At 38.6% G+C, this 243793-nt stretch overlaps 2 protein-coding genes and 3 pseudogenes across 7 annotated transcripts; 3 read left to right on the top strand and 2 right to left on the bottom strand.

Annotated features, from left to right (window-relative positions):
* Positions 1 to 288: 288 nt before the first annotated feature.
* On the bottom strand, positions 289 to 1729 carry LOC143664607 (histone deacetylase 1 pseudogene; annotated as a pseudogene).
* Positions 1730 to 5361: 3632 nt separating this feature from the next.
* On the top strand, positions 5362 to 25523 carry LOC143664344 (splicing factor 45 pseudogene; annotated as a pseudogene).
* Positions 25524 to 25573: 50 nt separating this feature from the next.
* FBXW11 (F-box and WD repeat domain containing 11) lies at positions 25574 to 200468 on the top strand. 6 transcript variants are annotated; one of them, XM_077137640.1, is made up of 14 exons: positions 25579 to 26041; positions 77914 to 78015; positions 126245 to 126307; positions 129506 to 129731; positions 165931 to 166117; positions 167020 to 167110; positions 174647 to 174784; positions 182541 to 182659; positions 185867 to 186116; positions 188510 to 188628; positions 190491 to 190601; positions 191468 to 191546; positions 192592 to 192778; positions 197880 to 200468. In XM_077137640.1, the coding sequence occupies exons 1-13, from the start codon at positions 25997 to 25999 to the stop codon at positions 192751 to 192753; spliced, it is 1692 nt and encodes a 563-aa protein (XP_076993755.1). In that variant the 5' UTR covers positions 25579 to 25996; the 3' UTR covers positions 192754 to 192778; positions 197880 to 200468. The 6 variants fall into 6 exon arrangements, with proteins under 6 accessions (XP_076993756.1, XP_076993755.1, XP_076993759.1 ...); XM_077137644.1 differs by lacking the exon at positions 77914 to 78015 and adding an exon at positions 34232 to 34393; XM_077137641.1 differs by lacking the exon at positions 126245 to 126307 and having other exon boundaries at positions 25574 to 26041.
* GON7 (GON7 subunit of KEOPS complex) lies at positions 35915 to 77907 on the top strand. Its single transcript, XM_077138146.1, has 2 exons — positions 35915 to 35933; positions 48327 to 77907. Exons 1-2 carry the CDS (start codon positions 35915 to 35917, stop codon positions 48605 to 48607), a joined length of 300 nt encoding a protein of 99 aa, XP_076994261.1. The 3' UTR covers positions 48608 to 77907.
* A 39436-nt stretch (positions 200469 to 239904) lies between the features above and the next one.
* LOC143664606 (non-histone chromosomal protein HMG-14 pseudogene) lies at positions 239905 to 240208 on the bottom strand (annotated as a pseudogene).
* Positions 240209 to 243793: the final 3585 nt, after the last annotated feature.

The following is a 243793-nucleotide window of genomic DNA, read 5'->3' as shown; positions in this document are numbered from 1 at the left end:
CTTAAAACTGTAAACTTGTAACTTATTAAGTTCCCTTCTTAAAAGCCATTCCATTTCTAGTATATTGCATTCCGACAGCTTAACAAATAAATATAGCTGGCAAGGCAGCTTCTAGAAGTGTTCACCCAGCAGAGCTGCCCAAGGCTCAGGGTCTTGGTTCCTGTTTAGTCCCTAGGTGTATTTATATTTAATATTTTTTACATAAATACACAGAAATAGAAAATATAAACTGTTTATGGTTGAGGAAGCAAGAGAACTTGGCAAGAAGCCAGAACTGGAAAGGTCTGCTCAAGACAATTTGGCCTCCTCTTTAACCCCTTTGGTTTCAGGCTTCTCCTCCATGGTTTTCTCTTATTCTATAACTTCTTTCTTCTCTTCTGGGTCTTTCTCTTTTTCAGTGTCTGTTTTGAGTCTTGGCTTTTTTGAAGTTGAAAGAGTTCTTGCGGCTGCCCTCTTCCTCCTCATCAGAGTCAGAGAACTCTTCCTTACAGGCAATTCATTTATCAAAGGAACAGATTGAGATGTGCTTGTCAGGGTCCTCTTTATCCTCATCAGTGCTCTCCTCCGGGATGGCACCCTCGGGTATCTCTTGCATTTGGACCCCAAGCATGTGGGGCAGCCTTCTCAGATTCTCAAACAGTCACTGTTTGATCTTCTCCAAGTACCCATTAGTTCTGTGTTGGTCATATTGGAAGGACTGATGTGAATTTGAAATATGGTCCAAAGTATTCAAAGTCATCATTGTATGGAAGCTTATTTGGGATCTCTGTGCCCAAGGCCACAGCTATTTCATATGTCCAGCACCAGAGGACATTATGAATGGTGTAACCACCTCCTCTCATCATCAGCAGAGGCAGGTTAGAGCTCTTCACAAATTCCACATACATGGCATGCCTTTTGATGGTCAGATTGAAACAACCTAACTGGTCCCCAGACAGGGAGTCAGAGCCATACTCTAACTTGACTGCACTAGGCTGGAACATCTCCATTACTTTGAATATGACCAGCTTGAAAATGTCCTCAAAAGGACTCATCACCAATCCTGTCTTGGAACAGGTAGTTAACAGCAAAATATTTGCCTTTACTAGTGCCAATATCCTGTAGATCCCCTATTCTTGGGAAGTATTCTCCATATTTATGAAAGGACACAGTCATGACTCAGTCTGTGGTATAGAAGTCCTCTTCCATGCCATCGCTGCGGTGAATGTCAGTGTTACTATGCAACACCCTGTGGTGATACTTTAGCAGTTCCAGGATGGCCAAGATGGTATTGATGTAACAGAAGCCAGATGCCTCAGACTTCTTTGCATGATGCAGGCCCCCAGTCTAATTCACAGTGATGGCTGTCTACTGCTTATTAAGTTTCACAACTTTCCACAAAAGCATCAGTAGATAACTGACAGAACTCAAACAGGCCATCAAATACTGGACAGTTTTCATCAATGCTGAATCTCTGCATCTGCTTGCTGTATTCAGACATGTTATCTCCACAAATAGAGTACAAGAATTTACTATAACCATCACTGTGGTACTTGGTCATCTCCTTAGCATTGGCTATATGGGAACAATAGATTTCCATATTTCAGTAGAGACCATAATTGAGATGCAAATTGTGAGTCATGTGGATTTGATGGGCCTTTATTGGGTGACTTTGTCCATAATGGTAATTTCCAACATCCCTGTCATAATAGTAGCAGACTTTCCTCCTGGTTCCCTGAGTCTGTGCCATCTTGCTTGCCTCCTGCCCCTTCCATCAGTCAGTCCCAACAATGCACTCATAAACAACCAACAAGTCAAAGAAGAAATGACAAGGGGACTTAGGAAATATTGAGGCAAATGAAAACAAAACACGGCATACTTAAATTTATGGAATGCAGTAAAGGCAGTGTTGGGAGGAAAATTTATAGCTCTAAATGCTATAAGATGAAATATTATAGTAACCCCACCTCACACCTGGAAAAATTAGAAAAAGAAGAGGAAAATAAAGTAAATGTGAGCAGAAGGAAGGAAATAGTAAATATTAGAGTGGAGATAAATGAAATGGAGAGTAGAAAAACACTACTGAAAATTAATGAAATAAAAAATTGATTCTTCAGTAAAACTGACAAACTTTTTAGACACACTGATAAAGAAAGAGAGAATTGCAAATAACTAAAGTAAAAAAATGAAAGGAGCTATTGACCCCTCAGAAATGAAAAGGACTATAAGTGGCTATTGTGAACCAATGCATACCAACAAATGTGATAATGTAATTAGAATGGACAAATTTAGAAACACATGTTACCTAAACTCACTCAAGTGAATCAATAAGAATGAAAGAGATTGAATCAATAATCAAACACCTCCCAGTGAAGAAAAATACAGGACCAGATGGATTTGCTATGAATTTTACCAGACATTCCAAGGAGAATTAATAACAGTCTTGCTCAACCTCTTCCAAAAATTGAAGAGGAGAGAATACTTCCTAACTCGTTCTATGAGGCCAACATCACCCTCATATCAAAGCTAGATTAAGAACACCATAATCCATGTGAATACGGATGCAAAATCCTCAAGAATTACTAGCAAAGTGAATCCTTTTTTTGATTTTCCTTTTTTTATTTTATTATCCTTTTAATTATTTTAAGTACATTAAAATAATTATAAACCATGAATAAATGGGATTTACCCCGAGTATGCAAAAGTGGTTCACCATAAGAAAATCAATAAATGTAATACATTGAATTAACAGAATAAAGGGGAAAACACACAACCATCCCTACTGATGCAGAAAAGGCATTTGACAAAATCCAGCATTACCTCTTTTTTTAAAATTTTTAATTTAATTTAATTTTTTTAAATACCAAAAAACACCAAACAAACATTCCTGTTTTGATCATTCCGTTCTACATATAATTCACAATATCATCACATAGTTGCATATTCATCACCATGATCATTTCTTGAAACATTTCCAGCATTACTTCTTGATAAAAACACTAAGAAAAATAGGAATAGAAAGAAACTTCTTGAACATTATAGAGGGCATATATGAAAAACCTATCACTAATATCATACTCAATGCTGAAAATTCCTTCTAAAATTAGAAACAAAACAAGAATGCCAACTGATACCACCGTTATTCAACACTGTACTGAAAGTTCTAGCCAGAACAGTTAGGGAAGAAAAAGAAACAAAAGGCATCTAAATTGGAAAGGAAGAAGTAAATCTTTCCTTATTTGCAGATGATATGATCCTATATACCAAACATCTTGAAAAAGTCCACAACAAAGTTCTAGAGCTAATGAAATAAATTCAGCAAAGTGGTGGGGTACAAGATCAACACCCCCAAATTAGTAGTGTTTCTATACACTAGTAATGAAAAACTGAAAGAGGAAGTCAAGAAAAATTTTCATTTATAAAAGCAATGAAAGGAATCAAATATCTAGGAATAAATCTGACCAAGGATGCAAAAGACTAGTAAGCAGAACATTATGAAACATTACTAAAAGTAATCAGTGCTGTTAATTAAGTTCATAATGTTGTGCTACCACTACCACCATTCAATTACCAAAATTTTTCCATTGTCCCAAATAAAGATTCTGTACATTTTAAGCCTTAACTCCCTACTCCCATCCCATTCCTTGATAACCTATATTCTAGATTCTGACTTTATGAGTTTTCTTATTCTAATTATTTCATATTAGTGAGCTCATAAAATATTTGTCTTTTTGTATCTGACTTGTTGTTACATGTTGTTACATGTATCAGAACTTCATATCTTTTTATGGCTGAAAACTATTCCATTTTGTGTATGTAGCACATTTTGTTTATGCATTCATTTTTGGTGGACACTTGGGTTGCTTCCATCTTTTGGCAATTGTGGGTAATGCTGCTATGAATATCGGTGTGTAAATATCATTTTGAGTCTTTGCTTTCAATTATTCTAGGTATTTATGTAGAAGTGGGTTTGCTAAAGAATGCAATATATCAGAAATGGATTGACTTTTACAAAGGGGATGGATTAGGTTGTGAATGTACAGTTCTAAGGCCATGAAAATGTCCAAATTAAGGCATCAACAAGGTGATACGTGGACTCTGAAGAAAGGACGCCAGCATCTGGAACACTTCTGTCAGCTGGAAAGCCATATGCCGGACCTCGTTCCTGGTTCATTGCATTCAGCTTCTGTTTCCAATGGTTTTCTCTCTGTCCTGCGGGTCTTCTCTTAGCATTTCCAGGGCGAACACTGGATTTCATCTCTTAGCTTAGCATCTCCTGGGTGCTTTTTATATCCAAAATGTCTCCCTCTTAAAGGACTCCTTTTTTTTAAGAGTATTAAGACTCCTTTGAATGGGTGAGGTCACATCTCCATGGAAACAACCTAATCAAAAGGTCCACCCAACAATAGGTCTGCCCCACAGATAGGATTAAAAGAACATGGTTTTCCTGGGGTACATAACAGATTAAAACCAGCACATTGGGTCATATGGTAATTCTATGCCTAACTTTCTAAGGAATTGCCAAACCATCTTCCACAGCTGCTGCTCCATTTTACATTGCCACCAGTAATTAATAAATGTGCCTATTTCTGCACATCTTAACACTTAAAATTTTTTTTTAAATAGTAGCTATTCTAGTGAGTGTGAAATGGAACCTCATTTTGGTTTTGATTTGCATTTTTCTAATGGCTAATGATGTTGAGCATCTTTTCATGTTCTTTTTGGCCCTTTATATATATATATTTGAAAGGTGTCTATTCGAAGTTTTTGCCCATTTTAAAATTGGGTTGTTCATCTTTTTGTTGTTGAGCTGAAGGGATTCTTCATATTTTCTTGATATTAAAATCTTTTTGGATAAGTGGTTTCTAAATATTTTCTCCCATGCTGTCATTTTACTTTCATGATAAAGGCTTTTTTTTATTATTAATTAAAAAAAATTAACTAACACAACATTTAGAAATCATTCCATTCTACATATACAATCAGTAATTCTTAATATCATTACATAGATGCATATTCATCATTTCTTAGTACATTTGCATCGATTTAGAAAAAGAAATAGACAACAGAAAAAAAAAATGATAATAGAGAGAAAAAAATTTTAAAAAAATTTAAAAAAAACCAACTATACCTCAGATGCAGCTTCATTCAGTGTTTTAACATAATTACATTACAATTAGGTAGTATTGTGCTGTCCATTTCTGAGTTTTTGTATCCAATCTTGTTGCACAGTCTGTATCCCTTCAGCTCCAATTACCCATTATCTTACCCTATTTCTAGGGTAAGGCTTTTGATGTGCAAAATTTTAAGATTTTGATGAGGTCCAATTTATCTATCTTTTTCTTTTGTTGCTTGTGCTTTGTATATAAGGTTTAAGAAATTATGGCCCAACTCAAGGTCCTGAAGTTGCTTCCATACATTTTCTTCTAGAAGTTTTAATAGTTCTAGCTCTTATGTTCAAGTCTTTGACCATTTTGAGTTGATTTTTGTGCATGGTGAGAGGTAGAGGACCCTCTTTTTTTTTTTGCAAATGGGGATACACTTTTCCCAGCACCATTTGTTAAATAGACTATTCTTTCCCAATTAAGTGGTCCTTGTCCCCTTTTCCAAAATCAGTTGACCATAGGCCCAACTGTGCCCTGGCTCCATGCTGCCACTGCTCCAGCCCATGGAGAGGTCAACTGGGTGGGCTTGTATTAAACTGAAAAGAAGTTAACCCTGTATGATGACCTGGGAGTGGAGACCAGTGATTCAAACATAGAAGTCTGGTCCAAAAACTTTAACTTCTGCAGTCTCAGCTTCAGATGAAGAAGGCTGCTCTCACTCAAGCAAAGAGCCAGCGGATAAAACAGTGTACTGTCCTCACCCCAGTGATCAACCTGTAGCAGGGTAACTCTTCAAATGACCGGCCAATTGTGGGTACACTACCCTATGTGGCAGCCAGAATAAAGAATCCTGTTCCCAGTGGATTTTCTGCAGGAGAAGTTTGGATTTCCTTGGCTGGTGAATACGACCCAATGTTTCCTAATGATTGTGAGAAAGTAGTGACGTGCCAAAGAGAGGAATGACTAAAGACAGCAGAGGCTGGAAAGACAGAAAGAAATTGAAGAAACAGGAAAAAAGACAGTAAGACAGACATGAAGCCAGTGGGTTTTCAAGGTGACCAGAGCCAGATTCTGATAAATCTGAAGGTTAAGAGTGAGAAAGGAGGAAAAGAAGTATAGGCGGAGCTGCCATCACACCACCTGCTTCTCTTGTAGAGAAAAGCAAAGAGTTACCTTGAGATTTTCCCTATGAAGGGGATTCAAGACCTCGATCACAGGCTTCCAAAGTGGCTACTCCTCCCCCAGTGTATGAAGAACAAGACAGACCCAGGTCCCCAAACAGGACCTAGAAACTCCTTGCTAACAGGGGTGGCACAGTAGCACATAAAATCATGCAGAAGGATGGCTTCTGAGAAGGCCAGGGTCTAGGGCAGCACGAGGAATCAATTTTTGAACATTTAATTACTCCAAAATTAAAAGAAAAAAAGAATATCCAAAATATCCCAAATCTCTTATCACTCCCTGTTATTCATTTATTTATTTGTTGTTATTTTCTTACTCATATGCCCATCCATTGGGTAATGGGAATGTCGGTCACAAGGTTTCTGCTAACACATGGTCACACCATAAAAGCTATATAGTTATACCATCATCATTAAGAATCAAAGCTGCTGGATTACAGTTCAACAGTTCAGGTATATCCTTCTAGTGATTCTAATCCACTAAAAACTGAAAAGGGATATCTATATAATGCATAAGAATAACCTCCAGAATGACCTCTCAACTCTATTTGAAATCTCTCAGCCACTGAAACTTTATTTTGTTTTATTTCTTTTTCCCTCTTGGTCAAGAAGGCATTCTCAATCCCTCAGTGCTGGGGCTAGGCTCATCCCTGGGAGTCATGTCCCACATTGCCAGGGAGATTTACATTTCTTGGAGTCATGTCTCATGGAGACAGGAGGATAGTGAGTTTATTTGCAGAATTGGCTAGAGAGGCCACATCTGAGCAACAAAAGAGGTTCTCTGGGGGGTAACTGTTAGGCATAGTTATAAGTAGGCTTATAATTATTCCCTTGCAGGAAAAAATGTCATACGGGCAAGCCTGATGATTGAGGGCATGGCTTATTAAACTGGTAGTCCCTAATACTTGTGATGCTATCAGGAATTACCCAGGTAAGGAAGTTTAATATTTCCATATTTTTCCTCAGTCCCTCAAGGGGATTTTGTAAAAACTTTTTATTTTTTGCCCAAATTACCTTTTGATTTTTTTAAATTATTTATTTATTAAACATAACAACATATAAACACAAACATTCTTACCATATGATCATTCCATTCTACATATATAATCAGTAACTCACAATATCGTCACATAGTTACATATTCATCATCATGATTATTTCTTAGAACATTTGCATCAATTCAGAAAAAGAAATAAAAAGAAAACAGAAAAAAAAATTCATCCATACCATACCCGTTACCTCTCCCTTTCATTGATTATTAGCATTCCAATTAACTAAATTTATTTTAACATTTGTTCTCCCTATTATTTATTTATTTCTAATCCACATGTTTTGCTCATCTGTCAATAACGTACATAAAAGAAGCATCAGACACAAGGTTTTCACAATCACACAGTCACATTGTGAAAGCTATATCATTATACAATCATCTTCAAGAAACATGGCTACTGGAACACAGTTCTACATTTTCAGGCAGTTCCCTCCAACCTCTCCATTATACCTTAACTAAAAAGGTGATATCTATATTATGCATAAGAATAACTTCCAGGATAACCTCTCAACTCTGTTTGGAATCTCTCAGCCATTGACACTTTATTTTGTCTTAATTCGCTCTTCCCCTTTTGGTAAAGAAGGTTTCTCAAACCCTTGATGCTGAGTCTCAGCTCATTCTAGGATTTCTGTCCTACATTGCCAGGAAAGTCCACACCCCTGGGAGTCATGTCCCACGTGGAGAGGGGGAGGGCAATTGAGTTTGCTTGTCATGTTGGCTGAGAGAGAGAGGCCACATCTGGGCAATAAAAGAGGTTCTCTTGGGGGTGACTCTTAGGCCTAATTTTAAGTAGGCTTAGCCTATCCTTTGCGGGGTTGAGTTTCATATGAACAAACCTCAAGATTGGGGGCTCAGCCTATTGCTTTGGTTGTTCACGCTGCTTATGAGAATATCAAGAATTCCCCACTTGGGGAAGTTGAATTTTCTCCCTTTCTCACCATTCCCCCAAGGGGACTTTGCAAGTACTTTTTTTATCCTTTTGATATTTTGGGATATTACATTAACCATTACAAAATAATATTCCCTATTCAAAGTTCTGTGTAACAGTGTTGTTTGAATAAACTGGCAATACAGGTTAAATTAGATAGTATGCTACAGAAAACATACATTTCAGACAAAATAAACATCTCTTCCTTTCATCTCACTCAGAAGTTGAAGTTTTATAATATAGCCAATATCATCCTTTGCCATGTATTCTGATTTATCTTGGTCCTAACCAGATCAGCTTCATTCATATCTCTAATTGAAGTCTGATCTCTTTTCCAACTTCTTTAACAGTTACTGCATGGGGTAATGCTGACTTTCAGAACTGTGGAATGCTAACTGAGTCAGGTGTTGATCTTAAAACCCACTACTTTGCCGAAATTGTTTACTAACTCAAAGAGTTTTGCTGTGGATTTTTTTTGGATGTTCTGTATCTGATAATCTGCAAATACAGAAAGTTTTACTGCATCCTTTCCAATTTGGATGGCTTTTATTTCTTTTTCATGCCTAATAGTTTGGGCCAGAACTTTCAGTATCATGTTGAATATCAGTGGTGACAGACGGCACCCTTGTCTTGTTCTTGATCCTAGACAGAAAGCTTTCAGTTTTTCACCATTAACTGATGTTATTGATGGTTTTTCACATATGCTGCATTAGTTTGCTAAATGCTGCCAGAATACAATGCATGGAATAGCTTTTTAAAAAGGAATTTATTAAGTCACAAGTTTATAGTTCTAAGGCCATAAAAATGCCCAAACTAAGGCACAAGAGAAAAATACCTTGACTTAAGAAAGGCCAATGTCTGTCACTTGGGAAGGCACATGACTGGTGTCTGCTGTTCCCTGTTCCCAGTTTCACTGCTTCCAGCTTTTGATGCCAGTGGTTTCTTCTCTGTGATGATCAGGTTCATGTGTCAACTTGGCTAGGTGGTCGTGCCTGGTTGTCTAGTCAGGCAAACACTGGTCTGTCTGTTGCTGTGAGGACATTTCATGGACTTAAATCATGACCATGTTGGCTGCATCCACAGCTGATTGCAATCAGATAAGGGAAATGTCTTCTTCAATGAGTGATGCTTAATCTAATCCCCAGAAGGCTTTTAAGGAGGATTCAGAAGAGACAACCACTCTTTCTGCTTCAGCCAGCCAGCCTCTCCTCAGAGTTCATTGAAAATCTTAATTGGATCTGCCAGTTCATGGCCTACCCTACAGATCTTGGACTTTTAAATCCCCATGGTTGTGTGTGACACTTTTATAAGTCTTATATTTACAGATATCTCCTGCTGATTCTGTTTCTCTAGAGAACCCTAGCTAATACTCTTTAAGCATCTGTGGGCATTCACTTAGTTTCTCCTGGGCAAAACTCTGAGTTCTGGGTTGCTTAGCATCTTATGAGAAACCACATGGTGACATCTGCTGGACTCTGCATCTCCAAATGTGCACATCTAGGCATCTGCTCTCTGTGTTGGCATGTCAAGCTTCTCCAAAAGGCACCTGCATCTTTGTCAGATCTGAAGCAGCTGTTCTTCAAGCATCTGAATCTGAGGTTTCTCCAAAATGTTTCCCCTTTTAAAGAACTCTAGTAAACTAATCAAGACCCACCTTGAATGGGCAGAGTCACATCTCCATCCAATCAGAAGTTCACATCAACAATTTGGTGTCACATTTCCATGGAAACAGACCAATCAAAGCTTCCACCCTAAACAAAATAGGTCTGCCTCCACAAGATTGAATTAGGAAAGAAAACATGGTTTTTCTGGGGTATACAACAATTTCAAGCCAGACTATATGCCCTTCATCTTGTTGAGGAAATTTCCTTCTATTTCTAGTTTTCTCAGTATTTTCATCAAGAACAAGTGCTGGATTTTGTCAAATGTTCTTTCTGTATCAGTTGAGATGGCTTTTCTCCTTCATTCTGTTAATGTGGTGTATTACATTAATTGATTTTCTTCTTTAGCACTATCCTTGCACACCCAGGATAAATTACATGCAATCATTGTGAAATCTATTTCTCTAGTTATTATTTTATTATGTTGTTAGATTTGACTTGTTAGAATTTTGTTGAGGATTTTTGCATCTTTATTGATAAAAGATATTGGTCTTTAATTTTATTTTCTTGTGATGTCTTCATCTTGTTTTGGTATGAAGGTGAGGTTGCCCTTCTAGAATGAATTATGAAATATTCCCTCCTCCTCAACATTTAACAGAGTTTGAGCAGGATTGGTGTTAATTTTTCTAGGAATGTTCGGTAAAATTCACCAGCAAAGCCATCTGGTCCTGGGCTTTTCTTGGTTGGGAAGTTTTTGATTACGGATTCAACCCAATAGTTACTGGTTTCTTCAGATCTTTTGTTTCTTCTTTAGTTGGTGTATGTCGTTTGAGTGTTTTTAGGAGTTTGTCCACTTCATGTAGGTTATTTAATTTCTTGGCATACATTAGTTCAGAGTATAACTTTATAGTCCTTTTTATTTCAGTAAGGTTATTCATAATGTCCCCCTTTTCATTCCTGATTTTAGTCAGTTGTGTCCTCTCTTTTTTGCTTCATCAGTGTACCTAAAGGTTTAAATTTTTTGGCCTTTTCAAAGAATCAACTTTTGGTTTTGCTGATTCTCTTTATTTTTTTTTTTTAATTTTCTATTTCATTGATCTCTGCTCTAATATTTGTTATTTTCTTCCTTTTGGGTTTAGTTTGCTTTTCTATTTTTCTAGTTATTCCAGTTTTGAGGTTAGATCTCTGTGCTGGTTTGAAACTATTATGTACCCAAGAAAAGTCTATGGTTTTTTAATCCAATCTTGTAGAGGCAGACCTATTGTTGGGTGGGACTCATTGATTAGGTTGTTTCCATGGAGATGTGACCCTGCCCATTCAAGGTGGGTCTTAATATGTTTGCCAGAGTCTTTTAAGAAAGAGATGAAACCAACAAAGGACACAGAAAGGTCAGACTGAAATTCCCTGGGAGATGCTAAGCAAAGACCCACAGGAACTGAAAGAGCTAAGAGAGTGCATAGAGAAGTTGAGAGATAAAATTCAATTTTTGTCCCAGAGTAGCTAAGATAAGGCCCATCACAAACAGAGAGAAAGCCACTGGAATCAGAAGCAGAAAGCAATGGAACCAGGAGCAAGAACCAGCAGGCGCTGGCCACATGCCTTCCCAGATAACAGAGATCTCCCAAATGCCAGTGGCTTTTCTTCAGAAACCAGGTAGTATCTTGTTGATGCCTTAATTTGGATATATTCATTGCCTATAAACTGTAAATTTGAAACCTAATAAATCTTCCTTTGCAAAAGCCAATCCATTTCTGGTATATTGCTTTCTGGCAGTATTAGCAAACCAAAACAGTCTCTCATTTGAAATCTTTCTTCTCTCTTAATGTAAACATTTAGAACAGTAAATTCCCCTCTTAGCACTGCTTTTGCTGCAGTCATAAGTTTGGTATGTTGTATTTTAATTTATATTTGCTTCAATTTATTTCCTAATCTTGTGGTTTCCTCTTTAGTCCACTGGTTGTTTAAAAGCATATTGTTTAATATCCATGTATTTGTGAATTTTCAAGTTCTCCCTCTATTATGCACTTGTTGCTTCATTCTATTTTAGTCAAAGAAGATACATTTTATGTTTTTAATATTTCTGAATGTATTGAGCCTTGTTTCATGACTTAAAATATGGTCTATCCTGGGGAATGATCCATGTGTCCTTGAGAAAATTGTATATTTTGTTGTTATGGGCTGAAGTGTTCTATTTTTGTCTGTTGGGTCTGGTTGGTTTAGAGTATCACTCAAGTCTTAGTATTTTCTTATTGATCTTCTGTCTAGATGCTCCATCCAGAGTGTAGCATTTTAAAAAATTATTTTTATTGAGAACTATCCACACATACAATCCAACCATATTTACACTCAATGACTCACATTATCATCATAGGTGTGTATTATTCACTATGATCACTTTTAGAACACTTGCATCACTCCAGAAAAAGAAATGAAAAGAACTCATACATCCCATACTCTTTACCCCTCCCTTTCATTGACCCACAGTATTTCAATCTACCTATTTTTTTTTATTTTCAATTTTTTTATTCTTTTGGCATCTGTAGACTCCAGGAATCGAACCTGGGTCTCTTGGCATGTCAGGTAAAAATTCTACCACTGAGTGACCCTTGCACTGCCCCAACCTACCTAATTTTTATCTTTTATTTCCCCCTATTATTTATTTATTTTATTAAATTTTTTTTTTCAGAATGTAGTATTTTTAGCTAGTTTCTTTTGGGAGCCTGGAACAAGTAAGAGAAGCTCCTTTATACTGCTGTGTTCTTATAGTGCTCTCTTCTGAGAAAGTTCAACACTGTGCTGGCTGGCAGAGGAGAAATGTTTATAGGGTCCAGTTCCTGTACTCAAAGCATGGCACAGAAGGGTGAATTTGGAGCTGAGAGGCTATACATTGATAACAGGCACACATATATATTGCTGCAGAAAAATTAATGTATTTGATTATAGGGTGCTGTCTTAGACCACTGGAAAGTTACAATGTACATACGGTATATGCACCATCTTGTTTTCTACGATCTAAAAAAATCTGAATTCTGAGCAAATCTGGCCCTCAAGGTTTCGGTTAAGAGATTATTTATTTTATTAAATTTTTTTTTTCAGAATGTAGTATTTTTAGCTAGTTTCTTTTGGGAGCCTCTATTCATTGTCTACTGCTGTGAAATAGATTATGTTAAAATTTAGCAGCTTAAAATAAGAAAACCATAGTCTCTGAGGGTCAGGGATCCAGGGATATCTTATATGGGTGTTTCTTGCTCAGGGTCTCTTATGAAGTCAAGATGTTGAGTGGCCTGCAGTCATTTGAAGGCTTGGCCTGGGCAGGAGGATTGAGTGGTTCAGTCACAAGTCTGGTGATCTGATGCTACTGGTTGGCGGGTGACTCCAGTTTTTTATCACACGTATCTCTCTGTAGGTTTGTTTTAGTGCCCTCATGACATGGCTACTTGTTTCCCCCAGAATGAGTCATCCAAGAGAGGAGACCACATTGCCTCTTAATGTCACACACCATCACTTCTGCCATATTCTCTTTTCTTAGAAATAGTTTTTTAAATCCAGCCCATATTCAAAGGGAGAGGAATTAGGCTTCATTTTTTTGGAAGGTAGGAGTGTCAAAAATTTGTGGACATATTTAAAAGTCCCCACAGATCAATAAAGAATACCAACAATAAAGAGAAATAGAGTTCAGGTTCACAATTCTTTATCCACAACCACATCCAAGATGCTGTGCAAACTGTACAGTTTTTGGCTTAGTCTGGTACCAGATTTGGTGGCTAAAATCTGGCCCAGTATGAAGCTATTTATATTCTTTATTTATACTACTTAGTGTGAATATTCATATTGTATCATTCAGGGTTGAGGTAGGAGACGGAAATCACACTGGTAATTTGAACAAGGATAATTTAATATAATGAATTGTTAACTACTTACAGGAGATTAAATATTAAAAAGTAAAACAATTCTAAAGAATATACAGAAATAGCAGATACAGGGAATAGCTATTACCTTTAGGGCTGAGTCAGAGTACCTAAGAAAGAATAAATTGGGAGAGTCTCTAACCCCAGGCCCCATCCTAAAGCTGAGATTTATATCTAACTGCACAGAGCATGGGGATGGCCCACAAGTTGGTGAAGTTTGCTGAAGTGCTACTGGTCAGGGTTGGGAAGTAGGAACCTGCCTGCTGGATGTCAATGAACTCATTGAGAAGCTACCCTCCGGAAGTGCTAGACACTTATGTGTATGTGGGCATGTGTGAGGAGTTGGTCCCATAAGCAATTTGCAGCCATGTACCAGAGGCCAGAAGGAAAAGATAACACCCTGGAACAAGTAAGAGAAGCTCCTTTATACTGCTGTGTTCTTATAGTGCTCTCTTCTGAGAAAGTTCAACACTGTGCTGGCTGGCAGAGGAGAAATGTTTATAGGGTCCAGTTCCTGTACTCAAAGCATGGCACAGAAGGGTGAATTTGGAGCTGAGAGGCTATACATTGATAACCGGTACACATATATATTGCTGCAGAAAAATTAATGTATTTGATTATAGGGTGCTGTCTTAGACCACTGGAAAGTTACAATGTACATACGGTATATGCACCATCTTGTTTTCTACGATCTAAAAAAATCTGAATTCTGAGCAAATCTGGCCCTCAAGGTTTCGGTTAAGAGATTGTTGATCTGTATCTTTTTGTTGTTAGCATGTCTTGTAACAGATAGCAGCGCTATCTGAAAAAGTGAGGGAAAACATACCTCCAGTTTTGCCTTTGTCTGTAACCAAGTCTAATCACTTCTGGCATCAAGCCAGTAGCAGTAATAACACCTAAGCATCTGAGTTCTTGTGTGTGAAAGGAGAGTGCAAGGTGATAAGATTTTGCTCAGCTTATCTCTCTCATAAGTTGGGTACAAATGCTGTCATATGCATGATCTTTTTTAACTTTTTTTTTTATTGTGAAATATAACATAAATACAAAAAAAGCAATAACTTTCAAAGTACATTTTAACAAGTAGTTATAGAAAAGATTTCAAAGTTTGGTATGGGTTACTATTTCACAATTTCTGGTTTTCCCTTTTAGCTGTTCCAGACACTGGAGACAAAAGATTTATCAATATGATTCAGCAGTCAGAATCATTTCTTAAATCCTAATTTCTCTGTTATAACTCCTCCTTCTCCTTTGATCCCTCTCCCAATCTTTAGGGATATTTGGGTTATGCCATTCTAACTTTTTTGATGTTGAAAATGGGTGTTGACAACATGGGATAAGGGGATGGAACTGATTGTTTTTGGACAGATTGGCACCTCTGGCTTTTAGGACTTATCTGGCCTGGAAACCATTTGAAGTTTTTGGTCTCTGAAAAGGAAATTTAGTGCGCACAACTTTCGTAGGATCTCAGAGAGCCCTAGGTTTTCTTTAGGGTTATCAGGAATGATTTTTGTTGGAGTTTGGCAAACTGTGGCAATTAGCAACATCTAGCTGAAGCTTTCCAAAGAGTAGCCTCTGACTCTATTTGAAATCTCTTAGCCACTGATACCACATTTTGTTAAATTTCTTTTCCTCCTTTTGTGGCATTGTCAATCCCACAATCTCAGGGCTAGGCTCATTCCTGGAAACCATGTCCCACATTGCCAAGGAGACTCACACTCCTGGACATCGTGTCCCAGTTAAGGGGGATGGTAATGATTTTCCTGATAAAGTTGGGCTTAGAGAGAGAGAGGCCACTTTTCAACAACATCAAAAGAGGTTCTCTGGAAGTAATCTTAAGTATATTATAGGTAGGCTTAACTACCTATAATATATAGAAATAAATTTAATAAGCGCAAGCCTCAAGATCTAGGGCTTAGCCTATTGGGAGTTGCTAGTGTTTGAGAAGTATCAGGGGTTTCCCAGGTGAGAAAGTTTAATAGTTCCTTATTTTTTCTCCAGTCCCTCAAGGGACTTTGCCAATACTTTTTAATTATCTGCCCCACATACTCTAGGATGTATCCAGGTATTACATTAAGCTATACAGAATTATAAGCCCTCGTTCCCATTCTAGGCTGCATGTATTTGGGTTGTTAGATTGTGCACTACAGAAAATTTAGGTTTTGAACAAAATAAAGCTCTCTTTCTTTGGTCTCATACAGTAGGGGAAGTTCTAAAATACAGACACTATCATCTTTTACCCTGTATTCTGAGTTGCCTTAGTCCCAACAAGATCGGCTTCATTGCTGTCTCTAATTGAAGACTGATCTCTTTTTTAGTTTCTTTAAGAGTTGCTGTATTTAGCAATGTTGACTTTCAGAGTGTCACACAGGCACCCAAAGTTCCAGGAAATACCAGGTTATACACGTATTGCACAGCATGTCAGAATCTAGAAATAACACTTAAAGGTTAGGAATGAATGTGACTGCTATACAAGCTTACAATCTAAGCTACAATTTTTTTTATAAGTATTTTCTAAAAGAGACCATGCAATATTTGTCCCTTCATTTCTGGCTTATTGTGCACAACATAATGCGTTCAAGGTTCTTTCACCTTGTTGCATGTCTCATGACTCTGTCCCTTTCTGTAGCTGTACCATATTGCATCATAGGTATACACCACAGTTTGCCTTTCTGTTTCTCAGTCATTGTATCCTTTAGTCACCCTCCATCCATTGGGCATCATCTATCCAATTTATTTTAACTTATGTCTCCCCTAGTGTTTATTTTTTATCCATATTTTTTACTCATCTGTCCATACGCTAGATAAAAGGAGCATCAGACACAAGTTTTCATAATCACACAGTCACATTGTAAAAGCCATATCTTTATACAATCATTTCAAGAATCAAGGATACTGGAACACAGCTCAACTGTTTCAGATACTTCCCTCTAGTCACTCTAATACACCATAGTCCCAAAAGGGATATCCATCTAATGTATAAGAATAACCTCCAGGATAACCTCTTGACTCTGTTTGAAATCTCTCAGCCACTGACACTTTGTTTCATTTTTCTCTTCCTCCTTTTGGTCAAAAAGGCTCTCTCAATCCCTTGATGCTGGGTCCAGGTTCATCCTGGAATTTCTGTCCCATGTTGCCAAGGAGATTTACAGCCCTGGCAGTCATGTCCCATGTAGGGGGAGAGGGGTTGGGGGTCGTGAGCTCACCTGCTGCATTGGCTTAGAGAGAGAGGTCACATCCAAGCAACCAAAGAGGTTCTCTGGGGATGACTCTTAGGCCCAGTTTTAAGTAGGCCTAGTTTATCCTTTGCAGGAGTAAGCACCTCAGGGGCTAACCTTAAGATCAAGGGCTTGGCATATTGACTTGGTTGTCTCCACTGTTTGTGAGAATATCAGAAATTCTCCAAATGGGGAGGTTGAATGCTTTCTCCTTTCTCCCCAGTGCCCCAAGAGGACCTTGCACATACTTCTTTATTCACTGCCCAAATTACTCTGGGATATATAAGGGCATCATACTAACCTGGACAAACCAACAAATTCTCACGTCCTATTCAAGATTCCATGTACTTATGGTGCTCAACTAAACTGACCATACAAATTAGGAAATGTACTACCCAAAATATAAATTAAAAAAGAAAAACTTTTATTGTAAATAACAAACAAACATACAAACATTCTTGGCATACAAACATTCTATACATGGTGTACTATTGGGGGCTCACAATATCATCACATAGTTTATTCATCACCATGATCATTTTTTGAACATTTGCATCTCTCCAGCAAAAGAAATAAAAAAGAAAAAAGAAAAAACCCCACACATGCTGTCATGGTCAGGTTCATGTGTCAACTTGGCCAGGCAGTGGTACCCATTTGTCTGGTTGGGCAAGTGCTGACCTGTCTGTTGCAATGAGGACATTTCATATAATTAAATCATGATCACATTAACTGCATCCATTTGTAATCAGCAAAGGGGACTGTCTTCTGCAATGAGACAATGCAAAAGCGCCGATGAGACGCTTGATCTAATCACTGAAAGCCATTTAAGGAGGATTCAGAAGAGACAGGCTCTCTTCCTGCTTTGGCCGGCAAGCCTCTCCTGTGGAGTTTGTCCAGACCCTCCATCAGAGTCACCAGCTTCACAGCCTGCCCTGCGGATTTTGGACTCTATTTTCCCACAGTTACGTGAGACATTTTTATAAATTTTATATCTATGGATATTTGCTGCTGATTCTGTTTCTCTAGAGAACCCTAGCTAATACAGCTTGGTACCAGGAGTGGTTCTTAAGAAACAGAATCTTAAAAATGGATTTTTGCAATTGGTTTTCCACTCTGACTGGACTCAGAGGCACTAAGGACTCTGATTCCTGTAATTAGAATGATACTGCCAATCCATGGGTTGAGCTGGCAAAAAAGATAGTCAAAATATCACCATTGGATTCTTCTAATGCTTTGCTTGTACAAAGCCAGGCTCTGGGGAATAATGCTTTTGACACCTTTACAGAGTTTTGTGGAAATAAGAGGTATAGAGATGTTGGCTGGTTGTTGTTAGATACACTGTATACATTAATGAGTGAAAGGGATGGGCTTAAGCCTTCAAATGAGGAGTTTACAAGCCGTCTGACAGATATAAATGCTTTTATGAGTGTCTGGAAGGAAAATCTTATTTCCTGTAGCCATAGACTTGAGATCTCCGAAAATCAGATTATTATTGTTAGAGTAGCAACTTTACAACATAAACTGAAATCTCAATCTTGCATGGTGTCTGCTGATAAAGTGAGGGCATTGATTGGAGAGGAGTGTGACCCTGAAAAATGGGATGGCAGCATATGGATTGATAATGATGTTGGTGGAGAGGTTGAAACCCTAGATCATGCTGAGTCTTCTCTAGATAACACTGTAATAGTCTGCCCTGAGGACATAACCGCCCCATCACTCCAGCCTGCCCTGAGGAGTTGGCCATCCAACCTCCACGTGAAGGGATTAGCCCTAGAGTGATTAATCAGGTTTCACCAGATGAAACTGCAAATGAATGCCCTGAAGCAAATGGCTTGGAAGATACTTCTAATTCTTTTTATGACCCAGCTCCATCACCCCTCATTTCTTCCAGACCTATAACTAGACTAAAGTCCCAACAGGCCCCTAAAGATGAGGTACAAAGTATCACACATGAGGAGGAACGTTATACTCCAAAAGAACAGTGTGAGTTTTCCAATTTATATAGACAAACCAGGGGAATATGTGTGGCAATGTATTATAAGGGTGTGGGATAATGGTGGGAGGAATATAAGGCTGGATCAGGCTGAATTTGATATGGGCTCAATAAGCAGAGAGTCTGCATTCGATTTTATAGCATGAAGGGTGAGAAAAGGCATTAACAGTTTGTTTGGATGTTTGGTTGAAACATGGATCAAAAGGTGGCGACATTACCTGAAGTTGAAATGCCAGAACTTCCCTGGTATAATGTAGCTGAGGGGATCCAGAGGCTTAGAGACATAGGAATATTAGAGTAGATTTATCATGCAAAGCCTGCTCTTATACCCCAGGAATGTCTGGAGGATGCACCTTTTACCAGAACAGTGAGAAATAAATTTGTGAGACTAGCACCGTCATCCCTGAAGAGCTCTGTAGTTGTACTTCTCTGTAGGTCAAATATTAGTGTGGGAACTGCTGTCACTGAGCTGGAATCCTTAAACACAATGGGGATGACTGTCTCCCAAGTTGGCAGAAGCCAGGTGGCAGTACTTAATTGTCAAAGACAAAGTGGGTGTGGCTATAAAAATAGACAGCAGACTCAAAGCAGCAGTCAAAATAATCTGACTCACTAAGACTTGTGGCATTGGCTAGTAAATCATGGGGTACCTAGAAGTACAATAGATGGGCAGTCTACTAAAATCTTGTTTAAGCTGTATAAAGAGTGCTCGATCAAGTGAACAGAAGTCTAACTTGAACTACAAAAACGGAGAGTCACGGCCCCTTAATCAATTTCCAAACTTGAGACAGTTTACAGATCCAGAGTCCCTTGAATGAGGGTGAGGCCAGGTCCCTTTAGGGGAGGGCCCTGTTACACTACCACACATTTATACTGTTAATCTTCCTCCAAGATTTCCCCAAGGAGACCGATGGCCTTTTACCAAGGTAACTCTGCACTGGGAAAAGGAAATGATCAGATATTTCAGGGATTATTAGACGGTGGTTCAGAAGTGACATTAATTCCAGGGGACCCAAAACATCACTTTGGTCCACCAGTCAGAGTGAGGGGTTATGGAAGTCAGGTGGTATTTTAGCTCAGGCCCATCTTACAGTGGCTCCAGAGGTGGAGCCACTGTAAGATTTGGACCCATTCTGTAGTTATTTCCCCAGTTCCAGAATGCATAATTGGAATAGACATACTGAGCAACTGGCAGAATCCCCACATTGGCTCTCTAACTTGTGCAGTCAGGTGGGAAAGGCCAAGTGGAAGCCATTAGAACTGTCCCTACCTAGCAAAATAGTAAATCAGAAGCAATACCAGATTCCTGGAGGGATTGCAGAGATTGCTGCCACTCTTAAGGACTTGAAGGATGCAGGGGTGGTGATTCCCACCACATCACCATTCAACTCTTCTATTTGGCCTGTGCAGAAAACAGATGGGTCTTGGAGGATGACAGTGGACTATTGTAAGCTCAACCAGGTAGTAACTCCAATTGCAGCTTGAGCAAATAAAAACATCCCCTGGTACCTGGTATACAGCTATTGATCTGGCAAACTTTTTTCTCAATATTGAGAAAGGTTTTTTCTCAATAGCTGTTAGTAAGGGCCACCAGAAACAGTTTGCTTTCAGCTGGTAAGTTCAACAATATACTTTCACGGTCCTACCTCAGGGGTATATAAACTCTCCCGCCCTACGTCATAATCTTGTCCGCAGCACCTTGATCATTTCTCCCTCCCACAAGACATCACACTGGTCCATTATATTGATGATATCATGTTGATTGGACCTAGTGAGCAGAAGTAGCAACTATTCTAGACTCACTGGTAAGGCATTTGCATGCCAGAGGATGGGAAATAAATCCAGTAAAAATACAGGGGCCTTCCACCTCAGCGTCCACTGTATGGTGCTGTTTCTCCCTTAGCCAGGATCCATGGGTCCAGGAATCAAGGGGTGGAAATGGAAGTGGCACCACTCACTATTACTCCTAGTGATCCACTAAGAAAATGTTTGCTTCCTGTCCCTGCAACCTTGAGCTCTGCTGGTCTACAGGTTTTAGTTCCAAGTGGGGAAGTGCTCCTACCAAGAGAAACAACATTGATTCCATTGAACTGGAATCTAAGACTGTCACCTGGTCACTGGGCTACTCATGCCCCTGGATCAACAAGCCAAGAAGGGGATTACACTACTGGTTGGGGTGACTGACCCTGACTATCGGGGGAAATAGGACTGCAACTACACAATGGAGATAAAGAAGAGTTTTCCTGGAATATAGGAGATCCCCTAGAGCATCTTCTAGAACTACCATGCCCTGTGATTAAAATTAATGGAAAATGGAAACAACCCAATCCAGGCAGGACTACCAATGGCTCTGAAAGTTCAGGAATGAAGGTTTAAGTCACCCCACCAGACAAAGAATCATGGCCAGCTGAAGAGCTTGATGAGGGTAATGGAAACATGAAATGGGTAGTGGAAGAAGGTAGTGATAAATATGAACTATGACTACATGATCAGTTACAGAAAAGAGGACTGTAATGCTGTTTTGTTCATGTTATAGTATTTAAGTTGTAAGACATCAAATTTAAGGATGAATATTACCCAAGGACTTGAATCCTATTCTGGGGAGATTTGATGTTTCCAGTTATACACAGGACAGTTGAGTATTGTTAGGTAAGGAAAACAAGTGTCTTTTATTGTTTTCTGTTTAGAAATTAAGTATGGTTTAAGGTGATGTATATAGCTGCCAAGTTGAAAAGGAGTGGACTGTCATGGTCAGGTTTATGTGTCAATTTGGCCAGGTGGTGGTACTTGTCTGTCTGGTTGGGCAAGCACTGGTCTGTCTGTTGCTATGAGGACATTTCATATAATTAATTCATGAACACATCGGCTGCACCCATTTGTAATCAGCCAAAGGAAGTGTCTTCTGCAATGAATGATGTTTGATAGAATCACTGAAAGCCTTTTAAGGAGGAATCAGAAGAGACAGGCTGTCTTCTTGCTTTGGCTGGTGAGCCTCTTCGGTGGAGTTCATCCAGACCCTTCATTGGAGTCGTCAGCTTCACAGACTGCTATATGGATTTTGGACTCTACATTCCCACAGTTACATGAGACACTTTTATAAATTTTATATCTATGGACATTTGCTGCTGATTCTGTTTCTCTAGAGAATCACAGCTAATATACATGCCATACCTCTTACCTGTCCCTCTCATTGACCACTAGTATTTCAATCTACTCAATTCACCAAAATATAAATTTTGCACCAAATAAACATCTTTCCCTTTGGTCTCACACAGAAGTTGAAGTTTTAAAATATGGACAGTATCATCCTTTAACCCTGTATTCTGATTTACCTCAGTGCTGTCCAAGTCAGCGTCAAATCTCTACTTGAAGTCAGAGTCCTTTTTCAACTTTTTAAACAGTTTCTGTATGGGATACTGCTGACTTTCATAGCTTCAGAGCTCTAATTCTGAGTCTCAGGTGCCATAAATACCTGGTTTCTGGGAACCATCAGGTTATAAATATTGTTGAGTTCAGTATCTCAGAATTTAGAAATAACATTTACAACTCGTGAAAATATGTGACTGGTGTAAGAGCTTACAATCTAGGACACTTTACAATAGGCTCCAACCTGATAACCCATGCTCTTGACAGCAGTTCACCAAGTTTTGGTATCATAGTCAGTCAGTACGAGTGAGGTATGATAATATTTGTCTTTCTCTTTCTGAATTTCACTCATCATACAGTTTCCAGCATTTATTCACCTAGTTGCACGCCTTTCAACCTCATTTCTTCTTGAGGCCATTCAGTACTTCGCTGTATGTATATGCCCTGGTTTCCCCTTTCATTCCTTAGTCATTGTACCCTTAGGTGCCTCCATCCATTGTGGATTGTGAGCACTGCCACCATATACACCAGTGTGCAAATGTCCACCTGTGTCCCCATTCTCAGTTCCTCCAGTATATACTGAGCAATGGGATTTTAGGATCATATAGCAACCCCACCCCTAGCCTCCAATGGAACTACCACACTGCCCTCCAAGGGGCTGTAACTCTCAGTTTTCCTACCAACAGTGAATAGGTACATGTCTTTCTCCGCATTTTCTCTAGCATTTATTTCTCTCTGTTCATTTTTATTCACACATCATACAATCCAGTCTAAGTGTATAGACATGCCTCGTAAGGTACCATATGATTTTAATAAAAGGTCAGAAATCTTTGGTTATATCCACTGCAGTTCCGATGCCAGGGTTTGCAAACTCAAGATACGTAAATTAGCCAAGTATGCTGATAGAAGACCACAGGGAGTGGTGGTGACTGTGGAATACTACAGAGTACATGTTTCATATAAAGAAGGTAATTTTTACCTAGGCCCTGCAAGATTGTTGCCATGCAGATTCAAGAGTGAGATTATAAGTTTTCACGAGAGGATAGAAATTTAGATTTTTAAAAAGTATGAGATTGTCGAACTTTAAAATAATAAAAAAGCTTTTTAGGATAAATAAACATATGAGAGGATTGCATTCGGCTTGTGACTCCTGCCATATGCCTTGTGTCCTAGGTTCTGTGGCAGGAGCTAGGTCCTCAGAGGTCTTAGTTGGTAGTTACACTGGTGGCCTCCAAAGAACCATGCTTTTTTGTATTCACACACTGAATTAGTCCTTTCCCACATGGCTTTGGGCCTGGCCATATGACTTGCTTTGGCAAATGGGGCATTAAAAAGTATGGTACAAGCAATGGATTGATAAGCATCTGCTCATTAGGGCTTGCTTTCCTGGAAGTAAGACATCACGCAGTAAAGAAGCTTGGGCAAGATAATGAACATTAAGAAGTCATGTGGAAAAGAGAGACCCTAGAAGATGAGTAGCCATTCTGAATGAGCTCCTAGCTGAATGCAATGTAACAGCATGAGTAACCTTAGCTTCCACCATGCAGAACACAAGCATTGTCTGGCTGAGCCCAGTCAACCCACCCTGTTGTGGAAAATAATAAACCATTGTTATTTTAAACCACCAAGTCTTGGGGTGGTTTGTTATGTGGCAAAAGGTAACTGAAACAGAAATCATTAGTTTTAATCCCCTTGTTTTACTAATGAATATCCAAGACCCTGAAAGGGAAAGGGAACGGGTAAAGTTCATACAGCAATTTAATGGCAATAACTTTCCAACCCTGTGTTCTTTCTTCCTACTGCTTTTCTTTTAGCGGTTGGGGAAAAGCACCAGAAAAGAACTGTGAAACTTCAAACCCTAGCCGCAGGGAATTTAAGTTGTGTCCTGCCTGCATGCACACAAATTACTGTAATAACTTGGCCCTTGGAAAGGGAGAAATTCTTAGGTCATCCAGGCCCCTCATCTTACAGCTGTAGAGAATGCAAAAACACTGGAAAAGGAGAAAAGCAGCCTCTGATACTTGGAAGCTGGCCTAGTATAATTAGCAGGCTATAATGTTACTAGATGATAGCCTGGCAGTCCCAGCTAGGTCCTGTGCTCTGTTGAGCCTAAACAATTTCACAGAACATCAGCATCAGACAAGGCAATTCTGTGATTGTGTTAGATCAAGACAGAAACAAGACCACTCCATAATCATGCCTGAATATAGGTAAAACAAGAACATTATCCAAACCACAAAAATGACTACACAGCTTCCATCTTGGCTAATATGAGGGTGGGCGGTTTCTTCACCAATTACAGCTTTGGCCTCCGTCCAGTCTTCCCTCCTTCCAGCTTAGATTTATTGAGATGCACAGTCACAGAATTAACCCCATTTCTTGATAGCATCTAATTCTGAGTAAAGCCCCAGTTTCCTTAAACCTCCCCCCAAATCACCTAACACAACTCTTCCTGAGAAGCCCTGCGTTTTCCCAACTGTGTGCAGGCTCCTTCGCTGTGACTAATAAACCCAACTTGCTTAACTACGATTGAGTTCCTGATGGCCTTTGGCTGGAGAACACCAACACACCTGACAAAGTTCACGCAGACTTGGTGGCAGAGTTCACTGGAAGGAGTCTCCAGGTTTTCAGCTATGTTCCTTTCTTCAGCATCATTCTTTTGGTTCCTGTGTCTGGCCCCCAGCCCCGTGCCCGCCCCCCCTTCCCACCCCCACCCCCCGTGACATTAAGCTCCATGAAAACAGGATGCCATGTTCATGAGCTGATTCCTAGTGCCTAGGGTGGGGCCGGCAGAAATTGGTTGCTTAAAAAAATATTTTCTGAATGAATGAATGAAAAGAGGTGCTCAATATATATCTCCCAGCTCCTTTCAGTTCGTGTTGTATACGGATGGCACCACAGCACATCTCATAAATCTCCTTGTACTGAAAGAAATCTCCAAATCCCTCACTTCTCGGAGGACTATGCTCTCAGAGCTTCCTTCCTCGTCTAAGCTTCTCTCGCACACCAAGCCCTCCCATAACTAACCCCCGAGGCCAGCATCCCTCCTTAACGCGTCTTAGAATCATTCTGTCTTCAGCATCTGCCCCTACCACCGCCCACACCCGCGGCTCTACCCAGGCGTCCAGCGGGCACTGCGGCCACCGACCGCGCATGTGCGGAAATCGGCCGCTCACGCAGTTTCTCTGACAAGTGAGGAGTTGCCCCGGAGTTTCCGTCCCGCTCTGGGCAGCCTTGGGCTCCCAGGAAATCAGGAGAAAGTAACCGGAAGGAGCGCCCCTGCGCAGGGCTTTCTGGGATATGTAGTTGGTGCGCTCTCGAGGCTCTACGCTGAGTTCAGTTCTTCAGTTCTGCAAGTCTCGCTTCAAAGTCCCGCTCTACGTTCAGCCCGGAATTCACCTTCATGCTACCAGGAGAGTTTTGGCCAGGTGCCGGCTTCCCGTTCCCACAACGCTCCGCGGGGACCGCGGCGCCTGCTGGGAACTGTAGTCCCCCCTCTGCGTACTGCGTTCGCGGAGGGGGAGGGCGGAGCTGCCGGCGGCCCGGGCGGGCTGGCAGCTAGAGTGGGTGAGATAGCCGCCTCCGCCTGTGCCGCCTCCGCCGTCGCCTCCTCCGCCGGAGCCGTTCGCTGCTGCGCGGGGAGAGCGAGGCGGGGCTGCCGGGGCCGCCATGGAGCCCGACTCGGTGATTGAGGACAAGACCATCGAGCTCATGGTGAGTGCGGCCCGCTGGACGGTCCGTTTTTCCTCCGTCCGGCCCCGGAACGGGTCTGCCCCCTTCAACGTCCGGCGCGAGGCCGGCCTTGGTCCATTCTCGCCGCCTGGGCCCTGACTTGGGCCCCCAGCCTTCCCTGGCCTAGGGCTCTACGCAGCTCCTCGGAATCCCTTGAGATCTGAGGCCGGCCCTGGCCCGGCCCCTTCCATGCCCCTCAGTTCTGCCCCCCCCCTCCCCGCCCCCTGTCCCATCTGCTGGACGACCCTTGCTCGCTTTTGCTCTTTCCTTAGCTCTACGTTCGCTCTAGCATCTCGTTCTCTTCTGGAAGTGGGATTTTTTTTTCGGTCCCTCTATTTCTCCGGCCCAGGCCCGCACCTCGCTTGAAAGCCCCACTCAGGCCGAGTGAGTTGTGGTGGGGAGGGGGTACGGAGGAGATGGGTCAAGGACCTCGGCCTCTGCGTTCTAGGAGGGGATTCTCGGCACCTTCTCCCCAGTCTGGGGCTGTGTGGATGCCAGGATAGGCCCTGCAGGGCTGGGGGGTGGGGAGTTGTCTGATTTGAGGCTGTGTCGGATAGGCGGCCTCTTTCCCGGGCTCCTGTGGTGTCCGGCTTCTTGGACAAAGGGTTTCCTACCCGGCCGAGAGAGATGTATGCATGGCCAGGCCCCAGGTACTCAGGATTCTATCCCCCGGGAAAGGAAAACCATAACTTAACGTTTTCCGGAGCTGCTTTGTGAAATTGGGGTGGAGGGATCCGACCTTATCACTACCGCCAGTTCTTTCTTCTCAAAAAAAAAAAAAAAAAAGAATCCTTGGTCCCTGGGGAAGTGATCACTCTTCTGTTATAAACCTTTGGCAGCCAGACCGGACTCCCTGGCCCATGGGCACCACCAAACCTTTTTCTGCCTTAGAAGGGGATTTTAGGAGCAGAACCTTTAGAGAGTGGTTAGTAGAGGTGAGGCATTTGCTAATTGGAGGATGACTTGGTAGAAGAAGTAAAACATGGCAGGTATTAACCTGCCAATCTGAGCGTTAGGGAAATCAAACTGGGCTTTGAAGAGCTGGGGGCAGGAAGTCTTTGCTTCAGCAAACGGACATACCCAGGATTTCTTCCTGTGGAAACCTTTACAGTTTCTTTGTATCTCTTCTAACACAGTAACAACTATCCCAGGGTTGGGAGGAAAGTGAAAGAATCTACTTAACCCAACAAAATATTTTCCTAGCCAGCTTTTCTCCAGTGTGAAAATGTTTATTGAGTCAGTGATTCCACTGGGTAGGGTCGGTGACATCAGAGCCACTTCCCCCATTTAATGCTATAAATAATAAATGGTGACACTGAAAGTCTGTTGGATAGCTGCATGGTTTCTGTTGATGATGATCTGGGGAGTTGAGATGCCCGTTTTAAAAATGGAAGTACAATAGCATAAATACAGAGGCAGCTTAATATTTGCTGTTCTTTGCATAATTCACAGAACTGGACTTCCCCAGTATTCTTGAAAACTAGAAAAAAATAAACCCTAGTAGTTTCGATTTTTAATGTGTTTGGTTGTTTTCGGAGAAATACTGTCACTTGTGAGTTTTTATTTTATTTTCATTTGTGAGTTTTTGCTTTATTTTCATTTACTGAGTAATTTTTCCTTTTCAGAATAATTTATTCGACTGTTGTAGTCAAGTCTTTGCTATTCTGCAACTTTTGTAGTGGATTATTTTGGTGAAATATCGTAATTGGGATTACATATACGCTATATATTCTCAAGGATATAGTTATATAATGTACATCCTTACAATAGGAGGAATAAGTTATATTGAAAAATCGTATCTTTGATACTTCTTTGAAGTTGGCTATTCTGAACTCATTGTATTTCCATTTACTAAAAAATAAGTATAATGTTATTATTTCCAAAAGAATTGAAAGAAATACAGTAAAATCCAATTCAATGTCTTTGAGTGTGTGGTAAAAAAATCTCAGGCCTAAATTTTCTAGCTTCCTGTACTCATAATTTAAAAAGTTTTGATATTCATCATAGTAGTTGTCTCTCATCTAAAAAGAGACTTCAGCCTTTAAAGGACATTATAAACTGGGAATTCTTAGAAAATGAAACAAAGAGCTTAGCAGCTATGATCAATTTTAAAATGGCTTCTCATATCAGTTAACACTCTTAAACAACCCTTCCCATAAACATACATATAGTTAACACAAGGTGTTTAACTACTGAGTAAGTCTGGGGATCAAACATAGGAATGATAGTGCTTTAAAATCTAATTGCATGTGGTTTTCTGTATTCACTGCATTTTAATTACAGTTTCCAGAACTAGTTAAAAATTATTTTTTTTATGCTAGATTCAGAAAAACATGATTGAAGGAGAGGAAGGGGTTAAAGTGATGGTAATTTTGAGGGCCTAAAGCATGAAATATTTTTGGATTTTATGAGTCATCTTCAATACTCGGATATTTGCGATTGTGCTCCCTATACCAGTTTGGTACTTTTAAAGGTTAACAAGGTAACTTCCATTTGATATTCAAGAGTATGCTATATTAAAAGGCACAAATAGATTTTTTTGACTGTCTCCATTTCTTAAATCTTCATCCCTCTGCTTCCTTTGATTTTTGTTCACATTTTTTTCTCGCACTTTTGATAAGTTTACTAGGAAGTAAAGTTGATGGATAGCAGAATAATTAAATCTCTAAAACATAACTGCTATTGTGACTACTACTCTTGCCTGACACCTGGGCCCGCAAAGGGTGCTTCTACTGACCTGCATAGGGTTCAGACTTAAGTAAAGGCCATTATCTCTTCATTGAGATGACTGAATGTGTAGTGATGATAATGAATAATTTAACTGCTAAATGACTTTCATGCTTACCTAGTTTGTAGGCCTGGTTGTTGTTTTTTTTTTTGCATCTTTGATAAAATCAACTTTATTATTGAGGTAGAAAAGTAGTAAACCATTTTAGAAATATATATAGTTGATCAGGCCACATCTAGTACTGTGGACTCACAAGAAAGAGTGAAAACTGTATATTACATACCATATAGTATTTATAAATTTTCGAGTTAGGCATATCAGTTGATGTTCAGGCACTGAACACTAGAAAGCACGCATAAGAGCTGTTGATTGGTAGGATAAAGATGGTTAATTTCTTTAGGAGATAGATGGGAAGTGATGTTAAAATCTTAAAAAATATAATCTTGCCCCTTTCTGGGTCTCCTCCCATTTTACACAATTAATGTGCAGTTTTTTTCTATTGTTAATCTGTTGAATGAGTCGCCTGTTTGCTGAGTGGCATTGAGTGAGTCATTTCCCTCTTGTCTTATCTCTGAGTGGCGTTATTTCTTGTTGAGTGAAGTAATATAGGTAAAATACATTGGGCCTCATTAAGAAGATGTGATAAAATGCTATTTTTAGAGCCATTGGAGTACAGGCAGGCAACAAGGCCAAAAAAACTAAATGAAGTAACTGGAAAATTTTCACTTCTTTTTCTTTTTGGATCTTTTTATCCCCCTTCCTTTCATTGACTTTCATTTAGCAGGGTAAGTGGGACTTTTTAGTGACTCCATCAAGAAATTGAATCTTTGTCACCACCACTTGTCCTCATCTACCTCTAATGATGTGCTAATTTACCAAATGTAAATTAAATAGAAGCTATTCTAATTACAGTCCAAATGAAATAAACCACCTACATATTTACAACCTTCAGTGACCTGTCTCATGAAGGCGTGGCTCAAATATATCAAATTTTATCCCGGATTTTGGGGTAGGTTAGATGTCCTTTCAGATTTGACAAATATAGACATGTTCGGCACTCAAATTTTGGCTCTCTTGTCCCCTGAGTGCTATTTTCTGTACCCTGGGAGAGCTAGCCCAGGAGAATCACCAGCCCATTATATAGGTTACAGAACAGCATACATATCTGAGATTGAGCCTGTGAATTATAGAAATGAACTTTCCTGTTCATTGAGTCCCCTGGATTCCTAGGTTGCACCTTGTGATCTTCCAAGCATTTCAAGTTCTAATTAATACACATTAGTTTTTCCTCCTGCCTTCCTCACTTACTCTGTATTCTAGCCAGAGCCAGGAGGGCCATGGTTTTCCACATTCTCCTCAAAGAATGTGGACCTGCTTGATCAGGTCCTAACCACCCTCAAAACACAATTCAGATGCCACTTCTTTTGATGTCTTTCTGTATTATGGTGACAGATGTCATCTTGTTTTTACAACTATAGGACTGTCTACATGATTATCATTGTTAATTGAATGAATTTTAGCCCTTTGTATTTATCTTATGACAGGTAACACATTCCAGGCTTATATTATAGTTACTTGTTTGTCTCCTCTATTAAATGATAAACTCAAGGACCTTATTCATCTTCTTGACAGGCAGCTGCTGCACATAGTGCCTTTTTTGTTTTTAGTAAGATGTTGAGTAAGTATTGAGTTGAAGTTTCCTGTTGATTGTTTTCACGCGTTGTTCTGCCTGTATCTTAACCATCTTCTTTTCTGGAAATATTTATCCACATTCCTAACTCTCACAGTACTCTGTTCCTAATTCTTTACCCTACTTTCCTTCTTGTTATTAAAAAGCTTCTAAGCTTCCTTTCCAGAGGCTGTATCTGATTGTCCTTTGAACCCTTCACAATGACTTGCTCATGGGTGCTAAATAAATGTATTGATAAAATTAATGTTAGGTATTTTCTTCTGGCTGTGAACCTTTTTAAAGATTTCTTTTCAATAACCATAAGGCATAGGTGGAGTGGAATAGAGGGGAAAGACTGATGAGAGGGAGGAGGAGGATTGGTGTGTAGCACACAGCTATAGACATTTTAACCATTTGCAGACTTTTACATCTGTACGGATTAATTTGCATACATCATAGAGGGTGGTTGAGTGCAGAGTATTGAGGAGACCAAATTCCTTTCCTATCTGTTGGTGTGTATTTGCCAAGCAATTGATGGGGTCTAAGGATTCTGTTACCTTAGAAAAGTGCGACTTAGAGAGGGCCTGGACTTTATTTGTATTCCATCTCTGTCACTGGCTAGCTGTGTGACCTTAGGAAAATGAACCTTTCCTGAGGTGTGGTTTCATTTTCGGTTAAAATAAGAAAACATAGGAATTGCTCTGAGTTATTGGGACGATTATAAAAGACATATGGGAAAGGTCCTTGCAGAAGCTTGTCTCTCAGCAAGTGCTTGCCATTCTGATTTTCCCAAGTATAGTGACCATATTTTGTGAAGCAAAAATAAAACAGATGGTGTAGAAAAGGTTTAATGTTTTTCCCCTGCATTGTAGATAATATTTATTTGTGAAGCTTTACAGAGCCCTACATTCAGTAGCTTTTAGCAATTTTTTTGAGGAAATGATGAAATCCTACAGAATCAGCATTGTATTGGAAAATCTGGGAGGTACTGTTAAAATTACTAAGAATTACCAATTTAACATAATTAGACTTGTGCTAAGCCCTCTTTTAAGTATCCTGGAGGAAAGACTGGCCATTAGTTGATATTTGCATTGAGTCTTGTAAGTTATATTTGAGTGATTTAGTTTAACCTGAGAAATGATGGTTTTTGAATTCTTATTCTTGTTTTAGCAAAGCTGATGAATTCAAACCTTAACAGAATAAGCAGTGAATATTGATATGAGATTTCCTCCTGAGTTTTATTGTTGTGTTCACTGAATTAGTTGACAAAGGGGGACAAAACCTGTTGGTCAAGTGTGTGCATGTTACCTTCTATCAAGTTTCTGCTGATCACAATTGCCTAACAGGAAGTTTGTCTTTGTAGGCAAATGAGGCAGACCAGGAAGACCTGGTAATCCAGTAGGATATCTCTAGCCTATAGTGTATTATTGTTCTTTAACAAAACTCAAAGATTGCAGAGTTCTGTGATGTCAGCAGGAAGTTTTTTAGGAAATTCCCTTTCAGGGTTAGTCAACAATGAAAACCTTAACAGAATGGAAAACTGTGAAGTAGTAACAGTGGACACTAACATGAAAAATTGAAAGAAAAGTTTTATTGTGAGATGTGCAAATGTAAGTGTAATGAATGTAGAGAACCATTTTCTAATAGCCTCCGATGCAGTTGAAAAAGAAAAATCAAGTGAGGGCTGTACTCTTAAGAAAAAGGAACTTGAGTATTTATTTATTTAGGGTTAAATTGAGATCATTTAACTGTCTTGGGAACCAGTAATAAAATATCTTTTGTTCTGTGAAATGACACTCCTAGTCGGATATCTATTAATTTTTGTGTGTCTCTAGCTTAAGGCCTACCACATATTAGCTATTCCATAAGTGTTTATTTGAAGTGAAGGTTGAAAATTAGAGCCACTAGTACAGGAAAAGGGCCTAAGGATTTAAGAGGTCCAGATGTGGGTCCATTAGTTAAGTTGTTGCATTTTATTATAACTTGTTTTGCATTTTGGCTGTAAGAGAAAGTTAGCCATTGAAAAGTAGAATATTGCTTTAGCAGTTAAGTAGTAGACACAGCTCACTTGCTACTTTTGGCAAAATTGGGTTTACTCTTAGGCGCCAGAGTAATAGCACTTAATGGGAAAATCTTGAGCACTCATTATTTGCTTGAGATTTTACTTACATGATTGCTGAAGTTGCGGGTGTTTAAATATTACCATCTAGTTGTTGTGGTAAGGTCAATCATCATAGGCTGGTATTTTAGTCACTTCAGTTGCTTTACCTACAACATGAAAAACCAGAGAGCATCTTTAGTCATTGCCTATGTATTACCAAATTTTGGAATTTAAAAATTACCCAGTTGGTTTCAGTTGTATTTTAGATTGTCATGGACACAATCTTTGTTGTTAAATACAAAGAGTACTTAAGTATCATTGCAGTGTGTTTCATTGTAACGTTAGTATTGTAGACCTTAGAATTGCATGGCTCTTTGTTAGTGAAGTACTTTAAGCCAGATGTACAAAGTTAGCTCTTTAAGAATGGCTGAACTTTTCAGTTGTGTTGTAGTTCAGCCAGGTTGAAATAGGTACTTCAGTAGGTATTTTTGTAGTTCTCCATTCCAATGTTGATTAACCTGGGACCTTTCAGAGAAAAGCTTGGTTTTTTTTTTTCTGACCCAGGAATCATGCGTGCCTTTTCTGACTTGATTCTTGAGTTTGGAGGTAGTAGTGATCTGTGAAAAGGGCTTTTTGGGCTCCTCTACCACCTCGTAGATGTGGGACTTTGAGCAAGCTATTTTTTGCCTTCTATTTTCTTTTGAGAATTAATAGGAGTAGTGGATGTAAAGGGCCTGGTTAATTAGTATTTTAGTAGTCTTCAGTAAAGGTAGACATTATTATAATTATTGCCGGGCATTTTGGCCGTAGTGTGTAATAGAGGAAGTAGCAAATTAATGTGTAAATAAGTTCACAGTCTTTTTATATAAAATTTTCCAATTTATATGTCTGTTGAATGCTTTTTTTCCTTTTCCTTACTGTTTAGAATTTTACGAATTATAAAATTTGGCATGGCAGAAAATGTGGATTTATTGTGGACTGTGTTTATGTATTTAAAGGTGTCTCCTAGTAAAATTAGTGTTTTTTATTATTTTCCCTGGTTTACCTAGTGACTGGCTATTGTAGGGGATTGGCCTTTATTGAATCTGAAGTTCTCTCGAGTATTATATCAGGTGTTTCAAGATGTCCTATATTTCATCTCAGGGGAGAGGATTTGGATAGTATGTAGAAGTGAAGTTTTGTATGTAGCAAACTAAAAGATTTCATTAAGTATTTCTTGTTAGGTGTTTATTTAAATAGCATAAATATCTCTTTTGGTAGACTTTTGAGTACTCCCATATTAATTTTGGCTGACAAACTATTTTTGAAATAGTGGAGGAGTTTTCTTAGGAAATGGAAAAGGAAGTTCATTGTAGGTAAATGGTCTGGGACAGTTTATATGGATGGTAGGGTAAGTTTTTAGCTTCTCTCATTTGGAAATTGCATGTTATTTATTATGAGTAAATGTTAATATTAGGGATGTTTCATTCTTTGCTGTGCAGGTTTTCCTGTCCTCTCAACATAGAGGTGAGGAATATGAACACAGAACTTTTATGCCAAGTGGTTGACTCAGGGATTGTAACTTCTTTTCTGTGCCTCAGATCCACCATTCCTCAGACCCTTCCATTTCTTGGTGGCTGTCCTTTGCCGCTGGTGCCATGGTGGGTGTATGGATTGCTTTCTGTCTTTCAACAGTTGCCGAAGTGCATGTTTGGGATTTTGTTGAAGAAAGCTGGATACAGTAAACGGAAAGAATCTTGGAAGATGCTTGACTGCTGTCTTTTCTCAGACTAGTCTGAAAGGGAATACACCCATTCATTCTGGATTGGTGGATCTGAAGTACAAAATATTTTCCAGGTAAGCATTTACCCTGTACCGTAATGCTTGTGGAACTTAGCTCACTGAGAAGAAACTTAAAAGTTCTTTTCTTTTCCGTTAATAGGGAAAGGAAAAAATCTTAGATATTTGTGCCTAGTGTTCATGTTTGGGTGTGGAGTTGTGAAGGTGTACGTGGCAGATTTGCTGGTACACACTTTGTTTCAGTGTAGGAGTAAAGTTATTTTTTATAGTAGGCTCAAATGGTTTATAGACATAGTCTAATAGGGGATACAGTAAAATGGATATTTTATTTGGGAAATATCTTATAAAATATGGAAAACATCTTGTAATTTTGAGGCACTATCGCACATTATTTATAGTTGATATCTGGCCAAAATTTATAGTTGCTATCTGATCAAGACTACTAGCATATAGAGTAGTAGGCTTTTATTCTTAGGACTCTTAGAGGGTCTTTTCAGAAAGATTTACTGATGGTATGTCGCACCCATTTATTGAACATCTGCTATGTGCTAGACACTGTTGTAGGCCCTTTACATGTATTTCATATTTAATTGGCAAAATGCTTTACCTGCATTTTAGAGATGAGTGAAATGAATCTCATAAGCGTTAAGTTGCCCAGGGCCGTACATTTGAGTAAAGTTTTAAGCTTGGGTCTGTGTTTTCCTAATGCTCCATACTTTCCATTTTACTACCTATGCTGAAGTTTGTATTTGATCTTCTGGATTTTCAAATTGCCAATCTGCAAGAGCAATATGCAGTTACCTAAAATAGTTTCCACTTGAAGAACACATGCTAGGCCATTGTTTGGCATGGGGTTGACATGGTATAATGTCTGGTGCTCTGCTTAAAATGAAAAATCAGAAGATCTTCAGTCAGTTCATCAAGTGAACATGGAGGTAACTTTGGGAGCACAGGGGAGGTAATGCGTTTGGGTGTCAGTACATGGGAAGTATAATTTGGTGTAGTGAACTTGAACTTGTGTCTTTCAGTTCCTCCTTTGTATTTATTGGTTATTTTAATAGCATAGTAGCTCATTTTGTAGACTTCTTTTGACTTGTGGTTTGCTAGCCTTACTGGTAAGACTTCCTGGCAACTCTTCCTTGAAAACATGACTTTTCCTTGCTATTTAATAATCTTTCCATTTCACCCCCTTCCTTTAATCTTAATTATTTTTTACTTCTTAAATTTTATATCATAGACTAACATTCTGACTTTGTATCCTTGCTTTAACTTAATTCCTTAATATTTGCTAATATTTCTCCTAGTTGAGCATTTTTCATCTGGAGTACTGTCAAAGTGGTGGTAGTGGCAATAGTAGTAGTAGTAGTAGTAGTAGTAGTAAACGATTAAACACCTAATACTTATTGGGCACTTAATCTACCGAATACTATTCTAGGCATTTTATAGGTATAAACTGATTTTATCCTTATAGTAACATGGTGTGATAGGTACTGTTTTTTTCCCACTTTATAGATGAGGAAACTGAAAGATAGATTAGTGAAATAATATGCTTCACGGTCACATATCTAGTAACGGACAATGACGAAATATGAACCAGGCAATCTGGATTCACAGAATGTACTTCTACCCTCTGTGCTATACTGCCTCTAGTTTAGAGTATCATCCAGTAATAGAGGGGCAGAAATTCTGAAGACTTACTATATATTTGGATTTCAAGAAATCAAGGGAAAGGGAATAATTGTTGAATATTTATTTCTTACTTTATTTAGAAAACAAATAGTCTACTTCTCAGGGAGCCATCCAGGGCTATCTATCAGATTGTTTCCCAAGAGGACTCACAGGACTTGTTTAAGGTTATCTTCCAAAACAGTGCTGTCCAATAGAGCTTTCTGTGATGATAGAAATGTGCAGAATTTGCTCTGTTCAATTTGGTAGCCACTAGCCATAGTTACCTACTTTGAAATGTGGCTCCAGGACTGAGGAGTTGAATTTTTAATTTTACTTAATTTAAATAGTCACATGTGATTAGTGGCTAACATATTATAGAGTGCAGTTTTAGAATGTACCATTATCCAAGGTCTGGCCTTGGTTTAGCCCCTTTTGAAATCTGATTTGGTCACTATGGTAAAAGCAGCTCCTTATCTCCCAGGGTTGGACTCACAGTAACTATGCTTACAAGGCTTATATGTAAAACCATAGTGCCAGTTTGTTAATTTGCAGTGATTTATGCCCTGTTGGTATGATTAGTATATTGTTAGCTGATAGGCATATTTGCTTACTAGGTCCTAATTTAAATGCCAGTTTATTAGTATTATTTTTAAAATAAGAAATAGGAGTCAGAGGGGCCTGAATAGTAAAGCCAAATGAATGGACACTTTCTTCGTGTAGGTAGACTTTACCCATCGGGTCAGATTATAAACAGGTGGCTTGGTTAGCATGGACTCAACCAGAAAAGTGAGATATGTGATGGACTGAGACTGAGATCCAAATGGGTGGTTTTTCCCTATGGCAAGACCTCTTCCTTCAGCTTCTCTGCTTGCTTTTGTTTTCCAAATCCCTTTTAGATTAAGGCATTCTTTTTTAAGATGCTTCAGTACAGTGAGCTAGAATGCAGTCTTGACTTGAAGGTCTGGGTGTTCTTTTGATTTCCTCAAGGTGCCTTTATCAGTCCTGTGATCTATTATGTTTTTATTTTCAACTTTAAGAAGGCAGTAGTATTTTTCTTGCTTCCTTGTAGCCTTTTTCTACTGAAAACACATGCATTAGAATCTTTAATTTGGTCACACATATTATCTGCATTTTATCATGTTATTAAAAGGAACTTGTTTTTAGTTTACATTACTTTGGGACTTGTTCTTGCTCCTGTTCTCTCCCCCCCATTTATTTATTTATTTATTTATGTTTTAAATGTTTTTTTGTTGTATTGTATAACATATACAAAGCAAAGAAATAAAAGAGCAATAGTTTTCAAAGCACTCTTTAAAACGTGATTACAGGATAGATCCCAGAGTTTGTCATGGGCTACCATACGGTCCTCTCATATTTTTCCTTCTAGCTGCTGCGGAATATAGGAGGCTAGAGGGTTTAAATACTTTTTTTTTTGTCATCACAATTGACTTTTTTTCCTTCTTTTTTTGTGACCAATAACATATATGCAAAAAAGCTATAAATTTCAAAGCACAGCACCCCAATTAGCTGTAGAATATATTTCAGACTTTGACATGGGTTACAATTTCACAATTTTAGGTTTTTACTTCTAGTTGCTCTAAAATACTGGAGATAAAAGAGATATCAATTTGATGATTCAACATTCATATTCATTTAAGTCCTATCTTCTATGTATAATTCCACCATCACCTTTGATCTTTCCATACCTCTCATTGTGGTTGTTTGGGTTATGGCAATTCTAAATTTTTGATATTGATAGGGTCTGCCACGAATATGGGGTAGGAAGATGAAACTATCTGATGTTCTGGAGAGGCTGGGCTAGGTTTCAGGACTTACCTGGACTAGGGACCCATCTGGAGGTTATAGGTTTCTGTCAGGTTTCTCTAGTGCCTGGAACCCTTGAGGAATCTTATATATTGCCCTAGGTGTTCTTTAGGATTGGCAGGTTATGATAGATAATAAGGTCTACCGGAAGCTTGTGTAAGAGCAACCTCCCAGAGTAGCCTCTCGACTATTTGAGAGAGGCTGTATTTGAACTCTCTCTGCCACTGATACTTTATTAATTACACTTCATTTCCCCCATTTGGTCAGGATGGAATTGTTGATCCCACAGTGCCAGGTCTGGATTCATCCCTGGGAGTCCTCTCCCATGTCACCAGGGAGACTTTCACCCCTGGATGTCATGTCCCATGTAGGGGGGAGGGCAGTGATTTCACTTGCAGAGTTGGGCTTTGCTCCTGTTCTTGATATAGAAAGAGTGACATAAGCAAATCCGTAGTTTAGGAAGGTAGCTTTGGTGGATGTGTACAGTATGAATTGAAGTGATGGAAGGCAGAAAGACCAGTTAGTTCAAGCGAGCAGTGATGAAGATGCACCAAGATATTGACAGTAGGGATGCTGGGAGGGGATGTGTGTGGGGGTGGGTTTAAAAGAGATATAGGTGGTAGTATTTATGAGTTTAGGGATTGGTTAGAGGAGTGGGAGAGGGAAGAATCTAAGAATTTTAGGTTTTGGCTATGGACACTTGGATGGATGTTTGTTCTCTTTTCCCAGTCTTAGTTTCCTAGCTGCTAAAAACAAATATCGTATAATGGTTTGATTTAAATAATGGGAATTTATTGCCTCAGGGTTTTAAGGCTAGGAGAAGTCCAGAATCTAGTTATCAAGAAGGTGATGCTTTCTTTGAACCTATACTCTGGCTTCCTATTAATGTTTTCTTTTTAACCATTTACTTATTTATTTATTTTTACATGGGCAGGCACTGGGAATCAAACCCAGGTCCTCGGGCTTAGCAGGCAAGCATTCTTACCTGCTGAGCCACCGTGGCCCACCCGAAGGTGATGCTTTCTTGCTAAGGACTATGGTGTTCTGGAGCTGGCTACTGACGACGATCCTTGGGTCCTTGCCTTTCCCATTGCATGGCAGTGCACATGGTGGCGCCTTCTCCTTTCTCTCTGGGTTCCATTGACTTCCACCTTCTTCTCCCCTGGTGGCTTTCTCCCTATGGCCTTCTCTATAAGGCCTCCAGGATTAAGTCCCATCATGATTCATTTGGCCACATTGTAACTAAAAATAACATCTTATAAAGGCCCTTGACAATGAGTTCACACTCACAGGAATGGGTTAAGATTAAGAGCATGGTTTTCTGGGGTACGTACTTCAATCTACCATACCAAGATAGGCAAAAGTAGATCAGGTTCTGGAGAAAAAGAATAGGTTCAGTTTGGGTTATGAATTGGGTTACTTATGGGTGAGTCATCCAGAAGTATCTATCTAGTAGGAATATCTGGAGCTCACTAGAAAGGGCAGGGTAGAGAGAGTTTTTAGTTTTAGGAGTTGCTGATGTCAAGAGTTAAAAGATTATTTAGCGTATACATTGAAGAATCTATGTGTTGGTATATGAACTTACCAACATTAAGGAATGGGCTACAACTAAGGTCACAAATGAAATAATGATGTAATGATGACTAAGAGGTGTTGTTACCACACTCACCTTTTACCATGAGTTGGGAATTCTGTTTTATCCAGCTAACGACTATTCCCAGTTAGCAAATTAGTCCATTATGGTTGGGTTGTGATTTTCCCTTCCATTTTAATGGTTTGTTTCATTGGTAGAGGCACAGTTTTGGAAATGTGTTTATGAAAACTCAGTGTTGTCACTGCATATTATCTGTACGTTTATACAAATCCAGCTTTTTGCATCTGGTGATAAAAATAAGAGAAAATAGCCTGAACAGTAAAGGTTCTGCAGTGACTATGAGATGTGAAATGGAAATCTACTCTTTCATCAGCCTGAAACCTGAGTGCTTCTCATCTAACTGTGATGAGAGCAATTATAGTATCTTAAAGACATTTTTAATATCACAATATGAGAACTAAATGCAAGCCAATTATTTTATCTAGTATTCAGTTGAAGAAATAGTGAAACTGTTCCAATGCTGGAATAGAAATGAGCTCTACTATATTGTAATTATTAAGGTGGTGTGGCATACATAACCTTAAGGGATTTTTGAGGCAAGTTTTATATATGCTATTTGTACCTTATGTGCTGATTTCAGACCCTCACTCCCAGGTAAGATGCCATTCCACTATAATTAATTTTGGTAATGCAAGCATGGAGACATGAGTAGTTTATTACAGTGTGCTGGTTTGAACTATGTGTACCCCAGAAAAGCCCATGTTCTTTTAATCCTAATTCAGTTTTGTGGGAGCCATATTCTTTTTTTTATGGTGATTTTTTTTTTTGAATTGTGAAAGATATTCAAAAAAGCAGTAAATATCAAAAGCACACCACAACAATTAGTTGTAAAACAGATTTCAGAGTTTATTATGCATTACAGTTCTATAATTTTAGATTTTTCCTTCTAGCTGCTTCGAGACACTGGAGACTAAAAGAAATATCAATATAATGCTTCAGTAATCATATTCATGTTAAATCTTTGTTGTAACTCCATCTTCTCCTTTGCTGTTTCTCCCAATCTTTTTTTTTTTACTTCTTTTTTTTTATTAATGAAAAACAAATTAACAAACAAAACATTTAGATATCTGTTTCTCCCAATCTTTAGGGGTATTTGGGCTATGCCCATTCTAACTTTTCCATGTTTGAAAGGGCTGTTGATATGGGGTAGGAGGATGGAACTAGTTGATGATTTTAGAGAGGCTGTCCCCTCTGGGTTTCAGGACTCATCTGGCCTAGGAACCCATCTGGAGGTTGTAGGTTTCTGGAAAATAATCATAGTGCATGGAAGCTTTGCAGATTCTCAGATAAAGCCCTAGGTGTTCTTTTTTTTTTTTTTTTTTGGGTTAAAACAATGCACATTTATTCGGTCACAATTCTGGAGGCCAAAAGTTAGAAATCAAGGTGTCGTCAGGGCCACTCTCCTTCTGAAGGTTCTGGGGAAGACCCCCTTCTCTGTGTGTGTCTCTGGGTGTCCTCTCCTCTTCTTATAAGGACACCAGTGATTGGATTTAGGACCCATCTTTATCCCAAATGACCTCATCTTTTTTTTTTTATTATTAATTAAAAAAAGAATTAACAAAACAATTAGAAATCATTCCATTCTACATGTACAATCAGTAATTCTTTTTTTATTAATTAAAAAAAAATTAGCAAAACAATTAGAAATCATTCCATTCTACATGTACAATCAGTAATTCTTAATAACATCACATAGTTGCATATTCATCATTTCTTAGTACATTTGCATCGATTTAGAAAAAGAAATAAAAAGACAACAGAATAAGAATTAAAACAATAATAGAAAGAAAAAAAAAAACCTATACCTCACATGCAGCTTCATTCAGTGTTTTAACATAATTGCATTACAATTGAGTAGTATTGTGCTGTCCATTTCTGAGTTTTTATATCCAGTCCCGTTGTACAGTCTGTATCCCTTCAGCTCCAATTACCCCTTCTCTTTTTTTTTTTTTAATTAACGGAAAAAAATAAATTAACCCAACATTTAGAAATCATACCATTCTACATATGCAATCAGTAATTCTTAACATCCTCACATAGATGCATGATCATCATTTCTTAGTACATTTGCATCAGTTTAGAAGATCTAGCAACATACCCGAAAAAGATATAGAATGTTAATATAGAGAAAAAAATAAAAGCAATAATAGTAGACTCAAAACAAAACAAAACAAAACAAAACAAAAACCTATAGCTCAGATGCAGCTTCATTCAGTGTTTTAACATGATTACTTTACAATTAGGTATTATTGTGCTGTCCATTTTTGAGTTTTTGTGTTTAGTCCTGTTACACCGTCTGTATCCCTTCAACTCCAATTGCCCATTATCTTACCCTGTTTCTACCTCCTGCTGGACTCTGTTACCAATGACATATTCCAAATTTATTCTCGAATGTCTGTTCACATCAGTGGGACCATACAGTATTTGTCTTTTAGTTTTTGGCTAGACTCAATCAGCATAATGTTCTCTAGGTCCATCCATGTTATTACATGCTTCATAAGTTTATCCTGTCTTAAAGCTGCATAGTATTCCATCGTATGTATATACCACAGTTTGTTTAGCCACTCTTCTGTTGATGGAGATTTCGGCTGTTTCCATCTCTTTGCAATTGTAAATAACGCTGCTATAAACATTGGTGTGCAAATGTCCGTTTGTGTCTTTGCCCTTAAGTCCTTTGAGTAGATACCCAGCAATGGTATTGCTGGGTCGTATGGCAATTCTATATTCAGCTTTTTGAGGAACCGCCAAACTGCCTTCCACAGTGGTTGCACCATTTGACATTCCCACCAACAGTGGATAAGTGTGCCTCTTTCTCCGCATCCTCTCCAGCACTTGTCATTTTCTGTTTTGTTGATAATGGCCATTCTGGTGGGTGTGAGATAATATCTCATTGTGGTTTTGATTTGCATTTCTCTAATGAGAGATGCCAGGGACATTGAGCATCTCTTCATGTGCCTTTTGGCCATTTGTATTTCCTCTTCTGAGAGGTGTCTGTTCAAGTCTTTTTCCCATTTTGTAATTGGGTTGGCTGTCTTTTTGTTGTTGAGATGAACAATCTCTTTATAAATTCTGGATACTAGACCTTTATCTGATATATCATTTCCAAATATTGTCTCCCATTGTGTAGGCTGTCTTTCTACTTTCTTGATGAAGTTCTTTGATGCACAAAAGTGTTTAATTTTGAGGAGCTCCCATTTATTTATTTCCTTCTTCAGTGTTCTTGCTTTAGGTTTAAGGTCCATAAAACCGTCTCCAGTTGTAAGATCCATAAGATATCTCCCAACATTTTCCTCTAACTGTTTTATGGTCTTAGACCTAATGTTTAGATCTTTGATCCATTTTGAGTTAACTTTTGTATAGGGTGTGAGAGATGGGTCTTCTTTCATTCTTTTGCATATGGATATCCAGTTCTCTAGGCCCCATTTATTGAAGAGACTGTTCTGTCCCAGGTGAGTTGGCTTGACTGCCTTATCAAAGATCAAATGTCCATAGATGAGAGGGTCTATATCTGAGCACTCTATTCTATTCCATTGGTCGATATATCTATCTTTATGCCAATACCATGCTGTTTTGACCACTGTGGCTTCATAATATGCCTTAAAGTCAGGCAGCGCGAGACCTCCAGCTTCGTTTTTTTTCCTCAAGATGTTTTTAGCAATTCGGGGCACCCTGCCCTTCCAGAAAAATTTGCTTATTGGTTTTTCTATTTCTGAAAAACAAGTTGTTTGGATTTTGATTGGTATTGCATTGAATCTGTAAATCAATTTAGGTAGGATTGACATCTTAACTATATTTAGTCTTCCAATCCATGAACACGGTATGCCCTTCCTTCTATTTAGGTCTTCTGTGATTTCTTTTAGCAGTTTTTTGTAGTTTTCTTTATATAGGTTTTTTTGTCTCTTTAGTTAAATTTATTCCTAGGTATTTTATTCTTTTAGTTGCAATTGTAAATGGGATTCGTTTCTTGATTTCCCCCTCAGCTTGTTCATTACTAGTGTATAGAAATGCTACAGATTTTTGAATGTTGATCTTGTAACCTGCTACTTTGCTGTACTCATTTATTAGCTCTAGTAGTTTTGTTGTGGATTTTTCCGGGTTTTCGACGTATAGTATCATATCGTCTGCAAACAGTGATAGTTTTACTTCTTCCTTTCCAATTTTGATGCCTTGTATTTCTTTTTCTTGTCTAATTGCTCTGACTAGAACCTCCAACATGATGTTGAATAATAGTGGTGATAGTGGACATCCTTGTCTTGTTCCTGATCTTAGGGGGAAAGTTTTCAATTTTTCCCCATTGAGGATGATATTAGCTGTGGGTTTTTCATATATTCCCTCTATCATTTTAAGGACATTCCCTTGTATTCCTATCTTTTGAAGTGTTTTCAACAGGAAAGGATGTTGAATCTTGTCAAATGCCTTCTCTGCATCAATTGAGATGATCATGTGATTTTTCTGCTTTGATTTGTTGATATGGTGTATTACATTAATTGATTTTCTTATGTTGAACCACCCTTGCATACCTGGGATGAATCCTACTTGGTCATGATGTATAATTCTTTTAATGTGTTGTTGGATACGATTTGCTAGAATTTTATTGAGGATTTTTGCATCTATATGCATTAGAGAGATTGGTCTGTAGTTTTCTTTTTTTGTAATATCTTTGCCTGGTTTTGGTATGAGGGTGATGTTGGCTTCATAGAATGAATTAGGTAGTTTTCCCTCCAATTCGATTTTTTTGAGGAGTTTGAGGAGAATTGGTACTAATTCTTTCTGGAACGTTTGGTAGAATTCACATATGAAGCCATCTGGTCCTGGACTTTTCTTTTTAGGAAGAATTTGAATGACTAATTCAATTTCTTTACTTGTGATTGGTTTGTTGAGGTCATCTATGTCTTCTTGAGTCAAAGTTGGTTGTTCATGTCTTTCCAGGAACCCGTCCATTTCATCTAAATTGTTGTATTTATTAGCGTAAAGTTGTTCATAGTATCCTGTTATTACCTCCTTTATTTCTGTGAGGTCAGTAGTTATGTCTCCTCTTCCATTTCTGATCTTATTTATTTGCATCCTCTCTCTTCTTCTTTTTGTCAATCTTGATAAGGGCCCATCAATCTTATTGATTTTCTCATAGAACCAACTTCTGGTCTTATTGATTTTCTCTATTGTTTTCATGTTTTCAATTTCATTTATTTCTGCTCTGATCTTTGTTATTTCTTTCCTTTTGCTTGCTTTGGGATTAGTTTGCTGTTCTTTCTCCAGTTCTTCCAAGTGAACAGTTAATTCCTGCATTTTTGCCTTTTCTTCTTTTCTGATATAGGCATTTAGGGCAATAAATTTCCCTCTTAGCACTGCCTTTGCTGCATCCCATAAGTTTTGATATGTTGTGTTTTCATTTTCATTCGCCTCGAGGTATTTACTAATTTCTCTTGCAATTTCTTCTTTGACCCACTCGTTGTTTAAGAGTGTGTTGTTGAGCCTCCAGGTATTTGTGAATTTTCTGGCATTCCGCCTATTATTGATTTCCAACTTCATTCCTTTATGATCCGAGAAAGTGTTGTGTATGATTTCAATCTTTTTAAATTTGTTAAGACTTGCCTTGTGACCCAGCATATGGTCTATCTTTGAGAATGATCCATGAGCACTTGAGAAAAAGGTGTATCCTGCTGTTGTGGGATTTAATGTCCTATAAATGTCTGTTAAGTCTAGCTCCTTTATAGTAATATTCATATTCTCTATTTCTTTATTGATCCTCTGTCTAGATGTTCTGTCCATTGATGAGAGTGGAAAATTGAAGTCTCCAACTATTATGGTATTTGTGTCTATTTCCCTTTTCAGTGTTTGCAGTGTATTCCTCACGTATTTTGGGGCATTCTGGTTCGGTGCGTAAATATTTATGATTGTTATGTCTTCTTGTTTAATTGTTCCTTTTATTAGTAGATAGTGTCCTTCTTTGTCTCTTTTAACTGTTTTACATTTGAAGTCTAATTTGTTGGATATTAGTATAGCCACTCCTGCTCTTTTCTGGTTGTTATTTGCATGAAATATCTTTTCCCAACCTTTCACTTTCAACCTATGTTTATCTTTGGGTCTAAGATGTGTTTCCTGTAGACAGCATATAGAAGGATCCTGTTTTTTAATCCATTCTGCCAATCTGTGTCTTTTGATTGGGGAATTCAGTCCATTAACATTTAGTGTTATTACTGTTTGGATAATATTTTCCTCTACCATTTTGCCTTTTGTATTATATATATCATATCTGACTTTCCTTCTTTCTACACTCTTCTCCATACCTCTCTCTTCTATCTTTTTGTATCTGACTCTAGTGCTCCCTTTAGTATTTCTTGCAGAGCTGGTCTCTTGGTCACAAATTCTCTCAGTGACTTTTTGTCTGAGAATGTTTTAATTTCTCCCTCATTTTTGAAGGATAATTTTGCTGGATATAGGAGTCTTGGTTGGCAGTTTTTCTCTTTTAGTAATTTAAATATATCATCCCACTGTCTTCTAGCCTCCATGGTTTCTGCTGAGAAATCTACACATAGTCTTATTGGTTTTCCCTTGTATGTGATGGATTGTTTTTCTCTTGCTGCTTTCAAGATCCTCTCTTTCTCTTTGACCTCTGACATTCTAAGTAGTAAGTGTCTTGGAGAACGCCTATTTGTGTCTAATCTCTTTGGGGTGCGCTGCACTTCTTGGATCTGTAATTTTAGGTCTTTCATAAGAGTTGGGAAATTATCAGTGATAATTTCTCCCATTAGTTTTTCTCCTCCTTTTCCCTTTTCTTCTCCTTCTCGGACACCCACCACATGTATATTTGTGCGCTTCATATTGTCCTTGAGTTCCCTGATACCCTGTTCAAATTTTTCCATTCTTTTCTCGATAGTTTCTGTTTGTTTTTGGAATTCAGATGTTCCATCCTCCAAATCACTAATTCTATCTTCTGTCTCTTTGAATCTATCATTATAGGTATCCATTGTTTTTTCTATCTTTTCTACTTTGTCCTTCACTTCCATAAGTTCTGTGATTTGTTTTTTCAGTTTTTCTATTTCTTCTTTATGTTCAGCCCATGTCTTCTTCATGTCCTCCCTCAATTTATCAATTTCGTTTTTGAAAAGGTTTTCCATTTCTGTTCGTATATTTAGCATTAGTTGTCTCAGCTCCTGTATCTCATTTGAACTATTGGTTTGTTCCTTTGACTGGGCCATGTTTTCAAGCATTTGAGCGTGATCCGTTATCTTCTGTTGGCGTCTGCGCATTTAGACAGATTTCCCTGGGTATTGGATCCAAAAGATTGGAAGATTTTTCTGTGAAATCTCTGGGTTCTGTTTTTCTTATCCTGCCCAGTAGGTGGTGCTTGTGGCACACGTTTGTCTGCGGGTCCCACCAGTAAAAGGTGCTGTGGGACCTTTAACTTTGGAAAACTCTCGCCGTCTGGGAGGTTCGCTAGCCGAAGCGGCTTGGAAGAGTACAAGCCGGCCCGGGGTCCGAACGCGGGGAGGGTTGCTGACCGCCGCAGCCCGGGAAAGCGCCCGTCCGAATTTCCTAGTCGGCCCGGGGCGACAAGCGTGGCGGGAGGGCGCCAGCGGCAGTGGCCCGCCCAGGAGAGTGCACGTTCCCGGGGAGTCATGGGTTTGTAAGGGGCCTCCCCCACCCATCACCGTTCTCTGCGGCCTGGGGAATTCCGATCCAGTTCTCTCAGTTGGTCCGGGGGGCCGCGCGTGGTGTTGGCGCCAGCCCCCGCGGTTTCAGGGGATCGCCTCTTCAATTCTCCCAGCCGGCCCGGGAAGGGGGAAGGGAGTGACTCCGGCCGCTTGCCGCCCCGCCCCGTGAAGCCCACGCGCCTCGATGATCTCACCCGAACAACTTCTCTCAGCCAGCCAGCCGTTCCAGGATGGGGTACGCTGTCTTTTTTTTCTCTGTTGTGGCTTTGGGAGCTGTTCTGTATGGTTTCTACTCCCCTAGTAGCTGTCCTGGAGAAGAAACTAAGATCCGCGCATCTTACTAAGCCTCCATCTTCTCTGGAAGTCCGCCCTAGGTGTTCTTTAGGGTTGGCAGGAATGATTTTGGTTTGGGGTTTGGCAAATCATGGTAAGTAGCAATGTCTAGCTGAAGCTTGCATAAGAAAAGTCTCCAGAGTAGCCTCTTGACTCTATTTGAACTTTCTTAGCCTCTGATACTTTATTATAATTCTTTTCCCTGGTTTGGTCAGAAAGGCATTGTTGATCCCATGGTACCAGGGCCAGGCTCATGCCTGGAAGTCATATCCCACTTTGCCAGGGAGAGTTTTACAAAAACCCCTAGATGTCATGTCCTGCATAGGGGACAGGATAATGATTTCACTTGCAGAATTGGGCTTAAAGAGAGGCCACATCTGAGCAAGAAAAGAGATTTTCTGGAAGTAACTTTTAGGCATAACTATAGGTAGGCTAAGCTTCTCCACTATATAAAAAGGTTTATAAGAGCAAGCCTCACCATCAAGGGCTTGGCCTATTGACTTGGGAGTCCCTAACGTTTGAGACAGTATCAGCTTTTGTGGTAGTAAAGTTTAATAGTTCTGTATTTTTTCTCCACTTCTTCAAGGGACTTCGCCAATATTTTTGAATTTTATCTGCTCAACATATTCTGGGATGTATTTGGGCATTACATTGCTATACAGAATTACAAGCCTTCATTCGCATTCTGGGCTGCATGTGTTTGGGTTGTTAAATGACCTATGCAGATAGATTGAATTAGATTATATGATTCAGAAAATATAGGTTCTGGACAAAATAAACCTCTCTTCCTTTGGTCTCATAGAGTAAATGAAGTTGTAAAATATAGACAGTGGGGTGGCGCGCGCTTGAAGCTAAGAGTGGTGGCTATGGAGCTGCTGGCAGCGGCGGCTGCGAGTGTCCTGTGAAACGCCAGGCGGCCCCGACCCTTTCCAGGGCTTGTTGTCCGGCGTGGCCCAGTTGAGGGAGTGGGTAGCTGAGCTCTTTGACCCCCTGGTACAGCGGGAAGCGCGAGTGGCGGCGGCTCGAGACGGGGCCTTGGACGGTGATGATGAAGATGATGAAGACGATGAAAATAACGTTGATAACAGAACTAACTCAGGTGGACCATCTGCAAAACGTCCAAAACCACCATCTTAACAGTAGCTTTTATGAAATTTAAGCTAAAATACTGCTACTATATCCTAATTACCACATACTGGCACATCAGGAAGACTTTTGCTCTGATTTGGAAAACCATCGATTTTCTTCCCCTGGGACAATTTTGTCAAAGAAAAAACTATTTCTTCTGTTTCCAGCAAAAGATATAATAAATGTTTAGGAGTAAGTCTACTATTTTGAATGACAAATACATTTCAGATCATGATATAAAATAGAATATTTCATAATATATAAAGTTCTCTTATTTGGCAACTGGATTTTTATCACTTTTCCACTTTTAAAAATAATCATTGAATTAAACTGTGTGATGTCTACATCTTTTTAGCTTCTGCTGCTGTTATAAAAAGTACATGTCATGGTTCATGGGCAATAAGATTTCAAAGAATAAAATGAGCGAGTGGTAAAAAACGGGTATTTAATATTAAGAATTGTAATTCTTTAAACAGAGAGAAATACTAAAGAGAAAGGAGAGCCCTTGAGAGGGACCAAAGGAAACATTGAATCTATAGTCAGACCCCATATACAGACATTCAAAGATGGTGTCACTCAACAATTATGCACTAATCTAAGCTGTGCCTCAAGAGAGCTAGATAGAGTATATTTCTAAGCTGTGATCTGGTATATGTACAAATAAAAATATAAGGCTTTAAGTAACAACAACAACAAAAAAATACAGACAGTGTCTTCCTTACCCCTGGATTATGATTTAGTTTAGTCCTGACCTGATGGGCTTTGTTCTTATCTCTTATTGAAACCTGATCCCTATTTCAGTTTTTTTTGACAGTTTTATGTAGCAGTGCTGATCTTCAGAACTGCGGAACTCCTAGTCTGAATCTTAGGTGTCACATGTACTCAAAGTTCCAGGGAAATAGCAGGTTATACATATATAGCACAGTCTCTCAAAAATCTACAAACAACCATTAATGCTTTGGACTAAATGTGATTGCTATAAGAGCTTACAGCCTGGGCCCTAATTTTCTTATAAGTATTTTCTAAATGAGACCATGCAATATTTGCTTTTGTTTCTGGCTTATTTTGAATCACATAATGACGTCCACATCTTCATTCACTACGGTGCATGCCATATGACTTCATTCCTTTCTATAGCAGCATAATATTCGATCATATGCGCACACCACAGTTTGCCGTTCTGGTTCTCAGTCAGTATATCCTTCAGCCACCCCTATCCACTGGGTATCATATATAATGTCCAAAGACAACATGCTGTCAGCACTCTCAATTTTAGATCATTTTCATTGCTCCCAAGAGAAAAATAACCAATAAATGCCCAAATAGAATAACCAAATAGAAAATCCAAACCTCCCCTTAACTCTTGTCTCTCCCCTCCCATTATTTACCCTTAGTACTGCTGTGGTACTGTTGATGTCTTCCTGTTAAACATAGCCCATAGCATGCAATAGTAGTTTCCCCCCATACCCCAATATTATAAACTCTTTATACAAGATTCATACCTTTGAAGTAGTTCATGCAAAAACTTATTTGTGGTGTTAATCGGTGGGATACATGGCTCTATACAACCCCTTTCAATCATGTTCACCTTCAATATGGCAATATTACTTATAGACCCGCTAATGAACTGCCTTCACTTCTATCCATTCCCGTCCATTTAAGTTTGACCTCATTTGCTAACCATTTACATATCTCTAGCTTCTGTATCTCTTTAGGTCTCCTATATTCTGCATTATAAGCCTCTGAGTTTACCTTTACCATGGTCGTAAAAGCAAAATCATACAGTATCTATCCTGTTTTGTATGGCTTATTTCATTCAGCATTATGTGCTCAAGTTTCAGCCTTCATATCATGTGCTTCAGGGCACACACACACACACACACACACACACACACACACACACATTTGGTTTATCCACTTGTCTGTTGATGTGTATTTGGATTGTTTCCAAAGTCTTTTGGTAATTGCAGATAGTGCTATGAACATTGGTGTATAAATGTCTGTTTGTGTCACTGCTCTCCACTCTAGTGATTGTGTACCCAGTAGTGGTATTGCTGGATCATAGGGCAACTCAATATTTAGTTTTCTAAGGAACCTCCAGACTGTCTTCCATAGCAGCTGTACCATTATACATTCCTACCAGCAGTGTGCAAGTGTCCCAATTTCTCCACATTCTCTCCAATATTTGTAGTTTCCTGTTTGTTTAATAGCAGCCATTCTTATAGGTATGAGGTGGTATCTCATTGTAATATTGATTTGCATTTTCCTTTATAGCTAATGAAACTGAGCATTTCTTCATGTGCCATCTGTATTTACTCTTAGGAAAAATGTCTATTCATATCTTTAGCCCATTTTATAATTGGGCTGTTTGTTCTTTTGTTATCGAGTTGTATGATTTCTTTATGTATATAGGATATCAAACCTTTATTTGATATGTGATGTCCAAATATTTTCTCCCATTGAGTTGGCTGCCTCTTTGCTTTTTGACAAAGTCTTTTGAGGCACAGAAGTATTTGATTTTGAGGAGTTCCCATTTATCTATTTTTGTTGTTGTTGCTTGTGCTTTGGGTGTAAAGTTTAGGAAGCTATCTCCTGTTACTAGGTCTTGAAGATATTTCCCTATGTTTTCTTCTAGGAGTTTTATGGTACTCGTTCTTATATTTAGGTGTATGATCTAATTTGAGTTAATTTTTGTATAGGGTGTAAGGTAAGGATACACTTTAACTCTTTTGGCTCTTGATATCCAGTTCTCCCATGCCCATTTATTGGAAAGACTATTTTGTCCCAGTTCAGTGGATTTGGGGGCCTTGTCAAAGATAAGCTGACCATAGATTTGGTGATCTGTTTCCGTGCTCTTAATTCTATTCTCTTGGTCAATACTTCTGTCTTGGTGCCAGTACCATGCTGTTTTGTCCACTGTGGCTTTATAATAGACTTTATAATCAGGAAGTGTTAATCCTCCCACTTAATTCTTTTTTAGGATATTTTTATTCAAGGTCTCTTTCCCTTCCAAATGAATTTGCTAACTAGCTTTTCCAAGTCTTCAAAGTAGATTGTTGCCTTGGCTCTATAGATCGATTTGGGCAGAATTGACACCTTAACAATGTTTAACCTTCCTACCCATGACAGCCATGTTCTTTTTTTTTTTTTTTTTATTTTTATTAAAACCAATGAGCGTACAATATGAACGTTCTTTTTTTATCACACAGTTGTATTCATCATCATGATCGTTTCTTAGAACATTTGCATCAATTCAGAAAAAGAAATAAAAAGAAAACAAAAAATTCATACATACCATACCCATTGATCATTAGCATTTTGTCTACTAAATTTATTTTAACATTTATTCCTTCTATTATTTATTTATTTTTAATCCATATGTTTTACTCATCTGTCCATAAAGTAGATAAAAGGAGCATCAGACACAAGGTTTTCACAATAACACAGTAGTCACATTGCAAAAGCTATATCATTGTACATCTTCAAGAAACATGGCTACTGGAACACAGCTCTACATTTTCAAGCAGTTCCCTCCAGCCTCTCTGTTATGCCTTACCTAAAAAGGTGATATCTATTTAATGTGCAAGAATAACCTCCAGGATAACCTCTCGACTCTGTTTGAAATCTCTCAGCCATTGACACTTTATTTTGTCTCATTTCTCTCTTTCCCCTTTCGGTTGAGAAGGTTTTCTCAATCCCTTGGTGCTGAGTTCCAGAGAGCCATGTTCTTTTAGTCCTGATCCAATATTGTAGGGTGGTACCTCTTGATTAGATTGTTTCCATGGATATGACACAGCCAGTTGTGGGTGTGACCTTTTAATTAGATGGAGATGTGACTCTCCCCTTTTAAGGTGGGTCTTAATTACTTTTTTGGAGTGTTTAAGAGAGCTCAAGGAGAAAGAAAGAGTTCAGAACTGATACAGACATAGACATTTGGAGATGCAGAGGAAAACACCAGAAGGACTCACAGAATCTGTGAGAACCATTTGAAACCAAAAAGCTGGGAGAGGAGCCCAGCAGACATTGCAAGGTGTCTTTCCATGAGATGCTAAACAAGCCAGAACACTTGAGTTTTGCCCTGGAGAAGCTAAGTGAGGGCCCACAGACGGTTAGACAGAAAACCGCTGGAGTCAGAAGCACAAAGCGACGAACCAGGCGCAAGGACCTCCGACATCAGCCATGTGCCTTCCCGGCTGACAGAGAAATTCCAGACACCATTTGGCCTTTCTTCCTAGTCAAGCTATCTCTGGAAGCTTTAGTAGCCTTAGAACTGTAAACTTGTAACTTAATGAATTCCCTTTATAAAAGCCATTCCATTCTGGTATATTGAATTCAGGCAGCATTAGCAAACTAAAACATACAACTACAGTCATGTATTTAAAAAAAAAAGTTATATATGTCTATGGTATAAAATTCATAAGGTGCAAAGGGGAGGCCATAATAAAAAAGTCTTTCATTCCCTTTAGCTCCAGCCATCCAACAAGATACTTGTGTTGCCTTCCTGTATGTGTGTATGTGTGTGTACGTGTTACGTAAAATATAACTTAATGATCTTCATATTGGTTACCAAAGAGCTCACGTATGTTTAAAGCATATATTTTATAAGATGCATGCTTTTTTTTGTACAGTTGTACTAGTCTGCCTAATGCACATATATATTATTTCCATTCTTGCTATTATACATAAGACTATAAAGGCTAGCTTTGTATGTATGTCATTTCACACATGTATTGGTATAGCTGCAGAACATTCCTGGGAATGGTGGGTATGCTGGTTAGGTGGTTTTAAAATCTGATAGATATTGCTCTATTTCCTCTTTTAAGGTTGCAAAAATTTATACTCACGGTCTTTTCATGAGAGTATTTATTTCCTGATACTCTCACCATGTTGTTATATGAATTGATTCCTCTTTTCCTTTACCCCTTAACTTTTTTTAAACTTTTTATTTTGAAATACTTTAAAACTAACAGGACAGTTATAAACATAATACAGACCCAATACAGAGAACTCATTACCTCTACCTCCCCAAGATACCCAGATCCACCAATTTTAGTGTTTTGACACGTTTACCGCATTATTCTGTTTGTCTTATCTATCGGTCCACTTCCCAAATATTTGAATATAGGTTGTATTATCATGCTCCTTATACTGCCATGTACATTTCCTTAAGAACAAGTATTTTCACTTCTGTAACCATCATAAATACAGTTATCAAATAATAAATTTAATATTGGTATAAAGCTTATAGTCTGTTTTACAATTTTTTTCAATAATGTCCTTTTGAGTCTTTTCTCTTCCCTTGTTAGATACCTTCCAGGATCATGTATTTCATTTAATTGTCATTGTCTCTTTAATTGGTTTCTTTCTTTCTTTTTTTTGGGGGGGGGGTGCATGGGCCAGGAATCAAACCCAGATCTCCCATATGGCAGGCGAGCATTCTACCACTGAACCACTGAAATGCTTCTGCTTTCTTTCTTTTTAATTGTGGGACCATATACACGGCATAAGCTTTCCCATCTTAACCACTCCCAGCACACCATTCAGTGGGATTAATTGTATTCACAACATTCTGGTATTATTACCACATCCTTCCATTAGTAAAACTTTGGTATTTGACAATTTGGTAATAAAATGCCATGGTTTGGATCTATTTGGGTTTATTTTGTTTGACGTTCATTAGCTTCTTGGAAGTGTATATTCATACCTTTTTAAAATTTGAGATGTTTTCAGCCATTTTTTTCTTTGAATATTCTCTCTGTTTTTTTTCTCTCTTCTGGAACTCCCACAGTGTGTATATTGGTATTCTTGATGGTATCCCATAAGTTCCTCAGACTCTGTCTACTTTTCTTCCTTTCTTTTTTATTTGGGCAGGCATCAGGAATTGAACCCACATCTCTGGCATAGCAGGCGAGAACTCTTCCTTTTTTAAAATTCATTTTGCTTCCTAGACTGAACTATTTCAGTTGTCTTATCTTCAGGTTCACTGATTCTTTCTTCTGCCAGCTCTAGTCTGCTGCTGGACCCCTCTAGGGAGTTTTTAAAATTTATATGTGGTCTTCAACTCTGTTTGATTCCTTTTCATTATTTTCATCTGTCTTTTGTTATTCTGTTTGTGTTCTTCTGTTTTCTTGATTTCCTTTGGCTTCTTGAGCATACTTAGGACCATTTTTAAAAAGATCTTTGATATGTCCCAGGTCTGGTCTTCACTGTTGGTGGTTTTTAATGCTTTAAACTTCTTTGCCTGGGCCATCACTTTGTTTTTCTTTTTTTTTTTTTGTATGTTTTATAATCTTTTTGAAATGTGGATATTTTGCTATTTTAATGTGTTATTGTTGGAGTTTAGAGTCTGAGGTTATTCATTCCCTTATCTTTTATCTAGCTCCTGTCATGACAGAGCTTTCCTTGATTGCCAGGCGCTAACAAGAAAAAAAAAAAAAGAAAGAAAGAAAGAAAAGAAAAAAAAAAAGGTTAGGGGGGAGAAGGTGTTTCATAGTCTTTGCTGATAGACTTATGAGAATGATGTCTTTTAGGGTTTATCCACACAGTAAGTCTAGAGAATAGCTCCAAGGTAAATTGTAGGGGCTTCCCTGGTCCTTTCTGTCCATATGTCTTCTCTTGAGCATGTGTGTTTGGCGCTAGGAATCTGCCTACATGGATAGAAGTGTCCTCTCTTCCCTAGGAAACAATTTCCTTATTGCCCTGGCCCTGGGTTGTATGTACTACAGCCACCAGTCCCTTGCCTCAGGCAGCATCACGTTGACTGCTGTATCACAGTATTCCGTGGGGGATTTTGGTGAGCTGCCTTGTATCAGGACAGGTTCTGGGCTACCACCAGACAGATTGGGCTCCCAGTATGTACACGAGGGTTATTCTGCTTCCTCCCAAACCAGAATTAGGTATCTGCACTGGCAGCGTGGATTGGCTCAGTGCTTAGCCTGTGAGGGGTGGAGAAAGGGCCAGCTGAGTGCCACAAGATCCTACTACTTTTAAGTAGTCTCTTTCCTGATCTGGTGGTTTTCTGTTACTTTAGTTCTTTAACTGTTTTTTTGAATTTTGAGAAAGATGTTTTACCAATTTTTGCTCGTTGTTCAAAGCTTCTGTGGGGAGATGGATGTCATCTTGGATGTTGTCCCAGTTTTCATATATATAGAAAAGTTAAGAGGGGAAAAAAAACAGTACGAAAAAGACTTATATGCTCCTTTAACCTAGATTCAACAATTGTTAACAATTTAACGTTTTGCCATTATTTGGGCCATGTCTTACTCCTTTCTTCTCCCTCCCTCTGCTTTCCTTTCTCTCACCTAATCCATATCCTTTTGTTATTGTTGTTAAATAATTTGAAAATAACTTGCAAACATCATGACACTTCACCCCTAACTTTCAGCATGTCTCCAAAGAATGAGGATATCGTATATATATCATGCATATACATATGCATACATACATATCCAAACCACATAGATAAAAAAATCGTATATATTTTAATCATATAGGTAAAGCCACAGTATTATTTTCACATCTAAGAAAGTGAACATCATTCCATAATATTACCATATCAAATATTCATTTAAATTTAAATTTCCCCAGTGATCTCAGGAATGTCTTTTTTACTGCCCTTCCACTTTTAAAAAAGCAGGATCTGAACAAAGTACATCATTTGTATTTGGTTGTTATTCCTTATTAATCTCTTTAATTTATAATAGCCCTTCCACCCTTTTTTCACCTTTCCAGGCAGTGACGTCTTTGTAGGGTTGAGGCAAGTTATTTGTTTTATGGAATGTGCGACAGTTGGCATTTTTTGAGTATTTCTTCATGGTGTCATTTAACTTGTTTCTCTAGCTCCTTGCTTCCAGTAATTTGACAGTTAGGTGAGAGGCTTGATTACATCCAGAGTAAGTATTCTAACAGGAATGTTTTATCATAGATGCAGTGTACTTCATATTGAGTCACATCAGGTGGCACTTATAGGTTGTCCCATTATGAGCTGTGCTAAATTTGAGCCTTTGATTAAGGTGGCAACAGCAAGATCCCTCTGTTATAAAGGTACAGTTTTCCCCTTGGCTCTGAGAAAGTAGTCTTTGGGACTACTTTGTAACTTTGTAAATATCCTGTTCTATTCCTGCCTTTCACCTGGTGGTTTCAGCATGTTAATCCTGAAATTGGTTATTATAATAGCGGTTAAAAAATTGTGGTTTTCTAATTGTCATTCTCTTTTTTTATTTCAAACCAAATTTATTTTAACGTTTATTCCCCCTATTATTTATTTTTATTCCATATGTTCTACTCGTCTGTTGACAAAGTAGATAAAAGGAGCATCAGACACAAGGTTTTCACAATCACAGTCACATTGTGATTCAAGAAACATGGCTACTGGAACATAGCTCTACATTTTCAGGCAGTTCCCTCCAGCTTCTCCATTACATCTTGACTAACAAGGTGATACCTACTGAATGCATAAGAATAACTTCCAGGATAACCTCTCTCTGTTTGGAATCTCTCAGCCATTGATACTTTATTTTGTCTCATTTCACTCTTCCCCCTTTTGGTCAAGAAGGTTTCCTGTCATTCTTTCTTCATTTGTTAGCTGGCATTCACATAGGCTAAGCCCTCTCCTCTCTCCTTTATCACCTTACTCTCATGGACTGACTGACTTTATTTATTCAGTGTGTTAAAACTCAGCTAGTCTTTATTTTTATTGATGCTCAGATTGTTTTGGATTTGGTCATTAAGAGTCTTTTCACGCTAGCTCCTGCTTCCTTTTGACATGTTTGTTTTCTTTTTTTGGCATGATAAGATGTCCCAAGCTTACCTTGTATTTGCCCTACAGATATGGGATCCTCCATTTCTCAGAAGCTCTGTCTGGTTTCTTTTAGTGGGGAATGGCATTTAGAAACTGTTCTAGTTTGCTAGCTGCCAGAATGCAATATACCGAAGCAGAATGACTTTTAAAAGGGGAATTTAGTAAGTTGCTAGTTTATAGTTGTAAGGCCGAGAAAATATCCCAGTTAAAGCAATTCTATAGAAATGTCCAATCTAAGGCATCCAGGAAAAGATGCCTTTATCCAAGAAGACTGATGAAGTTCAGGGCTTCTCTCTCAAGTGGAAAGGCACAGCAAACACGGTCAGGGTTTCTCTCTTGGCTGGAAGGGTACGTGGCAAACACAGCATCATCTGCTAATTTTCTCTCTAGCTCCCTGGGGGACTCATCTCCAAAAGTCACTGGCTAGTGGACTCTGCTTCTCATGGCTGCATCGTTCTACTCTCTCAGAATCTCCTCCATTCTCCAAAATATTTCCTCTTTTATAGGACTCCAGAAACTAATCAAGACCCACCCAAATGGGTGGAGACACGTCTCCACCTAATCTAGTTTAACAGTCAATGTTGATTAAATCACATCTCCAGGGGGATGATCTAATTACAGTTTCAAACATACAATACTGAATAGGGATTAGAAGAAACGGCTGCCTTTACAAAATGGGATTAGGTTGAAACATGGCTTTTCTAGGGTACATACATCATTTCAAACCAGCACAGAAACCAAAATCATTGTTTTGGGATCTCATTGCTTCTTGACTCTTTCAGTTGACAGAGCTAAAAGACATTTTAAAAGCATCATGAGTTCTGTAATTTCAGATTCAAGTTGAACGTTACAGGGATTTTTTTTTTCTTAACTGGATAGCCTTTTGATTTTCAAAATCAGAGGGGCCATATTGGTATAATAGCCATGAAATTAAGGTACACATTGTTATGTAAATAGGCAGATAAATATCTTCATTCGCTTATTTTTTAGCACCTTCTCTGTATTAGGTATTGTTTGGTAACATGGAGAATATAGAACATGGAATCAGATGTGTAACTTGCTTTGAAAAGCTTGTAGTCTTTTACAGAAATAAATGTAGTATAAAATAAAAGCTGGTAATTATCATAAAGATTGTCAAGTACAATGCTGTAGCAATTAGAAAAGGAAGGAAATTTCATAAGGGACATATTGTTTTAGTTACTCTTTGAGGTCCAAACATAATTTAGACGCGATGTTTTGGGGCTGGGAGGGCTTTCATTTCAAAGGTAACTAAGTAGAATAGAGGGTGGTAGGCAGTGGTGTGTTGAGAGGGATAAGTAAGTAGTTCTGTGGATTATTGCAGAAGAGCTTACGTTAAAAGATTGAAGTAGATAAATATGAAAATATAAGATCGCAACTAAACCTTGAACTTTATCCATACTATTGGCCAGAGGTTGCAAACTAGTAGCCTGTGAATAGATAGAGCTCCACAGACAAATTTTATTTGCCCTGCACAGATTAAAAAAATCGGGACATTCATGTCAGAATGTTAATGTCCAGTTTTGCTTGAAAATTGGAACTGAGTAGTGGCTGCTTTTTTGAGTCAGGACTTGGTTCTTTCTTGTTCAACATAGTTTCTGTACAAGACAGCCTCACTTGTCTCCTTGGGACTAAATATTTTTGAGTTTGTGACCCCCTTTCAAGGGTTGAAGGAGTGGGAAGTGTATTTTAAGAGGGGAGGTGGTTATGAAGGTGTAAGAATAAGATCTGTGCTTTAGCTTTAGAAAGGTCACTCTTGCAGTAAGGTCGGGGGATGCTTTGGAGCAGGAAAAATTGAAGCAGGGAGACCAATTAATTAGTAGACTGTTGAAAGATATCACGAAAGAAACAACAAGACAGATGCTATGAAGAGGAGGAAAGGACATTTTAAATGAAGAATGGATATATTGTGTGTGTGTGTGTGTGTGTCTATGTATGGCCAAGAATGTAAATCAAACTTTTAAAACATGGGCTTCTGTTTCTAAAAAGCTTTGCATCCATAAATCAGTTTGTGAAAGCAAACCACTTGTTTTTATAATCTGTGAGTCAATTTTAAAAGATAATAGTAAAAAAAAAAAGGCAATAGTAATAGTTTCATACATTGACGACACTGTATAAAGTTTAGCTTTGCAACAATGCAGATAGCATGCTTTGTCAAAGAATATATTTCTGAAAGTTGTGTATAGAGTGATTATTTGTATTGCAAGACTTTTAATTTTATCGTTTATCATTTTATCACCTTATAATTAGAGTTTTATTTTCAAACATAAAAAATATTAGCAATGCTGTATACTAATTTTCAAAGAGCTGGCTGCTTTCTTATATTTAGGTTTTCCATAGTTTCTGCACAAAGTTAATCGAAAGTGTAGTGAATCCACAAGGTCCACAAAGTCCTGCTCCTATATACTTAAAATTATGCTTAAATTAAGATGATCTATCTTGTTGAATAATGTTTTGTTGGGAATCCTTCCCTTGCTTGTGGCATGATTTTATCCAGTCCCACTTATCCGGATATTTAGTAGAGCTTCCCCAGCTCAGACAGTCTGAGGAAAATAGATATTTATAAATGAGTAGACTGGACGTGAGATTGACTCGCACCAAAAGAAGTACACCTGGCTACCCTGTAATAAACTTCCAGCCACTAGGGGCTGAACATTTGTCCATCTTTTTATTGTATATAACTCATATATATAGTAAAGAACACAAATCATGAGTGAACAGTTCAGTGATGCCTGTGTATCCATCATACTTTGAAACCATTACTCACGTCAAAATAGAAAGTATTTCCAATGCCTGTGCCTAACCCAGTCAGTATATCCTCCTAAAGTTCTGTTTTGACCTCTTTCTTTTTTTTTATATTTTGAACTTTTTTTTATTGTAAAATATAACATATATACAAAAAAGCAAAATTTCCAAGTACATCTTGACAAGTAGTTATAGATCAGATTTTAAAGTTTGTTATGGGTTCCACCATTTTAGGTTTTTTCTACTAGTTGCTCCAGGATACTGGAGACCAAAAGAATATCAGTATAATGATTCAGCAGTCATACCCATTTGTTATATCCTATCTTCTCTATTATACTCCTCCTTCTCTTTTTTTTTCTTTTTTGTGAAAAATGACGTCTATACAAAACAATAAATTTCAAAGCATGTTGCAACAATTAGTTGTAGAACAGATTTCAGAGTTTGGTGTGGGTACAATTCTGCAATTTTAGGTTTTTACTTCTAGCTGCTCTCTAAGGTATTGGAGGCTAAAAGAAATATCAGTATAATGATTTTGCAATCATACTCATTTGTGAAACTCTGCCTTCCCTGTATAACTCCATCATCTTTGATATTTCTTCCACTCTTTAGGGGTATTTAGGTTATGCCCATTCTAATTCATGTTGGAAGGGGCTGTCGGTAATATGGAATAGGGGATTGAAACTAGTTGATGTTCTGGAGAGGCTAGCCCCTCTGAATTTCAGGATTTACCTGCTGACCTCTTTCAGTATAGGTTAGTTCTGTCTATTCTTAAATTTTACATAAGTGGAATGACACAGTATATACTCTTACAATTCTTCCCACCCCCTATTCCCCCTCATTATTTTATCTGTGAGATTCATCCATCTTGCTGTATGTAGTAGTTTTTTTCCCTTTCTCTTCATTATTCCAGTGTGTGTATATATATATGTAGTACAATTTATTTATTTTACTATTGACAAGTACTTGAGTTGTTTCCAATTTTTGGTCATTATGAATAAAACTTAAAAGGTGGACATAAGCTCTGATTTCTATTGGGTGTAGAAATCCAAGAGTAGAATTACTGGGTCAAAGAGTAGGCATATATTTAGCTTAAATAGATATTGGTAGACTGTTTTCTAAGTGTTTGTACTGATTTACACTCCCACCTCTAATGTAGGGCATTCCAGTCATCACTTGGCATTGTTATTCCTTTTAATTGTTCTATTCTAATGGGAGTGGTAAGTGTTTTCTGTTTATTTAATAAACCTTATTGAGATACAGTTTACATACTGTAAAATGCATCTGTTTTAAGTGTACTGTTTGAGCTTTAAGAAATATATACTCATAACTACTTCGTCAGTTAAAAGAACATTTCTACCATCCTCAAAAGTTCCTCCCCCCCCCATTTTTTTTGCTTGGGCAGGCACCAGGAATTGAACTCGGGTCTCCGGCATGGCTCCTCCTTCCCTTTTGCAGTCTTTTCCACTCCCCTCCCCTCCCCTTGGCCCCAGGTAACCTGCTTTTTGTCACTATTGATTAGTTATTCCTGTTCTAGAATTTTATTTCAGTGCAATCATACAGCATGCATATACTCTTTTATGTTTGCCTAGTTATGCTCAGAATAATGTTTTTGAGATTCATTCTTGGTGATAGCATGAATTTCTTTCATTTTTGTTGTGAGTAATATTACCTTTTATGAGCATATAGCAATGTATGTTTTATCAATCTTCTGCTGATGGACATTTGTATTGTTTAGTCTAGTGTTTTTCTACTTTGAATAAAACTTCTGTGAATATTTGTGTTCAAATTCTGTGTGCACGTTTCTTTTTCCTGGTGTAGATATATGTTTAGTTTTTCCCTAAAGTAGTTGTGCATTCTCACACTCCTTCCAGTCATATCTGAGCATTCCAGTTGCTCTGCATCCTTGTCAGCACTTGGTATTGTTAATTTTTAAAATTTTTAGCCGTTCTGAAAGGCCTGAAACTCACTTTCGTTTTAATGGACATTTACCTAATGACTGATGATGTTAAGCATATTTTCATTTCTTTATTGGCCATTTGAATATCTTCTTTAGAGAAGTCTCTGTTTAAAAGCTTTGCCTCTTTTTAAAAACAGGATCGTCTTTTTCTTATTGATTTGTGGGATTTCTTTATATAGTCTGGAAATGAGTCCTTTGTCAGATACATATGTTGCAGAAATCTTCCATTTTTTGGCTTGCATTTCAACTGTCTCAAGAAGTTCTTGTTCAGTTTTTTCTCTCATAATTGCTGCTGTTTGTACCCTATTTAAAATTATTTTGACTGCTCTAAGGTCTTGAAGATATTCTCCTGTTTTTTTCTAGAAGCTTTGTGGTTTTACCATCTCAACATGAGGTGCCCATTTATTTTTATTTTTATTTTTATTATTACTTTTTAGGAGTGCCCATTTTTAAAAGCATATGTATTTTATATAGCTAGAGGTTTTACCTAGTCTCTATTATTAACTTTTAGGAAATGATAGGACAGACCATATTCTATGTGTATGAAAGTACTATTTTCTCCATTTTAGGATATTAATAATTAAAGAAAATTCCCACTTTGAGTAAATAAGTTTTTAAAAATTGTTTATTTAATTACTGGTGATACTGATCATCTTTTTTCTTATGTCTATGGCTGTTTCTATTTCTGTTGTGAATAAAGGGCATGTTTAGATTGGCCATAGTTTTACTTTACTGATTCTAGGTCCACGGACATTTGGGGAGTGTGGTGGAAGGAAATTATTAGAGTGGGAAACTTGTAAATTTGTTGTGGCTGGGACTGTGCTGGCCTTTTGACTGAAATGTCCATTTTTGTTAGAGCTCAGCTGCTGAAGTGTCAGTGCTGTATTTGGCATACTATCTGTGTCGTACATGAGCCAGGCTCCTGCACTCATTAGAAGAAACACTTAATGATCAGTTGTGTTGGCCTCACTGACATCTTCAAGGACACTCACTTTCTACCACTAATAGCCTCTGCTTCTTTGAGCTTGGAGGTAGGATTCTGCTGGGAATTCCTTCTAGTCCCAGGTATGGTAGTTAGGTTTAGGCGTCAACTTGTCCCAGTGATGGTGCCCCATTCTGTTGCTGTGGACTTAAATCATCAGCATATGAAATTCATCTATGGCTGATTACATCTGGGATTGACAGAGGAGCGCCTTCTGCAGTGAGTGACATTTAATTTAATTAGCTCTCTTTTATTCTATAAAAATTTCTTCCATTGTTTTTTCTTGACATTTATTTTTTAAGAAATTGGGTTAGGCATTTGTTGTTGATTACTTTCCATATTCTGGATTTTCCTGATTGTATTTCCATTAGTTCTACATATTCTTTTGCCCTTTGTATTTTTTATAAATTGATAGCTAGGGCTAGACGCTTGCCTGATTGAGGTTCATGTGTTTCTGCCTGAATTAAAAAAACAAAAACAAAACAAAATACCTGTGCTCTTTCCACTGTGTATGGTATTTTCTTGTTTTTATTACATTTTCTTTTCTTTCCAAGTAAGTGATCCTTGAAGAAATATGTACTATGCAAGTGCCTGAGTACACTTGCATAGTACAAAACTGCACAATTTATTGATGGTTGATAGTGAAGCAATAACTTGGCTGCAGGAATATTTACATGTGGTTGCCATTTTTTTAAACTTTTTTTATTGTATAGTATAACATATACAAAGCAAAGAAATAAAAAAGCAACAGTTTTTTAAGCACTCTTCAACAAGTAGTTACTGGACAGATCCCAGAGTTTGCCATGGGCTATATGGTTTTCATTTTTACCAAGGATAAAAATAACATATTTTATGGAATTGACAATCAGTATTAGGATATTAGTCCTATAGTTTTAAAATTTTCATCTTTCTTTTTCTCAACCCAGGAATGTGAAGACTTTTGCTACTTTTTTTTTTTTTTTTTAACTTGGGCAGGCACCGGAAATCGAACCTGGGTCCTTGGGCATGGCAGGCAAGCACTCTTACCTGCTGAGCCACTGTTGCCAGCCCACTTTTGCTACTTTTAATCTGTTTACACTTTAGTCCAAAAAATGATTTGAGTGATTACAGTGACATATACACTATGGGAAGATAAAAGTAAAAATAAGTAGGAAATTGAAGATAAAGGGAAAAATAAATGTTAGGAAAATAGATGAACTCGGGTAAAGTTATATAGAATACGTAAACAAGGTTGGCTGGTAGGAGGGCACAGATTAGGCTTTACTTGTAATGGTGGTGTTCTTTGTCTGCAGTAGTTTGCAGGACTATTGTAATTTTAGATGTTAAATATATTGCTTCCTCTAAGAAGTTATTTTCTTATTTAGTTGTTTATACTTGGTAGTCTTAATGCTTAGCAGGAATGGAATGCTTTTAACATATAGGTGAGGTTTCTCAATATTGGATTTTAAGAGCTCTTCGGAAAATTGAGACTCATTTTTCTTTTGTGCTTTCTTTCTGCAGTTTTCGTAAGAGTTTTGATTAGTTTATCCTCTTAGTTAAAGAGTATCTCATGCCTTTAGCATGAATGGAATATTCATGGGATATTCTTGGAACATTTAATTTTGAACACCTCTGTTTCTCAGTAGAATTTTCAGTTCACAGAAGAGTAAATATAAACTTAAGGATCAGCAGAGTACTGTATCTTTGATTTTGGGCTGTGCCAAGTATCTTTTTTGGGAAGGAGGGTGTTGTCTATTTGAACTAAATATTTAAGGCTTGGATTTTTTAAGTTGGAAGTGACAGAGAACTCAATTCAAATCTGGCTTAAGCCAATAAAGAGAATTTATTGTTTGAAAAATCCAGAGGTAGGTCTGGATTCAGGTTGCTTCCTTACATGCCATGTGTTTCCTTGTAGTACCAGCTCTAGGCTCTCCCTTTTGAAAGCCCCTTAATGTTATGACATTATGTTCTTCTATAGCCTCCTAATCAAAATTTGCTTTGTACATGAACTTTTCTGGATTTTCTGTGTTAATTTTTGATAATTCAATAAATATTTATTGCACACTCTTTTGGTTTGCAAAACCTCCCGGAATACGATATACCACAAATAGAATGGCTTTTAAAAAGAGGAATTTATTAAGTTGCAAGTTTACGGTTCTAAGGCCATGAAAATATCCAAATTAAGACACCAACAAGAAGTTACCTTCACTTAAGAAAAGCTGATGAAGTTTGGAGTTTGTCTCTCAGCTGGGAAGGCACAGTGCAATGTCTACTAGTTTCTCTTCTAACTTCTTGTTTCATGAAGCCCCCCCAGGGGGTGTTTTCCGTCTGCATCTCCAGTAGTCTCTGGCTGTATGGGCTCTGGTGGTTCTGGTGGTTCTCTTGGCTCTTGTGGCTTATTCCAAAATGGTTCCTTTATAAAAGACTCCAGTAAGTAATCCCATCGTGAATGAGTGGAGATGCATCTCCACTGAAACTATCTAAAGAAAAGTTACCCCCCACAGTTGGGTGGGTCACATCTCAACGGAAACAATCAAAAAGATTTCACCCAGCAATATTGAATGAGGATTAAAGGACATGGCTTTTCTGGGGTACGTAATAGATGCAAACCAGCATCCACACTTACTGTGTACTGGCACTGTATGGACCTCAAAACGTTAACTTGGCAAATTTCTACCAGTTGCTTATAAATTGCTTTATTTCTTGTAAATTTCATTGGAAGTAAAACACCAAGCTAAGACAAATAAGTACAGTTTTACAGCTATTTTATTACTCTAAATATTTTCCTGGGGTTTATGGATCGCTTTTTGGTTTTTGAATTTGATTATTTTCAATGAGAGTAATGTCACCCTGTCAACCCTGCCACCTTTCACCCTACCTCCCAATCTTGGAGGCTGTTTTTATTCTTACTTTATCGACTTTTTTTTAATTGATAAAATAATTTTTAATAAATATAACCACAAATGCAAACATTCTTAACTTATGATCATTCCGTTCCACATATGTAATCAGTAATTTATAATATCATCACATAGTTGAGTATTCATCATCATGATCATTTCTTAGAACATTTGCATCAATTCAGAAAAAGAAATAAAAAGACAACAGAAAAAAATTCACACATACCATACCCCTTACCCCTCCCTTTCATCGATCACTAGCATTTTAATCTAAATTTATTTTAACATTTGTTCCCTCTACTATTTATTTTTATTCCATATGTTCTACCTGTTGATAAGGTAGATAAAAGGAACATCACACACAAGGTTTTCACAATCTCACAGTCACATTGTGAAAGCTATATTATTATACAATCATCATCAAGAAACATGGCTACTGGAACACAGCTCTACATTTTCAGGCAGTTCCCTCCAGCTTCTCCATTACATCACGACTAACAAGGTGATATCTGTTTAATGCGTAAGAATAACCTCCAGGAGACTCTGTTTGGAATCTCTCAGCCATTGACACTTTATTTTGTCTCATTTTGCTCTTCCCCCTTTTGGTCAAGAAGGTTTTCTCAATCCCTTGATGCTGAGTCTCAGCTCATTCTAGGATTTCTGTCCCATGTTGCCAGGAAGGGCCACACCCCTGGGAGTAATGTCCCAGATAGTAAGGGGGAGAGTAATGAGTTTGCTTGTTGTGTTGGCTGGAGAGAGAGAGAGAGAGGTCTCATCTGAGCAACAAAAGAGGTTCTCTTGGGGGTTCTCTTAAAATTAGGCCTAATTTTAAGTAGGCTTGACGTATCTTTTGTGGGGTTAACTTTTATATGAACAAACCCCAAGATTGGGAGCTCAGCCTATGGCTTTGGTTGTCCCCACTGCTTGTGAGAATATCAAGAATTCAACTTGGGGAAGTTGAATTTTCCCCCTTTCTCACCATTCCCATAAGTGGACTTTGCAAATGCTTTTTTATTCGCTGTTTAGATCACTGTGGGATTTATCGGGGCATCACTCTGGATAAACCAACAAAATCTCATGCCCTACTCAAAGTTCCATGTACTTATAGTGTTCAATTAAGCTGTCTACGTAAGTTATGTTAGGAAATGCACTAATCAAAATATAAATATTGTACCAAGTAAACGTTTTTTGCTTTAGTCTTACACATAAGTTAAAATATTAATTACAATCTTTATAGACTTTTAAAAACTCATCAGTGGAAGGAAGTGTGAATTATGAATTGCTTTTCTTCTCAGCTGTAGCAGGAAATGGCTCCATGAGATTTGTCCTCTGATCCTTTGCTCAATTCTGTATTCTCCTGGAATTAGTGAAGAGTTTATTATAATGGAGACATCTGTTTTCTGTGCTGTCTACAACGTCTTGAGTGATTCTTATGTCCAAGTCATTCCTAAAATTATTAAAACAAGAGAGTTACACATGTTTTTTTTTGATAAAAACTTGATATGCAGTCCACTCTCTCTTAAATTTATATTTGGCCTTTATATCATGACTTCCTTACTTCTTTTGTGTGAGAAGTTCCAGAGTGGTGTACATTATCCATATTTGCATGTACTTGTGCAAAAATAATCCATGAATTTATTATAGTGTATGTTTAGCAGAAATTAAATGCTTTTGAGCCAGGTGCACTCAAAGCACTGTATAACAGAAGCACCATGGACGTAAATTACAGGATCTAAGCTAGAAAAATATTTTAAGAAAATGCACAAAATTCAATGAAAAAAATTTCAGGCTTGAAGCACTAGAAATTCCTCCTTACCCATTTGCCTGCAGGAAACAGAGAATGTGAAGAGAATCGAAGACATCCTTGCTATGCAGCAAGCAGCAGGACTAAGGCTGTTTTATTAGCACCTGGCTGAAAGACAAATTCATTTGTTCTTGGAGCCTAGTGGACTGTAGGACAGCTTCAATCTCATTTGAGGGTCAGTCAGCTTAGGATACAAGGAACAATGAGAAAGAAGAGCAAGGGTAAAGTTTACTATAAATATAATTAAAGGATCATAAAATATGTCTCTTTTTATCTAGTAGCTTTGACAAGTCACTTTTTATGCTCTGCCTAGCTGAAAGAACAAAATTTGAATGTCACTGTTTTCTAAACTTTGTGTGTATGTACATAATTTTAAACATGAAGACTCTATCTACCAACTTGGAATATGTGTTTATTTGACTGAGGCTGGTAACATCTCTGAAAATAAATATGTATTCAAGAAATGAGCAGTGTATAGAAAAGAGTAGAGGACTTGTTAAAATGTTGTAAGGTTTGAATTGAAAAGGTTTCTAAAGACCAATTTTCATTCTACAGATACTTAGTGGAGCGTCAGTGAAATAGTATGTGAGATGGTGGAAGTTTTGAAAGTCATTGGGAGTGATAAATCTCCAAAAGACTTTTCTAAATACCATTAGTTGAATTTAAGTATGATACTCTTGAAAGCAGTGAAAGTACATTTCTTTAAAATGTTTATACTTCTTCAGGAATTCAGCCAGCATTGTTCCTTTGGTGAACTGGAAAATAATATAGCTTTATTTGCAGAAATAAGTTTGATACTTTAATACTTGGTTTTGAAAATTCTTGTGTTGTCTGTGGAAGCAGTTAGTATACTGGCATGTTCAGTAAACTTTTTTGACTAAATAAGCAGTTTAAATTATAACTATAATTGAGTCAAACCTTTACTTACAGTAAATGTAATAATACTTCTTAAGTCATCTTCCTGAAAGTGATATTTTCCCAGGAAAATTGAGAATATTCATTATATTAGGGGAAAGAAAGTAAGTTTTACTTTCCATATGTTTCAGTGTTTTTTTAAAAACATGGTAAACTTTGCACTTCCTTACCTGAAGTTAGGGAAAGGTTTTTGCTAGATACATTGGAGGATAACCAGATGTTGTTGTGCTGACACTTAACAGAAATTCTCTGATTAAAGTTTTTTGACTTTCGAGGGTAGGTAGTACTAGGAAGGGACATAGCCAGGACTTGTGTCTGGGAGCAGAAGTGGGAGTAATTCAAGAGTAGGGGCAGGGGCCTCATGCAGATAATGAGAACAGATGTCACTCATTTTTCAGATGTTATCAAAAAAACAAGGTGGGTTTTTATCTTACCTGCCTGGAAGTCTTTCAGGTGTCAAACAGTATGGAATATGGATTGTCAGGTATTTAGAAGTGGGGCTTGGTAAGTCTGAACATCATTACTCAAGAGCTTTCTGGCTGGGTGTCCTCACTGAGCTATCTAGAAGTCAGAGGCACTGACATGAGTTTGGAATAGTATCTTTGTCACCTCAGAGTGCAGCTAAATTATAATAGCTGTCTTAACCCCACCTGCTCTCCAGCTACATTGAAGGAAAATGGCCTAGAATCAGGTGGACAATTTGCTAGTACCAGACAGCTCCCCATGTAACAGAGGGACACCTGTGTGACAGTGCCAATTACTCTGTTTCTCCTGGAAGGAGAAAGGATTGAGAACAGTGTATATTGCCGATTGTATATTGACTGCATCTGAAAAAAGATGGTAGCCCAAAAAACTAAGATAAAAATCACCTGTATTTAATTTTGTATACTTTATATTTATTAAATAAAAATGGCATCACAGAAGTCCTGCTTTGTAGACTTTATTCACTTAATGTTTCTTGAACTCTTTCTGTATTTTTTACACTTTCTTTTGTGTCAATAAATACGTTCTTACAACGTTATTTTTATTTGGTGACCGCATAATATTCTATCTTATGGATGGCCCATAATTTACTTAACCAATCTTTATTGTTGGGCATTTCCTTCTGTATGCTATTATAAAAGTAATGTGATGAACATCTTTTTATCTATACTTTTTCGTTGTTGTCATTTTCTGCAGATGAAATTGCTGAATTAAATGATGTGTGCATTTTTTCAAGACTTCTGAATATGTATTGCAAAGGTGCACACCAGAGAGGTTGCACCAATTAGGCTCCCATCAGCAGTGTACAAGAGTGACAAATAGATAACATTTGAAAATAAATCAGGGATTTTGCTGCTTTTAGGGAGTTTAATGCCAAGCAAAGGAAGTGACAGATAATATAGTTTAGGGAAGAAGGCAGGGATTTTGGAGTCAGATAAAATGTCAGTTCTGTCATATTTGACCTTTGCAAATTGCTAGATGTCTCTGTTCCTCATTTTCCTCCTCTTGTAAAAGTAAGATAATACCTATTTGGCCAGATGTTGTGTGAGAGAGTCTGGTATTATGAGAAATACAGTAGTACACTAGTACAGTACCTGGCACATTGTAGGTGCTCAGGAAATAGCAGTTGACACTCCATCCCGATTTTTTTTCTTGTAAATTTAGATATCATTTCGCAATTTTGTTGAAAAGGAGGTTAAACCTATCTTGTGGGCTTCTCTGGTTCTGAAGAACATTCCTAATTGGACAATAGATGCTAACTGACAAAAGGCCCAGATGTTCCTGATTAAACTGTTGTTAAATTCTCTCCAGTCTCAGAATTTGTGGATCTTGGAACCCCACTGGGATTGGGTTCTGCCTGATCTGATCTGGAGCTTGCTGTGGGAATCTGTTATTCCTTGGCAACCAATTCTCAGGCTGGTCCTAGTACTGAGGACCCATGTGGCTATGCCGGAAATAGATTATTTTGTTACATCCTGTCCTCCGTCATGCTTCTTAGAATAGAGATTCTGCTTTCTGCCTCATACATCTAATCCTTCCCCTCTCTAGCTTCTGTAAGAGCTATGAAAAAAACAGATGATAGTTTTGACCCATGGGTGGAAGTTCTGAAATGGACAGAATGATTTTTTTTTACTTTGATTTTCTCGGGAATAAGGTTTTATCATTTTGATGTTTACTGCTATTTCTTAGGGTCACCAGGTCAAACATCTTTCTAGTACTTAGCGTTTTAATGCATTTTAAACTAGAGTTGTTTAAGATGAACTCGAAAATTAATTCTTGGGAAAATAATTTGTTTTTATTACTTTAAATTGTCAAGTTACTATTTATAATTAAAGCTATAAGAATCACTTAGAATTTCACAAGGTAGTATTAAAATATTACACAAGTACTAGATGTTTACTGGAGAAAAATCATAAAATATGGATGAATACAAATTTTACAAGAAAAAAATGCTCCTTTATTTTGTCTACCAGAGATGACCATGAAGATCCGTTTTTATTTAGTTAGTGTTTGGGTTCTGATACTTTATCTTAGATCAGATACTTTATCTGATACTTTATCTTAATCATTCAAAATGAGATGCTTGGGCATTAAAAGAATGTCTTTGAAATTTATATTGGGCTTAAGGAAAGTTTGGGCTCTGAATTTGAATCTTGATTTCATTACTTTTTTGGCTCTGTTTAAATCTCTAAAGCTTGTCAGAGAGTAAATTTTATTTTTCCTCATTCTTGTCTTTTTCTTTCTTCCTCTTCATCTGCTTCCTCCTTCCCATCCCCTTTTCTCCCCTTACCATATATCCCAGCCTGGAAATACTTTGCAGTGTATTAACTCTACTAAATAAATGTAAAATTATAAAATGAAATTGCTAAGAATAAAAAAGTATCAACTTTTTTGGTTATCTGTCATATGCTTACAAATTCTATTATGGTTAATACATTATAAAGAAAAGATTTTTTACTCATTAATTCAGTTCTTTAAAAGGCTTTGGAAAATGCCTTTAAATTGTGAATTAACTTTTATTCTGCATTCTAACTACTGTTTTTTGATGAGTCTTGGTTTTAAAAACAGCACAGTTGCTTTGATGAGAGTGTGCTATTTCTTTATAGGTTGCCACAAACATTTTAACAGCAGAAGCCTAGGTTCTGAATCTTAGGTGGCTCTTAAAGCTTTGTGGCCCTGTTTTCACTGCAAATGCTGCTACTTCTTGAAAAGCAACAGATGGAGAAATCTATTCTAATAGATAGTTCCTAATTTGAATTAACTTTAATGATAACTTTACTTGCCCTATCAGTAAGTCTTTGTGGAAGTTTTGTGGGAAAAAAAGGGGGCTGAATATGAAAGTTAATTGGATTTAGACATGTTCTAAAGGTAAGTGCCTTTGTAGCCCAACTGAAAGAAGTTTGCATGTTGTAAAACAGAAATGAGAGCATGTCCTGTAGGTTCGCTAAGAGACTTCTCTTTAAATCATGTTTTACTTCAGCTGCCAAATGGTCACTATTCTGCTTGAAGCAGTTTAGTAGCTGTCTCCTCATTGCCCTACAGGATGTAGTCCCAAATTCCATGAGTGGTATAGGGGAGTCCTTTGTGATTTGGCCCCTCTCCTTCTCTTTGTTTTCCTTATCTTTCACTTCATACTTCAGTGATGCTAAATTCATTGCAGATTCTTGCAAAAAAAATGCCATTTCTTAGCTTTTTAGCTTTGCTTATGCTATTTATTCTGCTTAGAATATCTTTCTCCCTCTTTTCCCTGGCTGCCTCCTGCTTATCCTTCATGCTTAGTTCAGGTATCTTCCTCCTTTAGATGAGTTGTTTCTCAGTGTATGTGTGCGTATATTCACACCGCACAGTGTCAAGATCATCCCCACCTCTGAACTCCTGGAGGATAGAGTATGTCTTACTTGCTTTTCTGTTTGCAAATGTGAGTTTAGATCGTTTTCTGTTGGATGGAACATTGTATTTAAGCCACTCAACTTAGTTATCACTGCGCATATAGTGGCTGGTAGTTATTCTGTGGGAGCTGATTTGAAGAAAAAAATGTGTGTGGAGTTTGTAGAAAACCTGAAATAAGGTAGATTGCTAAATCAGAGTGACATTAGAGAGATTAACATAAAATACCTCTTACTGATAGAGCTTTAAAAAGAATTGCCTCTTTGAAAATGAATCTGGGCAGGAGTTTCAGAACCATTCCATGTAGAAACAGATAGAAATGAGCTGTTGTGGATTCTTCTTCAAGCCAGCCACTCAGAAGACAGGGCATCTACAACCATTGTTCTCTTTTGATTTGTGATTCCTGTGACAATAGGAGGGGAGTACCTAGGACATTTCTCTCCTACTTCCATTAATATTTTTTGCTTTTGAAAAATGCCCAAAGCTATTATTTTTATCTTTACTGATTTGTTGTTTTTCAGTATGGTAGCTCTGTTTTCATTTTTTTGATTGTACAGTGGATATGACAAAATTAGTGAATGCTATTAGTGCCCTTGGCTAGTGTTATTTTGGCTGTAGGGCCTACAGATATAATCAGTCAAATTGAATATTTGTTGTTAATATCAGAACCAGTGTGAATCATTTCCTGTTCTCTGTGAACATTCCTAAATGAGAATACTGGTCATTATAAGTAGTTAAATGTGAATAACAAACTTATCTTGGAGTTTTTACATCTCCTTAAGGCCTCTCTTAAGTGTCTCCATTGCAATTCTTCTGGGTTTCTCTTGAGCACAAGGCTAAAGTGTCAGGAGGCTTAGGTTGTATTGCTGTTAGCTTGATAAGTAGGTCAGTAAGTGTTTGTTAAAATTGGGAAATACTCATGGGTTGAGGGTAGATTCTTCAGACATTTTAACAAGTAGATAGTGTTCCAGAAGCTTGAAGATAAACTACTGTTAGCTTTTTTTTTAACTTTTTTTATTAATTAAAAAAAATTAACAAACAAAACATTAAGATACCATTCCATTCTACATATACAATCAGTAATTCTTAATATCATCACGTAGTTGCATATTCATCATTTCTTAGAACATTTGCATTGATTTAGAAAAAGAAGTAAAAAGACAACAGAAAAACAAATAAAACAATAACAGAGAAAAAAAAGATTATACATACCATACCCCTTACCCCTCGCTTTCATCTACCACCAGCATTTCAAACCAAATTTATTTTAACATTTATTCCCCCTATTATTTATTTTTATTCCATATGTTCTACTCTTCTGTTGATGTAGTAGCTAAAAGGAGCATCAGACACAAGGTTTTCACAATCACAGAGTCTCATTGTGAAAGCTATATCATTGTTCAATCATCTTCAAGAAACATGGCTACTGGAACACAGCTCTACATTTTCAGGCAGTTCCCTCCAGCCTCTCCGCTACATCTTGAACAACAAGGTGATATCTACTTAATGCATAAGAATAACCTCCAGGATAACCTCTCAACTCTGTTTGGAATCTCTCAGCCATTGACACTTAGTCTCATTTCACTCTTCCCCCTTTGGTTGAGAAGGTTCTCTCAATCCCTTGATGCTGAGTCTCAGCTCATTCCAGGATCTCTGTCCCACGTTGCCAGGAAGGTCCACATCCCTGGGAGTCATGTCCTACGCAGAGAGGGGGAGGGTGGTGAGACTGCTTGTCATGTTGGCTGGAGAGAGAGGCCACATCTGAGCAACAAAAGAGGCTCTCTTGGGGGGTGACACTTAGGCCTAAATTTTAAGTAGACTTGACCTATCCTTTGTGGGGTTAAGTTTCCTATGAACAAACCCCAAGACTGGGGGCTCAGCCTATAGCTTGGTTGTCCACACTACTGTTAGCTTTTAAAAAGAGAGACTAAGATATTTGTTGTGAATATAGTTAATGTAAGAATATTTACATTATTCAGTTAAAGAATGGTGTGTAGTAATTATTCCAGAATGGTCAAGATGGGGTTCTGATCTGGTCCCTAAATCTAGAATCAGAAGTTTCAAGACCAGGTAAGACTATGGTCCTAGATTCATTTTAATGTTCTTTGGTTGATGAATGTGAAGCTTTTGGTTTTACCCTTTTGCAAATTAGATCAATATCCTTCTGGTCTGTTAGACCTAATAGGAAATCTTGTTTAGACCAGCAGGTATAGACTTCCTTATAATAAGATGGGCTTGCTTCCTAAAGAAGTGTCTTCTATTGAATACAGGCTGTTTCTTTCAGCAATGTGACTAGTTACTTAGCTCTAAGATAAAAAAAAATAGGACAGTTGTGATACACCTTTGAACTACCACTGTGTTTACTCTTACCAAAAGGATAGCACTACTTACTGGTCTTGAAATGGAAAGGTCCCAGTCCTGTGATGACCTGAAAGTTGAGACCTCTGGTTAATACAGTTGTATCACTTACCAGTCTGGGTGATGCCCAAGGCCAAGCTGTCTCTTCCTATATTCTTGTCCGAAGCAAATAGTGTAAGTTAAGGGACATAGTGAAAAGTGGCTCTGACTCTAGACCTGGATTTAAATAAGCCCAGCACTTAATCACTGTACTCATGACATTGTATGTGTCAATTCATCTCTTTGAGCCTGCATTTCCTCTCCTAAATGCTGGGAAATGTAACACCTGTTGTGTATGATTATTGTGAAATGAAAGGTGGTTTCCTGTATAAAGTATTTAGTATTTAGCACAAATGTGAAGTATTTGGCACCTAGTAGGCCTCTAATAAATACTGGTATCAGTGTCTTCCACATACATTATACAGATAATTCTTGAATATTGGACCCTCAGATATAAATTTAAAAGTCTTTTCCTGAACATAAAAGTCAATATCAAGCTTTTAAAAACACGTGTTATAAGTGGTTAATATTTTGAAATTAAGAAAAAATTTTTCTTAATTGTTTTCATATTTTTATAAGTATTGATAAAATACTAACTATTAAATGATCAGGAAACTTTGGGGAAATAATTTGTCTTCTTTAGGCCTTAGTTTCTTCACCTCTAAAATCAAAGGTCAGATTAAATGGTCCTTAAGATTCCTTTAAGTTTCCTCCAGTTCTCACAGCCCATGATTCTTTAATTTATTGAATTTGAAAATTGCCTTTTTTCTTTTTTTAAAATTTTAAATCCCAAGTTGTTAGCAGAATTTAATCAGACTATGATACCTGGTGTCTTCAGGGTTTTTATCCTTTGAGACAAATACATATTAAATCTTACAGAGGGAAACTGTTTTTACTGAGTAAATGGAAATTGGTTTGCAGTTGAGCTTTGTTGTTAATTTGGTATTAGTTGCTGGATATAGGTGTGATCCTTAAACTCTCCTTGGATCTGAGTGATTCTGTGATTTGGATAGCAACAAAGATTCCAAAAAAGAAACATTAAATTGAACTACAAGGATGTTGTGAGTTTATTTAAATTAAATAATTCATATAATTTTCAGTAAGTAATGTGTCTGGGCCTTTCTCTGACCATCCACTTCTGAAACATGCTGATGTAAATATTCTTTGAGTAACCATTTGCCAGAGTATCTTTACGGATAGAAACTTTGTTGTAGTGATAAGAAAACAAGTTTGTCTTCAAGACTTTAAGACTAGTATTAACTTCTAGTACTATGTCTGCCATTAATTAGCCCTGTTTGCTTTCATCTCTGACAAGTTGGGTATTGAAACAAACCACGCTCACCTTTCCTGATCCTTAGTTTCCTCGTCTGTAAAATGAGAATAACCTATCTTACAGTGGTTATTCTAAGGGTTTACTACATCAGCTATCTGGCACGTAACAGCAGCTCTATAAAATGGCAGCTACTTTTATTATATTAGGCAAACATTTATTTAGCATTTTCTGTGTGATTGACATTCTCTGGAAGTGCTGGGGTGACAAAATGCATACTAAACTTCTATAGTATTGGTTATGGAAGCTTTGGAATTAAACTACAAATTAGAAATATATGGCATTTTCACTGTTAACCAGATAGCTGCTCAATTTGTTAATTCCATTTGCTTCCTCTGATTATTTAGAAAACACATTTAAAGATGACATGTTATGGGTGAGATGTAACTATAGATGCTGAATAGGATCCTGTGTATTATTTCAAGCAGGGTATCTTTGTTTATGTTACTGTTGGGGTGACCATAGAATTTGTTCACCAAACCAGAACACTTGTAAGTAAGAAAGTTATGCTGGGACAAGTGTAAACCAGGGTTGTCTCAGGCACAGGAGGGTGTTTATAAAGTTGGGTCTAAGATTCCTGGAGTATTTTGGTTGAACCACCTTCAGTTTTTTGCATTATTATTGATTTTGCCAAAGGAAATTAATTGATCTGAGATCTGAAAAAGTATTTGCTGAAAACCATAAATAATCTAACAGTTATTAAATAGTAACCATATGATCCTTTTTGTATTTTATCGTTTTTCATAATTCCCTTAAAATCAGTTAGCTTTTAAAAGAGGGTAGGAATGGGTAAATGAAATAAGCTTTTCATTTTAGTCATGTCAAATAAACTTGGTAAACAAAGTCCACAGTGAAAATCGCACTGTTCCAAAGTTTTTACTTTGGGAAGGCAGAGATGTGGATGTCACCGAAAATCAGATGTGATTTTAATCAGCTCTTTTATTTACCTGTTTCCGTCAATCTATCACTCATCTATCTTGTTCCTTTTGCTTTATGTCTCTAGGTCTCCTGTGATTTTTTTTTTTTAGGGAAGTGCAAAAGTGTACTCATATGATAAAATTTGGGTTGATCAAAGTTTTTAAAAGAGGCATCAGAGTCTGTGGGTTTTGCAGCAGCCAAATCAGGGTTTGTTTTTGGCTCTCCCTCATTTACTGTTTGTTCTTGTGCAAATCACTTAACCTCTCAGCTTCAGCTTTCTTAAACCGTGTTGTGAGGATTAGAGAATGCATATAAAGTGCCTAACACAAATACTGGCTATTATGATTATATGAAATAGACCAGAAACTGTAACTTTTATGACATTGTAGTCACAGTCTCATCACTAATCTTGTTTGCACTCAGACTTTCACAGTTCCCTTTAGTGGGTTTTCATTGAAATATTCTCTCTCTCCCTCTTAATTCTGTTCACTGTATTCTGAGAAATTAGTGGTTAGCAGGACAGAAAGAACAGAAAGTGGGCCCCTCTCCAAAGGTTTCATTAAGCTGTCTGGGACCATCACTGATCTCCAAACTGGTGCACTCCCCTTCCCTAACTAACATTCAAGATGCCTGTGTGAAGGAGTGATTTGTTGCGGCCTCTAACTGCTTCTTCTCTTCCTTCCTTTTTGTCATCCTGCAGTGTTCTGTGCCAAGGTCTTTGTGGCTAGGCTGCGCCAACCTGGTAGAGAGCATGTGCGCACTGAGTTGCCTGCAGAGCATGCCCAGTGTCAGATGTCTCCAGGTGCCTCTCTTCTTTCTTGTTGTAAATGTGTTTTTTACGTATGCCATGAACATTTGTTGAAACTTGCAGTAGTGTGTTTAATCCAATGTTAAGTCTGCTAAATGTTCTGTGTAACCCTCTGCTTTCCTCCAGCCTGGGTGCCCCATATGGAGGACTTAGTACCAAGAGGGGCCTTTCTGAGCAAATGGGTCTTTGGCTGGACCCTGTTTCCCTCCCCTTTTTCTGCTCTTGCTTTTTATTCCCCCACTCCCCACCTTGAACTTGTGATTCTCATGTTTAAGAGTTGTGCATGTGCCAAAAAACTCTGGCATTTTCCATTTGGCTACCTTTAACAGGTCTTTGTTGAGTTGGGAGGGTTTCATAATTGAAGTGATATTTCTATTTTGAAACTCGTCCTTTTGGCTTGCTTTTTCTTCCCCCCTTCAAAAAAGTTGGGGTGGTGGTGGTGGAGGGAATCACTAATGGTATAAAACCTCAAATTGAAGTCTATAAAGATCACAGCTTTATGCTGCCAATAATAGTTTGGGCGATTTCTCAAAGGCGAGATCTCACAGCTGTCCTCAGGGTTCACCCAGCTTTCCAGGCTGAGGCCGGCAGAGAATTCCACAGAGAAAAGTAAAACTTTTGTGGGGCGGGGGGTGGAAGAGGGAGGAGGGATGCTCAGGAAAATACTGTTAGTTGGAGTGCAGCTGGACTGACCTCACTTGTTGGATAAGTTCTAAGGGCCAAGGCAGAAAACATTGTGGCTTTATTTGGAATGCTCTATTTAGAGAAAGCATGTGTTTAATTAAATATGCTTTCAGTAGCAATAATTTATTTTCTAATTAAATATGCTTTCAGTAGCAATAATTTATTTTCATCCCTCTCTATATTCCAGTTTGATATATCTTTAAAAAGCAGTATTAAATTCTTGGTGTCCTGTGGAAACTACCCTGTTTGAGAAAAACAAGGTATAATTAGGAAGTGAGTAAAGGAATATTATTGATTGCATGGGTGATTTAATGTTCTTAAGGTTATCTTTCTATTCACGTTCATAATCTTTAAATGGAGCTCAGTGCCAGAAAGGAGGAAAATTTTCCTCATATTGGGGTTGTGCATTTCATTTATTTAGTTATTGGCATACATTCTGATCAGCATTGATGTTGTTACTGATTTAAATTGCTTTATTTAGCACATAGTACTGGAATCACTGTAACACAGTTAACTGGCGAGTGAATTCAATTTAAGGCCAGTTGGCTTAGATTCTGTATAAAAAGGTGGATTACAACTCAGATGGGAGCCAGGAATTGGGTTCTTCAATGAGACTCCATTGTAATGGGTATTTATTTTTGGAAAAACAACTTCTCTGTATGCAATATAACTTTCACAATACTTCATTGAAATAGCAGACAATATTGCATGTTCTTTCCTTGTTGCTATGTAATGGATATTTGCATTTTTCTGAAAATGCTTGCTAGACAGTTACCGTTGCTGAGTTTAGTGGGCTGCTCCAGTATTTTCTAGAACTGGAAATTTAGGTAGGGTAAGAATTGTTGTCAGTGAGGTCTCTGGGAGTGCAGGGTTTTTTTTTTTAATTGCATTCAGTTAAAAGTAATTGATTATTGGAAGGCAGCAGTTTTTTTTTTTTAAGTCACTGAGTATTGTGAAGTCTTTGTAAGTGGAGGGAATGGGGGGAAGTATTGGTTTCCTACCTTGATGAAAGTGGAAATCCCTTGTTAATAGTTTTTTAACTCATCTCCAAGTAAAAGACATTTAAGAGAGAAAATTGCATCTCTCTACCTTGAATTGGATCTTATTTTCATGAATGGAGCAATATGGTCTTTAGAGGTGTGTAGAGAATTTTGTTTACTTAACTTTTGTTTTTCCTAGTATGTAATTGAGGGTATGTAGCACAGTAAAATGAAATGTGTACTCAACTGATTGGAATTAGCAAATCATTATTCTGTTTTGTTCCGTGTATGATTGGAAAGTAAATATATATTAATTAACCTGGAAACTCCCTTCCTTCCTAACTCATTTGTTTTATGTGTAATTTAATTTCAGTGTTCTCTCTAACTCCAGCCTCCAAACAATGCTGAATTTAATGACTTAGTAGGGGGGGTTTGGGCTTTTAAGGAATGCTTGTATCACTTATATACTACATCCTTGTGTTATCAGAAAGTGGATTGACTGTTGTTTGGCTTTGCAACACTTTTACAAATTCATTTTAAGGAGACCTGAGAAGAGAAGAAATTGGATCCTTGAAGAGGGCAGAGCCTGGTTGACTTTATTTGTGCTCTGTAGTTCCATGATAGAGTCCCCCTTAAAATTTTTACACTGGACCCACTGATAGTTTGCAATTTTAGCCAACTGGCCTATCTATATGGCTGAAATAGTGTAACTTTTAAAAAGCAAGAGCAAAGATAGTACTTGCTTTTAGGCTTAACACAGCCACTTCCGTTTCTGGCCTCTTTTTGAGGAGGGAAGAGGAATAGTATAGATACTTAAAAAGAAAACCACTTTCCACCAACCGTGCCTAGTGATTTACATACACTAGCTTTGTGACATTCCTTTAGGTAGGCATTATTATCCCTGTTTTTCAGATATGGAAGTTGCGTGTCAGGTGATGTGTGTGATTTGACCTCAGTTAATATTTACGTAGTTGTTAAGTGATAGCATTGGTATTTGATCCCCAGATTTGCCTGATTCCAAAACTGGCTTTCTTTCTCCTATACTGGAATGTCACTCTTTCTAGTTTTTTTCCATTTTAGTTTTGTTTGTGAAAATGTGTACTATTGATATCTTGTGTATGGTTTGTTTAGTCATTTTTTGGGAAAAAAATTAATTTATGAAATATCTATAGGAAAAAATTTTTTTTGCCAAAATGAGAATCCTGAAAGTCCTCTCTGCAAATTTAATCCCATGCGTGTTTACTGGCAGTTGGTACATGCCAGATCTATTGTAAAGATTAATAATACAGACTTGTTCCCTGCTCTCAAGGATGACCCCATTGTAGTGTTTAAGACATTGTAGTGTTTAACAAAGTGTTAAGATCTTTGGTGATTCGAATGAAGTAGATCTGCTAAAATCATACTGAGCGACAAACTAAGTCTGAAGATGTGTGTATTTATGTGTGTGTGTAATAAAATGGCGAAATTAGCCACACCTATAGGTGCTTTAAAAAATATATAAACCAGTTTAAACAAGAATTACCATCTACATTTTTTAGAACAGTTGAGCTGAAATATCCAGATGTCTCTGAATCAAGCTGAACTAAATCACTATTTCATTTGTTTCAGATACCTATAGTTGATTGTTACATCAGGTAATCAGGAGTACAGACCATGTTTTGGGTATTGATTTGCCAAGGCTCCTGTGGCATAAGAGTAACACCCATATCAGTAATATTAAATTTTTGTAATATTGATTAATATTGATGATATTAATATTAGCATTTGTTTTCTCTCTTCTTTGGGTCAGGCTCTAGGCACTAGATTATCTCATCTACTCCTGTATGGAGAAGTTATTTATCGTGCTTCTTTTGTATATAAAGTCAAAGAATTGAATTGTTTGGCAAAGGATACATATTTATTTATTTATTTGAGTGGCAGAACTGGGCTGTGAACTTAGGTCTGAATAACCCCAAAGCCTGTGCTCTAGTCACCATGCTATAATAGCATTTAACTTGATGACGTTTATTTTAGAGTTGGCACAGGTTCTTTATTTTTAGTGTTAAAAACTTAAAGCCAATGCATTTAGAATGCAGAGGTGCTGTGTAGCAAGGAGAAAATGTTTTCTTTTTCCTTTTCTTCATTTGCAACCTCTCAGCTGGGGAAAATGTTAGTGATAAGCTTTTTTTAAAGAGTAGAATTGATTACTTGGATTGACAGCGAGTACCTCATGGATTAAGTTTTGGTACCTATATCCCAGCTCCAGTGTGTATTCAGTAATGCAACTTCTTGACAGCTGCCTTTATTTTCTTCTTACTTTGACTCATTACTACGGTATATAGTAAGCTGTAGTGGTGTAAGAACACTTCAGTCAGAACTTATAGTTATCAACATAAGATATTTTCTAGAGCAAAGAGGGAGAAAGAACCATCTCTTTGGATCAGACAAACTTAATTCTAGTCTTTTTCCATACTTAAGTGATCTTGGACAAGTTACTTTACTTTCCTGAACTTCAGTTTTCTTATCTTTATAAATGGAGGCTGTCATATCTATCTTTGTCAAATAGCGGAAGAGAACAGCTACCCCTCACTGATTGCCATAGGAGATAGAAAGTAATTTCTTTCTTTACTTGTTCCTGGTTCACTGTTTAAGAGAGGGAATTCCAAGCTTATAGGTTTCAGTTCAAGGGTTCAAAGTAATCTGGTAGGGTAAGAATACGTGAAAGACTATGTATGATATGGCACCTAATATCTGGTGTTCTCCTTTTGTCTGTAATGTAGTGAAAGTAAACTGAAGTCAGGGCCTGTCTTCTTAGGGCAGGCATGGCTATCCCAGCTTACTGTCTTTATCACTTCATTGATGAGCATTGAGGATTTCTCATCTCTTGTTGATTATCCTATTGCGTTTTAGGTCTAATGATGTGAAGGCTCGGATTAACTTTTTGAATTGCTCAGTGAGAGGGGTCTGTAATATCTTATGCATATTAAAAACGTGTTTTTTCTTTTTATTAAAAAATTGGAAAATATAGTTACTAAAAAAAAGCAACAAAACAAAATCACTGGTAACCTTACCACCCTCAGAGAACATTTGTTGCTCTTGTAGATCTTTCTTCCTGCCTTTTGGCAGGGAGGGTGTGGGGGTTCTTTATGTGATTATGGTAATAATGATGGTTATATGGTGTTTTAAATGTTCCATGAAACCCTGAAATTTGGCTCTGGAGTCACTAGAGGGATAAAGGAGGACCAAGCATAGTGCCCTCCCCCACTTCCATGAATAGCTCTGGATCTATCTGTTTTATATAATGCAGCTCTCAGTAAGATTTTATTTGAAAAAGTTTCTACTATGGAAATTTACAAACACACAAAAATAAAGACAATTACTCAACTCAACCTTCAACAGTTTTCAAACTCGTTCTATTTGCAGTTCACCTTTCCCCTTTCTCCAATTTGGTTTTTTTCTTTTTTAAACAAATGTTAAATGGCTTATTAAAAAAAGCATTTGGCAACTCACTATTATGTCATCATTTAAAAAGTTGTAAACAAGGTTCAGAAAATTAAAAATTACACAACTGTTACTGAAAGATATAAAAGGATGCATAACACTTCCTTTGGCTCCAGGTCTCATTTCCCAGAGTGTCACTTATCAGCTTCTTATCCTTTCAGAAAAAAAGCTTTAAAAAATACAACTAGAACTATACCATGTCTATTAATTTTTTTTTAATTAATAATACATGTTTGTCATTTTTCCATATCAACATATAAAGATCAGCTCTTTCTTCTTACAGCTACAATAGTATTCCAACTTGTAGCTTTATCATTAAAAAAAATAAATACAGCTAGGTATCTGGTGAACCTTTAGTCTCCGGTTTTCTTTTTTTGTGTCATAAACAGTTAAGTAATTTCATTGCATGTGTATTTTAGACTTGTATGATTATGTCTGTAGAATAAATTCTTGGAATTGGAATTGCTTGGTCAGAGAATATTAGTGTTTTATTAATTAAATGATCTATAGGCAGAAAAGTTTAATAATCTCCCCCTTCTTCCATACTTACTCCCCTGAAGAAACAAATGTCAACAATTTTTTGTCTTCCCTTAAATATCTGTTTTCTTTTGTTCATAGAAGTATATGCAACTATATAATTACTGGGATTTTCCCATTTTTTTTAAATAAGAAAAATGGACTCACTCTAGAACAAATTACACTGTAGCTTCCTTTATTTGCTTTATTTACTTGACATATTACATATATTTCCAGGTCAATACATATGGTCTGATTTTCACCAATGGCACTTTTATCATCTATAGGTTTGTTTTGTGGGGAGGATTCCCCCCTTTTAAAAACATACATACAGAAAAGTGCAGAAATCTTAAATGTACAGCTCAGTATCACAAAGTGGACAGTAGCTAAATGTTTGTATACTTCTGTGGTTATTTCTTTAGGTAAAAGGTGTGCACAATTAAAAACTTTAGGTTGTTAAATTGTACTTTTGAGAGGGTAGGTCAAATTGTGCTTCAAAAAAGCAGTGTATGGAAGAGTCCTTTTTCACATGACTGGCTGACACTGGGTATTTTAATTTTGCACTTCTTTGCCATTTTAATGGATGACTGTGTGAAAATGACATTTTGACATTTATTTTTGTGCTAGTGAGATGGAATACATATATAAATATTATTTATTGGCTGTTTCTATTTCTTGTTTTATGAGTTGCTTCTTAACGTCCTTTCTCATTAATTTTTCTATTGATGTCTTTGTTAAAAAAAATCTCTAGGATCTCTTAATATATTTAGTATAGTCACCCTGCCATTTATTGAAAATATTTTCTCCAGTTTGACATTTGCCTTTCAGTTCTGTTTGTAATGCTTTTTGCCATGAAAACGCTTCGAATTTTTTTTTTTTGTTTTACTATTTATGTAGCCATATTTATTCATTAGAAAGATAGTCTTCATCCCAAGATTATGTGTTCTTCTACTGGTTTATGGCATTATGATTTCTATTTAAATCTCTCTATCTCTCTGTAATGTATTTTGCCATATGCTGTCAATTAGGAACCCACATTTCTTTCTAAACAGCCTGTCTTCTGCTGTCTTTTACATGTGTTAATTTGAAACTGTTTTATTAATGAAATAGGCTTTTTTTGAACATAGGCTTTTAAAAAGTTCAGTGCGAAACAAACTCATTTAAAAAAACATTTTTCTGAAATAGTGATTTTCTCTAGTCTTACAATGAATTGAGATTGTTTTATCATTTTCATGTCATATTTTCTGAAAACAGCAAAGGTAACTTGGTGATCTAAGAATATGAAACAACAGAAGAGCAGTAATTTAATATTTTGAATAAAGTTTTAGTGATAACACGATGTTTGGCATATAGTACTGGTACTCAAGAAAGCACATAGGGAAGAGAGACTTTAAAATTATATATTGCTTTAAAACTGTATCCTAAACAGTATACATGGATAAGGTTTATCAGAGTAATTTGAGGATGGCAACATGGGTAAAAGGAAGTCAGGCCACATTGAAAAAAAAAAGTCTTTTTTTTTTTTTTTTAATAAAAATGACTTCACAAAGCTTATGCTATGGACATAATTATGTAGAATGTAAAAAATGCTGGTTTTACTCATTTATATTGACTTATATTTATTATTCTGATTGTGAAAATAACATTTTCATTGCAAAAATTTCAGACAGTATATAAGTAAAAAGGGTAACTTTTTTTGGACGACATTTTATTTCTGTATATGCATATTTCTATATATATATGCACATATTTGTATGCAAGTTCATCCTATATATACTGAATTATAACCTGATTTAATAAATTAAACACTACCATAAACAATATGGTTCCTATTAGTAAACTTAGGTCTGCATTCTTAACTGTGTAGAATTTTATTAAGGGGGAGGTTATAGGAATTTAAACAGTCTTTTATCAGTGCATGTACTATGGTCATTAAATTTTAGTGTATCTTCACGGTTAATTTCTTAGGTTATATTCATTGGAAAATTCTGAGTCAAAGACTATAAACTTTCTTAAGGTTTTTAAATTTCTATCAAATGGTCTTCCGGAAGGATTATCCTAATTTACAATATCAGCAACGTATGATTATAATAGAAATAAATGCACAATGTAGAAAATTGGAAAGTTTGTGGGAAAATACAAAGAATAAATTAGTTTTTCCCTTCAGCCAATAAAGATTTATTATGTTCTTACCACGTGGCAGGTATTATTGAAGGTGCGTACAAAATGGCCAAAAGCCATACTATACTGTCTTGGAACCTGCATTTTGGTGGGGAGAGAAAGGAAATAATTAAAACACATAATTTGTAAGATAGATGGTAAATAAGCATTTTGGAGGAAATGAAGGATATGGTGTGCCAGGGTTTGGGGAGGGGCTTCAGTTTTAAATGGGATGATCAAGGAAAACCTCCCTGAGAAGATGACTTGTGCAAAGACCTAAAATGAGTGCGCAAGCTGTACCCAGTACCTGGGAAGAAGAGAATCCCCAGTAGAGGAAACAAGTGTAAAGGCCCAGAGGTAGGAATGTTCCTGGTATGTAAGAACAGCAAGAGGGCAAATGTGTGACTGGAGTGTGGACTGAGGGAGACAGAAGGAGATGAAAGTAGAGAGGTAAGGAGAGAAGGCAGGACAAATTACATAAAGCTTTCAGGCCTTGTTGGATTTTGGCTTTTAATCTGCCTGAGGTGGAAGTAATTGGAGGATTTTGATGGGAGGAGTCATCTTTCTGACTAACATTTTAACAGGATCACTCTGGCTGCTGTGCAGACAATAGAATGAAGAGGTGGAAACAGTTTGTAAGCTGTTGTAGTGTCAATATGATTATCATATCATATGATGGGTGAGAGAAGATGGTGGCTTGGACCAGGGTGGTAGCAGTGGAGGTTGAGAGAGTAGTAGTCAGAATCTGGGTGTATTTTAAAGGTGGAGCTGTCTAAGATTTTCTGAGGTAATACTATTATTTTGGAAGTTTGTATATTGATTTAGCGGATACAAACACTTGAATAGATTAGTTGTATTTACTTTAGAATAGTTTTAATACTGCTATATGTTTCCCTGTTGACTGGGGAGAGGCCATACTTTGCTATTAGGAATTCAAAATGAAAACAGGCAATTCATGACAAAATGAGGGAAGAGATGAATGTGACATTAGTAAAAGTTATGTCAATCTTGTCAAGCCAATAATATTTATATCATCAGTATCTAGAAGGAATTTAATCATGAAGTGATTTGGATTTTGGAGGGCCAGAAGATAAAATACAATATGTTTGTTGTTTACAATAATGAAATAGTGCTTCATGAAGAATCATTCAATATATGGCACTCTTCCTGTGGAAGGCTACAAAATGTGTATGAAACACATGTAGAAGAACATGGTTATGTAGGGAACTCACAGTATGCCTGATGCGGTACCAAGGTCTTTCCTCTACGTTATCTTTCTTAACCCTTTAAACAACATTATAAACTATGTGGTATTAAGTCTGTTTTATACATGAGGAACTCGAGACTCAAAGAAAATGAGCTTATGACTTGTCTAAGAACACATACCCCGGTAAGTGGCAGAGCCAAGATTTTAAGTGGTCTCTCTTGTTCCAGTGTATCTTAATGCCTCTTAAAGTAGAAACTATTTTCATAGAGGTGAATATTTGTATTTTAAGTTGTGAAGAAACTTTTGTAAATCTTAGGACCGTTATGTAATAGGAATGCTATCATGTTGTTATACCAAGAGAAAGGCCTTTTTTGTTCACCTAGTCTAAAATAGTTTCTTGCTTTCTATTCTATTCCTATTCCTTTACCCCATTTAATTTTTTCCTCATAATACTTAGCACTGTTGAAATTATATTTAATGTTTAAGTTTTTTTCTTGCTGTTGCCTTCTTCCCCACCAGAATGCAGGTTTCATGAAAAAAAGTTTCTTGTCTTCTTGTTCACTGCTTGGTAAACACACCAATTTGTAGAATAGTTCCTGACAGGTAGTAGGTGCTCAATAATTATTTTTGATTGAAAAATATAGGCATAATAAACTGGAATACAAAGGAATGGCTGTCTCTAAGCTTTGTTAGGATTATATTGTTTAGTATTATTGACTATTATAGCCAGGACTTAGTTTTCTTAGTTTTCTCAGTTCTGTGAATCCACATATTGATGTGAGATGAAAGATTATATCGAGTAAAAATTGATTTAGCTTTCAATTACAACTTGTGTTTTTGTTTTGTTTAAAATAAGTACTCTTTTCTGATTATGAAAATATATTATTACAGAATGTTGAGGGGGAGTGGAAAGAAAAATAGAGAAATAATCCTCAATTTAGAGAGTGCCATTCTTGTTGTTTTGGTGTATTTTATTTAAGTTTTTAATCATATTTCAAAAATAATTGAGAATATTTTATATATATAGTATGTTTAATGCTTTATTTTATTTTTATGCTTTGTATGCTTATTCAGAATGATTGTATTAATGTTTTCCTAACATTTCCTATTAATGTTAAAAATTTCTTATAACGTAATTTGAACTTAACAATGTATTTCACTAACATCTCAAGATTTATTTATCATTTCTGTTACTGGGTGCTTAGTAACTTCATTTTTAATTATTTAAGAACTTTTTCTTAAGTTCTTAATTATTTAAGATCACCATCTCTGCAAAAATCTTTGCCTTCATTTTGCATTATTTACTTAGGATATTTTTCTAGAAGAGTGTATATATATATATATATATATATCCTTGTTTGTCAAATGGTTTGCCTCTCGTACTCTCAGTGGCATTGAATATTATTATTTTGAAAGGTTTTAGAAAGCCTGTTGCTGTTCATGATTTAGTAGCATACTCTAAATTCAAGTCTACAAGCATCTTCACAAGTAGTGACTCTTCACTGAGTAGTTTATGTTTTGAGTCAGCTAAGATATGACCTACTTGATCTGCTACTGGATATGCTTGGCCAAGAAAAAAATCTACAGACATTTTCAAACACAGAACAACTGTTTGAGCTATGCCTTTGTGGCTGTTTATCAGAGTTTAAAACTGGAATCAGTTATTTAGAGTGGTGTTATTCACCGAATAACTTAAGAGAAGTTATACTTAAGAAAGCACAGAATCACTCATACACGTTCAATGTATTTACTCCTTAAGCACCTACTATGCACTGCATATTATTCTATACTCTGGTAATTCTAATACCAACTGCCAATCTTGGCAGGCAGATTGCATATAAAGGACACTTTACTGTAATGTAAAGAAGGCTCTTGATACTCTCTCCCCAGTTGTAGAAAACCAGGAGTCACTTAGTCAATACTGGGAGTCCTTGCAAAATCTCTTCAGTGATGCTTTTTGTTTAATTATTTAATTTGGAATAAAAGGCAAGTATTAAGTCCTTCATTTTTAAGCAGACAGGAAATGAAAAATTAGGATTAGAGTAATACTAGTGATGATAGTAGATAGAAAGTAACTATCATCTAATTAACTTCAAAGAAAAAGGCTACACAGAGAAACATTGCCCAAGGGATTCAGTTAGAGTTCGCAGGAAAGGGAGAGATGATTGAACCCCTTATTGTTGACTAGTAATGAATGGCTTGGAGAAAACACATAACCTGCAGTGTCCTCAGTGTTGTTTGAGATATTTATTAAGGTCATCTAACAGAAATAGTAATAAAGGGCACAGAAGATTTTAGTACATTTATTACTGAGGATATGAGTGCACAGTTTGAAGTATAGGACATTAATTAGTGGAAACAAATCATTGAAAGATCAGTTTTTAATTTATTTTGAGACAGTATCAAGCTTACAAAAAAGTTGCAAGTACAACAATATCAAGAATTTCTTTTTCCCTGAACCATTTGAAAGTTACACTGCTGATTGAATGCTCCATCATACACTAAAACTTTATAGTTCCTATTAAAGGACAGTCTCCCACATAATCATAATACCACAATCAAACTAGTGAATTAACATTGATACATTACTACTATGTATTCCTCAGTCTGTACTTGAAGTTTCATCAGAGTTCCCAATATCTTTTTTAGCAGAGCAGTCCAGTTCAGAATTACCTCTTTAGTTTCTTTCAGTCTGGCATAGTTTCTCAGTCATTGCCTAACTTTCATCACCTTGACACTTTTGAAGATTACAGATCAGTTATTTTATGGTAGTATCCCCTCAATCTGTATTTGTTTAATATTTCTTTCTGATTAGATTTAGGTTAAGTGTTTTTGGTTGGGATATCACAAAAATGATGCTGTACTCTTCTCATTGCATCCTATCAGGTGGTGTCTGATTTTGATTTGTCCCATTAGTAACAGTGATCACTTTGATCACTTGAATAAGGGGGTGTCTAGCAGCCTTCTTTACTGTACAGTTATCCATTTTCTCTTTGTAAGTGAGTACTTTGTAGGGAGATACTTGGAAACTATGTAAATGTCCTGTTTTCATCAAACATTATTGTGTCAGTGTGGACTTATGTTTTCCTATTTTATTCAGTGGGTTATTATTTGTTTTCATCATTTATTTTGATGGTCATATTGTTCCAAGTTTGATCAGTTGGTGCCCTTTCAAGCTGTCTCCTATGTCCTTTTGATTTGTCCTCGTAAGTCTTTAAGCACTTCCTTACTTTCACATGCAACAAGATATTTTAGGCTCATTTGGTATTTTCTCAGGAGCCCTTGTTCCTTTTAGTAAAGGATGGTTAAATTTAGGTCGATCTGAAAGGTTGGTGTGCGTAGTACTATTGAATGACATAGCTTTTGGGCAGTCTTAGCAGACTAAGCTAGGAAATACATATATACACACACAAACACACACACATAATTTGTCTGCCTCCTTTTCTGTGTATTAAAAACCATGAACTCACACTGATATCTCCAATTCCAGTCCACCACCACAGATTTCATTCTGGCCTGCCTTACCCCTTTTCCTAATTTCCTGACAGTCAGAAACCTAACTTGGCTCTTATCTTCTACAATATGTTTACTCACTTGCTCAGTCGTATAATACATATTAAGTTGTTTTAGAATTGCTCTTCCACATCATTGAAAAAAAAATGTTCTAGCTATATGTGAATATTTCTTACTTTTTAAATCTGTATCCTGTGCTGTATAGTCTGAGTATAGAATTGGAGTCATTTGGGTTAGTTTTTTCTCTCATCATTAACTGTGGTTATGTTACTTATTTGATGTATTTTAGGTTCGTTTCTGCTTATATTCCACCCTATTTTCCCAATCCTTGTTGATTTTACGATGTATTTAAATATAGAAATCATTTAACATACTTCTAAAAGCTAAAACAATCAAAAAAGTGTATATCCATAGAAATATGAGTACCTCTCATCCTTTCTATTCTGTTCCCCAATCATCCCCTTTAGGTAACCAATCCCATTAGTTTCTGGAACCTCATGAGTTTCTTTATGCAGGTACATGTATGTTTTCTTATTTCCCTTTCTTTCTTACACAAGAATGTACTGTAGATACTCTTGGACTTTGTTTTTCCCTTGTGTTTAAAGTGGATTTCTTATAAACAGCTAATTTCACAATCTCTGCCTTTTAATTGGGACATTTTGATCTTTTTTTTTTTTTTTGGGTACATGGTCCGGAAATCAAACCCGGGTCTCCCGCATGGAAGGCAAGCACATTTTGACCATTTTTAATTCATTATTAATATGTATGATTTTGGATCTTCTGTCTTTTTGTTTTCTGTATGTTCCATCTATCTGCTCTTTGTTTATTTTTCTTCCTCTTCTTCTGTCTTCTTTGTATTAATTCAATTTTTAAATGAGTCTATCTTTATCTTTACTATTGGGTTATTAACTAAACCTCTTTATTTACTTTTTCATGGCTATTGTAAGATTTACCATTTGTGCTTTTATCACATACTATCTTAAAATAATTTGATACTGTTTCATGTGTACTGAAAGAAAGATTATAGTATACTTCCAGCTCCCCCCTCCTATTCTTGGTGCTGCTGTTCTTCTAATTTACCTCTGCCAAGGTTATAGACTCCACAATATGTTAATATTTTTGCTTTAACTAGCCAATCATATTTTAAATTAAAAAATAAGAAAAAATATTTTATATTTACCCTGTTTACCATTTTTATTGATCTTCATTCCTTCATTAGACTCAAGTTTTCTTCTGGTTTCATTTTCCTTCTGTCTGAAGAACTTTCTTTAATATTTCTTATAGTGGAGATCTGCTGTCAACATGGCTTTGTTATTGTTAGAAATCTTTATTTTACCTACTTTTTTTTTGAAAGAAGCTTTTTGCTGTGTATAGATCTTTAAGTTGATGCTCTTTTTTAAAAATTTCATATTGTATATTTCATCTTAGAAGTTCCATAAAATGCTTCTGTGATTATCGTTCTTTTCTCTCTCCATTATATTGTTCTCTCAAATACTTGAACATATGGAGCATATTTATATTGTTTTAAAATTCTTGTCCCCTAACCCATCAACTCATCATTTTTTGGGTCTTCTCTGTTGACTGATTTTTCTCCTAGGTAAGGGACATACTTTCCTGCTTTTTTATCATGTGTAATAAATTTTGAAGCACATTGTGAATTTTGTACTATTGAATGCTGAATTTTGTTGTCTTCCTTCAAAGAATGTTGGACATTGTTGTGGTGACTGTTATGCTGCTTAAGGATTAGCTTTTAATTTTCCATTTTTTTTTTAAATTTAATTGTCTGTTTAGCCTAGTACTAATGCACAACTCTTTTAGGATCTCTACTGAATGTTCCTCATGTTCAACAGAACTCACCGCTCTAGATGATTGGAATTTAAATGTTGCCCAGCTGTCTGTGCTCTATAGGGATTCTCCAAGTTGCATCTTCCTAGTTGTTCTTTGCCTCATCTATACACGTTCTTAGTTTGACTCAAGAGTACCCTTACATAGATTTCTAGAGATTTTTTCCCCCTGCATAGCTTTCTCCTTTTCAGCTCTCTGTACCACAAATTCTAGCTGCTGAATTCCGATCCATGTCTTCTGAATCTAGTGAAATCCATGTGACTGCTTTGCCTACTCGCTGGAGTCAGTCTTCCACCACTCTGCTTTCCTGTGTTTATAAACAGTTGTTTCATATATATATATTTTTTTTTTCATATATATATATATATTTTTTTTTTTTTCAGTTTTCCTAGTTTTGTAGAGGTTAAGTTTGGTTCTAGTTACTTTTTTTGTTTTGTATGCTGTATGGCGGGGGGTCACATTTCATTCTTTTTACATGTGAGTATACCGTTATTGCAGCACCATTTGTTGAATTTTTGTTTATTTGCTTGTTCGTTTTGTTTTTGGGAAGTGCATATTCGGATCCGGGTCTCCCGCATTGCTGGCGAGAATTCTATGACTGAACCACCCTTGCAGCCCCTGGTTTTAGTTACTTTATCATGTATGGACATGGGAGACATTAAATTTTTCATTAAATTTTTAATTTCATTAAATTTTCTAAGCTCTTTAAGTAATAGGAGGAGAGTTTTAAATACAAGGATTCCCCCCACGCCCAAATAATACGTCCCCAAAATTTGCACCTGCAAGAATAAAATCATTGAGTTTAAATAGCTTCCCTTCCAAATAATCCTTGTGAACTGTAGTGTTAAAAAATTCATTGTTTGACAAGCATATTTAACACTTTATTTTTTGGCTTTCTCTGGTTTTTGGTATATGCCTTCACAACCTGATTAAATTCAAAGGTGAGAATCAATTGTTAATTAGCTCATTTCAAATATTTATTGCATCCTTGCCAGGAACCAGGCACTGTGCCATATATTAGGATAATGTAGTAGATTAAAACAAATAGAATCCCTGATTCTTTTGAATTTTGTAGTGGAAAAGATTACTGCAGTACCAACTCTCTAGTTAGATTAGTAATTTATGTACACAACAGTCATCAGAAAAAGTGCATTTTAATTTTTCTAAGTTGACCAGATTTTCCTCACAAAACCCCTCTGGTGGTTAAATTTGATCCTATGTAGTAAACCCTGTCTTGTTTAATTATATACGCAGTCTCTGACAAATCAATCTAGTTTTGAATTAATGGTCAGTTTTTCAGATTTCCTCTCTTTTCTCTGCCTAGCTTTCACCCCCAAAATACATAGCATCTGATTGTTGGTGAGTTGTTTCTTTTTTTTCCCCCAACTTTTTTTTGTTGTTGTATAATGTAACATAAATACAAAGTAAAGAAAGAAAAAGCAGATTTTCACAGCACTCTTCAATAAGTAATTACAGGACAGATCCCAGAGTTTATCGTAGGCTACCATGCCATCATCTCAGAGTTTTCCTTCTAGCTGCTCCAGAATATAGAAGGCTAGAAGGAATAAATATTTTTTTTATTATCACATTTGACTTTTATTTTCTTTTTTTGTAAAAAATAACATATATACAAAGCAATAAATTTCAAAGCACAGCACAACAATTAGTTGTAAAACAGATTTCCGAGTTTGGTATGGGTTACAATTCCATAATTTTAGGTTTTACTTCTAGTTGCTCTAAGATATTAGAGACTAAAAAAAAATATCAGTTTAATGATTCAACAATTGTATTTGTTTGTTAAACCCTGCCTTATCTTTCTGTTTAACTTCATCATTACCTTTGATCTTGTTGTCCCACTCTCTAGGAGAATTTGGGCTGTGGCCATTCTAACTTTTTCATAGTTGAAGGGGCCATCAATAATATGGAGTAGGGAGATGAAACTACCTGATGTTCTGTAGAGGCTGGGCCCTGGAGATTTCAGGACTTATTTGGAGATTGTAGGTTTCTGGAAGGTTACCCTACTGTATGGAAACTTTGTAGAATCTTATGTGTTGTCATAGGTGTTCTTTAGGATTGGCTGGAATGGTTTTGGTTGAGGTTTGGCAAATTATAATAGGTAGCAATGTTTAACTGAAACTTGCATAAGAGCAACAATAACCTCTTGGCTCTTTTTGAACTCTCTCAGCCACTGATGGTCAGAGGGTTTTCAGTGTGTCCTTGCAGAGGTAGGGAAGCTGGTGAGAACCGGAGGGCTGCTGTCCATACTGAAAGGTTTCAGCAGCCTGGTTGTTGGTGACATCTCTAACTGATGAACTTTCGTCTCCTCTTTTTGATGTAGTTGGGGCTGTTAACCTTCTTGGTTCTCAATGGAGTTGGCCAACCTTTGAATTAGCTTCAACTTATGTTGATTACTGATCTCTGAATCCTCTGTGATAACTTAATCCTTGGGTAATCTTACCATCCAGGGACCCACGGAAACTAGAGTTAGGCTCTTCCTCTGTGTAACCACCCCTTGCCTAATAAGAAATAAATCCAAAGCCTTCCTCTCCAAAGAAAGAAATTACTTATGATCTCCTTCTACCTTGTATTTTTGCCTAGAGTTGGTTAGAGGTCACAGAGCAATCTATATATGCTTCTTTTTCCTTCTTCCAACTGTCCATCAGGGGCCTGGCAGTTAGATTTGTGTTGTTTTGGATCACAAATATCATGTATTTTATAATCCCTAAATTTTAAGAATATCTCTTGAGGCTAATTTTCTGGTTTGTCTCTGTCCAAAGTTTGTCCTACTCTTTTCCCTCTCAACTTTCCCAAAATGGTACTGGTAGGAAACTGTAAGAATGTAGAAGTGGTAGAAAATCTGAAGTGCCTAACTTAATCATTAGAAAAACTGGAAAGAGAATTTATTCTTACACAGTATAAGGAAGACCGTGGTGATCTCTTCTAATTTTATTTTCAAACCGACATAGATAAATATATGTTGTGACATTGTTTGTAAATAAGCTTTCTCAGTTCTTATATAAACTTACCCTGATAACCAGTGTCCAGGGTATGGTCATTATTTATTTTAACCCATTCAGAAACCTATTTTTCCACATTCTTCTTGGTAACTTCTTAAGGTAAGGGGGAAGGGGAGACCTTACTTTTTAAATGTCTAATATATGCCAGCTAATGTGCTCAAGGCTTTTATTGTTTAATACAAATTTTGCCTTTCCATTTTACCGCCCAAATAACTACTTTCTAGTACCTAAGCTAATTTGAAGTTTACCCATTGGATTCCCTGATTTATAAATTGCTGTAGTATAGTGCAGAAAGCCCTGGAATGAGAGTTATAATATTGATCCTTGTTCAGCCATAATTACCTGACTCATAGTGTTTCTCCTGTCCCCTTGTTTTTTTTTTTTTTTAAATCTCAGATCTAGTGTCATACAGGTGGCCATGTATAATTCATAATTTCAGTAACTATTGAATACGTACCTTTGTGCTTAGGCACTGTTGAACATCTTGGGGGTATAGTACACAAAACAGACAAAAATTCCTGTCTTCATGGAGCCTATATTTAGTAGGGAAGACAGGCAATAAATAATAGATACAAAATACATAATATTTTATATTTTAACCTCATAGATAACGAGGATAAATATTATGGAGAAAAATAAAGCAGAGATGGGAGATAGAGATTGACAGTTTGATGATTCAGTTTTAAATGGGATGGGTAGATAAGACCTTATTATAGAGTGACATTTGAGCAAGGCCTGAAGGACCGTGGTGAGGGAGTTAGCCTTGGATATATTTGATAGAACAATGTTCCAGGCAGAGGAAACACCAAGTGCATAGGTCCTGAAGTGGGAGCATACCTGGAGGGAACAGCAAGAAGACCAAGATGGCTTTAGCAGAATGAGTGGAAGGGGGGGGGAACTGAGAGATGGGGAGGGATAGTGAACAGGTCCTGCAGGGCTTTGCATGTTTTTGGCTTTTATTTAAAATATAGACATCCATAAGAGGGTTTTGATCTGAGAAGTGACATGAACTGACTCAAAATTTAAAAGAGTTGCTCTGGCTGCTCTGTTGAATAAACTGAAGGGGACACTGCTGCAAGCCGTGGTGGCATAGATTGGGGTGGTAGCAATGGGTGTGTTGTAAGCAGTGAGGTAAGAGGAGGGGAACTAGATGCATGCAGAATCCTAAAAGCCAAGGGAATGAATCAAGGATGAGAGGGGTGCTCAACCTTGTTGATAAGTCAAGAAATAAGAGAAATGAGAATCTACCATTGGATTTAGTAACATGAAATATTAAGACTATTCCAGTGAAAATAAATAAGTCAAAGGAAATGAAATTCAGTTCAGTCATCCATTTATTAAATCCATATTCTAATGGACCCAGAAATTCTAGGAACTTAACCAAAAGAAGTAGGCACAAAGATTCATTGCAGTACTGTGTATAACAGTAAAAAAAAAAAAAGTCCATTACTATCTCTGTTGAATATGTAAATTATGGGATGACGCGAACTGCAGTCATTGTAAATAAAAATGTAGATCTGCAGTGGCGTGGAAAGATGTCCATGATACAGGGAAAAAGCAATTATTGAAAATCATGTTTTAAACACTTTCCATATTCATTTTTTTCTATTTCTATAATTATATCATCTATTCATCTGTGCATTCAGTCTGTGAAATCTTAGTAGGTTATTCTGTCCCCCAATGAGAAACTGATTTTAAAATTAATATGGAAATATATAGATATGGGAATAGCGAGGCCATCTGAAAAAACAAAGGTAGAGGACTTATACTATGAGATAACAAGATCTGTTATACAGTGATAATAATTAAGATGCATGAAGGTAGGCAAACTATCAGTGGAACAGAATAGCATCCAGACATAAATCCACAGAAATAAGTTCACCTGATTTAATACCAAGGTGATAGACACTTCAGTGCAGAAGGGGGAAAATGGTCTTGTCAATAAAAATCAATTCTAGCTAGAATGAAGGTATCTCAATATTGTAAAAGGTAAAATCATGAAACTTTGAGATTAGCACATCTTTATGATCTTGAACTGGACAAAGATTTCTTAAACAGGACACAATTACTGACCATAAAGAGTAATTGATTAATTGAATTATAATAAGGAACTTCTGTTCATTAAATGTACTGTTAAGAGATTGCAAAGACAACCCACATTATTGGAAAGACAAAAGAAGTTTCTAAAACTGACTTAAGGTGAAAGTGCATCAAAACTGTACAACTGTACAACTGAAATGGATGAATTTTATGATATGCAAAATATCCTCCATATGTTTTAAATAATTAAAAAAAATTTTTTAAAGACACCCACAGGTAAGAGAACATTGATAATGCGTCCAGAATACTTTTAAGAAACAAAAAACTTTCTTCAAATCAGTAAGAAAAAACACCCAAACACCCAACAAAAAAAATGGACATAAGACAGGCTCTTCACTAAGAAAATATCCAAAGGAAGTTAAAGAAAGAGAAACCAATCAACCAAAACACTGCCAAGAGATATCCAGTATTAGCATTTTGACATCATTGACAGATGCTATCATGCTTCTTTTAAAACGATTTATAGTAGAAGCAAAAGAGTAAAGATGATTTTTTGGCTTTATTCTTTTTCCTTTGTTAACAATTACCTTGTGAATGTTTTGCATTTATTATTTCTGTCCTAGCAATGTAGAAAGTATTAATCCTATTTTATAAAAGAGGAGACTCAGTCTGAGAGAGTTGTTAAGTAACTTACCTGAAGGCATGTGTATGTCCTAGGTAGAGCCTGGCAGCCTTGCATATGCCTGCCTCTAAAGGCCTGTAATTTATATTTCAGCACATTGATGCCTCCTTTGTACTATTCTTTGAGTTGGTGTCCTTTGGCTGGTTTTCCATGAGAGCCTCTAAAGCATCTTCTATTCTGGCTTCCTTCAAAATTTTATAAGTGTTACTTTTAAATCTGTCTTCAGGTGCTAAGTACTAGGAAGAATTGAAACACACATCCTGCCGATCTTGCATTTTTCTCAGAAAAAAACAGTATTAGATTTGTATCTGTCTCCCTTTCTTGGGAACTTTTTAAAACATTCAAATAATTAATGAGTATTCTTCTTTTACTAGGTAACAATATGTTGGGAATGATAAGGGTGACTGCCTTTGTTTTGATAAGACTTAAAAAAAATTTTTTTTATTAATTTTTAATTTTTTTAAAAAAGTAAGACAAGAGAGAAACACAAACATTCCTAACATATGATCATTCCATTCTACATTTATAATCATAATTCACAATATCATCATATAGTTGCATATTCATCATCATGATCATTTCTTAGAACATTTGCATCAATTCAGAAAAAGAAATAAAAAGACAACAGAAAAAGAAATAAAATGAAAACAGAAAAACAAACAAACATACCATACCCCTTACCGCTCCCTTTCATTGATCACTAGCATTTCAAACTACATTTATTTTATTTTTTTTATTAATTAAAGAAAAAAAAAGAAATGAACACAACATTTAGAAATCATTCCATTCTACATATGCAATCAGTAATTCTTAACATCATCACATGGATGCATGATCATCATTTCTTAGTACATTTGCATCGATTTAGGAAAAGAACTAGCAAAACAACAGAAAAAGATATAGAATGTTAATATAGAGAAAAAATAAAAATAATAATAGTAAAAAAAAAAGAAAAGGAAAAAGAAAAAAAGACACAAACAAACAAACAAACAAACAAAAAACCTATAGCTCTGATGCAGCTTCATTCAGTGTTTTAACATGATTACTTTACAATTAGGTATTATTGTGCTGTCCATTTTTGAGTTTTTATATCTAGTCCTGTTGCACAGTCTGTATCCCTTCAGCTCCAATTACCCATTATCTTACCCTGTTTCTAAATCCTGCTGGTCTCTGTTACCAATGACATATTCCAAGTTTATTCTCGAATGTCGGTTCACATCAGTGGGACCATACAGTATTTGTCCTTTAGTTTTTGGCTAGACTCACTCAGCATAATGTTCTCTAGGTCCATCCATGTTATTACATGCTTCATAAGTTTATTCTGTCTTAAAGCTGCATAATATTCCATCGTATGTATATACCACAGTTTGTTTAGCCACTCATCTGTTGATGGACATTTTGGCTGTTTCCATCTCTTTGCAATTGTAAATAACGCTGCTATAAACATTGGTGTGCAAATGTCCGTTTGTGTCTTTGCCCTTAAGTCCTTTGAGGAGATACCTAGCAATGGTATTGCTGGGTCGTATGGCAATTCTATATTCAGTTTTTTGAGGAACCACCAAACTGCCTTCCACAGTGGTTGCACCATTTGACATTCCCACCAACAGTGGATAAGTGTGCCTCTTTCTCCGCATCCTCTCCAGCACTTGTCATTTGCTGTTTTGTTGATAATGGCCATTCTGGTGGCTGTGAGATGATATCTCATTGTGGTTTTGATTTGCATTTCTCTAATGGCCAGGGACATTGAGCATCTCTTCATGTGCGTTTTGGCCATTTGTATTTCCTCTTCTGAGAGGTGTCTGTTCAAGTCTTTTTCCCATTTTGTAATTGGGTTGGCTGTCTTTTTGTTGTTGAGTTGGACAATCTCTTTATAAATTCTGGATACTAGACCTTTATCTGATATGTCGTTTCCAAATATTGTCTCCCATTGTGTAGGCTGTCTTTCTCCTTTCTTGATGAAGTCCTTTGATGCACAAAAGTGTTTAATTTTGAGGAGCTCCCATTTATTTATTTATTTCTTCATGCTCTTGCTTTAGGTTTAAGGTCCATAAAACCGCCTCCAATTGTAAGTTTCGTAAGATGTCTCCCTACATTTTCCTCTAACTGTTTTATGGTCTTAGACCTAATGTTTAGATCTTTGATCCATTTTGAGTTAACTTTTGTATAGGGTGTGAGATACGGGTCTTCTTTCATTCTTTTGCATGTGGATATCCAGTTCTCTAGGCACCATTTATTGAAGAGACTGTTCTGTCCCAGGTGAGTTGGCTCGTCTGCCTTATCAAAGATCAAATGTCCATAGATGAGAGGGTCTATATCTGAGCACTCTATTTGATTCCATTGGTCGATATATCTATCTTTATGCCAATACCATGCTGTTTTGACCACTGTGGCTTCATAATATGCCTTAAAGTCAGGCAGCGCGAGACCTCCAGCTTCGTTTTTTTTCCTCAAGATGTTTTTAGCAATTCGGGGCACCCTGCCCTTCCAGAAAAATTTGCTTATTGGTTTTCCTATTTCTGAAAAACAAGTTGTTTGGATTTTGATTGGTATTGCATTGAATCTGTAAATCAATTTAGGTAGGATTGACATCTTAACTATATTTAGTCTTCCAGTCCATGAACACGGTATGCCCTTCCATCTATTTAGGTCTTCTGTGATTTCTTTTAACAGTTTTTTATAGTTTTCTTTGTATAGGTTTTTTGTCTCTTTAGTTAAATTTATTCCTAGGTATTTTATTCTTTTAGTTGCAATTGTAAAATGGGATTCGTTTCTTGATTTTCCCCTCAGCTTGTTCATTACTAGTGTATAGAAATGCTACAGATTTTTGAATGTTGATCTTGTAACCTGCTACTTTGCTGTACTCATTTATTAGCTCTAGTAGTTTTGTTGTGGATTTTTCCGGGTTTTCGACGTATAGTATCATATCGTCTGCAAACAGTGATAGTTTTACTTCTTCCTTTCCAATTTTGATGCCTTGTATTTCTTTTTCTTGTCTAATTGCTCTGGCTGGAGCCTCCAACACGATGTTGAATAATAGTGGTGATAATGGACATCCTTGTCTTGTTCCTGATCTTAGGGGGAAAGTTTTCGAGTTTTCCCCATTGAGGATGGTATTAGCTGTGGGTTTTTCATATATTCCCTCTATCATTTTAAGGAAGTTCCCTTGTATTCCTATCTTTTGAAGTATTTTCAACAGGAAAGGATGTTGAATCTTGTCAAATGCCTTCTCTGCATCAATTGAGATGATCATGTGATTTTTCTGCTTTGATTTGTTGATATGGTGTATTACATTAATTGATTTTCTTATGTTGAACCATCCTTGCATACCTGGGATGAATCCTACTTGGTCATGATGTATAATTCTTTTAATGTGTTGTTGGATTCGATTTGCTAGAATTTTGTTGAGGATTTTTGCATCTACATTCATTAGAGAGATTGGTCTGTAGTTTTCTTTTTTGGTAATATCTTTGCCTGGTTTTGGTATGAGGGTGATATTGGCTTCATAGAATGAATTAGGTAGCTTTCCCTCCACTTCGATTTTTTTGAAGAGTTTGAGGAGAGTTGGTACTAATTCTCTCTGGAATGTTTGGTAGAATTCACATGTGAAGCTGTCTGGTCCCGGACTTTTCTTTTTAGGAAACTTTTGAATGACTGACTCAATTTCTTTACTTGTGATTGGTTTGTTGAGGTCCTCTATTTCTTCTTGAGTCAAAGCTGGTTGTTCATGTCTTTCCAGGAACCCGTCCATTTCATCTAAATTGTTGTATTTATTAGCGTAAAGTTGTTCATAGTATCCTGTTATTACCTCCTTTATTTCTGTGAGGTCAGTGGTTATGTCTCCTCTTCCATTTCTGATCTTATTTATTTGCATCCTCTCTCTTCTTCTTTTTGTCAGTCTTGCTAAGGGCCCATCAATCTTATTGATTTTCTCATAGAACCACCTTCTGGTCTTATTGATTTTCTCTATTGTTTTCAATTTCATTTATTTCTGCTCTAATCTTTGTTATTTCTTTCCTTTTGCTTGCTTTGGGGTTAGTTTGCTGTTCTTTGTCCAGTTCTTCCAAGTGGACAGTTAATTCCTGAATTTTTGCCTTTTCTTCTTTTCTGATATAGGCATTTAGGGCAATAAATTTCCCTCTTAGCACTGCCTTTGCTGCGTCCCATAGGTTGATACGTTGTGTTTTCGTTTTCATTCACCTCAAGGTATTTACTAATTTCTCTTGCAATTTCTTCTTTGACCCACTCGTTTAAGAGTGTGTTGTTGAGCCTCCGCGTATTTGTGAATTTTCTGGCACTCCGCCTATTATTGATTTCCAACTTCATTCCTTTATGATCCGAGAAAGTGTTGTGTATGATTTCAGTCTTTTTAAATTTGTTAAGACTTGCTTTTTGTCCCAGCATATGGTCTATCTTTGAGAATGATCCATGAGCACTTGAGAAAAAGGTGTATCCTGCTGTTGTGGGATGTAATGTCCTATAAATGTCTGTTAAGTCTAGCTCATTTATAGTAATATTCAGATTCTCTATTTCTTTATTGATCCTCTGTCTAGATGTTCTGTCCATTGATGAGAATGGGGAATTGAAGTCTCCAACTATTATAGTATATGTGTCTATTTCCGTTTTCAGTGTTTGCAGTGTATTCCTCACGTATTTTGGGGCATTCTGGTTCGGTGCATAAATATTTATGATTGTTATGTCTTGTTTAATTGTTCCTTTTATTAGTAGATAGTGTCCTTCTTTGTCTCTTTTAACTGTTTTACATTTGAAGTCTAATTTGTTGGATATTAGTATAGCTACTCCTGCTCTTTTCTGGTTGTTATTTGCATGAAATATCTTTTCCCAACCTTTCACTTTCAACCTATGTTTATCTTGTGGTCTAAGATGTGTTTCCTGTAGACAGCATATAGAAGGATCCTGTTTTTTAATCCATTCTGCCAGTCTATGTCTTTTGATTGGAGAATTCCGTCCATTAACATTTAGTGTTATTACCGTTTGGATAATATTTTCCTCTACCATTTTTTGCCTTTTGTATGATATATATCATATCTGACTTTCCTTCTTTCTACACTCTTCTCCATACCTCTCTCTTTTGTCTTTTCGTATCTGACTCTTGTGCTTCCTTTAGTATTTCTTGCAGAGCTGGTCTCTTAGTCACAGATTCTCTCAGTGACTTTTTGTCTGAGAATGTTTTAATTTCTCCCTCATTTTTGAAGGACAATTTTGCTGGATATAGGAGTCTGGTTGGCAGTTTTTCTCTTTTAGTAATTTAAATATGTCATCCCATTGTCTTCTAGCTTCCATGGTTTCTTTTGAGAAATCTACACATAGTCTTATTGGGTTTCCCTTGTATGTGATGGATTGTTTTTCTCTTGCTGCTTTCAAGATCCTCTCTTTCTCTTTGACCTCTGACATTCTAACTAGTAAGTGTCTTGGAGAACGCCTATTTGGGTCTATTCTCTTTGGGGTGCGCTGCACTTCTTGGATCTGTAATTTTAGGTCTTTCATAAGAGTTGGGAAATTTTCAGTGATAATTTCTTCCATTAGTTTTTCTCCTCCTTTTCCCTTCTCTCCTCCTTCTGGGACACCCACAACATGTATATTTGTGCGCTTCATATTGTCATACAGTTCCCTGATCCCCTTTTCAAATTTTTCCATTCTTTTCCCTATAGTCTGTTTCTTTTTGGAATTCAGATGTTCCATCCTCAAATTCACTAATTCTATCTTCTGTCTCTTTAAATCTACCATTGTAGGTATCCATTGTTTTTTTCCATCTTTTCTACTTTATCCTTCACTTGCATAAGTTCTGTGATTTGTTTTTTCAGTTTTTCTATTTCTTCTTTTTGTTCAGCCCATGTCTTCTTCATGTCCTCCCTCTATTTATCGATTTCATTTTTGAAGAGGTTTTCCATTTCTGTTCGTATATTCAGCATTAGTTGTCTCAGCTCCTGTATCTCATTTGAACTATTGGTTTGTTCCTTTGACTGGGCCATATCTTCAATTTTCTGAGCGTGATCCGTTATCTTCTGCTGGCGTCTGGGTATTTAATCAGATTTCCCTGGGTGTGAGACCCAACAGGTTGAAAGAATTTTCTGTGAAATCTCTGGGCTCTGTTTTTCTTATCCTGCCCAGTAGGGGGCGCCCATGGCGCTCATCTATCTGCGTGTCCCACCAGTAAAAGATGCTGTGGCTCCTTTAACTTTGGAAAACTCTCGCTGTAGTGGGGGGGGCGGGGTCGCCAGCCGATGCGGCTTGGGGGAGTGCCAATCTGAATCTCCCAGTCGGCCCGCGGCGCCAAGCGTGGTGGGGGGACGCCAGCCTCCGCAGCTTGGGGTAGTGCCTGTCCAAATTTCCCAGCCGGCCCGGGGCGCCAAGCATGGTTGGGGGGCGTCAACCGCCGTGGCTTGGGGGAGTCTGTATCCACCGTTCCCAGCCGAACCGGGAAGGCACGTGTTTGAAAGGGACCCCAGTCGCCGTTCTCCGCGGCTTAGGGATCTCCGATCCAATTCTCACAGCTGGTCCGGGGGGCTGGCGTGGGGGAGGGGGCGCCAGCCGCCTCGGCTTGAGGGGACCGCCTGTCCAATTCTCCCAGCTCGCCCGGGAAGGCGGGAGGGAGGGACTCCAGCCGCCTTCCGCCCCACCCGGGGAAGCCCGCGCCCCTCGGCGAGCTCACCGGAGCAGGTTCTTCCAGCCAGTCAGCCGTTCCAGAATGGGGTATGCTGTCTGTTTGTTTTGTGTCGTGGCTCCGGGAGCTGTTCTGTATCGTTTCTACTTCCTTAGTAGCTGTTCTGGAGGAGGAACTAAGACCCGCGCGTCTTACTAAGCCGCCATCTTCTCCGGAAGTCCCCCTAAATTTATTTTAACATTTGTTCCTCCTATTATTCATTTTTATTCCATATGTTTTACTCGTCTGTTGACAAGGTAGCCAAAAGGAGCATCAGACACAAGGTTTTCACAATCACACAGTCACATCGTGAAAGCAATATCATTATTCACTCCTCATCAAGCAACATGGCTACTGGAACACAGCTCTACATTTTCAGGCAGTTCCCTCCAGCTTCTCCATTACATCTTGAATAACAAGGTGATATCCACTTAATGCCTAAGAATAACCTCCAGGATAGCCTCTTGACTCTGTTTGGAATCTCTCAGCCATTGACACTTTGTCTCATTTCACTCTTCCCCCTTTTGGTCGAGAAGGTTTTCTCAATCCCTTGATGCTGAGTCTCAGCTCATTCTAGGATTTCTGTCCCACGTTGCCAGGAAGGTCCACACCCCTAGGAGTCATGTCCCGTGTAGAGTTGGTGGTGAGTTTGCTTGTTGTGTTGGCTGGAGAGAGAGGCCGCATCTGAGCACCAGAAGAGGCTCTCTTGGGGGTGACTCTTAGGCCTAAATTTTAAGTAGGCTTGACCTATCCTTTGTGGGGTTAAGTTTCACATGAACAAACCCCAAGACTGGGGGCTCAGCCTATAGCTTTGATTGTCCCCACTGCTTGTGAGAATATCAAGAATTCAACTTGGAGACGTTGAATTTTCCCCCATTCTCACCATTCCCTGAAGGGGACTTTGCAAATACTTTTCTATTCGCTGATCAGATCACTCTTGGATTCACTGAGGCATCACTCTGGACAAACCCACAAAATCTTATATCCTACCCAAGGTTCATGTGCTTATGGTGTTCAGCCAAGCTATCTACATATGTTATATTAGGAAATGCACTAGTCAGAATATAAATTTTGTACCAAATAAACTTTTTGCTTTAGTCTCACACGTAAGTTGAAATTTTAAAATATTAGTTACCATCTATTTTCAGCACCCTGCAGTGATGACATTCCTTTTGTTCTTCCTCATGCAAAAACATTTTTAAGATTTGTACTTTTAGTCACTTTAATAAGACTTTTTTTTATCATCATTTTTTGTCGGGACCAGAAACTGTATCACATGTTTTCCCCCCACATTTTGAATTCTTACTTATTGCAGACAATTTGGAGAATATGGGAAAGGAGAAAGCAGAAACCACATTGCTATTTTTGTCATTACAATTAAGAAGAAGATTATAATAATTAATAAATTCATGATCAACAAATGTTTATTATACTTATGTAGCACACCAGGAATTGTTCTAAGTGCTAAGGATATAAAATTATCAAAACAGCCAAACATGCCTGTGTGTGGTGGTTTAATTTGACCAAGGGAGCCCTTGTTAAGTGCCCAGATGATTTGACTTTTTACTCTGTCTGTAAGGGAAGCCCTGTTTTCGCCTCGATTTTATGGGTGAGGAAATAGGCACAGAGAGGTCAAATGCCATGTAACAGGATCTGACTTCTGCTCGAACTTTTCAGTTACTGGTCTATGATTGCCTAGCCTAGATCATGTATATGGGGTCTTGGCTTGATTCTTTTACTTTTCGGGTTTAGATCTAAAACCATTCTCTTCTATATTAAAGAGATATCTCTTTGAAGAAAAGTTAGTATATGTAAAATGTAAATAAATTTTTTTTCAATACAGAAATAATAATGGTTAGTATTTGTTCTAGTTTGCTAGCTGCTGGAATGCAGTATACCAGAAATGAATGGCTTTTAAGCAGGGGAATTTTATAAATTGCTCATTTATAGTTGTAAGGCTGAGAAAATGTCCCAATTAAAGCAAAGTCTATAAAAATGTCCAAATTAAGGCCCCACAAACTTACCTTCACTCAGGAAAGGCCGATAAAGTTCAGCGTTTCTCTCTGAACCGGAAAGTCACACGACAAACATAGTGATGTCTGTTAGCTTTTTTTCCCAGGCTTCTTACCTTCATGAAGTTCCCCCAGGGACATTTTCTCTCTCTCCATAGGTCTCTGGTTGTGTGGCCTCGTGGCTCTCTCATCATTCTTCAGCTTTCTCCACAGTTCTTCCTCTATTAAAGGATTCCGGTTAAGTAATCAAGACCCACCTGGAATGGGTGGCGTCGCAACTTCATCTAATCAAAATATTAATACCCACAATTGAATGTGCTGCATCTCCATGGAGATAATCTAATCAAAAGATTCCAACCTTCATTATTGAATAGGGATTAAAAGAAATGGTTGCTCGTACAAAATTGAATCAGGATTAATACATGGTTTTTCTAGGGTACATAAATCCTTTCAAACCAGCAACAGCATTTTAGCATGCCTTTTACAGTTGCTTTTCTAAATAAATAAATACTTTGTAAGATGAGATCATGCAGACATTTCAACCTGCCCCCCCCTCCCCCATTTAACGTATAGTTTGGACCTTTTTACATGTCACTGTCTTCTAAAACAGGATTTAAACAACTTTAGATGGTTAACTACAACCTTCACAGTTTTTGACATATCTCCATATAATTTGTTCTTTGACCTACTTTAGTCATTTAAAATATCTTCTTTCTTAAGTAAATCAGAATGGGAACTATATATCACCGCATAACTGGAAAAATCAGTAGCATTTGCTGAGTTGTTACTGTAAAAATAAATACTGTAAAGACAAAACCCATATGAAATTCTAGCCAGTAATCTTTTACAGAAGACTGAACTGGAGTCCTTCTTTTGTTATAAACAGACAATTGCAAGTATTACAGAAATGTAAGAATTTATTTTGATATGATTAGAAGAATTGAAAGAAAACTGAAAAGTTAACAATTTTTGTACTGTGGGATTCATTGATACCATAGCTTTCATGTGTTTTAAATTATTTTCACAGTAAGAAAAATTGTACATTAGGCCTTGAACACATAAGCATGTGTGTTTATATGTGCATGTGTGATTTATGTACATGTGTTTTAATGTATGTGTATATATATTTATGTGTGTATGTGTCTTTCATACATCCACTTCCACATACCTCACTTCTATCTCCTTATATTCTGTATTTCATCAAATATAAGATGGCATCAGTTGTAAGAGGCACTATTATTATTATTATTTTTCGATGGACAAGCACCAGGAATCGAACCTGGGTCTCCGGCATGGCAGGTGAGAATTCTGCCTGCTGAGCCACTGTGGCGTGCCCAAGGCACTACTATTACTTTATACAGTATTCAGAAGAATCACTGACAATTTTAGTTGAGATGCTGTATGGAGTAGTATTACCAGCTCAGTGTTACTGGCTCAGTGTTACCAGCTCAAGTGAGTTTTTTGGACACTCACGTAGTATGGTAGAAGCTCTTTTATTTCTTTCTCATGAGAAAGGACACTCACAGGAACAAGCGGCAAGCAAGTGCAGAGTATGGGAACAGGCTGACTCCTTTTATCTTAGTCCCTAACACAGATAAGTCCATTCCCATCCCGTTCACCATTGGCTGACTACTTAGGAGTTACAATCCAGTCTCAGAAACTAGCAAAATAATAGGTGAGTCGTCTACACCTCATAATCATAATTATTCATTTACTTTTTAACCAATCACAGATTAGGGTAGGTTGAATCCTTAATTTGCATATCTGACTGTCCTTGTATAGAAAGGATCAGTTGAATAAGCTTTATGCTCTAAGTACCTATCATATTCTAATAAACTTAATCCTTCATATACTGCCGTGATTTTGGGGGAATGTAGGCCAGGTTAGGAGGTTGAGACTTAAACAAAGGGGCATCCATACTTCCTTATTTGAGTGGAAGGAGTCCACTATCCCTTATAATGCCACTGATTATAAGATATCTATATGAAAATTAATAAAAGTGGTGTGTTCTTTTCATTTCAGTTTTTAAGAAAATATTGGTTATCCATTAATTTATATTAAAACCCGTAGTGAATTGCAATTTGCAAGTTGTAAAACATAGACTCCAACTTGAAAAATTTGATTCTTGACTCCTACCTTGTATAAAAATCAGTATAGATGGATTTTCAATGTGAATGTGGAAGATGAAAACTTACAGGATATTGCATGGGAGACTATCTTTTTAACTTTAAGAAATGAAAGATCCTTAAAACAGAACACAGGAAGTACAAACAGTAAGGTAAACAGTTGTTAAATTAGGCTTCATTAAAACTAATTTACTTTTCTTCATCAAAAGACCATTAAGAAAAAGAAAAGTTAAGCCACATATTGAGAAAAGACTTGGAATAAATATATCTGACGAAGGCTTCATTCCAGAATATATAAAGAATTTCTGAAATTAGTAAGAAAAAGGCAATTAAAAAATGGTCAGAAACATTGACACTTCACAAAAGAAGATATCCAAATGGCTAAAACATTTTGAAAAGGTGCTAAAGATCATTAGTCATCAGGAAAATGTAGATGCCACAGATATAGATTGGCACTACTTGGTATATACCCAGCAGGGCTGAAAGCAGTGAAACAGACATTTGCACACGGATGTTCATCGTAGTATTATTCACAATCACCAAAAGATGGAAACAATCCAAGTACCTTTCAACAGATGAGTGGATTAACAAAATGTGGTATATACAGACAATGGAATATTATGAAGCAGTAAGATGAAATGATGTCCTAAAGCACATGACAAGATGGATGAGCCTTGAGGACATAATGCTGAGTGAAATAAGCCAGACACAAAAGGATAGATACTGTATGACTCCACTTTTATGACCATGGTAAGGGTAAAATGGGAGGCTTATATTACAGAAGATAGGGAATTTAGAGATACATAGACAAAAAATAAACAAAACAAAAACAACAAAACCCATACCTGGTGAGTAAATGGAGTACACATAGACCGCTAGCAGGGAGTGATTGTTGATAGACTTTAGAATGGTGGGAAATGTATATATACTTTATCCCCTAGCAGATCCACTCCTAGATATAAGCCCAACAGAAATGCATAATACCCATGTTACACCAAAAGACATGAACAAATATTTTTCTTAGATTTTCAAAAAATTTATTTCAATTCTTATTCTCTGTATTCACCAAGCAACAAGCCTCCCTCTCCTTTCACTACTTTTTTTTTTGAAAAACCCTTTTTATTGTGAAATCTAGCATATGTGCAAAAAAATTTATACATTTCAAGGTACAGTTTAGCCAAGAGTTAAAATAGAGCAGGTTTCAAAGTATTGGTATGGGTTATAGCTTATAATTTCAGTTATTTCCTTCTAGCTGTTCCAATACACTAGACACTAACAAAAAATATCAGTTTAATGTTTCAGTAGTCACAGTCATTTGTTAAATCCTATCCTCTTTGTTATAACTTCTCCCTCTCCTTTGATTCTTCTCCCAGGCTTTAGTAATATTTGTGCATTGCCCGTTTTTCTTCTTGTTAAAAAGGGTGTCAGCATTGGGTAGTGGGATCCCAGTAGTTGATCTTGGAGAGACTGGTCTTTCTAGATTTCAGGACTTATCTGGCATAGACACAATTTGGAGGATTTAAGTTTCTGAAAAATTAACTTAGGGACTGAAACTTACATAGAGCCACAGATAGTGCCCTAGGTATTGTTTAGGGTTTTTGGGAATACTGTTGGTTGGAACTTGGCATACTATGGCAATTTACAATATCTAGCTTGCATGAGAGTAACCTCCAGAATAGCCTCTTGACTCTATTTGAAATCTCTTATTTTGTTACATTTCTTTTCCCCGTTTTGGGCAGGAAGGCATTGTCAATCCCATGAATGCCAGGGCCAGGCTCGTCCCTGGGGGTCATGTCCCACGTTATCAGGGAGACTTATACCACTGGACATCATGTCCCACATAGTGGAGAGGGTAATCAGTTTATTTGCATAGTTGTGCTTAGAGGGAGAAGCCACATCTGAGCAACAAAAGAGGTTCTGTGGAGGTGACTCTTAGGTATAATTGTAGGTAGGCTTACCCTCGCCATTACAGAAAGAAGTGCCATAAGAGGAAGCCTCAGGTTTGAAGGCTTGGCCTATTAACTTGGGAGTTGCTAGTGTTTGAGAGAGTTATCAAAATTTCCCAGGTGGGAAAGTTTAATAGTTTCATGTTTTTTCTCCATCTCTCTAGAGACTTTGCCAATACTTAAAAATTATCTGCCCCACATACTCTGGAATATATCAGGGTATTACATTAAGCTATACAGAATTACAAGATCTCATTCTCTATTCTAGACTCCACGTGTTTAAGTTGTTTAAATGAACTGGTCAGATGGGTTAAGTTAGATTGTATGCTACAGAAAATTTAAGTTTTGGACAAAATAAATATATCTTCCTTTGGTTTCACACCACAGGTGAAGTTCTAAAATGCAAACAATAGCAGCCTTTACTTTGTTTTCTGATTTGTCTTAATTCCAGCCAGATCAGCTTTGTTGTTAATCTCTAATTGAAGTTTGATCCCTTTTCAGCTTCTTTAACAGTTCTGTATGGAATAATGCTGACTTTCAGAGCTGCAGAATTGTACTCTGAGTCTTAGGTGTCACACAGGTACCCAAAATTTCAGGGAAATACCAGGTTATACACAGAGCACAGCTTCTCGTAATTTAGAAATAACACTTAAAGCTCAGGAACAAATGTGACTGCTGAAAGAGCTTACAATCTAGGCCCTGAGTTTCTTTTCTTTTTTTAAAGTATTTTTATTGAGAAATATCCACACACATACCCTAATTTTCTTACACATATTTTCTAAAAGAGACCATCAATGTTTGTCCTGTTCTGGCTTATTTTGCTCAGTACAGTATTTTCCTCAAGGTTCATTCACCTTCCTGGATGCCCCACAACTTTGTTCCTTTCTGTAGCCACACAATATTCCATCGTATGTGTACACCACAGTTTGTCCTACCGCTTCTCAGTCAGTGTACCTTGCGGTCACCTGCATCCATTAGGTATCATGAATAATGCCACCATAGACATCAGTGTGTAAATGTCTAATCAAGTCCATGCTTTCAGTTCTTTCATGAATCTTCCTAGTAATGGGATTGCCTAAACTGTATGGTGACCCTATATTTAGGCTCTTGTGGATCCGCTACATTATCCTTTGAAGGGGCTGTACCTTTCTGCTATCCTACCAACATTTAATAGGAACACCTCTCTCTCCATATTTTCTGTACACTTGAATCTTTGTTTATTTATTTGTTTTGGATCTGCAGATTTTGTTGAGATATAATTATATAGCATATATTCTATCCAAAATAAAGTGTCTCCCAGTATCCTCACTTAATTGTACAATCATTATCACTGTCAATTTTAGACGATTTTCGTTGCTCCAAAGAGAAAAGTAACAGATAAACACACTTACGCCAAAGAGAAATTTCCAAAAACACCGCATAACTCTTATCTTCCCCACCCCAATTTACCCATATTATTGTTGTAGTACTAGTGAGGTATTCCTGTTAAATACATAGCATGCAATAGGTAGTTTTCCCCATATACTGCTCTGTTACTAACTTTTTGTATGTCATACCTTTGAAGTAGTTCATGTGAGAACTTATATATTTGTAGTGCTAATAAGTGAGACAGATGACTTAAAACAACCCCTTTCAATCAATTTACCTTCAGTATGGCCAAATTCTAATATCCCACTAACGTAGTATCAGCACCTCTATCCCTTCCCGTACATTTAAGTTCAACCTCATTAGCAACTTTGTACATGTGACCTTACTGTTCTCTCTTCTGTAGCTTCTGTCTATCTCTGAGTCCCCTATATTCTACATTTTTAAGAGTCTGAGTTCAGATTTTCTAAGGGGTTCATATAGGCGAAGTTATACAGTATCTATTCTTTTGTGTCTGGCTTATTAACTAAGCATTATGTCCTCAGGGTTCATCCATGTTGTCATATGCTCCAGGACCTCATTTCTTTTTACGACTGTATAATATTTCACTGTATGTTGTGCAGGTTTGAAACTGTTGTGTACCTGTACTGGTTTGAAAATGTTATGTGCCCCAGAAAAACCATGTTTTAATCATGATTCCATCTTGTGGTGGCAACCAGTTCTTCTCATCTTGATTCAGTAATGTAGGTTGGAATATTTTAATTAGATTATCTGCATGGGGATGTGACGCACTCCAATTGTGGATGTTAATCTTTGATTAGATGGAGATGTGACTCCACTCACTCCAAGTGGGTCTTGATTAGATTATTGGAATCCTTTAAAAAGAGGAAACATTTTTGAGAAAGTTCAGAAATGACAGAGCCTAGAGAAATGACAGGCACCTCAGAGCCTACAGAAGCTTCACAGCAGAGCTGACACAGAGACAGACACTGAAGTTTGGAGATGCTTGGAGCCCAACGAATGTTGCCATGAGATGTTAAGCAAGTCAGAACCTGCACAGAGCCTAGGGAGGCCAAGAGATGAAAGTCAGCCCCAGAGAAGCAGAGTGAGTAGCCGCAGCAGGAACAGAGATTAAAAGCACAGAACCTACGAGCAAGGGACCATCAAGAGACCAGCATGCCTTCCCAGCTGACAGTGATGTTGCAGATGCATCAGCCTTCCTTGAATTAAATTATCTTTCCCTCGATGACTTAGTTTTGACATTTCCATAGGCCTAGAACTGTAAACTTGCAGCTTACTAAATTCCCCCTTTTGAAAACCATTTCAGTTCTAGTGTATTGCATTCTGCAGCTAGCAAACTAACACAGTACCCTAGAAAAGTCATATTCTTTAATCCTGATTGAATACTGTAGGGTAGGATCCTTTTGATTGTATTGTTTCAGTGGCGGTGTGACATCCACTTGTGGGTGTGATCTTTTGTTTAGATGGAGATGTGACTCCATCCATTCAAGATGGGTCTTGATTAGTTTACTGGAGTCCTTTAAGAGAGGAAACATTTTAGAGAAAGCTCAGAGCTGAAAGAGATGCAGACATTTGGAGATGCTTGGAGTGCCTGCAATGAGAGCAGATGCCTAGGAAAGGATATTTGAGATGCAGAGCCTAGCAGATGTCACCATGTGCTTTCCCATGAGGTGCCAAACAAGCCAGAACCCAGAGTTTTATCCAAAGGAGCTAAGTGAAGGCCCACAGACACTTAGAGAGGAAACCACTGGCATTAGAAGCTGGCAGCACCGGAACTGGGAAGAAGGATCAGCAGACTCCAGCCATGTGCCTTCCCATGTAACAGACATTGCCTTTTCTTGAGTCAAGGTGTCTTTCTCTGGATGCTCTAGTTTGGACATTTGAATAATCTTAGGACTGTAAACTTGGAACTTAGTAAGTTCCCCTTTTAAAAGCCATTCCTTTACTGTTATATTGCATTCCAGCAGCATTTTGCAATCCAAAACATAAGTATATACCACATTTTGTTTATCCACTCATCTTTTGATTGACACTTGGATTGTTTCCATCTTAGTATGCATATGTCTGTTTGTACCACTGCTTTCAGATCTTCTGGTTATATACTGATTAGTAGAAATATCAGGTCGTAGGGTTACTTTATATTTATTTTTCTCAGGAGCCTCCAAACTGTCTTCCACAGTGGCTGTATCATTGATACATCTCCACCAGTATTGAATAAGTGTTCCAATTTCTCCACATCCTCTCCAACATTTGTGGTCTCCTGTTTGTTTAATGGCAGCAATTCTTGTAGGTGTGAGATGGTATCTTATTGTGGTTTTGATTTGCATTCCCTTAATAGTTATTGAAAATGAAGATCTTTTCATGTGCTTTTTAGCCAATTCCTCTTCAGAAGAATGTCTGTCCATGTATTTTGCCCATTTTAAAATTGGGTTATTTGTTCTTTTGTGTTGAGTTGTAAGATTTCTTTAGATATACTGGTTATCAAACCCTTATCAAATATATAGCTCCCAAATATTTTCTCCCGTTGGATTGGCTGCCTCTTCACCTTTTGAGGCATAGAAGCATTTGATTTTGAGGAGTTCCTATTTATCTATTTTTTTCTTTTGTTGCTTGTGCTTTGGGTATAAAATCTAAGAAGTTCTCTCCTATTACTATGTCTTGCAGGTGTTTCCCTGTATTTTTTTCTAAGAGTTTCGTGGCAGTGGCTCTTATATTTAGGTCTTTGACCTACTTTGCGTTAATTTTTGTATAGGAAATGAGGCAAGGGTCCTCTTTTATTCCTTTGACTATGGATATCCAGTTCTCCTATCCGCATTTATTGAAGAAACTATTCTTTCCTACTTCAGTGGATTTGGAGTTCTTATCGAAAATCCAGTGGACCAAGATCTGGAGGTCTTACTGCAAACTCTCATTTTGATTCCGTTGATCAGTGTGTCTATCTTTGTGCCAATCCCATGCTATTTTGGCTGTTTCTTTATAATAAACTTTGAAGTTAGGAAATATTAGTCCTTCCACTTTGTTCTTCTTTTTTAGGATGTTTTTGGCAATCTGAGGCCTATCTCCCTTACAAATAAATTTGCTAACTATCTTTTACAAGTTTGCCAAGTAGGTTGTTGTAATTTTGATTGGCTTTTCATTAAATCTGTAGATCATTTTGGGTAGAATTGACATCTTCATAACATTTAGCCTTCCTATCCATGAAAACAGAATATCTTTCCACCTATTTCAGGCTTTGCTTTTTTTTTTTTAATGAAGTTTCATAGTTTTCTGTGTGAAGGTCCTTTCTATCCTTGGTTAAGTTTATTCCTAGATTCTTGATTTTTTTTAGTTGCTATTGTGAATGGAATTTTCTGCTTAATTGCCTCCTCAGTTAGATCATAGCTAGTGTATAAAACCATTACTGATTTTGGCAGATTAATATTATATCCTGCCATTTTGCTGAATTTATTAGCTCAAGTAGCTTTGTTGTAGATTTATCAGGATTTTCCAAATATAAGGTCATGTCATCTGCAAATAATGAAAGTTTTACTATTTCCTTTCCAATTTGGATGCCTTTTATTTTTCTTGACTGATTGCTCTAACTAGAACTTCTAGTACAATGTTGAATAATAGTGGGGACATTGGGCATCCTTGTCTTGTTTCTGATCATAGGGGAAGTCTTTCAGTTCTCTCGCCATTGAACGTAATGTGGCTCTGGGTTTTTTATATATGCCCTTTATCATTTTGAGGAAGTTTCCTTTGATTCCTACCTTTTAAAATGTTTTTTATCAGAAAAGGATGCTGAGTTTTGTCAAATGCTTTTTCAGCGTCAGTTGTCAATTGAGATGATCGTGTGATTTTTCCCTTTTTATTTGTTAATGTGTTGTATTACATTGACTGATTTTCTTATGTTGACCCATCCTTGTATGCCTGGAATGAACCCCATTTGGTCATTGGTGTATAATTCTTTTAATGTGCCTTTGAATTCAGTTTGTAAATATTTTGTTGAGAGTTTTTGCATCTATATTCATTAGGGAAATTGGCCTGTAGTTTTCCTTTATTGTAGTATCTTTATCTGATTTTATCATTGGAGTGATAATAGCTTCATAAAATGAGTTATATAGTATTATTTTTTCTTCAGTTTTCTTGAAGAATGAGCAGGAATGGCATTAGTTCTTTTTCGAATGTTTGATAAAATTCCCCTGTTGAGCCGTCCGGCCCTGGGCTTTTCTTTATAGGAAGATTTTTTTTTTTTTTTAACTTTTTTTATTGCATAATATAACATGTACACAAAGCAAGGAAAGAAAAGAGCAATAATTTTCAAAGCACACTTCAACAGGTAGTTTCAGAACAGATCCTAGAGTTTGTCATGGGCTACCATTCTGTCATCTCAGATTTTTCCTTCTAGCAGCTCCAAAACACTGGAGGCTAGAAGGAATATTAATATAGTAATTCAGCAGCCATACTTGTTTGCTAAATCCCATTTTCTTTGTTATGCTTCCTCCTTCTCCTTTAATCCTTCTTCCAATCTATAGGGATCTTTGGGGAAAGCTTGTTATGACTTTTTTAGTTTGAGAAGGGGTGTCAACACTAAAGGACAGGTGATATAGTTAATTGTTAATTCTAGAGAGGCTGGTCCCTCTGAGTTTCAAGATTTATCTGACCTAGGAACCCTCTGGAAATTATAGCTTTCAGGGAAGCAAACAGTGCATGAAATCTTTATAGATCTTGCTTCGAACCCTAGGTGTTCTTAAGAGACGACAGGAGTGGGTGGGCCACGGTGGCTCAGCAGGCAAGAATGCTCGCCTGCCATGCCAGAGGACCTGGGTTCGATTCCTGGTGCCTCCCCATGTAAAAAAAAAGAAAAAGAGACAACAGGAGTGATGTCGATTGGGTGTTAGCATATTAGGCAGTTAGCACTATCTAACTGAACCTTGCATAAGAAACATTCTCCAGAACAGCCTCCTGACTCCATTTGATCTCTCTTGGCCATGGATACCTTATTTTATTACACTTCTTTTACCCTTTTTGGTCAAGAAGGCATTGTCAGTCCCACAGTACCAGAGTTGGACTCATCCTCGCGAGTCACCTGGCAGTACACAAAACCATAGAGAATTATTAAGGCCTTGTACCCACTCTGGACTCCAGGAGTCTCGGCTGTCTAAATGTGCTATCCAGAGAAGCTGATTTAGACCATGTTTTACAGGAAATTTAGATTCTAGACATAATAAACCTCTCTGCCTTTGATCTCTTACAGCAGCTGAAGATCTTGAGTACATACACTATCATCTTTTACTCTGCATTCTAATTTACCATAGACCCAGCCAGAATGACTTTGTTTTAAACTCCAAGTCCTGATCTCTTTCTTGGTTACTTCAGCTGTTATTATGTGTAGCTGTGCTAGCTTTCAGTTCTGCAGCCCTCCATTTCTGAGACCCAGGTGTCACAGAACTATTCAGAATTCCAGGGGATTATCAACTGATACACAGTGTTTTAGAATCTAAAAATAACATCCACAACTTCAGACCAAATGTGGCTGCTATAAGAGCCCACAGTCCAGGTTCTCACTGTTTTTAATAAAGTATTTTCTGAGAGAAACCTTACCATATTTGTTCTTTTGTTTCTGGCCCATTCTGCACAGCCCAAGGTTTATTCAGTTCATCATGTGTCCCTTGGTGTCACTCCTTTTTGTAGCTATATCAAAGTCCATCATATATAAGTATCACCGTTCTCCATTATACTTCTCATTCAGTGTATCCTTCAGCTTCCTCCATCTATTGGGCATCATGGATAATGTCCAAAGTAAAAAAACAAACAAACAAAAAAACGTTTTATGGTATCTTTGGTTGTACAGTCAGCAGCACTCTCTATTTTAATAGATAGTTTTTATTGGTCCATAATGACAAAGAACTGGCAAATGTAACATCACTAACTATTTAATCGAAACTGCCCCTTATCATTTGTCCCTCTTCTCGCATTAGTTGCTCTAGTAGTACTGTGGTACTGTTGATATCTTCCTGTTAACTAGTGGCCATAGCATGCATTTTTAGTTTTCCCCCATATCCCTCTACCATTGACTCCTTGTCAACTATTGAACCATTGAAATAGTTCATGTGAGAACTTATTCATAATCGTAAACTTAATCATTGGGGTACATGACACCATACATCCCCTTTCAGTCATATTCACCTTTAATATGGTAACGTTAGTTATAACCCACTAATTAGTTATCACTTCTGTCCATTCCCTCGCATTTAGATTCAACCTCTTTAAGTAGTGTTTCCTCCATGTTTAGCTTTTGTGTATCTGTGGGTCTGCTGTTTTTTCCAGAGTAACCTCTGAGATTACCTTTAACAGAGTCATAATAATGAAATCATACAGTATATGTCCTTTTGTGACTGACTTATTTCACTTAGCAGTGTGACCTCAGGGTTCATCCACGTTGTCATATGCTTTGGAACATCACACCCTCTTATTGCTGCATAATATTCCACCACATGTATATACCACATTTTGTTTATTCACTTGTCTGTTGATGGGTACTTGGACTGTTTACATCTCTCAGCAATTGTGAATAAGTGCTGCTGTGAACATCAGTGTGCAAATGTTTGTTCATGTCACCTCCTTCAGCTCTTCTGAGTATATGCTGAGTATTGGTATTGTTGGGTCATAGGGCAACTCAATATTTAGTTTTCTGAGAAATAGCCAAACTGTCTTCCAGAGCAGCTGCACCATTATATGTTCCCACCAACAGTGAATAAGTATTGTAGGAAGGGTTTTGATGACTGATTGAATCTCTACTAGTGATGTTTTGTTCAAAGGTCTTCTGTATTTCTCAAGTCGGTGTAGGATGTGCATGTATTTCTAGGAAATTGTTTCCACTAAGATGTCTGGTTTGTTGGCATACAGCTGTTCATAGTATCCTCTTATGTTTTTTTTTTTTCTTCAGGGTCCATAATAATGATACCTCTCTCATTTCTGGTTTTGTTTATTTGCATCTTCTCTCTTTTTGGCTCTGTCAGTCTAGGTAAGGGTTTGTCAATATGTTGTTGAGTTTATCAAAGTCAACTTTTGGTTTTATTGATTCTCTGTCTTGTTTTTTTCTTGTTGTTGTTGTTCCCCAGTTCATTTATTTCTGCTTTAATCTTTGTTATTTCTTTTCTTCTACTTGCTTTCGGGTAAGTTTGCTATTCTTTCTCTAACTTCTTCAGTTATTCAGTTAGGTCTTGATTTTAGCTCTTTCTTCCTTTTTTTTTTTTTTTTCGGGAAGTAGGTTTTATTAGCTTGTGTGCACGAGGGCCCAGCTAAGTCACCTCAAAAGTCTGAGCCTCTTTCTTCCTTTTTAATGTGTGCATTTAGAGTTATAAATTTCCTTCTGAATACTGCCTTCACTGCATCCCAAAGGTTTTGATATGTTGTATTTTCATTTTCATTCGTCTCTCAGATATTTACCGATTTCTCTCGCAGTTTTTTCTTTGACTCACTGTTTAAGGGTGTGTTGTTTAACCTTCAACAAGTAGTTACAGGATAGATCCCAGAGTTTGTTATGGGTTACCATATAGTCTTCTCAGATATTTCCTTCTGGTTGCTCCTGAGTATAGGAGGCTAGAAGGCTTAAGTTTTTTTTTTAGCACCACAATCAACTTTCTTTCTTTTTTTGTGAAAAATAACATATATACAAAAAAACGCGATAAATTTCAAAGCACAGCACCACAGTTAGTTGTGGAAAGTACTTCAAAATTTGACGTGGGTTACAATTCCACAATTTTAGGTTTTTACTTCTAGCTGCTCTAAGATACTGGAGACTAAAAGAAATATCAATTTAATGATTCAGCATTCATATTCATTTGTTAAATCCTATGTTCACCGTATGACTTCGCTATCACCTTTTTTTCCAGGTAGGGTCTGTCACTAATATGGGGTAGGAAGATGAAACTATCTGATGTTCTGGAGAGGCTGGGCCCTCTAGGTTTCAGGACTTATCTGGACTTGGGACCTATCTGGGGCTTGTAGGTTTCTGGAAAGTTATTCTAGTGCATAGAACCCTTGTGGAATCTTATATATTGCCCTAGGTGTTCTTTAGACTTGGCTGGAATGGTCCTGGTTGGGGTTTGATAGGTTATGATAGGTAGCAAGGTCTACCTGAAGCTTGTGTAAGAGCAACCTCCAGAGTAGCCTCTCGACTCTATTTGAACTCTCTCTGCCACTGATACTTTATTAGTTCCACTTCTTTCCCCACTTTTAGTCAGGATGGCGTTGTTGATCCCACGGTGCTAGGGCTGGGTTCATCCCTGGGAGTCATCTCCCACGTTGCCAGGGAGGCTTTCATCCCTGGATGTCATGTCCTATGTAATGGGGAGGGCAATGATTTCACTTGGAGAGTTGGGCTTAGAGAGAGTGAGGCCATATCTGAGCAACAATAGAGGTCCTCCAGAAGTAACTCTTAAGCATGCTTATAGGTAGACGAAGCTTCTTCGCTACCTACATAGACTTCATGAGAGTAAACCTCAGGATCTAGGGCATGGCCTATTGATTTGGGTGTCCCTAAAGTTTGCACAGTATCAGGGAATTCCCTGATGGTAAAGTTTAATAGTTCCATATTCTTTCTCTTGTCCCTCAAGGGACTTTGTCGATGGTTTTTGATTATCTGCTTAATATTCTCTAGGATGTATCCAGGCATTACAGTGATCTATACAGGAGTAAAGGACCTCTTCCTTATTCTGGGCTCCCTGTGTTTCAGTTGTTCAAATGAGCTACACAGATAGGTTGAGTTAGATTATGTGCTACAAAATTTCAGTTCCAGACCAAATAAACCTTTCTTCCTTTGGTCTCAAAGAGTATGTGTGGTTCTAAACTATAGACACTGTCTTCCTTACACCTGTGTTCTGAATGACTTTAACCCCAATCTGATTGGCTTCATTCTTATTTCTAAATATCAGGTTATGTATATAAACAGCCTCTTGAAATCCATCAACTGTAATCACCATTCCAGACTTAATGTTTCTGCCCTAAAAGCTTACCATCTAGGCCCCTGTTTTCTTATAAGCATTTTCTAAAGGTAACTATACCACTGTTGTTCTTTTCTTCCTGGCTCATTTTGCCTCAGCAGATGTCCCACTTGTTTATTCACACGATTGCATGCCTCACGACTTTGCTTCTTTTTGTAGCAGCACAACCTTCGTTCATAGGTATATAACATCGTTAGCCAGTTTACTTCTCAGTCAGTGCATCCTTCAGTCACCAAGAGCAGTAATTAATAATAGACCTATATTATAGTTACCTGGGGAATTAAAAACAACAACAAAAACTCACATGTGCCTAAAATTCACATGTGCCTAGGCTTCATCCTACACTCTGTGGTCAGCTACTTGGTCAAAGGTGTGCTTTGCTATTTTCTTGCCTTTGAGGCACTTTTGGGAATCTAATGAAAGCTCTGAATTTTTCTGGAGAAATACATAAACTGACTTTTGTATAGTTCTGTGATATTTGTAGCCCTCATCTACACTCTCAAGGCCATCATCCAGTAGTAAAGAACTCTTTATGTGAAAGTTTCTCAAATAGGCGATTTAATGACAAAGTTTCTATTACTTGGTCATGGTGAAATCAGGCTTTATTTGGAGAACATCACGTATTCCACAAAGGCCAGGGAAAGAAGCCCAAGGAGAAAGAACGATCAGGCCTGAGATGACTGTGATTTAGTAAATCATTCAAAAAAGTCAAGTTAGAAGTTCGCGTTCCCCTAAAGCAGTAGTTGTCAAGGGGAGAGATGATTTTGCCCTTCCCCCTCAGGAGGGAGACATTTGTGGTTGTCAGAGGTAGAGAAGAGAGTGGGGTATACTACTGTCATCTATGGAGTACTGGGTAGGAATGCTGCTAAACATCCTGCAGTGCACATAACAGTTTCACAACAAGCAGTTATCTGCCCCAGAATATTAATAGTACCAAGTATGGTCTGCTCTAGAATCTAGCTTCTTCTTAGATTCTAGCTTTCATTGTTACTAGTATCAGAACAGGGGGATCTCCATTTTTATGAGTTTACATAGTTCTTTGGTAGGTGAAGGAGAAAAGAGATGATAATGAGAAAGTAGGAAGTGATAAGGCAGTTTGGTGTTTCAAAGAATTGTCCTTCCCAGAAGCATTGAAAGCTGAAAAAGAATTTCAGCTCTCTAAGTGCCTTACCTCATGGCTTCACCTAAGAATTTGGATGTAAGAAACAACCTTCCTTTTTCTCTTGGAGGCTTATCATTTTTACTTACCTCATTCTTGAACTTGTGGTCCTTTGTCTTTTGCCTTAAAATAAAGTGATGACAAAAACGTTTTATGGTAAGAGAATTTTCTGTTTTTGCTGTTACCTCTCATCCTCTAGACTCTGTATAGCAGTCTGAGAAAGATGATGGAGAAGAGGAATGTAAGATGTTTACCAAAGTGAGTGTTTTCCTTTGTCTCCCAGAACTGTTTATTTAGTGAAGTGGGAGGAGAAAGGAATTACACTCTGCGATTGCCCTAGTCCACTGTTTGCCAATATGTGCTAAGCTATTAATCGATTTGTTGTAAATGGGATGGAGAGTGTCTTTGTCCAACAAACTAGGGAAAGCTGATTAAATTTTAAATTAGCCCAATTTTTAAATTGCTGGGCTTTACAGAGCCTTTAGTGTGTATGTTTTAATTCAATTTTATTGAGATGTTCATACACCATACAAGCCATTTGAAGTATATAGTCATTGGCTCACAGAGTCATCATATAGTTGTACATTCATCGCCATGATCAATTTTAGAACATTTTCATTACTCCAGAAACTTTAGTATTTTAATGTGAAGTGTATTGTAGTCTCTGAGAGAGAGAGCTAGATTGTGTAGCAGTTCTTAAACTTAATTAGACCATGGGACTCTTTTTTCTCTGAGCATTTCCTCGGCTAGTGTCACCTGAAATACTCTTTGGAAATGATCCTCTCTTGAGTGTACCTTAACAGCAAAGTTTTTTCTTTGACATCTTTTCCTATTGGCTTTATAAGAGAAGTTGAAAAATATGAATGATGGGATTTGCTGTCCAGCCTCCTGAGGGTTTTACTAAATAAAGTTTTATTGAATTGTATATCTTTATCCACTTTTGTCAGCCGTTAACAGAGTAGCTTCATCAGAGGCATTTTGTATTTCCTTCTCAACCATATAAGTAAACATCTTTTCTTTCTTTTGGAATGAATGAAAGAAAAAATGAAATTTTCTCACTGTAAATGCAGGTGCTTCTTGTGTCATCTCCAGGGACTCTTGACTTTTTCCGCTTCCTTCTTAGAGAGGAGTGTATTAAGGTAACTTGGATCAGAATAATTCTGGAAGATTAACTTGTTTTTCAAAAGCTTTTAGTTAAAAACACATATATATGTATCCCTCATACATTACCTGGGGACATGTGGGTGGGGATTTACTTCTCATCTGTCTTCCGCTTAATTACTCAATCCTTTACATGCTTACCTTCTCATGATTCCAGCCATTTTTTCTTCCTCTTCTTGCCACCTTCTCAGAATCCAGGACATTGTGACATTGCAAGGATGACTTTGTAAATGTACCGGTTAACCTAGGAGATGATGTATAGAGTCACTGTCTCTACTTTGTTCATTTTCCTAAGGAAACCTGCTGGCTTTATTAATCTGAAAGTCTTTCAAGTTAACAGTAAAAGGAAAATTACATGAAGAGAACTTTATAAATGTTACTTTTGTTAATCTCGTCTTCATTTCCTTTTCCCCATTAAGGATTATTTACTGCTGCCATCACTCTGCCCTGTTTTAGACACCGGGTTCTTTCTGAATTCTATCTGCTTTATTCCTTGAAGCTTAGCAAAGTCCAGGGGGAAGCATTTAAACAAGGTTTTACTATAGAACTTGGAAATAGCAAAGGGAAACTAATACTGGGCAACATGGAATTTAGGTAATCTGGTTTATAAAGGACAGTTTAATTTCAGTACACATGCTGCCTTCCTCTCAGCTCATGATTGACTTTGACATACTGAGTCCCTCCCCATCCCTCTCCCACTGCAGACCTTGGAGCGATGGGACTTAGAAGATTCTGTTGAGGAAGCCAGTGGGTTTTCCCTGTAACTAGCCATCTGGAGCCATTCCATTGAAGTTTTTGAAATTAGAAAAGTGGGAGAAGACAACACTTTGGGAGACAGTAGCATCTTCAAAGTAGAAAGTCAATATTTTTGAACTACCTATTATGCAGTAAGCTTTGTGTGAGATAATCTCAATCCCCACAAGTCTCTGTGATTTGTATTCATTACATGGATAAACTAACTTGCTCACGGTCATATACACACACACTGAATAAGTGACCTGACCAGAATAGGATTTAAAACCCTCACTCTGGTTCCAAAGCTTTTTGGCTTTCCTAATATATCAAATTGCATGCAATTGATAAAAAATAAAATAAACAGCAAATAACAGTAATGGTAGATGAGTATCTTTACTTCACTGAAAAGAGGACAAAACATTGAAAGTTCACAGTACTACAGGTGAACTATCACCATGTAAACCTCTCCACGTGATGTTTTGATGTTTTATTCATGGTATGTAAAGACTGAAGCTGAATGGCTTCCTTAATTTAATTTTCTATTACACTTAACTTTTGGTGCCAGATCAGGGCAATATCCTAGAGTGTAAATTTTATATATCTAAAATGGGAAGAAAAAAAAAAGAGTAGAGGGAACACATTTAAAAAAAAAAGGGAACACTGACAATAAACCACTTACTTAAAAGCAGTTTGAATAAAGACTTCAAACCTTAAAAGTAATTTTCTGCTAAGAACTTCAGGTACTTACACCTAACATCACAAAGTGTAAAACTGTTTAAAATGGGGGAGAAAAATCCCTAGACACCCCCCCCCCCATGGAAACTTGATCAGTTAGCTATGTGACCTGTAGAGCTTCTTGTGTTCAATGATGATTCTTCTGCCATTACCTACATTGGGTATTTTCAGATACATTGTTTGGAAATACTGTATGGGTCCAAATATTTTATGACTTGAACATAAGGGAAAAATAGGAAAAATTTGAGAGATGGGCTTATCCCCTAAAGGCAGTAAGCAGGATCTTGTAAACCCTGATAATATAAACAGATCTATAGGATCCTTTTGAATAATGCTATTGAATAAATGTTATCCTTTAAATTCTATGCTCCAATCTTAGAATTTTAGGGCTGGAAAGGATCTTAGAGGTATAAATGAGTTGTTATTCCTTTCAGAGCACAACGCTCCCACTTCCCCTTCTCATTAAGTTTCCATTTAGCCATTAGGTAGGAGCTTCAAAAGGGAAAAGCCAATCATGTATAATCTCCAGTTAATGGGCATCTATTGAGCGACTAGGTCACCAGAAAGAATAATTACACAGTGCCTCTTTGTGCAGTAAACATAAAAATCAAAAGCTAATGCATTCTCAAGGCAAGCCAGATTGTTACTGGCTAACAGCATCCTCTTCAGGGAAAAGACTGGGGCACCCACCCTGCTTACTTGGGGAGATTGCAAAGCCATTCCAGAAAAACAAGTCTATCAAGAGAGGAGAGAGAAAGGCCAGGGTCTTCCAAGGCTTTGTTAGTTCTAATTGCTGCTGGCTGGGCTGGATTACTGAATAGCAGACATTTAGTAAATGTTTTGTGTAATCAGCGGGAATTTAGAGGGTCTCTGGGGCTTCTTGTCACAAGTAAAAGAATAACAGTGATGACTGAGGTAAAACTCCAGCCCAGCTCCTACAATTTAGCCTGTTTTCTAAGCATGCCCAACTTTTGTAAATAATTACTTTTGTCTAGCTATTAATGATACTGATTTATGAGAGATGAGCACGGTCCCTTTGACCAAAAAGGCATGTGTTAGCTACAAGCCAAATAACTCTTGGGTTCATGTTTGTAGACTCTAGTTTGGGTTTTCAAAATTTTATCTTCGTGTAGTTAATTTAGGATTTGCAAAACTTGGCATAATTCAAATAACCTGTTTTTCCCCCCTTAGAACACTTCAGTTATGGAGGATCAAAATGAAGATGAGTCCCCAAAGAAAAATACTCTTTGGCAGGTAGGAATGACGGCGCACAGATAAGATAGCAATTGACTTAATGTAGATGAGGTGCTCCCTTAGCTAATGTCCTCAATGAGAGTAACAGCCAAGCGTTTTTTGTTTACTGTTTTTGCAGTTTTGCTAGTTTCAGAATCCACCCTAATTGATCTTCTTTTCCTTAAGGAAGTGTCATTATGACTAATAAATTAAGTGTTTGGGAGTTTCCTAAAGATTCTGAAATGGCTGTAGCCCAAAATGTTCCATCTGTGGCCACTGTGGAAGCCAAAGATGAAAAATGGTGCCATCCTCTGTCACCATAATAGCACCAGGCCCCATGCTAATGTCTGCATTTATGACTTTTTCTTCTTTTGCCCCTCACCCCATCCTTTTTCCTTTTAGATTCACTTTCCTTCTTTCCTCACTCTATTTTAGTTTGCTGGTTCCCCCCACAATCTCTCAGCTTTTTTTTTTTTTTTTTTTTTTTTTTGGGTGGGGTGGGGTAGTCATGTAAAGTTTCATGATTTGATATTTTCATCAACTATAATGGCACTCATAGTTGTTCCGTTCATGAAGACATGATTAAAGCCAAAAAAAAATCTAAATCTGAGGGATATAATGTAAATAAATTCTCTGTGTTCATATGATTTGAAGCTAAACAGACAAGTTAGTTAGAAAGAATAAAGTGCCCCCAACAAATTTAAGATAAAATGAAACAAAACAATACCAGGAAGCTCCTTCTGGCCAGGTGGGTGGTTAAAAATAGACTATTGAAAATGTACTATAGAGCAGTGCACATGCCACTATTTTTTTTTTTCTTTTGGAACATTTTGGGCAGACTGAATTTTGTTCCTTCCTTCAAACATCAAATAGGATTCTCTTCGTTTACTATTGATTTTTCAATTCTTAACACTTTTAACTTTCAGTTTCTCTTTCCAGTCAACTTGTTAATGGCGTATAAATGCTCTGGGGAGCCTAGATGGTTAGGAACCTTTCTGTAAATGAAATAGTAACGCTTTGGCTTAACAAATAAGATAATGGATATAAAAATACTTTGTAAAGTACAAAGATCAGTACACAAATGCAAATTGTTACCACCATTATTTGGCAGTATTTACTGGTTTTCTTTTTAGGGTATATTTAACCTACTATGAAAGCAATTGTCTTGGAAAGTTATTGTGAAAACAGTATCGAATGAAAGGGAGAAAGAAAACATACAGCTTTCTTTCTCAAGGTTAGGACTTTTAACATTTTGAACTGTATGCTTTAGCCTGTCTCAGTGTGCTCCTCGTCACAGGAATTATTGTGATCAAAATGCTATATTAAGTTCTGGATCTTGCCTTTTTTTCCTTAACATTAATTCATAAGTATGTTCTCTTGTCATTAAAATCTTACTTTATAAACTTAATTTTAATGACTTTATTTTGGCACTTTTTGTGTAGATGTGTTATGATTTATTTAACTGTTGCCTATCATTGGGCAGAGCTATTTTCGTTTTTCTTTCCTGATATTTTGGTAAACATTCTCATGCTTTAGCAGCGAAGATATCCCTTATTTATACCTCCCATTAGTTACTTCATCTCCGACTGTTTTGAACTGTTTATTATTGGGGGTGGGGGGGTGTCCTGCTAGATATGAGTGTTCTACCACAATGAAGGTCAAATTCTTTTGGAAAAGAATCCCTGTGCAATGCTACCCCCTGGTGGTACTTGATATCAGTGAGCTCTCCCTCACCCAAGAATCAAGGGAAAAAACATTGCTAGATAATTGGGTAGTAAAATATGTGGGTGGGAGATAAATGCTTTTCTAGTCTAGACCTCTAAATGTGGACATAAGGACTTGCTGTAGACATGAAAGGTTTGTAAGATTTTATCAAGAAAGGCTGAGACTCCTTGGGATATTTTAAGATGTCTTAAAGATGGGTTCATTCCACTTTGAGTCAGAGGACATACTGACTTGCATTATCAGAAAGCTCTTGGCTCTTTCCTTGTAAGATGTCTATGGTAAATTCCTAATGAAATTAATAGAAATTTGTAGTGGGACTCTTACTTTTCAAAAATCTCTTATATGTTACTTCTTTTGATATTATACGCTAGGGGCCTATTAGAGGAGTATTGGACATATAGCTTGGTAAATGTTTGACAAAAAGTATTAAAGGTCTCTTGTTTTTAAACAGGGAAATTACTGAGCCTCATGGCATTAGTAGTAGTTTTTGCTTCAGTCTAGGGATTTTGGCATTAGTAGTAGTTTTTGCTTCAGTCTAGGGATTTAGATTATTTTTGATGTTATTATTCAGATGCATTATGTGAAGTTATAAAAAAAAATTTTGATATCCTGATTTTATCCAATGACATGTAAGTAGATTTGATCAGAAATACATGGCTAATACAGAAATTTATAGATTATCTATAAACTGTCTATACAAGATGAAGAACTTCATAGATACCGTGGTTTGCCTTTCTGAGAAAGTGATCAAAAGAAGGGAAGGAAAGACTAAACTATTTTGCTAACAATTTAGTAGCACTGGGCAGCAGCATGGAGAGGATCGAAATGGTTAGGTAAAAAGAAGGTTTTTAGATTTAATTGCCTTCAGATTTCAATATACAGTTTACTTATCTTCTCCATTAGACAGACCAGTAGTTTTCAGAGGTGGGGACCCTGTACCAGCAGCATCAGCATTACCTGGAAACTTACTAAAAATGCAAATTCTTGAACTCTACCCCAGACCGATGGAATCAGAACCTCTGGGGGTGGGGCGCAGCAGTCTCTCTGTTAACAAACCCTCTATGTGATTCCAGTGTGCGCTCAAATTTGAGAACCATTTGGCACATAGTGTTGACCTTCAGCTTTAAGTAAGTGAAGCAAACTAGTAACAATCGATCAGTTGCCCCTTTGCCAAGCTGAACAGCTCATCTAAGATGGTTATCTCCAACATTATCTGTGTAATAAACAGCAAGTTTTGGAATAAGAATTGGAGAATAATGATTTAATGTACCATTTAACTTTAGAAATGCCTGTAACTTTGGCATTTACTTTAGTGACTAATTTGAGGACATGGGTCCTGAGTACATTTTAAATTACTTCCTGAATGAATTAATAAAGAAATAAATTTGCTTTTTAAGATTATATACCCTGGGGTAAAAAATGTTTCTAATGAAATATTAATTAGATTTCTTTCCCTTGTCAAAAATAATTCTTTTTTTTTTTTTCCTAAAATAGATAAGTAATGGAACATCATCAGTGATCGTCTCCAGAAAGAGGCCATCAGAAGGAAACTATCAAAAAGAAAAAGACTTGTGTATTAAATATTTTGACCAGTGGTCTGAATCAGATCAAGTGGAATTTGTGGAACATCTTATTTCACGAATGTGTCACTACCAGCATGGACATATTAACTCTTATCTGAAGCCCATGTTGCAGCGGGACTTTATTACCGCTTTACCAGGTAAACTACACTTGTCTTTAACAAAGCTGAGCAGTGGGAGAATGCCAAGACCAGGAGTCTGGGTACAGTTGAGTAGGTATTTCTGAAATGAATGAATGAGTGTTGTGTGAGGCAACATTTCTTTGTACACATACTGAATCTTAATCTGTGACAATTGAGGAGAAATTATAATTTAGCATCTACTTAGGAAATGTAGTCAGTTTCTGCAATTAATGGTGTTAATCACTGATCAATACCATTGCTTTATTTCATTTGTTAAATGAGTTAATGATATTTTTATTTTAATATAGTCTATATACAATCTATACTTTATAGGAATTAAAAAAATATAAATATGAGATTATTTTTCCTATAGTATTTATATATGGGAAGTGTCCCAAAGTTTAGGATGCTCAGTTGTATCTGAAGTGACACTTAGCTAAATGGCAAATAATTTGGGAAAACTATAGTGTTGTTTTATTACATTTCTCAAAACTTGTTTCTGCATCCTCTCCATCACTATCCTACCCCCATCTTTCTTGCACGCACATACAGGTACACCGTCACACACATAACACTGTCTGCTGCCTTGGTAAGTTTATTTGCTCTTTGATCACTCTGTTCTCTTTTTTTTTCCCCTTCTCTGTTTTTTCTTTCTACCTTTCTTTCTGCTTTCCTTTTCTCTTTTAGATTTAAAATTGGCTAGGTTACATATAGAGATTTCATTCCTGAAAAGTACGATGGCCAAAACATTTCCTCTGAAGTGGTCAGTCTGGAGGTCACAACTGCCATGCTTGGGTAGGCTTAGAAATAGCCAGGGATGAACCATTCCTTTGTCACTAGCCCTGTCCTCAATAGATCTACTAGATGCTTCCTTAAAGAGAAGCTCTTCCCTTGACCTTTCTGTGATTTCCAGTGATCAGGACTCCACGCTCCAAGTATTTATACAGCAAATGGGACCTGGCTTGTTCCCAAGCCTGAAATATAAGGCTGCAAATTGACAGACCAACTTCTGATTTCTAATCCCTTTTTCAAAACTTGTAAATTGATTTTGTACAATGGAAGTGTTTAAGGATACTTGAGAGTTAGTATAGAAAATTTTGACTCTCTTACTGTTTTTATGCTGAAATGCATCACTACTTGCCGCATTTCTTCCATTAGTGTCTCTGAAAGAGTAAACTGTAAGTTCTCTCTTTCTAGAATCATAGTGCTTACAGCTGTCACTTAGTCCTGTTTCTCACTGTGTGGATAAGGAGGCAGAATATCAGAGAAAGTAGATGAAATGTCCAAGATCATACCTCTTGTGGTAATGACGGGGAGAAGATGGATGGGTTGGTTCAGAATTTAGTGCCAGGCTAAAATCATTTATAGTTAAGAGTACTCTGAAAAATTTCTTAAATTGGCCCTGAGTGTTGAATATCTTTTCAGTAATACTCATTTTTAGTTATGAGAGAGAGAGAAAGAGAAATGCTTTTAATTATGAGAGAGAGAGAGAGAAGCTATGAGAATTCTAACTACATTGAAGTACACATATGGTGTCACTCTTCCCTGTGTGCACTGCCAGAACTCAGAAGCAAAATTGTCTAAGACTTTATGTTGCATCAGACTGCGTCTCACACCAAGAAAAGACATTGTAGTTTTTTTTAAGTTGATGATTGTATTTGTTCCTCTTAAGTGCTTTTAACTAAATGAGGTTATGGCTCCATGCTTCCCAAACATATCTGTTTATTGTTTCATTGTCAGCTTTCCACTTTTTTGGTTTTATTTGCTCTCAAGTGTTTCAGAGTGCCAGGGAATTCACCTTGTATTTATAGAATATCCACGAGGTGGCACTGTTGAAGTTCTCTTGGTTTTCAGAATATAGCTCAGAGTCAGTCCCTTCTTTGGGGAGTGTAGTCTTGGAGAAGAGACAGAACAGATGAACATGTGTTATGTGTATAAATATGGTTAGTATAATTGCATACAATTCAGTTTTCATTACAGTGAATTTTAAGGTATTGTCCATATCTCTGTTAAAGTGAAATTCTGTGGTATTGAATATTACATGAAATGAATGGACCATTGGCAGGGATGTGGAAATATTTTTGTTAAAGTGGTATTTGTTTTAACAGGATTTGATCTGAACATATATACATATGTCAGTATATATCATACATATGAATCTAATATCTGGGGACAAGCTGGCCTAGTTGATTGTGTTAGTTAGTGTCTAGTAACTTCTATTAAACCTGGCATTATTTCCTTTACACAGACCCTTCCTTAAGAGCATTAGGAGAAAAATAAGTCCATGTTTTTGTTCATACTTAGATTTAACAATGTGTGGAGTGACTTTATGAATCATTATTCTAGTTTGGTGTTTAATTTTTACTGTGGATGTTCTTGAGCTCGAATTTTTACTCTGCTGAAATCGACAGTCAAGATTTCTTTTGATTCCATAATTCTATAGAATTATCTATAGTTTAGGCTTTTAAATGTTTACTGTGAATATTGTACCTGTCAGTATAGAGAAAATGGAAAGTGTTTGTGGTCTTTGGCTCCTTTTGGTTCAGTGGAAAAAGTGATAATTATGATATGCTTTTCTAAAAATCATGGTAAATGTTTAGTCTGCAGTGTCAATTGCTGCCGGCTAAGTTTGTGGTTTGTAAGAACTGTTGTTAAAGGGAAAATGTATCCCATTTAAAGTAGAGGCAAGATTGTACTTCAAAAAAGATGATAAGCATTGGTGATCAGTTTGGGTGAGGTGTCTAAGCAATTAAGAATTTGAAACCCTTAACCTCCTGGCTATAATTTATTCATTTGTCTTACCAAGAAAGGATGACAAGTCATTATGTAATGCAGATGTGAGATCAAAAGATGTGGAAGAGCATAGCTAAGACTTCAGGCTGGATGCAGGGACAAAAGCCCAGCATGACAGAGTGGAAAGAGCCTGAGTGTTAGATCTGAATCTAACTTGAATCCTAGTCCTGTGTGATTCCACATTTTGGAGCCTCAGTTTCCTCATGTGCATGAGAGTAATAATAGTATTCCATGGAAATATTGTGAGGAGTAAAACAATGTATATAGTATGCCTGGGATTGTAGTGGGTAGTCTGAGGATGGTGGCTTAAAAAAAGAGCCCAGTGAAGCAGGAAACACCTGCTTCTCTAGAGGTAATAAGATTTATTGCTAGGAAGTTTTAGTTATTCACCCACTGATTTCCAAACTGATTCATTCTGACATCATATAGGTGTGTGTGCCACTTTGTTGTTTTGTTTCCTGAATGTTTTGTGGAAATAGGTTTTGGACTTTGTGACCTGAACATCTTTTCACTTCATTTCTGTCTGAATTCTTCAGTCAGTATATTTCAAGTCAAATGTGTCCATTGATAGACTGTTGCTGTCAGCAATGGAATCATTTTTCTTTTAAAAGGTTACTAACTTCAAATTTTGCAACTAGATCTGTGACTCGGAAGGGGGGGTGGACAGCAGGGGTGGGTGAGGAAGGAAGTTTCTTTGCAGCTGCTCTTTGAAATGCACTTCTAAAATAAAAGTTTCTGTAATTGTATGATCTAAGCAGCTGTGTTAAAACTGGCTATATAGTCAAGGGCATTGGAGTAACATTACACATTTGAATTTCATTTTGATACATTGTTATTTACATATGGAACTTTGAAATTTCTGCCTTTTAATTGTTTTAATTTATTATTGAAATTTTTCCAGACCTTCATATGGTGCCTATAATTAGCAACAGCAGCACTTCAGCAGTGTGTGTGCAGAATTCCTGCCTTGTTTTCTCTTAGGCCATAATGTGGTCCTCTTGTTGCCTTGTTTAGGGGCTAGCATTGGGAGATGGGGAAGTCTCTCAGCTGTAGAGTAATGAGAGCCAGACATTAGTACTTAAGAAAATGCTTAGTTTTAACACCTCAAAGTACTTTTTAGTCTGGGCAAATGGATTACCTTCTTCAGTAATCTCTTTGTCCTGAATAGACTTGAAGCCAGTAAGTTACATGGTCTGCATAACTCCTTGGGGTAGCTACCCTAAGGTGCCAAACAGAGGCAGTGTGTTTCCTGTTCTTTGGAAAAAAAAAACATTTAAGGAGCGTAGAGAATGAGGAGCTGATGCTTAATATGCGCAGTTTTTGTTTGTTTGTATGTTTGTTTTTTTGTCATGGGCAGGTGTCAAGACTTGAACATGGGTCTCCAGCATGACAGGCGAGAACTGTGCCTGCTGAGCCACCATGGCCCGCCCAGAATTTTTAACTAGGGTGAATTTAACTGTTTGGAAATGTATAGAGGTGGTAGTAGCACAATATGGAGATTGTAATTAATATCATTGAATGAAATGTGTGATTCTGGTTGAAAGGGAAAGTTTAGAGTCAAATATGTCACTAGAAGGAAAGCTAGAGGATAAAACATGGACTGTATAACACAGTGAGCCCTGTGGTGGACAATGAAGTGTAATTAATAATATAAATATAAAAATATATTTTTAAAGTTTTTTATTAATTAAAAAATCACAAGAAAGAAACACAAACATTCCCAACACATACACTCAGCAATTCACGCTATCACCACATAGTTGCATATTCATCATGATCATTTCCCAGAACATTTGCATCAATTCAGAAAAAGAAATAAAAAGACAACAGAAAAATAAAACAAAAACAGAAAAAAAAAATTTTGCATACCATACCCCTTACCCCTCCCTTTCATTGATCACTAGCATTTCAAACTAAATTTATTTTAACATTTGTTCCCCCATTATTTATTTTTATTCCCTATGTTCTACTCATCTGTTGACAAGGTAGATAAAAGGAGCATCAGACACAAGGTTTTCACAATCGCTCAGTCGCATTGTGAAAGCTGTATCATTATACAGTCATCATCAAGAAACATGGCTACTGGAACACAGCTCTACATTTTCAGGCAGTTCCTTCCAGCCTCTCCATTACATCTTGGATAACAAGGTGATATCTACTTAATGCGTAAGAATAACCTCCAGGATAACTTCTCGACTCTGTTTGGAATCTCTCAGCCATTGACACTTTGTCTCATTTCCCTCTTCCCCCTTTTGGTCGAGAAGGTTTTCTCAATCCCTTAATGCTGAATCTCAGCTCATTCTGGGATTTCTGTCCCACATTGCCAGGAAGGTCCACACCCCTAGGAGTCATGTCCCACGTAGACAGGGGGAGGGTGGTGAGTTTGCTTGTTATGTTGGCTGGAGAGAGAGGCCGCATCTGAGCACCAGAAGAGGCTCTCTTGGGGGTGACTCTTAGGCCTAAATTTTAAGTAGGCTTGACCTATCCTTTGTGGGGTTAAGTTTCACATGAACAAACCCCAAGACTGGGGGCTCAGCCTATAGCTTTGATTGTCCCCACTGCTTGTGAGAATATCAAGAATTCAACTTGGGGAAGTTGAATTTCTCCCTGTTCTCACCATTCCCCAAAGGGGACTTTGCAAATACTTTTCTACTCACTGATCAAATCACTCTGGGATTTATTGGGGCATCACTCTGGACAAACCAACAAAATCTCATTTCCTACCCAAGATTCCAAGTACTTATGGTGTTCAATCAAGCTGTCAACATAAGTTACATTAGGAGATTCTAGCAGAACTCTTCAAGAGAGTATTGAAAGTTAATCAGCAAATTTGGTGGCATAGTAAGATGTGGAATTTAGTTCGTTCTCCAGGGCAACTGGTAAGCCATGGACAGAGCAGTCTGGTTCCAGAGGGGAAAAGAAACAGACCCTACTAGGAGCAAGGAAGGTAACTCAGCCAAGCTCTGATTGCAGAATTAACAAATTTGGAGCTGAAAGCAGGCCCTGAACACAGATAAACCTGGAGTTAGCACTAAAGGAGCCAGGAGTTTTGCCTCCCTTCCCCTCCCTGCAAAGAAGGGATGGGGCTGATGGAGGGGGGAAAAACAAAACAAAACAAAAGAGAGGTATTTTGAATTGAACAGTACAAAATACTGGAAAAATGCCGGGCCCCAAGAAAAGGAGGGCACATAGAGCCTGGGGATACATAGTGGCATATACCAACTCCAGCTCTTCATTGGCAAACCCAGGAAGCTGGGGTCCTGTTCTGAAAAGGCTTTTTTCACCCCCTTTGTCTCTCTTTTTAAAAAATTTCTTAGATAGAACTGTAAGCACTCTCAGGCTTCAGCACTGTCCCAGGCAAGGGAGAAATTAAGGCATGTATGAGAATCAAAGATAACTACTCAGGCGTATGGGAATAATTCCCTAAGGAATATATTTTCCCCTAAGAAAAGGAGGGTGGGGCCCAGCTCAGGTGGCTACCCTCTTTCAGGGAATTCAGGCCCCAGGGGCTGGAATACAGAAGCAGCCTGAAGCCTGCCGTCTACCTCAGCCTGTGTCTCAACCCCACCACTGTCAGAGAAAGGCTGCTGAGAATTAAAAGCACCCCTTGCTTTACACTGATGGGAAGCTGCAGCTGTCAGGAGCTACCTGCTAGGCAGAATAGTAAAAGCACCAAGTCTAGAGGCTTCATAGGAAAGCCTGACTACCTGCTGGGTCTCACCCTTAGGGAACTTGTTACTGATTTCAGTTACCTTGAGATAAGGGCCTTTCTGGTCTGGGAAGATCTGACTGGGGTCGATCATACCTGAGGAGACCCTCCTCAAAAAAAGAGTCTATATAGGCAGGGCAAGAACCAGAAAAATGAGCTAGAAAATTCTGATCAGTTAAACAGAAGCTAGGCTAGGGGTTTAGAATAAGTTGAACTGAATGCCAAAGGATGGAGAAGAAAGCCAACTGTGCTAGTTTGAAAGTTGCCGAAATGCAGTGTATCAGAAATGGAACTGCTTTTATAAAGGGGAATCTAATAGGTTACAAGTTACATTTCTAAGGAAGTTCAGGTGTCCAAATTAAGGCACCAACAAGAGGTTTACCTTCACTCAGCAAAGGCTGATGGGTCAGGAACACTTCTGTCAGCTGAGTAGTCACGTGGCTAGCATCTGCTGGGCCCTTGCTCCTGGGCTCCATTTCTTTTAGCCTCTGTTCCTTTGGGGGTTCCTCACTTCACTTCTCCAGGGCTGGCTTTCAACTCTTGGCTTCCCTTGACTCCAGAAACTGACATGCTTAACATCTCATGGCAACGTCTGCTGGGCTGCAAGCATCTCTAAACAACCATGTCTCTGTTCTCCACATGTCTGCATCTCTGTCAGCTCTGCTGTAAAGTTTCTGTCAGCTCTCTTATTTTTGTCATTTCTGACTCCTCCAAAATGTTTCCTCTTTCAGAGGATTCCTGTAAACTAATCAAGACCCACTTGGAATGGGTGGAGTCACATCTTCTGATCATTGATCACACCCACAATGGAGTGTGTCACATGTATGTCATGAATAATCTAATCAAATGTTTCCCAACCTGCAGTATTGAATCAGGAGTAAAATATGGCTTTTCTGGGGTACATAATACTTTCAAACCAGCACACCAACCAACAAGGAAACCCCAGGTAAAATGACATCCAAAAAACTAATCAGGGAAATCAAATGTCTAGACACCAGTAAAAAAATAACAACCCATACTAAGAAAATCAAAGATATGGCCCAAAGGGAGAAACCAATTTCAAGTGAAATGCAGAAGTTGAAACAGCCGATTAAGGATGTTCGAACAGACATGCAAAAACCATATAAAAAATCAAATCAACAAGTTGAGGGAAGATATGGCAAAAGAGATGAAGGATATAAAGAAGACATTGGGTGAATATAACAAGGAACTCAGAAGCTTGAAAAAACAAATGGCAGAGTTTATGGGAATAAAAAGTACAATAGAAGAGATGAAAAACAAGGGAGTACTACAACAGCCGATTTGAAGAGGCAGAATGAGGGATTAATGAACTAGAGGACAGGACATCTGAAATCCTATACACAAAAGAACAGATAGAAAAAGAATAGAAAAGTATGAGCAGGGTCTCAAGGAATTTAATGACAACAGGAAGCACACCAAGCCAGAGTGCCCCAAAATACATGAGGCAAACACTGACAACACTGAAGGGAGAAGTAGACACCTCTAACAGTAGTAATAGTTGGAGACTTTACTACTCTCATTAATGGATATAACATCTAGACAGAGGATCAATAAGGAAACAGATTTTGAATAGTATAATAAATAAACTGGACTTAACATTTACAGAACGTTTATACCCCACAACAGTAGGATACACATTTTTCTCTAGTGCTCATGGAGCCTTCTCAAGGATAGACCATATGCTGGGTCACAAAGCGAGTCTCAATAAATTTAAAAAGATTGAAATTGTACAAAATACTTTCTCGGATCATAATGGAATGAAGTTGGAAATCCATAGCAGGCCAGAGAATTTACGGATTTATGTAGGCTAAACTACACATTCTTTATATACATAAGTATATATTTATTGATAAAACTTAACATATAAACATTCTTAACATGCAAACATTCCATACACGGTGTACAATTAGTGGCTCACAATATCATCACATAGTTATGCATTCATCACCATGATCATTTTTGAACATTTGTATCACTCCAGAAAAATAAATAAAAAAGAAAAAACTCAACCATACCATACCTTTTACCCCTCCCTTTCAATGACCACTAGTATTTCCATCTACCCAATTCATTCTAACCTTTGTCCCCCCTGTTGTTTGTTTATTTTTTAACCATTTTTTTTACTCATCTGTACATTACCTTAGATAAAAAGAGCATCAGACACAAGGTTTTCACAATCACACAGTCACATTGTAAAAGCTATATCATTATACAGTCATCTTCAAGAAACAAGTGTACTGGGACACAGCTTTACATTTCCAGGTACTTCTCTCTAGCCACTCCAGTATACCATAAACTAAAAAGGGATATCTGTATAATGCATAAGAATAACCTCTAGGATAAACTCTTGACGCTGTTTGAAATCTTTCAGCTACTGACACTTTATTTTTTTCTCCTTTGTCTCTTCCCGTTTTGGTCAAGGTTTTCTCAATCCCTTGGTGCCAGGTCCCAGGTCATACCAGGATTTCTGTCCCACATTGCCAGGGAGATTTCCACCCTTGGTTGTCATGTCCCATGTAAGGATGGAGGGCAATGAGTTCACTTGCTGTGTTGGCTTTGAGAGAGAGGCCACATCTAAGTAACAAAAGAGGTTCTCTGGAGGTGACTCTTAGACCTAATTTTGAGTAGGCTTAGCCTAACCTGTGCAGGAATAAGTTTCATAGGAACGAATCCCAAGATCAAGGGCTTGGACTATTGATTTGGTTGTACCCACTACTTGGAAGAATATCAGAAATTCTCCAAATGGGAAAATTGAATATTCCTCCCTTTCTCCCTATTCCCCCAAGGGTAATTTGCAAATACTTCTTCATTCACTGTCCGAATCACTTTAGGATTTATTGGAGCATCACACTAACCAGTACAAACCAACAAAATCTCATGCCCTGTTCAAGATTTCATGTGTTTATGGTGTTCAACCAAACTTACCATACAAGTTAAATTAGGAAATGCACTACCTATAATATAAATTTTGCATCAAATAAACATCTCTCCCTTTAGTCTCACACAGTTGAAGTTTTAAAATATGGACAATATCATCCTTTCCCTAGCCTGCTGACATACCTGAGTCCTATCCAGATCAGCTTCATTCATGTCTCTACTCAATGTCTGATCACTTCTTCAACTTTTTAAGCAGTTCCTGTGTGAAGTACTGCTGACTTTCATAGCTTCAGAGCTCTAACTGTAAGTCTCAGGTGTCACATAAATAGTCAAAGTTTCTGGGAAAGACTATATAAACAACACACTCTAAAATACTAGTGGGTCAAAGAAGAAATTACAGAAGAAATCAGTAGCTATCTCAAGGCAAATGAAAATGAAAACACATATCAAAATTTATGAACTACAGCAAAGACAGAAATTTATTACCCTTAATGCCAATATTAAAAAAGAAGGAGCAAAAATCAAGGAATTAACCATTCACCTGAAAGAAGTAGGGAAAGAACAGCAAACTAACCCCAAAGTAAACAGAAGAGAGAAATAGCGAATATTGGAGCAAAAATTAATGAATTTGGGAATGTGAAAACAATAGAGAAAGTCAGCAAAATCAGAAGTTGGTTCTTTGAGAAAATCAGTAAAATTGATGCATCCTTTGCTAGGTTGACAAAAAAAAAAAAGATGTAAATCAATAAAATCAGAAATGGAAGAAAAGACATAAACACTGACCCTGTAGAAATAAAGGACAAAATGAAAGGATCCTAGGAGCAACTATGTACTAATAGAGTAGACAACGTAGATGAAATGGACAACTTCCTGGAAAAGCATGAATAACCAACATTGACTCTAGAAGAAACAGATGACCTTAACAAACTAATCACAAATAAAGAGATTGAATCAGTCATCAAGAAGCTCCCAAAAAAGAAAAGTCCAGGATCAGATGGCTTCACATGTGAATTCTACCAAGCATTCCAGGAGGAATTAATACCAGTCCTGCTCAAACTCTTAAAAAAATCGAAGAGGAGATGTTTTAGTTTGTTAAAGCTGTCAGAATGCAGTATACCAAAAAGTGGAAGGCTTTTAAAAAGGGGAATTTATTAAGTTGCAAGTTTACAGGTCTAAGGTTGTAAAAATGTCTCCAAATTAAGGTCCCAGCAAGAGATTACCATCACTCAAGAAAGGCTTATACAATCTGGAATACCTCTGTCAGCTGTAAGGCACATGGTGAAGTCTGCTAGCTCTCTCTCCTGACTTCTTCAGTGGCTTCCCTGGGGAAATTTTCTTTAATCTCCAAAGGTCTCTGGCTATGTGGGCTCTGTTGGCACTGAAACTTTTTCCAAAATGATTCCCTCTTAAAGGGCTCCAATAAGCAACCCCACCTTGAGTGGGTAGAGACACATCTCCATTGAAACCACCTAATCAAGTGACCACCCCCAATTGAGTGGGTCACATTTCCATGGAAACAATGAAAAAGATCCCACCCAGCAATATCAAATGAGGATTAAAGGACATGGCTTTTCTGTAGTACAGAACAGTTTTAAACAGGTGAAGGATGGAAAGCTACCTAACTCATTCTATGAAGCCAGCATTACCCTAATATCAAAGCCAGACAAAGATACTACCAGAAAAGAAAGTTACAGACCAATCTCTAATGAATATAAATACAAAAATCCTCAAGAAAATACTTGTAAATTGAATACAGCAGTACATTTAAAGAATTGTACAGCATGACCAAGTGGGATTTATTGCAGGTATCCAAGACTGGTTCAACATAAGAAAATCAATTAATGTGATGCACTACATCAATAAATCAAAGTGGAAAAACCACATGATCATCTCCATCAAAGCAGAAAAGGCATTTTTTCAAATTCAACATCCTTTCTTGATGAAAACAAGGATAGGAATAGAAGAGAACTTCCTGAACGCAATAAAAGGAATATATGAAAAACCCACAGCTAGCATCATCCTCAGTGGGGAAAGACTGAAAGCATTCCCTCTAAGATCAGAAACCAGACAAGGATGTCACCACTGATATTCATTGTGCTGGAAGTTCCACCCAGAGCAATTAATGAGAAAAAGAAATAAGCCTACTCAATTGGAGAGGAAGGAGTGAAACTCTCACTGTTTGCAGAAGGCATGATACCATATGTCAAAAATTCTGAATAATCTACAGCACAGCTACTACAGCAAATAAATCAGTACAGCAAAGTGACAGGGTACAAGATTAACACCCAAATATCAGTAGTGTTTCTGTACACTAATAATGAGCAGTTTGAGGAGGAAACCAAGAAAAAAAATTCCGTGTACAGTAGCAACCACAAAAGAATCAAGTATTTTAGAATAAATTTAACTAAGGATACAAAAGACCTATACACAGAAAACTACAAGAAATTGCTAAAAGAAATCATGGAAGACCTAAATAAATGGAAGGGCATATGAGTCCATGGATTGGAAGACTAAATATAGTTAAAATGTCTGTTCTCCAAATTGATTTATAGATTCCATTCAATACCAATTCAAATCCCAAGAACTTACTTTGCAGAAATAGAAAAACCAATAACCAAATTTATTTGGAAGGGTAGGATGCCTTAAGTAGCTGAAAATATCTTGAGAAAGAAAAATGAAGTCGTAGGACTCACACTATCTGACTTGAAAGCATATTGCAAAGCTACAGTGGTCAAAACAGCATGGTACTGGCATAAAGATAGCTATATTGACCAATCAAATTAAATTGAGGGATCAGAAATAGACTCTCTCAAAAATGGACAATTGATCTTTGTTAAAGACAGTTAAGCCAGCCCATCTGGGATAGTGCAGCCTCTTCAGTAAATGATGTTTGGCTAACTGGATATCCATATGCAAAAGAATGAAAGAGGGCCCATATCTCACACCCTATACAAAAATCAACTCAAAGTGGATCAAAGACCATTAGAGCTAAGACCATAAAACTTTTAGAAGAAAATATATGGAAATTGCTCTTAAATCTTGTGATAAGAGTTAGTTTCCTAGATCTTACACTCAAAGAGCAAGCAGTGAGGAAAGAAATAGATAAATGGGATCTCGTCAAAATTAAACACTTCTGTGCATCAGAGAACTTTGCCAGGAAAATAAAAAGGCAGCCTATTCAATGGGAGACAATTTTGGAAACCACATATCAGATAAGGGTTTAATATCCTGGATATATAAAGAGATTCTACAACTCAACAACAAAAGGACAAACTACACAATAAAAAAAATGGGAAAAAAGACATGAATGAACACTTTTCAGAAGAGGAAATACAAATGGCTGAAAGGCATATGAAAAGATGCTCAACTTCACTGGTATTAGGGAAATGCAAATCAAAACCACAATCATATATCATCTGACACCTACTATAATGAGCATTATCAAGAAAAAAAAACAAAACAGAAAACACTAAGTGCTGGCATGGATGTGAAGAAAAAGTCACACTTCTCTACTCTTGATGGAAATATAAAATGGTCTGGAAGGCAGTTTGGTGGGTCCTCAGGAAGCTAAGTATAGAATTGCCATATGATCCAGCACTCCCATTACTAGGCATATGGAACTGAAGGCAATGACACAAAGTGACATTTGCATATTGATGTTTATAGGGGCATTATTTACTATTGCCAAGAGATGGTAACAGCCCAAATGTCCATGAATGGACAAGTGGCTAAACAAGCTGTGGTATATACATACAATGGAATATGCAGCTGTAAGAGCTGTGGTATATACATACTGGAATATACAGCTGTAAGACAGAATAAAGTCATGAAGTGTGTAACAATGTAGATGATCTGCATAATTATGCAGATGGAGATTAGCCAGAAACAAAAGGGCAGGTACTGTATCGTCTTGCTAATATGAATTGACATTAATGAGTGAACTTTGAGATTTAAAGTTAAGAATATAGGTTATCAGAAGGTAGAAAGAGGGGAGAGATTGAACACTTGGTGCTGAAGGAGTACAGAATGTGCAATAGGACTGATTGTAAAAGATTCAGAAATGGATAACACAATATTATCTGATGGTAGTACAATAATGTAAGTACACTCAATGAAGCTGAATATTAGTATGGTTGAGGGAGAATGGCTGGGGGCATGTATTTCACCAAAAGGAAAGATGGAAGAAAAGGATTGAGGTGGTATCATTTAGGAATGCTTAGAGTGGACAGTAATGGTAATTAAATGTCTTAAATATAAGAATGTGTTTGCATGAAGGAGAACAAGTGAATGTCAGTATTGCAGGGTGTTAAAAATGGGATGGTGTACAGAGGAAAAATGCAATCAGTGCAAGCTAGGGTCTGTAGTTAACAGGAACATTTTAACATGCTTCCCTTGAATATAACAAAGGCAGCATGCCAAAACTAAATGTCAGTAAGTGGGAGATATGGGGGAGGGGTGTGGGATTCTTTGTGGAAGGAAAGGAGACATCCTCATATAGATTGTGGTGACAAAGTCATAGGTATGTGCTAATATCAGGAACCATTGACTTTTTTACTCAGGTTGAATTGTATGATGTGCAAACAAAATGTTTAAAAATCAACAGAGAGATAAAAATACTGAAGGAAATGTGGAGAAAGAGATGTACCTATTCAGTGTTGGTTGGGAAGCAGAGTAGTAGAACCCCTTTGGAGGGCAGTGTGGTGATTCCACAGGAGTCTAGAGGTGGGGTTGCTATATGATCCTGTAACCCCATTGCTACGTATATATACGGAGGAACTGAGGGTGGGAACATGAATGGACATTTGCACACTGGTGTTTATGGCAGCAGTGTTGATAATTTGTAATGGATGGAAGTCGCCTGAGAAAATATCAGCCGAGGAGCGGGGACTGTGGTGTATACATGTACGAGAGACTACCGAGTGGCTGCAGGCAGTAACAACGTTGTGAGGCATGCAACTAGGTGAATGAACCTTGAGGACAGTGTGTTGAATGAAATGTTAGAAACAAAAAGACAATTATTATCATGCCTCACTCATATGGACTAACTATAATATACAAACTTGGGGAATTGAAGTCAACAGTATGAGTTATCAGTTTGGGGCCTATTATAAAGGTTTCTAGATTGCAAGCTCTTACAGCAGTTAATATCTATTCCGAGTTGTAGCTGTATTTTCTAACTTCTGTGATTCAGAGCTATTTGTGTATAACCTGATTGTTCCCTGGACGTTGAGTGTTTGTATAACAACTGCGACTCAAAGTTAGAGCTCTGAAGATATGAAGCTATGTATCCCATACAGCAACTGTTAAAAAAAGTGAAAAAGTGATCACACTTCAAGTAGAGATATGAAAGAAGCTGAGCTGGATAGGACTAAGGTATATCAGAATATAGGGTAAAGGATGATATAGTATATATTTCAAAACTTCAACTTTTGTGTGAGACCAAAGGGAGAAATGTTTACTTGGTACAGAATTTATATTTTGAGTAGTGCATTACCTAATTTAACTTGTATGGTCAGTTTATTTGAACACTAAAAGTATGTGGAGTCTTGAATAGGGTGTGAGAGCTTGTTGGTTTGTACAGGTTAGTGTGATGCCCCGGTATATCCCATAGTAATTTGGGCAGAAAATGAAAAGTATTTGTAAAGTCCCCTTGGGGGACTGAGGAGAAAGGAAGAAATATTCAGCTTCCCCATTTGAGGAATTCCTGATATTCTTGCAAGTCCTGGGGACAGTCAATTTAACAGGCTAAGCCCTTTATCTTGGGGCTTGCCCCTATGAAACTTATTCGTGCAAAGGAGAAGTTAGCCTACTTATAATTATGCCTGAGAATCATCCCCAGAGAACCTCTTTTGTTGCACAGATGTGGCCTCTCTCTGTAAGCCAACTCAGCAGATGAACTCACTGCCCTCGCCCCTGTGTGGAACATGACTCCCAGGGGTGTAAATCTCCTCGACAACATAGGACATAACTCCCAGGTATGAGCCAGGACCCGGCATCATGGGATTGAGAAAGTCTTCTTAGCTAAAAGGGAGAAGAGAGGAATGAGACAAAGTTTCAGTAACTAAGAGGTTTCAAACAGAGTAGAGAGGTTATCCTGGAGGTTATTTTTATGCATTATGTAGATATCCCTTTTTAGTTTATGGTGTATTGGACTGGCTAGAAGGAAGTACCTGAAACTGTTGAACTGTATTCCAGTAGCCCTGATTCCTGGAAACTGTTGTACAACTATATACTTTTTCAGTGTGACCATGTGATTGTGAAAAACTCGTATCTGATGCTCCCTTTATATAGGTTGTAGACAGATGAGTAAAAAAAAAATAAGGACAAAAAGTAAATAAATAATTGGAGTAGAAAAGGGGGAAAAATTGGGTGGATAGCAATAGGGTCAGTGAAGGGGGGTAAGGGGTATGACATGTATGGGATTTTTCTTTTTTCTTTTCACTTATTTTTCTGGAGTGGTACAAATGTTCTAAAAAACATCATGATGATGGATACACAACTATGAGGTGAAATAAATTGATAATGGGATTGTATGCACAACTATGTGATGATACTGTGAGACAGTGATTGTATACTTTGGATGGTTTGTGTGATGTGTGAGTATACATCAATAAAATTGAAAGAAAAAAAGGGCTTTTCAAAGGATTATTTTATAATCATACAGATATGATTACCAGAAAACAAGTGCCTTTTATCCTTACAGCCACATGAATTGACGCACAACATTTTATTTCTATAGAAACAGGAGCAAAAATGAAAGAAAATGTGGAGGAAGCTTTCGCTGTCATTTTCCCTGTATTTATACACAGGAATACAGTGAATTATTAATACATTTCTAAAAAGTTAATCAACATCAGAAAAAATTATATAAGGTCTGTAAGCCTAGAAGGATATGTACAGAATGTTAAAAATGATTGTCACTGGAAGATGGGATTTAAAGATTTAGAGATTTTTACTAATGTATTTTATAATTTTCCAATAATGAAAATGGGTTATATATGTGTAAAAAGAGATTCCAAGCAATTGATGTCAGTTTGTAAACCAAAAAATTGCAATACCAACATACTAGAAGTAAACACTAGTGGGAATACAAAGGGTAACCATGCCAAATTCACCTCATTTACTTTATGAATAAGGTTACCAGATTACAAAGTCCAAAAAATAATGAGGATGCAAGTTTTTCCATGGGACAAAGCTTTTCTAGATATCCCTGAGGACTGAATAGAGAGTTGTAGTCTGGATGAGATTGTACACCCAAATGGTTACAGAACCGCCGCTGCAGTGTTGGTACCCTCTAAGTGTTAATGCATGGATCAGTGGTTGCCTGAAAGGAAATGTCCATTATTGTGGTTGCTGTCCTTAGTTGTGACCCATTTAACATGTTTGCCAAACACTTGGGATAAAGACAATGCTCATCACGCACATCTGGTGGGCAATACTCTTTTGGATGGCAAGATCAGAATTATAGAGGCTGAAATGAATGTTGTGTTAGTCTCCTAGGGCTGTGGAACAAATTAACACAGCATTGTAATTAGAAATGGTAATGGTGATTAATTAAAATGGTAATTAAAAACAAAAATTTATTCTTTCATAATTCTAGAGGCCAGAAATCTGAAATCAAGGTGTACTTGATATGACCAGCTTGGTTCTTTGTGGAGACTCTAAGGGTGAATCTGTTCTGTGCCTCTCTCCTGGTTTCTGGTAGTTCCTAGCGTTCCTTGATTTGTAGCTGCTTCAGCCCAATCTCTGCCTCTTGCCTTCAGGCAGCCTTCTTTCCTGTTTGTCTCACCATTTCTCTGTTTCCAAATTTCACTGTCCCCTTGTCTTATGAATATATTATGCATTGGATTTAGGATCTACCCTAATCCAGTGTGTGACCTCATCTTACCTTGATTTTATCTGCAAAGACCCTATTTCCAAATAAGGTCACATTCACAGGTACTAGGGATTAGCATTTGAATTTATCTTTTCATGGGACACAGTTCAACTCACTATAAATGGATTAGATAAAAAATTTTTATTGCAATTTTATTGCGATTTATTCACATACTATACAATCATCCAAAGCGTACAATCAGCAGTTCACAGTATCATTATATAGTTGTGCATTCATTACCAAAGTTTTGAACACTTTCATTTCTCCAAAATATACATATAAGAATAAAAAAAAAGAAAAAGAACACACAAAGCATCCTGTACTCCTTATCCCCCATTATTAATTAATCTTTTGTCTTTATTTTTTTTTTACTTATCTGTCCATGCACTTAATAAAGTGAGTGTCATCCACAAGGTTTTCACAATCACATGGTCATACTGTAAAAGTTATTTAGTTATAGAATAATCTTCAAGAATCAGGGCTATTGAATTATAATTCACCAATTTCAGGTATTTTCTTCCAGCTGTTCTAATACACTAAAAACTAATAAGGGATAGCTATATAATGTATGAGAATAACCTCTAAAATGACCTCTTGACTCTGTTTGAAATCTCTCAACCACTGAAATTTTATTTTGTTTCATTTCTCTTCCTCCTTTTGGTCAAGGAGTCTTTCTCAATCCCACGCTGCAGAGTCCAGACTCATTCCCAGGGGTCATTTACCACACTGCCGGAGATTTATACCCTTGGTCATGTCCCATGTCGGGGAGAGGGCTGTGAGTTCACCTGCTGAGTTGTCTTAGATGTAAGCCAAAAAAAGAGGTTCTCTGACAGTGACATTTAGGTAACACTGTAAGTAGGCTTAGCGTTTCCTTTGCAGGAATAAGTTTTATAAGAGCAAGCACAAAGATTGAGGGCTCAGCCTATTAAATTATAGTCCCCAGTGCTTGCGAGAATATCAGATAAAATTTTGAAGGTGAGTTATAAATTCTCTCCTGAGACAGTTCCCTAACTCCCCAACCAGCTGAATAAATACAGAATTAGGGGAATTTGTTTTAGTATATGTTCTTGAGGGAGAGGCCTAGGATTTTATTTTAACTTACTGCCATCTTATAAATTGGTTGTGATATGACTATTAAATGAAGGAAATACAATCTGACTGCATTATCTGTAATATAACAATGAGTACAAAAAAAAAGGTAGTAGTCCCAGTGTGGTCTTCATCATAAGACCATAGCTTGGGTACTAGATCTGGTTCAGAGTAGGAGAGTTAGTGCATGAAGGGCCTGGAGACCATAATCAGCATTGTAATAATAGTCATTCTTAGAATTGAAGAGAACATTTGTTTGTACAGCATTTTTAAATACGTCATCTTTTTTTTTTTAGTGAAAAATAACATATATACAAAAAAGCAGTAAATTTCCAAGTACATTTTAAACAAGTAGTTGTACAGTAGACTTTAAAGTTTGGTATGGGTTATACTTCCATGATTATTCATTTTTTCTTCTAGCTGCTCCAAGACACTGGAGACCAAAAGAAGTATGAATATGTTGATTCAGCAGTCATATTCATTTCTTAAATCTTCTCTATTATATTCTTCCTTCTTTTTTTGTGAAAAAAATATATATACAGAAAAGCAATAAATTGCAACTACTCTTTAGGGGTATTTGGCCTATGACCATTCTAACTTTTTCATGTTGGAAGGGGCTGTCAGTAATATGGGATAGGGGGATGAATCTAGTTGATGTTTTAGAAAGGCTGGCCCTTCTGCACTTTAGCAGTTATCCGGTCCAGGGACCAACCTGGAGGTTGTAGGTTTCTGGAAAGTTACCCTAGTGCATGGAACCTGTGGTAGAATCTTATATAGTGTCCTAGGTATTCTTTAGGATTGGCAGGAATGGTTTGGTTGGGGGTTGGCAAGTTAGGATCGTAGCAATGTTTAACTGAAGCTTTCCTAAGATTGACATCCAGAGTATCTCTTGACTGTATTTGAACTCCTCAGCCACTGATACCTTATTTGTTACATTTTTTTCTCCCTTTTAATCAGGATGGCATTGTTGATCTCATGGTGCTAGAGCCAGACTCATCCTAGGGGTCATCTCCCACGCCGCCAGGGAGACTTTCGTCCCTGGATGTCATGTCCCACATAGTGGGGAGGGCAGTGGGTTCACTTGCAGAGTTGGGCTTAGAGAGAGAGAAGCCACAACTGAGTAACACCTTCTCTGGAGGTGACTCTTAGGCATACTTACAGGTAGGCTGAGCTTCTCTGCTACATACATAAGCTTCACAAGAGCAAGCCTCAAGATCAAGGGCTTGGCCTATTGATTTGGGTGTTCCTAATGTTTGAGACAGTATCCGGGGTTTTCCCATTGGTAAAATTTAATAGTTCCATATATTTTTTCCCATCCCTCGAGGGACTTTGTCCACACTTTTTTCTTTTTTTGCATGGGCAGACACAGGGAATCGAACCTGTGTGTCCAGCATGGCAGGCAAAAACTCTGCTGAACCACCATGGCCCACCCACCTGCCAATACTTTTTGATTACCTGCTTAATATACTCTGGGATGTATCCAGAAATTATATTAAACCGTACAGGATTACAGTCTCTCATTCTTATTCTGGGCTCCCTCTGTCTGAATTGTTTAAATGATCTATTCAGATAAATTGAGTTAGATTATGTGCTTCTGAAAATTTAGGTTCTGACAAAATAAACCTTTCTTCCTTTGGTCTCAAAGAGTAGGTGAAGTTCTAAAATACAGGCAATGTCTTCCTTACCCCTGTATTCTAAATTACCTTAATCCTGACCTGATTGGCTTTGTTCTCATCTCTAAATACCATATTATACATATATAAAACAGCCCCTTAAAATCCAGAAATAACAATTAGCGTTCCAGACTAAATGTGACTGCTATAAGAGATTAACAGTCTAGGCCCCTGTTTTCTTATAAGTATTTTCTATATGAGACTATACATTGTTTGCTCTTTTTTTGTTTCTGATTTATTTTGCCTCACCAAATGTCCCACATGTTCATTCACATCATGGCATGCCCTACAACTTTGTTCCTTTTTGCAGCAGCACAGTGTTCAATTATATGTGTACGCCATTGTTGGCCAAACTACTTCTCAGTCAGTACGTCTTTCAGCCACCTCCATCTGCTGGGCCTCATGTGTAATGTCGAAAGTCAAGAGTCTCTCGATTTTAGATATTTCATTGTTCCCAAGAGAAAGATAGTCAATCAACACACCCTTACCAAATAGAAAATCCAACCCCCCCAACTCTCATCCCTCCCCCCATTATTTACCCCTGGTGTTGCTGTGGTATTGTTGATGTTTTCCTGTTCAATATAGCCCATAGCATGCAATAGCGTTTCCCCCCTACCCCCTAAACTTATATACTCTTTGTACAAGATTCATACCTTTGCAGTAGTTCATGCAAGAACTTACTTATATTTGTAGTGTTAATCAGTGGGACGCATGGGTCTATAAACCCCTTTCAATCATGTTCACCTTCAATATGGTAATATTACTTATAGACTCACTAGTGAACTGCCTTCACTTTTCTCTGTTTGCTTACAGTTAAGTTCAACCTCATTAGCTAACTGTTGATCCATCTCAAGCTTCTGTGTACCTTTAGGTCCCCTATATTCTGTACTAAAAGCCTCTGATTTTACCTTTACCATGGTCATAAAAGTGGAATCATATAGTATCGATCCTTTTGTGTCTGACTAATTTCACTCAACATTATGTCCTCAAGACTCATCCATCTTGTCCTGTGTTTCAGGACATCATTTCCTCTTACTGATGCATAGTATTTCAACGTATGTATATACCACATTTTGTTTATCCACTCATCTGTTGATGGACATTTGGATTGATTCCATCTTTTGGCAATTGTGACTAGTGTTGCTATGAACATTAGTATGCAAATATCTGTTTGTTTCACTGCCTCCAGCTCTTCTGGGTATATACCGAGTAGTAGTATTGCCGGATCATAAGGCAGCTTGATATTTCATTTTGTAAGAAACTGCCAAACTGTCTTCCATAGCGGCTGTACTGTTGTACATTCCCACCAGCAGTGCATAAATGTCCCAGTTTTTCCACATCTTCTCCAACATTTGGAGTTTCCTGGTGTGAGGTGATATCTCATTGTAGTCTTGATCTGTATTTTTGCTACAGCTAATGAGGGTGAGCATCTCTTCATGTGCTTTTTAGCCATATGTATTTGCTCTTCAGAAAAATGTCTGTTCATATATTTAGCTTACTTTGAATTGGGTTGCTTGTAATCTTGTTATTGAGTTGTATGATTTCTTTATGTATACAGGATATCAAACCTTTTTCTGATGTGTGTTTTCCAAATATTTTCCCCCTTTTGAGTTGGCTCCTCTTCACCTTTTGGTCAGAGTCTTTTGAGGCTCAAAAGCATTTGATTTTCAGGGGTTCCCATTTATTTATTTTTTCTTTTGTTGCTTGTGCTTTGGGTGTAAAGTTTAGGAAGCTACTTTCTATTACTAGGTCTTGAAGATGTTTACCTGTATTTTCTTCTAGGAGCTGTATGGTACTGGTCCTTATATTTAAGTGTTTGATGCACTTTGAGTTAATTTTTGTTTAGGCTGTAAGGAAAGGGTCCTCTTTCATTCTTTTGGCTATTGATAGGCAGTTCTCCCTTGCCCATTTATTGAAAAGACTATTTTGCCCCAGTTCAGTGGATTTGGGAGCCTTGTTGACAGTGAGTTGACCATAGATTTGGTGGTCTTTTTCTGCTCTTGATTAGATTCTGTTGGCCAATATTTCTGTCTTTGTGCCAGTACCATGCTGTTTTGTCTACTGTGGCTTTATGATAAGTTTTAAATTCAGGAAGTGTAAATCTTCCCACTTCATTCTTATTTTTTAGGTTGCTTTTAGCTATTCGAGATCTGTATCCCTTCCAGATGTATTTGTTAACTAGTTTTCCAAGTCTTCAAAGTAGATTGTTGGACTTTTGGTTGGTACTGCATTGAATCTGTAGATTAATCTGGGTAGAATTGACATCTTAACTGTATTTAACCTTCCTATCTATGAACAGGGAATGCCTTTCCACCTATTTATATCTTCTTTGATTTCTTTTAGCAATTATGTACTTTTCTGTGTACAAGTCCTCTTTACATTCCGAGTTAAATTCATTCCTAGATACTTGATTCTTTTACTTGTTCTTTTGAATGGAATTTTTTCCTTAATTGACTCCTCAGTTAGCTCATTGCTTGTTTATAGAAATGTTACTGATTTTTGCACATTAATTTTATATCCCACTACCTTGCTGAATTTGTTTATTTAGCTCAAGTAACTTTGTTGTGTGTTTTTCAGGATTTTCCATGTCATTTGCAAATAGTGAAAGTTTTACTTCTTCCTTTCCAATTTGGATGCCTTTTAATTCTTTTTCGTGCCTGATTGCTCTACGTAGAACTTCTTAAAAAGTAGTTAAGAAGTTACTTAAAAACTAGTTAAAAAGTAGTGGTGACAGCAGGCATCCTTCTCTTGATCCCGATCTTAGGGGAAAAGCTTTCCGTCTCTCTCCATTGAGTATGATGCTGGCTATGGGTTTTTCATATATGCCCTTTAGTATGTTGAGGAAGTTACCTTTGATTCCTACCTTTTGAAGTGTTTTTATCAGAAAAGGATGTTGAATTTTGTTGAATGCTTTTTCAGCATTGAGATGATCTTGTGATTTTTTTCCCTTTTGTTTTGTTAATGTGCTGTATTACATTAATTCGTTTTCTTGTTTTGAGTCATTCTTGCGTTCCTGTAATAAACCCCACTTGTTCTTCCACAGTGGCTATACCATTGTACATTCCCAGCAGCAGTGAATAAGTGTTTTAATTTCTCCACATCCTCTCCAACATTTGGGTTTTCTGTTTGTTTATAAGCAGCCATTGTTAATGTGTGAGAGATCTGATTTGCATTTCCCATTTAGCTGATGAAGATGAATATCTCTTCATGCGTTTTTTAGCATTTTGTATTTGTTCTTCAGAAAAATGTTTATTCATATCTTTTGCTCATTTTGTATTTGGATTGTTTGTTCTTTGTTGTTGAGTTGTAGAATTTCTTTATATATACTGGATATTATACCCTTATCTGATAATAAGGGTAAAATATTTGGAAATAATTACAATTTCCAAATATTTTCTCCCGTTGAGTTGACTGCCTCCTCACCTCTTTGGCAACGTCCTCTGAGGCATACAAGAAGCATTTGATTTTGAGGAGCTGCCGTCTGTTCTAGTCTGCTAGCTGCCTGAATGCAATATACCAGAAACTGAATGGCTTTTAAAAAGGGGAATTTAATAAATTGCTAGTTTACAGTTCTAAGGCCGAGAAAATGTCCCAATTAAAGCAAGTCTATAGAAATGTCCAATCAAAGGTATCCAGGGAAAGATACCTTGGTTCAAGAAGGCCGATGAAATTCAGGGTCTCTCTCTCATCTGAGAAAGCACATGGTGAACACAGTCACGGTTTTTCTCCCTCAGGTGGAAGGGCACATGGCGAGCACAGCGTCATCTGCTAGCTTTCTCTCCTGGATTCCTGTTTCATGAAGCTCCCCAGGTGTCTTCCTTCTTCATCTCCAAAATGCTGGCTGATGGGCTCTCTGCTTCATGGTGCTGCAGCATTCTCTGCTCTCTCTGAATTTCTTATTCTCCAAAATGTTTCTTCTTTTATAGGACTCCAGGAACTTATCAAACCCACCCAAATGGGTGGAGACATGTCGCCACCTAATTCAGCTTAACAACCACTCTTGATTAAATCACACCTCCAGGGAGATGATCTGATTACAGTTTCAAACATACAGTATTGAATAGGGATTATTTTACCTTTATGAAATGGAATTTAGATTAAAAGATGGCTTTTCTAGGGTCCATACATCCTTTCAAACCAGCACACAATCTATTTTTTACTTTCATTACTTATGCTTTGGGTATAAAGTTTAAGAAGCTCCCTCCTATTACTAGGTCTTGAAGATGTTTCCTTATGTTTTCTTGTAGGAGTTTTATGGTACTGGCTTTTATATTTAAATATTTGATCCACTTTGAATTAATTTTTTTTATTAATTAAAGAAAAAAAAAAGAAATTAACCCAACATTTAGAAATCATTCCATTCTACATATGCAATCAGTAATTCTTAACATCATCACATAGATGCATGATCATCATTTCTTAGTACATTTGCATCGATTTAGAAGAAGAACTAGCAAAACAACAGAAAAAGATATAGAATGTTAATATAGAGAAAAAAATAAAAATAATAGTACAAAAAAAAAAGACAAAAAAAACCCCTATATATCAGATGCAGCTTCATTCAGTGTTTTAACATGATTACTTTACAATTAGGTATTATTGTGCTGTCCATTTTTGAGTTTTTGTATCTAGTCCTGTTGCACAGTCTGTATCCCTTCAGCTCCAATTACCCATTATCTTACCCTGTTTCTAACTCCTGCTGGACTCTGTTACCAATGACATATTCCAAGTTTATTCTCGAATGCCGGTTCACATCAGTGGGACCATACAGTATTTGTCCTTTAGTTTTTGGCTAGACTCACTCAGCATAATGTTCTCTAGGTCCATCCATGTTATTACATGCTTCATAAGTTTATTCTGTCTTAAAGCTGCATAATATTCCATCGTATGTCTATATCACAGTTTGTTTAGCCACTCGTCTGTTGATGGACGTTTTGGCTGTTTCCATCTCTTTGCAATTGTAAATGACGCTGCTATAAACATTGGTGTGCAAATGTCCATTTGTGTCTTTGCCCTTAAGTCCTTTGAGTAGATACCTAGCAATGGTATTGCTGGGTCGTATGGCAATTCTATATTCAGTTTTTTGAGGAACCGCCAAACTGCCTTCCACAGTGGTTGCACCATTTGACATTCCCACCAACAGTGGATAAGTGTGCCTCTTTCTCCGCATCCTCTCCAGCACTTGTCATTTGCTGTTTTGTTGATAATGGCCATTCTGGTGGCTGTGAGATGATATCTCATTGTGGTTTTGATTTGCATTTCTCTAATGGCCAGGGACATTGAGCATCTCTTCATGTGCCTTTTGGCCATTTGTATTTCCTCTTCTGAGAGGTGTCTGTTCAAGTCTTTTTCCCATTTTGTAATTGGGTTGGCTGTCTTTTTGTTGTTGAGTTGGACAATCTCTTTATAAATTCTGGATACTAGACCTTTATCTGATATGTCGTTTCCAAATATTGTCTCCCATTGTGTAGGCTGTCTTTCTACTTTCTTGATGAAGTCCTTTGATGCACAAAAGTGTTTAATTTTGAGGAGCTCCCATTTATTTATTTCTTTCTTCAGTGCTCTTGCTTTAGGTTTAAGGTCCATAAAACCGCCTCCAATTGTAAGTTTCGTAAGATGTCTCCCTACATTTTCCTCTAACTGTTTTATGGTCTTAGACCTAATGTTTAGATCTTTGATCCATTTTGAGTTAACTTTTGTATAGGGTGTGAGAGATGGGTCTTCTTTCATTCTTTTGCATATGGATATCCAGTTCTCTAGGCACCATTTATTGAAGAGACTGTTCTGTCCCAGGTGAGTTGGCATGACTGCCTTATCAAAGATCAAATGTCCATAGATGAGAGGGTCTATATCTGAGCACTCTATTTGATTCCATTGGTCGATATATCTATCTTTATGCCAATACCATGCTGTTTTGACCACTGTGGCTTCATAATATGCCTTAAAGTCCGGCATTGCTAGACCTCCAGCTTCGTTTTTTTTCCTCAAGATACTTTTAGCAATTCGGGGCACCCTGCCCTTCCAGAAAAATTTGCTTATTGGTTTTTCTGTTTCTGAAAAATAAGTTGTTTGGATTTTGATTGGTATTGCATTGAATCTGTAAATCAATTTAGGTAGGATTGACATCTTAACTATATTTAGTCTTCCAGTCCATGAACACGGTATGCCCTTCCATCTATTTAGGTCTTCTGTGATTTCTTTTAACAGTTTTTTATAGTTCTCTTTGTATGGGTTTTTTGTCTCTTTAGTTAAATTTATTCCTAGGTATTTTATTCTTTTAGTTGCAGTTGTAAATGGGATTCATTTCTTGATTTTCCCCTCAGCTTGTTCATTACTAGTGTATAGAAATGCTACAGATTTTTGAATGTTGATCTTGTAACCTGCTACTTTGCTGTACTCATTTATTAGCTCTAGTAGTTTTGTTGTGGATTTTTCCGGGTTTTCGACGTATAGTATCATATCGTCTGCAAACAGTGATAGTTTTACTTCTTCCTTTCCAATTTTGATGCCTTGTATTTCTTTTTCTTGTCTAATTGCTCTGGCTGGAGCCTCCAACACGATGTTGAATAATAGTGGTGATAATGGACATCCTTGTCTTGTTCCTGATCTTAGGGGGAAAGTTTTCGAGTTTTCCCCATTGAGGATGGTATTAGCTGTGGGTTTTTCATATATTCCCTCTATCATTTTAAGGAAGTTCCCTTGTATTCCTATCTTTTGAAGTATTTTCAACAGGAAAGGATGTTGAATCTTGTCAAATGCCTTCTCTGCATCAATTGAGATGATCATGTGATTTTTCTGCTTTGATTTGTTGATATGGTGTATTACATTAATTGATTTTCTTATGTTGAACCATCCTTGCATACCTGGGATGAATCCTACTTGGTCATGATGTATAATTCTTTTAATGTGTTGTTGGATTCGATTTGCTAGAATTTTGTTGAGGATTTTTGCATCTACATTCATTAGAGAGATTGGTCTGTAGTTTTCTTTTTTGGTAATATCTTTGCCTGGTTTTGGTATGAGGGTGATATTGGCTTCATAGAATGAATTAGGTAGCTTTCCCTCCACTTCGATTTTTTTGAAGAGTTTGAGGAGAGTTGGTACTAATTCTCTCTGGAATGTTTGGTAGAATTCACATGTGAAGCTGTCTGGTCCTGGACTTTTCTTTTTAGGAAGCTTTTGAATGACTGACTCAATTTCTTTACTTGTGATTGGTTTGTTGAGGTCATCTATTTCTTCTTGAGTCAAAGTTGGTTGTTCATGCCTTTCCAGGATCCCATCCATTTCATCTAAATTGTTGTATTTATTAGCGTAAAGTTGTTCATAGTATCCTGTTATTACCTCCTTTATTTCTGTGAGGTCAGTGGTTATGTCTCCTCTTCCATTTCTGATCTTATTTATTTGCATCCTCTCTCTTCTTCTTTTTGTCAGTCTTGCTAAGGGCCAATCAATCTTATTGATTTTCTCATAGAACCAACTTCTGGTCTTACTGATTTTCTCTATTGTTTTCAATTTCATTTATTTCTGCTCTATACTTTGTTATTTCTTTCCTTTTGCTTGCTTTGGGGTTAGTTTGCTGTTCTTTGTCCAGTTCTTCCAAGTGGACAGTTAATTCCTGAATTTTTGCCTTTTCTTCTTTTCTGATATAGGCATTTAGGGCAATAAATTTCCCTCTTAGCACTGCCTTTGCTGCGTCCCATAGGTTGATATGTTGTGTTTTCGTTTTCATTCACCTCAAGGTATTTACTAATTTCTCTTGCAATTTCTTCTTTGACCCACTCGTTTAAGAGTGTGTTGTTGAGCCTCCACGTATTTGTGAATTTTCTGGCACTCCGCCTATTATTGATTTCCAACTTCATTCCTTTATGATCCGAGAAAGTGTTGTGTATGATTTCAATCTTTTTAAATTTGTTAAGACTTACTTTGTGTCCCAGCATATGGTCTATCTTTGAGAATGATCCATGAGCACTTGAGAAAAAGGTGTATCCTGCTGTTGTGGGATGTAATGTCCTATAAATGTCTGTTAAGTCTAGCTCATTTATAGTAATATTCAGATTCTCTATTTCTTTATTGATCCTCTGTCTAGATGTTCTGTCCATTGATGAGAGTGGGGAATTGAAGTCTCCAACTATTATAGTATATGTGTCTATTTCCGTTTTCAGTGTTTGCAGTGTATTCCTCACGTATTTTGGGGCATTCTGGTTCGGTGCATAAATATTTATGATTGTTATGTCTTGTTTAATTGTTCCTTTTATTAGTAGATAGTGTCCTTCTTTGTCTCTTTTAACTGTTTTACATTTGAAGTCTAATTTGTTGGATATTAGTATAGCTACTCCTGCTCTTTTCTGGTTGTTATTTGCATGAAATATCTTTTCCCAACCTTTCACTTTCAACCTATGTTTATCTTGTGGTCTAAGATGTGTTTCCTGTAGACAGCATATAGAAGGATCCTGTTTTTTAATCCATTCTGCCAGTCTGTGTCTTTTGATTGGAGAATTCAGTCCATTAACATTTAGTGTTATTTCTGTTTGGATAATACTTTCCTCTACCATTTTTCCTTTTGTATTATATATATCATATATGATTTTCCTTCTTTCTACACTCTTCTCCATACCTCTCTCTTCTGTCTTTTTGTATCTGACTCTAGTGCTCCCTTTAGTATTTCTTGCAGAGCTGGTCTCTTGGTCACGAATTCTCTCAGTGACTTTTTGTCTGAAAATGTTTTAATTTCTCCCTCATTTCTGAAGGACAATTTTGCTGGATATAGAAGTCTTGGTTGGCAGTTTTTCTCTTTTAGTAATTTAAATATATCATCCCACTGTCTTCTAGCTTCCATGGTTTCTTTTGAGAAATCTACACATAGTCTTATTGGGTTTCCCTTGTATGTGATGGATTGTTTTTCTCTTGCTGCTTTCAAGATCCTCTCTTTCTCTTTGACCTCTGACATTCTAACTAGTAAGTGTCTTGGAGAACGCCTATTTGGGTCTATTCTCTTTGGGGTGCGCTGCACTTCTTGGATCTGTAATTTTAGATCTTTCATAAGAGTTGGGAAATTCTCAGTGATAATTTCTTCCATTAGTTTTTCTCCTCCTTTTCCCTTCTCTTCTCCTTCTGGGACACCCACAACATGTATATTTGTGTGCTTCATATTGTCCTTCAGTTCCCTGATCCCCTCTTCAAATTTTTCCATTCTTTTCCCTATAGTTTCTGTTTCTTTTTGGACTTCAGATGTTCCATCCTCCAAATCACTAATTCTATCTTCTGTCTCTTTAAATCTATCATTGTAGGTATCCATTGTTTTTTCCATCTTTTCTACTTTATCCTTCACTTGCATAAGTTCTGTGATTTGTTTTTTCAGTTTTTCTATTTCTTCTTTTTGTTCAGCCCATGTCTTCTTCATGTGCTCCCTCAATTTATCGATTTCATTTTTGAAGAGGTTTCCCGTTTCTGTTCGTATATTCAGCATTAGCTGTCTCAGCTCCTGTATCTCATTTGAACTATTGGTTTGCTCCTTTGACTGGGCCATATTTTCAATTTTCTGAGCTTGATCCGTTATCTTCTGCTGGCGTTGGGCATTTAGTCAGATTTCCCTGGGTGTTGGACCCAACAGGTTGAAAGATTTTTCTGTGAAATCTCTGAGTTCTGTTTTTATTATCCTGCCCAGTAGGTGGCGCTTGTGGCACACGTTTGTCTGCAGGTCCCACCAATAAAAGATGCTGTGGGTCCTTTAACTTTGGAAAACTGTCGCCGTGGGGGAGGTTTCGCCAGCCGAAGCGGCTTGGAAGAGTGCCAGCCAGCCCGGGGATCCGAACGCGGGGAGGGTTGCCGGCCGCCTCAGCCTGGGAGAGCGCCCGTCCGGATGTCCTAGTCGGCCCGGGGTGCCAAGCATGGCGGGAGGGCGCCAGCTGCCGCGGCCCGGGAGAGTGCACCGTTCCCAGCCGGACCGGGAAGTCACATGTCTGGAATGGACCCCGGTCACCGTTCTCCGCGGCCTGGGGATCTCCGATCCAATTCTCCCAGTTGGTCCGGGGGGCCGCACGTGGGGGCGTCGCCAGCTGCTGTGGCTTGAGGGGACCGCCTGTCCACTTCTCCCAGCTGGCCCGGGAAGGAGGAAGGGAGGGACACTGGCCGCTTGCCGCCCCGGCCCAGGGAAGCCCGCGCCCCTCTGCGATCTCACCAGAGCGGGTTCTTCCAGCCAGTCAGCCGTTCCAGGATGGGGTACGCTGTCTTTTTGATCTCTGTCGTGGCTCTGGGAGCTGTTGTGTATCGTTTCTACTCCCCTAGTAGCTGTTCTGGAGGAGGAACTAAGATCCACGCGTCTTACTAAGCCGCCATCTTCTCCGGAAGTCCTGAATTAATTTTTGTATAGAGTATAGAATAGGGATCCTCTTTCATTGTTCTGGCTATTACTATCCAGTTCTGCCTGGCCCATTTATTGAAAAGACTATTCTGTCACAGTTTAGTGGATTTGGGTGCCTTATGGAAAATCATTTGACCATAGATCTGGGGGTCTATTTCCAAACTCTGTTTGATTTCATTGAGCAGTATGTCTGTCTCTGTGCCGGTATCATGCTGTTTTGACCTCTGCGGCTTTCTAATAAGCTTTACAATTAGAAAGTGTTAGTCCTCCCCCTTCATTCTTCTTTTCTTAGAATATTTTTGGCTAATCGAGGTCTTAGTCCCTTTCAAATAAATTTGGTAACTAGCTATCCTAAATCTTCAAAGTAGACTGTTAGGATTTTGATTGGTATTGCATTGAATCTGTAGATCCATTTGGATAGAATTGACATCTTAATGACATTTAACTTTCTATGAACTCAGAATGTCTTTCTGCCTATTTATATTTTCTTTGATTTCTTTTAGCAATGTTTTGTAGGTTTTTGTGTACAGACCCATTAGATCCCTTGTTAAGTTTATTCCTAAATATTTTTTTACATTGGTATTGTTAACTAAATTTTTTCCTTAGTTGTCTCCTCAGTTCCATCATTACTTGTGTATAGAAACATTACTGATTTTTGCACATTTATCTTGTATCCTGCCACTTTGCTGAATTTATCAGCTCAAGTAGCTTTTTCATAGATTTCTCAGGCTTTTCCAAGTATCAAATCATGACATTAGTAAATAATGAAAATTTTACTACTTCCTTTCCTATTTTGTTGCCTTTTATTTCTTTTTCTTGCCTGATTACTCTAGCTAGAATTTCTAGCACAATGTTGAATAATAGTAGTGACAGTGCTTCGTTCCAGATCTTAGGAGTAATTTCAGTCTCTTACCATTATGTATAATGCTGACTCTGAGTTTTATATATATAAGGCCTTTATCATACTGAGGAAGTTTCCTTCAATTCCTGCCTTTTGAAGTGTTTTTACTAGAAAGGGTTGCTCAATTTTGTTGATGTTTTTCCTGCCTCAGTTGAGGTGATCATGTGATTTTTTCCCTTTCGATTTGTTAATGAGTTGTATTACATTGATTGATTTTCTTGTGTTCAACCACCCTGGAATTCCTGGTATGAACCCCACTTGTTCGTGTTGTATAACTCTTTTCATGTGTTGTTGGATTCAATTTACAAGTATTTTGTTGAGAATTTTTACATCTATATTCTTTAGGGAGATTGGTCTGTAGTTTTCCTTTCTTATAGCATCTTTATCCGGTTTTGGTATCACAGTCATACTAGCTTCATAACATGAATTAGGTAGTTTTCCTTTTTCCTCTATTTTTGGAAGCATTTGAACAGGATTGGTGTTAGTTCTCTTTGGAATATTTGGTAAAATTGCCCTGTGAAGCCATCTAGCCCTGGTCTTTTCTTTATAGGAAGATTTTTAATGACTGGTTCACTATCTTTACATGTGATTGGTTTGTTGAGATCTTCTTTTTCTTCTCGAATCAAGGTAGATTGTTCGTGTATTTCTAGGAATTTGTCCATTTCATCTAATTTGTCTAGTTTGTTGGTGTATAATTGTTCATAGTATCCGCTTATGATTTTTAAAAAAATTTCTTTGGGATCCATAGTTACACCCCTCTTATTTCTGATTTGGTTTATTTGCATCCTCTCTTTTTCTCATTGTCAGCCTTGCTAGGGGTCCATCAATTTTATTGGTTTTCTCAAAGAACCAACTTCTTGTTTTATTGATTCTTTTTTTTTGCCCTCCAATTCATTTATTTCTGGTTTAATCTTTGGTATTCTCTTACTGTATTTGCTTTGGAATTAGTTTGCTATTCTTTCTCTAGTTCTTCCAGGTGAGCAGTTAAGTCTTCGATTTTTCCTCATTCTTCTTTTATAATGTAGGCATTTAGGGCAATGAATTTCTCTCTCAGCACTGACTTTGCCACCTACCATAAGTTCTGATATGTTATATCTTCATTTTCATTCATCTTCAATTACTTACTAATTTCTCTAGCAGTTTCCTCCTTGACCCCCTGATGATATGAGTACCTTATTTAATTTCCATCTATTTGTGAAAGTTCAAGTTACTTGGTGGTTATTGATTTCCATCTTCATTCTGTTATGATCAGAGAAAGTGCTTTGAATAATGTCAGTCTTTTAAAATTTATACCTGTTTTGTACCCCAGCATTTGATCTATCTTTGGGAATGTTCCATGAACACTAGGAAAGAGTGTATATCCTCGTATTTTGTGGTGTAAGGATCTGTGTATGTCTGTTACGTCTAATTCATCACATTGCTTAGGTTCTCTTTTAACTTGTTGATCCTCTGTCTGATTGGTTGTTCTATCTATAGAGAAGAGTAGTATCTTGAAGTTTCCCACTATTATTTTTGAAATGCCTATTGCTCCCTTCAGTTTTGCCAGTGTTTTCCTCATGTACTTTGGAGCTCCTTGGAAGCATAAACATCTATAATTGTTATTTCTTCTTGATGAATTGTCCCTTATTAACCCACAGTGTCCTTCCTTGTGTCTTACAACATCTTTACATTTAAAGTCTATTTTGTCTGATATTTGTATATGTTCCTGCTTTCTTTTCGTTACAGTTTGCATGGAACATGTTTTTCTATCCTTTCACTTTTGGGCTATTTGTATCCTTGGGTCTAAGATGAGTACTGACAAACAGCATTATCTACTGCTGCCAGTCTGTTTCTTCTTATTGGTGAGTTTAGTTCATTAACATTCGAAATTATTACTGTAAAGGCAGTTTTTTAATTTGCCATCTTATACTTTGGTTTTTATTTGTCGGATCTGTATATTCTTTTCCTTCTCCCTCTCTTTTTAAGTTACCTTCACTGATCCTCTTTACTTCTGTGCCCTCCTCCACACCTCTCTCTCCTATCTTTTTCAGCTGACAGAACTCCTTAATATTACTTGTATCGCAGGTCTCTTGTTAACAAATTCTCTCAGTATTTGTTTGTGAAAATTTTAATCTCTCCCTCACTTTTGAAGGACAACTTTGCTGAAAAAAGAATTCTTGGCTGGAACTCTTTTTCTTTGAGAATCTTAAATATATGATACCATTGCTTTCTTGCCTCCATGGTGCCTGTTGAGTAGTCCAAACTTAGTATTATGTGGCTTCCCTTGTATCTGGTGAATTGCTTTTCTCTTGCTGCTTTCAGGACTTTCTGCTCCTATTTAGCATTTGAGATTCTGATCAGTATATGTCTCTGCATGAGTCTATTTGGATTTATTCTGTTTGAGGTTTGTGGAACATCTTTGGTTTTAATGTTTATGTTTTTTTATAAGAGTTAGGAAGCTTTCCCCTGTTACCCTCTCAGTGAATCTTCCTTGGTTTTTTTCTATTCTCCTTCTAGAATACCAGTGATTGTTATATTTGTTTGCTTCTTGTTGTCCATCATTTCCCTTAGATCCAATTCCAGTTTTTAGTCTTTTTTCCCCATTTGTTCTTTGGTGCATTCGAATTCCGCTGTCCTGTCCTCTGGTCCAGGTTCTTTCTTCAAATCTGCTGTTTTGTGTCTCTAATATATTTTTAATTTGGTGCACACTATCTTTCATCTTTTTGAGAGTCACTATTTTCCTATTCATATTTTTCAAGTTCTTCTTTATGCTCTTCTAATGCCTTCTTGATATCTTTTATGTATTAGCAAGCCCATTGAATTTATTTAGGAAATTTGTATGGATGTCTTTGATTAGTTCCAAATTCTATGTCTCCGCTGGTGTTTTTATGTGGTCATTTGACTGGGCCATATCTGCCGCATCTTCATGTGCTTTGTGATTTTCTGTTGCTTTCAAGTCATTTGATTATCTTGATAAGATAATTTTGCAAAATGATTTCCCCTCTTGTCTAAGGTTTTATTTTTGAAGGTCTCCTTTTGCTCTTGGCTTGTCAGTAATTCCTGCTGAACCAAGGCCAGGACCTTATGCAGAAGATGCAATTCTACTTGAAGATCTGTTGAAAGTTAGACAGATAGACAGTTTGCCAAAGTGTACTTTCTGCATCTTCCCAGCAGGTGGAACTCCTGGGCCACCTCTTCCGCTCCAGTGCACTTCTCCCCGACTGTGGGAGACGGCTAAGCAGAATGGAGACCCCGTACAATTCCAGCCAAGGCTGCTTGTGTCATGCACACTGAAAGCTGCCAACCCTGAGACCGGTGGATGGGCATTATGCACATTGGCAGAAAATCTGCTTGTGAGCCCAATAGGTGTTGTGGTTTCCAGGCTCCTGCTTACAATGACCTTGACTGTGGGACTAAATATTTCAATGCCTCTGCCCTCAGCCAACCTGGAAAAGCCTGGTGGTACAGTGTGGCTCAGCTTGCATCTTCAACCACTTCTTTCTGCCTGAGCATCCCTGATAGCTTTGGTCTACTGTGGGGGAAAGAAAGTGTAAGTAGGTTGCATTGAGTCTGTTTTGCTGGCCAACTGTCATACTGGCTCCATTTTACTTCTTCCCCTTCTCCCAAAGGAAGCAACCCCCAGTGTCTGCCAAAAACCAGTGCCGACAGTGGCCTGTCTCAGACATCAGCATTAGGCACTGTGCACTGTCTAGAAGGTCTCTGTATTTAGGAAAAGCAAGCCTACTAGCTTCCAGATTCCCCATAGGTGCTCCTAGTTGCAGAACTGAGGGGGGAAGATCTCCCAAGTTACCAGCGGAGGCTGGTAGGGAGTGCAAGAGCATGCCACACCTTTGAGACCCGCTCCTTCCTGCGTGCCTCTGTTTGCTCCAGTTGGAGTCACTACCCAGCACCCTCATCCTGTTTTCTCCATCCCAGTTTCTCTGCTTTTTCATCCAGGACCTCCCTATGTAGTGTAGAAGATCCTCTCTGGTCACTTGCACCTTGAAACTGATGTCCTGCTTCTTTTTCTGTTACTTTTCTAATTAGTTGGTCCATGGAGCAGGGTTGAACTTAGCTTATCCTACTCTGCTGTCTTCTCAGAAGTCAAGCTTTAATTCTTGTAGTTGCAGAGGACATCACCAGACCCGGGGGTTGGGAGTTTAGGATGCAACAGTGCACCACACCCCTTAGTAGACTTAACAATGGTGATGTTTAGGTAGTGGTTGAGAGACACCTTATATTATGTTTGTGTGGGAGGCTGAACCTGATAACCTCTAAAGTTCTAGACATGTGGCTCTTATGAGAATTTTTACCATCTACTCAGGAATAGAAAATGAAACCCACTAGAAGAAAAAGAAAAGACTGATAAAATATATCTAAGTATAACTGACTTTAACTCTTGAATTGCCATTTAACTATTCATCAGGTTTTTAAGATTTTATAGGAATAGCTTAATGAAATATGGTTTCTTATTAGAGACGGTGAAGAAAGGGGAAAGAACAGAAACTTTGGAGTGAGACATCTGAGTTCTCATCTTGGCTTAACCACTCAGTAGTTGTGTAACTTTGAGTATTTTATCTCTCTGTGTCTCATCTGTACCGTTTGTAGTCATTACCTTAGAAGGTTTTTTAAAGAATTATGTAAAAGAAGATGAAATGTCTTTTGTCTTAGTTCTGACAAATACAGACCTGTCCGGAGCCACTTGTACACATAGAGAACAGTTGCTATTGTTTTATGTTAAAAAATCAGAACCAAAAAGAAGAATACATGGTTATGTATTCATGCATTTGTGTATATATGTATATATATAGAGAGAGAACTTCTGATATGACTTCAGTAGTTTACTTCAAAATATCTTTATTCATCTTTAAGGAAATCATGGCTGATAAATATTTTCATCTATTTTTCACATTTCTTCATTACCTTTTCTATCTTATAGAGCAAGGCTTAGATCACATAGCAGAAAACATTCTTTCCTACTTGGATGCCAGGTCTCTATGTGCAGCAGAACTGGTTTGTAAAGAATGGCAGCGAGTGATCTCAGAAGGAATGCTTTGGAAGAAGCTGATTGAACGGATGGTACGCACTGATCCTCTATGGAAGGGACTTTCAGAAAGAAGAGGGTGGTAAGTACTTGGGCTGCTTCTACCCTTGGGAAAAAATTTCTTCAATATAGGGTCAGCTTGATTACCCAAAATGCAGTTATAAATTATACTTTGAAAATGTGTTGGCCTGTTTTCAAGAAGCAGAAAAGGATGAGTGGTTAAGAGTGGGAAGGGAGGTTAAAATTGTTAGAATGTTCTGCATTTTCCCTTCTGAAATGTATAATTTCTTTATATTTATTAACTGTTAGGAAGTAGCATGTAGTTCAAATGAGTGAGTTGGCTTTTCAAAACTATGTATTTTCTCTCCACATTTTTCTTAGGTGATGATGCTGTTACTAAAGATAATTAAAGCAAAAGAAAATAGAAGACATCAAATTATGCCATTTTGCTATTTGTTGTTGCTCTGGTTGAGGATATGGGGGACATTGGGGTGGGGTTTTTCATAGAAATATCATTAGCTTAAATGCAACTTTATACCTCTAAACATGTCAGTGACCTTGCCCAGTTAACACAGGAAAATGGAATTACAGATGACAGTACAGGTGACGGTGTGAGTGAGGGTAAGGAAAGTGTTTATTTATTGGAGGAAGTTTAATGAGTGAGTACTAAATTAGACTTTTCACAAAACTACATTAGCATTATATACCTCTTTAATAAAAAACTATACAATGACAGACTGGATTATTGTATTTTAGGTTTACTCACAAAATAAAAGTCCAGGATCATGTTAGAGAGCTGTAAGTTGAAGTAAATTTGCCTTTAACATATAAATTTAATTGGCAGAAATACTGCTTTTGAGCCACTAACACTCAGTGCAAATCAAGAAACAAGGGAAATACAGTATCTTTGTAAGCACTGTTTTTAAATGAAATTCACCCTTTTATGTGCAAAAATGTAACATCTGTTTGTTTTTTATTTGCCAGGGATCAGTACCTGTTTAAAAACAGACCCACAGATGGCCCTCCCAATTCATTTTATAGGTCGTTATACCCAAAGATTATCCAGGATATAGAGGTAACTTTATGATTTATCTGTTTTATGTGGGTTTTGTGTCTTGTTCTCAACTTTTTATGTTGCCCAAGTGTGTTCTTTTGTTCTAAAATCATGAGACTAGTAAATTTTTTTAACGTTGAACTGCTCTTGGGAGCAAAAGTGTTATAGTCAATGTATAATCTGCAGCTATTCTTCAGAGTAGATAATGCCTTTTTGCAAAAAATGATCTAACTTTCTAAATGATGGAATGCTTCTGCAAGGCTATATTAAAAAGTTAATACAAAATCGACTCTATTCTAATTTGCTAAGCATTCTACAATCCAAGGCCCAGCTTTTCAGGTAAGCATATTTTTACATTTTTGAGCCATGTCTAGAGAAGTAGAGAAGCCGCAGTCTCAGCTTCCTCTGTAAATTAGTCATAGTTTTTCATAAAAATGACTGAAATATGATCTGCACAATAGTTAAGTGGGTTTTTAGAGCAAATTATGCTCCTGTTCAATTTTGGTATTTGAGTGTACCTTTACCAGACCAATAAAAACTCTGTAAACTTGATGAGAAACATTGGGGATGTTTGATATTGTTCATATGTTCTAATTAGTTCAGTTTTATTATTTAACCCCTTTCCTTGAACTAGGAAAGACATGCACAGGCATTTCTCATTAACTCTTTCACATGTGTTCTTGGCATGTCTTAGTTGCTTCAGTATTTCCTCCTTGGCAGAAAAGTTTAATCTTAGCTAGCCAATGTTGTGTCACCCATAAAGTTACTCTCAGTTTCCCAAGGGTGAAGTAATCCTCTCCCCCAGGTGATAGGCATAAAAGTTATTGTGCCAAACTTCATTAGTAGAGAAAAGTCTGCTTTTTTGGGAGGGTTCCTCACCCCTACCCCCAAATGTGAACTAATGGAATCATTCCATTAACAGTATCTGAATGTGACTAGAATATCATTGTTTGAAACATAAACCCTTGTCTCAATTATTCTGCTTCTCTAAAATGAGCTACAAAGAACTTTTTAAAGAAAATATTTTTATTGACAAATACATACATACAGTCCATACATGGTGTGCAATCAATGGCTCATAGTGTCATCACATAGTTGTGTATTCATCACAATGATCATTTTTTAGAACATTTTCATCACTCCAGAAAAACAAATTAAAAGAAAAAAAGAAAAAACTCACAGATAACATACCCCTTACCCTCCCTCTCATTAAAGTAACCTTTTAAAGAGGGTTGAATAATTTAAAACTTCTGCTAGACAGAATTTTTCACCACAAAATTTAGGAACAAACTAATCCATTGGCAAAATAAATTGCCCCTACTGTGTTAAGTAGTAGTTGAGATGTAGTGTTAACTTTAATCTTAGGTTGGGGTGTATATGTGTATGTGTTTCAGGGAAGAGGCACTGTCTCTTACCCCTGTGTTGGGTGTGCCAAGACATTGTGCTTAAATTTTATAAACAGTATAACCTTTTGTGTTACTGTATTTTAGATTTACTCATAAAAGCATTTCCAAATTTCTTTGAATAATTTTATCAAGTCCTTTATTATAAAAAGGATGGTGTTTATAGCCAATCACTAATAAACAAGAATTCTGAAAGAACTTTGATCAGGTTGAAGACTTGGTGACTTGAATTATTTTAATTCCTTCCTCACGACTACTCTTGTAGTCAACAGTATGATATTCTGTGGCATGACAGAGTATGACACTGTCTACCATATCCATTTTCTCAGGCTGAAATAATATGTTAAGGTTAGTAGAGGAGGCAGATGTGAGGGAAAACAGAGCAATAGGGAAAAACCCTATTTGACACAAAACCTCTACATCATGGTGGTCTATCCATTGTTTCTTAAAGTGTGGTTTGGGGAAACCCACAGGCTGGCTATAAGAGTCTCCTCCAGATTTTTGTGGGATTGATTGCTCATTGTCAGGGATGATATTTATACTTTGGTATAACCATTACTAATAGTAATAATAGAAATAATGTGCCACTTATACAGCATTTACTTGTGCCAGATACTTTGTTAAGCTCTTTATAATACATTTTCTCATTTACTACTCTAGATAAAACCGAAAGGTAGGTAGTCTCCAATAAAAGGTTAAGTGGCTTGTCCATCATACAGCTAGTGAATAATGGAACCTGTAATCCAACAATATGCTCTTCTTCATAAAATAAAACTTTTTTGTGCTATGTCTCTGTATCAAAATAGCGGTACTCTTTACCTCTATTTTGGGAGTATGTTTTGTTCTGTCCAGAGTAGTCATACATGTAGAGAGTTCTTTCAGTGATGCATGGATCAAAAAATGAGAGACAGACTCATGGGCTTGACTCTGGCCCATAAGTCTAGTCTGGAACCTTCAGAACCAGAATGTTATAATTAACAGTAACCTCTTTTGAACCCCTGTAGTGTACCATGATATTGTATTGGTGATTTACATAAATTGTGCATTTAATTCTTGCATGAGATAACCTATTATTATCCCCATCTGTAAAAGGAGGAAACCGAGTCTACGAAGCTTTAGAACTTGCCACATATGTAGAAGAGATGGGATTTTAACTGAGGTCTATCTTGTTCTAGGCTTAGAATTGTTATCTTTCATTTTCAAAGTGGATAATTCAAGAACTGAGGGCGAAAGAGGGATATTGCTTTATGCCTTACAGACATCTCAAGACTCATCTTTCTCCAATTGTATGTATACTCAGTGCCCCTCACTGTTAGGTGAAAAAAAGTTTGAGTTAAAGATTGGATTGGTTGGCCTTGTTTCAGTCCATTTAGGGCAGGGTAGTGCTCTAAAGAGCTTAAGCACATTGCCAAAAGATAAGTTTATACCACACATCAAGTAGATGTTTGTATTCCTCTTCCTCAGTTTGTGCATACATAGCTATAGTCTCCATGTTTTTTCCCTAATGCTTTGCATAGTTGCTAGTTTACAATACCTTTTTCTTCCCTTCTTGCTCTACCTTGACAGCTCTGGTTCCTATGCTGGCCCCATCCATACCCAGATTTCGCTCTGACAGGCAGAATGGAAACGTTCATCCTTGAACTTGCCATTCCCCATCAACCCATCAGAAATTAGCTAATTTTTAAGGGAAAAATAGAGTATCTGGTTTAGTGTGACCAGTTTTCATTAGTTAGAAAATGAACATGTGAGAAATGAAGTCTCAGGAGAATAAATAAGAATTTTTAGCTTTCTTCAAAGGTTCATCTCTCTTGGGTGTTCTTGCTACACAGAGAGTTTATGGAGGCTCCAAATTGAGAAGGAATTCCTGAAGAACAGGAGATGCATTCTTAAAAGCAGCAGCCATATTCTCCTTTGCTATCTAGGTACTTAGCTGCTGCTTTCATTGTTGTTGTTGTTATTGATGTACTTAGTGCTGGGTACTTTGTATTTCATTTAATCCTCAGATTGCCAGAACTGAGATTCTCACTACAAAGACCATGCTTTCTTTTTCACTCTATCATGCCCACGAGTGCCCCTATACAGACAAATGAAAGTTGTTTTAATAGGCTTAATCATCAGAGTCCTGATGCCCCAAACTTGGATTATTCTTTTACCATTTCATAGTAGCAGGAAACTCCTTCATATAATTTGCCCTTTTCCTCTTTTTATTCACTGGATTTAAGGCTTTGAAGTGCTCTCCTTGGAACAGATCGCTGGTAAAATGCTGGTGTGTTGTATCACACCTTTTAATAAACCACGTTTTATTCAGGAAAAGTGGGGAGCTTTTTTGTGGTTTGTAAACTTGATATTAACATTGAACTGACCAGAAAATGCTGAAACTTGCCCACCCACCCAGTTGTGTTTAGGCTTCTAAAAATAATGTTATTCCTCCATATTCAGACATCTGTTTTCACTCTATTGCGAATTTATATACCGCTGTATACTCTGTGTATTATGGCTACTTTCCCAGTATTTTGAAAATTTGCACAGGGTAAAGGGATTTTACAAGTTCTCAAAAACATGAAATATTCCCCTACAGTAGCCACACCACATGATGTCCAAGTGAAATGGCAGGTATCTGCAGAATGAATACAGGTGCACCTGTGTGCAACCTGTATTCCTACTGTAGTTAAGATAACAGTAGAATTCCATTTGAAGGCATAGTCCCTCCTGAGAACATTTAGGGTGGCTTAGGCTATCAGCAATAAATATCAGCCTAGACTGAGACAACAATTCCTAGCTATTTAGTAGAGGTGTGACTTTTTTGGGGGGGTGGGGAGCACAGCCCACTATTTTTGTTTAGTGTTCACAACAAATGAGAAAGAGAGCATAACTGTTACCATTTTTATAGGCACTATGATGATCATGTTATGCATGTAATCCTATTTGATCCTTTACAGTAGTTTCAAAGGAGTTGTTAGTATTCCCATTTTTTTTTTTACGGAGGAGGAAACTGCAGCTCAGACAGTTTTAAGTCATTTGCCAAAGCTGCTAATTGACCTAAGTACTTTCCACTACACTGGACTGCCTCCCATTTTTAGAGGTCTGGTTTTTCTAAAAAAGACCTGATGTGTAAGTATTCAAGTAAGGGTTGAGGCTGTCAAACATGGTGGTATTCTTTTAGGCAGTCTTAGTCAGCAGGGAGTGCCACTTTCTCCTGTGGGTGGCCTGAGAGATTGAGATGATTGAAGTCTCAGGAATTACACAGGATTCATGTACAGCAAAGTGAACAATGTTCTGATCTGGTTCAGTGTCACTTTTGTGGCACTTCAAAAGAAACTACATGTGTCTTGTGACTCAGGGATGTAATAATTATTGAAACAGACCTAAGTGAGGCTTCCTAAAATACCTATTATGAACAACTTAGCAGACTTTTTCTTTTAAAATTTAGAAATGTATTTTAGAAAATTAGGATCTTTATAAGCATTGAGATGCTAAGCATTGCCTGCTAACTTCCATTTGACTTAGAATGTTACTCTCATGTCTGGCAGAGTGTCTGAGAGATTTCGTAATCTAGCTCTTGTTTGAGGGTCTAGGATGGAGGATATGTCTCAGCCTTTTATGCTGGGTGGTTGTTTTCTGTTCATAAATGTCAGGGGATTTTGTGCTACACACTAACAGTGTTGCATTTCCCTGTTCCCCTTTCCTGTAGTTCTCTGTGCTGTAGCTCCACGGTTTTAGGGTCACCTATTTTTTGTTACCAGTTCTTGAAAACATTTTAGAATTGTGGAATAGCACATAGGAAATAATTTTTGTTATGGGAATTCCCCTACCCTCTCTTTTTAAATAAAATTTTTTGGAGGCAAATTCTCATGTAATAGTAAATGTGCTCTAAATAATTGAAATATACAGAGTAACAAAGCTAGTTACTAGTTCAGTTTTAAAGCAATTGTATATGTTTTAAACTTTAGAAAAGCCATATGAATTTTAGAAAGGACATCTGGTATATATGTAAGACATGTTGCATATCATCTTTGTAATACTTTGGGTTCCTTTGGAATCATAAATCCTGCAGCAACTCTGGGTCCCCAAAGGGTATAGCTTGAACATTGGTAACCACTGCCAAGAGTCACTGGCCATGAATAAAACTTGTTACCAGTACGTCTGCCTCCTACGTCAGCATTTTCCTGGTATGCTTAGTTTGCTGAGGTTGCTCAGCCACTATCTAAAAATAAATTATTTCTGTAAATGATTCCATGCATTGAGTTGAATTTAAGAATTTCTTTATATTCTGGATCCCTTTTAAAGAAGTTGCTTATACAGACATATATTGTCTGCCTTAATAGAGGTAGCAGAGGTGGAGTGGTTAGTGTTTTTTGGTTCTGAAATATGGGTTTATATGTCTAATATTTTACACAGTCAGTGGGGTGATGAAGCTCCCTAGGAAGTCCAAACTTGGTGTAGATGGGCAGGTGAGCAAATGAGCATTTCCTTGCTACTAATACCTGCATGGAACCTCTGTGCATCCCCTGGGTGATGAAAATATGCTGGCCTTCTGTCTCAAGACTGTGAGTGGGCACTCTTAGAGGGCAGGGATTATATTTAGGACCTTGCGCCAAGTACTAGGGCCACAAATCTCCAACCTTTCAGTTCTTTCTGTGAAAATTGAAAACAGTAATTTCTGCTTCAGAGTTGTGATGATTAAATGAAATAAACTTCAACTATATAAAACGCATATTATAATATTACAGTAGCATAATGCCTGGCACATAACAGATAGTAGAATTTGACGTTTTGGAACATACAGAAGCATACTGCCTTCAAAATAAGAGGAAATAGTGTTTGTTAGATGTCAACAGAGCTGGTAATTATGGCCTTATTAGGAATAAAGGTAAGATTTATCTACTTTCTTCAACAAAGCAAATGATTAAACTAGAAGCTACTCAGAGACAATCTTTCAAACTATATCCTTAACTAAAGTGTCCAGTTACTATAGTCTCTTACTGTCTTCTGATTTTAAGGATCAAGAATTTAGACCTTGGTTGTTCATAGTAAGAACTTATCTATTGATCCTCTGCTATTAGAGGTTAGGTCTCGTAGTGCTCTGGGCATGACCTCCTTCCTCATTTGAACTTTCCCAGTGTCCCAAGTCCATATTGTTCCCTTGAGTGCTGCAGCTCTTAGCTTTTTACCACTCCTTTGGCACTTGTATTTTATCTGGAATTGTTACTGATCTTTTTATGTTCTATGTTCACTGCTTCATACTTCCTTATAGGTGCTGCATGTTTTAGTAGACAAAGCATGGACTTAGAATTAAAAAGAACTGAATTTGATGTCCAGGTCATTCAGTCACTGGATTTATGGCCTTAGACAAATTAAGCTGTTTCTTTGTAAATTAGAAAATATAAGAATGTCTTCCCAAGATTATTGTGTGGATCATTTAGTAAAATAAACTTAGGTTTAGAGAATATCTGGTTCCATATCCTGTGTGCTAGGTATTAAAGGGGTGCCTCTCTTGAATCCTTAATGCTTTCTTGTTAATCTTTGTATCTCCATTGCCTAGCACAGTACCTGGAATAAACTAACATATCAGTATATGTTGCATGAATGATGAAAGAACAAGAGTCTAAGGCTGAAATGTACCATTCTTATTCTAAAGGAACTCCTAGTCTGGTGAGAGATTAAAAATGGTAACAAACACAATTCTTTTTACATTGGTGTACAATAGTAGTACGTTACTCCGTGTCTCAGTGATCCAAGACAGTGCTTTAGATAGATACGTAGGCTATCCGTATATATGATGGTGGTACTCTTTGGCCAGATATTGTAATTGGTATTAGAGAGCAATGCAGCGAGTTATTATTTAGTTGTATGTTTTGGGTGCAAGTGGAATTCTTTAAACATATTGAAGTCTATCTGGGCCATTTTTCTCAAACCCAACCCAAAGCCCATTGGAAATCCTATGATAGTTATCATACAGGCAGGGAAAGTTTGAGCAGAAGCATTGTTGGTAATGTCTTACTTGGAAAAGAGTATGGTTCCTTTCCACAGACAATTACACAAACCGTGATCAAGATATCAGTGGTATGCTGTTTCTGGATGCCAGGCCACTGTCTGAAGCCTAATAGAATAGTCAGTTCGCAAAACTCATCTATTGTCTCCTTTTTTCCCCTAGACTATAGAATCTAACTGGCGGTGTGGACGACACAACTTGCAAAGGATTCAGTGCCGGTCTGAAAATAGTAAAGGTGTCTACTGTTTACAGTATGATGATGAAAAAATTATCAGTGGCCTGCGAGATAACTCTATAAAGGTGAATAACTGTGTTTTGTTTCTGTTATTTTTAGAATCACAGTTATGTGTTAGACACCAGATAAGACAATCCCTCCATTTACTCCAGATTGGTTTTTATCGGTACCACTCAATCTTGGCAGCTCTTAGTGTGGTTCTAAAGAAATAAAGCCAGAGCATTTCCTTTTAACTAACACAAGACCTCTGGATTGTCTCACTCCTTATCCTCCTGTAAGCATGTTAACATTCTGTGTTCTGTATTTAAGTGCAAATAGAAAATATCCCAGGGTCTTGATTACTTTGCTAGCTGGTGACAGTGTCATTAGCTTGCCTGTAAATCAAAGCCATTACCTTATATGGTTTCTGAGAGAGATATATGTTATCATGTGTTCAGATGATAACACAAAAGAATGACAAGAGCCGTCCATATTATTTTCATTCACTTTTCAGTAACAGATAAACTGTGAATTTCTCTGTGTCGAAATAATCTGCTTGATGCTTGGTCTTACTGGTTTTATTTTACATTGTTTGTATCTTATTTTCCACATTAAAAAAATCTTTTTAAAAATTTGAGGTATAATTTATATCCAGGAAAATTCCCTCTTTGATGTAAAGTTCTGTTAAACAAACACAGAGTTGCATTACCTTCACAATCAAGAAATAGAACAGCTTCATCATCCCCCCCAAATTCCCCTGTGTATTTTGTTTGTAGTCAGCTCCTCTCCTCCATCTCCCTAGGCCTTGGCAACCACTGATCTTTTTTCTTTTCCTATAATTTTGCCCTTTCGAGAATGCTGTATAAATAGATTCTTGCACTTAGTATAGTGCATTTCAGATTCATCTGTGTTGTGTTTAGCAGGAGTTCTTTCCTTTGTATTGCCGCGTAGTTTTCTATCTTATGTATGCATCACAGTATGCTTATACATTTACCCATCGAAAAGAGATTTGTGTTGTTTCCAGTTTTTCACAATTTTGAATAAACCTGCTATAAACATATGCATGCAGGTTTTGGGGGAAACCTACGTTTTCAGTTCACTTGGGTAAAGTGGATTAGTAAAGTGTGTATCTTGCCTGTTAAGAAATTGCGAAACTGTTTTCCAGAGTGACTGTACCATTTAATATTGCCATCTACAATGTTTGAGGTCTTTTTTTTCCTGCATCCTTTTCAGCACTTGGTAGTTTCAGTTTTTTTGTTATTAGCTACCCTGATAGATGTATAGAGATGTAGTTCATTGTGGTTTAAATGTGTGTTTCTCTAGTGATTAATGTTGATGAGTATCTTTTCATGTGTTTGATTGCCGTCTGTATATTCTTTGGTGAAGTTTCTGTTGCCATCTTTTACCATTTTTTTTTTTTTTGAAAACTTTTTTTTTTAATTCTTTTTTTTTTTTTTTTTTTAACAAACAAACAAAAAACTATATTTCAGGTGCAGCTTCATTCAGTGTTCCAACATAGTTACATTACACTTAGGTATTATTGTGCTGTCCATTTTTGAGTTTTTGTATCTAGTCCTGTTGCACAGTCTGTATCCCTTCAGCTCCAATTACCCATTATCTTACCCTGTTTCTAACTCCTGCTGGTCTCTGTTACCAATGATATATTCCAAGCTGATTCTCGAATGTCGGTTCACATCAGTGGGACCATACAGTATTTGTCCTTTAGTTTTTGGCTAGACTCACTCAGCATAATGTTCTCTAGGTCCATCCATGTTATTACATGCTTCATAAATTTAGTCTGTCTTAAAGCTGCATAATATTCCATCGTAGGTATACGCCACAGTTTGTTTAGCCACTCGTCTGTTGATGGACATTTTGGCTGTTTCCATCTCTTTGCAATTGTAGATAATGCTGCTATAAACACTGGTGTGCAAATGTCCGTCTGTGTCTTTGCCCTTAAGTCCTTTGAGTAGATACCTAGCAGTGGTATTGCTGGGTCGTAATCCATTCTGCCATTCTATGTCTTTTGATTGGGAAATTCAGTCCATTAACTTTTAGTGTTATTACTGTTTGGATAATATTTTCCTCTACCATTTTGCCTTTTGTATTATATATATCATATCTGATTTTCCTTCTTTCTACACTTTACTCCATACCTCGCTCTTCTGTCTTTTCGTATCTGACTCTAGTGCTCCCTTTAGTATTTCTTGCAGGGCTGGTCTCTTGGTCACAAATTCTCTCAGTGACTTTTTGTCTATAAATGTTTTAATTTCTCCTTCATTTTTGAAGGACAATTTTGCTGGATATAGAAGTCTTGGTTGGCAGTTTTTCTCTTTTAGTAATTTAAATATATCATCCCACTGTCTTCTAGCTTCCATGGTTTCTGCTGAGAAATCTACACATAGTCTTATTGGGTTTCCCTTGTATGTGACAGATTGTTTTTCTCTTGCTGCTTTCAAGATCCTCTCTTTCTCTTTGACCTCTGACATTCTAACTAGTAAGTGTCTTGGAGAATGCCTATTTGGGTCTATTCTCTTTGGGGTGCGCTGCACTTCTTGGATCTGTAAATTTAGGTCTTTCATAAAAGTTGGGAAATTCTCAGTGATAATTTCTTCCATTAGTTTTTCTCCTCCTTTTCCCTTCTCTTCTCCTTCTGGGACACCCACAACACGTATATTTGTGCGCTTCATATTGTCATTCAGTTCCCTGATCCCCTGCTCAAGTTTTTCCAGTCTTTTCCCTATAGTTTCTGTTTCTTTTTGGAATTCAGATGTTCCATCCTCCAGTTCACTAATTGTAGCTTCTGTCTCTTTAGATCTACCATTGTAGGTATCCATTGTTTTTTCCATTTTTTCTTCTTTGTCCTTCACTCCCATAAGTTCTGTGATTTGTTTTTTCAGATTTTCTATTTCTTCTTTTTGTTCAGCCCATGTCTTCTTCATGTCCTCCCTCAATTTATTGATTTGGTTTTTGAAGAGTTTTTCCATTTCTGTTCGTATATTCAGCATTAGTTGTCTCAGCTCCTGTATCTCATTTGAACTATTGGTTTGTTCCTTTGACTGGGCCATATCTTCAATTTTCCGAGCGTCATCCATTATTTTCTGCTGGTGTCTGGGCATTTGATCAGATTTCCCTGGGTGTGGGACCCAGCTGGTTGAAAGGTTTTTCTGTGAAATCTCTGGGCTGTTTTTCTTTTCCTGCCCAGTAGGTGGCGCTCGTGGCGCTCGTCTGTCTGCGGGGCCCACCAGTAAAAGATGCTGTGGCTCCTTTAACTTGCCAATCCGAATCTCGCAGTCGGCCCGGGAAACCGCGTGTGGAGGGGGGGTCGCCAGCCATGGCTTGGGGGAGTGCCGGTCCAAATTGCCCAGCTGGCCCGAGACGCCAAGCGTGGTGGGAGGGCCCCACTATCCAGCGTTCCCAGTCAGACCAGGGAGCCACGTGCATGGAGGGGACCCCAGTCGCCAGCCGCCCCGGCCGGGAAAACGCACGCCCCTCGGGTATCTCACCACAGCGGATTCTCCCTGCCCGTTCAGCCGTTCCAGAATGGGGTACGCTGTCTTTTTGGTCTCTGTCGTGGCTCCGGGAGCTGTTTCGTATTGTTTCTGTTTCTTTAGTTGCTTTTCTGGAGGAGGAACTAAGACCCGCGTGTCTTACTAAGCCGCTATCTTCTCCGGAAGTCCCCCAGATCTCTTTTACCATTTTTAAAGTGAGTTTTCTTATTATTGAGTCTTCCCCCCTCCTCCACACACAGTGCATGGTCTGGGAATCAAACCTGGGTCTCACACATGGAAGGCAAACTTTCTGCCATTGAACCACCCATGTACATTGTTTTCTTATTATTGAATTTTGAGAGTTCTTTATATATTTTGGATACAAGTCCTTTGCCAGAAATCTGTTCTACAAATATTTTCTTCCAATTTATAGCTGTCTTTTCATTTTCTTAATGACCTCTTTCATAGAGCAGAAGATTTTTTCTTTTATGGGTCAAGTTTTTGGAGATATATCTAAGATGTTTTTTGCTGAGTTTCTTAAATCTGTAAATTTATGTCTTTCACCAAATCAAAGTTTTTGGCCATTATTTTTTCAAAATATTTTTCTGCTGCTATCGCTTTCTCCTCTCCTGGAACTCTTAATTACAAAAATAATAATAGTCCTTTTAATATTGTTCACATTTTTTTTCCCAGTCTTCCTCTCTGTTCTAGATTTTTCTTTTTCTTGCATGGGCACCCACTAGAAATCGAACCTGGGTCTCCGACATGGCAGGCAAGAGTTCTGCCACTCAGTTCTGCCACTGAGCCACTGTCGCGTCACCCTAGATAATTTATGTTGATCTATCTTCAAGTTGACCAAAATTTTTTTGTCTCACCTTCATTCAGCTATTGACTCCATCCAGTGAATTTTTAAATTTCAGATATATTTTATAGTCTTTTCTTTCAAATCACATGTCTTTGTCTTTACTTCATGGAGTCTAGTTTATAATACCTGCTTTACATTGTGAATGTTGTTTTAAAGACTATGAGTTCTGTTATAATTCTTTAGAGAATGTGTATGGATGAATAATCTTTTAAGCAAGCATTCATTTCAAGTTTGGTCTTGACTTTTACGTAAGACATGTGGGGTGGTAGGAAGGGATGAGTTGTAGGGGTGGTTCTAATCTCTTTTCTACTTTTCAAACCCTTTCCTGCTGCTTTGGGTCTTTCTTGGGCTTGCACTATGCAGAATTTAGTCTGAGACATCAGCAGTGGTTTAAATATCAATTCACTCTTGAGAGCCTTGGCTATGCCAGTTTGGTCTCTCCTGTGCATGAGCAGTACCACAGTGAACCCAAGACCTGTATTGTGTGGGTTCTTATACAGAAGTAGGGGACCCCTTTTTCTGGCTCTTTCCTCTTTGGCGTTTCCCCAAGTCTCTTTGGGCCATAGGGACCCATTTTTTCCTTTCCTCTGGCCAGGAATATGGGATTCCTGCATTTTTGTTACCTGGGGCCTGCTCTTGGGTCAGAGTCATGTAAATAAAGAGAGAGGAAAAAAAAAGAGCTTCCTCATGCATTCTTTGGGCTCCAGGGACCTCTGTTTTAGCCCTCTAGTCCAGAAAGAGGTTTCTTTGAAAATTTTAGTTGCTTGTTTTTCTCCTCTACTGTGAATCTCCCTGATTGGTGCCCGCCTCTGGGCCAAAGCTACAATTGAAAGAAAGGTGGAAACAACAAATAATATAAACCATAAATTCACCCCCATGTGGGTTAATTCTACAGATTGTAGCTCCTAACCACAATACAACCTGATCCCTTTTTTTTTTCCTTTTTCAGAATCCCTGGCTATTTTTTTAATACAATTTTATTGAGATGTATTCACATACCATATAATCATACCAAGGTATACAGTCAGTGATTCACAGTATCATCACATAGTTGTGATGTGTGATCACATAGTTGTGATCACCGCAATCAATTCTTGAGCATTCCCATTACTCCAAAAAAAATAAGAAAAAAAAAATGAACACCCAAAAACATCCCATACCCTTTTACTCCCCCATTATTTATTTATTTTTGTAATAAGAAAAAAATAAAAATGAACACCCTAAACATCCAATGCCCCCACCATTATTTATTTATTTTTGTCTTTATTTTATACTCATTTGTCCATACACTGTATAAAGAGAGTGTCAGCCATAAGATTTTCACAATCACATGGTCACACTGTTATACAATTGTTTTCAAGAATCAAGGTGACTGGATTACAGTTCAACAGTTTCAGGTATTTCCTTCTAGCTGTTCTAGTACACCTAAAACTAAAGAAGAAATATCTAAATGATGCATAAGAATAATCTCCAGAATGATCTCTCAACCACTGAAACTTTATTTTGTTTCATTTCTCTTCCCCCTTTGGTCAAGAAGACTTGCTCAAACCCACGGGAGTCATGTTCTGTGTTGCCAGGGAGATTTACACCCCTGGGAGTGGGGAGGGAAGTGAGTTTACCTGCAGAGTTGGCTTAATGAGAGATGTTGCATCTCTGCTTTTCAAGAGTGCCCACATGTCCTCTCAATAAATTTTTCTGCCTACTTAACCATTTTGGATGCAGGGCCCATGCTGAGACCCCAGTGAGGGTTTCCCAAAAGAAAGTGGTGATAGCCGCCTTGCTGAAGGTTGGTCAGCTGACTGTTTGCTTTGTATTTTGTCTAATCAACTGGAGAGATAGGCTGTAGTGTGCTTTCTTTATCTTGACCAGGTTTTCGGTTGTTTTACTTTGGCTAGTTAAAGAAGTGTGTGCGTGTGTGTGTGTGTGTGTGCGTGTGTATGAATGAAATAGTGGGATATCAGTTATTCAGATAACTAGGGCAAAGAACATTGCGTGTAAACTATAAAGAAACTGTTTTATTGCTTTATGGCAATATTTTCAAAAGGTGGATGTGAATCTAAAGGATGTTTATAGGTATTCTTGGCAAAGAATAACTTCCTTCAAAGAAGTTTAGAAAACACTGCATGCTGCATTTCCATCTTAGAAATAAATTCACAGGATACAGTAGCATGTAAAGGCTCTGGAAGGCCTGCAGAGAGACACCCAATATTTCTCAGCTTCCCAAACTTTTATTTGACCACAGAACACTGTTTTTATGTTAATAACTTTTTGATAGCTCTAACCTGTAACCACAAATACACCCTAGAAAAAGTGACACATTACTATTAAATTTTTTTTTTTTGCATGGGCAGGTTCCGGGGATTGAACCTGGGTCTCTGGCATGGCAGGCAAGAATTCTGCCACTGAGCCACCATTGCACCACCCTCTATTTAGTTTTGATAATTCTACTTTAAGAGATAGGTAAGCATGATTTATAAAGAGCTTCTCAAAGCATGACCCTAGGCTTGCGTTTCACTTACACTGGCTGTTTCTAAACGGGTCACTTATAGAGACATACTTATGTTTAAATCAGGTCCTACTAGGTCAGAAATTAAAAGCAAGCCTTGCTATTATAGAAGGACATTTAAATGCCTATAGCACTTGTAATATCTTTGCCATTTGCAGTCAACATTAGGAGCATTGCAAATTATGATAGTTTTATTTCACTAGTGAAGAATTAGGTCCATAGAGTCTATTTTTAGGTCCATGGAGTCTATTTTTAAGAATCCAATCTTTGAAAAAACCACTTCCCACCCCTCTGTTGTATATGGACTAAAACCACTTCCCATCCCTCTATTGTAAATTGACTACAAAAATTTGGGAAACGCTGGAAAGATTAAAAGAAGGAAGAAAGAGAGCACTCAAAGTACAAAAAAACCCAACAACCCTATTTTAACATTGTATTTCCTTTAATCTATGTTTTCTTATTTTAAGTGAGCATAGTGGCAGTGTTACTACCTAGATAATTTTTGTTCTGAGTTTTTTAAGTGTAAGCATTATATTTTTCTCATTAAAAAATCTTCATAGCTTGCTTTGAAATCTTTCCATAATGTTAAACATCTGTTTTTATTTTTGTAAACAGCATAATGGGTTAAGAGGTATGAGTTTTTAAAGCCTCTTAATAGATGTTTTCAAATTGTTGTCCCGAGTTGGGAAGCCAGCTCTTTTTACAGATCTTATTTTTAAAAAGTTTCCTTTATAAGACTGTTGATAGGTATAATGAGTACAGTAGTTAAGGATACAAGGTAAACAAAATAGCAAATCTCTCTTGGCAGTTCAGTATTTGCCCCTTTTCCTTCTTGTCATTCCCCACCTATTTGATATTTAACTGTTTTTACTATAACACAGGTGTGTTTTATTTTATGATTTGGAAAATAAAGTAAGATAATAGTTTTATCAAAATATGATATAGTAAATTACTCTTTGTGGTTGATCTTGTCTCAATAGATTTGGGATAAAACCAGCTTGGAATGTTTGAAAGTGTTAACAGGACATACAGGCTCTGTCCTTTGTCTCCAGTATGATGAGCGTGTCATTGTAACTGGCTCTTCAGACTCTACAGTGAGGTGAGTGGTTTGGCTTCATTGGTCTGAATCTGTGTGCCTTCCCTAAGGAGACTGAGATTCACTCTGTCTTGTGGTAGAGGTATGCGCATGCTTTGCATATGTTTTTATATGCTACATCTCAGATACACTTGGATTTTTTTGAGCAAAGTAGGCAGGAAAGTTAATTTTTGCTAAGTTGGTCCTATTTGCAGTGGCATCCATTATAGAATTGGCAACATGCCTGCCTATGAAATAAAAAGCATATTGCCTTGTATAAAGCTGGCTTTCTCCTCTAGGGAGATTGTGGACCAGAGAAAAGAAGAGAGGAAGGCAGGCGTTCTAGGAGTATGGTGGGCAGCAACCTACAAACACTGGAAGAATCAGAAGCAGATATTTGTAGAACCTTTTGAGGGACACAGGGAAAGTAAAATTTGAGAGTCAGATAGTGTGCTAGATATTTTGTGTAATGTTATTCTGTTCTATTTTCACATCAACTTTTCAAAGTAGGTAGATGTTATTTCCTCTTTTTTTTTTTTTAAACAACCCATAAGTCTTTTATTTTATTTTTACATCTCTTATGCCATGAATTCATAGGGAATAGGCTCCAGGAGTCATACTCCTTTCCATTCACCAAGTGTGCTTCTCTGGGTGGAGCAGGCTGGCAGTTCAGTTGAACCCAGGTCCCTTTCTCTTTGACTTCTTTTTTTTTCTGATAATTTTCCTTTACATGTTTTAGGAAGCTATATTGGCTCTTAGAGTGCTTAATTTGCTCAATACACACATTAATTCTCTTGGCAAGAATCTTGCCCTTCACTTGTTTGTTTACAATGATACCAGCAGCATGCTGGGTAACCTTGTAAACTCTTCCAGCTTTGCTGTAGTAACATTTGTGGGGCATTCCTTTTTTTTGATTGAGAAATCATCACACACATATCGTCTATCCATAGTATACAATCAGTGGCTCACAGTATCATCACATAGTTGTGTATTCCTCACCATGATCATTTTTAGAACGTTTGCATCACTCCAGGAAAAGAAATAAAAAGAAAAATCTCATACGTCCTATATCCCTTACTCCTCCCTTTCATTGACCACTAGTATTTCAATCTACCCAATTTTTTACCCTTTATCCCCACCCCCGTTACTTATTTTCTATCCTTATTTTTTTACTCATCTGTTCATACCTAGATGAAAGCAGCATCAGACACAGGTTTTCACACTCACACAGTCACATTGTAAAAGCTATGTAGTTACACAATCATCTTCAAGAATCAGGGCTACTGGAACACAGTTCAACAGTTTCAGGTACTTCCTTCCAGCCATTCCAATATACCATAAACTAAAAAGGGATGTCTATGTAATGCATAAGAATAACCTCCAGGATAACTTCTCAATTTTGAAATCTCTCAGTCACTGAAACTTTCTTTTGTCTCATTTCTCTTCCCCTTTTTGGTCAAGAAGCCTTTCTCAATCCCATGATGCCAAGTCTCAGCAGCCCAGGAGTCCTGTCCTACATTGCAGGGAGATTTACACCCCTGGGAGTCATGTCCCGTATGGGGGGAAGGGTATTGAGTTCACCTGCTTAGCTGGCTTAGAGAGAGTGGGGGGGTCATTCCTTTTTGAACAGTGCCCATTCCTTTGATGTCTGTGATTTTACTTTTCTTGTAGGTTTGCATGTATGTGGCCAAAGGGAACAACTCTGTGTTTTCTAAAAGTCCTTGAAAACATATGGCGGTGCCTCTCCTCTTTCCCTTTATGTTGATCATTTTGGCGAATTATTGCAAGATGGCAGTTCCCTTTCCTTTTTTTTAATAGCTGAATTAAGAAACCAAGATCAGAGAGGTTAAATAATTTGCTCAGTCACATAATAAATTTTGAACCTGGAATTTTTATCAGTCAGAACTGTCTTCATATGCAGTAATGGAGACACTAGTTGTTGATTGCCACTCCAGGGGCATCATGATGAAGATGAAAAAAATGCCGTCCTCTGCAGTAGAAGGGATGCATTGCTTGATCTTTGGGAGTTGAGAGTGGAAAGGGAACATTATTGAGAGTCACTCCTAAACCACTGGTACAAGGATATTTTCTTACACAGAATGGGCTTTGAAATTGGAGGTGGTGATGAGTTCATCAGCGCCTAGAGATTGAGTAAAACTTGAACTGGATGGCTGGTAGCTTGGGGAAGGCATGTGATGTGAAGGAGAAGCAAATGCCTCTTCAGAACTGAGTCACATACTTTGAGTGTTTTATGGGAGCATCCTGGAGATAGGAATAGTCCCTAGTCTGGTTTTGGGTTCCTACATTCTCTGCTTTTCACTCTTCTCCTTATGTTATTTTTATACTTTTGTTACTCGTCTCTTGCCATATTCCTGGATTCTTTCCCCATCCCAGCCTTTCAGCATTTCTTGTGTTCTTTTGCTGACCCAGTGCTTCCAGGCTACTATTTCTGTCATAGATCATACCTCAGTCTGAGAAGCCTGAGTCTTTCCTCTTTGGCTCTGTGTGAACCTATCCTCTTAGAAGACTGGAATTAAAGAAAAGCTGTGATGTGAAAGTGCTGCCCCAATGAACTCTGTGTCCCAAGGGTAAAGCAATTGGGATGCAGTAGCTTTGTCTACAAAACAGTTGGTTAGATAAATAGGTGTGGGATTTGATGAGACATCATAACTTACTATCTTTAATTTGTCATGGATAAATATTAGACTCAGAGACCTTTCCAGGTTAAAAAAAGAACCTTAAGCTTGGGGCCACCCATAATTCTCCAGCCACCAAACCTCCTTCCTCCTTTTATCTCAGATTCACTGCAGAACTCACCCACTTGAAGAATCATCTTTTCATGATAACACAGGCCTGCAAACACCCCTGAATACCTGACAGCTAAATAAATCAAAGCCTGGGCAGAGCCAGAATTGGCCTTCTCAGCACTTATTAGCAAATAAAGAAATGGCTTCTGGGGACTCCTTTTGAGTGTGTCCTTGAAGTATTAGTTCCCAATCCCCAAGCATGCGTAGAGTCCACACTTCATTCTTTTTTTTGGGTGGTGGTGGTGGGGTGTGGGTATTGCATGGGTTAGGAGTTGAACCTGCCTCTCCTTCATGGCAGTGAGCATTCTACCACTGAACCACCACACAGCTCTTTCTTAATAGAATGATCCTAGGGTTCAAGTCCCAGAAATCTTTTCCTGGTTGTCTCAGTAAGTAAGCATCATGCTCTTCTGTTCTCATCTAGAGTCTGGGATGTGAACACAGGTGAAGTTCTGAATACACTGATTCACCACAATGAGGCTGTACTGCATTTACGCTTCAGCAATGGACTGATGGTGACCTGTTCCAAGGACCGCTCCATTGCCGTGTGGGATATGGCTTCTGCCACTGATATCACTTTACGTCGTGTCCTGGTTGGCCACCGTGCTGCTGTCAATGTGGTAGACTTTGACGATAAGTATATCGTGTCTGCCTCTGGTGACAGAACCATCAAAGTAAGTCTGTCTGCAGTCCCTTGGCTTCTACCAGTCTGGTACCTTGCAAGATATATTCTCCTCTCTTTGCCTATGAGCCTCCATGAGGCCATCTCACTGCATGCTCCTAGAGTCACAGGCAAGATGGGAAGACAGAGCTGTGGCTCATGAAATGACATTGTTAATCACCTTTTTAAGAGGAAGACTTCAGCATGTTCTGCTTGTAAGGAGCGCTTTTAATTATTATCTCATTTGACCCTTACAACATTCTTGCGAGGTAGGTATTGCCTCCATTTCCCAGATGTGATTCAGAGAGGTGACGAACTGTCCTGGAGAACATACAGCTAGCTAGTATCAGAAATGAGCTTCGAATCATTTACCTAGTTTTCAGAGTCTGCCAAAACATATGCCCTGGACTAGATCCTGGAGATAGAATGATGAACAAGACATGTTCCTGCCTTTAAGAAGTCCATACTGTGGTAGGGAAGGAGATGTGCTGAGCAATTGTAGTCTAGGGTAATTCGTAGCATTTGGTAATTGCAGTTCTAATCCCAGTATCCTCACAAAATTTTAAAATTTTAGGTTTCTTAAAATTCTTGTAACAGCTTTATAGAGCTCTAATTCATATACCATAACATTCATCATTTTGAAACGTACAATTCAGTTAACCTTTATAACGACATTCATAATGTTGTATAACCATCACTGCTATTTAATTCTGGAAGAGGTTCATCACCCCTTCTTCAGAAAACCCCCTACCCATTAGCAGTCACCTCCTATTATTGCCCCTAGTCTCTGACAACTACCGGTCTTCTTTCTGCCTGTGTATTTGCCTATTTTGGACATTTCATATAAATGGAATCATATCATGTATGGCTTTTTGTGCCAGACTTCTTTCATTTACCATGTTTTCAAGGTTCACCCAGGTATCAGTACTTCTCCTTTTATGGTGGAATAATATTCTCCTTTATGGGTAATGCCACATTTTGTTTATCCATTCATCAGTTGATGGACATTTGGGGTGTTTCTACTTTTTGGCTGTTATGGATAATGCAGCTGTGAAAATTTGTGTACAAGTTTGTGTGGGCATATGTTTTCAATTCCTTGGGTATGCACCAAAGAGTGGAATTGCTGGGTCGTATGTTAAGTCTATGTTTAACGTTTTGAGGAACTGCCAAACTGTTTTCCAAAGAGGCCCCACTATTTTACAATCCCGTGAACAGTGTATGAGGGTTACAATTTCTCTTCTTCCTCACCAATACTTGTTATTATCCATCTTTTTTCTTATAACCATCCTAGCGCGTATGCAGGGATATTTCATTGTAGTTTTGCTTTATACGACTAATTCAGTAACCATGCTTGATGTCAAGCATCTTTTCATGTGCTTATTGACCATTTTTAAGTCTTTGGAGAAATATCAGTTTAAAATCCTGTGCCCATTTTTAAAATTGGGTTGTCTTTTTATTGTTGAGTGGTAAAAGTTCCTTATATATTCTGGATACAGGTCCTTTGTCAAATATATGATTTGTAAATATTTTCTGCCATTCCATGGGCTCAGTTTTTTGATTTGTCCTTTGAAGCACAAAAAATTTAAGTTTTGATCAAGTCCAGTTTATCTATTTTTTCTTTTGTCACTTGTGCTTTTGATGACATATCTAAGAAACGATTGTTTAATCCAAAGCCATGAAGACTTACTATTTTCTTCTAAGCATTAGGTACTTTCAGCTCAGATATTTAGAGTTTTGATCCATTTTGAGTTAATTTTTGAATATGTTGTAAGGAAGGGGGTCCAACTTCATTCTTTTGCAGGTAGATATCTAGTTCTTTTTGTGTTGTTAGGGCTACAAATACAGCTGGTAAAATAATTCAGGGCACTCTTGTTGCTTTGTGATTCTCTAATCAGCTTGTAATATAAAGTGTGTCTATGACCATCTAAGTCTTAGAGACTATTTCACAAAAGAGGGGATTATTTATTCCATATACATAATTTTAGGAGGGAATGTGTCAAAACAAGTGAAATTATTAAGCTATGCTGGAAAAGGGCATTTATGAAGGGTGAACCTTTTTGCATCAGTTACATTGGGTTTGACATGTCTGCTGGAATAAATACACAAAATCTGGCCAGGCAGATGAATGTCTGAAACCATCCAGGGGGATAATATCTCTGTGTGAAGATCTCAAGGTCTGGAAACTTCAAAACTTCCGTCTGTATCTCATTCCAGTTTTATCACACAGCTGCCAAGAAAATGGTAGGCCTTCCAATCTGTCCTCCAGTTTACCAACTTTGAGTTAGAAGAGACTGCATTTCATAATCATCTATTTAGGTCATTCTTAGAAGCTCTGATTGTTTAAAACAGTTTAAGGGATGGCTTTTCTGTATTCATTCTTTCAAATATTGCTACATTTTTATACAGGTCTGGAGCACGAGTACCTGTGAATTTGTTCGTACTTTGAATGGGCACAAGCGAGGCATTGCCTGTCTCCAGTACAGGGATCGGCTGGTTGTTAGTGGATCATCAGACAATACCATTAGGTGAGTAGAAGGTGGTGTACTGACACAGCAGAGTTTTTTGCTGTGGTATGGATTCCTTTCCCAGACCAAATGCTCAAAAGACTTAGAGTAAATAAGATGCTTCAGATAAGAAAATATTAGTTAGTTACCTTTTATTAATCTATTTGGCTTTGCATTCTAAAGTGTATAAATCATGTATGCCCTCTGTACTCTTCCAAGATTCCCTCAGTGCATAAGCTTTTATAACCTCAATTCCTCCCAGGATGACTTAGTATTAGAGCTGCTCAGAACAGGGTAGATTGCTGCAGCCTGACTGTCTTCTGCTTTCCCTTACCTGTGTGCTCTTGTCTTCCTCTCTAACAGGTGGGAGTATACTTTAGCTTTCCCAGGACTGTGTTACAGAATCATCTACTCCTGTTTGATCATTTGTTTTACCTTTCTTATTCTTTCCAACACTCAGTCTCCTTGCTTTCTAATAATTATGACCATCCTTAAATGTTTTATTTCATGTTAAGAGCTTCCCTTAGTTATCTATTTGATTATCCCAAGTGATTTTCCCACTGTCCCAGCGCACGGTAGTAGCTTTACATAAGTGAGTATAACCTGGAGGTTTACAACCAAATTATTTAGTTAATATTTGGGCAGAATAAGGACATAAAAGGTTATTTAAAAAAATGACAACAGCAAAAGAGCTATAACTGCTGTAACTTAATTTAAGATAACATTAGAGTCAATTTAGAACTTGAATTTTGTTCTGTTCTGTTCCTCATACTTTGTGGTGATGCCTAATGTTTCAGCAATAAAAAATCCTTATTGGATTCTTTGCGGTTTTACAAAGAAATAATGTATAATGCTGTACAGTTTATAGAAGGGAATCCCTTTGGAGTCACCTTTACAGTGCTGAATGTGTCTATTCACAGTAGATTACAGAAACCATCACCACTGACACTAATAAGGTTTGCTGAGGGCAGATATGGTAGAATATTCATTGGATGTATAACAGGAGTTCCTGGTAGAGAGGCTGAGGAAAGGTCATTATAGAATTAGTTTGCTAACTTTGTTTTGGACATGCTAGTTTGCTGTGGATTTCTTTTTGTAAATAATGTCCAAAAATCAGTAGTAACAGAAAAAAAACCTCTCAACTCTAGAATTTTTATGCAAATCATATGCACAGAATGACTGGAGGTAGCCGCTGGATTTTTATTTCCAAGATGCTACATATACCTAGTGAGACTTTCCTACCCTGACTTTGTAAACCGGATAACCCTGCTATACAGTATGTATGAAGGAAGGAGTGTCTCTAAGCCTTATCAAGAGATAGAGATCAGTGTGCTGAGTCACTAGTTCTGACTTCAGTAGGCCTCACAGATTTCTGGCTGGAAGTGCTTTGGGTGGAAGCTGACCTTCCCATATGTGTTACCCCTCACCCCTGACCTTCCCCTGCACCCCATACTCATATGTTCTTTCTTCTTTACTGCCTGTAATTCCTTTCTCCCTGAGAAAATCCTTCCTAGACCATTTTGGCAACATAGTTTTATCAGTCAAGGCATCAAGAGAATGCCTAGGAACTAAGTAAAATCAAAGTTTCTTGTTTGCTGATCTTATTTAAATAGTAATACGTGCACATGGTTTAAAAAGTTTTGAATTTTGTAAAAGGAATTACAATGAAAAGTGAGGTCTCCTCCCAAGTTATTGCTTAGAAACACAAAAGTGCTTTAAACATACATATGTAGCTTTGTATGTGTATGGTATGGATGGGGAGTAAGATAGACACTGAGAATTCTAGGATGGTGAAAATCATGTATGGAGCAGATATAAAGAAATTGAGAAAAGTGTACTCTTGTGTGGAAAGTCATTTCACAGAGATCGGTTTTTCATTCAAGGCTATGGGATATCGAATGTGGCGCCTGTTTAAGAGTCCTAGAGGGACATGAAGAATTGGTCCGCTGCATCCGGTTTGATAACAAGAGGATTGTCAGTGGGGCCTATGATGGGTATGTGCTTCAGACTTTTAAGTGCAATGCTCTGACTGTATCAGGAGGAAAGAGAACTGCTGTATGTTAAACAGCTATATATGTGCCAGGTACTGTGCTAGCTACTTCTTCTGTAAATGGTGGATGACAGGCATTTCTCCACCTAGCTGGTCAGGTAAGGACACTCAGGCCCGGAAGGATGAGCAGTCTTCCCCAAAATGACACAGAAGCAGACAGCTTACGCTTTTAGACGCCTTTGTAAACTGAGAGAGTAGCTTAGTCTGTGGGGGAACTCACTTTGTCTTAGCACTGAATTAAGCCAGGCTTTCTTTTTTTTTGTCAAGTTAAAAGAAATTTCTTCTTTTCCCCTTTTGGTGAATTGAACAAATCCTCTAAATAAACCTCACAACTTTTTAAATGAGCAAATGGCAATTGTAAACCTTTCAAGATGACCTTATATATACCTCACAAACGGTTTAGTTGGTCTGTTTATACTCTTGTTATTAACTTTCAACGTTTGCTTGGTTTGGAGAAAGGTATCCTTGGAATTTCACACAGAGTTCTAGCCTCTATCAGCAGTGCCTCTTCAGGCCCAGGGAGCCCCTTGATTCATGAATTTGGTAACATAGATTATCAAGTCAGGAATTGAATTCACATAGTCTGAAATTGTTGTTTTGTCTCCCTTAAAATGATATTTCAAAATTTCAACAATTCTGAGAATGTGTGGGCCCTTATTTTACCAAAATCAAGTGTAATTGGTGTAATGAGAGGATACCCATTAGCTTTCATTGTAGGCAATACAAATGCACTTCTTTCTGTCAAAGAAATGCAGATATTTATAAAATTTTTGACTTTTTCATTGATCTCTTTCTCTTTTTCCTTTCTAGGAAAATTAAAGTTTGGGACTTGCAAGCTGCTCTTGACCCTCGAGCCCCAGCAAGCACTTTGTGTTTGCGCACGCTGGTGGTATGTGGTCTGTGGGGGTGGGAGTTGGTACCCGTGCTGGAGGATGGCCATCTCACATGTACCGTACAGCACTAGGAGGCTGGTGGATTTCACACCAGGCCTTCAGAGAGATTCGTTGTTGTGTTAATTTCATTTAGCTAACTTTGGAGGATTTTTGACATTTATATAATCAGGACCTCTTACCTAAGGAATGTTAACACAACTTAAAATACAAAAGCAAGCATCCTTCTTATCCATCCTATGAGTTTTTCTCAGTATAAGTATCTGTGTGATTATGTTATATTTTATTTTTTGTCATGGGCAGGCTCTGGGAATCAAACCCGGGTCTCCAGCATGGCAGGCGAAACTTCTACCACTGAACCACTGTTGCACCACCCTGATTATGTTATATTTTTATAACACATTTTTGTACTGTTGTGATGGAGTTTTCTCCAATCTGTATTCCGTAGATTAGTGCTTTGGATATTGACATCCTTTTCTTTTTATATGTTAATTTTATTTAAGCAATTTTATTATCTTATTATTTCTTATAGTCTGTTTGAATCTGTTGTATTTTTAGGAGAAAATCGTTTGAAAGTATTCATAAAATGTTCCTATTTTCAGAGGTTTTACATTTTATTTATAGTTTATCACTTCTTGCGTTGACTACAACATGCAGAGCTATAGTAGGGCCCTTCATGTTTTCTTCTTGGTTTCAATGGGAATGTTTCTAGTGTTTCATCATTTATTTTGATATAGACTGTGGTTTAAGATAGATATTCTTGGTCATGTTAAACTATCCTTCTGGTTCTACTTTTTACAGTTACCAAGGTTGAGTATTAAATATGATTGTGTACCTTTGTGAGATGATCACATAGTTTTTCTTCTTTGATATGTTTATGGGCCGGGATCTAGGATATAAAGCTTAATGAAAGAAAAAATCTAGAAGGAAAAGAAAAATATTTGTTCCTGGGATGAAGCACAAAGCTCTGTAAACACTGCAAATTTTTTAGGAAGCCTGTGTAAGCAGCTGCATTTTAGTCACTAAGCTATTGTAATTTCCTAGGAACATTCTGGACGTGTGTTTCGGCTACAGTTTGACGAGTTTCAAATCATCAGCAGCTCCCATGATGACACTATTTTGATTTGGGATTTCTTAAATGTGCCTCCCAGTGCCCAGAATGAGACTCGTTCTCCCTCCAGAACATACACTTACATCTCCAGATAACAGTCTGCACTTTTACCCATTTCAGGTGAGTACTTCCTAGTCTTTTGATTTGCTGATTGCATTCATGTTTCTCTTGGGGAGATTTTGTTCCTTGCTTTCCTCAGTGATGTGATCCAAGGTGGTTAATTTCTATTATGTCTGCCAACTTATGCAGAGTTCTAGTATATGGCAGATCTTACAGTCACATCAGAATAAGTTAAAAAATTGGAATCCTGCATATTGTCAGTTTTTCACGTTGATAGACAATCTGGTTCCTGTTTTCTAAAATGTTTTCCTAAATGGCTTCCCAGGGCATATCAGTTTAACATCCGTAGGTCCCGTGAACCAATTTGGGGGCTCAGAAATCTCCTATTTCTTTCTTTCCTGTCTTTCAGTACTGTCTTTTATTTAAGAAAGAGAATCACCATGAACAAAAATCTCAAAATTACCTTCCCTCCTCAATCCGTCTATCACCACCATTCCCTAGAAGATGAATCAACAAATAGGGATATTTGTTGAAAGGACCCCTAAAACACATTCTTCATCCATTAGGTCCCCGAGGAGCGCATTAACCTGTGTAGATTGAAAAAATATGTTTGCATCTATTTGTACTATTATGTATATATATGTCTGTAAAAATTGTTGTGATTAATAAAATTTGTATTTATTTTCAAACATGGCTTAATTATTAGTGGCTTCATATCATTCTATATTTTCTTATTCGTTCAATATTAGAAGTATAAAGAAAAGCCCTGTGCAGAATTGAGGAGTTTTTTTGATGAAAAAATTGGAAACCGTGATACCTAGATTACCAGATTACCATCTTTTCAGATACTCCTTATTCAAGATTCTAAGACCCAATAAACAGATCTCCTTTAGGAGATAGGGGAGAACAAGTTATAATCTGCAGGACAGTCAGTCTTACCCACCCCTGATTTTTTCTTTTTAACTGCATGCAAACTAAGAATGATTTTTACCTTTTTTTGTTGTTGTTATTTTTACATGGGCAGGCACTGGGAATCAAACTCAGGTCTCCGGCATGGCAGGCAAGAACTCTGCCACTGAGCCACCATTGCTCGCCTGATTTTTACCTTTTTTAAGTGGTTGAAAAAAATGATGAGAATACCATTTCGTGACAGAATATTATATGAAATTCAAATTCCAGTGTAACAAGGCCACATTTGTCAATAACTGTTTCCTTGCTTCAGTGACAGAGTTGAGTAGTTGCAACAGATACTTGGCTTTATGGTCCACAATATCTAAAATATTTACACTCAAACTTTAAGAATAAGTTTGGTGCTCTCTGGTCTTGTCCCTACTCCATCCATTAGTGATAAACGAAGGTTCTGCATCAGGAATGCAAGTAAGGTTTTTCTTCATGCCACCCCAGCTTGGATCAGTAGTGACTGGCTGGAGTGCCAGTCAGCAGGATTGAGACCCCGTATAGACTCCAAAGGAATGAGTGCCACAACAGGTTGGCAATATCTGCCTTGGCTGTGGGAGGCAAGCAGTGGTGGACTGTAAACCATATATAGCTTGCCCTTCCAGTCTCAGATAAGTTCATCCAGTGTCTTGTGATGAGAACCATCTCCCTTGCTGCTTTCTCTCTGGATAAAGTCTTTAAGTCAGTTGAAATCTCCTTATGGCAGAAGTATTGCATTTATTGAATGGAATCTTAAAATAGACATTATTATAGAGAGTTGTAGAGAAAGAGGCAAGAATCTCTTGAATGATTGCCTTCTTCCCAGTCCTCCAAAAAAGCCTAAGGAAAATATAGGGAAGGAGAAGTGAACCCAAATAAAAGCTGTTTTCCTTCCCTGTGTTTTCTTTTCCTCTTCAGCTCACCTTCAGGGTAATCTTAGCTCTGCCTTCCAAACTTTCTGTGTCACTGACTCCCTGTTGCCTTCAGGGTCAAACCTTAACTACTAAGATTAGCTGACGGGAGCTTCCTCATCCAGCTATTATCTTCTTTTCGCTCTAACCCCCACTCCCATCTAGTCTCCCATTACTCCTTCCAAAAATCCCAGGTTCCAGATTTTTACAAATGTAAACACCCTTGTAACTATCACCACAGTCAAGATGGAGAACATTTCTGTCACCCCCCAAAGTTCCGTTGTGTCCCTTTGTAGTCAGAGCCTCCCTCACCGCAGCCAAAGTGCTTTCTCTCTCTAGATGCCACTGTGGTAGGTACTGGCTACATGTGGCTCTTGAACCCTTGAAATGTAACTAGTGTGACTGATCAGCAGAATTTATAATTGTGTTTAATTATAACTTGTTTCAATTTAAATTTCAATAGCCACGTGTGGGTAGTGACTACTGTTTGTGGACCAGCATAGTTTTAAAAATTTTTCTACATTTAGGTCCTTGATCCATTTAGAGTTCTAATTTTTGTGTACGGTGTGAGTCAGTGTTCTGTTATTTTTTTATACAACTCTAGTTCTGGCATTGTTTGTGGAAAAAACTTTCCTCTTCTATTGAATTGCTTTAGCATCTATGTCAAAAAATCAATTGGCCACTTATCTAGTTATATTTTTAGACTCTATTATATTCCATTATCTGTATGGCTATCCTTTTGCCAGTACCACATTGTCTTGAATTACCATAGTTTTATAGTAAATCTTGAAATAAGATCTCTAGCTTTGCTCTTCTTTTTAATAATTGCTTTGACTATTCTGAGTTCTTTAGATTTTCATATTCATTTTTAAATCAGATTGTCAAATTCTATAAAGATGACTGCTGGAGTTATGATTTGGACTGCTTTGAACCAAATATGGGGAGAATTTCCACCTAAAAGATGTTGAGTCTTCCAGTCAGAAACGTATTATATTATGTTATAATTAGGTCATCTTCAGTTTCTTTCTGGCATATTTAGTAGATTAATTACAGAACATTGTAAACATTAAAAACTGGACAACTTTTATATATTACCTAAAGGTGCCCTGAAATAAAATCCCCTTGGTTGAGAAATGAAATTATGACCACCAGTGTCCTTTTTCTCATTGGCTGTGGTGAAAATGAAACTGTGAAACAGGCCCTTTTTCCCACCCCCTTTTTTGGGAACCTGAGAACAACTGACTAGTTATGATGCACAATTAGAAGTCAGTGGAAAAATCTTACCTGCTTTTTAAGGTAGTGGCTCTGTATACCTAGCACAAGTAATGAAACCCCAAATGTGTTTGTCTCTTCAAAGTGAATTACTTTTGACAATCCTGGCAGTTAACCTTATAGGTTTTATTGTTCTTTTCCAAATTCTTTTCATTATTGTAACATGAAAAAAATTATTACCATGTGATGCTGTAAGATTTATGCATAATAAGAAAAACTATCCCAATGATGATTTAACCTTGCAATAAAATATTCACCTCTAAAGTATCAGGTAAGAATATCTCCAAGTCAAGAAATATAACTATAATGTGTTTGCTGTGTCTTTTTAAAATTAGTGATTCCTAAGAGCTGTATGTACAGTAGCTCAAAAATTATTATTCTTAATTTCTTATTTCAAGATAATGTTAAAGTCATTAAGAAATTAGAAAAAATAGATGATCTCAAAGAAGAAGAAAAACTCCTACTCATGGGTTCATCACTCTTAACTCCTTTGTATATATCCTTTCAGGCTTTAAAAAGTAATGGTTTTTAAATACTGTTTTCCCTCTTTGTCATGAAACTGTTGTTTGTCAGCATTCCTAATGGCTGAGCAGCACTCAGTTGTATACCCTGTTGATAGATTTTTCCCAACTTTTAGCTATTATAAAAAAAAAAAATTAGGGCCATGATCATTCTTTTAGCTTAATCTTTGCCCCAATCCTTTATTACCTTTGAGTAGAAGTCTAGAAATATCTGGAGTGTCTGGTTTAAAAGGGATCATTTTAAAGACTTTTGAAGCATAGGGCCATGTTACCTTCTAGAGTTCAACTAGTTTATACTTCCACCAACAATGCTTGAGAGTGCTCATTTCTGAACTCTGGATATTAGGATTTGGGAAATAATTCAGATACTGTTAAGTATCCTTAATGGGAAAACAGTTATGAATGAAATATATCCTTCTTGAAAGTTTATTAGGATTCTTGATCTTCTTGAAAATTGGCAACCTGTAAGGAAAGTTACTTACCTTAAAAAAAAAACTTTTTTTAACCTTAGAACTTAAAAGTTTTTTTTAGATTTTCTAGGCCAATACTTTAATGTAGTGTGTGAAAAGGGTTGTGGCACATTAGCAATTAATAAACCATTTTAATGAATTATGACTTTGTTTTGATGAAATTTAGAATAGAAAATGTCAGTCTACATTGTACATCGAAATGATAAGTATTGTCTCCTAAATATTCTGTTTTAGATATGTTTGTATGTGTGTACATATTTACATAACAGGAATGAATTTAGAGCTTGTAATTAAAATGTTTCTGATTCATGGCCATGGTCAGAAAACTATGAAACAGGGCGGGCCACGGTGACTCAGCAGGCAGAGTTCTCGCCTGACATGTCGGGGACCCGGCTTCCTTTCTTGGTGCCTGCCTATGAAAATAAAATAAAATAACTATGAAACATTCAGTGACCTTTCACCCTGTATTATGTTGTCCTTTTATTTACTATTTATTTAAAGAAGAAGACATTTCTGACTGTTAACATTTTTAATTTAGAAGAAATTATTTATTAGTTTTATGTATTTTTGTTTCACGGTGTGTATGATAGATGAGGGCTCTTGTGAGACTATGAGACAGACCCCTTATATGCTCTGAATGTTGCAAAAGATTATGGTAAATGTAAAGTCTAATAATCAGCATATTTTGTTATGTGTATATCAGTAGCCATGCTGAGAGATGACAGGTTATAGAGTTGGACCTCTCTGTTAATTTCCACTCTGTCACTTACTGGTTGACACTTTGAACTAAATATTTAACTTTTCTGAGCCTCAGTTCTCTTATTTGTAAAGTGAGTGTATTAATGGTTTCTACCTCACAAGGTTTTTGTGAGGTTTAAGTAATACACTCAAAACAACTGGCAGCTTCTATTTTTTGTTGTTAATTATTTGAAAATCAATAATTTGTTATATGTACACATGAATGTGAGTGCATGGATGGGGATGGTGAGTGGTGTGTATATACCCAGATCTAATGAAAATATCCCATCCATACCCCTTTGCTATTTTTCAGGGTTTCCTAGTCTTGAACTACTGGCTACATGGCTACCAAATGCCTAAGGGAGTTCATTCACAGCTGAGTTATGAAGCTGGAATTGGTTCTAGATGCTGGGTAGATGCAAAGCAGCCTAACTCTTCAAGCACCGGCATTTCTCACCTCCGATTCCCGGCCTCTACTTTGAGAAGGATACCTTAGCTTCACTGACTTCCAGTAGAACAGAAGCCCACTTTCCTCCCCCTATCAGTGAAAAAAATCTAACGCTTCAAATGTAAATTGTTCATATAAAAGGAACGTACAGTTTTGATTTATGGAAGTAAATCAACTTTCAAGAGAAGACTTGGCCTCTAATTTATATTGCTTTGCACTTTGGTCTGATATTAAGGAACAGCATTCTTCTTCAGTGAAATTTTGGGTGCCAAACACCTACCCAGAATGTCCAGGGCTTGCTTTTTCAGCAGTCAGCGTTCTGCTTTTGACCGTCGTAAGTCATTATGAATTCTGACGTATGTTAGGAGCATGTTGGACAACAGAAAAATCTCTCTGGATTGTTTGAGTAATTTTTGGATTATACTTCCTTTCTGTACCAATTTATTTTAATTTAAAGAACTATAAATCAGGTTATATTATCTCCCATCAGGTAATATAGCTCTTTTCTTTTATTAACTGTTCTCTGTACCCCAGCCATCTCCTGATATTTGGTAGAATAACACCTTTACATGTGTGCTTGCTTCCTAATTTAAGATACTGTACCCACATGTAGATATAATGTACATAACAGTTCAACCTCAAGGTTGCCAGAATCAGGCCTGTACCTGAGACACTAATATGGAATGTGTTCACACTTGGCCATAGGCTGGGCTCCATGACCTGATGCCGGGACTGATGTGGATCACCTAGGACCCTTCCTGCAGTATTCATAGGGTGTTTTTATTTTGTTGTCATTGTGTGTGTGTGTGTGTGTGTGTGTGTGCACGTGTTTTTAATGAGAATCTTGTTTTTAAATGCAATTTCTGAAATTTAACACAAAGTGTTTTATTTGTTGTGCAGTATATACAGTAGAGAGGTACATTAAAACTTCTTTGTTGTTGTTCTCTTCCTTGGAAGTACTCCTGAGTACAAGTGGTCACGTCCTATAGTATTCTTTTGGCCTCACTGTCAAAATCATTATTCCATACATTATTGACCTTGGGAGGGGATGAACAAGGCCTGATTAACTGGGTTTTCCTAGGCTAGAATCAATCCGTGGATCCTGGCCTTCCTGTAATAACCAAAGGCTGAGGCTTGGCAGGGCATAAGCAAGGCCTCCCTGAGTGTCCGAGCCTGTCTTCTAGGTCGTTCTGTTGAGAGGCCCGGCATGAGGGGAAGGGTACTTTTAAGTGTGTCAAAGCTTCAGGCTCACGAGTGCCAGCCAGCTCATCTCTGGTGTCACCTAGTGCTGTGGCCAGTGGGTGCTCAAAGTTCCTGAGTGCACCACAGCTGGAGAGTGTGAAAAACCCATCACCGTGTCCAGACACAGGGAAGACACTGTTGGCACTCCTTTCTCCTTGTTTAATCCTAGGTTTTGATTTGTTCCTTGCCATTGTTTCCAAAGATCAAGGAATATCAATAACATTTTAAAGGACCAATAAACAACCTCCTGTTAATGAACCCTCTGCCCGTGGAAGCACACCCACACTACTACAGGGAAGGTCACTGGGCTCAGTTTTGTCCTTTGTGTTGAAAACAGTGTGGGGATCAATGTGTGTGTATGTGATTTGTTACTGGGGTAGCTTTGCTTTTTAGGTTTTCTTTTCCTTTTTTGTAATTCATCCTTCCCTCCCATATGTCACCAAGTTCATTTTTGTTTTTGAGAGGTTGAATCTCAAAACATAAAAATTAAACCTCCGTTTGTAAGGTGGATGTTTGTAAGCTTGACCATGGTTGAGAAAGTGACTTAACTTTTACCATTCTTCATCTTACAACTTTAGTAGCAAACTGGTTAGGAAAGCCCAGGCAGGGGAAAGGACGGGTGGGGAGGGGAGGAGGCAATTCTGAAAGAATGGATTTCTTTCTGTTGTTGTTTTTGCATGTTTAATATAGAATTCCTCTTTTTCCTTGGGAGATCATGGCCTTTGAATATGCACACAACCCTTGAATTGTGCCTACTAAATTATAGCAGGGGACTTTGGCACCCAAGGAATTCTGACCTTCTGGGATTATAGTAGTAATTCCCAGCTGTACTCTGGACTTTTTTTTGTTAACCATGATTGAGCAACTGTAAATTACTGCTATATTAATGTTTTAAAGCACTGGGATAGTCTAATTCTAACTTGTAATTAATTATGTTTGCCAATTATCTGTTTGAAAGAACTTTGTGTCTGAACAGCTATTGAAACTGTTAAATTGTACAGATATTATTCATGACAGCTTTGTACTGTGGAATGTGCTTAATAAAAAACAAAAAGGTTGACCTTTGCCCAATAAATTGCTAAATAATGTCAATAAATCAAGTACGAGTATTATGCAGTACACCTAATCTGGCTTTATGCAATTGTTACTTCAGCTACTAATTCAAAGCCAATACTCCTAATAAAGTGTTGCAATACTTTCATGTTCTGTTAAGGAATTTTTCAAAGAAACTGTTTTGTGCTATCAGTAATTCGGTGACATGTAATCAAAGTTTATAGAGTAAAACACTCATCTGCTTTGTAAAATGAGGTTGAAGGCAAACTGCTTGCAGTCTATAGGACTTAGCATAAGATTATGCAAATCCAAGATGTAGGGGTCTTTTCCTGAAAGGCGTCTTTAATCACAGGAGCTGGGGGCTAGTTCAGAACTCTTTCTCTGCAAATCTGCTTCCTATGCCTATTTAGTTGCTTCATAAGTTACTGTAAAAATATGTAATGGCCCCTTAAATGTCCTAAGGACTTCCATGTGAGAGATGTGAGAGTGGTGAGGGCTCTTGGGACCCCCTGTCCTGTGTGGTTACAGTTAGCCTTCTCCACCTTATGCATTAGCAGTGAAATTGTTCACCCTTTTTATGTTTGTATAGTCTCTGTCACTGGTTGGATAGTAAAGCAGAAAGAATACAGTTAGTACCTGCAGGATACTAGCCCCGTTTTCTGGATAACTGAGTTTTCCTCATTAGTCAACCAACTTGATAATGTGGACATTATGTATGACATTAGAGTATTTCTATACAGCATTATTTACCCACATTAAAAAAAAAGTTTATATTTACAAACCATCAACAGAGTGAAAAGTAATTCTCCTCTCTCACTCTTGACCTTCAGTCACCCAGTCATTATAACCAGTTTCTTATCCTTCAACAGATATATTCTGTTTAGAAGGATATGTCACTTCCCCCCGCCCCCAATGTTAGCAGTAGCATTCAGTGCCCGCTGTACTATATACCTTGCCTTTTCATCTCATATTCTTTGAGAAATCATTCTATGATCAGTACGTACAATTCTACCTTATTTTTACTGATGGCTGTTTAGTATTTGGTTATAAAGATGGAATTGTAATTTATTTAACTGGTTCCTCTTTGGTGAAGTTTTAGGTTGTTTCTTTTCTTTTCCTGTATTAACTGTCCCTTTACATAGGTTTTGCTATCCCTGCCTGTGCTAAGCATAATTATTCTAAATGATTTGGCCTAATCATTATGAACAGCAGATACTAAACTCAAGCATTGCTGCAGAGTGGAAAGAACAGAACCACAGGCATCAGGCTGGGTCTTAACCTCTCCTATCCTATTTCCTGCCCTCACATATCTGGTGTTCGGTTAAGTGCTAGTTTGTTTCTTCCTGCACAGGTGAGGTAATGCTGCAAGGAATTCACAGCTGCGAATGCATCCTGTATTATCAAAATCCTGAGATAGAATTTCTGGGATATATAACAGAGGCTAGAGTGATGCTTTGCCATTTTAGGCTGTTTGTTTTCTAGTTAACAAAGGAAGTTGTACCAACTGGTTGATAATCGTGTTACTAGTTAGCTGGATGGCAATACAGACTTCCTGTGTACCAAAAAAGAAGGTTTAGCTAGCACAAGTTTTGATGGGCACTTGCCCATCTAAAAGGGATGGCTGGACAATCTGTTGCTTAGTGGGAATACGAACCAGAGATGCTAAATCTGAATTTTCAAGAGAAGCTGAAAATCAGGTTATGTAGAGAACCAGTTTTTGAAAATTGGCAACCAATTTATTATTATGATCATTAAATAAAGGCCAGAGTATCAGTTTGCCATCTCTGAGCGAACATGATTTTAAGCATTTTTATCAGTGACCTGCTTAAGCATTCTGTCGACGTTTGGCAACTGCAGTCTTGAAGAACTGAAGAAGTCCCAGAGAAAAGGGACAAATTAAATGTCATATGGCAAGTTGGCCAGCACACAGTAATCACTCAATACATGTTTGCTTATGAAAAATGACCCAAAAAAAGCATTGCTTGAAAAGAAGAGGGAGGAGCCAAGGGCCAACAACCCGTGTTTGCAGTCAGACTGTGGACATACAGATCAGCTGCCTGGTTTTGTGCTGAGATGGCGTTCATGTTAAAGCAGGGCAGAATTTAAGCCAAAGACCAGCCTGGCCTTCCAGCTGGGGAGGACTGGCAGTTGGTTCCTGGAGAGTTCCAAGAAGAACTCATGGTGTCTGCCCTGCCCATTACACAAAACTCTGAGGAGCCACTTAGTATGTTTGTGGGATGATCGAGTATATGGCCATCTTCAGGTGTTTACTTGCCCAAAGATGGGATGATATATCCCACAAACCAAACGCACTGAAATTCTACTTCAGTGTTTTGAAAATTAGTTATGGTGCAACCATTTGAAAGAACTACACAAATCATAAATTTTTTTTCTCTACACGCAGGGTAACCTGGAAGACAAAATCCTATAAATGCAATTGCACTATTCCATCACTTTCAATTTTGTAGTCTACTCATCCTGTCTCCAAGAATGTCTTGTTTTTATTGCTCAGGGTACATGGCCTGGGAGAACCTGGGAGGTACAAAGCCAAAGACTTAATCTGTTATGGGGACATGCCTTAGGAACAGCTTAAACCTGAGGTTCTAGTTAGATCTCACTGAGTACAATTTAAGCTGCTTCTACCTTTCATCACCATCTCTGGATCCAATGGACCTTTCCCGTCTTGTGGACTGTATTTGCACTCCCAAATCCCCTACAGCTCTGGGGACTGGGATGGAGTGCTCTTAAAACACTATGTCCTTTAGCTCTTCATTGAGACCATCTCTTGGGTGGTAGAGAGAGAGAGTATGAACTCTGGGGCTAGGCAGACCTATTTCAGGATTCAAACTCTGCATCTGATTGGAAGCAGTTTCCACATAGCAAGGAAACTTACTGCCCTGAGCCTGAGTTTACTCATCTAGAAAATATCAAGATTACTGTAAGGATAAAATGACAAAGTGCCAAGGACAGTACCTGGTACATAAGAGGCCTTCACTGCCAGCTCTTTTTTTGTAGTGTCAAGTATGGCATTTAAACAGAAGGAACAGAATGCCTTGACTGGGAAAAGGTGTCGGGGTTAGTGGTGGTCTGGATGATGTGAGATGAGACAAAGTTAAACCCGCTCAGGCCCCCCGAGGCCTGCTAGGGCCTCTTGGAGGGAAATACAAGAGTTGACCCTCCTGAGGAGTACTGATGGCCCCTGGTCCCAGGGAGAGCTGGGGTTGGTGATCAGGAACAGGCTGTTAGGTGGATGGAAGAGAAGGATATGAACCAGGGGGGTATTTTTGTTAATTTTGATATTAAGAATAATTCATTCAAAGGGAGTCAGCCTAAAATATTCCTTGCAGTTGTTTCTGGGGAGAGGACAAGATTTGAACATGCCAATATCCTCAGCAAATTGCAGCTTCTCCAAGATGAATGGGAGAATTCCACGTCCTCAGTGTGTGTGTGTCTAGGTGATGGTAATGGGTGGGAGTTAATACCAACTACAGCAGCACCAAGAACAGAAACATCTGCCGTGGACTGAGCGCCAGGCCTGCCACTAAGGGTTTTACACATACTCACTTCACAATAACCCCATGCAGTAGATATTCACATTTTACAGTTGAAGAAACTGACCCTCAGGCCCATCTGGCTAGTGAGCGGCTGAGTGTAGGTTTGAGTCCGGTCTGGCTCAGCAACCACCCTGACCTTGGCCCCCACACCAAGCTGCACTAAGGCTCCCCTCCCCCAGGCCCATGGGCGCTTTGACCAGCTGTACCTTCCCAAACCTCACACTGAGCAGTCCCCCTATCACTAAACAGACTCTATACTCTCCTGTTCCCTCCCGCTGGTGGGTCCCCAGCATATGTTCTGTCACTAATCACTGCAAACGGTGTATCTTCAGTGCACCAAGTGTGGTGGAGGGCATGGGGCTGTGCAGGATGGGTGCCGGGAGTCTGACTGAACAAATCTCAAAGCCTGTGCCGAGGAGTCTGAGCTTTTTCCTGAGACCAGCTGGTAGCCAACAGAGGGTTTCAATACGGAAGTGACCAGTTAGAAGGCTACTGTCACAATTCAGGTGAGATGTTGAGGTCTGGAATAAGCCAGAGCACCGAGGAAGTGAGAAGAGGATGATCTTGAGAAGTGTGATAGAGATAGAAACTCCAGGATTGAGCTGTAGAGGGAGAGGAGATGTTGAGAATGGCACCTGTGTCTAATATGTGTCTCCTCTGTGCCACTAGGTGAGCTACAATGGAAATGAGATGCATGGTCCCTTCCCTCAGGAAGCTTAAATGCCAGCACAAAAGAAGAGACATTATACAGTGCCCATAAGCCGTGAATTAACAAGATGATTTCAGATTGTGAAGAAATTAAACTGGTCGATAGGTTGAAGTGGTCTGGAGGACAATTGAATGATAAGGAGCCAGCCATTTCAGAGAACCTGGGAAAGATATTTTCAGGCTGAGGTAACAGAAGTGCAAAGGCCCTGGGGTAGGAACACACCTGGTGGGAGTAATCAGCAAGCGGGAAGAGAGGCTGCTCACTCTCCCAGATCAGTAAAGGAGAGGCTGGTTTGGGTAGTGAAAGGGTGACGCATTTGGCTTTGGACACTGGATGTACCTGAGATATTTAAGTCGTGCTGACTTGGGCTGGTTAGAAAAGAGGCAAGTGGGCATCTTCAGAAGGACAAAGGCCAAACATTGAGTCCTACGAAACATCGTATTTAAGAAAAGGGCACGGGAGGACAAGCCAGTGACAAAGGCGGAGAAGGAGCAGCTGGAAAGGTAGAGGTGCGGTAACAAACCATCTTTTCAGGGCCTCTGTGAGGCTCCCTGAACTTGGAAAATCCTCTGACAAACACTTGCCTCGGAGCTGCCCCAGGCCCCCTGCGGAACAATGCCTGTCAACTGATTTTGCTGCAGGACGCATAATCCTGCTTCTCCCTTCTTCCAAGACTGCGCTGCACTCTCTGTAATGGCGAGGGCTCTGGTAGCAATAACAAACAGGCGCCCGGGAATAGCTTCCCCGCTTGGCCTGGTCCTTGGGAGCGTTCCCTGCAGCCCATCTGCACAAACAGACGGGGGCCAGGTCTGCGCCTCAGGAATGAGGAGATAAAAGGGACCATCGGGGCTTTTTCCACCAAAGGCGAAAGCATTTTATAGAACGGGCTGCAAGTTTTTGTTTCAGGAAATTTCATCATGTCTCCAAGAAGGGGAGGGGAGAAAAAAAGGAGGGAGAGAGAGAGAGAGAGAGAGAGAGAGAGAGAGAGAAGTTAATTGGCCTCAGCTTTTCTCATTCTCTTTTCATGTTGGTAACACGAGGCGGCCCAGGTCAGCCTCAGGTCAGCGACATTTGGGCTCTTTAGTGCCCCTCTGTGAATACCTCATTTCTGTAATAGTTTTTCCTTTAAAAACAGCTTCGCCTTCTTTGGCAGATGGTGACATTCCATTAGCATATGGAATATTTTTCAAAACACATCCGCAAGTATGTCTCTTACGGAGGAGACTGGGCAAAAGCAAACGAATGTTTGAAAAGTATGTTGGGAGCTACTCAACATTGAACAGAAGGCTCCCGCTCCCTGTCCCCCTTGCCCCCCATCTGACCCCCAGAGTATTACTATAACCAAAAGGAAAAGGGAAGATTTTTCCCAAAGCTTCGCCTGTTGGCTTAACTATGATTGTCACAGGACAGAAAGGGAGGCTGGAGAGACCCCTAATGCTGAGGGTAATGACCACATTTCTTGGCCTGGAACAGAACTTGCCTAGCTTTTGCGGATGTGGAATCAGGGCTGGTGAAGGATGCTTCCATGCATTGAGAACCTACTGTATGCAGATGCCGTATGCAACATGCAGTCTTGAGTTTCCTGCTGAAATTCAGCCCCCACACAGCAGACAGAACTGTCTCTTTAGCCTCGAAGTCAGATCCTGGCACTGCTGCCTAAGCCCCTCCCAAGTGCTTAGAAACACGTACAAACTTCTTATTATGATCTGCACCCATCCAGCCTCTGCCCGTCTGTCCAATGTCAAGTCTTCATCTCTGTCTCAGGGCCTTTGTACGTGCCATCCCCTCTGCCTTGCATGTATTCCCCCAGGGGTTTTCATGGCTGCTTCCCCATCATTCAGGTCCCAGCTCAAATAGTCCCCCCTCAGAGAAGCCTTCTCTGACCAGGCAATCTAAACTTGTCAACATCACCATCACATTTTGTTTTATTGACTCTGTAGTACTTACTGCTTTATTCCTTTATGTGTTTACTTGTATTTATTAAAGATATTTTTTGAAGGCCTACTATGTGTCAGGCACTGAAGTCAGCAGTGGAGACACCGTAGTGACAAATTATATATATTTTCTGACTTTGCTCACCAGGAAAGTAACCTCCCTGAAGACCAGGGCCTTGCCTGTCTACTTCAGAGACCGTTTAGGGGTCTGGTGACCACAGGCCCAGGCCTGAACCCTCGTTTTATAAACAATGGCACTGAGGCACTATACGGACAAGTGACTTTCAGCTAGTAAAATGGAGAAGCAAGGCTCTGAAGCCAGGTCCCTCTGGCTCCGAAGCTAGGGCTCCACAACCATCTGCCCACCCCAAGACCTCTTGAAGGGTGCCTTCTCCACTGTTTCCTTCTCCCCAGCCCAATTTCTAAGTCCACCCCGCCCCCCACATCCAAAGCCTCCCATCCATGATGTAGCCCTCAGCATCCTGCTCTCTGTGGGGCTTCTAGGTCTCTGTGTTGCCTCAGACAATGTCTTTCAGCTCTCTGAGCCTCAGTTTCCTCATCTCTGAATGAGGGTTTGAATCACAGTAGACATTCTAAAGCTCTTAAGGTTCTATTATCCTACCTTCTGATCAACCAATCTGTAAATTGCGATAGATAAGAGTTTGCAAAATGATATCGATTTCTACATCCCTAGCTGAATAGTAACATCCAATGTAGTCTCAGCTGTTAACTCTTCTCAGACCAGTATTTCTAGCCCTCCACTTCTGCTCACTCTATTGATCCATGGATAGAAGCCCAGTTCAATCTAGCTTAGGTAAAGAAGGGCATTTATTGGCTTATATTACATGCAAGTCTAGGAATGGGGTTGCTTTCAGTCATGGCTGCATCCAGGGGCTCAAACTCTGTCCTCAGCTCTTGGGTCTCACTCTCTCTGCCTCTCTGTCCGGCTCTCCTTTCTTATGGTCTCATTCTCAGGCAGGCTGTCTTTCTTCTTGGTGGCTAGATGGCCGCCAATTATCCCAGGAGCACATCTTACCTTCTGAGCTTCTGCATTAGAGTAAATTCTCTCTTCTCGGCAGGCCAAAAGAGTCCTGGAATTAAGTCTCCTTGGTCCATATTGGGTCACATGCCCATCCTTACACCAATCCCTGTGGCCAGAGGAATGCGGTGCTCTGACTGACCTGGCCTACATCACATGGCCATCCTGGAGTCAGGCTGGGGTCCATACAAACCACATGAACTGAGAATGGCAGAGTCAGATTTCCAAAGGAAGAGCCAAAGGAAGATCAGGGTGCTGATGTCCAGGAGAAAGGGGAACAGAAAGGAGCAGACAAAACCCAGTGTCTGCTGTGTCTGCCTCCACGCATGCCTTTTCCCCATGGCCAATGATGAATTTCCCATGTCCTTCAAGGCGCTGCTCAAGCAACCCGCCTCCTCCCTGTCCACTGAGCAGAAGCTAAATCCACCAGCCCTGAACTCTCCTTACTCACTTTCTCCTTGGTGTTTCAGCTATGAACATACAAGTTTGAGGCACCTTGATGCAAAGGTTAAAAGAGTCTGCCTTTGGGGTCAGAGGGATTTGGGTTCAGATCTTCTCTCTGCTGTTCGCTGGTTGGTGCCCCAGGACAAGGCACATCACCTTTCTCCTCATCTGTCTCTCCAGCCCTGCTTCGAGAATGAATCGGGATAAAGGCAGCCCCCCTTGGGTTGACCAAGATCCTGTAACTTCCCTCACACCCAGATCCCTCTTTCCATCACCTCTGTGTCCTCAGCCTGGATCACAGGTAATAATAAGTGCGGGTTGAATGAACAATTCCTTGGATTCCAGAACTGACAGTGTGTAGTGGAGTCTCACCATTGGGTTGCACTCAGATTCTAAAGTGAGCACTTCAAGTGAAAACCCATAGGGTCAAAGAGTCTTGAAACATCCTTCGAACATGAATTCAGTATAATAGCCAAGCTGTATGGTGGATGACCCCGTGCGGTAATCCAATCCACATTTAGAGTTTGAGGACCCCAAAGAGCGTCTAAGGAAACCAAAGAAAAGTCTAAACGTAGGGTCGGTCACATGATTCTTCTCTTGAGATAACTATCGAGACAGATAGGGAGGTGGGAGGCAGAAGGAAAAGAATTCTAAATTTTAAATTGCCTGCAAGGCTCACTCCTTTCAGGCTTAATCTGAATCTGAGTTTAATATGCGTTAGTGCTTGTGTGTTGTGAGAGCAATGTGATGATATTTGTAAATGCACTCAGGGCAGGGTGCAGTAAGGAGCCAGGGCTCAGTGAATGAGGTGGGATTTGAACTCAAGTTGTACCTGATCATCTGTCACATATCAGGCGTTCCCTGGGAAGATGCAGAGGCCAAGAAGGGCTGAGCCCCCTGCTCCCATGTCTACTACTGGTGCATCCGCTGACAGACTCTCACCTTTACGCTTTAAGACACTGGTCACTGCTTCCATAGACACGCAGGTCCTGGACTAGGCAGGGGAGGTAGGGAGGAACGCAAGGAGCATGTGACTTGGTGGTGCTGCTGCTGTTCCCTCCATAACCCTGAGGGCTGAGCAGCAGATTTCAGCCAAGTGAAGTTGACCTAGGCCCTTTTTCTGTGAGCCTTGGTTAGCTTAGTTTCAAGTATATGACCTTGACCACCACCTTCCCCAGCCAAGAGGAGAAAAACCAGCCCCCAAACCAAGCCTGTCAAGAAGCTATTGGGGACTGCACTGTGGCATTTTTATTCTACATGTGATTTTTTGCAAATGCCCTCCATGTGATTTCTGGGACAATTGGATCAAAATTCGGAGTGTGACTGTGGCCATAAGATGTCACCACTGCAGCCTCCCTTGGGAGGAAAGCAAACTGTGATGTCAAAATGCTCCCAGGCTCCAAAGGTGCCCTTGGAGGTAAAGGGGCTGCTTCTTCCTGCTGAAGTGCCAGGCCCACCCGAGGTGGCATTTGGACACTTGACCATTACCACTAACAAGGTCCCAGTTCCCCTGGATGTGGGTCATAACAGCCTACTCTAGATCTGCCATCTTTCCTTCAGGAGAAGCCAGACCCATGGAGACACTGGTTTTGCATGGAGCAGCAGGATTCCAGGCTCCGTGTGCTGACCTGGGGATTTGGAGCCTGGGCTTTGGGTTCATAGTCTGGGCTCTGACTCCTGGCTCCACCTTGTCTGTGCTTTGAGGTCAGGAATTTGGCCCGGGGTTTTGCTTTCTGGTCCCTCAGTAGCCAGACTTCATGAACCTTCACTTCATCAGTGTGGTGTCCATTTATGTTCCTGGTGCATCTTTTTCTCCTTCTGCTACCAAGTTGCTGGTTCTTATCTTCTGGATCAAATTGCAGAGGGACAAAGCCTAATCAAATCAACTACCTGAAACTACTGGGCAGGATTTTTTGTTCCAGCCTCCTCATAGGTTACCACACAGCTAATGGGTGGGCTGCCCTTGAACTGGGTGCCCCCCTCTTGTACAGCCTGTGGCCATCTTTCCTTCACACACAACTCATTTCCCTCCACAGTGGCCTTGGGAGGGGAAGCATCCCTTAGGAGAGCACTTTGGTGTGGCCGATGCCACCATTCAGGTGCCTGGTGACACAAACCCTGCAAGGAGGGCTCTGCCTTCCACTCCCAGGAACTGCTTGATAAACTTTTTATAAGGTCAGTATAACTGACTCACATGTGGGAACTGCATGATCCTGAAATTATTTGGGGGTTTTAAAATTCAATGGGCAAGTGTCCCCCATTCTCCATTACTCCTGGTACAGGACGAAGACTTACCAAGAAGGGTCCTGTCAGGTTCATGCGTCAACTTGGCCAGTAGTGGTTCCCGGTCATCTGGTTGGGCAAGCACTGGCCTGTCTGTTGCTTATGAGGACATTTCATGGACTTAAATCATGACTACATTGGCTGCATCCACAACTGACTGCATTTGCAATCAGCTCAGGGGAGTATCTTCTGCAATGAGTTATGCTTAATCTAATCAGAGGAAGGCTGAAGAGACAGTCATTCTTCCTGCTTCAACTGGTGAGCCTCTCCTGTGCAGTTCATCCAGACCTTTTGTTGGAGTCATCAGCTTCACAGCCTGCCCTATGGATTTGGACTCTTCCATCCCCATGGTTGTCCAGCCAACCTCTCCTGAGAGTTCATTGTGGACTTCATCAGAGTTACCAGCTTGCAGGCTGCCCTCCAGACCTTGGGCTCTACATTCCCATGGTTACATGAGACTTTTACAAATTTTATATCTATGGATATACAGAATACTGCTGATTCTGCTACTCTAGAGAACCCTAGCTAGGGTCCCTTTCATATAGCTAATACAGGCCCCTTTCATCATTTCTCTGCAGCAGTTTCTCCAAATCCTATCCATCCTTGCAGTCTTTACTGGAGTCGGACTTAATTCTAAATCCCAGTATCTAGCACAATGCCTGATGCTTCATTTGCCAAGATATTTCTTTGGAGTCACCATAAAAATGTAAGGACATTCAAATGAAATTAGATGAGAAATTCTGAGAGTCAGAGTCCTCAGGCCAAAGGGCCTCGTTCTATTTCCAGCATCACTTGGTTCCCCTCGATCAGCTTTGACATCTCCTAGCATCTTATATTTCTTTTTTTCTCTAGTTCCCTTGGAATGTTTCCTATTGTGTATCCCGTGTGACAATAGTTCCATGGGATATATATATATATTTTTTTTAATTAAAATATCATCATATACCATATAGCCCATCCAAAGTATACAATCAGTGGCTCACAATGTCATCACGTAATTGTGTGTTCATCATCATGATCATCTTTAGAACATTTGCATCACTCCAGAAAAAGATATAAAAAGAAAAGAACCATACACCCCTTACCACTTACCCCTCCCTCTCATTGACCACTAGTATTGCAACCTACCGACAATTTTTTTTATCCCTTATCCACCCTCCCCCAATTATTTATTTATTTTGTCTTTTTTTCTATTTTTACTCACCTGCTCATTTCCTGAATAAAGGGAGTGTTGACCACAAGGTTTTCACAATCACACCGTCATATTGTAAATGCTATATAGCTATATAATCGTCTTTAAGAATCAAGGCTACTGGAATACAGTTCAACAGTTTCAGGGACTTCCGTCTGGCCATTCCAATACACCATAGACTGAAAAAGGAATATCTATATAATGCGTAAGAATAACCTCTAGGATAGACTGTCAACTCTGTTTGAAATCTCTCAGCCACTGAAACTTTATTTTGTCCCATTTCTCTCTTCCCCTTTTTGGTCAAGAAGGCTTTCTCAATTCCATGATGCCAGGGCCAGGCTCATCCCCGGGAGTCAGATCCCACGTGCCAGGGAGATTTACACCCCTGGGATTCATGTCCCACATAGGAGGGAGGGCAGTGAGTTTACCTGCCAAGTTGGTTTAGAGATAGAAGCCACATCTGAGCGTCAAAAGAGGTTCTCATGATTATGAGTAGGCTTAGTTCTCCTTTGCAGGAATAAGTTTCATAGAGGCGAGCCCCAAGGTTGAGAGCTCAGCCTATTGATTCGTGGGCTATTAATAAGGATCATAAGTGCAAAAGGATTCTGGGGTCAAATGAGTTTGGGAAATACCAAGTTAAAGCAAGTTAAACAGGTTTACTTACTACGAGACTTATCAGAGCCTTTAATGTGTTAAGGCATATTGTTTCAATTGTAGAAGGGAGTAGAAGCTTTCATGTTTCCCACACTTGGAATCATTGTTTTTTTTCCTATGAGCATCTCACAAGATTAGTGCTCAGAGGAACAACACATTCATAAATGCTACTCTAGACAGAAAGGAAAAGTTCTCTTCCTCCCTTATTGGATGTGTGGGATTTACATAATTTGCTTACTTGTCTGATCCATTACTGGGGGACCTGGAGAGGGCATATATGTATTACCACACGAAACTGTCCATCTTCAAAGAGGTTGCTTGTTTTTCCTGTTGGTTCACTAGTTACGGGCTGTGGTTGGTGTAGTGTCGGGAGTGAGGCTGCAGACCTAAGAGGGGCTTATGCATAACTTGTGTGTCAATCTAGGTCTGAGCTTATTTCTTTGAATTGGGCTTGAATCACAACATTGCCTCCCCTGGGCAGACATCATGAAGCATATACAACTCTACGCCGTGATGTACACACAACTCCTTAACTTCTGCAAAGCAGCCTGGTCTTGGTTGTCACGTGTATCGTACTTTGGGGAAGCTCTGGCTGCTAAAGGAGGGGGGGAAGGGGTGATACATTGAATGAAATATCGTTTCCTTTTCTTCGGCAGTTCTTTAAGGCAGGGTTTCTCAACCTCAGCACCATGGACATTTTGAGTGAGATGATATTTTGTTGGGGGCAGGGTGGCGGGTGGGGCAGCTGTCCTGCATCGTAGGATATTTAGCAGCATCCCTGGCTTCTACTTACCATGTACCAGCAGTGCTCTCCACCCCCATCCCCTCAACTGTGACAACTGAAAAGTATTTCCAGTTCTTGTCAAATGTTTCCTGGGAGACAAAATTGCCCCAGGGTGAGAACCATTACTTTAAGAGAAGCTTGACCATGTCCTGTGAAAGGCTTTCAGAGGATGTTATCAGACTCTTGGAAGATGGCAAAGTGCTGTTATACTCAGAACATGGTCTGAGCCTATAAGAGCTGCCAGTGAATGAGGCTCTCCCTTTTGAGGATTTTCTTTACTCATCCTCGAAGCTAATGCAGCTGTTGACTTCCTTGGTTGCAGGCAACAGTAAACCTAAGCCAAAATGGCCTAAGCAAAAAAGAGAATTCTTTTTGGCTTGTGTAGCCAAATAGAACAACATATTTCTAGAGCCTCAGGTACAGCTGGAACCAGGTGCTCAAAGGATGTTATCGAGAATCAAGAACTGTTCCAACTCTTTGCTCTGCTTGCCTAAATATGGCTCTTGAACTCCTGCCACGTGGTGGTAGAGAGCTGTCAGCAATTCTGGCCTCATCGCCATAACAAGTCTGGTGGGCAAGGAAGCTTCTCTTTCCCCACAGTTTGAACAAAAGTCCTGGATCTCATTGGCCCAGGAGACTACGCTACTCTCAGTTGCTACAGCTGGAGACTGGGATGGAGCCAATACCAATGGAATCACTAGAATTGGGAGTAGGGGAGGGGTGGTTTCCAGAGAAAACTGGGGCAATTCCCTGAAGAAAGGTCAATGGCTGCTGGTCAGACAAGCACCACTCCAGCTCAATTAATAATAATGATAATAAAAATAGCAACAATCAATAATGGCAGCCGCTGTTTGTGGAATGCCAGTATTGTCCTACCAGGAGCCTGAGAGGCTCCTATTGTCAACCCATTCTACAGATGGGTAAGTGGAGTCTTAGAGGGAGTTGAAATGACTTGATCAAAGTCCCACAGTTGGGAAAGACCTGGAACACTAAGGTGCCTCCTGCAGGGAACACTCCCCAAACACCTCTGTCTTCATAGCAATAAAAACAGAGTTCAGGTTCCACAGGTCTCTCTAGAGATATTCTGGGAAGAGGTGGAGGGACAGTTATCCTTCAGGCCACTCCCTGACCTCCTCGAGATCGCCTTGTCAACATGATGCCAATTCGTGATGATAATCCTCTAAGGGCCATTCCTGATATGACAACACAGAGAACACTTGATTGGCATTTTCATTCTCAGCCTTGTTTCTCCTACTTGGCCTGTTTTTGGGCCTCCTCCTTCGCCCACTGCAGCTGTTCTATTTTTTGTCCTCATGGAGGCCCTCTAGAGATTACATTAATAATAATAGCTGGCATTTCTAGAAGGCTTACCCTATGCCAGGCATTGTGCCAAGGAATTTCTGTGACATAATTTCATTTAATTTTCTCAATGAGCATACGAAGTAGGTGCTGCTATTATCCCCATTTTATAGTTGAAGCAACCGAGAGGCCAAGTGACTTGCTCAAGGTCACCCCGCCAGTAAGTGGAAGAACTGGGGTTTGAATCCAGGTAGCGTCTACTGCCTTTACCATGACTCTAACTTCATAAATTGCAAACTAGTGGTCTGGGAATCAAATCTGGCTCCCAGATATATTTTCTTTGGCCTATGCAGTCTTTTAAAAACATTTGAATTAGTTGCCAACATTTGAAAATTGGGAACCTGCACATTAAAAAACCAAATCCGTTATTTCCAGATTCTTTTGAAAAACGTAACAGAAGATCTGGCTACATTGGGTCTGAGTTTCTGTCTCTGGCAGAGATGGGCTGGAGCTGACGGCTCAGTCCCTGGTGTCTCCCCCTTTGGGTGGACTGCATGTGCTCCTGCATGCTGCAGTGCCCACCATTCCCTATCGCTTCCCAAAGCTGAGGCTGAGTGTCATTTGCCATGAGTCATCAGGCGTGTACTTTTCCCCCTTATTCTAGTAATGCCTGGCCTCAAAAGGCATTTGCTGTCCTACCTGCCTACCGGGGTACTGCCCCCAGCTTCTGAACACAGTGGTTTGGGGGTTGCTGGCAGACTCTCTGCAAAACTTCAGTGGAAAGTTCTCCTACCAGTGAAGATCTGACTTAGGCATAAGCAGAGTTGGAAAGAGCCCCAATTTTCCTTTTCTCCAGCACTCTACGCTCCCCCTCCCCAATCTTTGGTTTATTGGCCAGCTGTGGCCACTTCCTTGGCAGCGTTTGCCTTGGGTACATGACCAGGTTTTCTAGCTCTGCTCAGAGTCCCCTACCCTTTTTTCCCCAATCCTTGGGGGAACCATCACTTGATTATCATGAAACCTGAGTGCACGTGCATAAGGTGCGACCCCTTACAACAGGCAAGCCATTTCATTTCTGCCCAGTTCTGTTTGTTTAAACCCTTTGCTGGCAGGGCTCCGGAGTTGTCGGGCAGATGTTCTGGGCTGTGGCAGGGACCCACGTTACAAGCCATATCCAGAGAGCTGGTGGCGGGAGTCAAGAGGGTGGGGTGGGGAGGGGAGAGCACCTCACAGGTGTGCTCAAGAAGGACAGAGACCTAGGATGTAAACCACAGCTCATAGTACTTTTAAAGACAGGATGTAAAGGCCCAATTTTATGCCTGTGAACACTGAGGCTTAGAGACGCGGGGTCATTTGTCCAAGGTCACAGAGCTAATTAGAGATGGGAAGAGAAAAAAAAATTTTGTATTGTTCACAGCTAAGGATACGGCTAATATTGGGCATGTGGGTGATGGTTATGGGTTGGATTATGTCTCCCAAAAAAGATATGTTCAGGGAGGAACAAGAGATAAGGGGTTGAAGAGTGCTCTGAAAACTATTGCTTTTTTATTTCTTTGCTTTGTATATATGTTATACTACACAATAAAGAAAAATTTTTTTTAAGCCTAAAAAAAAGGAGATAAGGGGTAGTTTTGATTTGATATTTGGAGAGGCTGTGTTTGTTGGTTCTTTGTCTCTATGGACCAATGAAAACTGTCTAAAATTGAGAATGCTGCTGATTGTACAACCAAGTGAGACTACTGTAAGGCATGGTTTGTTTATTGTGGACATTGTGAAAAAAAAGATCTGTTCAAGTGCAAACCTCAGATACCTGTGAATACGACTTGATTTGGAAAGGAAATTGAGAAGCACTGGCCAAGTGACTCAGCACACTCTCAGGGTGCAGATGTGCAAAGCTGGGATCTGGGGGTTCTATACACACGAAGCTAATTTTGTGGAAACAGAGCAGGTGCCCTCTCTTGAGGGCCCCTATGCCCAGAAGCTTGGCCTAAATCAAGAGCATTAATTTCACAGTGGCAAACCCAGGCCCGCAAAAATGCAAGTTTGTTTCTAGAATGCAAGCTAACTCTGTTTCCCAGCTCCCAGGGGTGTGTCTCATGGTGGACCACTTAATCTAGTTATTTTCAGGTTTGCCTTGGTTCAAATTCAAGGATTGCAACTCCATTGGTTTGGGTTTCCAACCCAGGCATGTTCAGGTTTGACGGTCCCTTGGGGTTTCTTCCTCTCTCTCTCTCTCTCTCTCTCTCTCTCTCTCTCTCTCTCTCTCTCTCTCTCTCTCTCTCTCTCTCTCTCTCTCCAGTGGCTATGGGGACGGGATGGCCATGGGGTCCAACTGTCCTCTGGCTCCCCTCCACTTTTCTCCAGCCTGGCTCCCTCGGCCGGGTGACCATCCTATCCAATGGTGGCCTTGACCTGCGGCTGGCCCCAGAGACCCATGGGATCCCAGCAGCGCCCTCCTGCCACCCCCTGCGGGAGGGAGGTCTCTGCCACTGCTGGCCCTCTTTCACTCAGGAGAGGTGGGCACTTGAGGCTCTCCCCTGGCTTTCTCAGAGGTGGCCAGTCAGCACTACCATCTGCAGTGCCCCTGGGGGGTGTCTGCCTTCCCATATTGCAGGCATGCTGACCCCTGTCTGCCCACAGTATAGGGTGGCTATACTGACAATAACCCTCTGGATTAAAAACTACCATGAACCCATTTTGCAGAACTAAGTGCTCAGATTGATGCTAACTTGCTTCAGTACAGTCAGCCTGGAATTTGGCATTTGAACCCAGGTCTGTCTGGTGCCCAAGCTTGCCCTCCTTCTACTTGACATCACTGCCTCGGACCTCTTAGTGAGAAAATGAAGTTCTTGTAACAGAAAAAAACCACACCTACTTAACAGTTTGCAAAAGTGCTTACAGAGGCTCTCCATTTCAGGAGGGGAAAACAGAGGCCCAGGAAGGGGAAGTGACTTTCCCAAGATCACACAGCTGAATGGCAAAATCAGGATGCAAATCCAACTTTCCGGCTCTTGATCTACTGCTTCTCCTTGTCCCAGCTCCAAAGGCCTCTCAGCTGGGGCAGTCACTGCCTGAGTCTGGGGATGACACGGATGTCCACTGGATGTCATTATTTCTCTACCAAAAGCTGGCTGGGCCTTCTCCTTGGTGCTAAAATAGGGTTTTCCCCCTTCCCCAGGCCCATAAGTCACACGTGGGATGCTCAGGGGTTGGCTCCCTTTCCCTCTGGCTGAAAGACAGGAGGCAAAGCCCACTTCCTATTTTTTTGTTTTTTAGGGTGGGGAAGAACTGTGCACAAGCCTGACTCCCTCCTCCTGGAGGTCATGGCCTCAGTGGCTTTCGTTCATCCTCGGGACAACCTCCTCTCCTGCCGCTGCCCACAATTCCCTTTCTTAGGCGTGCAGTTTCAGCACCTCAGTTAATTCTCCTTTCCCCCAAACTCTAGGAAGAAAGCATTCTTCCAGAACATTCCTGCACACCACGAACAGGCTGCCATCTACTTCTGTCTATGGGCCTCAGGTCAGGTTGGTTCAGTATTCTCCGAGCAGCATCTCTGTGCCCAGCTTTGCCCTGGGTGCAGAGGACACCGAGATGAACAGGAAGTGCTCCCGGTTCGATGGGGGCGAGGGCAGCATCAGTCTCGGACAGTGTTAAACGCCGAGTCTGGACTACCATGGAGATGACAGGAAAGGGGAGTGAAAGGGTTTACTGGGAGAGGCCTGAAGGTGTGAAGGATGATGCGTAGGGGCAGGAGAAGGCCGGGTGCCACAGAAGACATAGCACATCTGCAATGCTGAGGCCTAACTGGCATGGTTAGTGTGTTGGGAAGTTGTGTAAAATTAGAGCAGGGAGTGAAAGATTTGGAGGGGCAAGAGATGGCACAGACTCATCCCAGGAAAGATGACGCTTGATGAAGAGGCTGGGAGTCCCCATTCTGAGGCAGTGGAGAGAGGCCCGGGCCTGGTGTCAGACTCCCCCAGCCTCTGGTCCATTAGTTCCACCATTAGTAAGTGACCTTGGGAAAGCCATTTGACCTCTATGCTTTCGTTTCCTTGCGTGCAAAATGAGAATACCACTAGGAGGCAGTGGGATAATAGATATAGAAAGTGCTTTGGAAAGGGCAAGCAAGGGCTTTTCTGGTGTTTGCCAAATGAGTATTGTGATAACATTTATCAAGATAATCTTCATTCACCATTCCAACGGTGAGGCTCAAATGACCAACTGACATGCAGGGCATGGGGAGAAGATCTGAATTAACCAATGGGGCAAATTCAGCAATAAGCACCCAAATCCACATTTTACAAAAGGGAAAAAGGAATTTTTTTTTTTATTTAACAAAACTTTATTGAGGGTCTGTCGTGTGCTAGACTTGCTTCTAGATGCCAGGGAAGCTGTAGAGTCAGCCAGCCAGCCAGAAAGTGTGTCCAGCACTTTCACAAACAGTCTCTCCTTTTGTCTTTACACCAGGCTGGTGATGAAACAGAGGTGTGGAGAGGTAAAAAATGTCTTTCTGAGAACCCACAGCAAGTAAATGTTAGAGCCCAAGATGAAAGCCAGCATTATTTTACTCCAAAGTGTGCTTTCTTTTCACAACTGCCTGTGGTCTTCCCAGGATGGGATTTTCTTACATTGTATGTATGGCTGCTATATTAATTAAAATGCGTTTGGCTGCAAGTAACAGACAGACTGAGCACCAGTATAAACAATAAAGTCATCATATTCTAGATATCTGGAGGTAGACAGTCCTCCTTAGGTTGGCTCACTGGTTCAAAGTTAACATCAAAAAACTCTTTCTTTTTTATTCAGCCATTTTCAATGTATTTACACTGAGTCCAGCCATATCACCTCATAGTCCTAAGACGGCTGCCATAGCTCAGGAGATCATGTCTTCCCCTGCTGTGCTCAAGGCAGAAAGTAGGGGCTTTCCATTTGTTAGGGAGGAATGAACTTTCCCAGAGGCCTTAGCAGAGCTCTCATTGACCAGAACTGGGTCACATGACTAGTTCTGCTACAAGGCTTGGTAAAGTGAGTACACAACCAAGGAAATGGGCTTTCTAGGATCAATCATGCACCCCTTAGGGCTGGGCTCAACCTGACAAGACAGTTTCTGTTAGCTAAGGTGAAGAGAGAGGCTAGCTACTGGGGGCACCTACCTGTATTGCGGCTACTCCTGGCCCCATCTTCTCTCCAAATGGATAGTCCTAGAGGCAATGTAAGAAGTCTGTCGCTTTGCGCATGTTAGAGGCTAAAACTCTGCACATGTTACTGATGGGACAAGGGATGTGATAAACTGCGGAGAGGGGCTAGTAAATGCTGAGGGAGGAGGGCGAAACCGGAAGCCCCGGGGCAGCAGTCCCTACAGCCGGTAGGTTCAGCAGGTGAACGAACGATGCACCGTGGGCACAGATGAAACTGCAGTTGCAGGAATCGTCTGCTCTGTCACCCCGTGTCCTTCATCCCCGGAGCGCCCTGATACATTCCTTCTGGAGCCTGGTTCCAGTAAAAATGTTGTCTCTGCCGAGGTTTGAACATGTTTTCTGTTGTCGGAAAATGAAAACTATGCGACCCGAAGTGTTTCTCTTTCGGCCTCAGCTGCCAGAAGCGCCAGCCAAACGTGTCGCCGCCTGCTGCGGGCCGCGCGGCCTGGCTGGGGCAGCGCCTCCAGGCTGCCTGCAGGGGGCGCTGGGGGGACTCGGCCACCGCCAGCCCCGCGCCCTGCCCGAGCGGGCAGGTGGGAAAGGAAGGCCGGCGCTTGGCGGCTTGGCGAGCTCACCTGCCGCAGCGCAGAGGCGCCAAAGCCGTCCAGGTGTTTCATCAGGCCCCGCCCCCTCGGATCCCGGAAGAGCCGGAACCGGAGAGGAGTGGGTTTCCTCAAGGCTGAAAGTAAACATTCCGGCTATCTTAACGGCCACTGAATCACCCAGCTCACCGTGTTTTTCCACTTTCAAGTTGTTTCTGGGCTTGCTGCGGAGACACGCCCTTCCTGGGTTTAATGGCTTCACTGTTGGGCGACGAGGAGGGGGAGGTGGTGGTGACTTTTCGCGGGGAAAATAGTGGTCACCGGTGGGATGGGATGGATTTGATTAGTAATCGGGTGATTTAGCCGATGAACGCTCTTTGGGGTTTCCTGCTGGTTTGTGCTTGAACTTCGGCTGAATGAAGTAGGTGGAGGGGGCGGGAGGAAAATGGCTTCCAGGAGAAAGAGGTGGGGTTGGCTCCGAGATGAGGACAGTTCAGGGACAGGTGGAGGTTTGTGCGGATGAAGAAGGGAGGATGTCGTTCCATCGGTTGTCTGAGAGGCTTCCTCTGTGTTCACTCACTCCCCTGTACTCCTCATTCATTCCTGCATTCATGAATTTGAGAAATCTCTGAGCACCCTCTCTGCCCCGGGGATACAGCATACCTACTAAGCACCTGGGATCCTATGATGAATGGACATTCCCCCCTTCACAGAAGAGCTCAGACTCAATAGGGAAAACAGGCCAATAGATAATCTCCAACAGGCAATAACATGAGTTAATAATAGTTAACACTTATTGCCATGGGTCAGACAGGATTCTGTGTGCTTTACATGTATTAACTTGTTCATTTCATCAAGAGCTAGGTACCAAGAAAACAAAGCACAGAGATGTGAAGTAACTTAACCAAGGTCACACAGCAAGCAAGTGGCAAAGCTAGATTTGCACTCTGGCAGTCTGTCCAGGTTCTTACCATCATGCTGTCCAGCCTTGCTCTGGAAATGAGATGGTCTGTCTTAAAAGGGAAGGGTTCACAGAGGGAGAGAATGATGTTGAATCTGGATTTGGGGAGGGAGGAGGGAGGTTTTTGAAGTCGAGGAAGCAGCAACACAGGGCCTCCTGCAGTTGAGCCTGCCATATGCCAGTTGCTGCAAGGGGTGTGCATATATACTCAGAGGGGGAGGGAAGGAGAGGCAGGCAGGGCCAGAAAATGAAACTGGATTTAAGGAGAGGGTGAGGTGGTTTGATTTTAAATGAAGAAAGAACTCTCTGGCTGCCCAGAGGTGGATGGATCACGGGATAGGGGAAGATTCCAGACAGGCGAGAGCGAGTACCTGTTGTTTAGCTTCCTGGCACCCATTCCTTGCTTCTCCCTGATCTTCCACAGGGAACCACCGCTCCTTTGCCCTCAGGCCACGTGTCCTGAGCAGTGCTACCTCCAGCCTAGACCCGAAGGGCAGGCACGTGACCCTGGTCTGGCCAATCAGCATTTTCCATTCCCCTGCCTACAGGGATTGGTTCAGGAGTGGACATGTGACCCAAGTCAGGCGAATGATTCTCAAATCTGAGATTTTTGTTGGGTCCATTGAAGAAAAGATCCTTTCAGTGAAGCTGCTGAATAGGGTATGGAAATGTGGAACTGCCAGGGGCCATATTATCACTATGTGAGACCAGCATGCCTGAGCATGCAGCTAAGACAGGAGAAAACATATCAGAGAGATGGGGAGAGACTAAGTCCAGATGACTATGAGCTCTGGGATCCAGCCGTGCCTCAAGTTAAAACTAATACTATCCTGGACTCTTGAGTTTTATGACCTGGGAAATATGTAACATCCTCCCCCCCATTTTTTTTTTTTCATAGACTAGCTTGAGTTGGCTTTTCTCAATTCAATTACATATAAATATTCTGAGTAATTCTCAGGGGAACCAGTAAGTAAACTATTAAGATAGTCTACCCTTATTAAATTACCACTTGTAAGAAAAGAGCTTGTATTTGCACCTAAACCTGTCCAATATCAAGGGCTAGAGAGAGCAAATACAGGGGAAAAAAAGCAGAGTTGGCTCTGGCCTTCTCTCACTCATGCACTGCTTTAGTTTGCTAAGCTGCTGCAAATGTAGTATACCAGAAATGGATTGGCTTTTACAGAGGGGATTTATTAAGTTACAAATTTACAGTTCTAAGTCCATGGAAATGGAAATGTCCAAATTAAGGCTCCAAAAACAGGATAACTTCACTGAAGAAAGGCCGATTACGTCCTGGTTCCTCTTTCCCACCGGAAGGCACATGATGATGTCTGCGGGCCCTTCTCTCCTGGGCTGCTTTCAAAATGGCTCTTTTACCTCCTGTGGGTCCTTCTGGCTCTTCTGTCCTGAACTGGTTTCAAAGTGGCTCTCTCAGCTCTTCTGAGTCCTTCTGGCCTCTGCTGGGGTATTTTCTTCTCCAAGTTTCTGTGCTTTTCTCCAAAATCTCTCTCTCTTAAAGGTCTTGAGTAAGCACATTAAGACCCACCTTGAAGGGGCGGGGTCATATCTCCATGGAAACAACCTAATTAAAAGGCCCCACCCAACACTAGGTCTGCCTCCACCAGAGTGAATTAAAAGAACATGGGTTTTCTGGTGTTCGTAACGGATTCAAACCAGCGCAGGCATGAATTACCAGTAGCCCCCCAGGCCAGGAGCAAAGGAACCTTCTTTCCCAACAACCTGTGTGGTTGGGGTACTGGAAGTGAAAACTAAAAAGGGTTTTATAAAATGCTCATGAAGGGAAGGAATCCTGTTGAAAAGTCTTGGATGGGGCCTGTGAAAATGATCTCAGGGCATTGCTTCCTGGATTGGCGAATTCTTCTCAGAAATGCGCAGAGGGAAACTCAGAGGGCTTGGGGGCACTGGGATTGAAGGCAGGGCAAGGAGGCAGGCCCCCATCAGCCACCCCGAAACAAGGAGAAGGAGTTAGAAATGGGAGGAGGAAGGAGTTCAGGTTCTAGTTCCTTTTGGTTTGGATGTGGATGCCCCGGCTTGGCCATGGCTTTTTACCTCTGGCGTTCCCCACAATCATTTGTGTCTGAAAGAGGAGCCTATGTTGGTTGTAAGCTGGTGTTCTCATGGCAGCTGAGTTGAGCACAAGCTCTCTTTCAATGGCTGTTTTCTGAAAGGACCTGACTCAAAGCTCAGTTGGCCTCCTTCAGGAATGCTTGGTTGTGGTCCTCCTGATAGGAAGGGGAGAGCACAGCAGCCTTGTGGAATCACACGTGCCAGCGTTCACTCACAGCTCCGCACCCGAAGCCGGACCAGCCTGGCAACTTGGGGCAAGTGACACCTCTTGACTGAGCCTCTGTTTTCCTCACCATTGGCAAGACGGTACCGGTAATCTCAACCTCACAGCCTTCTTCTGAAGCTCAAAAGTGAAACAAAGCAGTTGTAAAGAGACAGACTCTAGGGTCTGGATTTGAATCCCAGTTTACTTATTGATGAAGGTGGGTGACTCTGGACACATCATATACCCTCTTTGGGCCTCAGTACTCGGACCTGTAAAATGAGTTTAGCGAAAGTACTTACCTCATGCTGCCCGTATGGAAACTGACTGAGACAAAGCATGTAATCTTCCTGAGGGTGGAATTTTTTGGTCAAATTATTTATTTTATCTCCACTGCCCATCTTGGAATGTAAAGGCAGAAAATAAATGGGGGCAGTTATTATTGTTATTGTGGCTTGTCGCCTGGCGTCGACTGAGGCTGACTCTACTGTGTGGCATGCTCTAGGGGCTGCCTGTGGGCTTGTGGTCCAGATGGGAATGAGGAGAACATCACAGCTGGCACTCTTTGAGAACTCTGCCCCCTAGAATGGGATAAGGGTCTGATTCTGCAAGAGAGGAAAGACCAGGGGATATCGTTGGCACAGTTTAAGGGCCTCACCTGTATCATCTCGCTGCATCCTCACTCACACCCCATGTACTGGATTGAATCTTTGTGACCTTATTTGGAAATAGGGTCTTTGCAGATGTAATTAATTAGGTTGAGTTAGTGCTGATTAGGTGGGCCCTAAATCCCATATGACTGGTGTCCTTATAAGAAGAGCAGAATTTGGATACAGAGATACAGACCTGGAGAGAAGTTGGCCTTGTGAAGATGGAGAGATGGGGCACAGTGCAGCCACCAGCCAAGGAATGCTGGGGCTACCAGCAGCTAGAAAGAGGCAAGGAAGGAGACTTCAGATTGAGCATGGCCCTGCAGACACCTTGATTTTTGGACTTCTGGCCTCCAGAACTGTAAAAGAATGAATTTCTGTTGTTTAAGCCACCCCGTTTGTGGTCATTTGTTATAGTAGCCCCAGGGAACGAATACACCCCGTTACACTAGATTCAGTCATTACCCCCATTTTACAGATAAGAAAGTTGAGGCTCAGAGGAGAGTGACTGAGATTACACCACTAGGGAGTGTTACTGCCAAGGTTCAAACCTGAATTTGTAAACCAGAAACCAGCTTCTGTAAACCAGAAGGAAGGATCAAGGGACAGTCACTGGGTGGAGGGCAGGTCCTGGACTTGCCTGGAGAGGCCAGCAGGAATGAGCCACAAGGGCAGAAGTCCCTCATTTTAGGCCGGAGCTGTGTCCAGCACACCTCCCAATTATTTACCAAGTGTCTCCATCGGAGCTACACTCAACCGAGCTGCAAGAAGACCTGAGGGACTCTTATTTCCACCCTCAAAGGATGGAAGGCAGAAACCAGCCCTGCCCGCACAGGGCTTCCAAGGTGACTAAAACTTTGTGGGCATTGTGACAGCAACATCTGAGATGGGCTAAAATGCATCCAATCGATGAATGGCCCCTTTCTTTGTGAACCCACAGACAGCAGAGAACAAGGTGGCTGGGGCCAACCAGAACTACTTCTGAGCCCTCTAAGGTCAAGGGTAAGAAAGTTTCCACGTCCTGCTGGGGAAAGGGACAAGGCGGGGCCCTTTTTAAGGAATAGGGTCAGGATGAGGGGTTCTTGTCCTAATTCCCTTCCAGGATTGCCCAGGGAGGCAAACATTGCTCCACCTCCAAAAAACCTGAGGATCAGAGGTGGTCTTTTTGACAGCAGGGCTTTTTCCTTTTTATTCTGTTTTTCATTTTTATTTTTTTATGGTGACTGGGAAAGGAGATACTTTTGGAGAAGTTACAATTAAAAATGAATTATCAGAGGGTCGTGCAATGGTGGCTCAGTGGCAGAATTCTCGCTTGCCATGCTGGAGACCTGGGTTCGATTCCCGGAGCCTGCCCATGCCAAAAAAAAAAAAAAAAAAAAAAAGGAATTTCTTGGATAATTATCAGGCAGCTCTCAGAATCAACAGGAAGATAGGGAGGTGGTGAGTGTGGCCTGGAGAATCAGTCTTATGCAGGAATGGAGGAAACTGAGGCCCAGCTAAGCTCTGCCTGACTGTGGTCTTGCTTCTTGTGGCACCATCACCACACGTCCCTTTTTACCATGGTGTGCGCAGCAGTGCTGGGTCCTGCGCTATCCCTGAGCTCCTGATCCCACCAAAGCGCCGGGAGCCATCTCTCTCACTCTGGGCCCTTGGGATGCTCCTTCCAGAGTCAAATTCCCTACAGGCAAGGTTGCTGGATAAAATATGGGGTGCCCAGGAAAATTTGAATTTCAGATTACCAAAGGAAAATTTTTGTAGGGGGGGAAATAGTTCATTTGAAATCCAAATTGAACTGGGTGTCCTGTCTATTTGCTAAATCTGGCAACCCTCTGCAGAGGGATCGTCGGCTCGCCCAGCTCAAGTGCTTGGTGAGAGGGAGCACCTGCCCCTTCCACCTTCCATGGGGAGACGTCACGTCCTGGGGGAGTTGTAGTGATCACATTGCTTGGCTGTAGAATAGTCAAGACAGCAAACACCAACTGCAATTCAGTAGAACCCCTTTTTCCTTTAGATCTTTGGTCTAATTTGTTTTCAAAGCTGATGTACTCGGTTGAATGGTCCCCTCCCAAAGTTGATGCCTGCCCAGAACCTGAGAGCTTATTTGAAAATAGAGTCTTTGCAGATGTAATTAGTTAAGATGAGATCATACAGGATGAGAACATACTGGATCAGGGAGGACCCTAAATCCAGTGTGACTGGGTTCCTTATAAAAAGAGGGAGACTTGGATACAGACATGCAACACAGAGGGAAGTCGCCGTGTGAAGATGGAGACAGAGGTTGGAGCGATGCTGCTACAAGCCAAGGAATGCCCAGGGCTACCAGAAGCTGCAGGCTAGGGAGGATCCTCCTCTAGAGGTTTTAGAGGGAATGTGGCCCAACCAATATCTTGATTTTGGACTTTTAGTCTCCATAACTGTTAGAAAATACATTTCTGCTGTTCTTCGGTGTAGCTGCTCTAGGAGTCTAGTATCGCTGCCTTCACCCAGACACCACCTTGATGTAGGATACCCACGTGGTGGTTCTTTTCCTGTGCCCAATTTTCATCAAAGGCTACTTCCTTCCTATCTCACCACCCTCCCAACCCCCAGGCTGTCGCGGAGGCAGAGAATTCAAGGCTGTTCTTGGGAATGGCCCTGACATTCATACCAATAAGTCCTTGCCACTCCCAATCAGGTGAAGGAGGAAGCAGAGCTGAAATGGAAACAATCTATGGGGCTGACTGTCTAGACAGGGCTTGAATCCTGTGGATGGAGAGAAAAGCAGACAGAGCAGGCTTTGGCCAAAGCTGAAACTCAAGCCATCACCACCAGACCTTCTGAGCCATCCTCAAACACATTGGCTGTCTGGGCCACAGCCAGAATTAGCCTCGGGCTATTTCTCGCTCCAATTTCAAAGGATCTGTGTTTCCACCGAAGGAAAAGCTTGAATTTTCACATTGAAAAAAGTAATGAAAAATAAGAAACGTGGGATCCTTCATTCTCTTCTTCTTATTTTTTTTTTGGAGGGGGATGGTCGTGGTGGTATTGAGAGATAATTGATATTTTAGCTATAAATCTCTGGCCTCAGATCATTTTTAGAAAGAAATCATTGAAAACATCATTTTTGGGAAACAGGTGCAGGTCTGTGGTTTTAGAGAGAATATTTGTTTTGGAATAAAGAAGGAAAAGTGCTCCAGATAAAGCCAGCAGAACTTTGCTTTCAGCTCTTAATTACTTAGAAGATGATTGAAAAGATTAACTAGTAAAAAGCAACCCTCACCCTTCTAGGTACCACTCCAAATCTCTCTCTTGCTGGTTGTCTCGCTTTTTCAGGCTAAAGAGAATACAAATGTGCATAGCAATTTTGATGACTCTCCGGCTGTCCATTCTTGAATGGATTCACACACCTCATCTGCTTTTCCTCTTAGTCCTATGAAGAAAAGCCTGGGCCTTGCTTCTCTTGTGATGCAAGCTCAACAGAGCTGGCATATTACTTTACATTTCAGTGGCATTTTTTTTTTATCAAAAGGCAGAAATTTCAAGATAAAAAGTTTCAAAAGAGGAAGGTAGTATTGATGTGCCCACGACACGCTGGGTGCTAGCACATATGTCACGTCTCTGAATCTTCTCAAGGAACACCCCATGAGGTTGGTGAGAGTCTTCTCATCTTTTAAATCCTTTTTGATGGTAGAGGAAAAAGAGAAGAGAGAAGTGACTTGCCCAAGGTTGCACAGCCAGGAAGGAGCAGAGCTTGAAGGCCAGCTCCGTCTGACTGCCAATCCCTTGTGCCTTCTGTTACAGTTTGTTGCCTCCCACCTTTGGAAAGATGGGGTGGCAAATCAAGCAAATGACCGTGCAGATGCATAGAAGACACACAACACTTTTCTTCCAAATACTTCACAACTCCTTCTCATAAGTCTTAGGGGGCTATTCATACTTTCAGGGAAATATGCATTACTGCTGTGTTTCTAGGAGGGGCTCTGAATTCCATATACTAAGAAAGAGGGCTTAGGGACATTGTTTCCTCAAGAAACCTACATCATATATTAGTTATTTATTGCCATGCTGTAAATTACCCCAAAACTTGGTGCCTTGAAACAACATTTCCCTCCAAATTGGCAGTACAGATTTATAGTCTCTCAGCAGTGCTTGTCACAGTTTCTATTGGTGAGGAATTTAGGATGGCTTATCTGGGCTCTCTTAGGGTCTCACCATGTCAGCCCAGTCTACAGTCATCTCAAGGCTGTTGGTGGGATTTGGTTATTCACAGGCTGTTGGAGAGGACCTCGCTGGCTTGTGGCTGGAGGCCACCCTTGGTTCCTTGCCTCAGGGACCTCTCCAGGATGGCAGCTTGTTTATCAAAGTACAAGTAGAGGAGGCAGTAGGAGTGTGTCAGCAAAATGCAAGTCGAAGCTTTTATAACCTAGTTGTGGAAGGGACGTCCTACCATCTTTGCTGGATTCTTCTCATTCGAACCTAGTCCCTAGATCAAGGGGAAGGGGTTACACATAACTACCAGGAGGTCAGGGTCACCGGGAGCTGTGTCAGAAGCTGCCTTCCATGCACCATAGAAGTGGAGACGGTGGGCATAACAATAATGAGGCTGGTGACAATAGCTGGCATTTATCGGGTATTTTTGATGCGCTGGACACTGGGAAAAACCCCTTAGATGCATTGCCTCACTTAATCCCCACACTTCTCTTTGAACCAGGAAGGCTCAGGAGCTTCCTTGAGGTACTGCAACAAAGATATTAGGGGTCAGCTCTGGTGGTTCCTGCTCCAGACTCGACCTGAACACTCTGAGCTACAGGGACCAAAACAGACCTTATGAAGAGAGGGTTCGGGAAAATGCAGCCACACTCACCACGCACCAGCAAACTGCAAATGAACACAACCAGAAGCCATTTTTTAACCCATCAGTTTGGAAAAAAGAATTAAAATTGGTGAGAGTATGGGGAATTCCCAGGCACTGCTGAGAGACTATAAATTTGTATCGCCACTTTGGAGGGAAATTTGGCAGGATCTATTAAAATTTTAAAAGGACATAAAAATAAAAAATGTGCATAGCCTCTGACCCAGTAATTACACTTTTGACTATCTTCCCTAGAGAAATACTTGCACATGTGCACACAGAGCCATGTACAAGAATTTTCATTGCAGTGTAGTTCTTAAGAGTAAACATAAATAGCATAATTAGAAACAGTCTAAAGTCTATCGACAAAGAAATGGCTAAATAAACTTTGGAGCATCTATACTATGGAAGATCTGTAGCAGGTAAAGAGAATGAGATCGATTTAAAAATAAAACAGGGCAATATCTCCCAGACACATTGTTGAATATAAAAAGCAGGTACTGGATGATATCCTTAAAATGATACCATTTATGTAACCTCCAACAATATCATATATATCCTTTGCATGTATATATATATATATTCAAATGCATGGGAAAGGGTATGGAAGGTTATAAGAGGGAATGCCAGAAGCTGGAGTTGAGGCATGACCAAAGGAGACTTCAGCTTTGTATGTAAAGTGTTTTCTATTTTTTAATGATAATTTTATTTACTTACATTTGTGATTAATTTTCTATATTAAATTTACATACTGTAAAATTCTCTATTTTTTATGCACAATTTGATGAGTACTGATACATGCGGAGGTTTGTGCAACCACTGCCACAGTCAGTTCAGAACAGTCCCATCATCTCTCCAAATTCCCTTGTGTCATGCCTTTGAAATCAGATGTTTTAGGCAGCTGCACTCCTGCTTCAAGAGTTCAGCTGGGGGACTTGGGCTTGCCTGAGAACAGAATTGGAAGAGAAAAATACCGATAAATTTTCTGCACACACTCTTTCCTGTGGTGGCCCTCTTTTCAGGCTATCTGAACAGAAAGTGAGGGTTTCTCTTTTTCTCCTTATGCCTGCTGTGCAGTTACAGGATTCTTCACACTTGGTTTAGTCACAAGAAACTTATTGCAGTTGGTTTCCTGGCAGGAATCAAGGGGGTGGAGCAAAGTCTGAAGGTGCATATGTCATCCTAGTTGATCTCTTTTCAACAGCTTTCCTGGAAGCCCCACCCAGGCAATTTTCCGGGGTCATAGGGCCATGCTTAGCTGCAAAGGAGTCTGAGAAGGTGAATATTTTTTAGCTTGGTTGGTAGAGAAAAGCCAGGAAGCAGAGAGATGTGAATATTTTGGGATGGCCAGTTAAAAAGGTCTGCCATATTAAGGAATTGAGAAAACCTTCTTGACCAAAAGGGGGGAGAGAGAAATAAGAAAAAGTCAAGTTCAGTGGCTGAGAGATTTCAAATAGAGAAGTTATCCTATAGTTATTCTTACATATTATATGGTGCATTGGAGTGGCTAAAGGGAAGTACCTGTAACTGTACAGCTGTGTTCCAGTAGCCTTGTTTCTTGAAGATGCTTGTATGAAGATATAATGTTTACAATGTGACTGTGTGATTGTGAAAACCTTATGTCTGATGTTTCTTTTATCTAGGGTATGAACAGATGAATAAAAAATATGGATAAAAATAAACAAATAATGGGGGAACAAAGGTTAAAATATATTGGGTAGATGGAAATACTAGTGGTCAGTGAGAGGGAGGGATAAGGGATATGTTATGTATGAGTTTTTTCTTTTTGTTTCTTTTTCTGGAGTGATGCAAATGTTCTAAAAAATGACCATAGTGATGAATATACAACTATGTGATGATATCGTGAGCCATTGATTGTATACCATGTATGGAATGTTAAGAATGTTTGTGTTTGTACGTTGTTTTGTCAATAAAAATTAAAAATAAAAAGGTTTCCCATGGTTTACCTCTTTAGTTACTCAACATCCACACATGCCTTTCTCTCTACACAAATCTTTTACATGAAATACATTCAAATCCTCACCAGGAAAACATACCCAAAGTCCATTACTGCATGTATGCTGAAATCCAGGATCTCTGAGTAAGGTCCAGATGTTGGAGGATGCTGTTTGTTATTGTCCTTAGCTACATCTGAGACAGAGATTGGGTGGGTGTGTTTTCTGCGGGCTATACAACTTTAGCAGCCCATTTATTCTTGGTGTAAGTGCTTCTCCAGGAATTAATTTTAGGGCTTATAGACCACAAGCTATCAAAGGCCAGGCTCATATGGTTTTGGAAATATACAACCCTCAAAAATGTGGTAGGAAAAAAATGTGATAAGGATCCAGTCTTTTTTTTTTCCACATGGGCAGGCACTGGGAATTGAACCCGGGTCTCCAGCATGGCAGGCGAGGACTCTGCCTGCTGAGCCATCATGGCTCACCTGATCCACTCTTTCTTATTTCAGAAACTTCCATATCCACAGCAAAAGAGATGGTCTAGAAATAGTAAGCAAGTTGTCTCATCTTTTACCCTCTCCTACTTACTCTCTCTGTGCCCTGCCCAACCTTCTAGCCCTTGGTTTATGGGCTTGGAGGTAATTTAAAATAGTAAACTTGGGTGGAGAGACAGCCCCTTTAATCTCATCTTTGCATGTTGGTGCTCCCATTTTACTTAGCAGAAAACTCTTAAGGGACAGAGGCCTTAGACACTGATCTAATTTTCTACTAATGTTTTGCTTCACTGCTGATACATGTGCCAGCTTCATCTTGGGACTTATCAATTTGTAAGACTTCAAATTATGGGATTCTCAGTCAACTTATTTTATAGGCTCCAGTTAGAAAGTGTCTGTCTTCAAAAAACTATATCCTTTTCATTGACTTGAAGACTGGTTAGCTCTTGTCTGAGCTCATCCTTCTCTTGTATGACTTTGTAGAAAATGACAAGAAGTAGCCAGCATATACTAATATTCTGGAATTTTCCTTTCATTCTTCATGACTCAACTGGCATGAAGTCTTAAGATACAGCATGCAACAATCTGATCAAATGTTTGCCACTGAATAAAAAGGGTCATCAACTTGAGCCAGTAGTGATTAGGTCCTTCTTCTTCCACATTTGAGGTTCTGTAACTTTTTGCACCCCACTCCTGGTACCATTTTTATTTTAAATAAGAGAGGACTTTTAGTCTTGTGCAATCAAAGTTGATTCTGGCTTATTAAGCAGAAAAGGAGATTAATTAAGGCTACTGGCTAATTTTGAATTGTTGCAAGGGCTGGAGAATCAGGTTCAAGACTAAGTTTCCAGAGATGATGTCCCCTAATCATGCTGAGGAACTGATCTGATGAGAAAACTGATCTGATGATGAGAAAATCTAGTGTCTGAAAAACCTGACACTAGATGCTTGCCCTGCTACTAGCAGCTCAGCTTTAGTACAATTAATTCTGCTACTAGCAATGATGCCATTTCTGTGTCAGTAATTGGACCTTTCAATCATCATCAGTCCTGAAACCAGATGCCTCTGCTGCTGTCTTCATTAGTGACATGGATTTTGAGCAGGGCTGCCTTCTCATGTTGCTCACTTCATATCCAAAGTCTGCATGAATACATCTTATTGATGGCTTCTAGAACACAGGCCTGGAACTAGGTGCAAGGAGGGCCAGAGAAGTAAGTTTTCTGAATTCTATCTTAGGGATAATGAATTCACAAAGCTGGACATTCCATAAACATATCAAGGATGCTCAAAATTTACTGAGCAGCCAGACAGCATGACAGATGTTCGCCACACTTCATTCACAGGTTCTGCTTGGTGTCCCCAGAGTTCTAGGCTCTCCTGATGGTGACAGGATGGTTAAGCATCTCCAAACTCACAACAGGCTAGATCAATGGAAAAGTGAGAATCTTTTCTTTTTCCACAAGTTCTGAGATTTGCTTTGATTGACAGGATGGATCAAGTGCCCGTTCCTGCTCCAGTTCCAGCATGGCCTGCTTTGATGAGCCAGAAGGGGGGCATGTGCTGCACACCTGGAGACTCTCAACCAGAGCTCATGACCTGAGAGGATATGGGGGAACCTCAAACAAATATTGGAACATGGAAAATGGATTCTGATGGATAAAAAGCAAGCAAGCAAGCAAGCAAACAAACCAAACAGAGTTTCCATCTTCTATCCTATGTATAAAGTGAAACATTTAGCTCATGTCTCTAAAAACTTTTGTGAACACATTTTTTTTTTTTTTTGGCCAGCATAGGAAAATTTATTGATTGATTAGCTTTCAATTTATTCTTGTATTTATATACGAGTATGAAGTCATGGGTTCCTATTTTATTTAATGGGCTATATAATCTGTTACTATCATTATTTTGATGATCAAATTGTCCCATATTTGGTCACTGAGAGCCCCTTCAAGCTGCATTGTGAATCCTTTCGATGTGCCCGCATCTTTTTCTGAGTCCTTATTTTCTGGCAAAAGATACTCCAAAATTGTCTTATACTTCCCCTGCTCCAGTCCCAGAATCAGCCTCATCAGGTCTGGAACTTAATTTCACCTTACTTACAAGCAAATAATGGCCCATTATTATACAGAAGACTCCTGAATCAGAGAAAAAGGACTTTATTACTCACAAAATAGCAAGCAACAAGAGAATCACCATAATTGCATTTGTTTTCCTGTAGCTAAGTCCAATGGGGAAACAAAAAAAATTTTTAAAAGTAAAAAAAGAAAACAACAACAAAAAACCAACAAAAGAAACAAAACAAAAAAAAAGTAAAAAAAAAAAAAAAAAAACACACACACACACACAAAAGAAAAAGAAAGAAACAACAAAGTCCAATGGGGGTAGTGTGAGATGGCCCAGATGAGTGCTAAGCACTCATGGATTTGCTTGGGGAAATTCACCACATTTTAAAAGACATTTCTTTATTGTAAAATATAACATCTATACAGAAAGTGATAAATATCAATGCATAGATTAACAAGTAGTTATTGAGCAAATTTCAAAGTATGAATAGTTCCACAATTTCAGGTATTTCCTTCTGGCTGTTCTAATACATTAGAAACTAAAAAGAAATATCTATGTAATGACTCAGTAGTCATAATCATTTGTCAAATCCTAACTTCTCTGTTACAATTCCTCCCTTTCATTTGATCATTCTCTCAATATTCATGGATATTTGAACAATGACCATTTTAAATCCTTCATGTTGAAAAGAGGTGTTGACATTATGGGGTAGGAGAATGCAACTGGTTGATGGTTGAGAAGAGACTGGTACCTCTTAGTTTCAGGACTTATCTGGCATAGAAACAATTTGGAGGTTTTAAGTTTCTGAAAAATAAATTTAATAAGTAAAAATTTTACAGAGTCTTAGATAGGGTCCTGGGTTTTCAGGAATATTGCAATTGGGTTTTGGCACATTGTGGCAATTTGTAGTATCTGGCTGTGGCTGAAACTTGCATAAGAGTAATCTCCAGAATGATCTTTTGATTCTATTTGAAATGTCTTGAACACTGAAACCTTATTTTGTTATATTTCTTTCCCCCTTTTTGGTCAAGAAGGCTTTCTCAATCCAACAATGGCAGGGTCAGGCTCATCCTTGGGAGTCATGTCTTATGTTGTCAGGGAGACTTACATCCCTGAAAGTCATGTCCCACATAGTGGGGAGGGTAATGAGTTTATTTGCAGAGTTTAGCTTAGAGAGGGGCCACATATGAGCAACAAAAGAGGTTCTCTGGGGGTGACTCTTAGGCGTGTTTATAAATAGGTTTAGCTTCACCATTACAGAAATAGGTTTCATAAGGGCCAGCTTCAAGATTGAGGACATGGCTTATTAAACTGGGAATACCCAGTACTTCAGAGAATATCAGGAATTTCCCAGCTTGGGAGGTTAATAATTCCATATATTTTCTTAAACTGTGCTTTGCAAATACCTTTTTATTACCTGCCCAAAATACTGTAGACTGCATCACGGTATTGCATTAAGCTATACAGAATAATTAAATCTCATTCTGTAATCTTTATTTAGGTTGTTTAAATAAACTGGCCAGACAGGTTAAGTTAGATAGTGTGCTACAAAAAATTTTAAATTTTGGACAAAATAAACATCTCTTCATTTGGCCTCATGCAGAAGTCGAAGCTTTAAAATACAGACAATATCATCCTTTACCCTGTATTCTTTACCTTAGTCCCAACCTGACCTGCTTCATACCTCTCACTGAAGTTTGATCTCTTTTATGTCTTCTTTAGCAGTTGTTATATGGAGTGGTGCTGGCTTTCAGAGCTGTAGAACTCTAAATCTAAATCATTAGAAATCCACCACGTTTATAGCAAGCAGTAAGTAAGCCTAGTATTTGTTTTGTAATGAGACATTGCTCATTCCATAAGGTTGCTCACTGTAAACAGAACACTTGGACAGGCCCAGAAAAGAGTGCACACAAGGCAAGAATGTGCAGGGAGGATGCTTAGGACCACAGCACACTTTCTCTTCCAACAGCCATTTCTACCAGGACCTCTGGTTCCTTTTATTGTTGTTGTTGTTAAAAAAATTTTATATTGTGGAAACCTATAAGTTTTGATTTGCTCATGCTGCCAAAATGCAATGTACCAGAAATGGATTGGCTTTTACAAAACGGATTTATTAGGTTGCAAATTTATAGTTCTAAGGCTATGAAAATGACAAAACATCAACAAGAGGATACCTTCACTAAAGAAAGGCTGATCATGTCCAGGGTTTTTCTGTCACATGGGAAGGTACATGGTGATGTCTGCTGGCCCTTTTCTCCTGGTTTAGTACTTTGCTTTGCTAAATGCTGCTGGAATGCAACATATCAGAAATGTTTGGCTTTTACAGATGGGAATTATCAAGTTAAAAGTTTACAGTTCTAAGGCCATAAAAATGCCCAAACTAAGGCACCTAGAGAAAGATACCTTGACTCAAGAAAGTCTTGAGTCCTTCACATGGGAAGGCATCTACTGATCCTTATTCTTGGTTCCATTGCTTCCGGCTTCTGATGCCAGTGGCTTTCTCTCTAGGCATCTGTGGGCCTTCACTTACCTCCTCCAGAACACAACTCTGGGTTCTGGCTTGCCTAACACCTCATGGGAAAGCACATGGTGATGTCTGCTGGGCTCTGCATCTCTGAACATGCATGTCTAGACATTTTCTCTTTCTGTTAGCCCTCCAAACATCTCCAACTGCCTCTATTTATGTTGACTCTGAGCTTTCTCCAAATGTTTTCCCCTTTAAAGGACCCTAATAAACTAATCAAGACCCACCTTGAATGGGTAGAGTACACACCCATCTCATCAAAAGGACACACCCACAATCAGGTGTGTCACATCTCCATGGAGACAATCCAATCAAAGTTTTTACCCTAAACAATAGGTCTGCCCTCCCAAGATTGGATTAGGAGAGAAAATATGGCTCTTCTGCAGTACATAACAATTTCAAACCAGCACATTCCACCCTCTGGACCCCCCCCCCAAACATATTTGTCTGTGCACAAAATACATTCATTCTATCCCAATATTACAAAAGCCTTAACCCATTTCAGTAGCAATACAAATGCAACACAAAGGTAGAAATAGTACAAAATCTCATCAAAGTCAGTTACAGGCTTGTTCTGAACTAAGGCAAAAAATTCTCTAGCTGTTGACCTGTGAAACTTAGAACAGATGGTCTGCTAGCAACATGCAAAGGAGGGATAGTCATAGGATATATGTTTCCATTGCCATAGAGAGAAATCAAAAGAAAACCAGGGATCACTGGACCCAAATGTATCCCAAAACCTGCAGGGCAAACTCCATTATATTTCAAAGTCTGAGAGTCATTTATCCTCAGGGCTTCAGAGAGCAGTAGTGCTGCTCTCCCCAAACACTAGGACGAGGGTTGCAACATTGGAGCACATTGTGGGGATCACCTTTCTTTCAATTCCACTGTCTCCAAGCATCAGGGAAGCACCTGGGCTCTCTGCCATCTCTGGGGCACATGCTCGGCCCCACAGAACAGTGGGGCAATTTCAAGGTTCCCCCAAACCCCAGTTTATGTGCTCCACCGTCTCTGAGGTCTGGGATGGCAAAACACTTCCTGAGCAACAAAGTATAAGGCCTGCACTCTGCTTCTGGGGCAATCTTACCCTCTCCACATGTATGGGTGAATCACTTTCCGGGCCTGAGATTTCTTAGCTTCAGACTTTAGCTTCCATGGTTCTGCCTTTAAATAAATTTTTCCTTTAATTTATCCCTTCTCTATCTCATTTAGTCCAGATGGGCAGCAGTTCCATTCATACAGATCTTGTAAGAAATGTGTTGGTTTTTCATGCAGTATACAGGGATCATAGCCATTAGACAATAGGACTTTCTGCAAATTCTTTCTGGGTATTTCCATCTCCAATCTTCGCTTATCCTAAAATAGCTGAGTGGTTCCATGTTTGGGACCCTATCCAGTGGAGTCTCACTTTTTGAAAGCCCGGAATTCTTCAGACCATCAATTTCTGTTTTCTTTGTAACCAAGAGTTCAGTTCTCAACGTATTGTTTTCCTGTTGCCTTTTACTATAAGCTGCAAGAAGCAGCCAGGGTGTTTTTTCCCATTTAACTTGTAAATTTCCTCAGCTAAGTATTCTGGGTCATTGTCTTTAAATTCTAACTTCCATTCAATAGCAATACTGAATTTTATCAACTTCTCTGCTGCTTTAAAACACAGGTTTCAGATACATGGCTCAGTGATAGAATGGTTACCTTCCATGTGGGAGACCCAGGTTCAATTCCCAGACCATGCACCCCCCCCCCAAACAACAGCAACAACAAAAGCCCAGGCCACCTTTCTTCCAGTCTGCAATAACGTATGCATTATTTCTGTCGAAAACCTTATCAGAAGTATCTTTAGAGTCCATATTTCTACCAACAGTCTGCTCAAATCATTCTAGGCCTTGTCTATCAATCTTGTCACAACCCTCCCAGAATCTTCCCATTATCATTTAAAAAGCCATTCCAGCATGTTTGGTATTTACAATCTGTAGAACCCTATTTCTCTGGTACTAAAATCTGTTTTTGCTTGTTAAATGCAGCTGGAATGTAATATACCAGAAATGGAACAGCCTTCAAAAAGGGAATTTATTAAGTTACAAGTTTCCAGTTCTAAGTCCATAAAAATGTCCAAACTCAGGCATACAGAGAAGATACCTTGACTCACGAAAGGCTGATGTTTGTCACATAGTCCTTGTTCTCGGTTCTCTTGCTTCCAGCTTCCAGTGCCTTCCTCTCTAACCATCTATGGGCCTTCACTTAGCTTCTCCAGGACACAACTCTGGGTCCCAGCTTGTTTAATATATCATGGGAAGGAACATGGTGATGTCTGCTGAGCTCATACCTCTAAACACCTGTGTCTTGACAACTCTTCTCTGTTGGCACTCCAAGCATCTCAAAATGTCTGCATCTCTGTCACCTTTGAAGCAACTGTGTTTTCTTCAAGATGTTTCCCATTTTACAGGACTCCAGTAAACTAATCAAGAATGGGTGGAGTCACATGTCCATCTAATCGAAAGGCCATGCCCTTCAATAATTGGTAGATGACTGTTTGGTACCATTGTTATTAGAACTGATATTAAAGAAGGAAGAAAACAGATCACATTTACCAAGTTTGAAACTTGTACTGCTGAGTATCATTAGTCATCAGGACACTAGTCATAGCCACTAGAATGGCTATTATTTTTTAAAAATGGAAAATACAAGTGTTAGCAAGGTCGTAGAGAATTAGGAAAGCTTGCATATTGTTACCAGAATGTAAAATGGTGCAGCCACTGTGGAAGTTTGTTGGCTCCTCAGAATGTTGAACATAGAATTGCTATATGACCCGGTAATTTCGCTATTAGGTATACAGCCAAAAGAATTGGAAACTGGGACTGGAACCAATATTTGTACACCTGTGTTCATAGCAACATTATTTGCAATAGTCAAAAGGTGACAGCAACTCAAGTATCCATCAACAGATGAATGGATAAACAAAATTTGGTATATCATTCCAAAATGTCGAATATTATGCAGCATAAAAAGGAATGAAGTTTTTATATATGCTACAATATGGATAAACCTTGAAGATATTAGTTGAGTGACACTCAATTGTTATTTTCCATTTTAAAAATGACAGACATTTTAGTGAGTGTGAAGTGGTATGCCATAGTTTTATTTGAATTTCCTTAATGGCTAGTGATACTGAGCATCTTTTCACGTGCTTACTGGCAATTTGTATATCTTCTTTGGAGAAATGTCTATTCAAATCTTCTGCCCATTTAAAATTGGGTCATTTGTCTTTCTGTTGTTCATCTGGAGGAGTTCTTTACATACTCTGGATATTAAACTCTTGTCAGATATATAATTCACAATTATTTTCTCTCATTCCATAGATTCTTATCACTTCCTTTTTTTCTTTCATATTAAGATTTTATTGATTGTTCTGAAGATCAGCACATAGATATTATGTACAGTTTGTACAGAATTCTTAATGTATGCACTAAAAATCTAAAAAGCCACATAGTTGTAATTATTTTCTAATGTTATTCCTGTGACTTTCCAACTTCAAAGTTGGAGGCAAATTTTCCCTACAAGGATATCAAGTAACACTATCTTCAAATGTTGATGAGCTGTTGCATTGTAGGTTCCACTAACTCACAATTTGGTATGATTCACACCATACACTCACATTTCCAATCTTTCACAGCATGTAAAAAGTTATTAGGAAAACTGGATGTCAACAACTCAGGATGTTACAGAGTACACACAATTCTGACAGGGAGAGCCAAGATTAGGGAGCAGTTTAAGAAAGAATTCTACTAAAAACATGGCAACAGAAGTAACTTAAAGTGTTCAACATGCATTAAATGCATGCCTGTGATTCCAAATCATTATTTAGTGTGCATTGTATTACAGGGCATAAAAATGGCCACCCCCCACGCTATGGAACATTAAGGTGACATCCAAGACAGTTAAAGCCTCCTATAAGCCAATAACCCACTATTTTCTGGTTGTATCAAAAAATAAACAACCAGCAAGTGATTTCCCCTCTTAAAAAAAAGCATTTACACTTAAAAAATGGAATGGGGTTGGATTTCAATCTCCTTCTTAAAAATGTTTCTTCCAGAGTTACTAAAAAAACTTACATTTACAAAATAGTTGATAACAATATTCCTCTGGATTATATGAGATGGGAGAAACAGAGACAATGAATAAGACATGTATATGATATTAATCAGACTTGGCTTGTATCTCTCCTTCTTCACCAGAGGCTGGACTCTCCTCATTTTTAGTTTTTCCATTTTCTGCAGGTAAATCTTTAGTTTCTTGGTTGGCCACTTCAGCTTGTTTTCCCTTTGCTCCCCTTTTCCCTTTGGGTTGCAATTTTTTTGTCTGAAGATTTATCTTTTCCCACTGCCCTTTTTGGATTTATTTCCACTTTCACAAGACCAGGTTTAGCTGACAGTCACACTGACCTCAGCTTGGGCTCCTCCTTCCCCATGCCTTGGACGGAGCTGAACTTCCTCTTGGGCATCTTCGTGGCAAAGCCAGTGCTTGCCGGGTGCTGTAAGCCAGGGTTGGGGGTGGATACCGAGGGCCTTCCCACCACTGGAGTTGTTGGGACCCTGGTCAGGGGCATTCTCTTTACACTTTCTTTTTTTTTTTTTTTTTTTTTTTTTTTTTTAAAGAGAGAGGGAGGAAGGGAAGGAAAGACAGAGAAGGAAGGAAGGATGGAAGGAAGGAAGGGAGGAAGAAAGGGAAACATTTTTAAACATTTTCTTGTTTTATTATTATATTTTGTTTGTTTGTTTGTTTTTTACATGGGCTGGGGCCGGGAATCGAACCGGGGTCCTCCGGCACGGCAGGCAAGCACTCTTGCCCGCTGAGCCACCGCGGCCCGCCCATCTTTACACTTTCTTGATGATGCCCTTTGATGTATAAACATTTTCTATTTTGATTGTCTTATTTCTCCATTTTTAATTGCCCATTGTTTTGGTTTGATAAAGCTGCCAGAATGCAAAAATAGCAGAAACAGAACAGCTTTTATAAAGGGAATTTATTACATTACAGCTTTACAGTTCTGAGGCCATTGAAATGTCCACATTAAGGCACCAACAAGAGGTTACCTTCAGGCAGGAAAGACTGATGCTGTCCAGAAAACCTCTGTCAGCCGGGCATCACATCTCCATCTAATCAAAAGGCATGCCACATCTCCAGGGAAGTAATCTAATCCAAAATTCACACCCACAACAGGGAGCGTCACTTCTCCATGGAGATAATCTAATCAAAATGTTTCTGCCCTACAATATTGAATCAGGATTAAAAGACATGACTTTTCTGGGGTGCACGACACTTCCAAATTAGTACACCCATGCTTTGGGATGTACTAAGAATCTGTTGCCAAGTAAGAGGTCATAAAAATTCCCCCAGATTTTTCCTAACAACTTTCTGGTTTTTGTTCTTCTAATTAGGTTATTGATACATTTTGAGTTATTTTTTGTATATGGTGTGAGGTAGGGGTCCAATTTTACATTTTGCATGTGAAAATCCTGTTTTTTTTAGCACCATTTGTTGAAGAGACTTTTCCTATTGAGTGGACTTGGTACCTGTGATGGTTTTAATCTATTATGTAACCCCTGAAAGACTATATATTTTTAATCCATCCTTCTGGGGGCAGAACTTTCGTTGGGTGGGACCTTTTGATTAGGTTTTTTCCATGGAAATGTGACCCAGTCCATTCAGGGTGGGTCTTAATCCACTTACTGAGTCCTGTATGACAGAATAAATGACAGATGAAACTCAGAGAGCTCAAAGAAGCTAAGAGATGAAATGCAGAGAAAATCTCTGGAGGGGAGAGAAAGTCTTTTAAACAAATTCAGGGAGAAGGACCAGCAGATGTTGTCATGTGCTGTACTACGTTAGAGAGGAACCCGAATGTCAGCAGCCTTTCCTCTGAGAATGTATCTTCCTCTTGATGCCTTAATTTGGACATTTTCATGGCTTTAGAAAAGTAAATTTGTAACCTAATAAATCCCCATTGAAAGAGCCAACCCATTTCTGGTATATTGCATTCTGGAAGCTTTAGCAAATTGAAACAGCATACTTATCAAAATTAATTGGCTATAGATATGTGGGTTTATTTCTGAACCTTCAATTCTATTCTCTTGGTATCTGTGTCTGTCCTTATGCCAGTTCCACACTGTTTTTATTGCTGTAGCTTTGTAGTAAGTCTGGAAATTGGAATGTGTGATTCTTCTAACTTTGATCTCTGTTTTCAAGATTGAGTGGGCTATTTAGGGTCCCTTGTCATTCCATGTGAATTTCACAACTGGCTTTTCCATTTTTGCTAAAAAGCTGCTGAAATTTTGATTGGGATCACATAGAACCTGTATGTCAGTTTGGGTAGTATTATATCTTAATAGTGTTAAGTGTTCTGATTCATGAATATTATGTAGGTCTTCTTTAATTTCTTTCAGCAGTTTTTTTGTAATTGTCAGCATACAAGTCTTTCAAATCCTTGGCTAAATTTATTCTTAGGTATTTCATTTTTTTAGATGCTATTGGAAATTAAGTTGTATTCTTGATTTCCATCTTGGATTGCTCATTGCTGCTATACAGAAACAGAATCGATGTTTGTGCATTGATCTTACACTCTGCAACTTTGTTGAATTTGTTTATTAACTGTAGATGCTCCTGGTTCCTTTTGGTAGATAATGGCATTTAGAAACCAAGACCTGCCTGCTAGGTTTGCTCATTGCTATTGACCTATGGTGGCTCCCAGGAGCTCTCTGGAAAGGGCCAGGAAATATATGTAAACACAAACACACACACAGTTATGCTTACTTCTCCATCTTGCATCTATCTATCCATCATCTATTTATTTAAACCATGCACCCACACCAATATTTCCAACTCCAATCCAGTAACACAGATTTGTTCTAGGTTTTTGTTATCCTATATCTGCAAAACTCTTCTCTGACAATGAGAAACCCAAGTGAATTTACTTTTTTTTAATCCTCCTGTAAGTAACCAATCTCTTTATCAGTGCCACCTACCCCCAGTCACATGAACAACCACCTAATCCCCCTATGGTTCTAACCTGATGTACTGGTTTGCATCTCTTTACTCCCCATATGAGGTCCTCTTCATCCCAGTCAGGCTCCAGTATCCCATGCTGGGGCCCCCCACAGACACTCTCCTCAACCTTCTCAGGCTCCAAACTCCCTGAACCAGGCTGCTGCCACAGCTACTTCCCTGCATGGGTCCCTTTCCCAGCCCACCTGATGAGTCACCCTATCCCAGCCCACCCTCTTACACAGATGCTCATGCTTCAACACCTGGGCCAGGCACCTCTGCCACCACCACCACCCATTAGACATGCCACTCACCTGGCCCAGGCTTGACATTCCCACCCCACCCCCACCCTGTGCAGACACTTACTTAGCTGGCTGTACCTAAGGGCTTTTTGACTGATTAATCAGGAAGGGAAGGAGAGGGAAAGGGAGGTGAGGGGATCAAAAGATCATTTTTAATCACTTTAAAACACTGCACTATGTGGATATAATCCAGTTTGCTTTCCCATCCCCGGCTGTGTTAGGTAGTACAAAAAGTTTGTACTTTTTTCCTTTTCTGAATACCACTCCAAAAACTGAACTATGAGCATAGTTTTCTGTGTATCTCTCTGTGTCTTCCTGATGATTTTATTAAGACAGATTCCTAGAAAGGAAATGGTTCCTGGGTCTGAGGGTATGAACGTTTTTAAAACTCCTAGTCTTGGTAGCACAGCTTCAGCATTCGTCTTACAATCCTTACACCCTGGTATAAATAAGCAAATGTGGCTCTGTCACTGAGGCTGCTTAGGGTTTTCAACAGATGATAGTTGTTTCACCACTTAATGACATCACCTCCATTTTTACACCAAGATTGACATGGGAAATTCTGTATAAGTAACCTGCATCAACAAACCATTGTGCCACCAGGCCTCTTAAAGATGGGCAGATTGCTGCAGTGAGGTTGGCCCAGCCTGTACAGGACAGGCACAGTGATTTATAAGGTCCAAACATGAAGTCTTCAGGAAAGCTGGTGAGTTACTTTATAGGTCACCTGTATTTTTCCTGCC

The sequence above is a fragment of the Tamandua tetradactyla genome, chromosome 20 (assembly GCF_023851605.1).
Source record: "Tamandua tetradactyla isolate mTamTet1 chromosome 20, mTamTet1.pri, whole genome shotgun sequence".
NCBI lineage: Eukaryota > Metazoa > Chordata > Mammalia > Pilosa > Myrmecophagidae > Tamandua > Tamandua tetradactyla.
This window is presented reverse-complemented; position numbering and strand designations above follow the sequence as displayed.

Excerpts from the sequence above, each read along its gene's own strand:
- FBXW11 (XM_077137640.1), top strand. The coding sequence starts at position 25,997 with ATGGAGCCCGACTCGGTGATTGAGGACAAGACCATCGAGCTCATG. Across the intron at positions 166,118-167,019 it reads CTTTCAGAAAGAAGAGGGTG|GGATCAGTACCTGTTTAAAA; the intron begins GTAAGTACTTGG and ends TTTATTTGCCAG. Across the intron at positions 190,602-191,467 it reads GTCAGTGGGGCCTATGATGG|GAAAATTAAAGTTTGGGACT; the intron begins GTATGTGCTTCA and ends TTTCCTTTCTAG.